We start from the raw sequence: 270,090 nt of genomic DNA, 5'->3' as shown, positions 1-270,090 counted from the left end.
TAGGAAGTTGTTTCATAACAAACATTATTACTTTTGTAAGCAAGAAAAAAAAAGTTTAAAAATTAAATAGAATGAATTAGCTCTAGAGCCCCTTTGCCCCCTCCTCGACTACTCCTCCGGGTCTAGAGCATGCAGATTCCCCCTCAGGAAGCCAAGCCTGGGTTAGGGGCCTTCCCACAGTACCTTTGTACCTGTCTCAGCCTACCCTAGATTGTAAACTCCCTGAGGGTGGGCCCTGCTGTCAAGTTCACCTTTGAATCTCCAGCATTTAGCACAGTACTCACATTCAGTAAGTATTCGGTATTTGTTAAATGGTAAAAAAAAAAACAAAAAAAAAAACCTACTACTATCTCCCTCCATCGTCTTCCCTGATCCCTGACTGCCTTATTCCTTTTCCCTCCCTCCATCACTCTCATCTAGTCAACATAACTTTTTTCTAAGTCCTTTTTTTTCATTCTTTTAAAACTAATTGCAACTTAAGAATTCCCTATTCTCCACACAGAGACTGAGAAGAACCAATCAACCAACCCACCAAACAAAAAAGCACCTCAAGAAACAGTATTCCCTCACCCAACAGTATTTCAAAGGTGGTCTTTGGGCTATTGCATGGGAATTGTTTGGGTACTAGTTAAAATGCAAATATCTGAATATTCACCACCTCTAGTAAATCAGACTGGCTGGCTTGGGGACTGGGAGTCTACATTTTATATTTGGCCTCAATCAAGCCAAGCCAAAAGGTCTCAGGAACATAGAAAACAAATTCTATTTTCCCAATAGTGGAATTTACTGACTCCACTAGGAAAAAAAGAAAAATTACATACTGGCACAGCAACTTAAAATTTACCCATCCTTAGAATGAATTTTAACTCTGTACCCCCATCCTCCAATGTTTTAAGCCTGCTCTTGGGACATGAGTGTGTATAAGTTTAATCTAGCAGGAAAGAATCAGCATGTAAACTGCTCAGTATCAGAGCTGGGAGAAGGGTCTGCTGAACAGAATGACCAGGCTAAGTGATTCCAAAAAACTGCCACTTGAAAAAAATCAGAATCGTGAGGCCAGTTTCCTCTGGTTTCAATTTGTAACTCCTTTTATAACCAGAAAAATTTACACTGAGTCCACTCTGGCCAAGGTCTACAAAGCCCTCAAGGAGAAATGCTAAAACATTCCTCACAGGCAAGTGTGGGTCCATCTTTGTCGAGTGGATTTTGGTAATGTAAAGAAAGAGGCATACAATTTGTGTTTATAGAAAGTACATAAGACCTTCATTTTGGTAGTCCATCAAGTTATTAGCCTATGAAACATGCCACGTGTCTTGGTCAGGCCCTGCTTACATTGCAGATGGAATCATCAAGAGGGAAAGTCTACCTGGAAATAGGTCCAGCCCTAACTTTTGCACATTGTAGGGCAAGGGTACATATGAAGGCCCACATACCATTAACCTGAATATTTGGAAGTTATGAAGCACGCTAACACACAATTAAATGTTTTATTCTTCTTATCTTGCTTCTTCTTACCTTATAAACCTTTATAAGAACAAAATTAAAATATGTGAACCTATTCCCTTTGGTTGCAGCTGGGGGGTTGTGGCTAGCGTGGCTGGCTCACCCATTGCAGTTGGTGACACCAGGAACCAGGGGGAACTTGTCCAGCACCCTCGACCAACATAGTCTTGTTCAAGTAGTAAGACTTAAAAATCACAGTAATGGGACAAGTCAGTTTTGTGTGCCTCCTGATATCATGCACTGAGAACACAGTCTAATTTAATTGTCTGATACATGATGAAACTGCAAACAAACCCAGATTGAGGGATATTCTACAAAGTAACTGTCTGCATTCTTCAAAAGTGACAAAATCGTGATGGATAAGGAAAGACTAAAGAACTATTCCAGATTAAAAGAGACCAAAGTGACATTACAAACTTCATGCAATGTGTGATCCTAGACTTCATCCTGGACAAGAAAGGAAAAAAAGAAAAAGGAAGGTTTTTTTATTTCTTTTGTACAAAGGACATTCTCAGAACAATCAGTGAAATTTGAATGGAATCTGTGAATTAGATGGTAGTAATAGATCAATGTTAATTTTATTTTGATAAGCACACTATGGTTATATATGAGAGTGTTCTTATTTTTTAGGAAATATACTCTGAACTATTTTGGAGTAATAGATATTATTTCAGCAACTTACTCTCAACAAATGACTCAGAAAATAATTACATTTGTGTGTATGTACACATATACATATACGTAAAGAGAAAGAAAATGATAAGGCAAACGTGTTAAAATGTTAACGACAGGGAATCTGGAAGAAGGGTATACGAAAATTCTTTGTACTGTTCTTACAACCAATCTGTGATCTTGAAATTATTTCAAGATCAAAAATAAAACATTGGGAATTCCCTGGTGGTCCGTGGTTATGACTCCGTGCTCTCACTGACCGTGAAATACCTGGTCGGGGAACTAAGATCCCGAAAGCAGCACGGTGTGGCCAAAGGAAAAAAAAAATAGGGAAATTATTAAAAATAAAACATTGATTCCTGTTAGAATAGGAAATATTTCTTTTATTATTTGAAATGAAAGCAAACTCAGTTTTATCAAATAAATCAGCAGTTTTTAGTTCTGATAGTGATGATTTAACAACAAAATATGGAAAGTTTTCCCATATTTATTTTCCAATATATGTTACCCATATATTATGAATTTGAGGTACCTACCTACTGGCCTAATCAGCTAGTTCTTTATTGAAACCACCATAATTATGATAAAAAACATCTTAAGTTTTCTCAAAATGTTTTTTTCTTTGCAAATGTTTTTTTATTAAATCATTATGATGACAGATTTTTTAATATTTTATTTATTTATTTATTTATTTATTTGGTTGTGCTGGGTCTTAGTTGCGGCACACGGGCTCCTTAGTTGTGGCATGCAAACTCTTAGTTGCGGTACGCATGTGGAATCTAGTTCCCTGACCAGGGATGGAACCCGGGCCCTCTGCATTAGGAGTGTGGAATCTTAACCACTGCACCACCAGGGAAGTCCCTGAAATTGGTTTTTGCTTTACATGACCTTATGGTTATACACTGAAGGATAGCAAATAGGTAAACTCCGTTATGGTTGGATCCCCTCTTTTGATATCAACACATTAGAAACATTTTAAACCTGTATTTTTTTTGCCACACCGGTTGGCATGTGGGATCTCAGTTCCCACAGTGGTCCCTGCAGTAGAAGTGCAGAATCCTAACCACTGGACCGCCAGTCCTTTTTATCTCTTCATTTCAGCAAAATCTCTGTGTTGTCATCACCAAGAGAGCTTGTTATTTGTGTTCTACATATAAGAAGGCCAAATTGGACAACTTTTCTTGGGTCATTGTGGTTCTTGAATAATTTTTATTAATTTCAATTCAGAGAAACTTTACTATGCTGAAGCAAGAGAAACTGGAATTTTAAATAATGTTCATAAGGCAATACTTAGATTTGGACATGAACCAGGATTTTTCATATATCACATTCAAACAATATAATGATGTCATATATGATAAATTATTGTTTTCAATAGAATACAATAGAAACTATTACCAGATATTTTGATATTATATAAACCACTGCCAGTTTTATTGCAATTTTCTCTGTCTCTTACAATAATATCCACATCCACCCAAGTTTTGTTATTCTTCTTACAATATTTCAACGATGGGGTGTAATACAGGAAAACAAAAATAGTAGTATGTTGCTCAATTTCTTCAAATGTCTTTTCAATCAGACTATATACACTGACCTATCAGGGTCAGAAAATAATCTCTATCGAAATTAGTTTTAGGTTTATTTGTACATGTTTTCTTCTTCACATTCATGCAAACTTTTCTGTTTCCTTCTTCTAATTTCCTTATATTTCATTAGAATGTCACATTTGTTGAATATTCCTCATGCAGTTTCATTCAATTTAGAAAAAAATTTGTCTACAATTTTCATATTTTTAAAAATTAGATCTGTTTGGGGTTTGAATACTTGTACTATGATTAAAAGCAAGTAATACTACATATTAAAAAATTAGATAGCACAAATTTAAAATTCACTTTTTTCTGCCAAAGACTGATTTGCTCATTATTTGAGCACCTTCTGTTGTTTCACTTTACTCTTCTACAGTCTCTCATGTCTGGTCTAAATCAAATCTAACTTTTAACACAATGAAAAACCTCTGGAACCAGGAACTGTAACATAAAGATAAGCAAGAAATTGGAGGCTTGGCTTTACTCAGTCACGAAACTTCGTTATTCCAGAATCTTTTGTGTTCACGTTATCACAAAGAAAGGATTCAACAAGTTAATTTGTTTTTTTGTCTTTCCTAAAAAAAATTTCCATTACTCAAATCCTCCTGTACTCCAAAGCAGTATCTGTTTCAAATGTTAACAGCAGCACAAACCTAAAACCTTCATGACATTCAGACACAATTGCCTTTTGTGTGGAGGACACAGCACAAGAAATGTGGAACAACAATTCCCTGGGGCCTGGAAGGTGTTCATTACCAGGGCAGATGCTTAGAGTTTCTGGTGAGGGCTAAATGCCAAGTCCTAAATGACAGAGACAGCCATAGCCATGCATTCCTTGATAAATTTACTTTTCTGTGTGTCTGTGATATGCAGGGTTTTATTAAGTACAAGACCAGGGCAAGGGGCCTGGCAAGGGTGCCTCTTGCCTGGATTAAGGGGAGGTACTTTCTGGAAACATCACAACCACCAAAGATCGCCTGACTTGAAATGTTTGAGCTCCTCCCTATTGGCCTGTTCTTCCGGACTGGCCTCAATGACTCACACTTGATTGGGAGGGTAGTGAATGGGGAATAGAAAGGGAGTTGGAGGATTTCTACATATATGTTAGAAATAGCAAACATCTACTGAGACTTTACTATGTGCCAGAGTCTATGCTAAGCGTTTACTACATTTTCTCATTTAATCTCAAAACTGCTTTAGCAGTATTTCATTATCCCCATTTTACAGATGAAGAAACGGATGCCACAGCCAATCACAGTGGAACACAGGGATTTTTTGAATCTAAGCCTGACTTAAAACTGTACTAAAATAAGGACCTTGTACTCTAAAAAATTCATAATTGTGTATATTTGACTTTGGAATATATTCCCTGATGTATTTTTGTTTGACTAAGGGGTAAACATCCTTTGGCTTAGACTAACGACCATTAACTTTGTTTAAAAATAAAGGTGAAACTGCAGCTAGTAAACTGTTGTCATCTTCTAAGTTATCAAAATGAACCTGAAGCTTTACAAACTTCCAGAAAATGAAGACTTAACAAAATTCTGATCAGTTTGAACTAAGGAACATAGCTTGTTCACTAGATGAAGCCCATATTATTAGAAGCAGGAGAGAAGCCCTTTAAGCTAAAGAAGACAGTCTCAGAACAAATCTGAGAAGTCCAGAACCACTTTATTAAATGGTTAGTTAATATATGAAAGTCAAAAAATTTAAATGATTCAGTAATATTTACATGTTTTCCTGGAGACTAGATTTATAGTAAGTTATTAAGAAAAAGTTTGTCTAGGGATTGCTAAACTTTAGATGTCAGCGCTGCTTTCAGGGCAGTTATCACCTACCTGCTCACCTAATAAAATCTATTACTGCCACAAAATCCATGGGGGTATGAAATTAGGGGAAAGAAGCATCTGGCTAGGAGTTTGTTAGGTGGTAAGGAACCTACCTGGGAATTAAAAGTATGTGTCTTCTTTCCTGGAATCATCAAAATTAACTATAGTCTTATTTAGCCAGTTCTTCAAGGCTTAAAATATATGACTAATGACAAACTCCATAAATCCTTTTGAGATTCCATTTGTTAAATGACACTAATAATATTTGTCTCCCTCTTCAGTTACTTCGGGAATATAAGGAGGACCCAAGGTACACACAAGAAATCCCACCAAGTTCTTTGGGAGAAACAATATAAATTATTGTGGCTGATTCTCCCCTTAGGACATGACAGTAAAACCAGCTTCTGGATTCTCCCTATTTCCTTAGTCAACTTCTTCAAGGAAATATTGCTAACAAAAAAGGTGTAATTAGATCTGTTACAGACAACTTCAAAGCCATGGTCATAATGTTCTGAGTCATTCCTGTATTTCTGTGAGGGGTCAGCAACTTGAAGAGTCTGTGATTAAAGGCACAGTGTCTTGAATGGCACTTGGCACTGGCATCATAGCCATTAGATGAGTGAATACTCAGAGTGACTCTAGGAGCTCCAATGGAGGGCAGGACAAGTACATGTAATGTACTTGCTATAGAGCAAATAACACCAAAAGTCTTAGAGTTATACTTGATGCCTCTCTTCTAATCAAGTTCCACATCCATATCCTGGTGGTGGCTGTATTTTTTTTTTTTTTTTTTTTTTTTGTGGTCACACCACATGGCTTGCAGGATCTCAGCTCCCCAGCCAGGGATTGAACCTGGGCCACGGCAATGAAAGCCCAGAATCCTAACCACTAGGCCACCAGGGAACTCCTGTGGTGGCTATACTTTTATATATATATATATATATATATGTAAATAAAATATCTAACCACTTCTCATGCCCTGGTCTAAGCTACCATCATCTGTTACCTGGATCATTGCATTAACCTCTTAGCAGTCCTCTCTGTTTCAAACCTTGCACTCCTACAATCTATTCCCCACACAGTCAGACTGATCTTTTAAAAATATGTCAGATAATGTCACTTCTGTCCTCAAAACCCTTCAAGGGCCAAAGTTCCCACCATAGCCTATGAAGCCCTACAGGGTCTGTCCCTGCCCCTATGTTTCTCTGACTTCATCTCCTCTCATTCCATCCCTTCCTCACTCTACTCCAACTTACTGGCCTCGAAGCCATGCCTATCTTGGAGCTTTTGCACTATTCCCTCTGTCTTGATAGCTCATCCCCCAGATATTCATGGAATGTGCTGCCTTACTTCTTTACTTCTTTCAAGTCTCTATTCAATTGTCTTCCTTTCAGAAAGGCCCTTCTTAACCACTCCATCTAATATAGAACACTCCATCACTCTCTATTCCCCATAGACTGCTTTTTCTACAAAGCATTTATTACCAGCTAGCAATTATCAATTTATTTGTTAGTTTTTTAATAGTCTATCTGCCCTCCCTACAGCAAGCACTCCCTTAAGGAAAGGAGGGACATTATCTGTTGCAATCACTGCTGTATCACCAGCATGAAGAACAGAGCTTGGTATGCAATAAATTGAATGATAAATAATATGAGAATAATATCATGATAGGCACATGATAATCTCTGATCATTTATTCTGATTATTCCATTTATCAATTGGTATATAACAATCTACCTCAAAACATAGAGACTTAAAATAATAACATTCATTTATTTTGCTGTGAATCTGTAATTTGGGCAGGTCTCAATTTGGACGGCTTAGCTCTGGTCCATTTGGCATCAGCTAAAGCAGCTCAACTGGGGCCAGCAGGATCCACATTCAAGATGGCCCATTCACATGGCTGGTAATTTGGGCTCGCTGTTGGCTAGGAGCTTGGTTCCTCTCCATGTGGGCCTCTCTATGACTTCCTCACAGAATGGTGACTTGGTTCTTAGAGTTCCAAGAGAACAAGGCAGAAGTGCATGGCATAGTGTGATTTCTACAGTACTCCACTAGACAAGGCAGTCACAAAGGCCCACCCAAGAGGAGAAGAGGCATGGACTTCACCTCATACCCAGTAAGTGGCATGGTTCTAGAAGCATGTGTAGAATGGAAGAGATTGTTACAGACATCTATTAAAAATACAATATTCTAGGGACTTTCCTGGTGGTCCAGTGGTTAAGACCATGTGCTTCCACTGCAGGGGGCACGGTTCGATCCCTGGTTGGGGAAGCAGTGTGGCCAAAACAAAAAAACAATTGTCTATGCTAATTAAACCAATTTTTGAGAAACCATAAAATAATTATAACAACAAATATATTGGTGTGTATGGAACTGTGCTACATAATAACTGTACTTTTTGGGGGCTCATGTTACAAGTTATGCTTAGAGCATCTCAGAAAAAAGAAATATTCAATTTCTTTCTGGTCTTCACCTCTGGTCCTACCTTCTGTGGCTCTTTTCCAGCTTCTATAACCACCTCTTTAAAAGGGACTTCAACCAGGACTGAATTCTTGCTCTTTTCTTTCCTCTACTATTAAAAAATTATATTAAATAAAATTTAAAATAGAAATTAAAAAGTCAATAAATGGGGCTTCCCTGGTGGTGCAGTGGTTGAGAGTCTGCCTGCCGATGCTAGGGGTACGTGGGTTTGTGCCCCGGTCCGGGAAGATCCCACATGCCGTGGAGTGGCTGGGCCCGTGAGCCATGGCCGCTGAGCCTGCAAGCGTCCAGAGCCTGTGCTCCGCGACGGGGAGAGGCCACAACAGTGAGAAGCCCGCGTACCGCAAAAAAAAAAAAAAATTGATTTATCTATCTTCTTATCTTTAAGATAGAAAGGTAAATAGATAAAGTTTTTGCTGGTGACTTCTAATTTAGTTGCATTTTGGTCAGAGAAAATATTCCATATGATACCAATTGCTTGAAATTTGTTGAGACTTGCTTTATTGTCTGAAAAGTGGTCAATGTTTAGAAATGTCCCATGTCAATTTTTAGAAATGTTCAGTGTGTGCTTGAGACAGATAAGTATTCTCAAATTATTGGAGACAGGTTTCTATTTTTCCATAATAAATCAAGGTTAATTACTTTTTTAAAAAATTTAATTTATTTTTTTTGGTGGCGCCTTGAGGCATGTGGGATCTTAGTTCCCCAACCAGGGATGGAACCTGCGCCCCCTGCAGTGCAAGTGCGGAGTCTGAACCACTGGACTGCCAAGGTTAAGATTTTTTAAGAATGTTTAAAACAGTGTTTGCAAATGAAATGATTTGCTGCAAGAATTTGCTTTAGGGGCTTCTCTGGTGGTCCAGTGGTTAAGAATCCACCTTCCAACGCAGGGGACACGAGTTCCATCCCTGGTTGGGGAACTAAGATCCCACATGCCGCGGGGCAACTAAGCCTGTGCCACAACTACTGAGCACGCAGGCCACAACTAGAGAGCCCACACGCTGCAACTAAGACCTGATGTAGCCTAAAATAAATAAATATATTTTTTAAAAATTGCACAGAATACAAAGTTTAAAAAGTTTTTGTTTTAAAATACTCCAGTTCCTCTTACTCCCTCAGAAGAAAATTGCAGAGATGTCTTAAACAAGATTCCCAAAATGGGGAATTCCCTGGTGATCCAGTGGTTAGGACCCAGCGCTTTCACTGCAGTGGCCCCTGCAAGCCGTGCAGTGCAGGCAAAAAAAAAAAAAAAAAAAAAAAATTGCCCAAATGCGTTAGTACTTAGAGGTTCATTACATCATACCAAGGTTCCACAAAGCATGGTCTTCCAACAAGTAGCATCAACACTACCTGGGAACCTGCTATAAATTGGTCTCACCCTTAACCTACCGAATTAGAAACTGGGGATGGAACACAGCAATCTGTTTTAACAAACTCTCCAGGTGCTTCTGATGCACACTAAAGTTTGAGATTTTACCACAGCTGTCTTTTAGTTGATATTTGCCTGACTTTTTCTAGTTGAAATTCTACTAAGATAATTGTACACTTATACACAGTTGTAAGAAATAATACAGGGAAATTTCTGGTATAGTTTGCCCAGTTTCTCCTAACATTTTGCAAAACTATGGTATATCATCACCAGGTTACAGACACTGATGATTTGTCTTTTTTCTATCTCTTTAAACCTTTCTATATTCTTATGTTTTAGGTATGTCTCTTGTAAATAGTTGGGTTTTATTTATTCTTTAATCCAATCTACTTTAACAGGCTAGTTCAATGCATTTACATTTATTAAATTACTAACGTTTCTACTTGTTTACATTTTCTACTTTTTCTTTTTCTTTTTTCCTGTTTTTTTCTTCATGGCCTTTTGTTTTTTCATATTAAGGTTTAAAAATTATTGTTATCTAGTATGCTATCATATTCCATTTTCTCCCCTCTACTAACTTGGAAATTGCATATTCTATTTTTGTTCTTTTAGTGGTCACCCTTGAAGCATTCTAACAATATCCCAAGTTAATTCTTCCCTCTGAAACAATATAAGGACCTTTGAACTCTTTAATTTTGGTCATCACCTTACCAACCTAAATGCTATTTTTTCCATTTTTTTGTTTTATCCTTTTCTTTAATCTTTCAAATTAGCAATATTTATTGTAATACAGATATTTGTTTAGATTTGACTACCTGCTTACCTATATCTTTGCTCAGTAGTTCATCTCCCACCTTTTAGCTAGGATTATTTTCTTTCTTTCTTTTCCTGCTCCTGGTCTGAGACCAGCAACATTGGCATCACCTGGGCAATTATGAGAAATGCAGACTCTTAGGCTCCTCCTCAAGATCTATTGAATCAGTATCTGCATTTAATACAATCCCTGGGTGATTTGTATACATATTAAAGTTTGAGAAGCATTGTCCCAAAGAATTCCCTTTCAAAATTCTGTTAGTGCAAGTCTCTTATGGTAAACATTCTCAGTTCCTATTTATCCAAAAAGATCTTCATTTCACCATTCTTCTTGAATGGGTGCAAAATTCTTCATTAACAATTATTTTCTCTTAACATTTTTAATGACCTCATTTCTCTGTCTTCTAAATTATTTGCTTTTAAACTTGCTGTTTATCTAATTGCTATTCATTTCTCTCTGGCTGCTACTGAGATATTTTCTTTGACACTATTCTGTTTCACTACAATGTTTTCAGCTTTGGATAGATTAGGAGTTTTCCTTGTGGTATAGATTTGGGAATAACTAAGATAAAAATCTAGAGTGAATAGTTATATTAAAAAAATAAGTGGATAGAGCTCATGGAGTCATAGGTGATAGTTTTACAAATGATTGATAATTTCTTGGCTACATATAGATGGTAATAAATCAGACCTGATTGTCATTCAGGCAAAATATACAACAGAAGCGAATTACGTTGTGTTTTTCTTATTGTTGGATGTTAATTGTGACTTGAATTAGATGTTATTTGAGACTCACAAAGCTACAGTTTTGCCTTTTTTATACTTAAGTATACTTAATTATTAGAAAAACTTTATGGATCATAACTAAACGGGAGTTAAGCACTTTAAAAGCTGATATGATGGAGAAAATAGAATTCTGTGCCATTGTTTCAGGTCTACATCAAGAGATTAAAGTCTTAAAAGTTGAACTCAGCTATAAAAAAAAGAAATATTGCCATTTGCAGCAACCTGGATGGACCTAGAGAACACCGTACTAAGTGAAGTAAGTCAGACAGAGAAAGATAAATGTTATATGACATCACATATATGAAATCTAAAAAAATAATACATATGAATCTATATATGAAACAGAAACAGACTCACAGACATAGAAAACAAACTTATGTTTACCAAAGGGGAAAGGCAGGGGGAGAGGGATAAATTAGGAATATGGGATTAACAAATACAAACTACTATACATAAAATAGATAAGCAACAGTAAATAAAGATTTATTGTGTAGCACAGGGAACTACAGCCAACATCTTATAATAACCTATAATGTAAAACAATCTGAAAAAAATATATGTATATATAATTGAATCACTTTGCTGTATACCTGAAACTAACACAAGATTGCAAATCAACTATATTTCAATAAAAGAAAAAAATCTTAAATGCTGAAATGAGCACAAGTTAGGATCCAAGACTAGTAAGTTGTGTGTTGCCCATAACTTATACTTAATTACAAACAAAGATAAAATGTTCTTTTTCATCCTCCCCAGTTTTTACAGAATGAGTAGTACTGGGGCAGGGAAACCACTTTCAGCTTTCTGGGCAACAATAAATAAGTAAAGTTTACAAATTGAATAGATTTTAGTTCTAATTTTTATTATTATCTTTAAAATTAAAAAAAAAATTTTTTTGGCCGCACAGCTTGTGGGATCTTAGTTCCCTGACCAGAGATTGAATCCTGGCCCTGGGCAGTGAAAGCGTGGAGTCCTAACCACTGGATCACTGGGGAATCCCAGTTCTAATTATTTTTATATTGGTCTAATTTAAATAAGGTACTTACAGCTTTTACAGCTTTTATTTGTGAATACAATATTTATTATTATAGTTATTTCATATGTGTTTAATTACTCATTTTCAATATGTGTTCCAAAATATCAAGGGTTTTGTCTATTTTGTTCATTATTGTATTCCTAGTACTTAACCTTGCCTGGCATGAAACAGGTGTTGAATAAACATTTGCTGATTGAATGAATGAGTGAACATAGTGATGCCATACAACAATTCTCCACGTATTACATGTCACCATCTAAAAGATAAAATGAAGCTGGTGTGGAGCAGAGCCTGCCATGGAAGGAAACGTAAGTGGAAAATAAATCTCTGCTGGTGTAAGCTGCCAAAATTTGGGGGACTTTTGTTACTCAAGACTTGGAGGTTTTTGTTACTGCATAACTCAGCAAAAGCCTGATGATACAGCATATACAAGAATACATCCCAATAGATGAGATTCCAATGAAAGTGAGTTCAATAAGCATTGACTAAATACATCTACAACCTCTTCAGTTACCTAACAGAACAGAACTTTTGTTCACTAAGATCTGCCTCAAATATCACTTACTTTGTGGAAACTTTTCAGACTACTTCAGTATTAGTCAGGACTCTCGACTGCACATGACAAAAACCCGACTCTAACTTGTTGCCCACCACCACTCATGCTGCTCCTCCTTCAGTCTTCCCTGTCTTGTGAATGGCAACTCCATCCTTCTGTTGCCCAGCCCCCAAATCTTGGAGTCATCTTTGATTTCTCTCTCTTTTATCCCATAGCCAATCTGAAGACAAATCATGTTGACTGAAAATACATCCACGTTGATCACTCCTCACCCTCTTGCACTTCCTACTCTGGTCCAAGCAGTCACTTTTCTCAATAGCTTCTGACTCGTCTCCCCGTTTCTACCCTTCCCTAGAGTCAATTCACTGCACAGCAGCCAGCTGATGCTTTTAAACGTAAAACATGGATCAGATCACGTCACTCTGCTTATCCATCCCACTTAGAATAAAAGCCAAAGTCCTAAAGATGGCAGGGTCCCCTATGTATTCTGGTTCCATTTTCTCTCTGATTTCATATCCTAGCATCTTCTATATTGCTCTCCCCATTCTAACTACACCAAAGCCTCCTTGCTGTTCCTTGGATATATCAGGCACATTCCTGCCTCAGAGCCTTTGTATTTGCTTTTCTCTCTGCCTGAAATGCTCTTTGCCAGACCTCTTGCTCTCTTACCACCTTATTTGTGAGGTCTTCCCTGACTATTCTATTTAAAATTGTAATAACCCTTCCCCACACTCCTTCTTCGCTTCTGTTTGTTTTCTCCATATACTTACACCATCTCATATATTATATATTTTGGGGAGTGGTTATTTATGTGCTCAATTTTATTTTATTTTATTTATTTATTTATTTATTTTATTTATTTATTTTTGCGGTATGCGGGCCTCTCACTGTTGTGGCCTCTCCCGTTGCGGAGCACAGGCTCCGGACGCGCAGGCTCAGCGTTCATGGCTCCCGGGCCCAGCCGCTCCGCAGCATGTGGGATCCTCCTGGACTAGGGCACGAACCCGTGTCCCCTGCATCGGACTCTCAACCACTGCGCCACCAGGGAAGCCCTATGTGTTCAATTTATTATTTCAACTAAGTCAAATCAAGATTCTCTTTCTTGGGCTTCCCTGGTGGCTCAATGGTTAAGAATCCACCCGCCAATGCAGGGGACACAGGTTCGAGCCCCCGTCCGGGAAGATCCCACATGCCGTGGAGCAACTAAGCCCACGCTCCACAACTACTGAGCCTGCGCTCTAGAGCCTGCAAGCCACAATTACTGAGCCCACACGCCGCAACTACTGAAGCCTGTGGGCTCTAGGGCCTGCATGCCACAACTACTGAAGCCCGCATGCCTAGAGCCCATGTTCTGCAACAAGAGAAGCCACTGCAATGAGAAGCCCAAGCACTGCAACAAAGAGCAGCCCCCGCTCACTGCAACAAGAGGAAGCCTGCGCACAGCAAAAGACCCAATGCAGCTAAATAAATAAATAAATAAAATTAAATCAAAAAAAGAAAGGAAGTATGTGTACATTATTTAAAAAAACATAAAGAAACGCTGTACCCATTTAGTACTAACTCCCCGTGTCCCCCTTCCCTGGACACTAGTAACCTCTATTCTACTTTCTGTCTCTGTGAGTAGCTAGATACCTCATACAAGTGGAATCAAACAATATTTGTTCTTTTTGTATCTGGCTTATTTCACTTAGCATAATATTTTCAAGCTTTATCCATCTTGTAGTATGTATCAGAACTTCATTCCCTTTTACAGCTGAAAAATATTCCATTGTATGGATATACCATATTTTGTTTATCCATTCATTTGTTGATAGACACTTGGGTTGTTTCCCTTTTTGGCTATTGTAGATAGTGCTGCTATGAACATTGGTGTATATGTTTGAATTCAACTGTTTTCCACACTGGCTGCATCAGTTTACATTTCCATCAGCAATGTATAAGTGTTCCAATTTCTCCAATGTCCTCAGCAACATTTGTAATTTTCTGTTTTTTTCTTGATAGCCATCATAGTGAGTGTGAAGTGGTATTTCATTGTGGTTTTCATTTGCGTTTTCCTAATGACTAATAATATTATACATCCTTTTGTGTGCTATTGTATATCTTTTCTGGTGAAATGTCTGATCAAGTTCTTTTCCCATTTTTTTATTGGCTTATTTGTTTTTTGTTGTTAAATTGTAGCAGTTCTTTATATAGCTTAGATATTATTCCTTACCAAATACATGGTTTGAAAATATTTTCTCTCATTCCATGAGTTATTTTTTAACTCTTTTGATAGTGTCCTTTGATGCAGACACATTTTTAAAAATACATTTATTTATTTATTTATTTTTGGCTGCATTGGGTCTTCGTTGCTGTGCGTGGGCTTTTCTCTAGTTGCAGCGAGCAGGGGCTACTCTTCCTTGTGGTGCACGTGCTTCTCATTGTGGTGGCTTCTCTTGTTGAAGAGCATGGGCTCTAGGTGCACAGGCCTCAGTAACTGTGGCTCACGGTCTCCAGAGTGCAGGCTCAGCAGTTGTGGCACATGGGCCCACCTACTCTGCGGCATGTGGAATCCTCCCGGACCAGGGCTTGAACCCGTGTCCCCTGCATTGGCAGGCAGACTCCTAACCACTGTGCCAGTAGGGAAGTCCAGACACATTTTTAATTTTGATGATACCCAATTTATGTATTTTTTCTTTTGTTGCCTGTGTTTTTGGTGTCATATTTAAGAAATCCAATGTCATAAACATTTTCCCGTTTTTGTTTTGTTTTGTTTTGTTTTTGCGGTACACGGGCTTCTCACTGTTGTGGCCTCTCCCACTGCGGAGCACAGGCTCCGGACGCGCAGGCTCAGCGGCCATGGCTCGTGGGCCCAGCAGCTCCGCGGCATATGGGATCTTCCCGAACCGGGGCACGAACCTGTGTCCCCTGTGTCGGCTGGCGGACTCTCAACCACTGCGCCACCAGGGAAGCCCCATTTTCCAGTTTTTAAAAAATATTTATTTATTTATTTATTTTGGCTGATCTGGGTCTTACTTGTGGCATGCATGCGGGATCTGGTTCCCCCACCAGGGATCGAATCTGGGTCCCCGGCAATGGGAGGGCAGAGTCTTACCCACTGGGCTACCGGGGAAATCCTATATTTGTTCTTAATAGAGCTGCTCACACATAGAAGCTGGCTTCCCCCAAAGCATGCAATCTAACAGAAAAGGGAAAAACTACAGTGTCTAATGACTTAGTCTCAGAGGTTATACTCTATCATTTTTGCTGTATTTTATAGGTCACACAGTCCAGCCCTTACTCAATGTGGGAGGGACTATACAAGGACATGAAGAACAGGAAGCAAGGATCACTGGGGGCCACATTAGAGGATGGCTACCATGTGTATCTATCCCCAGTACCTAGAACAGTGCCTAGAATAATAATCTGGTATAATAAATAGTATATTATATATAAGCAGTATATATATGTAAATGTTCAGAAAATACTTGATGATGAATGAGTCACTTGGAGGTTCTTAGTGAGGTCACAGCATTAAAGAAAAATCAGAGTGACAATCCGACAGAAAGACATTGGAACTCACTAAAAAAGATACTCCACATCCAAAGACAAAGGAGAAGCCACAGTGAGATGGTAGGAGGGGTGCGATCAAAATAAAATCAGATCTCATAACTGCTGGGTGGGTGACTCACAAACTGGAGAACACTTATACCACAGAAGTATACCCACTGGAGTGAAGGTTCTGAGCCCCACATCAGGCTTCTGAACCTGGGGGTCCGGCAATGGGAGGAGCAATTCCTAGAGAATCAGACTTTGAAGGCTAGTGGGATTTGATTGCAGGACTTCGACAAGACTGGGGGAAACAGAGACTCCACTCTTCGAGGGCACACACAAAGTAGTATGCTCATCGGGACCCAGAGGAAGGAGCAGTGACCCCATAGAGACTGAACCAGACCTACCTGCTAGTGTTGGAGGGTCTCCTGCAGAGGCGGGGGGTGGCTGTGTCTCACCATGAGGGCAAGGACACTGGCAGCAGAAGTTCTGGGAAGTACTCCTTGGCGTGAGCCATCCCAGAGTCGGCCATTAGCCCCACCAAAGAGCCCGGGTAGGCTCCAGTGTTGGGACGCCTCAGGTCAAACAACCAACAGGGAGGGGACCCAGCCCCACTCATCAGCAGACAAGCAGATTAAAGTTTTACTGAGCTCTGCCCACCAGAACAACAGCCAGCTCTACCCACCACCAGTCCCTCCCATCAGGAAACTTCCACAAGCCTCTTATATAGCCTCATCCACCAGAGGGCAGACAGCAGAAGCAAGAAGAACTACAATCCTGCAGCCTATGGTCCGGGAAGATCCCACATGCTGCGGAGCAACTAAGCCCATGCTCCAAAACTACTGAGCCTGTGCTCTAGAGCCCATGAGCCACAAGTACTGAGCCCGCATGCTGCAACTACTGAAGCCTGCTCACTTAGAGCCCATGCTCCACAACAAGAGAAGCTACCCAAACCAGAAGCTCACGCACAGCAATGAAGAGTAGTCCCCGCTGCCTGAAACTAGAGAAAGTGCGTGCGCAGCAACAAAGACCCAACACAGCCAAAAATACATAAATAAAATAAATAAATTTACTAAAAAACAAAAAAAGAAAAAAAAGAACAATTAAGAAAATGATAATAGGAACATACAAATCAATAATTACCTTAAACGTGAATGGATTAAATGCTGCAAACAGAAGACACAGGCTTGCTGAATGGATACAAAAACAAGACCCATCTATATGCTGTCTACAAGAGACCCACTTCAGACCTAGGGACACATACAGACTGAAAGTGAGGGGATGGAAAAAGATAGTCCATGCAAATGGAAATCAAAAGAAAGCTGGAGTAGTAATACTCATATCAAATAAAATAGCCTTTAAAATAAAGAATGTTACAAGAAACAAGGAAGGACACTACATAATGATGAAGGGATCAATCCAAGAAGAAGATATAACAATTATAAATATATATGCACCCAACATAGGAGCACCTCAATACATAAGGCAACTGCTAACAGCTATAAACGATGAAATTGACAGTAACACAGTAATAGTGGGGGACTTTAACACCTCACTTACACCAATGGACAGATCATCCAAAATGAAAATTAATAAGGAAACACAAGCTTTAGATGGCACAATAGACCAGACAGATCTAATTGATATTTACAGGACATTCCATCAAAAAACATCAGATTACACTTTCTTCTCAAATGCACCTGGAACATTCTCCAGGATAGATCACATCTTGGGTCACAAATCAAGCCTCAGTAAATTTAGGAAAACTGAAATCAAATCAAGCACCTTTTCTGACCACAATGCTATGAGATTAGAAATCAATTACAGGAAAAAAAAAACGTAAAAAATACAAACACATGGAGGCTAAACAATACGTTACTAAATAACCAAGAGATCATTGAAGAAATCAAAGAGGAAATCAAAAATTACGTACAGACAACTGACAATGGAAACATGACGATCCAAAACCTATGGGATGCAGCAAAAGGAGTTCTAAGAGGGAAGTTTATAGCTATACAAACCTACCTCAAGTAACAAGAAAAATCTCAAATAAACAATCTAACCTCACACCTAAAGGAACTAGAGAAAGAAGGGCAAACAAAACCTAAAGTTAGCAGAAAGAAAGAAATCATAAAGATCAGAGCAGAAATAAATGAAATAGAAACAAAGAAAACAATAGCAAAGATCAATAAAACTAAAAGCTGGTTCTTTGAGAAGATAAACAAAATTGATAAACCGTTAGCCAGACTCATCAAGAAAAAGAGGAAGAGGACTCAAATCAATAAATTTAGAAATGAAAAAGGAGGAGTTACAAAAGACACAGCAGAAATACAAAGCAAACTAAGAGACTACTACAAGCAACTCTATGTCAATAAAACGGACAACCTGGAAGAAATGGAGAAATTCTTAGAAAAGTATAACCTTCCAAGACTAAACCAGGAAGAAATAGAAAATATGAACGGACCAATCACAAGTAATGAAATTGAAATTGTGATTAAAAATCTTCCAACAAACATAAGTCCAGGATCAGATGGCTTCACAAGTGAATTCTATCATACAATTAGAGAAGAACTAACACCCATCCTTCTCAAACTCTTCCAAAAAATTGCAGAGGAAGGAACACTCCCAAACTCATTCTATGAGGCTGCCATCACCCTGATACCAAAACCAGACAAAGATACTACAAAAAAAGAAAATTACAGACCAATATCAATGATGAATATAGATGCAAAAATCCTCAACAAAATACTAGCAAACAGAATCCAACAACACATTAAAAGGATCATACACCATGATCAGGTGGGATTTATCCCAGAGATGCAAGGATTCTTCAATATATGCAAATGAATCAGTGTGATACACCGTATTAACAAATTGAAGAACAAAAACCATATGACCATCTCAATAGATGCAGAAAAAGCTTTTGACAAAATTTCACACCCATTTATGATAAAAACTTTCCAGAAAGTGGACATAGAGGGAACCTACCTGAACATAATAAAGGCCATATACGACAAACCCACAGCAAACATCATTCTCAGTGGAGAAAAACTGAAAGCATTTCCTCTAAGATCAGGAACAAGACAAGGATGTCCACTCTCACCACTATTATTCAACATAGTTTTGGAAGTCCTAGCCACAGCAATAAGAGAAGAAAAAGAAATAAAAGGAATACAAATTGGAAAAGAAGATGTAAAACTGTCACTGTTTGCAGATGACATGATACTATGTATAGAGAATCCTAAAGATGCCACCAGAAAACTACTAGAGAGAATCAATGAATTTGGTAAAGTTGCAGGATACAAAATTAATGCACAGAAATCTCTTGCATGCCTATGCACTAATGATGAAAAATCTGAAAGAGAAATTAAGGAAACACTCCCATTTACCACTGCAACAAAAAGAATAAAATACCTAGGAATAAACCTACCTAGAGAGACAAAAGACCTGTATGCAGAAAACTATAAGACACTGATGAAAGAAATTAAAGATGATACCAACAGATGGAGAGATATACCACGTTCTTGGACTGGAAGAATCGATATTGTGAAAATGACTATACTACCAAAAGCAATCTACAGGTTCAGTTGAATCCCTATCAAATTACCAATGGCATTTTTTACAGAACTAGAACAAAAAATCTTAAAATTTGTATGGAGACACAAAAGACCCCGAAGAGCCAAAGCAGTCTTGTGGGAAAAACACGGAGCTGGAGGAATCAGATTCCCTGACTTCAGACTATACTACAAATCTACAGTAATCAAGACAATATGGTACTGGCACAAAAACAGAAATATATATCAGTGGAACAAGATAGAAAGCCCAGAGATAAACCCATGTACTTATGGTCAACTAGTCTATGACAAAGGAGGCAAGGATATACAATGGAGAAAAGACAGTCTCTTCAATAAGTGGTGTTGGGAAAACTGGACAGCTACATGTAAAAGAATGAAATTAGAACACTCCCTAACACCATACACAAAAATAAACTCAAAATGGATTTGAGACCTAAATGTAAGACTGGACACTATAAAACTCTTAGAGGAAAACATAGGAAGAACACTCTTTGACATAAATCACAGCAAGATCTTTTTTGATCCACCTCCTAGAGTAATGGAAATAAAAACAAAAATAAACAAATGGGACCTAATGAAACTTAAAAGCTTTTGCACAGTAAAGGAAACCATAAACAAGACGAAAAGACAACCCTCACAATGGGAGAAAATGTTTGCAAACGAATCAACGGACAAAGGATTAATCTCCAAAATACATAAACAGTTCATGCAACTCAATATTAAAATAACAAACAACCCAATCCAAAAATGGGCAGAAGACCTAAATAGACATTTTTCCAAAGAGGACATACAGATGGCCAAGAAGCATATGAAAAGCTGCTCAACATCACTAATTATTAGAGAAATGCAAATCAAAACTACAATGAGGTATCACCTCACACCAGTTAGAATGGGCATCATCAGAAAATCTACAAACAACAAATGCTGGAGAGGGTGTGGAGAAAAGGGAACCCTCTTGCACTGTTGGTGGGAATGTAAATTGATACAGCCATTATGGAGAACAGTATGGAGGCTCCTTAAAAAGCTAAAAATAGAATTACCATATGACCCAGCATCCCACTACTGGGCATATACCAAGAGAAAACCATAATTCAAAAAGACACATGCACCCTAATGTTCATTGCAGCACTATTTACAATAGCCAGGTCACAGAAGCAACCTAAATGCCCATCGACAGAGGAATGGATAAAGAAGATGTGGCACATATATACAATGGAATATTACTCAGCCATAAAAAGGAACGAAATTGGGTCATTTGTAGAGACGTGGATGGATCTAGAGACTGTCATACAGAATGAAGTAAGTCAGAAAGAGAAAAACAAATATCGTATATTGACGCATATATGTGGAATCTAGGAAAATGGTACAGATGAACCAGTTTGCAGGGCAGAAGTTGAGACACAGATGTAGAGAACAAACATATGGACACCAAGGGGGGGGAAAGTGGTGGGGGGTGGTGGTGTGATGAATTGGGAGATTGGGATTGACATGTATGCACTGATGTGTATAAAATGGATGACTAATAAGAACATGCTGTATAAAAAAATAAATAAAATAAAATTCAAAAAACCCCCCCAAATAACAGGCCAGGCATTAAGGCAAAAAAGATTTAGAAGGGGGGAAAAAAAAAAAAGAGAAAAATCAGAGCAACAGAGCCTTAGGAAAGGCAGGATTGACTGGAACCAGGGATTGTATATCTTCAGGATGCTCTCCATTTCATTTTAAGTTTTCTGAGAATAGCCAGGATCTCTGGGTTCAAATCCCTAGAGCTTCATAATGAGAGGGCAAAGGGACTTTACTTTTGCAGCTCTGGTTTGAAAAATTCTCGGTGAGGACTCTCCCAGGCTTACCTCCTTTACCCAGATACTATGGTCAGAGGGTTAAGGTGATGTGATTGGTTTAGCTTGTGTCAGGTGCCTATAATTGTTCATAGAAGATGGAAGGGGATATGGACAAATAAAAATAGTACAACTCCCTGGCCAGGTTAGGTAACCCCCATACCGTATGTTCCCGCCATACTATATCTCTATATAATAGAACATATCAGTATTGTCCATTTATTTGTTCACATGTCTGTCTTCTACTCCAGACCATACGTTCTTAACTAAAGTCTGAACACAGGTACTACATTTTGTAACTCCAGACGACACAGGTTTTGTAGTGAAGGCAGAGTTATGCTTGTATTTTTGCTTTTCATTTTTCTGTCACTGTGACTTTGGACCAGCCATAGCTCCCTCAACTTTTAAATGGGTCTAATGATGGCTGCCTCATTTGGAAGCACATTATATTATTGCTGACATGTTGCAGGAGTTGAGAATGTTAGTTATTATCCTTCCTGTTAGGAAAGTGCCTGACACAATTGTATGTCCTTAATACCTTTATGAATAAATGACTGACTGAATAAATAAACGAAGCATTCTTAGTGATTTGCTTGGGTTCACTTGTAAGTGAGGACAATAATAGGGTTATGGTGACGATTAAGTTAGATGATAGATAAAAATGCTTCCATAGCCCAGCTCATGGAGAATGGAATATCTCCATTTAGATATCTCTCACAAGGTGTATCACTTGCCTTTGTATTTCATAGAAACTCTCAATTAATAGTCCTGAATAACACAAATGCAATAGCCATTAATAGAACACAAAAGCCTGCAGTATTCCAAAACCTCAGTTAAAGAGTTAAAAAAAAAACCCAAAAGATTAAGTTCTACCAAGTTAGTAATTTTGTCTAATGTCAAATTCAAGTGCTGAAACCACCTAATATATAGAAGCTTCTAACCAATGCCTCAGACTCGGCACCCCAAACACAATAACAATTAGTATACAATTGTCCTTCTGAGACAAATCAATTCGTTGGAGGAAGGAAAGTGAAAGAAAGAAAAGAGAGGGATAGAGGAAGAAAAGAAGGAAAGGTGGAAGAAAAACAAAGTCAATTAGCACTCATGCCCAGAAAGCTCTGTTGTTGTTGTTGTTTTGCAGTATGTGGGCCTCTCACTGTTGTGGCCTCTCCCACTGCGGAGCACAGGCTCTGGACACGCAGGCTCCAGACGCGCAGCAGCGGCCATGGCTCACGGGCCCAGCCACTCCACGGCATGTGGGATCTTCCCGGATCGGGGCACGAACCCGTGTCCCCTGCATCGGCAGGTGGACTCTCAACCACTGCACCACCAGGGAAGCCCCAGAAAGCTTTGTTTATTGCATTCCTAGTCCTCCACATTCTCAGCTTCCCCTAAGGATACTACCCAGCAAATGTATAGGGTGGAACTGAAAGGGTGTTAAATGGGTGGATCCCAGTGGCAATGTCTTGTAAACACTCCCTATGAGTCAGCTATAAATTCAATTCAAATCCTCAGTCTCCCTGTCTTTGCTTATCATGGTTACCACCAAAATGACTTCTGCCTTTAGAAACCCTAATAGGAAACAAGTAAATGTCTAACAATGTTCGATTTTATATTAAAACTTATAAAAATGTAGTTACTGTGCAGAAGATATTTTGTTACTGAGTTAGGGTTATAATATACCTTCCTTAATCTTCAAATCACAGGAACAGCTGTGAACATTTCAGTTTTATTTTGAGAATGTTATCTCATTGTATTGCGGCCATTTGAGTGAGGAACAAAAATTTATGAAGTGTTAGGTTTAATTCCACACCTGTAAGAAAGATTATTTTAGTAAGTGCCTTTTGTAATTCAATACCATTTCTCTCCTTGCTGTAATTGGCTGCTGGTTATCTTTTTTGAATGTGCTTTCTCAGAGGAGACAATGTGTCTGTATGGGTTTCAAATTTCTCAGGTGGAGAAAAAGATTAGCTGAGGAAAATGCTGGTTACTAGCATCTGGTCCTAATGTTGATGGCTGTATGGCCTTTCAGTGATGACTTCAGCAGTGGTTGCTTCCCAGTCCTGTTTAGGAGCACAGGACATAATAAAAGCTAAATTAATTTTACCATAAAGTAACACCTTCCTAATGTAGTTTCCTAATTTCCTTTTTGATAGAGGTGGGGACAGAGTACTAATTAACATTAGCTAAAGTTTGTACTTTACTGTTATTAGACAATTTTCACATGAAATAACACATCTATTGTCGGTAACTCTTATCCTTATTTGTCTGATGAAGAAACTGAAGCTTACAGAGGTCAAAGGTCAAACAATTAGCAGGTGGTAGAGTCAGGATTTTTCTACTTAAGAGTCTTTAAAATCTATTTAAAATTTTTTTGCGTGTTGGTGCTTTGTGGCTTTGGATAATAGCAATTACCATTCGTTGAATGCTTATTCTGTGCCTTGCATATATTATTTCATTTAATTCAACACTTACATAGATACTTCTATTATCTCTAGTTTATAGACGAGAAGATTGGAGCTCAGTGAGGTTAAACACACTTTTGGCAAGCACACTTGAAATTTTAGGTCATAATCTAGTCACGTGCATTAATTTGGAGGTTACTAGTTCCCAGATAATTGGATAGATTAGAATTGCTACTATAGTTGCACTAAATTTTGTCTTGCGGTAAAACAGATAATTCAGACAGTCAAGAAAAGAATAGACTTCTCCTCTGGTGGGTGAGGTGGAAATTAGCACTCTACTGATGTCCCATTTTGGTGGCACAATTTCAAAACCTGTTGTTGGGTTGATAATGTGAATGTCTGATATCACATGTAGAAATGATGTCCAATCTCTAGAGCCTGAGGGCAGGTTCTTTACCACAACTGTGGCAGATATTGTCCCTACCTGTGCACAAACGCCAAGAGATGGCAATAGAGTTGTGTTCCTCTTAACAAACAATGTTCTTTCCTAAGAGAATGTGTCTTGCAAACAACAGAATGCAGTAGAGGTGAAGTGGTGTGGTTAAAGCCATTCTTATAAACTCGGTATAAGGAGAGGCCACAGTTTTTGCACTTGAGTGCCTTTTGGATTTGTGCTGTGGAAAGCATTGAGCCGAGTGAAATAGGTTTTCACTGTTTCATTGTGAGCCTTCAGTTTTCAAAGCAAAAAAAATCTGAATATTAGCTGGAGGTCACAATGGAGTGTTGTTCCTCCTTTTTCTAGAATAGTTCTGCCAAGAGAACTTTCTGATGGATGGAAATGGTCTATGTGTGCTGCCCTAGTAACAAGCAGCCACATGTGGCTATTATTAAGCACTTGAAAGGTGTGCGCATGACTGAGAAACTGAAATTTTAATTTAAATTTAAATGTAAATAGTCACATGTGGCCAGTGGCTGATGTATTAGACAGTGCAATCCTAGAATGTAACTGAGATGCCCTGGTTCTCTCTGGAAGCTCCAGATGCCAGCTGCTTAAAGTGACGGTGGGCAGTGAGTTTCACTCCACTGGTGAGTTCCTTTTCTGTACTCTGGGTAGTTTTTGCCTCTCAGGGGAATGCCTCCCTTGCCTTTCCTTTCTGTGAGCAATGAGGCTCACATGGCTGACTTATAAAACACTTTTGGCAGTTGAGAGCACTGTGTTCTGATATTTAACCCTTGCCTGGTTTAGAGGGGATTAGAGCTCAGACCCTCCTTCTGTTCCCCTCCTGGACAGTGAAACAAATCAATGATAAGGGTGTGTGGTATTAGAACATAGGGAACCTTGAATTGCTAACTGAATTTGCCTCATACTCAACTGTCTCTGAGGAGGGTGCCCCTGCCCACTGCCCCCATACTTCCTCTATCTTCTACTCTAGTTTCAGAGTGTGAACAGCCGAGGGCAGAAAGCTGGAGGAGAGGCGGTGTTGGTGTGGAATTCACACAGTGGGATTTCACTTATGCAAGTGCTCAAGCACTTGGGAGAGGTTAGAATTAGCTATTTCTCTAGTTAGAATTAGCTTTAATGTTAATTTTATTATTTATTTATACAAATTTTATTTATTAAAAATAAAAAAATTAATTTTAATTTTTCAGTAAAATAAAGATGCAAACTCTTTTATCAAATAAATTGGAAAGTCAGAGCTAATGGTAGAAGCTTCTCTCCTCAGGCCCATGATCTCATTAGAGATAGTACATCTCAAGCTCTTAGCACAATGGTACTGATTATTTGGATTATTTAGAATATTTTATATATATATATGTACAATTTGTACCAATTAAAAATGTGTAATTTGTACCAATAAAATTAACACCAAGCTTGTTCTTTATCATTCATTCAAAATACATTGAACAGCTACTATGCAAAGTGCTGGGGCAACTGAATAGTCTAAGACAAAATATGATTTCAGTCATTGCAAAGTTCTTGATCTAGTGGGTAAGTAATATAAACCACTTCTGACGTTAGACGGACTGGTTTCAAAGCCCTGCCCCACCATTTTCCATTTGTATAAATAGGGGCAAGTTGCATGGTATTTACTAAGTGTCAATTTTCTCATATGCAAGGGGGTTATAATGATATCTGCCTCATGAGGATAGTATGAGGCTTAAAAGAAACAATGTATGTATAGCCCTTAGCCAATACTCACACACAGAGAGTGCTCAACCGTGTGTTAGCTTATTTGTTTTAAAATGAAGTATAATTGACTCAGGATATTATATTAGTTTCAGGTGTACAGCATAGCGATTTGATATTTTTATACGTTATGAAATGATCACCACGATAAGTCTAGTTACAGTCTGTCACCAAAGTTATCACAACATTATTGACTATATTCTCTATATTATATTCCCGTGACTTATCTATTTTATAACTGGACATTTGTACCTCTTAATCCCCTTAACCTATTTTACCCAATCCTCCACCCCCTTGGTGACCACCAGTTTGTTCTCTGTATCTTTGAGTCTGTTTCTATTTTGTTATTTGTTTGTTTTGTTTTTCAGAGTCCACATGTAAGAGAAAACATATGATATTTGTTTTTCTCTGCCTGACTTTTTTTTTTTTTTTTTGCGGTATGCAGGCCTCTCACTGTTGTGGCCTCTCCCGTTGCGGAGCACAGGCACTGGATGTGCAGGCTCAGCGGCCATGGCTCACGGGCCCAGCTGCTCCGCGGCATGTGGGATCTTCCCGGACCGGGGCACGAACCCGTGTCCCCAGCATCGGCAGGCGGACTCTCAACCACTGCACCACCAGGGAAGCCCCTGCCTGACTTTTTTTATTTAGCATACATACCCTCTAGGTACTTCCATGTTGTTGCAAATGGCAAGATTTCATTCTTTTTTATGGCTAACATTCCATTGTGTATATATACACCATATCTTTATCCATTCACCTTCTGATGAACTCTTAGGTTGCTTCTGTATCTTGACTATTATAAATAATCCTGCAGTGAACTTTGGGGTACACATATCTTTTTTACCTTTTTTTTGGCCGTGCCACAAGTCTTGCAGGATCTTAGCTCCCCGACCAGGGATTGAACCCATGCCCCCCTGTGGTGGAAGCACGAAGTTCTAACCACTGGACTGCCAGGGAATTCCCTGCACATATCTTTTATTTTTATTTTTTATTTTATTTTATTTTTTATTTTTATTTTTTGCCGTATGCAGGCCTTTCACTGTTGTGGCCTCTCCCGCTGCGGAGCACAAGCTCCAGACGCGTGGGCTCAGCGGCCATGGCTCACGGGCCCAGCCACTCTGAGGCATGTGGGATCTTCCCGGACCGGGGCACGAACCCGTGTCCCCTGCATCGGCAGGCGGACTCTCAACAACTGCGCCACCAGGGAAGCTCCACATATCTTTTAAAATTAGTGTTTTCATTTTCTTCAGATAAATACCCAGAAGTGAAATTGCTAGATTGTATGTAGTTCTATTTTCAGTTTTTTGAGGAATCTCCAACAATTTTCCACAGTGGCTGCACCAATTTACATTCCCACCAATAGCGTGCTACTGATTTGAGTACTTGGACTCTCTAATCAATAGAAATTGATAAGAGGGCAGACAAGAAATTCAGGCAAGTTACTGGGGCTCCTGGTGCAGCATGAGGGAGCAAAAACAAGTAACAGGTGCTCTTACTCACTCCTAGGGGGCAAGCTGGTTCCCTTGGGCAGGAGGCATAGCTTAGATGGTCTGTCCACCCCCTTGGTGGTGCTATGTGCAGGGGTCCTGCATAGTACCCTGCTTTTGCTCCTGGCATCTCAGAAACAGCAGTTCGTTTGTGGCCTTTTTGTATCTTATTGTTCATAACTGCCCCAACTGCACATGTGCACAGTTATTTTTAGTCCCTTATAGTTTCTTTGTATTCTGTTGCTCAAGGAAACATTTGTGCAGGTGCAAGCACTTTAGTAGAGGGTCCCAGGTCCCAGCCTAGCTCAAGTGTGGGAGGGTTTTATGACCCAGAAATTTCTCTCATACACCTTCTCAGTCAATTTCCTGCCAGAGGCAGCCAGTTACAATTTTTTTCATAGAATTTCAAAGAAATAGAATCATAGAGTATGCACTCTTTTGTGTCATTTATTTTCAAATAGGTAATATATTCACATGGCTTTAAGTTAAGAAGGTACACAAAAGGGCAGGCAGTCAAGTCTCCTTCCCAGCCCTGACTCCCAATCATTCAATCTTCTTCCCTTGAAGCAAAAATTATTATTAGGTTCATGTGGGCCCATCCCATAGCTATCATTAGTAATTCAGGGCTTTACACAGGTACTTTTGAGAACTCAGTTTTAAAGGTTACCCAAAGGATCTTCTGACAGCCCAGCTAAAACGATATAAAATCAGTTTAAAAATAACTGGAGTTCTTTTTAGACTCTGATTCCGAATGTCAGATTGTGACACTTTACCTATCTATGACTTAGGTAACCTTCAAGCCATATCTAGTTCAAGTTCTGGCATTCTATGATTCTCATTTATTGATGAAACAAAAAAATATTGAACAAATATGGAAATACAACCATGAACCAAAGAGAACCAAGCTCCTGGCCTTATTGATGTAATTAGTCCATTGTGGGGGGGAAACAAAAATTCACCAAAATTATCATATAATTACAGTTTCAGTGTCATGTGATAGGAATGGACCAAGATAGGGAAGTGTGAAGGTGCTTCTCAGAGGTAGAGACTAGAGGTGTGGTCAGAAGGATGAGGATTGGAAGAGCCTTCCAGGCACAAAGCAAAGCATATGCAGGTCTGTGGAGGGAGAAAACTGAGGAATTGGAAGAGGCCAGTCTGGCTGGAACAGAGATAGGATGGAATGTGGTCTGAGCAGTGAGAAGAGGTGGAGAGGTGGGCAGGCCACCAGACCATGCAGGTTAAAGAGGTTTTGTCTAAGGAAGTGGGAGGCTATTGAAGTGGTACATGCTGGGAAGATAAAAGATCACACAGCCAGTTGTGTGGAGAAGAGATTAGAGAGGGGCTAGAGGGCATGAGGGTAAACCAATTAGAGACTAAATTTGTAGCCCTCCCAGGCCTCTGGCCCTCCCAGACAAAGGGAGTTTGGACTAGGGTGGTGATGGAGGAGATGGTAGAGGACAGATTCAAGGAAATTTTGGGATGTAAAATCTATAGAATTTGCTGATAGATGGAATATAAGAAGGAAGGGTAGATTAACAAAATGTCTCAGCTTTCTATACAAGATGGATTCAGTTGCAATGAAACTGTTAGTTGAAATTACTTTAAATAATGGCATAATCTGAAGTTATGCAAAATTTTGCCTCAGATGCAATTTCAAGTTTTTAGTTGGATGGAAGGCATGGCTCTACTTCCTATTTTCTGGTATTTCTTAATCTTGTTTTTTAAAAAAATTGAGAATTTTTCTTTTTCTGAAATGCTTATTACAGTGGAACCCCTTCTGGAGATTATAAATTTAAATTAGGAAATAACCAGGGCTATCTAATTTCTAGGCAATTTTTTTGTGCTAATTACTATCATTTTGTCACTTCTAAATGTATAATGAAAGTAATTTACATTGCCTTTGTTATTATTATTGTTATTTTTTGCCTGTTTTCCCTGGGATTAGACTGGAATTAGTAGGTTGTTTCTGTTCTTAAGTACTTTCCTTCTAAGAATTTCTTCGTTGATATTGGATGACTGCCCGGCTGTACCTCTCATATTTGTGCCCATGTCCCTGCCGGACTCCGCATAAATCCAATGTGTCGAGACGACTGATGGTAGAGTGATTTGCAATCACAAGTGCCATTTACACGTTAATTATTGTTTTTGAGAGTGACCAGGTCACCTCTCGGGGAAGCACGGACGGCCTTTCGAAGCTTGCGCGTCTGCATGCCCTGGCCGCGACCTGGAGACATGCGCATAAGCAGTGCAGCAATGCGAGGCCCGCAGCCTTAAGCGCGGGGTCGCTTCGGGGCGGGGGGAGGGTCTGGTGCAGCTCTTACAGGCAAGGGGCGGTTCCAGAGACTGGGGAAGTCAGCAATTTGTGGGTCCGACCGCTGGAGCTTTGAAAGAGAGGCGGAGGAACAAGCGGGAGTTCCCCGCCTCCGTTCCCCACGGTCCAATCCCTTCGGCTTCTCCTTTTCTCAGCCGGCCCACCCGTCCCCTAACCTGGTCGAACCCATTATGCGGTAGGGCGGCCCGGTCTCTTTAAGACCCTGCCGCGCCTGCGCCTTGAGCCTTCCTGACGCGGCCGGGCCGGACCCGGGAGGAGCCGGTGGCGGGCACAGTAGGGGTTGAGTGGTAGTTGAAACCGCGGCGGCGAGGGGCGAGTGGGTCAGCGTCTGAGGCGGCCCCGAGCTCCTGAGTGAGCGCGGCGCTTAAGAGGGGGCGCGGACGGCGGCCGGCGGAGCCGGTAGAGAGGCCGAGGCGCTGAGACGCGGCGGCGCGGCTGCCGGCTGGATGGGAAGTTAATGTTTACGGCGGAGTCCACCCAACGTTTCCAAGGTGAGGGGCGCCGCGCCAGGCCGGGCGGGCCGCGAGCCCGGGTTCCGCGGGGCGCACAGCCGGGCCGAGGCGCGGCGAGTGGGGGCCGCCAACCAAACTTGCGGCGCGAGCGAGGCGGGCGCGCCCGGCCCCCCGGGGCCTAAGTTCCCTGTGGTCGCCGCGACCCTCCTGCCGTGGGCGCTGGGGAAGAAACTCGCCCGCGGGACTTCCAGTGGAGTCCCGGGGTGGTGGAGGGACTAGGCAGCTTCGGGAGCGCTTTCTCGTAAATCCTGTGGGGGAATACTGACTCTTCACCCCCGCCCTCGAGGCCAGGAGTCTGTTCCTTCTCGGTGACCTGACGGGGCGAGACCGTCCGCGCCTCTTGCAAAGTTGGCGTCTTTATTTGGCCTCTGGGATTCTGCGTAAGGCCGTGTCTCCAGGCAGGTGATGGGCGAGCCAGGTGTGCTAGATGACGCCCAAGGATGCACTTGCGGAGCGTTTGTAGCCATCACTGAATCACCTTATGACTAGCGGGGCAAGCCTCAAATTAACCACAGAATTTCCGGTAGGTTGGATTGTGGTGTTGGTGTTTGCTTTAGAGTTGCTATGATTTCTTTGTGGCTTTATTTTTGTCTTTTGGGCTACACAGATCAACTCAGCTGGCATTCTCTCACCGAAGAGTTAACCAAAACTTTTGGAATGGTTTCTTCACTTTCCTATCTGTTGTTGTTAGAGGTGATTTCAAAAAGTAGCATTTTCTTGCAGAGATTTCTTTGGGTTACAGTGTAGGATAACAGACTCCTAGAATAACAGACTCCTTTTATTGCTGAAAGAAATCCGGTACTTCGTGAAGATCAAGAAAAGTTATCTGTTCATGGTTTTTACCTTTGTTCTGGGTTGAAATGTGTTAGCAGCTTTTTTGTTTTGTTTTTTAAAAATGTTATTAATAAACTTTCGGCTGTTTACCAGAAGCTCCTTTTCTATTCTAAAATGCTAGTGTTAATGTCTCTGAGAAATTTGTGTCAAAGAAATCTTAGAAAACTTATTGTAATATGATATATTTTAAAAAGTGCACAATCTTGAGTATGCAGGTAAAGAATTTTTACTGAGTATACTATCACAGATCAAGAAACAGAACATTGCTAGGTTGAGGTTTATATCTAGGAGTGGAACTCTTGGTTTATGAGGTATGTAAATGATAAAACTTTAGCATTAGATACAGTTGAACATTTTCCCAAAGTGTTCTACCAATTATCAGGGAATGGTATTCCATTTACCTCATATCCTTGCTAATGCTTGTCAGTTTTAAAAATTTTTGCTATTTTGGTAAAAGTGTAGTAATATATGTGTGGTCTTATTTACATTTTAATGATGATTGTGGTTGGGTATCTTTTGTTGGCCATTTATATGTCATCTTTTGTGAAGTGCCTCTTAAGTCTCACTATTATTTTTTTTAATTGGTCTGTAATTCTTTATTCTGGATATGAGTTCTGTGTGTGTATTTGTGTGTGTGTGTGTATACACATCTATCTTCCATGAGTCCTTTCTGGACTTAATCTTTTTCCACTCTGTATGTTGCCTTTTCACTCTTTTAAGGCCTTTTTTTTTGATGAATGGAAATTGTTAATTTTAATGAAATATACTTAATCCTTCGCTTTATGATTACTGCTTTTTGTGCCCTATTTAAGAAATCTTTGCCTAGCCTAAGAATATGGAGATATTTCCCCATGTTACCGTACAGAAGTTTTATTTTGTTTTACTTTTCGTATTTAAGATGTACAATTTACAGTAAATTCCAGATGGATTGTAGGGGTCCAGATTCACTTTATACCATGTGGGTATCTATTTGACCCAGCACCATTTACTGAATATACCATCCTTGCGCTTCTGCACTGTGTGACACTTTTTCATAAATCAGGTGACTGTATATGTGTGGATCTGTTTCTGGACTTTCATTAGTCTATTTGTTATCCTTGCACCAATATCACTATCAACTGATGTAACTTTATAATAAGCTCTGATATCTGTTGTTCTTATTTTTTGTTTTTGTTTTTTGGTTATGCTGGGTGTTAGTTTCCGCGCGCTGGCTCCTCGCTGTGGGCTTCTCTCTAGGTGTGGTGCGTGGGTTTAGTTGCCCTGTGGCCATGTGGGATCTTAGTTCCCCGATCAGGGATCGAACCCACATCTCCTGCATCGGAAGGTGGATTCTTAACCACTTGACCACCAGGGAAGTCCCAATGGTTGTTCCTATTTTGTTCTTTAAGATTGTCTGGGCAGTTCTTGGTTCTTAGAGTTTCCACATAAATTTCAGAATCTTGTCCATTGCTACAAATTTTGAAAATAGAGAATTGACATCTTAACAATATTGAATTTTCCAGTTTATGAACATGGTATATTTCTCCACTTATTTATGTCTTTTAAAATTTCTTTAATATTTTGTAGTTTTCTGTATAAAAGTCTTCCACATATTTTTTTAAATTTATTTATTTATTTTTGGCTGCATTGGGTCTTCATTGCTGCACATGGGCTTTCTCTAGTTGCCGCAAGTGGGGGCTACTCTATGTTGTGGTGTGCAGTCTTCTCATTGCGGTGGCGTCTCTTGTTGCGGAGCACAGGCTCTAGGCGTGCGGGCTCAGTAGTTGTGGCTCATGGGCTCTAGAACGCAGGCTCAGTAGTTGTGGCGCACGGGCTTAGTTGTTCTGCGGCATGAGGGATCTTCCCGGACCAGGGCTCGAACCCGTGTCCCCTGCATTGGCAGGCGGATTCTTAAGCACTGTGCCACCAAGAAAGTCCCACATCTTATTTATTCTTAGGTATTTGATTTTTAAAATACTATTGTAAGTGATATTTTAAAACATTTGTGGCCAGTATATAGAAATACAGTTGATTTTGGGGGGTGGGGAGGGTGGCTCTGGGATTATTTTAAAACAAATCCCAGACGTCATTTCATCAATAAATCCTAAATCTTTAATGTCCCTTCAAGACCTAGTCCAAATTACACCTTGTATGCTCTAGTTTTCCAAGGTTTTTAAATCTCTTCTTGCATGTTATCTCCAGTGTCTGGGACCAATTAAAGATTTATAGAGTGTTTAACATAGAGTGTAACTGTGTTAGGCTCTGGGGATATGAAGCTGATTAAGATGCTGCCCCTGCCTTTAAGAAGTTGAGAGTCTAAGAGGCGTTGTAGAAATTCAGAAGACCTTTATCCTCCACTAGAAGTGCTGTGATGAAAATTGGTTTGGCTGAATGCAAAAGGGGCATTTAAATTCAAGTGTGGGGCACGTACTGTGCCTGGCTCCCGGTTTTCTGAGATCGGCAGGGAGGAATTGGGCTGTGGGTGAGGGCTGCTATTACCGCGCATACTTCTGCTTTATTCCTTGGCTTTCAGCCTTGAGCCTCGCTCCACTCTTCTTGAGTCTGGAGTCTCTCCAAGTCACTGTTTCCAGAGAATAAATTTATGAGAGGATGTGAGTAGTGGAGAAGGGAAACTCGAGGTTCATGTACAGACTTTTTTTTTTTTTTTTTTTTTTTTTTTTTACCAGACTTTAAACCACTAACCTGCTCTTCAGCCCCATACTTCTTCCCCACTGACTATATCCCTCGAGACTCTCAAGGGCTGAGCCTTTCTGGGGCTTTGTGAGCAAGGCACATCAGCCCGTTGACCATATTCCCTTGTGCAGGCCTGTAGGTTTAGCTTCCCATCCTCTACTCAGTTACTTATTCCTCAGTTACTTATGGCATCTATGAAACAAGAAAAAGTCTCTTTTCTTGTTTCATAGATGCCATATCTCTCTTACCTACCTGAAATTGTTAAATACAGTTTCTTTAAGCTTTCTTTTCCCTTGCATAGCTTGTTTCCTCCAAGTTACTTTTTTTCTGTTTGGTATAGTCTCAGCAGTAGAGGCCCTCTTCAGAGCTCTGATAATCCTCCTTGGTTGTTTGCTTGTGACTGAGGGACCAAATACGTCAGGTAGCAGTATTTTTAAAAAATTTAAGTGTGATTGCACACAGTAAAATATATAGATTTTAAGTGTATAGTTTGATGATTTTGCTGTGTGTACACCTGTGTAATGAACACAAGGTACAGAGCATAGTGAAACCCCTAAAAAATTCCTTCATATCCCTTCTATCTTCCCCACTCCTTGCCTAGAGGCAACCACTATTCTGATTTCTGTCTGCATAGATTAGCACCAGTATTTTCTAAAGTTGCCCAGGTGATTCCAGTGTGTGGTCAGGATTGAAATCATTGGTTTGGGTGGGCTGTTTGAGGCTCTCTCCAGTGTCTGTCTTTCTGTTTGGCCTGGTCAGATTTCCCAGAGAGTATCCCAGTTTTCTGCTTGGAGGCCAGAGGTCTAGTTGCCGGTGGTCTGGGAACTCAGGAAAAGAGGGCTGGGTAATGAGCCATAGAGCATTTAATATGAAGGGACATATCATTTGCCTCTTTTTGTTAGGATACCTTTATCATCCACCATGTGTGATTTACCCTTTTTAGAGAATAAATCTCTAACCTGCTGCCTGATTGAGGTTGGGTCAGTCAGCAACTCGGGAGAGGCATGGGCTCTAGGTTTCTAACTGTTCCGACAGCTTTCACCTGATCCTTTCTTTCTTTAGTCTCCCTTCCCCCTCTGTGTTCTGGCAGTTCCTGAACCCTTTGAGGATTCTGTAGCGTAAAGTGGGTTTGTTCTTAGTTGTCAGCACTGCTGTCTTATAATTTGTCTTTGACCAAATCAGTTATCACTCATCCATCTTTCCAGCTTCCAAAATTTTGTTGGGGTTGTTTCTTCCATTCTCTCGATCCTTATGCTTTGTGTCCTAAAAACAGAACAAAACAACAGCAACATTTTCTTTATCTTGTTTTAGTAGGGTTTTGGGAGGGAGCAAAATTAGATGTGTGGGTTCAGTCTGCAGTCTTAACATGCAAGTTCCTCATCTGCTTTCCATTCATCATACAAAAATGTGCTGCCATCTGCCCACCACTGTTTTCTCCTCCCTGTGGGCTTGTAGCTTTTAAAATTTCTTTACCGTTATCTACATAGAATGTTAGGAGGGAGAGCACTTAAATATTGGATCAAACTGTAATTTCTCTAGAAATCTCTCAGTTCTTTTGAGAAGTTTGCATTGTCCCAGAATCTTATAATCTCAGGATTGGAAATGATTTTAAAGATAAGCCAGCTTAGTGAGCTATTTGATACTTTCTGTAGTGGGAAACTCGCTATAAAGACAGAAATGACTGGAGAAACAGAGTGGGCTGTGGATCTCTGCAGTGGGTCTGGAAATCAGTATGTGCGTTAAACATTTAATATTGAAAGAACAAATAATAGATCTTGCATATTTGTAACATACAGAAATTATCAAAAAGTCGTGGTGGTTTTGTTATTTTAATCAATAATTCTTAAATCCAGCTACTGTCATGGGGGGAGGTAATACTCAGAATTCTTTGTTTTTTTGTTTTTTGTTTTTAGCTGAGTTCTCTGAATACTTATTACAACAGGTCATCAGCAGTAATAGGGGTACGGGAGAGAGATAGGAGATGCATTTGCCCCTCAGGTAGATCTTGGGGGTCTGCCAGCCTGTGGGGGTTTCCTTCAGGCCCGCCTTCCACCAGATGCGCTTCAGGTCTCTCTTGAACTTGATTTGCTGCCGTTTCAGGCGTCCTTCCTTGACTTTCCGCAGTAGGTACTGGGTCCTCTTGACCAGCTTGCGGTACTTGAGATGATTCATCTTGTGCCGGCAGATTTTTTTTTTTAACATTTATTTATTTATTTATTTATTTAGTTAGTTTATTTATTTATTTTCCTTGCCTCTCACTGTTGTGGCCTCTCCCGTCGCGGAGCACAGGCTCCGGACGCGCAGGCTCAGCGGCCATGGCTCACGGGCCCAGCCGCTCCGCGCGGCATGTGGAATCTTCCCGGACCGGGGCACAAGCCTGTGTCCCCTGCATCGGCAGGCGGACTCTCTGTGCCACTGTGCACTGTGCCACCAGGGAAACCCATGCCGGCAGATCTTGAGCGTGTTTTTGCACTGCATCTGGGGTGCATCCCAGACCTCCTTACCCCACTGCTCGACCCCTTCCCCCACCTGGCTGGGCGGACACTCAGAGTTGGGCTGGAGACACAGTCCCTGGGACCCCCGCGTCCAGTCTGGGCAGGAGGTAGCCAGCTGTCTAGGTCAACCAGCTCTCCAGGGGGCTGATGGATATATTCCTGAAGAGCAGCATCTCCTCAAGCTCCAGATGGACCCGTCTGCCAGGGAGGGAGGCAACGCCACTTGGGCCTGTTGGTTGCGTGCTGTAGCGAGGCCTGAGGCATGCCTGCCCAGCACCCCTGAGACAGTCCAGGACCCACTGCAGCCTACCCGGGAACAGCCCTGAGCAGCTGGGAAGTGAGGCACACCAGGAACAAGGTCTGTGTGTGGCGGCAGCCCCAGGTGCTCAGCAGAGCCTCTGTGAGCCTCAGCTTCACCCCGAAGTGCCCACTGAGTGGGTGGTGTGGACTCTCAAGTCCCAGGTCCCCAGCCCAGCCGGCAGCAGCCGCTTCCACTGTCCCTGGAGCCCGTGGCCTCATGCTGACCCTACCCAGACACCGCTGGGAGACTGACCATTCTGCTGCCCAATATTTTTTGTTTTGAGAAAAAGATTATATTCCAGAAAAAATTGAAAAGTATTGCTAAAGTTGTAGAAATCTTACAGTTAACGTAAACTGGTAAATTAATTAGAACCACCCATTAAATCCTCTCTGTTAAGCTCCTCTGATAACTTTGTTATGCTTTGCACTCCTTTTTTCTTTAAAACACTAAGTATGTTTCCAAATGCTCTTTGAGATAAGAGTTTTTTATCATAAAGTTCATGATGAAATGAAAATATTATTCTCAATATAATTTGTTTTCTCTTAGGCTAAATTTATAAAATTTTATGTGTTTACCTTTAAATTGTGTCCATCCTTTTCTGTGTTACAGTATCCTTTTACATTTGAAATTTATGCTAGATAGTGAGTGGGTTTTTTTGTTTGTTATTTTCTGTAATGCCCTTATTTAGCAAAACAAAAAGCTGTCAGCCCTTTGTTGCTCTTCAAATTAATTTTGGACAAGTTATATAAAAGTCTGCTTATCACTGCACACAACTTTATATGTTTGCATATAAAATTCAAGCTATCAATTAAAGATAACATTGGCAGTTATTACTATCTGTTTTGGCGGTATGGTAGTCCTTCCTCACTGGAAACATGTAGGTTAATTAATGTGTGTTCTGTGGCTAGAAGCTGTTGACTGTGGCCTCATATGTTTGCTCAGAAAGGGTCATCCAATTTCTCCTAATTCTAAGTTGCCTGGTGTGTTTATTTGTTGCCATTTCCAGATGTTTATTACTGTCTCTGTACTTCATGAGAGCATTCCCTGCCTGTGCTGTTGGCAGTTTATTGTTTAAGTGGCCAGACAATGTGGGTTTAGTGCTTGTTAATTGTTCTTTGTACTAATCCAACGCTCACAATTGTACTTTGAAAAATGTTCCCTAAAGCTGATTAAACTGGCTATTATCTGGGTCTTCATTGTTGGTTTTGCTATTCAGTGTCTTGGGTTCATGATTAGGGCTCTCTCCTTAAGGAACTGCTAGCTCCTGTGTTCTTGGAAGGAACCTTGATAGAGATAGGAGCAGAATGGTTTTATTATGGATCATTGCTCTTTTTGTTTTTCATAAGAAAGTGTAAGCACTGATAGGGAAGTGAATGTGGGGATTTTGTCTTACCTTTGAATTGGTATTCAAATGATTAGTTGTTGTATTTGGCCTGATACAGATCTTTTGCTATGTTAAAAATGAATCCAGGGCTTCCCTGGTGGCGCAGTGGTTGAGAGTCTGCCTGCCGATGCTGGGGACACGGCTTCGTGCCCCCGTCCGGGAAGATCCCACATGCCATGGAGCGGCTAAGCCTGTGAGCCATGGCCACTGAGCCTGCGTGTCCGGAGCCTGTGCTCCGCAACGGGAGAGGCCACAACAGTGAGAGGCCTGCGTGCAAAAAAAAAAAAAAAAAAAGAATCCAGCATTCTCATAAATTATGCTAGTAAGTTTGTTAGAACGATGTTAACAGATACTGGATAGGAACTTCCCTGGTGGTCCAGAGGTTAAGACTCCACGCTCCCAGTGCAGGGACCTGGGTTTGATCCCTGGTCAGGAAACTAGATCCCACATGCCACAACTAAAGATCCCGCATATGGCAATGAAGATCCTGCGTGCTGCAGCTAAGACCCGGCGCAGCCAAATAAATACATACATACATACATACATAAATATTAGAAAAAAAAGATACTGGATAAAAGTTTCACTTGAATGAACCACTGTATAATATGATATTTGAATGAGATACATAAGAGAAAGAAGCAAAATTTAATATCTTCAAGTATACCAGAATCAGGATAGCTTAGAAGACTGAGCCAGAATTTGCTGGTGAGAAGGTAGACCTTGAAGTAAATTGAGAATGAATCTTAGGGAATAAGCTCATGAAAAGTGTAATGCCTTTAAACATTTAATTTAAATACATGTAAGAGAGGAGCACAAAGTTAAAGACTCAACTTGGCTGCTTTTTTGATAATGTGGAGAAGCTTCTTTTCTGCTGCTGGATGAACAAGGTTATAAATGTTGTCAAGCATTATAACACACGAGATCAGAAAACTGAGTCAGTAAATGATCTAGAAATTTAATGAAGTTATGAACATTGTCAGTAAGTCAGTAAGAACCACCAAAGGTAACACATATATAGCATCTCCTATGTGTCAAGCATAATGATAGGTACTGGGAAGACAACGGTGATCAATACTACATAGACAAAAATCTTTGCTTTCACAAAATTTATAAACCAGGGGAACACACATTTGGTATAGTCTTGTTTCTTTACTTTTTCTGGCCATACTGTTCAGCTTGTGGGATCTGAGTTCCCTGATCAGGGATTGAACCTGGCCCTGGCAGTGAAAGCACTGAGTCCTAACCACTGGACCACCAGGGAATTCCCTGTATAGTCTTGTTTCTGAGTGAGGTGATAATTAAAAAAAAAAAAAAGGGGTTATTAAGTGATTAATTTGTCTTAAATCTTGAGGTTTTTTTTTTGTTTAAATTGACGTATGATTGATTTTCAATGTGTCAGTTTCAGGTGTACAGCAAAGTGATTCAGTTATACTGAATCTATTCTTTTTCACATTCTTTTTCTTTATAGGTTATTACAAGATATTGAATATAGTCCCCTCTGCTCTACAGTAGGTCTTTATAGTTTATCTGTTTTATATATAGTAGTGTGTATCTGTTAATCCCAAACTGCTATTTATCACTCTGGGATAGGCCCCGACCCCTTTCCCCTTTGGTAACCATAAGTTTGTTTTCTATGTCTGTGAGTCTGTTTCTGTTTTGTAAATAAGTTCATTTGTATCATTTTTTTGATTCCACATGTAAGTGATATTATATGATATTTGTCTTTCCTTGTCTGATTTTACTTCACTTATTATGATTATCTCTAAGTCCATCCATGTTGCTGTAAATTATTTTATTCTTTTTTATGGCTAATATTCCTTTGTATGTGTGTATACCACATCTTTATCCATCCATTTGTCGATGGACATTTAGTTTGCTTCCATATCTTGGTTATTGTAAATTGCTGCTGTGAACATTGGGGTGCATGTATCTTTTCAAATTAGAGTTTTCGTCTTGTCTGAATATATGCCCAGAAGTGGGATTGCTGGATCATATGGTAATTCTTTTTTTTTAATTAAATTTTTATTTATTCATTTGGTTGTGCCGGCTCTTAGTTGCAGCTCGCTGGCTCCTTAGTTGTGGCTTGCTAGCTCCTTAGTTGTGGCATGCAAACTCTTATTTGTGGCATGCATATGGGATTTAGTTCCCTGACCAGGGATGGAACCCGGGCCCTCTGCATAGGGAGCATGGAGTCTTAACCACTGTGCCACCACGGAAGTCCCTCATATGATAATTCTATTTCAGTTTTTTAAGGAACCTCCATACTGTTCTCCATAGTGGCTGCACCAATTTACATTCCCAGCAACAGTATAGGAGTGTTCTCTTTTCTCCACACCCTCTCCAGCATGTTATTTGTAGACTTTTTGGTGATGGCCATTCTGACAGGTGTGAGGCTTTTTAAATAATTAGTATGGAAAAATGCTGAGTGAAGTAAAAGTTTTATATTTTAATATTTGCTTTAAAAATTTTTGAGGTAAAGTTTACATATAGTGAAATGAACTTAACTCTACAATTGAATGAGTTTTATTGAATGTGTACTCCTGTGTTAATCTCTCCCTCCCCAGTAATCCCACATGGTTCCTTTAGTCAGTTCCTGTTCTGATATCTTTTACCACAGATTCGTTTTTCGTGTTCTTGAACTTCACCTAATAGAATAGTAGAATAAGTGTGTATTCTTTTCTGGCTGGCTTCTCTTGTTCAACATAATGTTTTGAAATTCATCCATGTTAATGCTCCTTTCAGTAGTTCTTTTTAACTGGTGTGTAGTAATACATTGTATAACAATAACACAGTTTGTTTATCCATTCTCCCATTAGGCTATTATGAAAGCTGTTATGAACACATAGCTATTAGTCTTCTTATAGACATACATTTTCGTTTCTCTTGGATAAATAACTAGTGGTGGACTTACTGGTTCATAGAGCAGATGTATGTTTAACTTTAGAAGACATTGCCAAACAGTTTTCCCAAGGGAATATATCATGTTACATTGCAACCAGCAGTCTGTGAAAGGTCTGCTTGAGTGACAAATCAGAATTGAGTTTCAGAAAGACTGTGCTGGTACAGTGGGGTATGAGACTTGAGTTAGGGAACACACACAGTTAAGTAATACAATTGAAAATTGATGTATTCTTGTTCTAAGGAATTGATAGGGAGGGAGAGACTCTTACAGATTCTGGAGCCTGTGGTATGTGGGGTGAGGATAAGGCAGGGGTCAGGTGATCCCCATGCATCTGTCATAGGCTGTTGGATATTGGTGTGCCAGTCATTAACAGAGAGAATACAGTGGAGGAGCAGATTTTAGAGGGAAGAGGGAGAAGTAAATCTGTTTTGTTTGTAAGTAGTAATTGGGGTAAAAGGAAGTAGATTAAATAACTGTGTATAGTGAGGAGAAGGCCCAGGATGGAATTGGAATTTTGGGGACCATTGACATGTAAGAAATGAGCTGATGAAGAGAAGTCTGCAAAGGAGCAGAAGGAGTGAGTAGCCACCACAGAAGGGAAACCAGGGAAGTGATTTAACAAACTGAAAGAATAGAACTTTGAGAAAGGAGGGAGGGGCTTGAATGTTGTTAATGTGAGTAAAAAATAAGTGTAGCCTTTCTGGAGGTTAACTTTTTTAAATTATTTGACCCAATAGTTGCACTTTGTGTAATAACTTCTAGAGAAACAGACAAATGCGGAAAGGTATCACACACACACACACACACACACACAGAGTATTATATAGTTTTTTATTGCTGCTGTAACAAATTAGTACAAACTTAGTGGCTTAAAACAAAAATTTAGTCTCTTACAGTTATGGAGGCCAGAAGTCTCAAATGTTTCACTGGGCTAAAGTCAAGGTATTGACCCAGCTGGTTCCTGGGATAGAATCCATTTCCTTGCCTTTTCCAGCTGTTAGAGTTGCATTCCTTGTATTCCTTGCATTGCATTCCTTGATCCCTTCCTCCATTTTCAAAGTCAACTGCATAGCATCTTCCGATGGGCCCAACCCAGATAGTTCAGGATAATCTCCTCATCACAAAATCCTTCCCTTAATCACCTCTGCCAAGTCCCTTTTACAATTTAAGGTAACATTCACAGGTTCTGTGTTTTATGATGTACTCTTTAGGAGGCCATTAATTAGTCTACCACATAATACTAACAAGGACAGAAGATCAAAGTACATTAAATTAAATTCTCAAAAATGTATAGTATGATCTGATTTTTTTTGGCTGCACCAGACGGGGCATGCAGGATCTTAATTCCCTGACTGGGGATTGAACCTATGCCCCCTGCAGTGGAAGCATGGAGTCTTAACCGCTGGACCACCAGGGAGGTCCCCAAGTATGATCTAATTTTTGTGAACTTAAAAAAAATACATATATACCTGTATATTACCATATGTATAGAAATCTTAATATATACTGTACTACTAACATTGGCTGTCTTTGAGAGTGGGATTACAGAGTACTCAAACTTCCATTTTTTTCTGTGATATTTCAATTCTTAATGTATTTGCTAATCAGAAAAATAAAAAATAAATAAAAGGAAAAGTACTGTATGGGTCACATGTTACAGAGAGGTCTGTAAGTAAGATAAGGACTATGAAGCATTTACTGGATTTAGCACAAAGAGGCTGTTGGTGAGTGACCTTGGTAAGTGTGGTTTTAGTAAAATGGTATGGTAGAAGCCACATTGCAGTGAAAAAGTGGGAGATGAAGAAGGGAAGAATGAAAGCTAAATATCTGTCCAGTTGCTTAACTATGGAGGAGGGACGATACTGTGAGACAGGGGGTACTTAGTGGGATGTAAGATCCAGCGAGAGCGCTAAATATGGCAGAGCAGCCTGTTTAAAAGTTGAGAGCAGAGACTGGGAAGAAGAGAGAGACCACCTGAGTTCCAGGATAATTCACAGAGCACGAGGCCTGTCTTCTGACTTTAGACAGAAGACCCACTTACCTGTGGCAGGTGAGACTAGAGAGGTGTGGATATAGGCAGTAGTTAAGTTTATTACATTTTCGTTTTCTCTAATATTATCAGATTAAAAAAAACCAAAACTCTTGTAGTTCTAAATGCTTCTTTGGCATTTTGTTAAAGTCCAAAGTTATTGTGTACCTGTGTTAATTTAGTCTTGCTAATGTACTTTCATTTTGTTGGTTTCTGATTATTCCTGTAGCCTCATAGTATATGAGTATATGAGGTTCAGGGAATGAGACCTTAGTTTTCTAGTGCAACATTTTGAGGACTCCTCCCCCCCTGTTATTATTGAAACTAATCATTGCATAAAAATCTGCTTACATGAGTTTATCAATTTTCTCTTGACTCTACAGTGTCACAACAGGAAAACATTAGAGGTATCATTCACTCCAACCTTTTTTTAAGTTCCTGACAAGGAAACAAGGTTTAAAAAATTTAAATAACTTGTGAAGGCCTTATGCACCTTGTCAAAAGAACATGGTACTTTACCTTGCGGAGATGCTGAGGACCTTTCAAAAAATTATTATTTCATTGATAATATATTTCTGCCAGGATTTCCTCAGTTTTCATGTGTCCTTTCATGTGTCCAATTCCAATTAACATACATTTTCCACCTCTTAATTTCATCACTCTTCTTTCACCAGTATCAGTGTAATTAAATTAATTAAAATGACAATTTAAAATACAGTTTTTAAGGCCTTGCCATGATCTGTGCATTATTTACCTATTTGGAGAGTTATGGTGAAGATTCCTATTGACATTTTAGGATTTTTCAGAACTGTGGCAGTTCATTTTTATTTCACACTGGGTATGGGGTGATGGTGCTTAACACACTTCTTGACACAGTGCTTGATATATTGTGTATATTAAATTAAAAATTTGTGTAATATGTGATATATTTTAAGAGGTACTTGTTCAGAATTTGTGCCTTTTTTGGACTAGATTAAGACCTAAGGAAACAGGTATTTTAGTACTCTCGCTGCTGCCAGGAAAAAGTTGTGTAGATATGCCTTTTTTTTTTTTTTTTTTAAACAATTTTGTCTTTGGAACAGTGGAAGGTTGAGGTCAGGGTACAGGCTTATTAGCTCCTTATTCATGAACTTGAACACCTTGGCTACAGCAATTTTAGGTGCAGCTCAAATTATCAAATTTTAAAATAAATTTATTTGTTTATTTACTTATTTTTGGCTGCGTTGGGTCTTCGTTGCTGCACAGGGGCTTTCTTTAGTTGTGGCGAGTGGGGGCTACTCTTTGTTGCGGTGCGCGGCCTTCTCATTGCAGTGGCTTCTCTTGTAGTGGAGCATGGGCTGTAGGCGCGCTGGCTTCAGTAGTTGTGGCTCTTGGGCTCAAGAGCGCAGGCTCAGTAGTTGTGGCTCTCGGGCTCAAGAGCACAGGCTCAGTAGTTGTGGCACACAGGCTTAGTTGCTGCGCGGCATGTGGGATCTTCCTGGACCAGGGATCGAACTCGTGTCCCCTGCATTGGCAGGCAGATTCTTAACCACTGCGTCACCAGGGAAGTCCTTCATTTTCAAATATAATTTTCATCTCAATATTTTAGTTAATTGAATTGCTTAAGTAGGTAATCAGATTGGTTTTGGGCAGGTCCTATCTGTCTGTCAAAATCCTTAGAGTCACGACATGTTCTGACATTCTGTGTTTTTACTTTTGTGTTCTTCTGTTTTAGCTCACCTTCCTATCAATGATTTATACTTGTCAGGATGTTTTTGTTTTAGGGCTGAATGTTTAATATCCTGGTTCCATCATTTATTAGCTAATGGATTCTTGGGCAAGTTGTTTAACCTCTATAAACTTCAGTAAAATCTGTCTCAGGATTATTGTGAGGATTAAATAAGATAATGAATGTAAGTCTTGTCGCAGTGCCTTGTACATAGTAAAACTTACAGTAGATGATGGTGGTAGCAGCAGGAATAGTATATCACTGTGTACAAAGTTTTCCTTTTCTTTTTTTTTTTTAAATTAAAGTGTAGTTAATTTACAGTGTTGTGTTAGTTGCAAGTTTTCCTTTTCTGAAATTTTGCTCTAGAGGTAGGAAGGATCAGAGAGAGATGAATATATGCTGTATGCCTATAGAAAATAAATTAACTCAGAGAAATTTGTTATATAGACATCTAAAGGAAAAAGACTTGTCAGCAGTGTTACCCTTATTTCCTGTTTTTTTCCCTTTCAGTGTAATTCCTGTTTGCTGTTCTTTCTATTCCTGTTGAAGCCAGTGCTCTGTATCTTTCTCTTCTTCCATCTGACAACTGTTAACTTAAAAAGTGAAAGACATAATTTGCAGTTCTTCTTTGAGGATGTTTATAGACTGTATTTTAAAATCCACACTCCATATTTATTGATAATACTCAAAACATGCAAGACATTGCTATTTATATAATAATGTTGTTTATTCCCACATTTGCAGAGTTGGAATAACACTTCCTTATAACCTGCTTAAAAGATTGAAGATAGATATTACATTTGCCCCAAGCTTAAATCCTACTGGGACAACGTTGAGTATAAATAATTTTTTTTTTTTTTTTTTGCTTTCTACATGTTTATTCAGTTGTATACCAAGATTTTTATGGGTTCAAAATTTCCAACACCTTGAAGAATGTTGAAGTAACGGTGGGTACAGATAATTATTTTTTATATTTATATTGGCATAGACCATTTTGAAATTTGATCGTATATTTTGGATATACTGCTAAGTTTGATATGTTTGCTATTTATTTTGGAAGAAAATAAGGAAAGATCTCTCTGGACCCATTTGGCATTACAAACACTTAGGCAAATAGCCACTAAAAAAGTATGATGATGTAAGTTGGTGAGTTCTGGGCTTGTAATCTTGTGTAATCAGTCAGAGTTGTAGTTTAAATAATGGTCCCAGAGATACAATTTCCTGTCACTCATCTACTGGCCAATTTCCCCATAAATTTATGGGTTCGTATAAAACTTACTGTGAAACTTGAGATGCTCCTAATAATCTGTTTCAGACTAAGTATAAATAGTTTAAAAAATATGATGTAGTTGGAAGAACTCAGATATCTATAGAATTATCCATCTATTTTTTTCAGCCAACTTTTGTTGAGTTTCTAGAATACACTGGGTACTGTGCTAGGCATTATGGAGGGCAAAGTAATACCTTCTCTTTGGTCAGAACAAAAAAAAGATGCTGTTTCAGGCTATAACTCTGCTCCCTTCTCAGTATTGCTCCTAACCTGCAATCCTGACCTTAGTAATGATTTGTTAATATGTTACTTAAGCATTGTTGCTTTCTCCCTTTTATCTCCTTCTTGTATATTTTTCAGATTAGAACATATAAAGTCTGTCATGATGAAGGACTCTAAAATTTGGAAAAATCAGAAGTATAAATAATTTTAAAACCATAAAGTTGGGACTTCCCCGGCGGTCCAGTGGTTAAGACTCTGCGCTTCCACTGCAGGGGGCACGGGTTCGATCCCTGGTGGGGGAACCAAGATCCCGCATGCCGCGCGGAAAACCCATGAAGTTAATGTCTTATATTCTGTTCTGTTGTGGTAATTGCTTTTGGCAGCTTCTGTTGCTGTTTTTCTTTATAGTCCTTTTCTGGCTTTCCAGCCAGAGCAAACTATTAAAAGTCTATTTGGCATTTGTATGCCAGTGTTCATAGCAGCATTATTCACAGTAGCCAAAAGTTGGCAACAACCCAGAATGTCCATCAACAGATGAATGGATAAACATCAGATTCTTCCTTCCTTCTTTTTTTCCTTTCTATCTTCTAGCCGTAAATATACCAAGTTTTTCATGGGCTCAGAGTTTCTAGCCCTTTGAAGAACGTGAGAAGTATATGTATAAATGGAATCTTATTTAGCCATAAAAAGGAATGAAGTTCGATACATGCTGCAGTGTGGATGAACATTGAAAACATTATGCTGAATGAAATAAGCCATGACACAAAAGGACAAATATTGTATGTATGATTCTACTTATAAGTCTAGAATAGGCAAATTCATAAAAATCAGAAAGTAGTTTAGAGGTTACCTGAGGCTGTGGAGAAAGGAATGGATGCATAATTTCTGTTTGGGGTGATGAAAATGTTTTGGAAATAGACAGTGGTGATGGTTGTACATCACTGTGAATGTAATTAATTCCAACGAATTGTACACTTAAAAATTGTTACAATGGCAGGTTTTTATGTTCTATGTATTTTACCCCAATTAGGAAACAGGCTGTTTGGAACCTGCAAGAGGCTTGTGGCTAGGCTAGTTCACAGTTTTACTTCTAAGTGAGGCTGAGGTCTTGCTCATTCATGCTTCCCTTGTTCATGCTCTATTGTTTTTGAAAAAAAAAGACCAGCACTGATTGAGTGGTGAGTTTATGGATGATTCATTTTTCTTCATGATTTTCTTTTTTCTTCCCTTTTTTCCATAAATACGGATCACTTATAAGGAAAATATCCATAAATAAAACTTATTTTAAGAACAAAATCAGGGGACTTCCCTGGTGGCACAGTGGTTAAGGATCCTCCTGCCAGTGCAGGGGACATGGGTTCGATCCGTGGTCTGGGAAGATCCCACATGCTGTGGAGCAAGTAAGCCTGTGCACCACAACTACTGAGCCTGTGCTCTAGAGCCCACGAGCCACAACTACTGAAGCCCGCGCGCCTAGAGCCTGTGCTCCGCCACAAGAGAAGCCACTGCAATGAGAAGCACATGCACCGCTACGAAGAGTAGCCCCTGCTTGCCACAACTAGAGAAAGCCCGCGTGCAGCAATGAAGACCCAATGCAGAAATAAATAAATACATACATACATACATACATACATACATACATACATACCAAAATCAAGTCAGAAAATATTTATCTTCTTTGGCTTACTATATAGTATTCTTTTCTTTCTCTTATCCTTTATTTCTTCTTGATCATCTTTCACTTTTTTTTGGATGTATGTATCATTCCTTAATTTTACAGTTTTTAATATAACCAAATTGGAGATAATTGGAAAAAGAAGGGATTCTTCCCATCCCCAAATTCACTACTATAACACTGAGTTACTTGGTTTTTAATTTTAATGTATTTTCTTCTATTCTCTTCTTGCTTATATCTTTGTTCTAATAAGAATTTATATATAATTTGAGTTTTTTCATTTTTTGCTGCATTAGCCTTCTGCACGTGGTCTGCCTTATTATCTTCCTAACCATCTTTTTAAAACAAAGTTACAACTTCCAGTTTCTAGTCCAACATGGAAGTTGCCACTTCCTATTAACAACAGGTAAAAAAGCTGAACAAACTGAAAAATCAACAGTTCTTAGATTCAGCAGGGAGGTGAGGTCACAGGACAGAGCACTGCCCCCTGAATTGGAAAGGCAGACAGCAGATACAGAGAATTACAACGTAGTGGAGAGAAACCCGTGAGTTGAAACCACTGTGGGAACCGGTGGTAGGGAAGGGAAACCTGAACTACTGATGAATTGCCGCAGGCTCAGTGTGCACAAGTCTGAGAGATAAAAACTCCAGGGGGACCCAGTCATTGGATGCCCGCACGCTTTTGTGAATTTTGCCTCCAGGAACTTGGCCACGTTCTCATTATGAATATCAGAGAAAAATCCCCTCTTGCGTCCAGCTGTGGGAAGGAAAAGGAAGTATTTTGAAATACTCCAGAGTATTCTGTTCTTAACAAGGTCTGCCCTTAGGAGAAACTACTTAACCAGAGCCTCACCTGCTGGGGTTTGATCAGAGCCTAACTGACCTGGGGGAAATAAGCAATTCTGGGCTAGTATAGCCATTTTGTGCCACAGGAGGGGAGTGGAGTGATGGGAGAGGCTGATGACTGAGAAGCACATGTAAAGTTCAGAGTTTAGAGATACAGGCTCACTGAAAGACTAAGATCTAATCATAGGACTATAAAATGCTTCCCTGCCCTCCACATCTTACTGCCACATTATTAAAGGCCTATTTACAGTAGTTCCTTTACCCAGTACATCATAACTATCAAAAAAAAATTACAAGGCATACTAAAAGACAAAAAACAGTTTGAAGAGAGAGAGCAAGCATCAGAACCAGACGCAGATATGGTAGGGATGTTGGAATTATCAGACAAAAGAAGAATTTAAAGCAATTATGATTAAGATGCTAAGGGCTCTAATGGATAAAGTAGGTAGCTGACAAGAGCAGATGGGCAATGTTAGCAGAGGGTGGAAATTCTAAGAAAGAACCAAAAAGAAATGCTAGAGATCAAAAACATTGTAACAGAAATGAAGAATGCCTTTGGTTGGGCTTATTAGTAGACTGGATATGCCTCAGGAAAGAATCTCTGAGCTTAAGAATAGCTAGATAGAAACCACCAAAACTGAGAGGCAAAGAGGAAAAAAGACTGAAAAAACAGAACAGAATATCCAAAAACTGTGGGACAACTACAAAAGGTGTAATACATATGTTATGGGAATTCCAGAAGGAGAAGAAAGAAAAGAACACAAGAAATAGTTGAAACAATAATGACTGAGAATTGCCCCAAATTAATGTCAGATACCAAATCATAGATCCAGGAAGCTCAGAGAGAACCAAGCAGGGTAAGTGCCCAAAAAACTGCACCTAGGCACACCATTTTCAAACTACAGAAAATCAAAGATTAAAAAAAAAATCCTGAAAGAAGCCAGAGGGAAAAAACACCTTACCTATAGAGAAGCAATTATAAGAGTTACACCCAACTTCTCAAAAGCCATGTGAGCAAGAAGAGAGTAGAGTGAAATACTTGAAGTGCTGAGAAGAGAAAAAAACACCAGCCTAGAAATCTGTGCCTTGCAGTATTATCCTTCAAAAGTGAGGGAGAAATAAAGACTTTCTCAGTCAAACAAAAATTAAGAGAATTTGTTGCCAGTAGACCTGCCTTGCAAGAAAAGTTAAAATAAGTTCTTTAGAGAGAAGGGACGTAATATAGGTCAGAAACTCATACGTTACTTCCTTACGTAAAGTAAGGAAGAGTAAGGAAATGGGAAAAAGGAATAAGTGATGGTAAAATAAAAACTTTAGTTTTTTTGTTCTCATTGATCTAATAGATAAGTTTGTTCAAGATAATAATGTCAACAATGTATTTCATTATGTATACTTATGTATATATGTGTGCTATGTATAAGTTCAATGAATAACACCAATGAAACAAGGGCACAGGGGGGAGAATATATGATTATTTTGTTACTATAAGGTACTTACACTACCTATGAAGTGGTGTAGGGTTATTTGAAAGTGGAATTGTATTACCTGTAATTGTATATTGCAGACTCTAAGGCAACCACTAGAAAAAGTGTAAAAAAAAAAAAGTATAACCAATATACTAAGAAAGGAGAGAAAATAGAATCATATAAAATCTCTTAAAACCATGGAAGGCAGAAAAAGAGTGGAAGACAAAAATAGGAACAAAGAACAAGGAAGGGCAACAAATAGGAAACAGTAACAAATTTGGTAGATGTTACTCCAACTATGTCAATAATCACTTTGAACAACAGTGGTCTAAATGCACAAATTAAAAGACAAAGACTGGTAGACTGGATCAAAAAACAAGATGTTGTCTACAGGAAATCCCCTTAAAATATAAAGACACATACAGATAGGGGATTAAGAGGTACAGACTACTATGTGTACAGTAAATAAGCTACAGGGATATATTATACAGCACAGTGGATGAATATAGCCAATATTTTATAATAACTAAGTGGGGTATAACCTTTAAAAATTGTGAATCATTGTTGTATACCTGGAACTCATATAATATTGTAAATCAACTATACCTCAATTAAAAAAAACATAGATTAAAAGTAAATGGATGGAGTGGGCTTCCCTGGTGGCACAGTGGTTAAGAATCTGCCTGCCAATGCAGGGGACACGGGTTTGAGCCCTGGTCCGGGAAAGATCCCACATGCCGCAGAGCAACTATGCCTGTGCGCCACAACTACTGAGCCTGTGCTCTAGAACCCGCAAGCCATAACTACTGAAGCCCGCGCACCTAGAGCCTGTGCTCCACAACAAAAGAAGCCACCGCAATGAGAAACCTGTGCACCACAATGAAGAGTAGCCCCCACTTGCTGCAACTAGAGAAAGCCCGTGCCCGGCAATGAAGACCCAATGCAGCCAAAATAAATAAATAAATAAATGGATGGAGAAAGATATAAAAGGTACAACATTCCTAACACTAATTAAAGCAGGAATAGCTATATTAATTTCAGGCAGCAGGTTTCAGACCAAGGAATATTTTCAGGGATAAAGAGCGAGGGGAATTACATAATGATAGAGGGATCAGTTCGTTAAGAAGACATACCAATCCTTAATATGTATGCACCTAAAACAGGGCATCAAACTACATGAGGCAAAAACTGATAGAATGCAGGGAGAAATAGATGAATCCATTATCACAGCTGGAGACTTTAATACCCCTCTATCAGAAATGGACACATTCAGCAGACAGTGAGGACACAATTGAACTCAGCAGCACCATCAATCAACTAAATAGCATGGACATCTTAGACTACTTCATCCAACAACAGAGTGCATAGTCTACTGAAGGTCACATGGAACATTCATCAAGACAGACTACATTCTACATTCTAGATCATAAAACCAATTTTTTTCTTTATTGTTTTTTTGGCTGAGTTGGGTCTTTGTCGCTGCGTGCGGGCTTCCTCTAGTTGTGGCAAGCGGGGGCTACTCTTTGTTGTGGTGCGCGGGCTTCTCAATGCGGTGGCTTCTCTTTTTGCTGAGCACGGGCTCTAGGTGTGCGGGCTTCAGTATAGTTGCAGCATGTGGGCTCAGTAGTTGCAGCACGTGGGCCCTAGAGTGCACGGGCTTCAGTAGTTGTGTGCAGGCTTAGTAGTTGTGGCTCACAGGCTCTAGAGTGCAGGCTCAGTAGTTGTGGTGCATGGGCTTAGTTGCTCTGTGGCATGTGGGATCTTCCTGGACCAGGGTTTGAACCCATGTCCCCAGCATTGGCAGGCGAATTCTTAACCACTGCGCCACCAGGGAAGTCCCCAGTTTCTTAAAAAGACATGATCTGCCCAAACTCACACAAGAATAGACAATTTCTTTTTTTTTAAATTATTTATTATTTTTTTACTTTTTTGGCCATGCCACACAGCATGCAGGATCTTAGTTTAGTTTCCTGACCAGGGATTGAACCCATGCCCCCTGCAGTGGAAGCACGGAGTCTTAACCACTGGACTGCCATGGAAGTCCCAAGAATAGACAATTTCTATTAAAGAAATTGAATCGATAATTAATAACTTTCCAGAACAGAAAGCACTAGGCCCAGACAGGTTCACTGGTGAATTCTACCAGACTTAGTATTATAAGAAGGTCAGCTCTTCCCAACTTGATCTGTAGATTCAGTGCAATCCCAATCAGAATCCCAGCAAATTATCTTGTTGATATTGACAGACTGATTCTAAAATTTATAGGGAGAGGCAAAAGATCCAGAATAGTTAACACTGCTGAAGGAGAAGAAGAAAGCTGGAAGACTAACACTACTCAACTTCAAGATATACTATAAAGCTACAGTAATCAAGACAATATGATGGAGGGGGGAGGGATAAATTGGGAGATTGGGATTGACATATACACACTACTATATATAAAATAGGTAACGAATAAGGACCTACCGTATAGCACAGGGAACTCTACTCAGTACTCTGTAGTGACCTTATATGGGTAAAGAATCTAAAAAAGAGTGGATATATGTATGTGTATAACTGATTCACTTTGCTCTACAGCAGAAACTGACACACATTATAAATCAACTATACTCCAATAAAAATTAAAAAAAATTTTTTTTCTAAAGGGAGAAAGGAAGGAGGTGATGGGGTCATACAGACAAACTCTAAATGATGACTGGGGGAGAAAAAAAAAGACAGTATGATGGATAAACAACAAGGTCCTACTGTATAGCCCAGAAAACTATATTCAGTATCCTGTGATAAACCATAATGGAAAAGAATATGAAAAAGAGTGTATATCTGTATGTATGATTGAATCATTTTGCTGTATAGGAGAAATAACACAACATTGTAAATCAACTATACTTCAATTTAAAAAAAGTATGATATTGATTAAAGAATAGACATATAGTTCAATGGAATGAAATAGCCCAGAAGTAGTCACACATAAATATAGTCAATAGTCAGCGATTTTTGACAAAGGAACAAAGGCAATACAATGGAGAAAAGATAGTCATTTCAACAAAAGGTGTTGGAGCAACTAGGCATCCACATGCAAAAAAAAATAATAATAAATAAAAAAAACCTAGGTACAGATATTACATCCTTCACAAAAATTAATTCAAAATGGATCACAGACCTAAATGTAAAAGGCAAAACTATAAAACTCCTAGAGGATAACATGGTAGAAAATAGGTCACCCAAGTAGGTGACTGGGTTTGACAGTGACTTTTTAGATGGAACACCAAAGGCACAATCCATGAAAAAAAGAATTCATACCTGAATTTCATTAAAATTAAAAATTTCTGCTTGTGAAAGACACTATAAAGAGAATGAAAAGGCAAGCTACAGACTGGGAGAAAATATTTTCTAAAGACATATCCGATAGTGAAACCACAGTCCTACTCAGATGGGACTCAAACCTAGCCAAAACTCAAATTGGAACTTGAACCCATGGGTTGGCACTCGAACCCCCACTGTCTTTTAATTAAAACTGCTCACCTGGTGTCAGGACTTTCTGAAGCTCAGGTTCTTTTGTCTCTATGCAGAGAGAATTTGGTGTGAGGCAAAGTGATAGGTAGAGTGAGTTTATTAGCACAGGACGCTTTTGCAAGCAAGGGAGTGCAGTCTGGAGAACAAAGAGGGCTACGTTTTTATAATCAAAGAAAAAGTGGGGAGGGGAGAAGACCACCTTCTTCCTTATTCTTGGGTAAGGAATTATATCAAGGCTTAAATCATTAGTTCCTCCTTTGACCCTATATGGTCTAACCAAGACAGTCATGGTGCTATTTAAATCATATGTATATTAGCAAGAGGGTAGTAACATATACTAAAATATGGTAATTCATCTCAGGTTTCATTATAATGTCCCCTTTCACCTATATTCCTGTCTTGGCTACATGCAGAGATGCTACTCTTCAAGGGCCATTAACTCTGACTTCATGTAATGAGATTCAGACCCCCTATCTGTTGTGTTTTGTTTTAACCATCAGGATTTGTGGCTTGAATGTGCCTGGTCTTCTTTCAAGGTAGTATAGATTGTTGCTAGGTTACTGGATTCTTGAGTGGTCATTAGCTTACATGAGTCTCCCAAAACTCCCTTAAAATTCCCTGTCTCTAATCCCCTAGTGGGATTTTTATTTTTTTAATTTTTAATTTTTATTTTTTAAAATTTATTTATTTATTTATTTATGGCTGCACTAGGTCTTCGTTGTTGGGTCTTCATTGCTGTGCACGGGCTTTCTCTAGTTGCAGCGAGTGGGGGCTAACTCTTCGTTGAGGTGCGTGGGCTTCTCATTGCGGTGGCTTCTCTTGTTGTGGAGCACAGGCTCTAGATGTGCAGGCTTCATTAGTTGTGGCACGTGGGCTCTAGAGCACAGGCTCAGCAGTTGTGGTGCACGGGCTTAGTTGCTCCGCGGCATGTGGGATCTTTCCCGACCAGGGCTTGAACCCGTGTCCCCTGCATTGGCAGGCAGATTCTCAACCACTGCGCCACCAGGGAAGCCCCGCCTAGCAGGATTTTTAAATGAGCTATTTAATTATCCTACTTTATCCCTATCACTAATGGACCGTTACCCCAAATATTCAGAGAATTCTTAAAACTCAACAATAAGAATACAACACGATTAAAAAATGGACCAAAGACCTTATCAGACACCTCACCATATGTACAGATGGCAAAAAGCATATGAAAAAAAAAACACATATGAAAAGATGCTCCACATCATATGTCATCCAGGAAATGGAAATTAAAACAGCTATAAAATATTACCATATTCCTATTGGAATAGCCAAAAATCTAGAACACTGACAACACCAAATGCTGTCAAGGATATGGAGCAACAGGAACCCTCATTCATTAATTGTGGGAATGCAAAATGGTACAGCCGCTTTGGAATACAGTTTGTCCAGTTTTTACAAAACTAAACATCCTCTTACCACACAATCCAGAAGTTATGCTCCTTAGTGTTTACCCAAAGGATTTGAAAAGTTGAAAAATGTCCACACAAAACCTGCACACAGATGTTTATATAGCACCTTTATTCATAATTGCTAAAACTTGGAAACAACCAAGATACCCTTAGTAGGTGAATGGATAAGTAAACTGTGGTACATCCAGACAATGGGATATTATTCAGCATTAAAAAGAAATGAGCTATCAAGCCATGCAAGACATGGAGGAAACTTAAATTCCTATTACTGAGTAAAAGAAGCCAGTCTGAAAAGGCTACACACAGTAGGAGTCCAACTATATGACGTTCTAGAAAAGGCAAAACTATGGAGACAGTAAAAGGATCGGAGGTTGCCAGGCATTGGGAGGAGGGATGAGATGAAGAGGCAGAGCACAGAGGGTTTTTAGGGCAGTGCAACCACTCTGTATAATACAGTTGGACTTCTTTATGCTTGGATTTCTCATTCATGGGTTTGGCCAACTACAGATCAAAAATATCGGAAAAAAATTCCAGAAGGTTCCAAAAACCAAAACTTGAATTTGCCTCAGCTCAGCAACTGTTTACATAGCATTTACATTGTATTAGGTATTATAAATAATGTAAAGATGATAAAGTATACGGGAGGATATGTGTAGGTTATATCCAAATAGTATGCCATTTTATATAAGGGAATTGAGCATCCACGGATTTTGGTTTGCATGCGGAGTTCCTGGAACCAATCCACTGTGGATACCGAACGTATCTTTATGCATTTGTCCAAACCCATAGAGTGTACAACACCAAGAGTGTACAACACTAATGTAAATGATGAGAATGACAAGAATGGGAATAATGGAGTGGGAGGAATACAAATCAGCTAGGATCTTCTGTCTGTGTGACCAAAGCCATTCGAAAATACCTTTGAACCCTTTACTTCTCCCCAAAGTTGCAGAATTAGTTGCCCCTCTTATTTGTTTCTGTGTTATCTTGTATATACTTTTATGTGACCTTTGTCACATTGTGTTATAATTATTTCCATGTTTGTCTCCTCACACTCCATTGATGGTGCTACTTGAGGACAGGGCAAGACAGGAATCAAATGTCATATTCCTCTCCCACTCAGTGCCTAGCCCTATACCTATGCTTAGTAAATATTTGTTGAGTGAAATTGATAGGGTTTTTGTGGAGGTAAAGAAGTTAGAAGGAATATTAAATTCCTGAAGCTGAGATAGCCAGGTTTTTGAGTCATTGTTGACATGTATAGACAACCCTGTTTCTTCTGAGGAGTAGTCACAGTAAGCTTCTGAACTACTGTTAACTTTAGCTGTAGGAGTTTGGCACTGATTTTGAGGTCTTGGCATTTGTCCTCTATTTTGTTATTGTTCTCTGGGGCTTGGGTTAGGAGAAAATGTTTTCTGTAGAAGATTTTGATTTCAGACTCCTTCTGGGTGTATTAACTGAAGGTAAATTTTTTCTTTTCATTTTTCAAAATATGAAAGAATTACAAAAGACCCAAAGGGGCCTTGCAGTTGAGGATATTGCTGATGGTGTCACAGGAGGCAGTTCTTAGCTACATCCTAATGGAGTATTTTTATTTATAGATTTTGGAGACACAGTATATTACCACAGAGGGTAATATACCTAATTTTAGGACATCTGGGTTTGAGTTTCACTTTTAGTATTTATTTGTAAGTGCGAGCCTCTCTGAACCTATCTTCTTATTTGGAAAAATTCTTGATTTCATTTTCATGAACTCTAGCACCCTCTGCCAAATAACAACAAAATGCCAATTTCTCTGGTTTTAGTAAATGGTACAATCAGTTGCTCAAGTCAGGATAGAATGTACTCTTGATTCTTCTTTCGCCCTCATTCTCTCTATCCACTTCATCAGAAAGTCATTTTGTTTCCACCTCCACAAAATTATTTTGGATACATCTATTTTCTTTGTCTCTGCTATCCCATAATAACTTAAATCTTAATTATTTCTTACCTAGATTTCTGTAACAGTTTCCTGCCTAGTCTCCCTACTTCTGCTCTTGCTTCTCTATAATTTGTTTACATAGGAGAGTACTTTTTTTTTTTTTTTCTGGCCATGCTGTGTGGCATGAGGGATCTTAGTTCCCTGACCAGGGATAGAACCTGTGCCCCCTGCATTGGGTGCGTGGAGTGTTAATCACTTGACCGCAAGGGAAGTCCCAGGAGAGTACTTTTTTATAAAATAGAAAAGACCATATTATTCTTCACATGTTTAAAATCGTAAGTGACTCTCAGTCATATTCCAGATAGATTCCAAATTCCTTTCTTATAAGATCCTTACTGACTGGGCCCTGGTTGACTTTTCTAGTTTCATCTTTCTGCACTTCCCGTTAAACTACTATGCATTAGCCATAATGATCTCCTCTTAGTTCTAACCTGTGCTATTCAGTATGGAGGCCACTAGCCATGTGTAACTGTTGAGCACTTGAACTGTGACTAGTCTGAATTGAGATGTGCTGTATAAAGTACACACTGAATTTCAGACTTAGTATTAAAGAAAGAATGTAAAATATTTAATTAAATGTTCATTTTCTGTTGAAATAATGTTTTAGATATATTTGGGTTAAATGAAAGATATAATAATTTCACTTGCTTTTACTTTTTAAAGTATAGCTACTAGAAAATTTTAAATAACTAATGTGGCTTGCGTTTGGCTCACCTTATATTTCTTTTTTTTTTTTTTTGAAAGAAACAGCTTAGTCCAAAGCAAGCATTTAGTGAAAATCCATGTAACCATATCTTGCATAATGAGATTCATATAAAAAGACAAAGAGGAAGCTAGAAACACATACATATATATGTAATACATATAAATGTGTACATTTATGTATGTATAATAAACACAACGCATATTTCACTTAGGAAATAATTGCTCTAATATTTCCAACAGTTTTCATTCCCCTCTTAATTTATGGTATTTTTTTTATTTTTTATTTTTATTATTTATTATTTTCTATTTTTTTATTATTTATTTATTTATTTTTTTGCTTTATAACAAATTTAATCAGTTATACATATACATATGTTCGCATATCCCCTCCCTTTTGCGTCTCCCTCCCACCCTCCCTATCCCACCCCTCCAGGCGGTCACAAAGCACCAAGCTGATCTCCCTGTGCTATGCGGCTGCTTCCCGCTAGCTATCTACCTTACGTTTGGTAGTGTATATATGTCCATGCCGCTCTTTCACTTTGTCACAGCTTACCCTTCCCCCTCCCCATATCCTCAAGTCCATTCTCTAGTAGGTCTGTGTCTTTATTCCTGTTTACCCCTAGGTTCTTCATGACATTTTTTTTTCTTAAATTCCATATATATGTGTCAGCATACAGTATTTGTCTTTCTCTTTCTGACTTACTTCACTCTGTATGACAGGCTCTAGGTCCATCCACCTCATTACAAATAGCTCAATTTCGTTTCTTTTTATGGCTGAGTAATATTCCATTGTATATATGTGCCACATCTTCTTTACCCATTCATCCGATGATGGACATTTAGGTTGTTTCCATCTCCGGGCTATTGTAAATAGGGCTACTATGAATATTTTGGTACATGACTCTTTTTGAATTCTGGTTTTCTCAGGGTATATGCCCAGTAGTGGGATTGCTGGATCATATGGTAGTTCTATTTGTAGTTTTTTAAGGAACCTCCATACCGTTCTCCATAGTGGCTGTACCAATTCACATTCCCACCAGCAGTGCAAGAGTGTTCCCTTTTTTCCACACCCTCTCCAGCATTTATTGTTTCTAGATTTTTTGATGATGGCCATTCTGACTGGTGTGAGATGATATCTCATTGTAGTTTTGATTTGCATTTCTCTAATGAGTAAAGATGTTGAGCATCCTTTCATGTGTTTGTTGGCAGTCTGTATATCTTCTGTGGAGAAATGTCTATTTAGGTCTTCTGCCCATTTTTGGATTGGGTTGTTTGTTTTTTTGTTATTGAGCTGCATGAGCTGCTTATAAAATTTGGAGATTAATCCTTTGTCAGTTACTTCATTTGCAAATATTTTCTCCCATTCTGAGGGTTGTCTTTTGGTCTTGTTTATGGTTTCCTTTGCTGTGCAAAAGCTTTTAAGTTTCATTAGGTCCCATGTGTTTATTTTTGTCTTTATTTCCATTTCTCTAAGAAGTGGGTCAAAAAGGATCTTGCTGTGATTTATGTCATAGAGTGTTCTGCCTATGTTTTCCTCTAAGAGTTTGATAGTGTCTGGCCTTACATTTAGGTCTTTAATCCATTTTGAGCTTATTTTTGTGTATGGTGTTAGGGAGTGATCTAATCTCATACTTTTACATGTCCCTATCCAGTTTTCCCAGCACCACTTATTGAAGAGACTGTCCTTTCTCCACTGTACATTCCTGCCTCCTTTATCAAAGATAAGGTAACCATATGTCTGTGGGTTTATCTCTGGGCTTTCTATCCTGTTCCATTGATCTATCTTTCTGTTTTTCTGCCAGTACCATACTGTCTTGATTACTGTAGCTTTGTAGTATAGTCTGAAGTCAGGGAGCCTGATTCCTCCAGCTCCGTTTTTCGTTCTCAAGATTGCTTTGGCTATTCGGGGTCTTTTGTGTTTCCATACAAATTGTGAAATTTTTTGTTCTAGTTCTGTGAAAAATGCCAGTGGTAGTTTGATAGGGATTGCATTGAATCTGTAGATTGCTTTGGGTAGTAGAGTCATTTTCACAATGTTGATTCTTCCAGTCCAAGAACATGGTACATCTCTCCATCTATTTGTATCATCTTTAATTTCTTTCATCAGTGTCTTATAATTTTCTGCATACAGGTCTTTTGTCTCCTTAGGTAGGTTTATTCCTAGATATTTTATTCTTTTTGTTGCAATGGTAAATGGGAGTGTTTCCTTGATTTCACCTTCAGATTTTTCATCATTAGTATATAGGAATGCCAGAGATTTCTGTGCATTAATTTTGTATCCTGCAACTTTACCAAATTCATTGATTAGCTCTAGTAGTTTTCTGGTAGCATCTTTAGGATTCTCTATGTATAGTATCATGTCATCTGCAAACAGTGACAGCTTTACTTCTTCTTTTCCGATTTGGATTCCTTTTATTTCCTTTTCTTCTCTGATTGCTGTGGCTAAAACTTCCAAAACTATGTTGAATAAGAGTAGTGAGAGTGGGCAACCTTGTCTTGTTCCTGATCTTAGTGGAAATGGTTTCAGTTTTTCACCATTGAGGACGATGCTGGCTGTGGGTTTGTCATACATGGCCTTTATTATGTTGAGGAAAGTTCCCTCTATGCCTACTTTCTGCAGGGTTTTTATCATAAATGGGTGTTGAATTTTGTCGAAAGCTTTCTCTGCATCTATTGAGATGATCATATGGTTTTTCTCCTTCAACTTGTTAATATGGTGTATCACATTGATTGATTTGCGTATATTGAAGAATCCTTGCATTCCTGGAATAAACCCCACTTGATCATGGTGTATGATCCTTTTAATGTGCTGTTGGATTCTGTTTGCTAGTATTTTGTTGAGGATTTTTGCATCTATGTTCATCAGTGATATTGGCCTGTAGTTTTCTTTCTTTGTGACATCCTTGTCTGGTTTTGGTATCAAGGTGATGGTGGCCTCGTAGAATGAGTTTGGGAGTGTTCCTCTCTCTGCTATATTTTGGAAGAGTTTGAGAAGGATAGGTGTTAGCTCTTCTCTAAATGCTTGATAGAATTCACCTGTGAAGCCATCTGGTCCTGGGCTTTTGTTTGTTGGAAGATTTTTTATCACACTTTCAATTTCAGTGCTTGTGATTGGTCTGTTCATATTTTCTATTTCTTCCTGATTCAGTCTTGGCAGGTTGTGCATTTCTAAGAATTTGTCCATTTCTTCCAGGTTGTCCATTTTATTGGCATAGAGTTGCTTGTAGTAATCTCTCATGATCTTTTGTATTTCTGCAGTGTCAGTTGTTACTTCTCCTTTTTCATTTCTAATTCTATTGATTTGAGTCTTCTCCCTTTTTTTCTTGATGAGTCTGGCTAATGGTTTATCAATTTTGTTTATCTTCTCAAAGAACCAGCTTTTAGTTTTATTGATCTTTGCTATCGTTTCCTTCATTTCTTTTTCATTTATTTCTGATCTGATTTTTATGATTTCTTTCCTTCTGCTAACTTTGGGATGTTTTTGTTCTTCTTTCTCTAATTGCTTTAGATGCAAGGTTAGGTTGTTTATTCGAGATGTTTCCTGTTTCTTAAGGTAGGATTGTATTGCTATAAACTTCCCTCTTAGAACTGCTTTTGCTGCATCCCATAGGTTTTGGGTCGTCGTGTCTCCATTGTCATTTGTTTCTAGGTATTTTTTAATTTCCTCTTTGATTTCTTCAGTGATCACTTCGTTATTAAGTAGTGTATTGTTTAGCCTCCATGTGTTTGTATTTTTTACAGCTCTTTTCCTGTAATTGATATCTAGTCTCATAGCATTGTGGTCGGAAAAGATACTTGATACAATTTCAATTTTCTTAAATTTACCAAGGCTTGATTTGTGACCCAAGATATGATCTATCCTGGAGAATGTTCCATGAGCACTTGAGAAAAATGTGTATTCTGTTGTTTTTGGATGGAATGTCCTATAAATATCAATTAAGTCCATCTTGTTTAATGTATCATTTAAAGCTTGTGTTTCCTTATTTATTTTCATTTTGGATGATCTGTCCATTGGTGAAAGTGGGGTGTTAAAGTCCCCTACTATGAGTGTGTTACTGTCGATTTCTCCTTTTATGGCTGTTAGTATTTGCCTTATGTATTGAGGTGCTCCTATATTTGGTGCATAAATATTTACAATTGTTATATCTTCTTCTTGGATCAATCCCTTGATCATTATGTAGTGTCCTTCTTTGTCTCTTCTAGTAGTCTTTATTTTAAAGTCTATTTTGTCTGATATGAGAATTGCTACTCCAGCTTTCTTTTGGTTTCCATTTGCATGGAATATCTTTTTCCATCCCCTTACTTTCAGTCTGTATGTGTCTCTAGGTCTGAAGTGGGTCTCTTGTAGACAGCATATATATGGGTCTTGTTTTTGTATCCATTCAGCCACTCTGTGTCTTTTGGTGGGAGCATTTAGTCCATTTACATTTAAGGTAATTATCGATATGTATGTTCCTATTCCCATTTTCTTAATTGTTTTGGGTTCGTTATTGTAGGTCTTTTCCTTCTGTTGTGTTTCTTGCCTAGAGAAGTTCCTTTAGCATTTGTTGTAAAGCTGGTTTGGTGGTGCTGAACTCTCTCAGCTTTTGCTTGTCTGTAAACGTTTTAATTTCTCCATCAAATCTGAATGAGATCCTTGCTGGGTAGAGTAATCTTGGTTGCAGGTTTTTCTCCTTCATCACTTTAATTATGTCCTGCCACTCCCTTCTGGCTTGTAGAGTTTCTGCTGAGAGATCAGCTGTTATCCTGATGGGGATTCCCTTGTGTGTTATTTGTTGTTTTTGCCTTACTGCTTTTAATATGATTTCTTTGTGTTTAATTTTTGACAGTTTGATTAATATGTGTCTTGGCATATTTCTCCTTGGATTTATTCTTTTTTTTTTTTTTTTTTTTTTTGCGGTATGCGGGCCTCTCACTGTTGTGGCCTCTCCCGTTGCGGAGCACAGGCTCCGGACGCGCAGGCCCAGCGGCCATGGCTCACGGGCCCAGCCGCTCCGCGGTATATGGGATCCTCCCAGACCGGGGCACGAACCCGTATCCCCTGCATCGGCAGGCGGACTCTCAACCACTGCGCCACCAGGGAGGCCCCTTGGATTTATTCTGTATGGGACTCTCTGTGCCTCCTGGACTTGATTAACTATTTCCTTTCCCATATTAGGGAAGTTTTCAACTATAATCTCTTCAAATATTTTCTCAGTCCCTTTCTTTTTCTCTTCTTCTTCTGGAACCCCTATAATTCGAATGTTGGTGCATTTAATGTTGTCCCAGAGGTCTCTGAGACTGTCCTCTGTTCTTTTCATTCTTTTTTCTTTATTTTGCTCTGCAGCAGTTATTTCCACTATTTTATCTTCCACCTCACTTATCTGTTCTTCTGCCTCAGTTATTCTGCTATTGATCCCATCTAGAGTATTTTTCATTTCATTTATTGTGTTTTTAATCGATGCTTGATTCATCTTTAGTTCTTCTAGGTCCTTGTTAACTGTTTCTTGCATTTTGTCTATTCTATTTCCAAGATTTTGGATCTTGGAAATAGAATCTTGGATCATCTTTACCATCATTATTCTGAATTCTTTTTCAGGTAGACTGCCTATTACCTCTTCATTTGTTAGGTCTGGTGGGTTTTTATCTTTCTCCTTCTCCTGCTGTGTGTTTTTCTGTCTTCTCATTTTGCTTATGTTACTATGTTTGGGGTCTCCTTTTTGCAGGCTGTGGGTTCGTAGTTCCCGTTGTTTTTGGTGTCTGTCCCCAGTGGCTAAGGTTGGTTTAGTGGGTTGTGTAGGCTTCCTGGTGGAGGGGACTAGTGCCTGTGTTCTGGTGGATGAGGCTGGATCTTGTCTTTCTGGTGGGCAGGTCCACGTCTGGTGGTGTGTTTTGGGGTGTCTGCGGACTTTTTATGATTTTAGGCCACCTCTCTGCTAATGGGTGGCGTTGTGTTCCTGTCTTGCTAGTTGTTTGGCATAGGGTGTCCAGCACTGTAGCTTGCTGGTCGTTGAGTGAAGCTGGGTGCTGGTGTTGAGATGGAGATCTCTGGAAGGTTTTCGCCGTTTGATATTATGTGGATCTGGGAGGTCTCTTGTGGACCAGTGTCCTGAAGTTGGCTCTCCGACCTCAGAGGCACAGCACTGACTCCTGCCTCCTCAATTTGGGATGATTTGTTGTCTCTTCATATATTCCACAGATGCAGGGTACATCAAGTTGATTGTGGAGCTTTAATCCGCTGCTTCTGAGGCTGCTGGGAGAGGTTTCCCTTTCTCTTCTTTGTTCTCACAGCTCCTGGGTCTCAGCTTTGGATTTGGCCCCGCCTCTGCGTGTAGGTCGCCGGAGGGCGTCTGTTCTTTGCTCAGACAGCGCAGGGTTAAAGGAGCAGCCTCTTTGGGGACTCTGGCTCACTCAGGCCGGGCGGGAGGGAGGGGCATAGAGTGCGGGGCGAGCCTGCAGCGGCAGAGGTCGGCGTGACGTTGCAGCAGCCCGAGGCGCGCCGTGCGTTCTCCCAGGGAAGCCGCCCCTGGATCCCGGGACCCCGGCAGTGGCGGGCTGCACAGGCTCCCGGAAGGGCGGTGTGGACAGTGACCTGCGCTCGCACACAGGCTTCTTGGCGGCGGCAGCAGCAGCCCCAGCGTCCCACGCCCGTCACTGGGCTCCGTGCTTTCAGCCGCGACTTGCGCCCGTCTGTGGAGCTCCTTTAAGCAGCGCGCTTAATCCCCTCTCCTCGCGCACCAGAAAACCAAGAGGGAAGAAAAAGTCTCTTGCCTCTTCGGCAGCTCCAGAGTTTTCCCGGACTCCCTGCCGGCTAGCTGTGGCACATTAGCCCCCTGCAGACTGAGTTCTCGCCGCCAGCCCCAGTCCTCTCCCTGCGCTCTGACCGAAGCCCGAGCCTCAGCTTCCAGCGCCGCCCGCCCCGGCGGGCGAGCAGACAAGCCTCTCGGGCTGGTGAGTTCCGCTCGGCACCAATCCTCTGTGCAGGAATCTCTCCACTTTGCCCTACCGAGGTATGTGGGGAGTTTCTTGCCTTTTGGGAGGTCTGGGGTCTTCTGCCAGCGTTTAGTAGGTGTTCTGTAGGAGTTGTTCCACGTGTAGCTGTATTTCTGGTGTATCCGTGGGGAGGAAGGTGATCTCCGCGTCTTACTCTTCCGCCATCTTACCCGGAAGTTCTCACCTTATATTTCTGTTGATAGATATCCCTTATCTAACCCATTGAGTTTTTAAATTACTCAGGGCCTTTGTACATGTTGTTGCTTTCTTCGCCTAGCCCGCTGTGTAGCTGGCTTCTTCTTGCTCATCTATAAGATCTTAACTTAAATATTGCCTCCTAAGAAAGGCAGCCCTTAAATGCCCTGTCAAATGAAGTTCTAGTTTGTTGCCCTCATACCATATTTCCTTCCCTGCATTTGTTTGTTCACTATTTGTCTGACTTCTTAACTAGTTCCATCAGGGTAAAGAACATGTCTCTTTTGTTTATGACTACATATTCATGTATATTCATCAACCAGTAAAGTGCTTTTTCAGAGTAGGTTCTAAATAATTACTTGTCAAAGGAGTAATACTGGAATATCTTCTTCTCAGATCTGTTGTAGAATCAAATATGTGAAAATATTTTGTAAAGGGCTGTACCAATGTTATATGTAGAGAAGCGGAAGAAATTGGTCCTTAAATGTGCTGAGATTATCAGAGTACAACTCAGTATTCTAGTCAGTATACAGGTATCACTTTTGCTAACTTCAGAATAAAATTCTTTAAGAAATTACTTCCAAAGGAAGAATTCTTGTCAAAAAGAAAATTTAATTTGATTTTGTTCTTCAGTAATTTCACAGCTATGTATTTGTATTTAAGAAAATAAAGGTTAACTAACATAGTTTGTAACATATTGATTATAAGCCCATGAATAGCAGCAGAGATCCGGAGAAGAATGATAATTCTTACTTTTTAAACTCTTAGAGATGGGGAAAGGAAACGAGCAAGATTTAAGTATAATTTCAATATAGGTAGTTAGTTTAAACCTCTGTAAAAGCTTAGGAGATAGGTGGGGAGAACATCATGAGCCTTTTAAATAGCAGTAACGGCAGTGGTAGCAGCAGCAGCAGAGGCAGTGGCGGTAGCACTAATGTAGTAATAGTGGCAAAAATGAGTGCCTGCTATGCCAGGTGGCCTTCTAAGTCTATAAAAACATCATGAAAACCATAGGAGATATGCTGTTAACCCACTTTTTTTCAGATGAGGGTTTGAGGCATCAAGTGGTAAAACAAATTGCCCAAGGTCACACAGCAACACCTGGGTACAGAGTTTGTATTTGATCTAGCATAGAGTAAAAAGAGAAGTGGCCAAAGATGGATTTGTAGAGGACATCGGATAAAGCATAAAAAGGATCCAGCAAAAAAGATACCTGAGAAGTAGAAGGAAAAACCTAAGGACATGCTGTCATAAAAGCTATGGGAAGAGAGAGAAGAAAAAAGAAAGATTGTTAGTATGAAAATAGCTGCATTTATTGAGTGCTAGGTATATGCCAAGTGCTTTGTTTACATTTTATTTATTACTATTATCCCTATTTATAGATAAGAAGCTGAGGCTTATGTCAGTAGTAAGTAGAGGAGCTGGTGTTGAACCCGGGCCTTTAACTTCAAAGCCCAAGTGCCCAATCTCTAAGCCGTCCTGCTTTGCAACAATATGAGGGTTTGTAGAAAGTAGTGATTAAATTGGGAGGAAAGGTAAAATTAGAAAGCCAGCCCAAGAAGTACAATAACTGAATAATAAGAGTTTAAGAAAGATATTGTCAAAGAAACAAATCAGGAAAACTTCCCAGAACGAAGGATATGAATTTCTAAATTAAAAGGGCCCATCTGGGACTTCCCTGGTGGTCCAGTGGTAAAGAATCTGCCTTGTAATGCAGTGGACGCGGGTTCGATCCCTGGTCAGGGAACTAAGATTCTACATGCCGCAGGGCAACTAAGCCTGTGTGCCACAACTACTGAGCTTGCGCGCCTCAACTAGAGCCCACAAGCTGCAAACTACAGAGCCCATGTGCTCTGGAACCTGTGCGTCACAACTAGAGAAGAGAAAACCCGCACACCACAACTAGAGAGAAGCCCACGCACCACAATGAAGATCCCACATGCCTCAACAAAGATCCCGCGTGCTGCAACTAAGACCCGATGCAGACAAAAATAAATAAATAGATTTTAAAAAATCTTAAAAAAAAAATTGAAAGGACCCATCATAGTGCTAAGCACAATGGATGGAAAAAAGATTTGTGTCAAGGCATTTCATTGCAAACCGTTACAACTAAGGAGCCAAAGAAGAGTTGGAGAAGTTCCCAGTGATGAAGGGAAAATGGGCTATTAATAAAATTAGAGTGATTATAGACTCTTCAATAAGAATAGTGAAAGGTAAAAGGCAACTGAGGGCAATATCTTCAAAAATCTCGAAAAATTATTTCTAATCTAGTTTGCAGTGCAGCCAAATTTTGAAGTGTGAGAGTAGACTATATTTTTTTTCATGTATGCAGTGTCTCAAATTTACCTCTTGCTCAGTCCCTCTCAGGAAGCTTTTGAAGGCGTTAACCCACCAAAATGAGAGTATGTACCGAGAAAAAGGAAGACAGGATTTAGGAAACAGATTATCCAAGCCACGTGCAAGGTGGATCACATTGAAGGGAAGTCCCTGGAGGAGAATTGTATACCAGGTGTGAGAGCAAACAGTCCAGAATGGAGCAGGTCAGGTTTCAGAATGGTCATGTTCAAAAATTGATAACACGTGATAAATGTGTTGTGGAGGCTTACAAAATTGGATGAATTGGGCAACAATTGGGCATGAATTAATAATATGTACATATAAAGCTAAATAAAATTAAAGCATTTGTTAACTCAAGGGAATGTAAAAAGTTGCGCTAAGAAAGTAAAACTAATCACAGCACACTTCATAGAATAGCTGTGACTTAAGTTACATAGTCATGTTAATGTATACACAGAATCTTGATCCAACCGAAAGTATGTTTTAATTATATAGGGATGGTGAGATGTAAGAAGTGTATGTGTGTTATGGTGGGCAAAGAATGGATGGTATGGGTGATGCGGAAGAGAACTAAATTGTCCTTTTTCATAGTGAGAGGTCAATAGATAAATTATTTAAAACTTTCTTTTTGGTCATAGGCCTCATATAACTGGTAAAAATTTTTAAGTAAGGGGAAAAAACAGTGATGAAGCAGACATTAGCTGAAGGAAGGCCCGGTATTCTTATTACTGCATCTGTGGATTACGTGAACCTTAAAGCTATTTGCAAAATTTTGTCTATATGAGCATGAAGTTCTCAAAGGGATTTGTGACCCTAAAATGTCCAAACTTATGCCTTAATAAGAGATGTGTAGGGGGTGATACGGTGATGTTGTTTTTTTTCAGCATGCTCATAAGATGTGGTTGTTTTGGTGTTGATTCTGTTTTTGAGCTGGAGCTACTCTTCGTTGTGGTGCGCAGGCTTCTCATTGCGGTGACTTCTCTTGTTGTGGAGCATGGGCTCTAGGCGCGTGGGCTTCAGTAGGTGTGGTACGCGGGTTTCAGTAGTTGTGGCTTGCAGGCTCAGCAGTTGTGGTGCACGGGCTTAGTTGCTCTGTGGCACGTGGGATCTTCCCGGACCAGGGCTCGAACCCGTGTCCCCTGCATTGGCAGGCGGATCCTTAACTACTGCGCCATCAGGGAAGCCCCCCTGGTGTTGATTCTTGATTCATTCTTTTTCTTCATGTATTATTTCATCATCTTATGTGAAAAATGACTTTTGGAAACTAAATACTATTTCGTTTTTGGTCATTTATCAAAATAAATCTCCAGAATATTGCTTTGTATCTTTGTGCTGCTTTTTGAATTAATGTGTGCAGTTCTTCTAAGTTCACTGATTTTCTCTTTATGGATGGCTCATAACCTCTTTAACCCTTTCTCTCTCCATCCTCCTCATTCCTGTTTTTTTCCCCATTTCATTTATTTTTTATTGCCAGAGTTCAATTTGGTTACTTAACAAAATCTATCTGTTCTGTTATTATCCTGTTTCTTGCTCACTTAAGATATTCTCTTTCAGCATTTTAGAAGTACTTCGTTTATATTCTGTATTTGATAACTCCAATAGTCGAAGTGATTGTTGATCTGATTCTGTGTGTGTTTCAGTTGTCTTTTTTTTTTTTTGTCTGGTTCCTGACTGGGGATCGAACCCATGCCCCCTGCAGTGGAAGTGCAGAGTCTTCCACCAGACCACCAGGGAAGTCCTCAGTTGCTATTTTTTGAGCTTTGTTTCCTGTGTGTATTATATTTTTGAACTGTGAGCTTATTTCCATCTGGGTCGACTTTGGTGGCTTGACTGAGCATTTTTTAAAAAAAATTATTTTTATTTATTTACTTTTGGCTGCATTGGGTCTTCATTGCTGAGTGCGGGCTTCCTCTACTTGCAGCGAGCAGGGGCTACTTTTTGTTGCGGTGCATAGGCTTCTTGTTGTGGTGGCTTCTCTTGTTGCAGAGCACGGGCTCTAGGCACACGGGCTTCAGTAGTTGTGGCATGTGGGCTCAGTAGTTGTGGCTTGAGGGCTCTAGAGTGCAGGCTCAGTAGCTGTGGCGCCTGGGCTTAGTTGTTCCGCAGCATGTGACATCTTCCCGGACCAGGGCTCAAACCCATGTTCCCTCCATTGGCAGGCTGATTCTTAACCAATCCCCTTGATTGAGCATTTTAAGTAAAGAGACTTCAAGAGCAGTTATGTGAACCTGAATTGGTATGGGTATTTGGAAATTTGAGGCTGTGGGCCCAGTTTTAGCAGGAAGTATATGGCATATGATAAGTTTGGATATGCATTTTAATGATCATTTGAGTGATTAGCAAACTACTTTATTTCTTAATGCTTTCATGTGCTCTAAATAGGGAGGGAGTTTTCCCCTAGCTATCTGATGTCAGCATGATTTGGCTAATTAAAATGAATACTCATTATATTTACTAGTTATTACTCTCCCATTTATTATATATATAACTTACTCTTTAATGCACAGACATTTCTTGAATATCTTTACGATAGACACAGTCTTTGGTACTAGGGATATAGAGATATTCAAGACACAGTCTCTATTTTGGGGGAAGTCAAGTAGCAGATGAAACTGAGAAAAACCTTACTGAGAACTTATGACTGCTCAGGCTTCATTATTCACATTATAGAATGGTTGCCTTTTAAAAAGTTGGAAAAGATCGTGCTTCCCTGATGGCGCGGTGGTTAAGAGTACGCCTGCCAATGCAGGGGACACGAGTTTGATCTGGCCCGGGAGGATCCCACATGCCGTGGAGCAACTAAGCCTGTGAGCCACAACTACTGAGCTCACCTGCCACAACCACTGAAGCCTGTGGGCCTAGAGCCCGTGCTCTGCAACAAGAGAAGCCACAACAATGAGAAGCCCGCGCACTGCAACGAAAAGTAGCCCCTGCTCGCCGCAACTAGAGAAAGCCCACGCACAGCAATGAAGACCCAACACAGCCAAAAATAAAAACAAATAAATAAATAAATTTATTTTAAAAAAATGTTAGAAATGATATGGTGTATTGGCAGATAGAAGGGGTACCTTGTTCTGAAGTAAGAGACAAAGATGTTTTGAGGTGAGTAGAGAAGTAAATGAGGAACTTAATATTAGACCACTTCTGCTTCATCAAGGTGAGGCCATTTGCTTGGGAATGTCTAAAGAACCAGATGGTGAGGCAAGTTGGGGAAAGGCATGAAGATAGGAAGATAGGAGATTTGATTAGAGGTGAGGAAGGTTGTCAAGCACTGTCTGCATCATAATCTGGTCTTTTTTTTTTTTTTTTTTTTTTGCGGTACGCGGGCCTCTCACTGCTGTGGCCTCTCCCGTTGCGGAGGCTCCGGATGTGCAGGCTCAGCGGCCATGGCTCACGGGCCCAGCCGCTCCGCGGCATGCAGGATCTTCCCGGGCTGGGACACGAACCCGTGTCCCCTGCATCGGCAGGCGGACTCTCAACCACTGCGCCACCAGGGAAGCCCTGGTCTTTTTTATTTTATGGAGAAATTTATCTGACCTAAACTTTGTTGTTGTTGTTTTATATACAATATTATACTAATTTTTATTGGAAATACATCAAGTATGGAATAAAATATATCCAGTATTAATAGTACTGACCTGAATTTTTTTTTTGTGGCTGTGCTGCGTGGCTTGTGGGATCTTAATTCCTGAACCAGGGATTGAACCTGGGCCCTTGGCAGTGAGCGCACAGAGTCCTAACCACTGGAATTCCACCACCAGGGAATTCCCTGACCTGAATTTTTAAAACAACTTTTTTCATATATAATTCACATACTATACAATTCACCCATTTAAAGTGTACAATTCAGTGGCTTTTAGTGTATTCACAGGTATGTGCAACCATTGTCATAGTCAATTTTGAAACATTTTCATCACCTCAAAAAGAAACCTTGTGCCCTTTAGCTATCACTCCCTGTCCCTGCATCCTCCCCAGCACTGTGCAATCATTAATCAACTTTCTGTCTATAGGTAATGCCTAGACATCTCATATAAATGGAGTCATCATATGTGGTATTTTGTGACTGGCTTCTTTTACTTTGCATAATGTTTTCAAGATTAATTTATGTTATAGACTGTATTAGTACTTCATTCCTTTTTTAGCTGCGACCTATTTTTTTAAATTAATTAATTAATTAATTTTAGTTTTGGCTGTGTTGGGTGTTCATTTCTGTGCGAGGGCTTTCTCTAGTTGCGGCGAGCAGGGGCCACTCTTCATCGCGGTGCGCGGGCCTCTCACTGTCTGTGACCTATTTTTTTAAATGTAAATTTAATTAAAATTGCTTATGCCTGGACTTCCCGGTGGTCCAGTGGCTAAGACTCCGTGCTGCCAATGTAGGGGGCCTGGGTATGATCCCTGGTCAGGGAACTAGATTCTGCATGCTGCAGCAGCTAAGAGTTCACATGGCGCAACTAAAAAGATTCTGCACGCCGCAACAAAGATCCCGCACACGCCAATGAAGATCCTGTGCGCTGCAACTAAGACCCGGTGTAGCTAAATGAATGAATGAATGAATGAATAAATAAATCTGCTTATGCCATTGAACTAAGCTCTTTTGGATATTTTTACTGAAAGATTTCTATTTTAGTCACGTGTCTTAGTTAAAATATAAATATTTACATTAAATCTTCAAACTAATTATATCCTATATTACTCAAAAAAACAAGATTCCTATTTCAAGAGAATAGCCTACTTGTTAAACAGAAGGCTTCCTTGAATATCTTATTTCTTGGCATTGCTTTAACATACTAATCAAAATGCCATTTTAATAGCAGTGAAAAAGTAATGACATGATTTCGGTGCATTTGACTATGAAGTGCAAATCAATGATACATTTTCTAACTTAATTAAATGATGTTCTCAGGCCTTTGGAGCATTAAAATAATTTTCTGGTTCTACTATTTACTTATATTTTCCTAGTATACTGTCCTTGTACTTACTCACAGCACACTACAGGCATGTAAAAAGATGTTTTTTCTCAATTATGTGTGTCCTCCATTCTCTCAAAAACAAAAACAAGTGCAGTAAGAAGTCTTTACTAATACACTATACTGCAACTTCCTGGCTTTATTTTAAGCATTATTAAATATTTTAATTTTATTTTGTGAGTTATAGCTGTGTAACAAGCCCCCATAAAACTAGTGGCTTAGAAACAGTCATCTTAGTATGTCTGTAGATTCTTTGGGTCAGGAATTTGGACAGAGCCTTATGAAGAGGGGTTGTCTCTGCTTCATAATGCTTGTGAAGCTGAGAAGCTGGGAAGACCCTTCATCTAGGGCCTTGAATTATTTGATAATGTATCCACACTCATGTCTGGTGGTTGATGATGGGACCTCGGCGGGGCTGTTAGCCAGAATACCTACATATGATCTCTGTGTAGGCTAGTTTAGGCTTCTCAACAGCGTGGTGTCTGGGCTCCAAGACTGAGCCTCAGTAATGACTTCGTTAAATAAATAAATAAGCAAATAATTTAAAAAAATCTTTATTGGAATATAATTGATTTACAACAGTGTGTTAGTTTCTGCTTTATAACAAAGTGAATCAGCTATACCTATACATATATCCCCATATCTCCTCCCTCTTGTATCTCCCTCCCACTTTCCCTATCCCACCCCTCTAGGTGGTCACAAAGCACCGAGCTGATCTTCCTGTGCTATGTGGCTGCTTCCCACTAGCTATCTGTTTTACATTTGGTAGTGTACATATGTCCATGCCACTCTCTCACTTCATCCCAGCTTACCCTTGCCCCTTCCCGTGGCCTCAAGCCCATTCTCTGTGTGTTTATTCCTGTCCTGCCCCTAGGTTCTTCAGAACCTTTTTTTTTTTTTTTAGATTCCATATATATGTGTTAGCATACAGTATTTGTTTTTCTCTTTCTGACTTACTTCACTCTGTATGACAGTCTCTAGGTCCAGCCACCTCACTACAAATAACTCAATTTCATTTCTTTATATGGCTGAGTAATACTCCATTGGATATATGTGCCACGTCTTCTTTATCCATTCATCTGTCGATGGACACTTAGGTTGCTTCCATGTCCTGGCTATTGTAAATAGAGCTGCAATGAACATTGTGGTACATAACTCTTTTTGAATTATGGTTTTCTCAGGGTATATGCTCAGTAGTGGGATTGCTGGGTCATATGGTAGTTCTATTTTTAGTATTTAAGGAACCTCCATACTGTTCTCCATAGTGGCTGTATCAATTTACATTCCCACCAACAGTGCAAGAGGGTTCCCTTTTCTCCACACCCTCTCCCGCATTTATTGTTTCTAGATTTTTTGATGATGGCCATTCTGACTGGTGGGAGGTGATACCTCATTGTAGGTTTGATTTGCATTTCTCTAATGATTAGTGATGTTGAGCATCCTTTCATTTGTTTGTTGGCAATCTGTATATCTTCTTGGGAGAAATGTCTATTTAAGTCTTCTGCCCATTTTTGGTTTGGGTTGTTTGTTTTTTTGATATTGAGCTGCATGAGCTGCTTATAAATTTTTGAGATTAATCCTTTGTCAGTTGCTTCATTTGCAAATAATTTCTCCCATTCTGAACGTTGTCCTTTTGTCTTGTTTATGGTTTCCTTTGCTGTGCAAAAGCTTTTAAGTTTCATTAGGTCCCATTTGTTTATTTTTGTTTTTATTTTCCATTTCTCTAGGCGGGGGGTCAAAGAGGATCTTGCTGTGATTTATGTCATAGAGTGTTCTGCATATATTTTTCTCTAAGAGTTTTATAGTGTCTGGCCTTACATTTAGGTCTTTAATCCATTTTGAGTTTATTTTTGTGTATGGTGTTAGGGAGTCAGAATTCTAATTTCATTCTTTTACATGTAGCTGTCCAGTTTTACCAGCACCACTTATTGAAGAGGCTGTCTTTTCTCCATTATATATTTTGGCCTCCTTTATCAAAAATAAGGTGACCATATGTGTGTGGGTTTATTTCTGGGCTTTCTATTCTGTTCCATTGATCTATATTTCTGATTTTGTGCCAGTATCATGCTGTTTGATTACTGTAGCTTTGTAGTGTAGTCTGAAGTCCAGGAGCCTGATTTCTCCAGCTCCGTTTTTCTTTCTCAAGATTGCCTTGGCTAGTCGGTGTCTTTTATGTTTCCATACAAATTATGAAATTTTTTTGTTCTAGTTCTGTGAAAAATGCTGTTGGTAGTTTGATAGGGATTGCATTGAATCTGTAGATTGCTTTGGGTAGTAGAGTCATTTTCACAATATTGATCCTTCCAATCCAAGAACATGGTATATCTCTCCATCTGTTGGTATCATCTTTAATTTCTTTCATCAGTGTCTTATAGTTTTCTGCATACAGGTCTTTTGTCTCGTTAGATAGGTTTATTTCTAGGTATTTTATTCTTTTTGTTGCAGTGGTAAATGGGAATGTTTCCTTAATTTATCTTTCAGATTTTTCATCATTAGTGAATAGGAATGCAAGAGATTTCTGTGCATTAATTTTGTATCCTGCTACTTTACCAAATTAATTCATTAGCTCTAGTAGTTTTCTGGTAGCATATTTAGGATTCTCTATGTATAGTATCATGTCATCTGCAAACAGTGACAGCTTTACTTCTTTTCTGATTTGGATTCCTTTTATTTCTTTTTCTTCTCTGATTGCTGTGGCTAAAACTTCCAAAACCATGTTGAATAATAGTGGTGAGAGTGGACAACCTTGTCTTTTCCTGATCTTAGAGGAAACGGTTTCAGTTTTTCACCATTGAGAACGATGTTGGCTGTGGGTTTGTCATATATGGCCTTTATTATGTTGAGGTAAGTTTCTTCTGTGCCTACTTTCTGGAGGGTTTTTCTCATAAATCGGTGTTGAATTTTGTCAAAAGCTTTTTCTGCATCTGTTGAGATGATCATATGGTTTTTCTCCTTCAGTTTGTAAATATGGTTTATCACATTGATTGATTTGCGTATACTGAGGAATCCTTGCATTCCTGGGATAAACCCCACTTGATCATGGTGTATGATCTTTTTAATATGCTATTGGATTCTGTTTGCTAGTATTTTGAGGATTTTTGCATCTGTTTTCATCAGTGATATTGGCCTGTAGTTTTCTTTCTTTGTGACATCTGTCTGGTTTTGGTATCATAGTGAGGGTGGCCTTGTAGAATGAGTTTGGGAGTGTTCCTCCCTCTGCTACATTTTGGAAGAGTTTGAGAAGGATAGGTGTTAGCTCTTCTCTAAATATCTGATAGACTTTGGCTCTGAAGCCATCTGGTCCTGGGCTTTTGTTTGTTGGAAAATTTTTAATCACAGTCTCAATTTAAGTGCTTGTGATTGGTCTGTTTATATTTTCTATTTCTTCCTGGTTCAGTCTCAGAAGGTTGTGCTTTTCTAAGAATTTGTCCATTTCTTCCAGGTTGTCCATTTTATTGGCATAGAGTTGTTTGTAGTAATCTCTCATGATCCTTTGTATTTCTGCAGTGTCAGTTGTTACTTCTCCTTTTTCATTTCTAAATCTATTGATTTGAGTCTTCTCCCTTTTTTCCTTGATGAGTCTGGCTAATGGTTTATCAATTTTGTTTATCTTCTCAAAGAACCAGCTTTTATTTTTATTGATCTTTGCTGTTGTTTCCTTAATTTCTTCTTCATTTATTTCTGATCTGATCTTTATGATTTCTTTCCTTCTGCTAACTTTGGGGGTTTTTTGTTCTTCTTTCTCTAATTGCTTTAGGTGTAAGGTTAGGTTGTTTATTTGGGATGTTTCTTGTTTCTTGAGGTAAGATTGTATTGCTATAAACTTCCCTCTTAGAACTGCTTTTGCTGCATCCCGTAGTTTTTGTGTCATCGTGTTTTCATTGTCATTTGTTTCTAGGTATTTTTTGATTTCCTCTTTGATTTCCTCAGTGATCTTTTGGTTATTTAGTAGTGTATTGTGTAGCCTCCATGTGTTTGTATTTTTTACAAATTTTTTCCTCTAATTGATATCTAGTCTCAAAGCGTTGTGGTCGGAAAAGGTACTTGATAAGATTTTAATTTTCTTAAATTTACCAAGGCTTGATTTGTGACCCAAGATATGATCTGTCCTGGAGAATGTTCCATGAGCACTTGAGAAGAAGCTGTATTCTGTTGTTTTTGGATGGAAGGTCCTATAAATATCAATTAAGTTCGTCTTTTTTAATATATCATTTAAAGCTTGTGTTTCCTTATTTATTTTCATTTTGGATAATCTGTCCATTGGTGACAGTAGGGTGTTAAAGTCCCCTGCTATGATTTTTTTTTTTTAACTGTCGATTTCCCCTTCTATGGCTGTTAGCATTTGCCTCATGTATTGAGGTGCTCCTATGTTGGGTGCATAAATATTTACAATTGTTATGTCTTCTTCTTGGATTGATCCCTTGATCATTATGTAGTGTCCAACTTTGTCTCTTGTAATAGTCTTTATTTTAAAGTTTGTTTTGTCTGATATGAGGATTGGTATTCCAGCTTTCTTTTTATTTCCATTTGCGTGGAACATCTTTTTCCATCCCTCACTTTCAGTCTGTATGTGTCCCTAGGTCTGAAGTGGGTCTCTTGTAGACAGCATATATACACGTCTTGTTTTTGTATCCATTTAGCCAGTCTCTGTCTTTTGGTGGGAGCATTTAATCCATTTACATTTAAGGTAGTTATCGATATGTATGTTCCTATTCCCATTTTCTTAATTGTTTTGGGTTGTTATTGTAGGTCTTTTCCTTCTCTTGTGTTTCCTACTAGAGAAGTTCCTTTAGCATTTGTTGTAAAGCTGGTATGGTAGTGCTGAATTCTTTTAGCTTTTGCTTGTCTGTAAAGGTTTCAATTTCTCCATGGAATCTGAATGAGATCCTTCCTGGGTAGAGTAATCTTGCTTGTAGGTTTTTCCCTTTCATCACTTTAAATATGTCCTGCCACTCCCTTCTGGCTTGCAGAGCTTCTGCTGAAAAATCAGCTGTTAACCTTATGGGGATTCCCTTGTATATATATATATATTTTTTTTTTTCCTTGTATATTATTTGTTGCTTTACTCTTGCTGCCTTTAATATTTTTCTTTGTATTTAAGTTTTGATAGTTTGATTAGTATGTGTCTTGGTATGTTTCTCCTTGGCTTTATCCTGTATGGGACTCTCTGCGCTTCCTGGACTTGATTGACTCTTTCCTTTCCCATATTAGGGAATTTTTCAACTATAATCTCTTCAAGTATTTTCTCAGTCCCTTTCTTTTTCTCTTTTTCTTCTGGGACCCCTATAATTTGAATGTTGGTGCGTTGAATGTTGTCCCAGAGGTCTCTGAGATTGTCCTCAATTCTTTTCATTCTTTTTTCTTTATTCTGCTCTGTGGTAGTTATTTCCACTATCTTATCTTCCAGGTCACTTATCTGTTCTTTTGCCTCAGGTATCCTGCTATTGATTTGTTCTAGAGAATTTTTAATTTCATTCATTGTGTTGTTCATCACTGTTTGTTTGCTGTTTAGTTCTTCTGGGTCCTTGTTAAGCATTTCTTGTATTTTCTCCATTCTGTTTCCAAGATTTTGGATCATCTTTACTATCATTACTCTGAATTCTTTTTCAGGTAGACTGCCTGTTTCCTCTTCATTTGTTTGGTCTGGTCGGTTTTTACCTTGCTCCTTCATCTGCTGTGTATTTCTCTGTCTTCTCATTTTGCTTAACTTACTGTGTTTGGGGTCTCCTTTTCACAAGCTTCAGGTTTGTAGTTCCCGTTGTTTCTGGTGTCTGCTTCCAATGGATAAGGTTGGTTCAGTTGGTTGTGTAGGCTTCCTGGTCGGGGGGACTGGTGCCTGTGTTCTGGTGGATGAGGCTGGATCTTGTCTTTCTGGTGGGCAGGACTGTGTCTGGTGGTGTGTTTTGGGGTGTCTGTGACCTTATGATTTTAGGCCACCTTTCTGCTAATGGGTGAGGTTCTCTTCCTGTCTTGCTAGTTGTTTGGCATGGGTTGTCCAGCACTGGAGCTTGCTGCTCGGTGAGTGGAGCTGGATCTTAGTGTTGAGATGGAGATCTCGGGGAGATCTTTTGCCATTTGATATTACATGGGGCCAGGAGGTCTCTGGTGGACCAGTGTCCTGAACTCGGCTCGGCTCTCCCACCTCAGGGGCTCAGGCCTGACACCCAGCCAGAGCACCAAGACCCTGTCAGCCACATGGCTCAGAAGAAGAGGGAGAAAAAGAAAGAAAGAGAGAGAGAGAGAGAGAGAGAGAGAGAGAGAGAGAGAGAGAGGAGGGAGGGAGGGAGGGAGGAAGGAAGGAAGAAAAGAAAGAAAGGGAAGGAAGGAAGGAAGAAGAAATAAGTAAATAATATAAAATAAGTTATTAAAATGGAAAAAGTTTTTAAGATAAAAAAATTAAAAAGTAATAAAAAAAGAGAAAGAAGAGAGCTACCAAACCAAAAAACAAATCCACCAATGATAACAAGTGCTAAAACCTATACTAAAAAAAACAAAAAATGATAGGTTTTCCCTGGTGGTGCAGTGGTTGAGAGTCCGCCTGCCAATGCAGGGGACATGGGTTCGTGCCCCGGTCTGGGATGATCCCGCATGCTGCGGAGCGGCTGGGCCCGTGAGCCATGGCCACTGAACCTGTGCTTCCGGAGCCTGTGCTCCTCAGTGGGAGAGGCCACAACAGTGAGAGGCCTGCGTACTGAAAAAAAAAAAAAAAAAAAAAAATGATGGTGAGAACCCTAGGACAAATGGCAAAAGCAAAGCTATACAGACAAAGTCACACAAAGAAGCATACACATAACACATTCACAAGAAGTGAAAAAGGAAAAAAAAAAAAAAATTTAAAAAAAGGAAGAGAGCAACCAAGTCAATAAACAAATATACCAATGATAATAAGCTCTAAATACTAAACTAAGATAAACATAAAACCAGAAAAATTATATTCAGAAAGGAAACTGAGAGCCTACAGTTGCTCCCAAAATCCACCGCCTTAATTTTGGATGATTCATTGTCTGTTCAGGTATTCCACAGATGCAGGGTACATCAAGTTGACTGTGGTGATTTAATGCACTGCTCCTGAGGCCGCTGGGAGAAATTTCCCTTTCTCTTCTTTGTTCGCACAGCTCCTGGGGTTCAGTTTTGGATTTGGCCTTGCCTCTGCATGTAGGTTGCCTGATGGCATCTGTTCCCTGCCCAGACAGGACAGGGTTAAAGGAGGAGCTGATTAGGGGGCTCTGGCTCACTCAGGCCCGGGGGAGGGAGGGGTACAGAATGTGGGGCGATCCTGCGGCGGTAGAGGCCAGTGTGATGTTGCAACAGCGTGAGGCATGCCGTGTATTCTCCTGGGGAAGTTGTCGCTGGATCATGGGACCCTGGCAGTGGCAGGCTGCACCCGCTCCCGGGAGGGGAGGTCTGGATAGTGACCTGTGCTTGCACACAGGCTTCCTGGTGGCTGCAGCAGACCAAGAAGCAGACGGGTCTCATGCCCGTCTCTGGTGTCCACGCTGATATCCACGGCTCACACCCGTCTCTGGAGCTTGTTTAGGCAGTACTCTGGATTCCCTCTCCTCACGCACCCCGAAACAATCGTCTCTTGCCTCTTAGGCAGGTCCAGACTTTTTCCAGGACTCCCTCCTGGCTAGCTGTGATGCGCTAACCCCCTTCAGTCTGTCTTCACGCAGCCAACCCCAGTTCTCTCCCTGGGATCTGACCTCTGAAGACTGAGCCTCAGTTCCCAGCCCCCACCTGCCCTGGTGGGTAAGCAGACAAGCCTCTCAGGCTGGTGAGTGCTGGTCAGCAGTGATCCTCTGTGCAGGAATCTCTCCACTTTGTCCTTTGCACCCCTCTTGCTGCGCTCTCCTCCGTGGCTTCGAAGCTTCCCCCTTGCCCACCCCCTGTCTCTGCCAGTGAAGGGGCTTCCTAGTGTGTGGAAACTTTTCCCCCTTCACAGCTCCCTCCCCGAGGTGCAGGTCCCATCCCTATTCTTTTGTCTCTGTTTTTCCTTTCTTCTTTTGCCCTATCCAGGTACGTGGGGAGTTTCTTGACTTTTGGGAAGTCTGAGGTCTTCTGCCAGCATTCAGTAGGTGTTCTATAGGAGTTGTTCCACATGTAGCTGTAGTTTTGTTTGTTTGTTTGTTTGTTTTTGCGGTACGCGGGCGTCTCACTGTTGTGGCCTGTCCTGTTGTGGAGCACAGGCTCCGGACGTGCAGGCTCAGCGGCCATGGCTCACGGGCCTGGCCACTCCGCGGCATGTGGGATCTTCCCAGACCGGGGCACGAACCCGTGTCCCCTGCATCGGCAGGCGGACTCTCAACCACTGTGCCACCAGGGAAGCCCTGTAGCTGTAGTTTTGATGTGTTGTGGGGAGGAAGGTGATCTCCTTACTTCTCCGCCATCTTGAAGGTGTCCCCCAACTCAACTATTTAACAAGAAATTTTTGCTTTATTTTTTGGCTGTGCTGTGTGACATGTAGTATCTTAGTTCACAGACCAGGGATCGAACCCGTGCCCCGTGCATTGGATGCACGGAGTCTTATCCTCTGGCCCACAAGGGAAGTCCCTATTTGTAGACTTTTTGATGATGTATGTCATTATGGTTTTGATTTACATGTCTCTAATAATTAGCAATGCTGAGCATCTTTTCATGTGCCTGTTAGCCATCTGTATGACTTCTTTGGAGAAATGTCTAATCAGATCTTCTGCCCATTTTTTGATTGGGTTGGGGTTTTTTTCCAACTTTGAGTTGTATGAGCTATTTGTGTATTTTGGATATTAACCTCTTGTTGTTAACATCATTTGCAAATATTTTCTCCCATTCCATAGGTGTTCTTTTTGTTTGGTCAGTGGTTTCCTTTGCTGTGCGAAATCTTCTAAGTTTAATCAAGTTACATTTGTTTATTTTTGCTTTTATTTCTTTTGCCTTAGGAGAGTGCTCCAAGAAAATACTGCTACGATTTATGTCAAAGAGTGTCTCTTCTAGGAGTTTTATGGTTTCAGGTCTTATTTTTGAGTTTATTTTTGTGTATGGTATGAAGGAATGTTCTAATCTCATTGTTTGACATGTGGCTGTCCAGTTTTCCCAGGATCACTGTTGAAGAAACTGTCTTTTCTCCATAGTATATTCTTGCCTCCTTTGTCATAGTTTTTTTTGTGTGTGTGTGGTACACGGGCCTCTCACTGTTGTGGCCTCTCCCGTTGCAGAGCACAGGCTCTGGATGCACAGGCTCAGCGGCCATGGCTCACGGGCCCAGCCGCTCCGCGGCATGTGGGATCTTCCCGGACCGGGGCATGAACCCGTGTCCCCTGCATTGACAGGTGGACTCTCAACCACTGTGCCACCAGGGAAGCCCTGTCATAGTTTAATTGACCATAGGTGCATGAGTTTATTTCTGGGCTCTCTATTCTATTCCATTGATCTATGTATCTGTTTTTGTGCCAGTACCATTCTGTTTTGATTACTGTATACATAGCTTTGTTCTTAAGTCATCAAGAGGATTCATGAAAAGTAAAGAGTAGTTTCTTTGACCTATTATACTCTTTTTGGTGACAATATGAATATATATGAAATATTCTTTTTATTTCATAAGAAACTAAGAGGCAGTACATCTAAATGGTTAATAATGTAACAATATAAGGACGATATGGCACGTATACCATAGGGTTGGAGGTTAAATTAGGTGATATCATCAAGTATCTGAGTATAAGCACTCAGTAAATATTAACTGGTATTACTTTACTAATGAATATCAAAATATTCAATACAGTTGTTCTCAGTATCTGCAGGGGATTGATTCCAGGACCCCTGTAGATACCAAAATTCTGGGATACTCAGTGGTGCAGTATTTGCATAAAACCTATGCACATCTCTGAATACTTTCAATCGTATATAGATTATTTATAATACCTAATAAAATGTAAATTCTGTGTACATAGTTGCCAGTGAGGGGCAAATTCAAGTTTTGCTGTTTCGAACTTTCTGGAATTTTTTTTCCCCTCAATATTTTCTATCCATGGTTGGTTGAATTGGTGGATGTGGGACCACCATTTACAGAGGACTGACTCTATAGACGAAATGTACCATAGAAATGAAGGGAAAGGTGAGAACGCGAAGTTACACAGGCCTTAAAGAATGAATACTGTTTGGAAACGGCATTTCTCAGAATATGTTTTGCAGATAATGGTGAAAAAAGGATTTACGGGCAGTTAAGTTTGGAAAGTACATTCCTCTGCCTTCTATAGTTATGTCTCTGAGAAGTTCTATAATAAAAAAGAAATTCACCTAATCTACAGGACTTCAGCTTTTAGCAGTACGGTTCACTACATAGCTTGGAAAAACTCTTCCTGTATAAAGCATCTAGGAAGGCAAACATCTTTTTAAATGCAAAATTGTATTTCCAGGAAAGTAAGGGAAATAACCCAGGCAAAAACAGCCAGAAACTGGAAACCAGATGGCCTTCAAACCCACCCATGTATTGTATGAATTATGTATTTACTTTTTTGAATAATCTATAGAAAGCTGGAGTAGCTATATTAATTTCAGACAAAGCAGACTTGAGAAGGAAAATTTTCAGACATTATGTATTGATAAAGGGGTCAAGTCTCCTAAAAGACATAGTTTATTAGGCAAAAACTGATAGAACTTTAAGGAGAAATAGATACATTCACTGTTATGGTTGGAGACTTCAGCACCTGTCTTTCAGTAATTTATAGATACAGCAGAGGCAGAAAATCAGTAAGGATATAGCTGAACAGTACCATCAGTCAAGTGTATTTAATGATGTTTATCTGACAACCACTGAATATACATTCTTTTCAGGCTCATATGTAACAGTCTTCAAGATGCACTATATTCTGGGTCATAAAACATACCTGAACATGTGCTCTTAGACCACAATGGAATTAAGTTAGAAATAACAGAAAGATAGTTGGAAAATCTGAAAGTATTTGGAGATTAAACAACACACTTTTAAATAACACATGGATCAAAAAAAAGTCCAAAGAAAAATTTAAAATATTTTGAAATAAAGGAAAATGAAAAGCAGCAAAAGCAGTGCTTAGAGATTAGTTTAGAGCATTGAATGTATATGTTAGAAAAGAAGAAAGATATAAAATGAGTTCCTAAGCTTCCAGCTTAGAGCACCAGAGAAAAAGAGCAATATAAGCTTTAAGGAAGTGAAAGAAAGAAGTAAAACTTAGAGCATAAATAAATAAAACCCAAAACAGGAAGACAATAACAGAAAATCAACAAAACGACAAGCTGTTTCTGTGAAAAGATTGATAAAATTGATAGACCTCTAGCCAGTCTAACAAAGACCAAAAGAGAGAAAGAAACAGATTACTAATATAAGGAGTGAAAGATGTAAATTTCTTCTTTTCATTTAATTATGATAAAATACACTGTTGACCCTTGAATAACACAGGAGTTAAGGGCACCGACCCTCCCACAGTTGAAAATCCAAGTATGACTTTACAGCTGGAACTCTGTATTCATGGTTTTGCATCCTCGGATTCAAACAACCACAGATCTTGTAGTACTGTAGTACATATTTATTGCAAAAAATCTGTGTATAAGTGGACCCATGCAGTTCAAATCCGTGTTGTTCAAGGACCAATTATACATAACAAAAAATTTACCATTTTAAGCATTTAAAAAAAAAATAAATTTATTTATTTTTGGCTGCGTTGGGTCTTTGTTGCTGCATGTGGGCTTTCTCTGGTTGTGGCGAGCAGGGGCTCCTCTTTGTTGTGGTGCGTGGGCTTCTCTTGTTGTGGAGCACTGGCTCTAGGCACGCGGACTTCAGTAATTGTGGCACGCGGGGTCAGTACTTGTGGCTCATGGGCTCTAGAGCACAGACTCAGTTGTGACGCATGGGCTTAGTTGCTCCGCAGCATGTGGGATCTCCCTGGACCAAGGTTCGAACCCGTGACCCCTGCATTGGCAGGCGGATTCTTAACCACTGCGCCACCAGGGAAGTTCCACATTTTAAGCATTTTTAAGTGTACAGTTCAGTGGCATAAAGTACATTCACATTGTTGTACAACCGTCATCACTCCATCTCCAGAGTACCCATTAAACTCCCCATTCCCCACTTCCCTGGCAGCCAATCTACTTTCTGCCTCTATGAATTTGACTACTCTCAGTACCTCATATAAGTGGAATAATAGAATATTTGTCATTTTGTGACTGGCTTATTTCACTTAAAATAATGCCTTTAGGGTTCAGTTGTGTAACATATGTCAGAATTTTCTTCCTTTTTAAGGCCAAATAATATTCCATTACATGTAACAATGTGTATATAGTACTTTTTTAAAAAAATATATTTATTTTTGGCAGTGTTGGGTCTTCATTGCTGCACGCGGGCTTTCTCCAGTTTCTGTGAGCCGGGACTACTCTTTGTGGTGGTGTGCAGGCTTCAGTAGTTGTGGCACACGGGCTAACTAGTTGTGGCTTGTGGGCTCTAGAGCGCAGGCTCAGTAGTGGTGCACGGGCTTAGTTGCTCCGTGGCATGTGGGATCTTCCCGGGCCAGGGCTCAAACCCGTGTCCCCTGCATTTGCAGGCGGATTCTTAACCACTGCGCCACCGGGGAAGTCCCTATAGTACATTTAAAAAATCCATTTATCCATTGATGAACACTTGAGTTGCTTCTGCCATTTGGATGTTGTGAATAATGCTGCTACGAACTTGGATATAAAAATATCCCTGCTTTTAATCCTTTTGGGTACATACCCAGAAGTGGAATTGCTGGGTTATATGGTAATCCTATGTTCAGTGTTTTGAGGAACCATCATATTTGTTTCCACAGCAGCTGCACCTTCTTACCACTTTACATTCCTATCGGCAATGCCAATACTTGTTATTTTACGTTTTTATTTTTTTAATTTTAATTTTTATAATAGCTGTCCTGTTCTTTTTCAAATTCCTTTTTCTATTTAGGTTAATACAGAGTATTGAGCAGAGCTCCCTGTGCTGTACAGTAGGTCCTTGTTGGTTTTTTGTTGTTGTTGTTGTTGTTTTTGCGGTACGCGGGCCTCTCACTGTTGTGGCCTCTCCCGTTGCGGAGCACAGGCTCCGGACGCGCAGGCTCAGCGGCCATGGCTCACGGGCCGAGCCTCTCGGCGGCATGTGGGATCTTCCCGGACCGGGGCATGAACCTGTGTCCCCTGCATCGGCAGGCGGACTCTCAACCACTGCGCCACCAGGGAAGCCCTGGTTATCTATTTTAAATATAGCAGTGTGTACATACACACTGTATATGTATCTATAGTATAGATACATGTATATGTAATCATTGTGTAAGTGAATCACTCTGCTGTACAACTGAAACTAACACGACATTGTTAATCAACTATACTCCAGTATAAAATAAAAATTTAAAAAAACAGCTATCCTAATGTGTGTGAAGTGGTATCTTATTTTGGCTTTGGTTTGCATTCCCTAATTAGTGATGTTGAGCATCTTTTCATATGCCTATTATGCTTATTGGCCATTTGTATATCTTTGGAGAGATGTCCTTTGCCCATTTTTTATGGGATTGTTTGAGTTGTTGATTTTAGGAGTTCCTTATCTATTCTGAATATATGTGAATATATACATATATATACGTATATGTAGATATACATATATATATACACATATACATATTCACATATACATATATATATATATATATATTTGGCATCGCCAAAAAAAAAAAGAGTTAATACTAATTGTTGTGAAAAGTCCTAAAAAAATATGCTAAATTGTTGAATCAGCCTTGATTTTTTTTTTCTTTTCTTTTTTTTTTTGGCCACACCACATGGCATGTGAGATCTTAGTTCTCTGACCAGGGATCGAACCCGTGCCCCCTGAATTGGCAGCGTGGAGTCTTAACCACTGGACAGCCAGGGAAGTCCCAGCCTTGATACTATAAAACAAAGTAACCGCAAAATGATAGGAAAAAAAAAGAGAGTCTAGTTATCTGAATTGTATCAATTTTTTCTTTGTTTCATAAAATCAACTGAAGTTAGTGTGTTTGAAGGCATTTTTGGAAAGTAAGGTTTGTTACATAGTAAAATCCTGACCAACTTACTGGAGCCTCCAGCCTTCAGGAATCAGTCTGAATCAAGGTGTCTCAAGAATAAAGGTCATAGTGATAGAAATGGGATTATTTTGCAGCTCCTAATTCTCTAAGATGGTCCTCAACCTTCTGTAATCTGGTTTCTGCTTCCTTCACTGTGGAATGGATTAATTGAGGTCATTAGTGACTACATCTCTTGCCAACTTTTGGTCTAATTCACTCTTTTTTTTTCTTTTTTTTAACCATTGAATTGTACACTTTATTTTGTTGTTGTTGTTTTAACATTTATTTATTTACTTATTTGGGCAGCACCGGGTCTTAGTTGAGGCATTGCAGGATCTTTGTTGCAGCACGCACGTTTCTTAGTTGCAGCACGCTGACTCTTAATTGTGGCATGCTACCTCTCAGTTGAGGTATGCATGCGGGATCTAGTTCCCCAACCAGGGATCAAACCTGGGTCCCCTGCATTGGGAGTGTGGTGTCTTACCCACTGGACCACCAGGGAAATCACAGGTCTTGTTCACTCTTGACAGTGGTTAAGAGCAGAGAATCTCAAACCAGACTGTCTACGTTCCTCTCTTAATAGCTTTCTAATATAAAAGTTGTGTAACCTCTCTGGGTCATCATTTAAAAAGTGTCATCACTTTTAAGATGGGGAAAGTAGTGATACCTGCTTTAGAGTATTTTAGATTTTGGATCTAAAATTGGAATCTTTAAAAACAGTCCTTTTGGGGAGTTAAGAGCATCTTTATAAGTTCTAATAAAATATAAAGTGATAAAGGAACCATGATTGTTTATCATGGGAGATCCTATTCAAATATTATAGCAATATCTAAGGCTTTTACTAAACTTCTTATTTAATTTATTTTACTAGTATTTTATTTTTTAAGAGCAGTTTTAGGTTCGCAGCAAAATTGAGTGGAAAGCACAGAGATTTCCCATCTACCCCTTACCCCTACACGTGCAGACCCATCTCCCATTATCAACATTCACCACCAGAGTGGTACCTGTGTTACAGTTGATGAGACTATGTTGACACATCATAATCATCCAGTCCATAGTTTATATTATAGTTCATGCTTGATGGTTTACATTCTGTGGGCTTGGACAAATGTATAATGGCATGTATCTACCATTATTGTATCATTCAGAGCATTTTCACTACCCTAAAAATCCTCTGTGTTCTGCTTGTTTGTCCCTTCCCTCGCCCAAATCCTGATCTTTTTACTGTCTCCATAATTTTGCCTTTTCCAGAATGTCATATAGTTGGAATTATACATTATGTAGATTTTTCAGATTGACTAAGCTCTTTTAAAATTGAGATATAATTCATATACCATAAAATTCACTCCTTTCAAGTGTACAATTCAGTGGCATTTAGTATATTCACAGGGTCATATAACTGTCACTGCAGTCCAATCCCAGAGCATTTTCATCACTCTAGGAAGAAACTCTGTACCTATTAGCAGTCATTCCCCATCCCCCCTCTTACAGTCCCTCCAAGCCACCCAACTATTTTCTGTCTCTGGGTTTGCCTGTTCTGGACATTTTATGTAAATGGAATCATAAGATGTATGGCCTTTTGTGTCTGATTACTAAGCCTTTTTAATGATGGTCTTAATCTTTTCAAAGTATGTTCATGTTTAAAAATAAATGCATAACACCTCTATGAGGTAGACAGGAACTTTGTGACAATCTTTGTGACATAATTGCATTGTCAGATTTATTGTGTCCTCATGACCATAGGATGAGGGAAAGAGGTTTAGAGGTGGCAGGTTAGAGATTTGGAAAAGTAGAGTTAAAGGAAAAATAGGACATGATGATATATGAAAAATAACTCAGTCCTGTGGGATTTCTAGAACCATGAGAATTAAACTTTATTAAAGTGCAACTGCAATTAAATACTCCAGTTATATTTAAGAATTTTAAATTGTAAAGATGGGTTGTTGAACCTTCAGTAGTTATAGACAATCTCATTTCATCAAGGTTGAAAGGATGTCAGGATTGTGCTCTGGGTTATTCCAAATTTTTTAAATGGAAGCCTGTTGCTACAGTGTGCAGAAAGGGTATGATAAATTTATTTTTAAAAACAAAGCAAATAATAGGTGTCTTTTGCTTTGCTAAAGTTAGCTCGAGTAGAGAACTTTTATATAATGGAAATGTAAAGCATTAATTCTTTCTTTAAACATTTTTTTCCGTATTTATTTCCATATACTTTAATTTTAAGATAGTATAGTTGATTTATAGTGTTTCCGGTGTATAAATCAAAGTGATCCTTTGATTCTTTTTTTTTTCAGATTCTTTTCCCTTATAGGTTATTACAAGATACTGAATATAGTTCCCTGTGCTATACAGTAGGTCCTTATTGTAAGCATTAATTTTTGAAAGTTGTGAGTATATTTGAAATTAGTCATCAGTGTTAGTAAAGGGTAACATTTTTCTGTAAATTTTACATGTTAGGTTTTCTGTTTTACAATATAGTGTGCTTGTGGGATGCAAATTAGTGCCATCTTCACAATTGAATTTGTAGTTGTAACTGAGTAGAGAAAATCAATAGGATAACAAACTACAACAGGCTATCTTGTTGTCTGCCATGGCTCTTACCATTTCCTGGTACAAAGGAAGTTCTGGCTAAATTATTTGGTTACTATCTGGCCTTTCGCCTTAATGAACTGTGCTGCTGGTCTTTTCATTGGCGAGGACTTTTTTTTTTTGGCCTGGAAGCCTAAATGATCGTCCCCATACTTCTTTTCCTTGGTTCCCCTACTTCATCCTGCTTGTCTTTCTTGGGGGTTCTTCCCTCAACAGTAAGAGCTCCCTGATCCCTTCTATAATGCCATTCCAAGGGAAGTAAGTTCTAAAACGAAAAAGTTATTGAAAATGAAAAGAAAATGAGAGGTATCTTTACGTTAATAAAACTCTTGCCCCTATTCACTTGTAATCAAATCTTTGTCTCAGAAGTTCCAGCCTCACATTGAGTGGCATAACTATGACCTTAGAATCCCTTTTCCCTACACTGAATTTTTCTGCTGCTGGGTGGGGTGAGGAGGAAGTGGGGACATGTATGTGTTGATGAAGTGAGAAGGAAAGACTTGGACAACCCATGAGGGGAGAGTAGTATCTGCTAAGATAGTCTGGGTGGCATCTTTTTTTGTGTATATAAGTTGGTGTTTAATTTTTGTGTGTATAAGTTGCTATATGTAATCAAGGTTAGCTGAGAATATGTCTAGAAAACAACTTTATAGTGCTTAGTCATTTTCTGTTGCATAAAATTTAAGATCTTCTCAAAGCACGTAAAAGCACTTCATAGTTTTTGTCTAAGAACTTCACAATCAAGAAGCTCTTTTTCTTTTTCTGACTTATATTCACTCTGGGGTGAAGTGAGAGTAGCATCGACATATATGCACTACCAAATGTAAAATAGTTAGCCAGTGGGAAGCAGCCACATAGCACAGAGAGATCAGCTTGGTGCTTTGTGACGACCTAGAGGGGTGGGATAGGGAGGCTCAAGAGGGAGGGGATATGGGGTATATGTATGCATATGGCTGATTCACTTTGTTGTACAACAGAAACTAACACAGTATTTGTGAAGCAGCTATACTCCTATAAAGATCTGTTTAAAAAAAAGAAGAAGAAGCTGGGTGCGGTGGCACGCGCCTGTAGTCCCAGCTACTCGGAGGCTGAGGCCGGAGGATCACTTGAGCCCAGGAGTTCTGGGCTGTAGTGTGCTATGCCGATCGGGTGTCCGCACTAAGTTCGGCATCAATATGGTGACCTCCTGGGGGCGGGGGACCACCAGGTTGCCTAAGGAGAGGTGAGCAGGTCAAAACTCCCATGCTGATCAATAGTGGGATCGCGCCTGTGAATAGCCACTGCACTCCAGCCTGGGCAACATAGTGAGACCCCGTCTCTTAAAAAAAAAAAAAAAAAAAAAAGAAGCTCTTTTTGTGATAGCTTCAAAAAAGTATAATCCCTTAAAAAAACTACGGTACCTTATTTTGTAAACTCAAATTAAGAATGTTTAGTTTTATATAGATATTCAAATATGGTTATTGTTCACATTGTTTTTCATTACTGAAGTGATATGCCTGTTTGAATATTACTTATGTATATTTTGTGTTTCAAATGAATTTGCTGTAGGCATATCTGCTTAGGACTTCGGCATGATTTATGAAGAATATATTAGACGTTTGTATAGTTCATTGAATCTTAGAGATGGGAGGGATTTGAAAGGCTTTTTTAGTCCTAGTTGCCCATCTAAAACAGAAACTCATCTTCAACCAACTCTTGACTTTTGACTCTTATAATTAATTTTTTTTAACATTCTTTTTCATATTCTTTTCCATTATGGTTTATCACAGGATATTAAATATAGTTCCCTGTGCTATACAGTAAGACCTTGTTGTTTATCCATTCTGTATATACCAGTTTGCATCTGCTAATCCCAAACTCCCACTCCACTTCACCCCTCCCCTGTCCCTCTTGGCAACCACCAGTCTATTCTCTATGTTCTTGAGTCTGTTTCATAGATATGTTCAATTGTGTCATATTTTAGATTCCACATATAAGTGATATCATATGGTATTTGTTATTCTCTTTCTGACTTACTTCACTTAGTATGATAATCTGTAGCTGCATCCATGTTGCTGCAAATGGCATTATTTCATTCTTTTTATGGCTGAGTAGTATTCCATTGTATATATGTACCACATCTTCTTTATCCATTCATCTGTCAATGGACATTTAGGTTTCCATGTTGACTCTTATAATGAATTCTTTTTTTAAAAAAAATTTTATTGGAGTATGGTTGCTTTACAGTGTTGTGTTATGGATTCTTAATTGTAGCCATTGGTAGAGAATGTCTACTCTTTCTAGGCATCCCATTCTATTTCTGACTAGTTCTAACTATATGAAAATTGTACCCTGAAACTCTCTTACTCTGTTAAATCAATCATTTATCGTAATTTTGTTCTTCTAGAGCTAAATCCTCTTCAATAAAAATACTCTTTAGTGGTTTGAAGATACATCATGAGTCTCATTTCATCTTATTTATGCTAAGCCCAGTTTTTGTTGAATTGTTGGTCATATTATAGGATTTCCCTGTCCTCATCACCCAATGGACATGTTTTAGTTCCTCGGCTTTCAAATGTTTTTGACTGTAACCCAAATAAAGAATATATTTCATATCTCAACTGAACATACATGTAGTATGTAGTTTTAATACATATATGCAACTGAGACAGAAATTTTATAAGACAACATACCTTTACATTGACGCTTTCTGCTCTTTTTCATTTTTAAAAAATGGTGGTGTTACCTATTAAATTGATTTTATCACTCCCTGATGGATTTTAGCCTGTAGTTTGGAAAACATTGTTCTAATTTGTTCATGTCGCAGAACTGAAATAAGGAGTTTCCAAAAGCTGTATGTTAGGACAGTCGTTGCTAAAACAGGTTTTACCTTTATTAACTCAAAGAGAATATTCTGATGGTGGTTATAAAGTAAAACTAACCAGGATTATCAAGTTCTTGGTAATGCATACAATACAATTGATGTATGCAACTGTTATTTTTATCCTTAGGTGGCGACAGACAAGGTTGCAGAAAAGTTGAGTTCTACTCTCTCATGGGTGAAGAACACAGTGTCACATACAGTCAGTCAGATGGCCAGTCAGGTGGCAAGTCCATCTGCTTCATTACACACTACATCCTCGTCTACCACACTGTCAACGCCAGCCCTTTCACCATCTTCCCCATCACAGTTGAGTCCAGACGACTTAGAACTCCTGGCTAAACTGGAGGAACAAAATAGGTAAGTAAGATTGCTTGGGTTTTCTTTCTTTTAATTATCATACAAACTCAACCATTCATGTACGTATATATGGCATAATCAAAATTTTAAATATTTGTTCAAATTAAGAATGTTTAGGGGAGTTCCTTGGTGGCCTAGTGGTTATGATTCTGGGCTTTCACTGCTGTGGCCCGGGTTCTAGCCCTGGTCAGGAAATGAGGTCCCGCAAGCTGTGTGGCGTGGCCAAAGGAAAAAAAAAATGTTTAGTTTTTGGCTCGTTGTTTATCAAAGCTACTTAACAAAAGTATTCAAGTCTTTTTTGGAGGAGTTGGGTCTTAAAACTAAAGTTGGACTAAAATTTTTTCTGCCTTGGATAGCTGTAGAGATTTGTTTTCTTAATATAGCAAATTATCTAAATTTTTCCTGAATTTTAGAAAAGATTTTTAAGGCAAATAAAACTACCATTTTTGTTTTTTAAACTCTCTAAATAGTCCCCTTTGGTTAAGCTGTAGAATTATTTAATTTAGGATGGATATCTGATTTGTGATATAGAGTGGGAAATCTCTTCATAAATTTATTCATGGAAGACAGAGTATTCTTTTCTTTTAATGGTGTGACATAGAATACTTGTTTACTCTGTTATTACTGTGTACTGTGGACCCTGGGTGCCCCTTCACTAATATTACTATCAGAAGTTCTCTAGGGCATCAGCTATTAAAGAGTTATTGGAAGAGCGTCCTTTTACATTCAGTAAAACCACCACTGGCTTTAAGGGTAATAAGAGAGAGAATTTCTAACAGCTCTTTTGATACATAATGTACATAATAAAGTACACATACTTAAGGTGTACAATTTGATAAGTTTTGACATATGTATGTACCTGTGAAATTATCAACCAAATCAAGAAAATGAACATATCTATTATCTGCCTTTCTATCCCCAGATAGCCGTTGATTTGCCTTTGGTCACTGTAGATGAGTTTGCATTTTCTACAGTTTTATAGAAATAGAATCATACAGTATGTACTCTTTTTTAATGGGTTATTTCACTAGCATAATTTTTATGTTGTAGCACATATGAATACTTCATTCCTTTTTTTTGCTTAGTAGTATTCCATTGTATGGATATATCACAGTTTACCTACTCACCTGTTGTGAAATGCTATAAACATTTGCGTATAAACCTTTGTATAGATTTATGCTTTCATTTCTCCTGAGTAGATACCTAGTAATGGGATGGCTGGTTTATATGGTAGGTGTACATTTAATTGTCAAACTGTTTTCCAAAGGGCCTATAGTTTTCCACATTCTCATCATCAGTGTATGAATATGTCAGCTCTTCTACATCCTTACCAATGCTTGGTACAGTCAGTCTTTTAATTTTAGCCATTCTAATAGGTATTTGTATCTTGTGGTTTTAATTTTCATTCCCCTAATGGTGTTGAGCATCTTTTTATGTGCTTATTTGCCATTGATATGTCATCTTTGATTAAATGTCTGTCTGAAATTTTTGCCCATTTAAAAAAATTAGGTTGTTTGCTTTCGTATTATTATTTCTTATTATTGTTTTAAGAGTTCTTTATATATTTCAGGTGCAAGTCCTTTATCCATATATATGTTTTTCAAATATATTTTTGCAGTCTGTGGCTTATTCTCTTAGCATTATCTTTTTTTTTTTTTTTTTTTTGTGGTACGCGGGCCTCTCACTGTTGTGGCCTCTCCCGTCACGGAGCACAGGCTCCGGACGTGCAGGCTCAGCGGCCATGGCTCACGGGCCCAGCCGCTCCGCGGCATGTGGGATCTTCCTGGACCAGGGCACAAACCCGTGTCCCCTGCATCGGCAGGCGGACTCTCAACCACTGCGCCACCAGGGAAGCCCAGCATTATCTTTTGAAGAGCAAAAGTTTAAAATTGTGATTAAGTCCAATTTGAAGTTGTTCTTTTATGGACTTTGCTTTTGATGGCTCAAGGTCACACAGGTAGACTCCTGTGTTAGAGAAGTTTTATATTTTTAAGTTTTAGATTTACTGTTGTACATTTGAGTTAATTTATTTGTATGAAACAGAACATAGATCAAAGTTCAGTTTTTGAATATGCATGTTTAATTGTTTTTGTATTTGTTGAAAAGACTGTCCTTTTCCCACTTAATTACTTTTGCACTTTTGTCAAAAGTCAGCTGTCTGTATACGTTATGTGCTTATTTCTGGATTCTTTTTCTGTTCCACTGATCTATTTGTCTACTTTAATGTTAGTATGACACTGTCTTGATTATTGTAGCTTTCTAATAAGTCTTGAAATCAGATAGTGTTAATCCTCCATCTTTGTTCTTTTGACTATTTTTGCTGTGTATCATACCCTTGTGAATTTTACATGAAGTAATTTGTGCAAAAATGCTTGCTGAGATTTTATACAGAATGCTGTTGAATTCTTAACAGTATTGCCTTCCTCCCATGGACACAATATATTTCTCATTTACTTATTACTTGTGCATGGTATTGTTTTTGTAAATTTAAATTTTTTTTTTTTTTTTTTTTTTGCGGTACGCGGGCCTCTCACTGTTGTGGCCTCTCCCATTGCGGAACACAGGCTCCAGACGCGCAGGCTCAGTGGCCATGGCTCACGGGCCTAGCCGCTCCGCAGCATGTGGGATCTTCCCGGACCGGGGCACGAACCTGTGTCCCCTGCATCGGCAGGTGGACTCTCAACCACTGCACCACCAGGGAAGCCCGTAAATTTAATTTTTGATTGTTCATTGCTACCATATAGAAATACAATCATTTTTCTTTTGTCATTTATGTATCCTGCTGCCTTGATAAATTCACTTGTTCTGGTAGGTTTTGTTGTTTTTTTTAGATTCCATTAGATTTTCTACATAGATGAGCATGTGGTCTGTGAATAAAAGCATGTTTGTGTCTTCCTTTACAATATGGATGCCTTTTATATCTTTTTCTTGCCTTATTGCAACTGACTAATACCTCCAGTACAAATTTGAGTGTAAGCGATGAACAGATAGCCTTGTTTTCCTGATCTTAAGGGGAAAGCATTAAATATGAAGTTAATTGTAGGTTTCTGTAGATGACTTTTATCAAATTGAAGAAGTTCCTTTCTATTTCTCATTTGCTGAGAGTTTATAAGAAACAGAAGCTGGATTTTGTCAAATGCTTTTCCTGAATCTTTTGAAATGGTTACATTGTTTTCCTCTTTTAGTTTAATATAGCAAATTACATTGATTTTTAAATGTTAAACCAACTTTGCATTCCTAGGATAAACCCCTCTTAGTCATTATATACTGTGTTTATAAAGTATTGTTTACTGTCTTTATAAAATATTATTGGATTTGATGTGCTAAAATTTTGTTTGGAATTTTTGCATCTATGTTCAGGAGGGAAATTGTTCTGTAGTTGTCTTCCGATGTCTTTGACCTTTATCTGTAATGTCTTGTGTCCTTGTAATGTCTTTGTGATCTTTCCTCTTTTCTAATATAAGTGTTTAGTGCTGTACGTTTCTCCTAAAGCTCTGCTTTAGCAACATCCCTTTAAATTTTATGGTCCTGAGTGTGGTCCGTTTTGATAAATATTTTATGTGCACTTGAGAAGATTGTGTATTTAGCTGTTGTTTGGTGGTATATTCTATAAATGTTAATTGATTCAAATTGATTGATAGTGTTATTCAAGTCTGCTGTATCTTTGCTGGTTTTATGTTTACTTGTTGTATCAGATATTGATGTCAGCTGTTGAGAGAGGAGTATTGAAACCTCCAACTATAATTGTGGATTTATTTCTCTTTAAATTTTATCAGTCTTTGTTTTCATGTAATTTGAAGTTTTATTATTGTGTATATAAACATTCAGAATTGTTATGTCCTGTTGTGAAATGCACTCATTATCCCTAGTAATATTGTTTGCTTAGAAATCTACTTTATCTCATCTAGTCACTGTAGCTTTCTTTTGAATAATGTTAAAATTTTATATATTTTTCCATCCTTTACTTTTATTCTATTTTTTTCTTTATCTTTAAAGTTTGTCAGTTAGACAGCATATAGTGGCTCTTGCTTTTTAAAATACAATCTGACAAGCTTTGCCTTTTAATTACAGTAATTAGATCACTTTTTAAAAAAATTATGACAAAATTTTATTTCTTGCTCACATTAATGTTCATCTCAAACTGCAGGCTGAGTACATTTTTGCTGCACACTTCTTCATTTCTGGACCAGTGACCAGCCCCTATGCAGGATAAACCAGACTCATGGCAAATAGTGGAAATATATCTTAAAGCATCTGCTAGAGAGTGATACACATAACTTCAACTCACATTTTATTGGCCAAAGCAGATCACATACTCACACTCCTTATAGAGTGAAGTGGGGATTAGAATCTTCTTGCTGGATCTTAGAAAATATATGCTTATTATTATTTCAGCACCTTTTCCAGTATTTTTATTGTATTGTTATTGTGCTCTTAATTATTCACATACCATAAAATCCATCCCTTTAAAGTGTACAATTTAGTGGTATTTTTAGTACACTCACAGAGTTCTGCAAACATTACCACCTATCCAATTTCAGAACATTTTTATGACTCCCAAAAGAAACTTTGTACCCATTAGTCTCCCCTTTCCTCCCTCCTTCCAGCTGCTGGTAACCACTAATTTACTTTCTGTCTCCATGGATTTGCCTATTCTGGACATTTCATTGGTAGTCTTTTGCGACTAGCTTCTTTTACTTAACATAGTATTTTCTAGGTTTTGAGGAAAATAGATCATTTACATTTAATGTAATTCTTGATATGGTTATGTTTATATTTGTCATCTTGTTTTACTATTCTTTATCTTTTAATTTTTCGGCCTTTTGACTGAATGAAATGTTAATGATTCTGTTTTATCTTTTGTTGATTTATTGGCTATAACTTTTTGTTATTTTGCTGGTTGCTTTGCAGTTCATAGTATACATCCTTAACTAACTTAGCACAGTATGCCTTCAAGAGATCTCATACCATTTTACACGTAGTGTAAGAACTTAGAATAGTACATTTCCATTTCTCCTCTCCAATCCTTTGTGCTAGTTTTATCATGCATTTTGCTTTTGTATATGTTATAAACCCCATACTACAGTATTATTTTTGCTTCAGTAGTCAATTATCTTTGAAATGAGATTGAAATAATAAGAAAAAAATCTTATATTTGCCTACATAGCTTCTATTTCTGGTGCTCTTTGGTTCTTTTTTTTTTTTTTTTTTTTTTTCTTTTTGTGGTACACGGGCCTCTCACTATTATGGCCTCTCCCATTGCGGAGCACAGGCTCCGGACATGCAGGCTCAGCAGCCATGGCTCATGGGCCTATAGTTGCTCTGCGGCATGTGGGATCTTCCTGGACTGGGGCACGAACCCGTGTCCCCTGCATCGGCAGGCGGACTGTCAACCACTGCACCACCAGGGAAGCCCCTTCAAAATTTTTTTGTTCCTTTCTATCCTCCTCCTCAGTGACTCTTAATTACACAAATATTAGGCCACTTGAAGTTGTTCCACAGTTCACTGATACTGTGTTCACTTTCTGGAAAATTTTTATTGCTTTGTATTCAAGTTCTCTATATTATGATCTGCCATGTCTAATTTGCCATTAATCCTATCCAGTGTGTTTTTCCATCTGTCACATTGTTCATCTCTAGAAGGTGGAGCTGAGTGTTGTTTGTATGTCTCTACTTAAGTTTTGAATATACAGGAATATAGTCTTAATAACTTTTAATGGCCTTGTCTGGTAGTTCTAACATTTCTATCAATACCAGTTTGCTTTTGATTAATTGCTTTTTCTTCTGATTGGTTATATTTTTCTGCTTCTTTGCATGCCTGATAATATTTGATTGGATGTCTCACATTGTGAATTTTACCTCACTTGGTTTGGCTGTTTTCCTATAAATATTCTTGAGCTTTGTTCAAGAATGCAGTTAAGTTACTTGGAAAGAATTTGCTCTGGAGTAATGTACAGCCTATGGCTATTACTCCCTCCTACTGAGGCACGACCCTTTGTGTACTTCACCCAGTATGCCTTGAAACAGGTTTTCCAGTCTGGACGGTGGGGACAGATACTATTCCTGGCCCTGTGTGAATGGTGGCCACTGTTAAATCTAATCTTTTCTGGTGGTTTTTTTCTCTAGCTTTGGGTAGTTTCCTTACAAACATGTGCTGATCAGTTCCCAGCTGAATACTTAATGGGTATCCTCTGTCAATCTCTGAAGGTCTTGTTTGTGTACTTCTTACCTCTCTGATACTCTGTTCCTTGGACACTAGCCGCTTTGGTCTCCTCATGCACTCAGCTCTGCTCAGTTGAGAAAGTTCACTAGGTTCTGTTGAATTCTTCCTACGCATGCCAGAATCTGGAAACTCTCTCATGGCAGGTAAGATGGCAGTCAAAGGTCTTACCCCACTTTTCTCCTGAGTTTCAGAAATTGCTGTCCATTGTTGCCTGTTGGCCAAAGTCTTATATATTCTGAATATTAACTCTGCTCAGCTTTAAAAAAATTTATTGCTGAGGTAGTTGTTGAAATTTTTGCTTTCAAATGACCTGTCCTCAGGTTTGGTCCCTTTCTGTTGATATGGAGACAGAAAATAGAGACGTGAAAGAAGTTACCTGGAAATAGAATTTACAAGCTAGAGATTTTGAACCTGGCCCAAATGAACACCTAGAAGAAGACCTAATGTTAGCCCATTCAAACCTGGCAATAGAAATTGTCCCCTTCTGATTATTGTTTCCTAGAAAGTGCTTTTAAAGGGTTTTCTTCGGCTCTCAGCATTTGATGGGTAAGATAGAAAGCTTGGTGTGCCACATGATGATAACTTTATGTGGGTTTTATGTGTGTATTGGTATTAACTTTATGCCCCTTTGCTTATTACATTTGAAAGATTTAGAGCAAAGTCTTTTGGTTGAGGTTTTAGGAGGAGGTAGTTTTCTAGCATAATATGTAGATTGGCAAAGTTTCTTGGGTAAGATGAATTTGGAAGTGGCTCATGAAAGAGCAAAGTGGAGTGTTGGGTTGTGTGAAGGCAGTTATGAGCAAATAGATGCTCACAGAAAACAAAGTGGTGGGGACTCTTAAAGAGAACAAAAGGAGGTGTATGGTGTGGAAAACTTAGTGGAATATAAAACCAGGGCAGGACTGGCAAAGTAAAACACTTATAGATAGTGCTAAAGGATGTAAAGAATTTATAAGTTTTGAATTGGTTCTTACATGGAAAAGTAGTTTGCACAAAAGATAACTTTGGCCCTGAGTTTGTAAATGACCAAAGTTGAATTTATTTTTATGGTTATGATCAATAATTACTGTATAACTAAAATATAGAAAACACCATATAAAAATTGTTGCAAGTGATGTGTGTATAGATGAACTTTTTCTCAAGTAATTCACAATTTATTCCAGAGTACTAGATGTGCTTGGCATATAGGTTAACAATTAAATAATAATTGTTAGAATTGTTTAAAGATGTCTAGAAAAGAGATTTTGACAAGTAAGACTTTGAAGAAGTAAAAGAGGCAGGTTTTCACCCTTTGTTCTTGTGTGGAATTACTCAAAACTTTGTACTTTTTTGAGTTCACATTTTGAGTCTCTCACTCTTTTTAAAAAAATCATTAAAACTCAGAATCCATGGGAAGGATTTATGTGTAGAGAATGGGTAAATGTAGCAATATTTTGTTTTGCCTTAGGAGAACAATCCTGGTGGAAAAACACATCTTTCTGACTTTAATAAAAAATAAAATGACAAACACTAAGATCTAGCTCACCTTCCTCTGTTCTGCTCTAGTACCCCAGCAATGTATTAAGTCCAAGAAAAAATTGCAAGAATAATAAACTAAATTTTCTCTGACCACTTCTGTGGTTTGTAACATAGATATGCAAGTTATGTATCTAAAGTAAAAATTGAGACACTACTGTTACTTCTAACAGGGGAGATGCTTTTATTTAGGATTTCTTCTTCTCTTTTGCAAATGTAGATGAATCTCTTGTGTTGTTTAACCATCTTTGAATGAGAAAGAGTAAAATACTTTGGCAGTATTTTAGAAAATTAAAATTGAAGAAACATGAAAATACCAAATTCTATAAAGAAACTGTTTTTCCTTCCCATAGTTTTACTGCAGTTATCACTTTCTAAAAATCAGTGCATCTGGCAACCCCAGGAAAATGTGAAGAAATGGTTCAATACAATGTCAAAGATCTGTTTGATGAAAGTTAATTATTGATAGCCTTGAAGTTGAAATGGGACAGCTATTTTTTTTTCTGTGTTAAATGTGTTTTTCATTTTCAAAATACAAAGGCTTTGGCTGAGATGAATTTAAGAAGGTAAGGTTCAAGCGTAATAGCAATGCATTTTAATTAAGGAGGGGAATAGTGCTTATTTAAATTTTAAACGGGCCATTATTTTTGTGGTTTAAAAGTTTGACATTGCAACCATGTTTGTTTCCTTTTGCATTCTGTTATTTAGAATCAGATTTTACTTTTTAGCAGATTTTGGGGGGTGAAATATGAGGATGAGGAAATGGTTCTTCTAAACTAAAGTAAATGTATTTTATTTATTTTTTAAAATATGGTAAGCAGGAATCTTTGAAACCTCAATTTATATATCTTTGTATCCTACCAATATCTAAGTCTACACTGTCCAATATGGAAGTCATTAGCCATATGTGACAGTTGAGCTCCTGAAATGTTGCTGGTCTAAATTCTGATGGGCTGTAAGAGTAAAATATACTCTAGATTTTGAAAAGCTGATTTGGGGGGAAAAAATCTCATTAATTAAAAAAATTTTGATTACATACTAAAAATATGTAATATTTTGACTATATTTGATAAATTATTTAAATTAATTGCAACTATTTCTTTATACTTTAAATTTGGCTATTAGGATATTTAAAATTATGTAGGGGCTTGCATTATATTTCTGTTGGACAGTGCTGATCTAGGTGATCTAACTTTTATGTTTATAATTTTACCACCACAGTATTACCTCAGTTTTCCTAAGGATACTCTCTATAACACAGCCATGAACATTTAAGGAAGTAGTAAAAAGCTTCTGAACAAAACATGTATTTTCAAGTCTTTGCGTTAAAAATTCATGTATTTTTAATCATAGGAGAAGCCTTTAGATCTTCACTCGAACTCTTTATTCTTTTTCTTTTCATAGGATTGTTTTAAATTTTTAATCCATTGTCTGATTTCCTGAGGAGTTTGATGATATGATTAATTAAAAGAATTTATTTTACTATTTCTGTTGCAGCTAGCTTAGCTTCAGTCTGCAATGTCTATGCTTTCTGTCTGGAATGTCTGTGTAAAGCAATCAGTAAACCATAAGTTTCTTTTTTTCAATTTTTTAATAAAACATCTTTATTGGATTATAATTGCTTTACAATGGTGTGTTAGTTTCTGCTTTATAACAAAGTGAATCAGCTATACATATACATATATCCCCATATCTCCTCCCTCTTGCATCTCCCTCCCACCCTCCCTATCCCACCCTTCTAGGTGGTCACAAAGCACGGAGCTGATCTCCCTGTGCTATGGGGCTGCTTCCCACTAGCTATCTATTTTACATTTGGTAGTATATATAAGTCCATGCTACTCTCTCACTTAGTCACAGCTTACCCTTCCCCCTACCTGTGTCCTCAAGTCCATTCTCTACATCTACATCTTCATTCCTGTCCTGCCCCTAGGCTCTTCAGAACCTTTTTTTTTTTTTTTTAAGATTCTCTATATATGTGTTAGCATAAGGTATTTATTTTTCTCTGACTTACTTCACTCTGTATGACAGTCTCTAGGTCCATCCACCTCACTAAAAATAACTCAATTTCATTTCTTTTTATGGCTGAGTAATATTCCACTGTATATATGTGCCACATCTTCTTTATCCATTCATCTGTTGATGGACACTTAGGTGGCTTCCATGTCCTGACTATTGTAAATAGAGCTGCAGTGAACAGTGTGGTACATGTCTCTTTTTGAATTATGGTTTTCTCAGGGTTTATGCCCAGTAGTGGGATTGCTGGGTCGCATGGTAGTTCTATTTTTAGTTTTTTAGGGAACCTCCATACTGTTCTCTAGTCCATGAATTTGGTAAAGTAGCAGAATACAAAATTAAGGCACAGAAATCTCTTGCATTCCTATACACTAATGATGAAAATCTGAAAGAGAAATTAAGGAAACACTCCCATTTCCCATTGCAACAAAAAGAGTAAAATACCTAGGAATAAACCTACCTAAGGAGACAAAAGACCTGTATGCAGAAAACTATGAGACACTGATGAAAGAATAAGATGATACAGACAGATGGAGAGATATATCGTGTTCTTGGATTGGAAGAATCAACACTGTGCAAGTGACTAGACTACCCAAAGCAATCTACAGATTCAGTGCAATCCCTATCAAACTACCAATGGCATTTTTTTTTTTTTTTTTTTTTTTTTTTTTTTTTTTTTTTTTTTTTTTTTTTTTGCGGTACGCGGGCTTCTCACTGTTGTGGCCTCTCCCGTTGCGGCGCACAGGCTCCGGACGCGCAGGCTCAGCGGCCATGGCTCACGGGCGCAGCCGCTCCGCGGCATGTGGGATCCTCCCAGACTGGGGCACGAACCCGCGTCCCCTGCATCGGCAGGCGGACTCTCAACCACTTGCGCCACCAGGGAAGCCCCCAATGGCATTTTTCACAGAACTAGAACAAAAAATTTCACAATTTGTATGGAAACACAAAATATCCCAAACAGCCAGAGCAATCTTGAGAAAGAAAAACAGAGCTGAAGGAATCAGGCTCCCAGACTTCAGACTATACTACAAAGCTGCAGTAATTAAGACAGTATGGTACTGGCACAAAAACAGAAATATAGATCAATGGAACAGGATAGAAAGCCCAGAGATAAACCCATGCACATATGGTCACCTTATTTTTGATAAGGGAGGCAAGCATATACAATGGAGAAAAGGCAGCCTCTTCAATAAGTGGTGCTGGGAAAACTGGACAGCTACCTGTAAAAGAATGAAATTAGAACGCTCCCTAAAACCATACACAAAAATAAACTCAAAATGGATTAAAGACCTAAATGTAAGGCCAGACACTATAAAACTCTTAGAGGAAAACATAGAACACTCTATGACATAAATCACCTCCTAGAGAAATGGAAATAAAAACAAAAATAAACAAATGGGACCTAATGAAACTTAAAAGCTTTTGCACAGCAAAGGAGACCATAAACAAGAAAAAAGACAGCCCTCAGAATGTGAGAAAATATTTGCAAATGAAGCAACTGACAAAGGATTAACCTCTAAAATTTACAAGCCTCTCATGCAGCTCAATATCAAAAAAACAAACAATGCAAGCCAAAAATGGGTAGAAGACTTAAATAGACATTTCTCCCAAGAATATATACAGATTGCCAACCATCAGTTTCTGATCAGAATATTTGAGAGGGGGCTGCAAGACTCCTGCATTCCCCTTCTCTGAGATCTCATCTTAAAGAAACAAAAGCCAAAGAAAACCCTTATGCTTTCAGAACTGGAGAGATTCTTGTCGTTTAGGCACCTCCCTCCTGAGTTGTCTCTGAATTGTTTCCTGCGCTAATTCCTTGTCTTTTCTCTTAATTGTCCCTTCTTGTTTCTCTTGTTCTGAGACTTGTATATGTGCTTGATGATGTTGCTGTGAAAGGGTGTGACTCCTGTGAGTCAGACGTGTATTTTGTTGCTATTGATTTGCCTTTCTTTTAGCCAGCAAGCTGCTGTCTTTCTCCGTGCACTTTCATATCCTGTTTGTTTGGTGTAACATTACAAGAGTGTTTGAACCTTATGTTTGAAAAGTTGCTCCCTCTGCAATAAAGTGCCAGTGTATTTAGCTTTCCAAGTGTTTTTCTTGTATAGCAGCTTTCTTCCTTAGCTTTCTTAGATCTTCCCTTAGTTCTTTATAAATTAACTTAGCAGTTTACACATTCCCAAATGGCATGTTGACCTGTCGTTTTTGTATCCTGCTCTCTTATTTCTGGTATCCATAGGAAGGCATTATACTGAGTACAGCAGGATATTCAAAAAGTTTGTCAAATAATTGCCCAATTTCCATTTGTAGACTTTTCAACTTCTGGGCTTCTTATCTATATGGATAAGTCTCACAAGTACTTCTATTCCAAATAACCCAAAAGAGAACCCATTCTTTATCTTCTCCTCCTTTGTATTTTTCATAGTATTGTAGTAAGTAGAGGGTTTTTTTTTCTTTCATGTTTATCAAATATGTCCTGCTATATACATAAGCTACTTTTTTTTTTCATGTACCCATCATTGAAGTGCACAGAGTACCATTTTCCTCAGATAGGTGATCCCTTGGTGAGGTGAAGGTTCACTTCTCAGTAGCAGGAATATGGTGAAGGTAATCTCTCTAAAATAAGACCCAAAGACCCTGATTACTCTCTTTGTTGGCATATTCCCTTGTTCTCACTTTAGTCCCTAGTCCTATCTATTAGGGAACTGGAAATGCTTTCTCTCTGCCAAGTATTCTAAGCTTCTGCAAGCAGACAATCCTAGACTTTTTCCATCCTTGATACTATTTGAAGTCCAACTGATAATTGGCTTTAGCACCTCCACCTCAGATAATGTGGAGCTGTAACCATTTTGAATGTGGCCCTTAGAGCTGGAGGTACAGAGATTTGGAATTGCTTAGCTAGGAGACCGAGGACTATGTATTTATTCTCCAGTCAGTAGAGATTCAACTCTGATGTCGTAGTCTGGCAGCATTCTAGGAGGATGAATAAATTTGGGCCTCTGAATTATTGTATAGCAGCAGGCCACACATACCTATGGGGAATGCCTTTGATTATAGCATACAGTATTCCTACCAGGCCAGTATTCTTTTCCTTAATTTGATAAATTTCTTCTTATTAGTCATAAGGAAATTATGATGGGGTGGGAAGGTAGTTTCCTTTTATTTATTTATTTTTTTAATTACAGTAAATCCATGCAAGGCAGTGAACCCATGTGCTCTGGGAAGAGGAAGATAACTGAATAAGTTTTGAACAGACTTCTCACTAGCCCATGGATCATGAGTAATGTTGTATTACCACTTTCTCAATTGCCAGGCTAAAGTCTTTGGAAACATTTTCAGGCAGTGTGCCTCTACTACCGTGTCAAGAGTATTTTAATTCAATTTAAACTAGGTGGCAACCTGTCTAGGAGTCTTCCTGAGGTTTTTTTTTTTTTTTTTTTTTTTTTTTTTTTTAATCACTGCTTTTAGGAAAAAGAAATAAAAGTATATGATTCTAATTACACATTCTGTAAGGTCTACCTATTCTTAATTAGTATGTAAATTCTTCTCCTGCATACCATGACTAAGTAGCTAGTGGGGAGAGACTTGATAGTATCAATTCAAGTGTTACTTCTTTTGGAAAATGTTAACGTTTTCTCAGAAGGATTTCATTGTATCCATAGCACTGGAAAAAAATTATAAAGTTTTTCCTTAGAAAATTCTAAATTTTGATAGAGTGACCAACAAATTTGAAAAAAGAGAAAGGAAGTAGTATTCATACTTACCTTTCTTTATGAAATAGATACACTTAATATATCAAAAACAGTTACTGTTTTTTTGTGATAGTAATAGTCACGGTTTTTAAAACAATTCTGAAGGGCTTCTAGTAATAAAAAGCAGTAGTTTCTCACCTAATTCTCACTACCCCTAATGTCATTAACCAGAGACAGTATTTTTAATACATTTTTATAAAGTTGATGTATAATTTGCAACAGAGAAATGCACAATTCTTAAGTGTACAGTTAGAGCTTTGATAGATGTATACACCTGTGTATAACCCACAGGCCATTAACAGGGAGACAATTTCTGTCATCTTAGAATATTCATTGGTGCCCTTTTTAGCAACCCCACCACCTGAAACTTTTCATCTGATTTTTATTGCCATGGATATATTTCGTTCTTTTTTCGATATAACAGCATTTGGGGGCTATAATTCATATACTGCAGTTCACATATATGAAGTGTACAATTGAGTGTTTTTTCATATATTCACAGAGTTGTGCAACCAGTCACCACAACCAATTTTAGAACATTTTCATCACCCCCAGAAGAAACTTTGTATCCATTAGCAGCCACTGCCCATTCCTCCTTGTTCCCCTTACTCCCACTCCAGCCCTCGGCAACATCTAATCTACTTTCTGAATTCTAGCTATTTCCTATAAATGGAATCATACAATATGTTTCCTTTTGTGACTGGTTCTTTCACTTAGCATAGTGTTTTCAAGGTTCATCCATGTTGTAACATGTATCACTACTTCATTTATTTTCAAGACTGAATGATATTACACCTTATGGATATACCAGTGTTTTTATTCATTCAGCACTTGATGGACATTTGAATTGTTTCCACTTTTTGGCTATTATGAATAATGCTGCCATGAAAATTAGTTGTATAAGTTTTGTATGGACATAGATTTTCATTTCTCTTGAATATATACCTAAGAGTGGAATGGCTGACTCGTATGGTAATTCTATGTTTAACCATTTAAGGAATTGCCAGACTATTTCCCGAAGTGGTTTTAACCACTTTATATTCCCATCAGTAGTGTCTGAGGGTTCCTGTGTCTCCATATCTTCACCAACACTTATTATTTGTCCTTTCGATTATAGCCACACTAGTGGTTGTGAAGTGGTGTGTTGCTATGGTTTTGATTGACATTTCCCTAATCATTAGTGATGTTGAGCATCTTTTTATGTGTTTATTGGCCATTTCTATATCTTTGGAGAATCGTCTATTCTTACTCTGTGCCCGTTTTATTTATTTTTTATTTTTTTTAATGATTGCTTTATTTTTTTTAATTAATAAATTTTTGCCTGCCTTGAGTCTTCGTTGCTGCGCACAGGCTTTCTCTAGTTGCGGCAAGCGGCGGCTACTCTTTGTTGTGGAGCATGGGCTCTATGTTCATGGGCTTCGGTAGTTGTGGCACATAGGCTCAGTAGTTGTGGCTCGCGGGCTCTAGAGCTCAGGCTCAGTAGTTGTGGTGCACGGGCTTAGTTGCTCCGCGGCATGTGGGATCTTCCAGGGCTCGAACCCGTGGCCCCTGCACTGGCAGGTGGATTCTCAACCACTGTGCTACCAGGGAAGTCCCTGTACCCATTTATAAATTGGTTTGTTTGTCTTTTTCTTATTGAGTTGTAAGAGTTATTTATGTATTCTAGATACAAGACTCATGGGTTACAAATATTTTTCCCATTCTGTGGGTTTTCTTTTCACTTTCTTTTTATTTTATTTATTTTTTATTATTTTTTCATTTTTTAAATTATTTATTTATTTTTATTTATTTATTAGTTTTGGCTGTGTTGGGTCTTCGTTGCTGCGCATGGGCTTTCTCTAGTTGCGGCGAGTGGGGGCTACTCTTTGTTGCGGTGTGCGGACTTCTCATTGCAGTGGCTTCTCTAGTTGCAGTGCATGGGCTATAGGCACGTGGGCTTCAATAGCTGCAGCGCGTGGGCTCAGTAGTTGTGGCTTATGGGCTCTAGAGCGCAGGCTCAGCAGTTGTGGCGCACAGGCTTAGTCACTCCACAACATGTGGGATCCTCCCAGACCAGGGCTCAAACCTGTGTCCCCTGCATTCGCAGGTGGATTCTTAACCAATGCACCATCAGGGAAGTCCCTGTTTTCACTTCCTTGATGGCATCCAGTGAGGTACAAAACATTTAAAACTTTGGTGAGTCCAATTTATATATATTCTTTATTGTTACTTATGCTTTTGGTGTCATGTTTAGGAAGGCTTTTCTTCTACAATATGTGAAGACTTGTTCTTGCACTTCTTATAAGTGGAATCATATAGCATGTATTTGTCTGCATCAGGCTTCTTTCACCTAATGTTTATAAGATTCATGTATGTATCAAAGTTTGTTTCTTTTTATTGCTGAATAGTGTTGCAGTGAATGAATATATCACAATTTGATTATTTTTCTGAATACTGGGGTTGTTTCTGGGCTTTGGCTATTATGAATAAAGCTCTTCTGAATGTTCAATTGCAAGTCTTTTTCTGGATGTAGGTTTTCATTTCTCTTGCTGTGTCATATAAAAATATGTTTAACTTTGTAAAGAATTGCCAAAAAAATCTGAAAGTGAAATCAAGAAAGCACTCCCATTTACCATTGCAACAAAAAGAATAAAATATCTAGGAATAAACCTACCTAAGGAGACAAAAGACCTGTATGCAGAAAATTATAAGACACTGATGAAAGAAATTAAAGATGATACAAATAGATGGAGAGATATACCATGTTCTTGGATAGGAAGAATCAACATTGTGAAAATGACCCTACTACCCTAAGCAATCTACAGATTCAGTGCAATCCCTATCAAACTACCACTGGCATTTTTCACAGAACTAGAACAAAAAATTCCACAATTTGTATGGAAACACAAAAGACCCCGAATAGCCAAAGCAATCTTGAGAACAAAAAACAGAGCTGGAGGAACCAGGCTCCCTGACTTCAGACTTACTACAAAGCTACAGTAATCAAGACAGTATGGTACTGGCATAAAAACAGAAATATAGATCAGTGGAACAGGATAGAAAGCCCAGAGATAAACCCACGCACATATGGTCATCTTATCTTTTTTTTTTTTTGCGGTACACGGACTTCTCACTGTTGTGGCCTCTCCCGCTGTGGAGCACAGGCTCCAGACACGCAGGCTCAGCGGCCATGGCTCACGGGCCTAGCTGCTCCGTGGCATGTGGGATCTTCCCGGACCTGGGCACGAACCTTTGTCCCCTGCATCGGCAGGCGGACTCTCAACCACTGCGCCACCAGGGAAGCCCTGGTCACCTTATCTTTGATAAAGGAGGCAGGAATGTACAGTGGAGAAAGGACAGCCTCTTCAATAAGTGGTGCTGGGAAAACTGGACAGTTACCTGTAAAAGTTTGAGATTAGAACACTCCCTAACACCATACACAAAAATAAACTCAAAATGGATTAAAGACCTAAATGTAAGGCCAGACACTATAAAACTCTTAGAGGAAAACATAGGAAGAACACTCTATGACATAAATCACAGCAAGATCCTTTTTGACCCACCTCCTAGAGAAATGGAAATAAAAACAAAAATAAACAAATGGGACCTAATGAAACTTCAAAGCCTTTGCACAGCAAAGGAAACCATAAACAAGACCAAAAGACAGCCCTGAGCATGGGAGAATATATTTGCAAATGAAGCAACTGACAAAGGATTAATCTCCAAAATTTACAAGCAGCTCATGCAGCTCAATAACAAAAAAACAAACAACCCAATCCAAAAATGGGCAGAAGACCTAAATAGATATTTCTCCAAAGAAGATATACAGACTGCCAACAAACACATGAAAGAATGCTCAACATCATTAATCATTAGAGAAATGCAAATCAAAACAATGAGGTATCACCCCACACCAATCAGAATGGCCATCATCAAAAAATCTAGAAACAATAAATGCTGGAGAGGGTGTGGAGAAAAGGGAACACTCTTGCACTGCTGGTGGGAATGTGAATTGGTACAGCCACCATGGAGAACAGTATGGAGGTTCCTTAAAAAGCTACAAATAGAACTACCATATGACCCAGCAATCCCGCTACTGGGCATATACCCTGAGAAAACCATAATTCAAAAAAAGTCATGTAGCAAAATGTTCATTGCAGCTCTATTTACAATAGCCAGAAGATGGAAACAACCTAAGTGTCCATCATCAGATGAATGGATAAAGAAGATGTGGCACATATATACAATGGAATATTACTCAGCCATAAAAAGAAACGAAATTGAGTTATTTATAGTGAGGTGTATGGACCTAGAGACTGTCATACAGAGTGAAGTAAGTCAGAAAGAGAAAGACAAATACCATATGCTAACACATATATATGGAATCTAAGGGAAAAAAATGTCATGAAGAACCTAGGGGTAAGACAGGAATAAAGACACAGACCTACTAGAGAATGGACTTGAGGATATGGGGAGGGGGAAGGGTAAGCTGTGACAAAGTGAGAGAGTGGCATGGACATATATACACTACCAAATGTAAAATAGATAGCTAGTGGGAAGAAGCTGCATAGCACAGGGAGATCAGCTCGGTGGTTTGTGACCACCTAGAGGGGTGGGATAGGGAGGGTGGGAGGGAGGGAGACGCAAGAGGGCAGAGATATGGGAACATATGTATATGTATAACTGATTCACTTTGTTATAAAGCAGAAACTAACACACCATTGTAAAGCAATTATACTCCAATAAAGATGTAAAAAAAAAAAAAAAAAGAATTGCCAAACAGTTCTTCAATGTGGTTGAACTCTTACATACTCCTGACATGGTTATATGAAAGTCACAACTGCTCCCATCTTTAGCCACACTTGGTATGACCAATCTGTAGAATTGTAGCCATTCTAATGTGTACATAGTGTGGTTTTAACCTGGGTTTCCCTGGTGACTAAGGATGTTGAATGTTTTTCAGTTGCTTATTGACCACTTGACTGTTTTGTTTTGGAAAGTGTCAGTTTAAGTCTCTTACTCATTTTTAAAAAGATGTGTTGTTTGCCTTCTTAATTATCAATTTTAAGTGTTCTTCATGTACTCTGGATACCAATCTTTTGTTATATGCATATGTTGAGGATTTTTTTTTCAGTTTGTGACATACATTTTCATTTTCTTAAAACAGAGCTTTTTAAGTTTGAAGTCCAGTTTAGTATTTCTTAAATCAGTTTTTTCCTTTATTGTTAGTGTATCCTTGTGTCCTGTTAACAAATTTTGCCTATTCCAAGGTTGTGAAGACTTTTTCCTGTTTTCTTCTAAGAGTTATATAGTTTTAGGTTTTATATTCAGGTCTATTGTCCATTTTGAGTCATTTTTTTAATATGTGAATTAAGGCAGAGACAATATAATGTAATTTCTTTACTTGGAATATTTCATTTGTAAATGTTTTTCACAGTTTTGTATATTTGCTTATGTTACTTATTTCATTGTCCTCTGAAGGTGAACTGCTTAACACTTTTGTCTAATCTGCTCATGAATTCTTGGCTTTCCTGCTTATACTTAAAGTTACAATGTGGGGATCTCTGAGACCCTTCTGACTCTTAAAAAAAAAAGAAAAGAAAACTTCTATTTGGGTACTTTTTCATCTATACTTTCATTATATCTCAAATTTATGTTTAGCTTAGGAAATACTATTATTTTCTTTTTAACTGCATGTCTCTTTGTTTTGTTTTGTTTTTTTTTTTGTGGTATGCGGGCCTCTCACTGTTGTGGCCTCTCCCGTTGCGGAGCACAGGCTCCAGACGCGCAGGCCCAGCGGCCATGGCTCACGGGCCCAGCCGCTCCGCGGCATATGGGATCCTCCCAGACCGGGGCACGAACCCGTATCCCCTGCATCGGCAGGCGGACTCTCAACCACTGCGCCACCAGGGAGGCCCCATGTCTCTTTGTTAATGGTAGTGGTGCAATTTAATTATTTGGCATATAGCAAGCATTCAGTGAATAAGTGAAATGAAGAACTTAGGTTCAGGTTATTTCTGTAAAGTTTGTTTCTGTATTCCATTTATAATTCTTAAGGTTTAGAGTCATACATAAAATTACTTATATACATACACTAATTTTTTCATAAGATATATTATGGACTTACTAAAATAACATGGAAAAATAGTATTTAAAGCAAAACATTATCATTAATTAGTTTTTTCTTTTTTATACAAATTTATTTTATTTATTTATTTTTGGCTGCATTGGGTCTTCGTTGCTGCATGCGGGCTTTCTCTAGTTGCGGCGAGCGGGGGCTACTCTTCCTTGTGGTGGGCGGGCTTCTCTTTGTGGTGGCTTCTCTTGTTGCGGAGCATGGGCTCTAGGCGTGCGGGCTTCAGTAGTTGTGGCTTGCGTGCTTTAGAGCGCAGGCTCAGTAGTTGTGGAGCATGGGTTTAATTTCTTCGCAGCATGCGGGATCTTCCCGGACCAGGGCTCAAACCCATGTCCCCTGCATTGGCAGGCGGATTCTTAACCACTGCACCATCAGGGAAGTCCTAATTAGTTTTTTCTGATAAAGAATATTTATAGCAAAGAGTTGACCCTGAATTTGGCTGTTTTGTAAGTTTTTCTGTTCCTAGGAATATTTGGGACATTTTATTTAATTTATTGTTGCCATAAAAATGTATTAAATTATCCCATGAATAAGGATAGAATGAGTACAGTTTATATTACTGTGTTATTGGATATGACTATCTGGTATTTGACGGTATTTTTTAATATGAGGATTTTGATTTTATTTCAATTCAGTCAGTGTTCAGTGTACTTTGTATTGAGCTAAATACAAAGATGATATGAAGGGATATAAAGATGAGCAAGATATAAATCTGGCTCACAAAGGGTGTTTTTATAATCTAGGTATAATTTGACTCATATGTTTCTTTTCTTAATTAGTTTTTATATATCATAAATTAGTATTGGGAGCATTTCTCGTCTAAGCAGATTATTTTCTGAAGGAGTTACTGGAAGTAAATAGTAGCCATGTCAAATACCCAAACAGATGTTTTAATAATCTATTGAATGACATATAATTTACATCTTTATAATGATAGAGCCACATTTTTCCAGCCTTTTTTTTTAATAGCCTGTGTACATGTGAAAGAAATAATGGATTTGATGTTGTAATGAGTCATGGACTGGATCTCTGAAATTATCTTAACCCATCATTCTACAGATAAGGAAGAGGCCTTAAACAGGGCCTTAAGAGTAAAGACGTTTCAGTTTAAAAGCTCAAGTCCAATAATAAGTGACAGCTGTTAGTTGGCCTGAGTTTTTGGGAGATAGTAGGGATTATGGAGAGTTAGTGGATTAAAGTCCTTTCTCATTTAAAGGGAGAAGCTCCTATTCTGCTACATCCTGTTGTTTCTGTTTAGGAATGTGGGCCTAGTTTTGCCCTATCTTTTTATTTTTCAAGAAAATCCAGAATTGTAAATAAATATAAATATCTGTGTATATAAACAGATAAATGAAATCTCCTCATTTTAGTTTTAGTAATAATTCATTTTTTTACTCAAACATTGCATGGGCCAAACAAAACACTTTTTGTTTGGGCAGGTTAGTTATGCTTCGGTAAAAGCAAAATGAAAAAAGACTAGGGATTTGATTAATTTGTGTGTCTGCCTTACTTTTTTAGCCCTAGACACATTGTAAACATGATAGGGTTAGTTCTTCCATAGAATTGGTTATACCTCTTCCAAGTAGTTTTTTTTTTTTCCTGAAGCCCTCCCAATCACTTTTCTCACCAGAAGATTTCTTTTAATTTGAATGTTTAGTGGTGATGAAGGGAAATTATGAGGGGACTAATAGTAAAATATTTAACATAATTTACTATTTCAAATTTTGAAATTGCTATGCTTAGTAGAAAAAATACAGCAGTTAATTTTATAGATGCCGACCAAATATTATTGAAATTATATATATTTTAAAACCATGGCTAAATTGCAGTAGTGAAGCTCTTAAGTATCATCATGTCATCTAGTGTCACAGTGAGATGTTGAGCAATTTTTAATTATGTTTTAGATTGTTAGAAACAGATAGTAAATCTTTAAGATCTGTAAATGGATCAAGAAGAAACAGTGGCTCCTCCCTTGTATCAAGTTCATCAGCCTCCAGCAACCTCAGTCACCTTGAAGAAGACTCTTGGATTCTTTGGGGAAGAATTGTTAATGAATGGGAAGATGTGCGCAAAAAGAAGGAAAAGCAAGTTAAGGTATTCATATTCTTTGCTTAAGTCCTTCCTCTTATCCCAAAGGGCATGAGGCATCAATTAATAGAGGATTAAAAAAAATCAGATTCTAGTACTTCCCAAGTGCTATGATGAAGAGGTCTGCTTTATATATTTGTGCCCATAGAAGTTTTGGTTTGTAACTATCAATTGTTATAGAGGTCTCCTAATTGTAGAAATATATATATAGCTGAAAATTATTTTAGATATTAAATTCTCTTATTTTATAGATTCAGAAATGGAAGATGTGACATCCTACATCCTTCAGTTACCAGTATTTTACTTTTTTTATTTTAAAACATAAAACAACCCTTTGAAAGATGATGGTTACAGTGCCATCATCCACAGCTCTGCAGATTATCAGGTCCTTGATGCCTTTAGAAGCCATACTCTGAGTGAAATGACAAGAATTTATCCATGGCATTGTTGTCCCTCTGATCAGAACAGAATATACCCGTATCTTAGCCAAATCTTAGCCTTGGTTAAAAAGTTCCCTAGTCTTATTATAAAAGTAGTTGTGAATTATAAATTTGAGAAAGTCATTTACTCTACTCCAACCTCCAATAAGTCTTCTTTGGCTTTCAAGGTAGGAAGTCTAAATAAGTCACTTAAACATTTTTATTTTTATTTTTATTTGTAGGAACTTGTTCGTAAAGGGATACCCCATCATTTTAGAGCAATAGTTTGGCAACTTTTGTGCAGTGCACAAAGTATGCCAATTAAGGATCAGTATTCAGAACTCCTGAAAATGACCTCACCTTGTGAAAAACTGATCCGAAGGGACATTGCTAGAACTTATCCTGAACACAATTTTTTTAAGGAAAAAGATAGTCTTGGACAGGAGGTTTTGTTTAATGTAATGAAGGTAAGTTTGATTTATTCATTTTTTGAGATGAAATGAATTCTCAGGAGGCTGAAATTAAACATTTCTCATAATGAAGTATGAACTCACCCCAGTAATCAGTTGCTTTGTCAATAAATTTGACTTTAGCATAATTTTGGCTTTAATTCTGACGCTAGATTATTGTCTAGTTTGGAGAACTCTTAGAAAATTCCTCACATTGCTTGGTATTACTTGACTGAAATCAAATAACCTATAAATCACTATACATACCATAGAGAAGATCTTCCATGAGAATGAATAATTCACCTTCTATGAGTTTCACAATCTGGGAGCAAATTTTTTGCTTGCTGTGGCCAGCATTGCTAAGAGCTCTTAGCCCTTAAAAGTGTGTGCCATTGTAATTTTTTCTCCAGTGTTGCCTTTTCCCTTTGCATAATTCCTTTTCCTTCTAGCTACCTCCGTGGAATATTGATTTCTTATTAAATCATTTCAGTTTTGTCAGTGCTTTACCTTCATTCTACTCTAGTTTTGATCTTTGTCACATATATATTTTTAATGATTTTTAAGCTTTGTCATTTTCCTGAGTATAAATTCCTTTATTTTCTTGTCCTTAGGAGTTGTCAGTTCCTAACTGGGAAATCATCAAAATAAAATTTTATGTAATAAATCATTTGCTTTTAAAATACTTACAGGATAGGATAACATCTACAACAAAGCAAGCAAGAGCTTCTCTAAAAAATAAATGGTCTTTAATCCACCTTCTTACTGTCTTTAGGCTTTTAGAGAAGGAAGGTATGATATATCATGTTAAAGTATTTTGAACAACATTTTTTACTTTTTAGGCATATTCTTTAGTGGATCGTGAGGTTGGTTATTGTCAAGGAAGTGCTTTTATAGTTGGATTGTTGCTTATGCAGGTAAGTTAGTATAAGTATTAAATGTCCAATTAAGTTCTTTATTAAAGTTGGAGAACTTAAATATCATCCGTGTTTTAGTAAGTGGATATTGGGTACTTCCCCCTAAACATAGTCTAAATAGGAACATTTAGTTTGCATTTTAAAATATTAAAAGTGTTGAAAATAGCATACAATAGATATCCTGCCATTAAATCAAATTTCACCTTATCTACATTTGGACCATAATATTCTCTAAAGCCTGTATCTAGTTTTAAATCTTAACTTATATGTCAATATTTAATGAAGAATAATCTTTTCCCAGCCAAGGAGGACTGATTAAAGTGTTGGTATGAAAATCTTATTTATGGAACTTCCCTGGCGGGTTCTATCGCTGGTTGGGGAACTAAGATCACACATGCCATGTGGCGCAGCCACAAAAAAAAAAAAGAAAGAAAGAAAGAAAAGAAAAGAAAATCTTACTTATGATGTGCAATGTCTTTGGAAATTTATACAGTAATTTTATTTATCACAGAGCTGAGGGCTTGTTATGCCTGTTTTACTATAGGCTCTAAAATAGAGGTACTCAGTCACTTTTACTGCCCTGGAGATATAACATGTATTTCCATTGGCAGTGACTTACTTTGGGTGGGGTGTTTTCAGAAGTCAAGGACAGGGACAATCAGTCATAACTTTGAAGGGAAATAGCATTTGTGTTACCTCTCCAGCCTTATCGAAATTAAAAAAAAAAGTCTATCATACTCTATATTTAGTCTTAGACTAAAATATGATCTGAAAAGAAACCTTGGAGATAACTTCATTTGAGTCATGTAGGCTTGTTTTTGCAACTCATTTCTGCACTGAGTTCAGAACTCAGTGATTCTTATTAACTCAGTGTCAGAGAGAAAGTAGGTAGCAACACATTGCTGTAAGACTCAAGTGTGCAGATTTCTTTATAATAAAGGGAATGACTGTAAAACAACTGGGTGATTGTTCTTCATGTTTATATTTTACTTGGTGTCACACTTTTTCATTTTGTGACTATCCTTTCAATCTTTTTGAGAGGGACCCAGTGATAGTATTTTTTTTTACCTCCTTTTGGTCTTTTATTCAATCATTTCAACTTATTTTTTAAAATATCACCATTTTTAAAACCTTCTCCCAATTTCTATATCAGTGCTATTGTGGAGGAGAGAGGGAATGAATTATTTGATATGTTCAGAGGAGAAGAAGTTCTTAGAAGGCAAAAAAGGGAGATAAATTGACTCATTCTCACTGTGACTGGAGTTGAGGGGTGGAGGGAGAAGTGGAAAGCGGAAGGTAGTTGTGGGAGATGAGTTTGGAGAAGTAGTAAGGGGCCACATCATGTAGAACCTTGTAAGCATTTTGATTTTTACTGAGGATATGGGGAGGCACTAGAGTTTTTTGAGCAGTGGAGTGATGTGACCTGATTCATACTTTAAAAGTATCACTCTGGGATTTGAACCACAGGTAGTGTGGCCCTAGAGCCTGCATTTAGTAACTACCTGCCAGGATCATTGGAGGAAAGGAGTCAAAGATCTGCTAGGCCAGGGAATTAATCCTCATGAAAATGAGTGGAGTTTAGGGTTGGGGGTTGATCCAGAGGTTTGTAGATGCTGCAAAAAAGAGGAGTAAAGGGTAATATCTGCTGGTATATGTTTCAGAGAGAAGGGGCAGTTAATGCAATGGCAATGAGGCACTGAGGTCCAAGGAGGGACATAAACCTCTCTACCCCAGGCCTCTTCCAGTGCTCTGGGAGAGAAAACAGTCACCTCAGGAGAGAGCCAGGTTTCAGTGTTGAACTATTCTTCGGGGGAATCAGGTTTCACTTAGGGAAAGACAGTGAAAGAACATTTGGTAAACAGATTGAGGGTATAGGTAGGATATTTTGTTGATGGCGTATTATCAGTTTCAGAAAGTACTGTGGAAATGTTTCGGGAATATTGGAAATGGGGTTAAATGATGGGAGCAATAGAACCAAGCACATGGGATGAGAGTTCTGGGAGGTATGGTTTCTTGTAGTAACTGATATAAAAATCAGTGGGGCTATAAACCCTGACAGGATTAATAAGGATGGTCTCCAAGGCAAAATTGTGGCTATGTGTCTTGGGAGGAAAGAAGGAAGTATGGGTTTTGCCAAGAATAACTCTTGGCTCCTGTCCATGACTGTGTCAAGGCCAGGAAAAGTGTATTGTTAATAAAAGTAGTCTTCAGTAAGAAGAGTGCCTAGAGACCCTTTGAGGGTCTTTTGAAACACACTGGTATAATGTGAGTGAATGAACATTAGAAAATTTTATTTTAAGAAAAGCCACATGGGAATTCCCTGGCCGTCCAGTGGTTAGGACTCCACGCTTCCACTGCAGGGGGCATGGGTTCCATCCCTGGTTGGGGAACTAAGATCCCCGCATGCCGTGTGGCAGGCCAAAAAAAAAAAAAAAAAAAAAACCCACAAAATAATTTGTATAAGTGTTATGTGCCTGCATATTCTTATTAAAGAGCTTTTACATTCATTATCCTAGTTGATATGATTATCTAGGGAGTTACACATAAAATGTGAAATTGAAACCTTTAAAACTCTAATTACAGGTTTTTTTAAAACTTATTTTACAAGTTCTTTTAACACTTATGCCATATTGTTTCTGCTTGGAACCCTTGAAAGGCTTCCTATCTCACTTAATGTAAAAGTCCACATCCTTACAGTGGCTTCTAAAATCCTATGTAATTTGTTCCCTTTATTTCTCCTCCATAACCATACTTTCATTTGTAACATTACTACTAATTTAGTAGTCCCCTATTCATTGTTCCTTGAGCATGCCAATTATGATTCCATTTCAAGACCTTTGTATTATTTTCCCAGAACTGTTCTTTCCTCAGTTGTTCCCTTACTTCAGTATTTTGCTCAAATGTTACCTTATCAAGAGACTTTCCCTGACCTATCTATATATAAATAGCAGTGTAGCTCCCCGGGATTCCCTGTTGCTCTACTTTGTTTTATTTCCATAGCACTTCTCACCATCTGACATATATGTTAATTGATTTATTCCATGTATTATCTGTCTCCCCCAAGTAGAAGGTTCAGTCTCCTTGAGGGTAGATACTGTTTATTTTGTTCACTGGTATATACTCAGAGAGAGAGAGAAGTATCTGGCTTTAAATGAATATTTGTTGGTTGAATTGATGAGTTAGGCAAGTGAGGCAGCTGGTCTCAGAGGCTGTAAGATTTGTCTAACTTCTCATTGTCGGTGATAGAATGGGAAATTAGAAGCTTCTGATTTCTAGTGCATTGCTCTTAATATTGTACCACATGGCACTCAGGATTGACATATATACACTACCATGTGTAAAATAGATGGTGGGTACATGCTATAATGCACAGGAAGCTAGGATGGGTGCTCTGTGACAACCTGGATGGGTGGATGGAGGGGGATGGGTGGGAGGGAGGTCCAAGAGGGAGGGGATATATATATACATATAGCTGATTCACTTCATTGTACAGAAACTAATACAACATTGCAAAGCAATTATGCTCCAGTAAAAGAAAAAGTTAGTGACAATAAAAACCAAAATAACAACATTGTTTATAGTTGGATGGGTACTTAGTTTAAATATGTTTAGCTTATTTGCGTATCACAGAACATTAACCTATGTTGCTTTTTTCCTCCTAATGCAGATGCCAGAAGAAGAAGCTTTCTGTGTATTTGTTAAATTAATGCAAGATTATAGACTTCGTGAACTTTTTAAACCAAGTATGGCAGAATTAGGCCTTTGTATGTACCAGTTTGAATGCATGATACAGGTAAAAGTGTGGTGTTAACCAAAAACATATTGCCTTTATATTTTTTGTCATCTTGGTTTGAGTGACAACTAAGCAAATTTAATGTTAAAAGCATTAAAGCAATTGAAAAACAACCAGTGTTTCAATCACATCATCATTTGTTGTTCGGTTAATCCACAGTTTAGACCTACTTCCCAGTTAGGCGCTGTCTGCAGGTAGATCACAGTCTGGAACTTGACTAGTTTTTATATTCAGATCTTAAGCATTTGTGCCAAATATAGTATATCATAACCTAGATGCATGAATTTCTTTATTATGCCATATTGTATCCTATTATTTTACGTAGACTTTGCTGTCTTACAGAAGCCCATGACATTTGGACACTGACATCAATTCATTTCCTTGGAGACTATCTCTTTTATCTCTTTCAGTCCTCTCCCCTGCCTTTCCCTTTTCATCACTTTTTTTGCTAGCCTGTAATCTTTTTTTTTTTTTTTTTTTTTTTTTTTTTTTTTTTTCTTTTTGCGGTATGCGGGCCTCTCACTGCTGTGGCCTCTCCCGTCGCGGGGCACAGGCTCCGGACGCGCAGGCCCAGCGGCCATGGCTCACGGGCCCAGCCGCTCCGCGGCATATGGGATCCTCCCAGACCGGGGCACGAACCCGTATCCCCTGCATCGGCAGGCGGACTCTCAACCACTGCGCCACCAGGGAGGCCCGCCTGTAATCTTTTTAAAAAAATATTGTTTCTATCCTTTTGTGTTACTAGTTTAAGAGTCAGAGTCTTAGTGACTGTGTGAGGGTGAAGAGGAGGAAGAGAGGAATCAAAACCAAGTAAAAAATACCTTTGAAGTATTTCATCTTTCTGGATTTAATTTTATATTTATATATATAAATAAATTTACTATTTTGTCCTGTAATGTAATGGTGGAAATATTCTTCATTTACTTAAATTTCAATTAGGTAAGCAGAATTTAAGAATATAGGTTAATCATTCAGCTGGCATAAGAGCCATTTTCACAAATCTACTTTTCCCTGGCAGCCTTACCCACAGCAATTTTAAAATCCTCTATCTTTTCTGTGTGTGATGAGATGAAGGGGATATACAAAATGTTTTTACGTTTTAAAGTAAAAGACAAAGTAGGTCTTGATGATTCTTAATTTTCTTTTTTTTTGAACGAGTAAGCTTATTTTTATCACCCTTAAACTCCCTTGGTTTATTTTCAGTTAATGTGTCATTTATGTTTTGAATTACTAGAGTGTTGAAGTATCTGTATTTTGGGTGAGAAAGTAGGAAGCTTAGGATAGGTGACCAATGGTAGATAGCACCTGAAAGTATTTGAAGATAACATTTCTTTCCCTTAAAAAAATTTTTTGGGGCTTCCCTGGTGGCACAGTGGTTGAGAGTCTGCCTGCCGATGCAGGGGACACGGGTTCGTGCCCCGGTGTGGGAAGATCCCACATGCCGCAGAGCGGCTGGGCCCGTGAGCCATGGCCGCTGGGCCTGCGCGTCTGGAGCCTGTGCTCCGCAACGGGAGAGGCCACAACAGTGAGAGGCCCATGTACCACAAATAAAAATAATAATAATAAAAAATTTTTGGAAATGTTATAGTTTGTAGAAAAGTATAGAAAATATCAGATACCCATGTACCCACAAATAAGACTAAAGAAATATAAAATTTTTACTTATTTATTGTAATTTTTCTTTTTATTAATAAATCATTAAAAAGTTCCAACTTTTTAAGTTCCAACTCCACATCCTTTTTCCCTTCTTTCTTTTCCAGACAATAACCACTATCCAGAATGTGTCAATTTCTGCCTCTTAACTCTTCCATATGATGCCTAAATTTTATGTTTGTGTTTGCTATCGGCTACTTTAGTATGTATACAATGGTCTGGCTTAAAATACTCAGTTTTACCATGTTTTAACTAAGAAATTCTTTTCATCTCTTTAGGAGCATCTTCCAGAGCTCTTTGTGCATTTTCAGTCTCAGAGTTTTCATACCTCAATGTATGCATCATCTTGGTTTCTGACTATCTTCCTTACGACTTTTCCACTACCAATTGCAACAAGGATATTTGATATCTTTATGTCTGAGGTGAGTTAATGGGCAGACTGAGCAAAGGAATCATTGGGTTAATGAGAGCCGGGCAATGAGGCGAATGATAAAGGAGACCCATGTGTTCCATGCTAAACTGCTTACCTGGATAATCTCATTTAATCCTTTAACAACCCTATCAGTACTATTCATCTCCCCATTTGATAGATGAGAGATGAGAGATTAGGAAGCCGATATTTAGAGAAAGATTAAGTAGCTCATCTATGGACACATAAGTGGTATAGTAACCAGGATTCAGATATAGGCATTCAAAATCTGGAGCCCACACTCTTAATCAGACCTCTGTTTCACCTCCTTTTTGATTTAGTGAGAATTAGTGAGGGGTAAAATCTACCTTACAATCAACATTGTTGCAATGCATCTGTTACCCAAAGAGGAAGAAGTAATGAGTATAATTAAGTTTCTTCTATCCCATGAACACCTTGCAGGCAGTCCTTTTAATTTTCAGTGATATGTAGTAGTGATCCTTTGTCTTGTATATTTTGAGTGAGAAGGTAGGAAGGTAAGGATAGGTGATCAGTGATAGAGAGCACCTAAGAATATTATTAATTGTTACTAATTACATCTTGGGAAGATCAGTTTGTATAATGTAGCTAAGTTAGGTTAGTCTGGAGCCAGCAAGCTATGATTCATGTACTGATCTCTTCTGGTTTGCATGCCAAATCTGTCCTTCCACTTATTTCTGTAAATAAAGTTTCTTGGAACATAGCTGTGACCATTTGCTGATGTGATGTCTGGTCTGCTTTTGAGCTGCAATGGCAGGGTTGATTATTTGTGACAGCAACCATAGGTAGGGCTTATAAAGCCTAAAACATTTGTTCTCCAACTCTTTACAGAAAATGTGTGCGCACCTCTGTTTAGATATCTAAATGTTTACCTTAGTATTCTTTTGAATGATTAGTTTTTGTTTTGGAAGAATAAGACATATTTGACTTTATAATTTGATTCCTCAGGGTTTAGAAATAGTGTTTCGGGTAGGATTAGCACTTCTTCAGATGAATCAGGCAGAACTGATGCAACTCGACATGGAAGGGATGTTACAGGTAAGCCAGGCCATGATTTCTTGAATGTCTCTAGATTTTACTATTAATTGATAATAAATGGTACTAAGTCATTCTTTTGTTTTTCTTCTATTGTATTTTAGCACTTTCAGAAGGTCATTCCACATCAGTTTGATGGTGGTCCAGACAAATTAATCCAGGCAGCTTACCAAGTCAAGTATAACTCAAAAAAAATGAAAAAGTAAGTATTTTATATCTTGCTTTTTTAGTTATGGGGGTTTGTTGATGCATTTAGGAAATTAAATGGAAGAAGCAAAACATTCTAGTGGTGAGTGCAGATTTCCTCCTCATTTTATAGAGCTGTAATGTTTTATTTGGTGGTATTGGTTTCAATATAACCTAAATTTAATATTGGAATTTCATAGTGCTCTAGTGGTGCATGGGATTATTGTGTATTACTTTTAAAACTCCCCTTCCCATTCCACATTGATTAGAATTAGGAACCTGGTAAGTGTATATATATGTGAGTGTGCTGTTATTTTAGAAACCGCTTTTATGGTGTGGTCTAAGTCAATGACATTCTCTTCCTCTTAGTTGATCCCAGTTTATCACTTAAGTTCAAGATTAGCATAACCAGCAAGATAAGCATGAGGTATGCATTAAGTTAAAATTTTGTTTACTGTGTATTACTTTCTAGTGAAACTTTTCTTTGAATATATTTCATAAAAGTTCAAGATATGCAGTGTTGGCCTGTAAGGGTTAATTTTTGAAATATGATAAAGGTGTTAATTAAGAACAACAGCTCTTACTCTTCTAGCTTCCAGCAATTAAATAAATCTTATCCTGAGGTCATTGTTAGCATTCCTGACACTTGTTCTCAGTATATCTGCTGCTGCAAGGTGAAATTACATTAACATGTACAACATATTCCCATGGAGATTCCTACTACAGAAAGTATATTAGAATATGAGTAAGAATTATGTTATTAAAATTAGTTGGCTCTAATTTGCAAAAAGACAATTTATCATATTCAACTATTATTGTTAATAAATTACCTGTGAAATTTCTAATAACCAATCACATCACACCATCATTTTGAGACATTACTGACCGAAAAGCTGTTCTGTTCTATAATTGATAAAATCTTAGGAGTCATCTCAATTTCTGCCTGTTGACCTTAATTTAAAAATACTTTATTGGGACTTCCCTGGTGGCGCAGTGGTTAAGAATCTGCCTGCCAATGCAGGGGACACAGGTTTGATCCCTGGTCTGGGAAGATCCCACATGCCATGGGGAGCAACTAAGCCTGTGCGCCACAACTACTGAGCCTGTGCTCTAGAGCGCACAAGCCACAACTACTGAGCCCGTGTGCCACAACTACTGAAGCCTGCATGCCTAGAGCCTGTGCTCCACGACAAGAGAAGCCAACTCAATGAAAAGCCCACGCACTGCCACGAAGAGTAGCCCCTGCTCGCCACAGCTAGAGAAAGCCCGTGCGCAGCAAAGAAGACCCAGTGCAGCCAAAAATAAATAAATCAATAAATGAATAAATAAATTTATTAGAAAAAAACTCTATTGCTAAAAATTGCTAATCATCATTTGAGCCTTCATCAAGTTGTAATCTTTTTTACAATAGTAACATCAAAGATCACTGATTATAGATCACCGTAACAAATATACTTCTGTTTTCTTTCCCTTCCTTTTTTTTTCTTTTGTTGGTACTTCCCTTCCTTTTCTATTGCAGTATCTACTTCTTACTGCATTGACTACTTCTTAGTGGTTAGTAGTTGTTTATACATATTCTGGAGAATAATACTTTATCAGTATTAAAAGATGAGTGTCATCCATTTCTACTAAGTATCACTCTCAGAATGTAATGAACTTAGACTTGGACCTGGCTCTGAAGAAGGTTCAAATTTCCTGTGGGTAGGATGGTGGCAGAACAGAAGTAAATAGCCTATTACATTTACAGTCTGGTAGATGTCAATATAACATGTTATTAATATAACATATAAGAGATGCCTAACCTATGTGTCTTTAAACTGCATATACACAGTCTAGTCTGTTGGGACCCAGGAAAATGTCAGAGCATGGTAACTAGATTTTCATTCTTTCCTAACTTTTATCTGCCCTGATAATATTCCTATGGTAGAGGTATTTTTACTGAGTTCAAGCTTGTGGTACTCGCCACACGACAGGCCAATACATCGAGAGACATGGTGTTGGGGCAAGGAATAGTGACTTTATTTGCAAAGCCAGAAGACCAGGAAGATGGTAGACTGGTGTCCCAGTGAACCATTTTACCCAAGTTAGGATTTAGGTCTCTTTAATACTAAAAGGGGAGAGTGTGTAGCTGGTTGTTGCAGACTTCTTGGTGCCAGAATCCTTTGTTCTTCCAGCTGTCCACCTGAGTCTAGTCACAATGTTCCTATCAACCCTCAACAAGACAAATGTTGTTCTCTGTTCTGCAACTTTTTATTTCTATATGAATGGAAAAGTGTTATATTGATACTTTTAAAGATCAAGCCTGGGAGGCAGAGCCTTGAGAATGGGCTCTCATGTATATTTTAGGCTATAGGCAACATCCTTTTACAAAGGTGCAGAGCCAGCATAACTAAGAAGAGGCAACAGAGCTCAAAGGTTAGAGCTAAAGGAATAGATCCAATATGGAGTCAGGTTTGTTCTTCTTTGTTACACAGTATCTTTGTTCTCCTTTCTAGCTCCCCTTTTACAGTCTGCCTTCTACCACTTTATAAAAGTAAGGCAAACCTGTCACACTCCAGTTCTTACTGTGGTACATTACTTTGGGATATAAAAATCTCTGGGGTACCAAACAAAAAGGACAATTTCAGAATGCCTTGCTACAGAAGGAGTGTGCCCTTAGAGAACAAGGCAAGAAAAATCAAATGGAGCAGCTTCTTATTTCATCCAGCTGACAAATGCTTGGCAAGGCTGCCTTATCTTGCTTATAGTTAGAATTGAAAAATAGAATGGTGGTTATGGGGTTATGTATTAACATATACTTATTTGTGTTGAAAAAGAACATGAACTTCAGTGATAGAGAAAGTAAATATAATTTGACTCATTGGTTTAGGAACAGTGACTGCCTTTGCTGCTTAGGTTATAGAGTAGACATCCATAAATCGAATAAGTCTCATTTAAAGTTTTAGTGAAAAAATTTAAGCATATATAAATCACATCCTTTGCAACTGTATGCACTTAAGTAACAAAAAATTTTTAGACTTCTTTAAAGTATATAAGGGGCAACATTCTTTTAGCAGGTACATGAGAAAAAAAAGTTGAAGACCACTGACATGGTTGGATAGGAGGATGGCAGAAGATGAAGCTTCAGGTTGTTTTCTTTCTTTCTTTTTTTTTTTAAAGCGTCCATAGTATGTATATACTACATCTTCTTTATCCATTTATCTGTTAATGGACACTTAGGTTTCTTCCATGTCTTGTATTGTAAATAGTGCTGCTATGAACATTGGGGTGCATGTATCTTTTCAGCTTATGTTTTTCTCCAGAAATATGCCCAGGAATGGGATTGCAGAATAATATGGTAGCTCTACTTTTACTTTTTTAAGGAAGATGATGTTAGCTTTGATCACTTGGTTAATAAGGTGATGTCTGCCAGATTTCACTACTATAGTTATTATTTTGTCTTTTGTGAGTAAGTAATTTGTGTCAGGGTACTTTGAGATTATATAACATCCTGTTCCTTACCAAACTTTCCCTCCCCATATTTGGCTCTGTTTATGATTGTCTCTCTCCCTGATTCCTTCTTTATTAATTGGCATTCTAGTATAAGGAAGAGGTTTCCCTTCTTTCTCTTTTTAGTTATCTCTTTGCTTGCTTGCTTATTTATTTATTTATATCTGTGTGAATCCACTGAGTCTTATTATTATTATTTTTTAATTAAGAACTACTAGGTGGTTTTCAGACTGGTTTTTGAGAAGTCCTGATTTTTTAAATTAATTAATTTATTTGTTTTTATTTTTTGGCTGTGTTGGATCTTTGTTGCTGCGCATGGGCTTTCTCTAGTTGAGGCAAGTGGGGGCTACTCTTGTGGTGCGCAGGCTTCTCATTGCGATGGCTTCTCATTGTGGAGCACGGGCTCTAGGTGCACGGGCTTCAGTAGTTGTAGCACGTGGGCTCAGTAGTTGTGGCTCACGGGCTCTAGAGTGCGGGCTCAGTAGTTGTGGCGCATGGGCTTAGTTGCTCCACAGCATGTGGGATCTTCCCGGACCAGGGCTCAAACCCGTGTCCCCTGCATTGACAGGCCAATCCTTAACCACTGTGCCACCAGGGAAGTCCCCCCAAAATAACACTCTAGTAATAGTGTTTAGAAAAGATGGAGTTAAGAAACTGGCAAGTAGCAAGAACAATTAAAAGATTCCTCTAGTAATTTAGATAAGCCATAACAAAGGCCTAAAAATACCACCAGTGAAGGGAGAGGGAGGTAGCTTTGCAGCTACTTGGAAGTAGGTTTGCAGAAACCTGATCATACCTCAGCCAGGTGATCAAGGTCAACATCAACAGTGGTATCCTGTTGATCGTTTATACCTTTGATGAAAATGGGACTTACCTCTGTGGTCTTCCTCCCCCAAAACCCATAATACCAATATAATCATGAGCAAAGCATGAGACAAATCCCAGTTGAGGGACATTCTACAGAATACCTGATGACCAGTACTCCTCAAACTGTCGGGGTCATCAAAAACTTGGAAAGTCTGAGAAACTGTCCTAACCATGGGACTTTAAGAAGACGTGACAGCTAAATGTAGTGTGGTATCCTGGATGGGATCCTAGAGTAGAAAAAGGACATTAGCCAAAAACTTCGGAAATCTGAATAAAGTATGGACTTTAGTTGTTAATAATGTATTAATATTGGTTCATTAATTGTCATAAATGTACTATACTAATGTAAGGTGTAAACCTAGGAGAAACTGGGGATGGGGTTTATAGAAACTCTATACTCTTCTAATTATTTTGTAAATCTAAAACCGTTCTAAAAAATAAAGTTTATTTTAAAAAATTATCAATGCAGATGAAAAAGTAATATTGAATTTTAGAGCAGTGTTAAGGTGGTTGAATTGAACATGCTTGGTTACTGAATTGGGAGACAAGGATTAAATGATAACTCATAGTGTTTTGTTTTAGGTTTGTGCATGAGTAATGATGAGATTTATCACAATACATTTCAAAATATCTACTTCACAGTGGTCATTTGTGAATGCTATGAAGTTATTTCAACAGCGCAGCCATTGTTCAAAATGTTTTGCACCTTTTTAGAATCAAAATTTTTTTGGATATCCTGTATTCTTTTAGACATACCAAAGTAAGAGACATAGCAGCGTAGCAGTTAAGGGTGTGACCTTAGGCAAGTTTTTCCTTCTTTCTAAGCCTCAAAATTGGCATATTACATAGTCACTGTGGACAGAAGATTGTGAAAAGATGGCAGAGTAGGAAGCACCAGGAATCTGTCTGCCACCTAGACAGTAGTTGTACTGGCAGAATCTGTCTGATGTTAACTATTTTGGAACTCTGAAGTCTATTGAAGACTTGTAACTTCTAGGGGTAGGCATGCTAAATTGCAGTTAATTTGATCAGTTCAGCTCTTAGCACATTACCCATTCTCTACCCCTTAGCCACTGACAGGCAGCTGTGCTTGTATTCCTGGAACAGCCTGCATGCAGCTTATGGGAGTCAGGGTGGGCAAAAAAGACCATGTCCTCCACATATTGAGGATCTGTGCTCTGATTCCTGATCACTGTTTATGATCGGACAGGTGCAAAGAAGTTGTTGTTGCACATTTCCCCATCGATGTCGCACCTCTCTCCACTGTTGTTGCACCTCTTCCTCTGGCTGAAGAGACTGCCAAGAGATTTAAAGGGCTCGTGCCCTTTTCTCCCCTTCATTTTCTTCTTTTTCCGCTTTTGGGAGCCAGACACAAAAGACTAGGACGTTCAAAAACAACTGCATATATGGAGAAAATTAAAACGTGACTGTGCATGCCCAAGGGAGAGGCTCAGAAAAGACCTGCGGATACCATAAGTTTACAGCTTAGGTTGGTCATCAACACAGAGACAGCCTATAACAATCAAAAAAGACAGAAACAATAACAAAAAAAACCCCAGCAAATCCTGGGGAGGGGGAGAATCTGATTTTCAGAGTTACCACATTACTAGATTCAAATGTCTAGTTTTCAACAACAAAAAAATCAAGGCATGTAAAGAAACAGGAAAATATGACCCATTCAAAGGAAGAGAATAAACTGTATCTGAAGGAAACTTCATGGCATATTTGGTAGATAGAGACTTTAAAAGATGCTCAAAGAAATAAAGGAAGATGTGGGAAAAGTAAAAAAGATGTATGAACAAAATGGAAATATCAGTAAAGGGATAGAAAATCTAAAAAGAAACCAAAAAGAAATTCTGGGTCTGAAAAGTACAATAACTGAAATGAAAAGTTCATTGGAGTGATTGAAAGGCAGATTTGAGCAGGTAGAAGAATAAGTGAACCTGAAGATAGGATACTGGAAATAACTGAGTTCAAGGAACAGCAACAACAAAAAAGACCCAAGAAAAGTGAACAGTGCCTAAGGGATCTGTGGGATACCATCAAGTGGACCAACATACATATTTTGGGAATCTGAGAAGATGGGGTGGCGGGATAGAATGTTTGAAGAAATAATGGCTGAAAACTTAACAAATTTGAAAAACATGAATATAAACATTTAAGAAGCTCATTGAACTCCAAGTAAAGTGATGTAAAAAAGACCCCACACCAAGACGCATTATAATCAGACTTGCAAAAGGCAAAGAGAGAGCAAATCTTGAAGGCAGCAAAAGAGAAGCCAATCATTATGTACAGGGGATTCTCAATAAGATTATAAACATACTTCTCATCAGACACTTTGGAGGCCAGAAGACAAGTGGGCCTTTATATCCAAAGTGCTAAAAGGAAAAACAGGAATCCTGTATCTGGCAAAACTGTCTTTCAAAAGTGAGGGAAAAATTGAGACCTTCCCAGGTAAATGAAGGCTAAGCTCATTATCACTAGATCTGCTCTTCTGGAAATACTCATTCCTGCAGGGTGAAATGAAAGGACACTCACGAAACAGTAACTCAAAGTCATCTCACAAAATGAAGGTCTTAATTAAGGCAAACACATGGGCAATTATGAAAGCTATTATTATCATAACAGTGGATTGTAATTCCACTTTTTGTTATCTACATGATTTAATAAATTAATACATTTTAAAAAAAGCAATTATTAGTCTAAAAGCTACTAGTATTGTAATTTTTGTTTGTAGCTCCAAATCTTGTTTTCTACATTATTTAGGAGACTAATAGATTTAAAAGAATCATTAGTTTGTGTTTTGGGGCACACAATGTATAAATACATGTTTTTGTGACCAGTGACCAAAAGGGGTGGGAAAGAAGCTATAAAAGAGCAGAGTTCTTGTATATTATTGAAGTTAAGCTGCTATAAATTCAAATTAGAGTATTATAACTTCAGAATGTTAATATAATCTCCATGGAACCACAAAGAAAATAACAATGGAATATACACAATAAGAAATTAGAAAGGAATTTAAGCATTTCACTACAAAAAAACCAACTAAACACTAAAGACAACAATAATGCAGGAAATGAGGGACCAAAAAAGCTACAAGGCATATAGAAAAGAAATAGCAAAATGACAGTAAGTCCTTCGTTATCAGTACTTACTTTAAAAGTAAATGAATTAAACTCTCCAAAAGACATAGATTGGCAGAATGGGGAAAACCACATGATCCAACTACATGTTATCCACAGGTGACTCGTTTTAGATCCAAAGATGCAAATAGATTGAAAGCGAAAGGTTGGGAAAAGATATTCCATGCAAATAGTAAACAAAAGAGAGCAGAGGTAGCTATAGTAATATCAGACAAAACAGACTTTAAATTTTAAAAGTTTCCAAGAGACAAAGACAGGTAATATATATTAGTGAAAGGTTCAATATAGCAATAGGTGTAACAATTATAAACATTTATACACCAATGACAGACTATCAAAATATATGAAGCAAAAATGGACAGATGAAGTGAGAAATGGACAGTTCTACAGTAGTAGTTGGAGACTTCAATATCCCACTCTCAGTAATGGATAGAAGAACCAGAGAGAATATAGGTAAGGAAATAGAGGACTCAACACAATAAACCAACTATATCTAATAGAGATACACAGAACACTCTACCCAATAACAACAACACTATTAAGTCTCAGTAGATTTTAAGAGATGTACAAAATATCTTCTCCAGCTGTAACAAGTTGAAGTTAGATATCAATAACAGAAGTAAAACCGGAAACAGAAATTTTTTGGAAATTAAACAACACACTCTTAAACAACCAGTGGATCAGTGAAAAAGTTTTATTTTTCAGTAGCATCAAAAGAAATACTTAGGAATTAACTTAACCAAGGAGGCGAAAGACTTGTACAATGAAAACGTCAAAGCATTACTGCAAGAAATTAAATATATAAACAAATGGAAACACATCCCATATTCAAGGATTGGAAGACTTAATCTTGTTAAGATGTCAGTACTACCCAAAATGATCTACAGATTCAGTGCAGTCCTTATCAAAATACTGATGACATTTTTTTTTGCAGATAGAAAACCCCATTCTAAAATTCATATGGAACCTTAAAGGACCCCAGATAGCCAGAATAATCTTGAACAAGAACAACAAAGCTGGAGGACTCACACATCCTGATTTCTAAACTTACTGCAAAGCTACATTAATCAAAACAGGTTGGCACTGGAATAAAGACAGAAATAAGCCCTTACATACGTGATCAAATGATTTTTGTCAAGGATGCTGAGACCATTCAATATGGAAAGGATTGTCTTTCAACAAATGGTACAGAGAAAACCAGATATCCACATGCGAAAATATGAAGTTGGACCCTCACCTAGCACCATATGCAAATTTTAAGTCAAAATGGCTCAAAGATCTAAATATAAGAACCAAAACTAAAACTCTTAGATGAAAGCATAGGGCAAAAGCTTCATGACATTGGATTTGGCAATGATATCTTGCATATGACACCAACGGCACAGACAAAAGAAAAAATAGACTAAAGTTCATGAAAAATTTAAAATTTGGATATTAAGAGGTAAAAACTTTCAGTTACAAAATGAGTCCTCAGTGTGAAATGTACAGTGTGGAGACTATGGTCAGTAGTTATGTAATAGCTTTATTAGGTGATCCTTTTGAAATGTATAGAAATGTCAAGTCACTATGTTGTGTACCAGGAGCTAACATAGTGTTGTAGGTCAGTTATATTTCAGAAACAAATAAGCTCATAGAAAAAGAGATCAGATTTGTTGTTACTAGAGGTGGGGGCCAAGAGAGGGGGAATTGATAAAAGCAGTCAAAAGGCACAAACTTCCAGTTTTTAGATAAATAAGTACTGGGGATGTAATGTATAAGGTAACACTGCTGTACATTATATATGAAAGTTGTTAAGAGAGTAAATTCTGACCTCTCATCACAAGGAAAAAAAAATTTTTTTTCTATTTTAAGCCCTAGAGCGGAACAACTTTAATTTAAAAATGTAACAGGTTGGGGCTTCCCTAGTGGCGCAGTGGTTAAGAATCCACCTGCCAATGCAGAGGACAAGGGTTGAAGCCCTGGTCTGGGAAGTTCCCACATGCCACAGAGCAACAAAGCCCATGCACCACAACTACTGACCCTGTGCTCTAGAGTCCGTGAGCCACAACTATGGAAGCCCGCGTGCCTAGAGCCCATGCTCTGCAACAAGAAAAGCCAACACAATGAGAAGCCCATGCACTGCAACGAAGAGTAGCCCCCGCTTGCCGCAACTAGAGAAAGCACGCAGGCAGCAAGGAAGACCCAATGCAGCCAAAAATAAATAAATAAAGTAAATAAATAAATAAATAAAATTTAAAATCTATATGCAGTAATGGATGTTCACTAAACTTATTGTGGTAATGATTCATGATGTATATAAGTCAAATCATTATGCTGTACACCTTAAACTTGTACAACACTGTATGTCAGTTATATCTCAATAAAACTGGAAGAAAACATAAAAATAAAAAATTCAGAAAAGTTCTATCCATTAGAGGCTCATAAAATTTAAAAATAAAATATTACTGTACTTTGAGAAATTTTTTGTGTATTCTAAGACACTCAACAGAAAAAGGCAACCCACAGAATGGGAGAAAATGTTTGCAAATCACATATCTGATAAAAGATTAATATCTAGAATATATAGAGAACTCTTAAAACTCAACAGCCAAAAACTAAACAGCTGGATTAAAAAATAGACAATGGATTTGAATAGACATTTCTCCAAAGAAGAGATATAAATGGTCAATTAGCACATAAAGAGACGCTCAATGTATGGTATAATATGGGTGAACTATGGGGACAGTATGCTAAGTGAAATAAGCCAGTCACACTAGGACAAATACGGTGTGATTCCACTTATATGAGATACTTAGTGTTGTCAGACTCACATAGACAGAATGTAAAATGGTTGTAGCCAGGGCCTGGTGAGAGGGGGAAATGGGGTGTTATTGTTTCATAGGTACAGAGTTTCCGTTTTATAAGATGAAAAAAGCTGTGGACATGATGGTGGTGATGGCTGCACAACATTATAAATGTATTTAATACCACTGAATTGTACATTTAAAAATAGTTAAGATGGTAAAGTTTGTTATGTGTATTTTACCACAATAAAAAAATGTTCTGTGAGATAAATGCAATTATACATAGTAAATAATAGATTCTTGTCCTTTGAGGGAGAACTTGATTTTTAAAAGAAGCTATAAGTTATGTGGGGCCTGGTTATTATTTGGAGGGTTTAATTTGTTATTAACATTTTTGATTGAGAGCAAGATATAAAAATAATTTGGTAGGACTAATTTTTGGATGGCCGATAATTTTTTAAGATAATTTTGTGTTTATAGTAGAGTTGTAAAAATAGTACATTGCATTTGTTTGTCATTTCTTACTCTCCTACAGTCTGTGACAGTTCTTCAGTCTTTTCTTGTCTTTTCTGACCTTGGCACTTCTGATGCGAGCTGGTCAAATATTTTTTAGAATGTCCTTCAATTGGGGTTTGATGATTTCTCTTGATTAGATTGAGGATATGCATTATTGGGAAGGATACCACAGAGGTGAGGTGCCGCCTTTCTCAGTACTTTTTAACAGGGGGTTTGTCATGTCAGTATGCATTACTGGTGATGTTAACCTTCATCATTTGGCTCAGATGCTGTCTGCTAAGATCCTGTACTATAAATTTACTATTTTTTCCTTTGTAATTAGTAAATATTTGGGGAGAGATACTTTCAGACTGTGCTTAAACTTTTACCCACTAATTTTAGCATTCATTCATTTTTCTTGCCTATGGCAGTTATTTATTGTGGAGTTCTAATGGCGATTTTTATATTTGCCTCATTCTTTTTACATTTATTAACTGGAATTTTTTGTTAGGAAGAGTTGTTCCTTTTCTCCCCTTACAAATTTCTAGTCAAGTTTAGTTAAGATCCAGTTGAACTTTATCAGTGTATTTTAATTTGAGAGGGAAGGGTTTGTGCTTCTTCTGTAAGTTATGGGCTGAATAGAATCTCCAAACTCAGTTCTCTGTTTGGTGCTTTATAGCATTTTACTTTCTAAAGTTTACTTTTGAGGGAAGGTTTCTACACACTACAAGCCCCTTTGCGGGCGGAGACTGCAGGTGGTGGAGGGGGAAAGCTTCGGAGTAGCGGAGGAGAGCACAGCAACAGGGGTGCGGAGGGCAAAGCAGAGAGATTCTGGCACAGAGGATCGGTGCCCTCAGGCACACACCAGCCCGAGAGGCTTGTCTGCTCGGCCGCCGGGGCGGGCGGGGCTGGGAGCTGAGGCTCGGGTATCGGGTTTCAGTCGGAGCGCAGGGAGAGGACTGGGGCTGGCGGCAGGAAGAGAGCCTGAAGGGGTTAGTGCACCACGGCTAGCCCGGAGGGAGTCCGGGGAAAGGGTCTGGAGCTGCCGAAGAGGCAAGAAACTTTTTTCCCTTTTGTTTCCTGGTGCGCGAGGAGAGGGCATTAAGAGGGCTGCTTGGGGAAGCGCCGGAGACAGGCGCGAGCCGCGGGTAAGGCGCGGACCTCGGAGACGGGCGTGGGACGCTGGGGCTGCCGCCGCCGCCGCGAGGCCTGTGTGCGAGCGCGGGTCACTGTCCGCCCGCCTTCCGGGGGGCCTGTGCACCCCGCCACTGCCGGGGTCCCGGGACCTGGGGACGGCTTTCCCGGGAAAGCGCACGGAGCGCCACGGGCTGCTGCAACATCACGCCGGCCTCGGCCGCCGCAGGCCCGCCCCACGCTGCGCGCCCCTCCCTCCCCTCTGCATGACTGAGCCAGAGCCCCCGAATCAGCGGCTCCTTTAAACCCGTCCTGTCTGAGCAAAGAACGGACGCCCTCCGGCGACCTACGTGCAGAGGCAGGGCCAGGTCCAAGGCTGAGACCCGGGAGCTGTGAGAGCAGAGAAGAGACAGGGAAATCTCTCTGTGCAGCCTCGGAGGCAGCGGATTAAAGCTCCACGGCCCATTTGATGTGCCCTGCGTCTGTGGAGTGCATGAATGGGCAGCGAATCATCCCAAATTGAGGAAGTGGACTTTGAGGACAAGATTTAAGACTTTCCCCCCTTTTCCTCTTTTTACAACGAATTATCCCAAATTAAGGAGGTGGACTTAGAGAGCAAGATTTCAGACTTCTCGCCCTTTTCCTCTTTTTACAACGAATTATCCCAAATTGAGGAGGTGGACTTGGAGAGCAAGATTTTTGATTTTTCCCCCTGCTCTCTTTTTGTGAATGTGTATGTGTAATCTTCTGTGTAAGATTCTCTCTGTATAGCTTTGCTTCCACCATATGTCCCAGGGTTCTATCAGTCCGTGTTTTTTTTCAATAATTACTTTTTAATTTTAATAACGCTACTATATTTCATACTTTATTCTATTTTACTTTACCTGCTCTTTCTTTTTTTCCTACCTTCCCTTCCTCCCTCCCTCCCTCCGCTTCTCCTTTCCTTCTTTCTTTTTCTTACCTCCCTCCCTCCCTCCCACCCTTCTTCTTTCCACTTTCTTTTTCTTTCCTTCCTCCCTCCCTCCCTCCCTCCTGTCTTTCTCTTTCCTTCCTCCCTCCCTCCCTTCCTCCCTTCTTCCATTCACTCTTCCTTTTCCTTTCATTCCTCCCTCCCTCCCTCCTTTCTTTCCTTCTTTCTTTCCATCCTTCCTCCCTCCCTCCCTCCTTTCTTTCTTTCTTCCTTCCTTCCTTTCTTCCCTTCTTCCTTTCTTTCCCTCTCTCTTTCTTTCTTCTACTAATTCTTTCTTTCTACTTTTTCTCCCTGTTATTCCGAGCCGGGTGGAAGAAAGGCTCTTGGTGCTGCAGCCAGGAGTCAATGCTGTGCCTCTGAAGTGGGAGAGCCAACTTCAGGACACGGGTCCACAAGAGACCTCCCAGCTCCACATAATATCAAGCAGCGAAAATCTCCCAGAGATCTCCATCTCAACACCAGTACCCAGCTTCAGTCAACGACCAGCAAGCTACAGTGCTGGCCACCCTATGCCAAGCAACTAGCAAGGCAGGAACACAACCCCACCCATTAGCAGAGAGGCTACCTAAAAACATAATAAGGCCATAGGCACCCCAAAACACACCACCAGACGTGGGCCTGTCCACCAGAAAGACAAGATCGAGCCTCAACCACCAGAACACAGGCACTAGTCCCCCCCACCAGGAAGCCTACACAACCTACTGAAACAACCTTAGCCACTGGGGACGGACACCAAAAACAACGGGAACTACGAATCTGCAGCCTGCAAAAAGGAGACCCCAAACACAGTAACATAAGCAAAATGAGAAGACAGAAAAACACACAGCAGGTGAAGGAGCAAGATAAAAACCTACCAGACCTAACAAATGAAGAGGTAATAGGCAGTCTACCTGAAAAAGAATTCAGAATAATGATAGTAAAGCTGATCCAAGATTCTATTTCCAAGATCCATAATCTTGGAAATAGAATAGACAAAATGCAAGAAACAGTTAACAAGGACCTAGAAGAACTAAAGATGAATCAAGCATCGATTAAAAACACAATAAATGAAATGAAAAATACTCTAGATGGGATCAATAGCAGAATAACTGAGGCAGAAGAACGGATAAGTGAGGTGGAAGATAAAATAGTGGAAATAACTGCTGCAGAGCAAAATAATGAAAAAAGAATGAAAAGAACAGAGGACAGTCTCAGAGACCTCTAGGACAACATTAAACGCACCAACATTCGAATTATAGGGGTTCCAGAAGAAGAAGAGAAAAAGAAAGGGACTGAGAAAATATTTGAAGAGATTATAGTTGAAAACTTCCCTAATATGGGAAAGGAAATAGTTAATCAAGTCCAGGAGGCACAGAGAGTCCCATACAGAATAAATCCAAGGAGAAATACGCCAAGACACATATTAATCAAACTGTCAAAAATTAAACACAGGGCCTCCCTGGTGGCGCAGTGGTTGAGAGTCCGCCTGCCGATGCAGGGGATACGGGTTCGTGCCCCGGTCTGGGAGGATCCCATATGCCGCGGAGCGGCTGGGCCCGTGAGCCACGGCCGCTGGGCCGGCGCGTCCGGAGCCTGTGCTCCGCAACGGGAGAGGCCACAACAGTGAGAGGCCCGCATACCGCAAAAAGAAAAAAAAAAAAAAAAAATTAAACACAAATCATATTAAAAGCAGCAAGGGATAAACAACAAATAACACACAAGGGAATCCCCATCAGGTTAACAGCTGATCTCTCAGCAGAAACTCTACAAGCCAGAAGGGAGTGGCAGGACATAATTAAAGTGATGAAGGAGAGAAACCTGCAACCAAGATTACTCTACCCAGCAAGGATCTCATTCAGATTTGATGGAGAAATTAAAACGTTTACAGACAAGCAAAAGCTGAGAGAGTTCAGCACCACCAAACCAGCTTTACAACAAATGCTAAAGGAACTTCTCTAGGCAAGAAACACAACAGAAGGAATATACCTACAATAACGAACCCAAAGCAATTAAGGAAATGGGAATAGGAACATACATATCAATAATTACCTTAAATGTAAATGGACTAAATGCTCCCACCAAAAGACACAGAGTGGCTGAATGGATACAAAAACAAGACCCATATATATGCTGTCTACAAGAGACCCACTTCAGACCTAGAGACACATACAGATTGAAAGTAAGGGGATGGAAAAAGATATTCCATGCAAATGGAAATCAAAAGAAAGCTGGAGTAGCAATTCTTATATCAGACAAAATAGACTTTAAAATAAAGACTATTAGAAGAGACAAAGAAGGACACTACATAACGATAAAGGGATCGATCCAAGAAGAAGATATAACAATTGTAAATATTTATGCACCCAACATAGGAGCACCTCAATACATAAGGCAAATACTAACAGCCATAAAAGGGGAAATCGACAGTAACACACTCATAGTAGGGGACTTTAACACCCCACTTTCACCAATGGACAGCTCATCCAAAATGAAAATAAATAAGGAAACACAAGCTTTAAATGATACATTAAACAAGATGGACTTAGTTGATATTTATAGGACATTCCATCCAAAAACAACAGAATACATATTTTTCTCAAGTGCTCATGGAACATTCTCCAGGATAGACCATATCTTGGGTCACAAATCAAGCCTTGGTAAATTTAAGAAAATTGAAATTGTATCAAGTATCTTTTCCGACCACAATGCTATGAGACTAGACATCAATTACAGGAAAAGATCTGTAAAAAATACAAACACATGGAGGCTAAACAATACACTACTCAATAACGAAGTGATCACTGAAGAAATCAAAGAGGAAATTAAAAAATACCTAGAAACAAATGACAATGGAGACACGATGACCCAAAACCTATGAGACGCAGCAAAAGCAGTTCTAAGGGGGAAGTTTATAGCAATACAATCCCACCTTAAGAAACAGGAAACATTTCGAGTAAACAACCTGACCCTGCACCTAAAGCAACTAGAGAAAGAAGAACAAAAAACCCCCAAAGTTAGCAGAAGGAAAGAAATCATAAAGATCAGATCAGAAATAAATGAAAAAGAAATGAAGGAAACGATAGCAAAGGTCAACCAAACTAAAAGCTGGTTCTTTGAGAAGATAAACAAAATTGACAAACCATTAGCCAGACTCATCAGGAAAAGAAGGGAGAAGACTCAAATCAATAGAATTAGAAATGAAAAAGGAGAAGTAACAAGTGACACTGCAGAAATACAAAAGATCATGAGAGATTACTATAAGCAACTCTATGCCAATAAAATGGACAACCTGGAAGAAATGGACAAATTCTTAGAAATGCACAGCCTGCCAAGACTGACTCAGGAAGAAATAGAAAATATGAATAGACCAATCACAAGCACTGAAATTTAAAGTGTGATAAAAAATCTTCCATCAAACAAAAGCCCAGGACCAGATGGCTTCACAGGCGAATTCTATCAAACATTTAGAGAAGAGCTAACACCCATCCTTCTGAAACTCTTCCAAACAATATCAGAGGAAGGAACACTCCCAAACTCATTCTACGAGGCCACCATCACCTTGATACCAAAACCAGGCAAGGTTGTCACAAAGAAAGAAAACTACAGGCCAATATCACTGATGAACATAGATGCAAAAATCCTCAACAAAATACTAGCAAACAGAATCCAACAGCACATTAAAAGGATCATACACCATGATCAAGTGGGGTTTATTCCAGGAATGCAAGGATTCTTCAATATACGCAAATCAATCAATGTGATACACCATATTAACAAGTTGAAGGAGAAAAACCATATGATCATCTCAATAGATGCAGAGAAAGCTTTCGACAAAATTCAACACCCATTTATGATAAAAACCCTGCAGAAAGTAGGCATAGAGGGAACTTTCCTCAACATAATAAAGGCCATATATGACAAACCCACAGCCAACATTGTCCTCAATGGTGAAAAACTGAAACCATTTCCACTAAGATCAAGAACAAGACAAGGCTGCCCACTCTCACCACTCTTATTCAACATAGTTTTGGAAGTTTTAGCCACAGCAATCAGAGAAGAAAAGGAAATAAAAGGAATCCAAATTGGAAAAGAAGAAGTAAAGCTGTCACTGTTTGCAGATGACATGATACTATACATAGAGAATCCTAAAGATGCTACCGAAAAACTACTAGAGCTAATCAATGAATTTGGTAAAGTTGCAGGATACAAAATTAATGCACAGAAATCTCTGGCATTCCTATATACTAATGATGAAAAATCTGAAAGTGAAATCAAGGAAACACTCCCATTTACCATTGCAACCAAAAGAATAAAATATCTAGGAATAAACCTACCTAAGGAGACAAAAGACCTGTATGCAGAAAATTATAAGACACTGATGAAAGAAATTAAAGATGATACAAATAGATGGAGAGATATACCATGCTCCTGGATTGGAAAAATCAATATTGTGAAAATGACTCTACTACCCAAAGCAATCTACAGATTCAATGCAATCCCTATCAAACTACCACTGGCATTTTTCACAGAACTAGAACAAAAAATTTCACAATTTGTATGGAAACACAAAAGACCCCAAATAGCCAAAGCAATCTTGAGAACGAAAAACGGAGCTGGAGGAATCAGGCTCCCTGACTTCAGACTATACTACAAAGCTACAGTAATTAAGACAGTGTGGTACTGGCATAAAAACAGAAAGATAGATCAGTGGATCAGGATAGAAAGCCCAGAGATGAACCCACGCACATATGGCCAACTTATCTTTGATAAAGGAGGCAGGAATGTACAGTGGAGAAAGGACAGCCTCTTCAATAAGTGGTGCTGGGAAAACTGGACAGGGACATGTAAAAGTTTGAGATTAGATCATTCCCTAACACCATACACAAAAATAAGCTCAAAATGGATTAAAGACCTAAATGTAAGGCCAGAAACTATCAAACTCTTACAGGAAAACATAGGTAGAACACTCTATGACATAAATCACAGCAAGATCCTTTTGGACCCACCTCCTAGAGAAATGGAAATAAAAACAAAGATAAACAAATGGGACGTAATGAAACTTCAAAGCTTTTGCGCAGCAAAGGAAACCATAAACAAGACCAAAAGACAACCCTCAGAATGGGAGAAAATATTTGCAAATGAAGCAACTGACAAAGGATTAATCTCCAAAATTTATAAACAGCTCATACAGCTCAATAGCAAAAAAACAAACAACCCAATCCAAAAATGGGCAGAAGACTTAAATAGGCATTTCTCCATAGAAGATATACAGACTGCCAAGAAACACATGAAAGAATGCTCAACATCATTAATCATTAGAGAAATGCAAATCAAAACTACAGTGGGATATCATCTCACACCAGTCAGAATGGCCATCATCAAGAAATCTAGAAACAATAAATGCTGGAGAGGGTGTGGAGAAAAGGGAACACTCTTGCACTGCTGGTGGGAATGTGAATTGGTACAGCCACTATGGAGAACAGTATGGAGGTTCCTTAAAAAACTACAAATAGAACTACCATATGACCCAGCAATCCCACTACTAGGCATATACCCTGAGAAAACCATAATTCAAAAAGAGACATGTACCAAAATGTTCATTGCAGCTCTATTCACAATAGCCTGGAGCTGGAAACAACCTAAGTGTCCATCATCAGATGAATGGATAAAGAAGATGTGGCACATATATACAATGGAATATTACTCAGCCATAAAAAGAAACGAAACTGAGCTATTTGTAATGAGGTGGATAGACCTAGAGTCTGTCATACAGAGTGAAGTAAGTCAGAAAGAGAAAGACAAATACCGTATGCTAACACATATATATGGAATTAAAAAAAAAATGTCATGAAGAACCTAGGGGTAAAACGGGAATAAAGACACAGACCTACTTGAGAATGGACTTGAGGATATGGGGAGGGGGAAAGGCAAGCTGTGACAAAGCAAAAGAGAGGCATGGACATATATACACTACCAAACGTAAGGTAGATAGATAGTGGGAAGCAGCTGCATAGCACAGGGAGATCAGCTTGGTGCTTCGTGACTGCCTGGAGGGGTGGGATAGGGAGGGTGGGAGGGAGGGAGATGCATGAGGGAAGGGATTTGGGAACAGATGTATATGTATGACTGATTCACTTTGTTATAAAGCAGAAACTAATAAAAAAATAAAAATAAAGTTTACTTTTGTGTGGTTCTTATATTTGTTATTTTTGAAGTAATTTTTTTTTCGTGGTAACCTGTATAACTATTGAGATGATTTTTCTGATTTCAAGTATCTCAAGTCATAATTTGGGGGAACATAGCAAAATTGTATTTTGTGTGAATATATAGTTTTAAATTTTTTAATTTCCATAACTAGTTTGGAATGAAAGCATACCTTTAACTTTTTTTTTCTTTCTTTCTCAGGCTTGAAAAGGAATATACTACAATAAAAACTAAAGAAATGGAAGAACAAGTTGAAATTAAAGTAAGCATCTTAGGACTTTTAAAAGTACTGAACATAAATTCATTAAAGTCAGTTATTTGGCAATAGATGTTATGTTGATATATTTATTACCTGTTATAAATTTAGCAATGATGTTTGTATTTATTTATTGATAAATTTACCATCCCACTAGATTATAGTTAAAAACAGACATTTCAAAAACTGTGATCTGAAGTGGTTTTTGTTCTAGTATGAAAGAAAGCAGCTTCCTTTTTCTGGATTTATTTGTGGGTCATCAGGAGAAAATACTTCTTTGGGGAAGATAATTATCATTTCAATTAAGCATGGTTTAAAAAGTTATAGAGAAGATAATCTGTAACATGCTGAGACTAACAGCAGTATAGTATAAAGGAGACCAAATAGAGTAGATCATTGCATTAGAACTAATTATGGCTGCCTTAGAGATGCAGAAAGCTTTGACTAATTAAATTTTCTCATCGCTAACCAAAGATTAGTTTTGAATTACTGTTCAGAGAAACAGGTAGATTTTCAATTTGAAGGACATGTAAATTCCCACGTGTACCTTGAAATTCTTGTTTGTATCCCTGTAGGCCAGAAATTGTTGAGGATCTTTGGCATTGTGTGAGCTGGGTGTTAAGGAAAATTGAACTGGCATTTATGCTGATATTTCAGGATGGGGATAATGAGTAGAAGCATGAGTTAGTGAAGGAACTCAGTGACTGGCTGATCCAATTCCTTACCTTTTATTTTCCCCCCGACTGCCTGAAAAAAAAAAAAAAAAAGAAAAGAAAAAAAGAAACAAAAACAAAACAAATTTATTGGATGACTCCACTTTTTTAAAAAAACTGTATATTTGGATGTGTCTGATTTTTTACTTCAACCTGGCAAGACATTCGATGACCATCTTATTTACAATTCCCTACCCGTGTATTAATTTAGCCTTGCTATAAAATAACACTTCATTACTCACACCCCACATGTCTTTTTACTAGGGAATGGGTTCTGTTAAATTACTACTCTTTCTTACCATAATCCTGCTCAGAAGCCTCCTGGGAGACAGTCTCTTCCCTCATCAACTCTGTCTTCCTTTTATAGATGTTTTATTTCCGTTTCTATCACCTACTCACTATCTGTTGGAAATAGATACACATTTTTCAGAGAGAGAGAGGAGAGAAGGAAAAGATCCCTGTGGATGTTTTTCCCTCTTTTTTTTTTTTGTTTTTTTTGTTCTGGCACCCACCTGCTGCTCTACCATTTGCTTTTCTTTTAGGTTCCATGAGTAAGGGTAATATTAAATCATACGCTCCACTTCAACCTACTGAAAGTAAAAAGTACATCATCCTGATGAGTGGGGAGAGAGTATGGGTTATTGCATACCACGAATATTTGGAACTGCAAATCAAGAATCTGAGGATGGGGAAGCCATCCTGTTCATTTCATCATGCTTGTAGTTGCAAAAAATAAAAAAATAAAAATGAATTAACAGTTCTGTGAACAATCCTTGCTCTTGAAGAAGTTTTTTTAAAATTAAGTCACATGAATGTAGGAATAGCAAAGGCCTTTTCAAAAAGATCTAGCAGACATTAGCCTATATTTGCAGTTTTTTTCAAATTTTGATTTTTGGGGAAAGTTATAGTTCATATACCTCACAAAATACTTTTGAGTATGTCTTAGGCAAAAACAGATGGCACAAAGTTGTTTATAATAGAGAAGAATCTGGGGGGAAAAAGTTTAAAAAGTTAGTGGAGTGCATTAGGTAAATAAATGCGCTGATCTCAGAGATAGTTCCTTTTATAAAATCTTGTTTCCACATAGTTCTTTTTTTACTCTTGTACCATTTTCATTCCTTTCTTCATTCCTCCTGCCCTCTGAAGGGCAAAGCCAAAACAATTTTCGTGTAACTGTACTTTTTTAACTTCATGTTTGCATATGTCTGATTTTTAATTTGGACCTGGCAATTCATCTCATTTGCAACCAGAAGACCACCTTATTTACAATTAATTAGCCATGTATCAGGGAGCCTCTCTCTTTGTTGGGAAATGTTACTTCCTTATTCAATTCCCTTCCCCTCCCCCAAGGGCCCTTTTACAAGGGAATGAATTCTGTTAAACTAGTACTTTCTTGCCTTGGCTCTCCTCAAAAGCCTTCAGGGAGATAATCTTACACTGTTCTTTACACAAATAGTATGATCATAATTATGTGATGTTTTGATATAGAAGTAAAAAATCAGCCTTTGATGCTGTGACATGTGTTTAAGGTTTGACCTTCGGGTCAGTGACCTTTACGCTAAGAATTATACCTGTCAGCTCCCTGATCAAGACGGTGACTTTCAAGTATTTTCCATTCCTTCTCTGAAAGTGTTACAGGAAGATTTTGATAATAACGATTTCATACAGTAGATCCTACATTTTACTGTGCGAAATTTTTTGTTAATAGAAACACCTTTGTCAGTATCTTCTTCCAATCTCTTCATGTTCCACCTGAGGGGGAGGAGGTAAGAAATATTAAAATTCTAGCTTATATTGGGATAAAACACAGATCTTTAAAAAAGAAGAGCCTTTATCCCCTACTCTATTTAAGATAGACATGAATTTATGTTTAAATTTGTGTTTTGGAGTATAGAGATTTAAGCCCTGTGAAGAGGAGTTAGAAATTCTGACTGGTTTTTAGTCAGAATTTGGGTATTTTTTTCTTATTTCAGAAATTATGGAATATTCCAGATATGCTGAAAACTAGAGCGTAATATAAAAACATCTGTGTTTTCACTGCCTAACATAAAAAAACATGACAAGTATTATCTAAATCATCCAGGAATTATATTGAACAATCAATATAAAGTACTAGTACTGACACATTTATTCAACACTTAATATATGAAGGATAATTTACATACATTATCTCCTTTTATTCTTCCAGTAACCTTATGAAAGGGTTGTTTATCTTCCTATGAAGAAACTAAGGTTCAGAAAGCTCAAATAATAAGATAGTGGTCATACTGACAGAAAGTGGTAGAAGTCAAGAGTTTGAACTCTGATTTAGGTTAGTCTGAGACCCATACATGTTCTTCAGTGTATACACACTACCACTTTGCAAGAGAGACTTTAATGTATTGTGATATAGGAAGGATTTGGATGCCCATTTTTTGTGGCATTATAAACTTTTCATTAAAAAATGAATAGCTACTTAATAAAATCCAATGGGGATGTAATAGCTTAATTTATTTAAGAAGTCATTCATTTAACAGATATTTACAGTGCCTGCTACATGCCCAAACACTGTTGTAGGCACTTGATATTTGTTTATAAAACAGACCAATTCCTGCCCTTGTGGTACTTACTCTAGTATGGAAATCAGACAATAAGTAAAATGTACAGTGTCTTAGATGGTGATAAGTGTTAAACAGAGGAAAAAAATAGGGAAGGGAAAATAAAATGATAGTGTTCAGATTAAAAGTTTAGAGAAGTTGACCAGGTTACCTTTGAATAAAGACCTGAAGGAAGTGAGGGAGCTAGATATATAAGGAGAGCAGGGTCTGGTCAGGAGCGTGCTGATGAGGAGTAGTGATGGGACAGCGTGAAGATGAGGGAAGTGATAGGAGGTAAGGTGTTGCACATTGCAGATAATGTAGGGAGTTGCTGAACATGTAAAGACTTTAGCTTTTACTCTGGTGAGCCACTGGGGTTTTCAGTAGAGAAGGACAAGATCTGACTTAAGTTTTCAGTGCATCTTCTGGCTGCTGTGTTGAGAGTATATTGCAGGGGGTAAGAGCAGAAGCAGGGGTATTAAGTAGAAAGCTGGTGACGTAATGCAGGCAAGGGGTGGTGGTGGCTTGGACTGAGGTGTTAAGAAGTTATTGGATTCTGAATAGGGTTTTAAAGGTATAGCTGATTGTGGAGGTGTCAGAGGGACAGAAATCAAGGACTTTGGCCTGAGCAGTTAGAAGAATGCAGTTCCCAGTACCTGCAATGGGAAAGTCTACAGGAGGAATACCAAGAGCCCCAGTTTTGGTTAAATATTAAGTATGAGATGCCCAGGAGCTGTTCAAGTAGCTCCTCGAAATACAGTTAAGTCCCCTGTGTATGAACGAGTTCTGTTCAGAGAGCGCGTTTGTAAGTTCAGTTTGTTTGTAAAGTCCAACGTAGTTAGCCTAGGTACCCAACTAACACAGTCGGCTATATAGTACTTACTGTAATAGGTTTATAATGCTTTTCACACAAATGATACATAAAACAAAACAAAATAAACATTTTTAATCTTATAGTACTGTACCTTGCAAAGTACAGTAGTACAGTACCACAGCTGGCATACAGGGGCTGGCTTTGAGTGAACAGGCAAGAAGAATTACTGACTGGAGGAGGGAGAGGAGGTGGAAGATGGTAGAGCTGAAGGATTGTCAGCAATAGGAAACAGAGGGCAAGCTGCAGTTTTAAGAACGCACGTTCAAATCTTTGAAAGTTCACAACTTGAAGGTTCATATGTAGGGGACTTTATTTAAAGTTGGAGTTAAGAGAGGACAAGCTGGAAATAAAAATTTGACAGTTATTGACATGATCATATTAAAAGCCATGAGAATAGATGAGATTACCTGGGGAATGGATGTAGATAAAACAGAAGAGTACAAGAATTAAGCCTGAGAGTAAGCCAACATTTAAAAGTTAGGAAGACCAAGAGCCAATCAGCAAAGTCGGAGAACACCAGGGAAATATAATGTCCTAGAAGCCAAGAGAAAAGAGTGTTTCAGAAAGAGAGGGCCATTTACTGTGTCAAATGCTAAAGAAAGGGGACTTCCCTGGTGGCACAGTGGTTAAGAATCCGCCTGCCAATGCAGGGGACACGGGTTCGAGGCCTGGTCTGGGAAGATCCCATATGCCATGGAGCAGCTAAGCCTGTGCACCACAACTACTGAGCCTGCTCTCTAGGGCCAGTGAGCCACAACTACTGAAACCCGCGTTCCCCAACTACTGAAGCCCACGCACCTAGAGCCCATGCTCCACAACAAGACAAGCCACCACAATGAGAGGCCTGTGCACCGCAACGAAGAGTAGCCCCAGCTCAAAAAAAGAATCAACACCAAAACAACCACATCTTATGAGCACACTGCAACCACAGAGAGCCCGTGTGCAGCAATGAAGACCCAATGCAGCCAAAAATAAATAAATAAATAAATTTATTTAAAAAAAGAACAAGATGGGCTTCCCTGGTGGCGCAGTGGTTGATAGTCCGCCTGCCAATGCAGGGAACACGGGTTCGTGCCCCGGTCCGGGAGGATCCCACATGCCGCAGAGCGGCTGGGCCCGTGAGCCATGGCCGCTGAGCCTGCGCGTCCGGAGGCTGTGCTCCGCAACGGGAGAGGCCACAACAGTGAGAGGCCTGCGTAACGCCAAAAAAAAAAAAAAGAACGAGAGAATGTAAAATATATGGGCAAAAATGTAGGTAAGATGTTGGTTGTGGGATGTTGTGAAGTTCTATTGTGATTGCTTCGATTTTTTCACTGAAATCAGAAACAAGATTATCATCTGAGAGTGACAGTAGGGTGGAGGGTTGCTGGTTTGAAGGAAGAGGAGAAAGTATGAAGTAGTGATCTAAGAAGGTGGGAGAAGGAATGGACTAAGGAAACACATTACTGCTAGGATGCATTAAGAGTCCAGCTGAATTTAGTGATTGTTAATTGAAATAAACTTTACGGTTTTATTTTTCTTTGGTCATATTTACTGGCTGAGGTGCAGACTCAAGAGTTGTTAGTGTGTTGACCCAGACTAGTGGTTTCCCAGGCAAGTATGCTCACTACTAAAGAAGAGAAGGGAAAGGGGGGATAAAAGCAAGGGAAGGTCTGCAGTGATTGGAAATTACAACTTTGTTTGGGAAGAGAGGATATCAGGCAGTGAGGGACAGTGAAAAGTTGGTAGGATCCATGGATTATACCAACAAGAAGGAGGATTATTGAGTTTGGGTTACTTCATAAAATGAGTAAGCTGGAAAGAATAGAGTGGTTTGTTTGAAACTGAGATTCCCCTATTTTGGCATATTTAGGTTGCTTTTCGTTTTTCATCATTAAAAAATAATGCTCATGTTAACATCTTTGTATATAAAGTTTTGTGGTACCTTCTATTTCTATAGTCAGTTGTAAAAAGTAGAATTACTGAATTATAGGATATTAGTATTTTTACGACATTCAATATGTACTAAGTAAATTTCCTAAAGAATATTTCCAGGATATGTTCTTGGCAGCGTTTCCATTTCACTAATACCTTGCATACATTAGGTACTTCATACTTGCCCTCACTCTTAGTCTCATTTTCTTTTCTAATTTGGTAGGTCAAAAAAGTCTCTCTTTTTAAATGTATGTATCTGTTGCTCTTTCTCTTTGTGGTTTTCACTTTAAAGTTTAGAAAACACCTTTTTAATTAATTCTAGGAAATGTGATTAAAAGTAAGGATACTCAAAAATTAATGAGAAGGGCTTCCCTGGTGGCACAGTGGTTGAGAGTCCGCCTGCCGATGCAGGGGACACGGGTTCGTGCCCCGGTCTGGGAAGATCCCACATGCCGCCGAGCGGCTGGGCCTGTGAGCCATGGCCTCTGAGCCTGCGCGTCTGGAGCCTGTGCTCCACAACGGGAGAGGCCACAACAGTGAGAGGCCTACGTACCGCAAAAAAATAAATAAAAAAAAAATTAATGAGAAATCAGTCAAGTGATAGATTTTAGTCATTAACTTTCCTATATAGCAGCAATAAACATTTCAAAAGTATCTTGGAAAAAAGAAATTCCATTTGAAATAAAGATAAAAGCATATTTGGGACTTACCTGGTGGCACAGTGGTTAAGAATCCGCCTTCAAATGCAGGGGACACGGGTTCAAGCCCTGGTCCAGGAAAATCCCACATGCCACAGAGCAACAAAGCCCATGCAGCACAACTACTGAGCCTGCTCTCTAGAGCCTGCGAGCCACAACTACTGAGCCCACGTGCCTAGAGCCCATGCTCCACAACAAGAGAAGCCACCCCAATGAGAAGCCCGCGCACTGCAGTGAAGAGTAGCCCCTACTCGCCACAACTAGAGAGAAAAGCCCTCGTGCAGCAATGAAGACCCAATGCAGCCAAAATTTAATTAGTTAATGAACTAATTTTTTTAAAAAGCATATTTAAGAATAGCCTAAATGAAAAATAGCGTAAAACCTAACAAACACCAAAAAAACTTTGCAAAGGGTGTTTTTAAAGGATGAATAAAGGGGAGAGACAAAAGTAACTATGTGTTGTATAAAAACAATCTCAAGAATAATTATTTTAAAAAATAGACAGGGCTTCCCTGGTGGCACAGTGGTTGAGAGTCCGCCTGCCGATGTAGGGGACACGGGTTCGTGCCCCGGTCTGGGAAGATCCCACATGCTGCAGAGCAGCTGGGCCCGTGAGCCATGGCCGCTGAGCCTGCGCGTCCGGAGCCTGTGCTTTGCAACGAGAGAGGCCACAACAGTGAGAGGCCCGTATACCACACACACACACACACAAAAAAAAAAACAGACAAAAGTAATAAATTATATTCATGCCCTAACTTTAAAAATATTATAACAATGCTTATCATTAACCAAGTATTTGGTATATATTAGGCAGTATGCTATCTTGTTGAATTCTTGCAGCATCATTGTAGGTTTTATTAGTGTAATTTTCTAGTTGAGGAAATGGAGATTCCAGGGCACTGAATGATAAATATAGAGTGAGGATTTGAACCTAAACCTACCTCATTTCAAAACCTAGTCTCTAAACTACTAGTCTACTAGTAGTTAAGGTTTGCGGAGGATAAAAAGCACAATATAAGAAGGGGGGAAATTACCTATACCAGATGTTAAAAGAGATTACAAAGCTCTAATTACCAAAATACTGTGAAACAGTCTTTAATAACTGATAAAGTCTATTATATTTTTCAACTCATAATGAAGTGGGTATCACACAAATGAGGAATTGATGATTTATTTAAAAAGTGGTATTAAGACATTTGTGTAGGTGTTTGGGGGGAAAATGAATTCAGGTTTTTATAGCAAAATTTCAGAAGATTTAAAGGGGGTGGAGAGGGAAATCCAAGTGAATGTTTTTAGTTTTAAATTTTAAGCATTATTTCTATTGAAATATTAACTTTATTCACTCAATTGTCTGGTTGAACTTAACTTCCTAAGTCTTTTAGAAAAACAAAATGCTACTTTTTTTTTCATGAAGTGTGTTGAGAAGATTTTGAGAATCACATTTATTTCTTTGGCTTTCCAGACTTTAAGAGCATTTAATAATTACTTATTTGTATAGACCATTATGCTGTACATAATGTGAGTAGCCAAGAAATGAGAAATATTTTCCTTTTCTCAAACTATTTTGTAGCTTGAGATCACACATAAAGTACTACCTATTTCAAATCATCCAAATATATTCTAGTGAATAGAGCAAAAATATTTAATTCACAAACTGTCTTTGTAATAAATAAGATTTATTTGTTCCAGTTTGTGGTCCACTTAATAAGACAACAATAATTCATAGTCTTTTATTTGCTTTGTTCTGAGATTTTATATGTTATATAAACTATATTTTAGTCTTTACTGGCAAAATAATAGATTGAATTAATAGAAGAATTTTCTGAGGAAGACATTTTTAGCAGGAATTTAGAGGAAGGCAGGGTTGGAAGAAGGCTGGATTGCACGCTAGAGCAAGTTGGTACAAAAAGGTAAGAGGGAGTTTGAAATTATAATGATGGCAAAATGAAGGGATAACTTATATTGGTGAACTATACAAAAAGGAGATGATTTTTTAATGTAGAGTGTTTTGTTTTTTTCATATTATTTTCCATTATGTTGTCACAGGATATAACTATAGTTCCCTGTGCTATACAGTAGGACCTTTTTGTTTATCCATCCTATATATAGTAGTTTGCATCTGCTATTCCCAAACTCCCAATCCATCCCTTCCCCAACCTCACTTTCCCCCTTGGCAATTACAAGTCTGTTCTCTATGTCTGTGAGTCTGTTTCTGTTTCATAGATATGTTCATTTGTGTCATATTTTAGATTCCACATATAAGTAATATCATGGTATTTGTCTTTCCCTTTCTGACTTACTTTGCTTAGTATGATAATCTCTAGGTCCATCTGTGTTGCTGCAGATGGCATTATTTCATTCTCTTTTTATGGCTGAGTAGTATTCCATTGTGTGTGTGTGTGTGTGTGTGTGTGTGTGTGTGTGACATCTTCTTTATCCATTCATCTATCGATGGACATCTAGGTTGTTTCCATGTCTTGGCTATTGTAAATAGTGCTGCTATGAACACAGGGGTGTGTGTATCTTTTCAAATCATAGTTTTGTCTTGATATATGCCCAGGAGTGGGATTGCTAGATCATATGGCAACTCAATTTTTAGTTTTTTTGAGAACCTCCATACTGTTTTCCGTAGTGGCTGCACCAGTTTATAGTGTAGGGTGTTTTAGATGTAATACTTAATAGCAGTAATTCAACGGGGTTTTTGGAGTTGGGCATTGAGCAATTAGGTGAAGTGTTTGTTTTTTTTTTAAATCTGGTTTTACTCTTTTAACTACAAGAAAATGCTAGTAATTTTCTTAAATTGAAAACAACTCATGATAAATAATTCATTCGATGAAAATAACTCATTCATATTTTCAGAATGGAACTTTGCAACTTGGCATATATAACACATTATAAATGGAGGCTGATATAGTTCTAAACTGACAATTTGATATTTATCCTATGAACATGCATTTTTCAGATTTCTTGTTTATTTGATAGACATTTGAATATTATTTGTGTAGTCTTTGTAGGAGATAAATGAGTTAGAATCTTTTCTATCTAATAGGGATATTAAGACATATAAGAAAATACTGGGAATTCCCTGGCGGTCCAGTGGTTAGGACTCTGCGCTTTCACTGCCGAGGGCTCGGGTTCAATCCCTGGTCGGGGAACTAAGATCCTGCAAGTGGTGAGGTGCAGCCAGGAAAAAAAGAAAAAGAAAATACTGATTATGAGTCATTATGCTAGGTACAGAAAAGAAGGGGGTTATTTTGTATGTATTCTAGCTTATATTTAAAATTCAGTCATAGCTGGAATGATGAATGTGGTCATTTCCTTTGCCATGCATTTCTTACTCTGACCCTTTAAGAATTTCACAGATGATAATGTAGCCATTTCTTGGACTCTTTCCTATTTATAAAAGATGGTACATTTTATCGACTATGATTTAGGTATCATTTTTCCTTCTCAGGAATGTTTGCAAGCAAACCTTTGTTTTCTTTTTCTGCAGAGGTTACGCACAGAAAATAGACTACTAAAACAGCACATTGAAACATTAGAAAAAGTAAGTAAATTGCTACTTATGTAAACTTCCATTGAATGCACAATAATTTTTCTATTTTAAATAAAGGCTCATGAAATCTGGCACGTCTCTGAAGTTGTGGTATTGACTGCTTAGCTTGCATAGCTTGCATAGCTTACTACTTAACTAAATAACTTGTCAATAAAAATTGATCATTACTAGTCCTTGAACTCTTAAGGTTAAAGTTTCAAACCGAGGTTATTATTAGAGTAACATATTGATGTCATTTGTTTTTGTTACATAACCTCTGAAAAGTATGTTCTTTAGGGGTAACCTAATTGAGAATCCATTCTGTGTAGTATTTTAAAGGTGAATTTCAAATGTTGCCCTGTCGTGCCATATATTAAATGTGGCAGTGCTTTCTTTAAGGCCTAGGATTGCTTTAAGTTTAGTCAAAATGACTGACTGATTTCTTATATAAAAATTCACCATGATGTTGATTTTCAACACAGGAATTGTGACTAAACTTTTGGTTCTTAGAATTATTTTGATACCGCTTGTTACCTCTTCCTCTCTGTTTCATGTAAAATAACTGGGTAAATGTGTCAGTCTTGCATTATTTTTCTTATTGTGCTTTTGATGTAATGTCTTTCGTAGTCTTGTTCCTGATGCTATAAGAATGTATTAAGTAATAAAAGTATAGCCTAAGAGTTTTGGTTTACTAAAGGAAAAACATCTGAATTCACAAACTCTTTTGGGTTTTTTTGTTTTTGTTTTCTTTTTACCAAAGATGAAAATTAGTAGTTTAAAAAATAGTCCTCATGATATTGCCAAGTATCTTAAAATCTTCTGTGAAAGTCTACAGGTCAATATTTAGGAATGAAATGAATGAAGATATAGATTATTTGCATGTTTTTCTTTTGTTTGAAAGTATTGATGGTTTCATATTAAATAGCATGGCAGAAGGATAGGATCTTTGTTACATGTATATTTTTGTTATATAATAATTGCAGGTACATTATATTAAGGATATATTTCTTTCATCTTATTAGTTGGTTTGAAGATAATTCTGCTTTTTTGGTGACTGCAAAAAGGTTGAGCTTAATTGCTTTTAAGTCATTTTGATTTTATCAATATATATTTTTTCCACTAAACAGTTTATAGTAAAATGTACATCTTCGTAGGTGGTCTTTTATCTTTGGAGTAAGACATTTTCACAGAGAAATCATTTTTATTTCATTGAACCTTAAGAATAATAAAGGTGCTGTCTGAAAGAGTTAAGTTTGGATTTTGCTTCTAGAAAATTAAGTACCTTTTTACTGGCTTAGATGGCCTAGGTGTGTTCTTTAGCACTTAGAATTCTGTAAATACTTAGATACCAATTAAAGTCTGTAACTGAAATGTTTACTTACTCAGTTATTGCTAGAGTTTACTATGGTTGAGCTCATTAATTTCATTTGTCATATTTTCCTTGCTTTGCTTCTTTGGAAGTTGCTGTTGCACAAATTGCTGTCACACTTCATAAGTGGAATTGCTTACTCAAATTCCTTCTCCCTTTCATATAAATGATTTGACAATATGGCTGACACTAAAAGTACTTAAAGTATGCTTTAAAAAGAAGATATTAGCTTGTCCCAAATAATGAAAACCCTCTTGGAATTTGTGTTTGATCTCTTCTAGAAGCACATGATTTTCTGCAGTTTATCCTTATTTTGATATATTCTTTTTTAAGAATAGAAACACATGCAATAAAAAATAGTTTTAAAATCTAAATGTCCATCTTAATTACAATGAAACGTAGGTGGAATTTGGGTATGTGTTGTTTCTTCTTACTCCTAATTTTATCACCTTTATTTTGTTTCTTTCTCTTATATTTCTATCTGAATTTTTCCTTTTGTAGGAAAGTGCTTCCTTGGCAGATAGATTGATACAGGTATAGTTTTTTTTTTTTTTTAAGCACTTTCTCTAACATCTAAGGAAAGTCCTAAACCTAAAAATTCATATTTTAATGCATGCAATTTTACATGCATTTTTCTAGAAATAATTTTTGGGGTGGTATCTATGGGTGTAAATTTAATTTTTGATAATAGTGTGTTATCTTTATTAAAATAAACCCATCTTTTGCACGTTTTAGAGCTAACCTTATTTTAAAGTTTATTCCAAAATGTCAATCAGTGGATTCTGTGAAATTAACCACTATTCATTGAAAACATTAGTCCTGCATGTACAATAATATTGCATGAATTGAATTTTTATTGACTGAAAGAAGAATTGTTCTTACGATTATCAGATGAATTTTTCATTTAGTTTCCCAAAATTTGCTGGAGCGATAATGAGCTGCTGGCTAATAATTACTCAGGCTGTTCTGTTCTCTGAGGTGATCTTTTTTTTTTTTTTTTTAACATGTCAAAGTAAGTAACTATACCTCACAAAGGCAGTCTTTCTTGAATCTATCCTAAATTGCTTTACACACACAAAAATTATGTCCTAAGGGACAAGTGACAAGAGCCCAGGAGGCTGAGGAAAACTACCTCATAAAACGGGAGTTGGCCAACATCAAACAGCAGAGTGATGAGGCCAGTGCTAAACTGGAGCAAGCTGAAAATACCATCAGGAAGCTCCAGCACCAACAGCAATGGGTAAGGAGTCTGGTAGTGGTTTTTCTCACCTTTCTCATCCCCTTCCTTTAAACTTTTTTTTTTTTTAAGCACAACTTCTGTGCTCTTGTTTTAAACAATTTTGTTTTCTACTTTAATTGAATTCTTAAGTTAATCAATTTTAAGTTCTGTAATATTTAGAGGTCTTATTGTGGCCTAAAGACTCCTTGTTCTAACTTTTTTTTTTTTCTGTCTACACAGTTTTGTTAGAATTAGGTAATGTTTTCTTTCCTTACATTATATTTTAAGTCACAGCAAATAAGTGATGTATGTCAGACCTGCTTTTTAGGTTTTAGAAATCTGTTTATTTATAAAAGGTATTTTTCCATGGGTAATTATTAAATCTTCTGATAGTTTTGTTAATTGTGTACACGAGATACTACCCAACATGTAGGAAATATGTAACTATCTCATTTAAATCTTTGATAATATGGTGATTTATATCTTGTGAAATACTATAGTCTTCTTACATCAAGACATTAAATTATGGGTTCAGTTATATGCTTACATTTTTTTCAAGAAGAGAGAAGTTGTGAAAATAAAAAAACTGTACTTTTAAAATATTATGTTAACTAACTTAGAGTACTAAACAGCTTCTGATTGTACAGCTATCCTCAGGTACCTTTTGTAACTTAGATATTATTTTCCATTGGCAAATTCAGACAAGTGTGATATTAATAAAGAATATGAGAGTTAAAAAGAAAAGCCAGCTGTTTATCTTTGAAGAGATATTATTTCTTGTTTCAGTTTTCTGTTTTCAAGTAGGAGTTGGATTGTAACAGGAATAGATGGAAAGAGTTGTAGTAAACCTAGAATTCTATATAGGTCTGAAAGGCAAATAGAATGACTTCAAGGTTGGATGTTATTTTTATTCAGAAAAACTAAGAAACATTATCATCTGAGTATGAAAAGCAGAAAACTAAAAGCAAAAAAGAAATTGGTAATTGAAAAAAAACATAACATGAAATTTTTTCTATTAATGTTAATTGAATATGGTTACAAAAAATGAATAGCAGAGTGGTAAGAGAATACATTCATCCCTTGTTATCTGTGGGGGACTGGTTCCAGGACCCCCTGAGGATACCAAAATTCTTGTATACTCAAGTCCCTTTTGTAAAATGGCATAGTATTTGCATTTAATCTGCATATATCCTCCCATATACTTTATTTTTTTTATTTTTTGCACTTAGTAAATATGTTTTTATAATGAAAATTCTTGAAGTATAGCTTTGAACATATATTCAAGAGTAGCACAACAAAACAAATTGAGATTGTGTATTTTTTCCCTTTAAATCTTGGAATTGCTGTTTTGGTATATGAATATTTCATTATAAACATTTATATTGTATGTTAAATATTTAAAAATTCATATTCACACACAGTGTTGCTGTAGTCTCTACTACGTTAGTGCTTCATGCTGCCTCCCATATACTTTAAGTCATCTATAGGTTACTTATAATATCTAATACTGTGTAAGTGGTATGTAAATAGTTGTCTGTGTATGGCAAATTCAAATTTTGCTTTTTGGAACTTTCTGGATTTTTTTTTCCTGAATATTTTCAATCCACGGTTGGTTGAATCTGCAAATGCAGAAGCTGTGACTGTGGAGGGCTGACTGTACTAAAAAGATGGGAACTTAGATGTTTCATTTTGCCTTTGTATGAAATGTCAATAATATCAAAGCATAAAAATAGGAAAAGCAGAATTGGAGGGTCATGTTGAGAATTAAGTTGAACTGAGTTATCAGTGTAATGTGATTTTGTTATTGGAAAAGATAAGTATTATATTTACATTTAGTATAAGCTACAGTCTTTAATACATTAGAGTCATAAATTATTAGTTTTTTTGCACAGTTTTTCATATAGTAAGACCTGTGTATAGATGTGTATCAAAGATAAAAAATGTTGGTTTATAATGAAAAAGCTAAGTGGGCAAGCAAAAACAGCCAGAATGAACTGAAGCTTTTGAAAATAGTTAAGTCTAACAAAAAGAATCTTTGTACTCTAATTCAAAGGACAAGATAGACCCATATTGTGGGGCTGCGATACAACAAGTAGAAATCAAATCTCTACTTCAATTTTGCTTCCATTTTTTTTTCTCGCTAAGCAGACATTCTCCTAAACTGAAATAAACTGTAAAGCAGACATATAAAGCAGCAATGCACAAAAATAGGTGAAGTAACAGAGTCTTCGTTAAATTTCCAGTTTCAAAGTAAAGTGATATTAGATATTAAAGTAACTTGCAAGATTTTTTAAAAAGGATTTTAGAAAATAAGAGATGCTAAAGGCTTTGAGGTTGGCAACTGCAGTTAGGTAATAGTGGTTAGATATCTCAGAAGAGGATCAGTGACCTTGCTGATGCTTCATTAAAAATTCCTGGAACATCTGGCTTGTGAACAATTAGAAAAATAACTTTTACTTGCTAAAAGCTAATTTACTATGCATAAGTCATAACAAACTAACTTTGTTACTATAACAAACAAAAATTTTTACAAGTTGGTAGCGTCTCTCATGATATCATTCTTGACAAGGTAGAGAAATACAGATGAAAATAGTAAACTTAAGTGGCTTTATAGGTGACTAACTATATCAAAATGGCTGTTCATGTTGAAGTAAAGAGGTGTCAGAGGTCTTTGTCTCCTACATGAAGTATTTCAGGAATGTAGGTAATATTTTTTATATATATAAATTTGTTTATTTATTTATTTTATTTTTTTTGGCTGCATTGGGTCTTCGTTGCTGTGCGTGGGCTTTCTCTAGTTGCGGTGAGCAGGGGCTACTCTTCCTTGTGGTGCGTGGGCTTCTCATTGCAGTGTCTTCTCTTGTTGCGGAGCACAGGTTCTAGGCGCACGGGCTTCAGTAGTTGTGACACGTGGGCTCAGTAGTTGTGGCTCGTGGGCTGTAGAGCACAGGCTCAGTAGTTGTGGTGCACGGGCTTAGTTGTTCCGTGGCATGTGGGATCTTCCCGGACCAGGGCTCGAACCCTTGTCCCCTGCATTGGCAGGCAGATTCTTAACCACTCTGCCACCAGGGAATCCCCTAGGAATGTAGGTAATATGTTAATGGTGAGTCAAGATTTCAGAATATTTAAACAGTCTATTCAGAATAAGAAACTAAATAAAAGATTATTTCATAGAAGTAAATCTATAGCCTTGCCTCGAAATGTAAAACTTAAAGATATATCTTAGTGATGCTTTATGTAACAAAATTGAGAAATTGACAGCGAATCAGGAATTACTAATAATATAATGAGACTCCCTGCATTCCTTATCCCAAGTATAGTCTTCTAGAAGTATAATAATCCAGTTCAGTTCTAAGTAGCTTGTAGAAAATTTGTAGTGTTGTATCTGGTTTGAATACCAAAACTCATATGAAATGTTTACAGACTGTGTTATGGCAAGTATAGGAAGATGTGGAATCCCTGGATATTTTTAGACTCTACTAAAGAAGATTTTATAAGAACATCACAGGTATGGTCATTTTAAAGTATTTGAGAGGTGATCTTATGGAAAAGTGGTTAGTCTCTTTTGATATTGCTTCAGAGGGCAGAATGTGTTTAAGATCCAAAGATACAAAATCTTACTAATCGGAATTTTGACAAATGGAGTAGTTTCTTCACAAAGTAGTGAGCATACTACTGCTAGAAAGTGACCATCTGTTGCTAATTGTCTTGATATACAGCCTTCCAATATAACAACATGAAGTCTTCAGAATTCTCTAAGGGTTTCCAGTCTATTCCAGCAGGAGGTATTGAATTACCAGTATAATCAACCACCACCACCACCCTCTACTGCCAGTAGTTTCATTTTATATGCTATAAATAGCTTTGGATTTCATATACAGAACTGAATTCTAATCCTGTTTTGCTAACTTTGTGACCTTGGATACTCAAGGATTGGGTTTCTTTTTTTCTCTAAAATGATTACATAAGGCTAGATTACCTCAAGTCTTTCTTTTTGATTTTTGAAATGAACTTTATTAAGGTATAAATTACATATAATAGAATTCATCAAATTAAAATTAAAATGTATGGTTTGATATGTTTTGATATTAGTTGTATAACCATCACTATCACAATCAAAATGTAGAGTATTTCCATCACCCCCCATGATTTCTCTCATGTCCCTTTGCAGTTCACCTCTCTATCCCAGCAGCCTCTCTGCTTTCTGTCACTGTAGTTTTGCCTTTTCTAGAATTTCATGTAAATGGAATTGTAAGGTATGAAGCTTTTGTGTCTGGCTTCCTTCACTTAACATATTCACTCAATTTTTTTCTTCTTGGCAATTTTTTTTCTTTGCTGTGGTAAAATAGACACAATATAAAATTTACCATTTAAGTTCACAGTTCAGTGGCACTAAGTACATTTATAATTTTTTGCAACAATAACCACTATATTTCTAGAACTTTGTCATCATCTCAAACAGAAACTTTGTATCCATTAAAAAAAATAACTCTCCTTCCCCCCCCTCCACCTTTTTGCCCCTGGTAACCTCCGTTCTACTTTGTGTCTCTATGAATTTTCCTCTTCCAGGTAACTCATATAAGTAGAATCATACAATATTTGTCCTTTTGTGTCTGACTTATTTCGCTTAGCATAATGCTTTCAAGGCTCATCCTTGTTGTAGCATTGCATTAATATCAGAATTTCCTTAGTTTTTATTGTGGCTGAATAATATTCCATTGTATGTGTATATATTTTGTTTATCCACTCATCTGTTTATGCTCATTTTGGTTGTTTCTACCTTTTGGCTGTCATGAATAATACTGCTGTGATCATTAACATACAAATGCCTGTTTGAGTCCCTTCTTTTGAGTATATACCTGGAAGCAGAGTTGCTGGATCAAATGGTAATTTCATGTTTAACTTTTTGGAGACTCAGCAGACTATTTTCCACAGCTGCTGCACCATTTTACATTCCCACCAGTGTACAGGGTTCCAGTTAATTTCTCCACATCCTCAACAACTCTTGTTCTTTTCTTTTCTTTTTTCTTTACTGAGTTTTTATTAAAAGCCATCCTAGTAGCTAGTAGTAGGTGTGAAGTGGTATAAAGAAATTTAAGTAAATGGAAAGATCCCATGTTCATGTATTGGAAGACTTCATATTGTTACGATGTCAACACTACCTAATATGATGTATAGATTTAATCCTATCAACCCTGTCAGTCTTTTACAGAAATGGGAAAGCTGATCCTGAAATTCATATGGGATTACAAGGAGCCCTAAATAGTGAAAACAATCTTGAAAAAGAACAGAGTTGGAGGACTCAACATTTCCCAATTTGAAAGCTGACTACAAAGATAGAATAATCAAAACAGTGTGGCACTGGCAACAGGATAGACATGTAGATCAATGAAATAGAAATTGAGAGTTCAGAAATAAATCCATACATGTATGGCCACCTGATTTTCAGCAAGGGTACCAAGACCATTTGATAAGGAAGAATAGTCTCTTCAGCAAATGGTTCTTGAAAAACAGGACATCACCATGTGAAAAAATGAGCTTTGACTCCTACCACACACCACATAAAAAAATTACTCAAAATGGATCAATGATCCTTATGGTTTTAAAACACGTAAGGATAAATCTTCATGAGCTCAGGTTTTTGGCAGTGAATTCTTAGGTATGGATTCTTTGACACCAAAAGGATGAGCAACAGCAACAACAACAACCGAGAAATAGATAAATTGGTCTTCAAAATTAAACCTTTTGGGCATCAAAGGACATTATCCAGAAAATGAAAGGGCAACCTGCAGAGTGGTAGAAAATATTTGAAACTCACATATTTAAGTGTTTAGCATCCAGAATATATAAATAACCCTTTCAACAAAAAGGCAAACAACTCAATTTAAAAATGAACAGAGAATTGCAGTATTACTTACCATAACCAAGACATGGAAACAGCCTAAGTATCCACCAGTGGATGAATGATTAAAGAAAATGATACACATAAATACACACACACATAGTGCACATGCTAGAATATTATTCAGCCAATAAAAAGAATGAAATCTTGCCATTTGCAACAACATGGATGGACCTTGAGGGCATTATGCTGGGCAAAATGAAATAAGTCAGATAGAGAAGGCACATATCACATGACCCACTTATATGTGAACCTAAAAACAAACAACAGACCCCACCGAGCTCATAGATACAGAGAACAGATTGGTGGTTGCAAAAGATGGGAGGGTGAGTGAAATGTGGTTAAGGGGGTCAAGAGGTAGAAATTTCCAGTTATAAATAAGTCATGGGGATGTAATGTACAGCATGGTGACTATAGTTAACAATAGGCAACTGTATTGCCTGTTTGAAAGTTGCTAAAGAGTAGATACTGCAAGTTCTCATCTCGAGAAAAAAGATTGTAACTACCTATGGTGATGGATGTTAACTAGACATTGTGGTGAACATTTCATGGTATATGCAAATACTGAATCATGATTCTGTACACCTAAAACTAATATAATGTTATATATCAATTGTACTTCAATAAAACGTGTTTTTTTAAGTAAGCAGAAGACTCGAATAGACCTTTCTCCAAAGAAATATACAAATGGCAGCAAACATATGAAAAGATGCTCAACATCATTAGGCTTTAGGGAAATGCAGATCAAAACCACTATGAGGGGCCTCCCTGGTGGCGCAGTGGTTGAGAGTCCGCCTGCCGATGCAGGGGATGCGGGTTCGTGCCCCGGTCTGGGAGGATCCCATATGCCGCGGAGCGGCTGGGCCCGTGAGCCGTGGCCGCTGGGCCTGCGCGTCCGGAGCCTGTGCTCCGCAACGGGAGAGGCCACAACAGTGAGAGGCCCGCATACAGCAAAAAAAAAAAAAAAAACCACTATGAGGTTTCCACACTTAACTAGGATATCTATAATAAGTAAAAAAGAAAAGGAGTGTTGGCAAGGAGATGGAGAAATTGGAACCCTTGTATATTGCTGGTAGAAATATAAAATGGTCAGCTACTGTGGAAAACACTTTGGTGGTTCCTCAAAAGTTTAAACATAGGATTATCATATGACCCACAATTCAATTCCTAGATGTACGCCCAAAAGAATGGAAAACTGATGTTCAGACAAGTATGTGTACACATGTTTGTAGCAAAATCATTCACAAAAGAGTGGACATAGCCCAAAAGTTCATCAACAGAAGAATAGATAGGCAAATTGTGGTATATACATACAATGAAATATTCAGCCATAAGAAGGAATGAAGTACTGATGCATGCTATGAATAATATGGATGAATCTCCAAAACATTAAGCTAGGTGAAAGAAGCCAGACACAAAAGATCACATATTGTATGATTCCATTTGTATGAAATATCCAGAATAGGTAAATCCATAGAAACAGAACAGAGATTGGTGGTTGCCAGAAGGTTGAGTGGGAAAAGGGTGAGAAACTGCTTAAGAGGTTTTACTGTGGACTGATGGAAGTGTTTTAGAGCTAGATAAAAATTTGTGGTTGTACAACATTCTGACTATCCTAAATGCCACTGAATTGTTCATTTAAAAGTGTTATTTGAATTGTGCCTAATTGTCTAAAGAAGAAGGCTACAGAACTGAAGGGTATACGGCTCAAGGAAATGACGCATTTAGTTTGAGTAATTGTGGTAGAAGGTGGAAATAAGGGAGAACATATAACATCCCAGTGCTGAAACCCATTGGTTGAGGTCAGGGTAGGACCAGAAGCAAGTGAGCTAGCTTGTATGAAGAGTCTGAGAGGACTGGGAGAGCCCTCAGGGCTGGAGTTGGGCATGTCTTAATCAGCATTGTAGTTGCACTGAGACTAAAAGGAGAATGCAATGTGGAGTAGTGCAGAGCAGGTCAAGGTTGGCAACTACAGAAGTGACTTACAATAGGTTGTCAGATGAATGCCCTATAGGAACTGTAGCCCAAAGGCAAGGGAGTTTAAGACATAAAAGAGACAAGAATTTGGATTATCAGGAGTTTAGTGGGCTAATGAGAGAGCAGCTTGGGCAAGTGTTGAACATGGAGGCTATTATCCATAGCTGTGATTTACGTGATTTGGGAAGATGTGGTGTTTGGATAGGCCATCTCCGTTAATGTGCCAGAGTAGAGCAGACATATTTTTATATTTATTTATTTATTTTTTTATGTTCTTCTACTTAGGAATAAGGTTGTTCCCAGAATCTCAGTGAATCTGAGATGGTCTCACTTAAAAGGGCTGGAAGTGACAGAGGCCAAGTAGGCTATTATATGAATATTGGAAATGTGGATAGTATGATAGCTAATGAGGGTGACACTCCTACAGTGAAAAGGATCAAGGTGGTCTTCAGTATACTAAATTACAACTAGAAAAAAATGTAAAAAGATAAATAAGAAATACCATGCAAACACTAAGCAAAAGAAAGCTGGAGTGACTGTATTAATATCAAATAAAGTAGACTTCAGACTTCTTGGAATTAAGAGGTACATTTCATGTTGGTAATATGGTCAGTTCCATAAGAAGACATAACAATCTTAGGATTGTTATGTATTTAGAAATATATGTCTCCTAATATGTGTATGCTCCTAATGATAGGGGAGCATGAAGCTGAACTGATAGAACTGAAAAGTGACGTGGACAAATCCACAGGTACAGTTGGAGTCTTAAATACCCCAGTCTCAGTAATTGGTGAAACAAGTAGGGGGAAAATCATTATGGAATGGATATCAAAGACCAACCAACTTGACCCAGTTGGCATTTATGGAACACTTCACCTAATAACAGCAGAATACATGTTAGTTTTAAGTACACATGGAACATTTACAAAGATAGAACATATTCTGGACCATAAGATAAATTTTGACAAATTTAAAGTAACTGAAATCATATGAAGTATCTTCTTTGACTCTTAACAGCATTCAGTTATCTGGAAAATCCCTAAAATATTTGGAAATTAAACAACACATTTTTACCCCTGTGTCAAAGAGAACATCTCAAGGGAAATTAGAATGTGTTTTGAATTAAATGAAAATGAAGACACATTATCAAAATTTGTGAGATCTACCTAAAGCAGTGCTTAGTGGAAATATTATAGCATTGAATGCTTATATTAGGAAAGGAAATAAGTCTCAAACCAGCAATCTAAGCTTCTACCTTAAGAAACTAGACATGTAAGAGGAAATTCAATCTAAAACAAGTAGAAGGAACAAGTAATAGAGTAGAAATTAATGAAATTGAAAACAGTATAAAGCAAAAATAGAGAAAAATCTGTGAAATCAAATGCTGGTTCTTATAAATCATCAATAAAGTTGATAAAACTCTGTCTAGACTGACTAAAGATAGAAAAAACAAAAGCCAGTTTAGGGATGACATTGACTTTTTACAGATGTAACCAAGTTGTCTTGTCTCATATCCTGGATTTGTCTGATTCCTTTCTCATAGGGTCACATTTCCTGTAACCTAGATTCAGTTAAACATTTTTAACATTTAGATTATAGATGATGTTGTGAACTTTGCTTTAAATCGGGAATCACATAGTGTAAGTTCCCACTATTAGTGATGCTGCTGAGTTTGATCACCATGCTAAGTTTGGTTACCACACAGCCTTTCCCTTGTAAAGGTATGGTTTCTTCTTTGCAACAATTAAGTAATACATTGGGAAATACTTCTGTACCAAATAAATATCTTGCTCTCTATTCACCTTTTACCTAAGGGTTTTAGCATCCTCTGATTGGGTTTCCAAAATTGTGATTTTCATATTTTCTCATTTTTTTCTACACTGTTAGCTAATGTTCCTCTGTAAAAGAGACTTTTCTCTTTTTCCCCTTCAATCTCTCTCTCTTACTCACTATGAATACTTTTCTATCACTCCAGGCTCATGGGCTTTTGTTTGTTTTGATGTTTCATATCATATTTAATGATTTTAATGCTATTGGTACAATGATATATATTAAACTTCTGAGCAGCAGTTTTTAAAAGGTAAATTTTATTTTTAATAAATTTTGAGTATTGATATGCTTTAAAAAGCATTTGTGCAGTACTCAATTATTGAGTAATTGTCTTTAACAGATCATTGATTGCATTTTATGCTGGCTTTTGATACTTTGAACCTGATATTGTTGGTTTTCAAAAATGATCGTGTTAATTATTTTTTTAAATTGAGGTGTAGTTGATTTACAATATTAGTTTCAGGTGTACAGCATATATATTCAGAGATTACACTCCATTTAAAGTTATTACAAAGTAATGGCTATATTTCCCTGTGCTATATAATATGTTGTGTTAATTTATTATTTAGTATTTACTACACTAAATAAAATTTAATATTTACTTACATTTAGTACTTTTAAATTAAATAATAAATATTAAACTAAGCATAAGATAAACCAAGCATTGAGATTAAATTATCCCTTTAAGTATTTGTTATACATGTTGCATGTCAGTTTTTCTAGGAAACCCATAGAAGTAGAAATGATCCAATTATATTTCATACAGTTGCATGTCTGACTTTGTCCTTTTTGAGTGTGATGGGGCACAGATGTGTTTATATTGGATGATTTTTCCTGATGAGACCAACTGTCTGAGTCTTGCTTGATCTATTTATAAACTTTTTGCCCTACACATGACTGCTTATCATTCAGGTGTCCTGAATAAGTAATTGTTGTCCAGCAGTTTGTTGGCTAGGATCAGCATATACAAGAAGGATTGTAACACTTAAAGCTGCTGAGTGCTGAAATGACCGCCTTTTGAGGTTGTTGGGACCTTTGTACCAGGAAGTACTTAACAGGAGGCTAGGCCAGATTTCTTTCGATCTTCCTTCCTCTTCCTATAATTCTAGAAGAAAATATGAAATAATTATGTGATACTTTTAAGAACCAAGGATTTGATATGAGGAATAGAAACTAATCTTACTTAGATTAAACACATGAATAAACATTAATAAACTAAAAACTATCCATTAGTGCAAGTTGTGAAATCGTCTAGATAATTTATTTTAGAAAGTGTGTTTGTTAAGCAGCATTTAGAATTGCCCCACACCTGATTTACCTAGTGGGTTTGTTTTTCTTTATGAATATGGAAGTTAATATTTCTTCCTGCATTATAAACACTTTCAAACTCTACTTTGGTGACATTTCAAGAAAAAGCCATTTAATTTGTAATTATTGGTAAATTTATGTACATCTTTCTAAAAATCCACACTAGACTGATGACTTAACACATTAAGCTTGGTAAACTCTCAGTATGCCTAGAAATCTGAACAGAAGCTTTCTTCCAAACTAATTTTGGCCTTAGTCTACTAAGATTAAATGTTTTATATTCATATGTAATCATCTCTTTTCAGCTTAAATAATAAATGAACGTTCACTTTAGTGGAAATAATTGTTTTCTTAACATTTTCTTCATCAAACTATCTTGCAGTTTGTGTATATAAGTAATCAGAGATAATCTTCCACTTTTTAAAGGATGTGTGTAATTTTTCAGATGTTGGGAATAAATAATTTTAAAATGTTATACCAATTTAAAAATTTTATTTATTTTATTTATTTTTGGCTGCGTTGGGTGTTCGTTGCTGAGCACGGGCTTTCTGTAGTTGCAGTGAGCGGGGGCTACACTTCATTGAGGTGTGTGGGCTTCTCAATGCGGTGGCTTCTCATTGCAGAGCACAGGCTCTAGGCATGCAGGCTTCAATAGTTGTGGCATGCAGGCTCAGTAGTAGTGGCTCTCAGGCTCAGTAGTTGTGATGCACGGGCTTAGTTGCTCCACGGCATCTGGGATCTTCCTGGGCCAGGGCTTGAACCTGTGTCCCCTGCATTGGCAGGTGGATTCCTAACCACTGTGCCACCAGGAAAGCCCCCAATTTCTCAAAAAAGTTTAGTGTGGCAAATCTTTAAATAGTACATCCATATTGCTTGGATTTTTTTAAAAAGACTCATTGGAACATGGTGGTAGAGGGGATTACAAACATCTTTTTTTGGATCATATGCTGGGTGGGAGAGCAACTTTTTATTTAAGTTTTTTTCTCCTTTAATATTGTCTTGCATAGAATCATTCTGGACTCTTTGATAGTACAGGCATTTTCTCAGATGCTTTGGATGTAACAATGGAAATGTACCATATTCCCACACTATTACAAATTTTGTTTATTTTTGAAACAAATAGATTTTATAGGTTATTTTTGCAGCATTGAATTTCCACTCCCATTGTTTAATATATGGTTTATGATAGAGGGGGGTTTTGTTGTTGTTTTTTAAACCAAGAGTTGACTAGCTAATTGATTCAGCAAATAATGTTTCTCACTTACTATGAAAAGTACAGTTTAGTTCTGGCAATATAGTGGTAAATCACACTATCCTTGGCATTGATTGTATAGTATTTATAGAAATAGATAACTGTGAAAATTATTTAATTAGAGTGGCAATTAGTACTACAAGAGAGAAGAATACAGGGTTCCATGAAATATGTGGGGTCCTTAAAAGGACATATAATTATCAGGTCTTGAATAAATACAAGAAACATCTTTAAATACAAACATTTACTTTTTACTAGGGCACTTATATATTCTTCAGACATTGAATGTGTGAATTCATTTTTTTGTTGTTTTATTCAAGATACAAATAAAAAAGACTACTAAGGGCATTCTAATTTATCTTTACTTTTGTAACTTTTACAACACCAGAAAAGCACTTGGGATTAAAAAGTAGGTGGGCTAGGGGCTTCCCTGGTGGCTCAGTGGTTGAGAGTCCGCCTGCCGATGCAGGGGACACAGGTTCGTGCCCCAGTCCGGGAAGATCCCACATGCCGCGGAGCGGCTAGGCCCGTGAGCCATGGCCGCTGAGCCTGCGCGTCCGGAGCCTGTGCTCCGCAACGGGAGAGGCCACAACAGTAAGAGGCCCGCGTACTGCAAAAAAAAAAAAAAAAAAAAAAAAGTAGGTGGGCTAGAGACTCCACTAAAAAAAAATCTCTGTCAATTTCATTGGAATGGGATTGCTGGTATCACAGAAGCAGTAAGAGATTCAATGACAAAAGCAAATTTGATGTAAGTGTAGGAAAGTCGTTCATTATTTGTGGACCTTTAAATAAATGGCCCCTTGCTGACTTATCAGCCATTGTAATTGTGGCAGTTGTCATTTGGTAAAACAAATTATATATTTTTCCAGTTTACTAATTTGAATATGAAGTATATTCTTAGGAATTTATTACAAGAATATTATGTGAGATGTTTAATTTTTTTTAGGTGTTTAGATTTTTAATATTATACCAGTAATTCTTAGAACAGTATATATTAAAACAATATATTAAGCTCTTAAAACATATTATTTCAACCCTTATAGGCTTAAATGTTAAGCCATATAAGGGCTCTGTAATCCACATTCCCAGTTAACAGAATTGCCAGTCTGTTTGCCTTGCTAAGTCTTTTTAGTTTACTTATTAGTAAAGTGGAAGTTGTGGTGAAGGTTAAATGAGAATACAAAGCGCTTAGCATGTGCCTGACATATAATGAGCACGCAGTAGTTGTTAGCTACTCTGTTCATTGTTGTTATCATCATAAACTTTAAAACCTATTTTATAGTGAGTGGAACAGGAACGGGAACATCTTAAAACAGAACAGCTGCATCAGAAATGGTCAAGGCTTGGGCTTGATATGATAGCTGTTATTAAACCTCACTTTAGGGGACTTCCCTGGTGGTGCAGTGGTTAAGAATCTGCCTGCCAATGCTGGGAACACGGGTTCGAGCCCTGGTCTGGGAAGATCCCACGTGCGGCAGAGCAACTAAGCCCGTGTGCCACAAGTACTGAGCCCATGTGCCACAACTACTGAAGCCCACGTGACTAGAGCCCGTGTTCCACAACAAGAGAAGCCACCGCAGTGAGAAGCCCGCACACCGCAACGAAGAGTAGCCCTCACTCGCCACAACTAGAGAAAGCCCACGTGCAGCAACAAAGACCCAATGCAGCCAAAAATAAATTCATTAAATAAGTTTTTTTAAAAAAACCTCACTTTGAGCTTCTCTTGGCTTTGATGATTTCTTCCTTCCTCTCAAAAGTTTATCATTCTTTTCCTGACCTCAAGTCAACCTCATAAAAGCCCAATTTTTGTTTTGCTTTGTATTAAAGTTTTCAGTGCAGTGTTGTTGGGTTCAGGATTTTGATTGTTTTTTATTTTTATTTTTTTTCTTTCTATTTCGTCTGGGAAAACTGTAAAATGAGGTGGATCAACCGTGCTAAAAAGTTTCCTAAATAGACACGGTACTAGGAATTTTTGTTCCCCAATGTTCACTTGTTTCATAGCCACTGTCTTCCATGGCACTTCCTCCTGGTAAGCAGCTGGAACTGCCCACATGTGCTGCAGTTTTTTTCTCAGGCTGTGTGGTACCAGTCACCTTTCCTGGCATCTCTTATTCCATTGTGAGGTAGTTGAGTTAAAAGGCTTAATAAAAAAACAAAAAAATCCCTTTTTTATAAATGACACTTTTTTCCCTGTGGAAAAAAATTTTTGATTGAAACAGGTAGTTTACAGTGCACAGTAACATCTTTTAACGGTGGTAATTTGATGCCATTTCTGCCACTCACTGGTTGTGTGTCCTTGGACAAGTTACTTCTGCATATAATACAAATTTCTTGTCCTGTATATAACAATGGGTGATTGAGGCTTAAGTGAGTTGGTCCTCTAGAGTAATGCTTGGCATAGAATGAGTGCTTAGTAAGTGGTAGCTATTATTAAGATTAGTATCAATATTACCATTATTTCATCATTTAATTCTACCAGCTTGCTTTGCCAATGGCATAAACTGCAAGTAATAAAACCCAAAACTTACAAGACCTAAAGCTGGCAGGCAAAGTTTTTAATAGACTAAACATTGACAAGTATATCACTTTCCTGATCAAATTTAGATCTACATAATTTTGAACAGGGAGAATTGGAAATGGTAGAAATAAGTACCAAATAAGAGAATTCAATTGCAGAAGCTCTGAGTCAGTTGAAAGGGACCAAAAACCAAACAAGAACAATAAAACCTCTAATCAATAAGTTTAATCTTATTTATAAATTTATAAGATTTATTAGGGTTCTCCAGAGTAATGGAACCAATAGGACAGACACACACACATACACACACACACAGACTTACTGTAATTGGCTCATGCCATTATGAAGGCTGAGAAGTCCAATGATTTGCATTTTACAAGCTGGAGACCTAGAAAAGCCAATGATGTAATTCCAGTTGAAATCCAAAGGCCTGAGGGCCACAGAAGCTGAAGGTGTAAATTCCAGTCCAAGGGTAGGAGAAGATTGATGTCCCAGCTCAAGCATCAGGCAGGAACAGATCCTCCCTTTTTCTGCTTTTTGTTCTATTCAGGCCCTGAATGGATTGGATGGTCCCCACTCACATTGGAGAGGGCAGTCTACTGAGTCATCTGGAAACACCTTCACAGACACAGCCAGAAGTAATGTTTAATCTGGGCATCCCATGGCCTAGTCAAGTTGACATAAAAATTAACCATCACAAGTCCAACCCTTGTCAACTTGGCACCCATGTGCATCTCCTTAAACCATACTTAATCTCCAGGTAAAATAACAAGGTCATAATTCTGCATGACTTGATACAGTTATATCCTGAGCATAACCAAAAATGTACTAATGCATATCTCTGAAGGGAGGTAAAGTCCTTGAGTGACGTTTTCTCTTCTTGATATCCTGTAACTTAAATACTATACTGTAAATACTGTACTGTAAAACAATACTTAAATGCTGTAATATAAAGTCAGTGCATCTTATATTGCATGATAAGGGAATAAGAAAGGAAAGAAAACAGTTACAAACGTATTCATAGCAAAATTAGGAGGAAATACTCATGACAGTTACAGTCCTCATTTCTATAAGTGATCATGTGGTTGTAGCTAGTATTTGTAGCTGCCTTCTTCCACTACCCACTCTGTATTCCTTTGCCTTCAAAAAACACCTCAGCTGGTCATGGTTCTTTGCCTGGTGGAGTGACCCAAATCTTCACTCCTGAAAGATCTAGGCCGTTAGTAATCCTTCCTGGATTGGGTTGTTGTAATTTTTTATTGACTTTAATCACAGGGCATGATAATACTAAGAGACACCCCAAAGGATCTCCTATGTTCCACATATATTCTTTCCTGATCTCCATTGTGGAGTAGTAGTCCACTTTCCTCTTGGTAGTCAGGATCAGTCAACCAGACCAGCACCGTAATTCCCTTTTTTGCCTATTGATTCAGATGTATGAGGACCCAAAGTGGTTGGGTGAGTCTTAACTTCCAGTTTACTGTCTCCTCGTGGAAGCATTCCTCCCTCAGGCACTAAGAGCTCTAGACCAGTAGAGCATAATGTTGCAAAGCAAACATTTTGTTGGTGAGTCTGTAGCAACAATAGTGTCACTCCTATTTTCACCCCTTGATTCCTGGATCTATGAATTATGGGAGAAATGGCACTGTATATTGGATAGTGATTCACAGCATATTCCTTCTTCTGGAGAACCTTACCCCAGCCCTGCAAGGTATTGCCACCTAGCTGGCACTGTAAATGAGTTTTCAAAAGGTCATTCTACCTTTCTGTCAAGTCAGCTGCTTGATATTAGGGAACTTGGTAAGACTGGTGGATTCCATGAGCATGGGCCCATTGCTCTACTTATTTTGCTATGAGGTGCACTCCTTGATCAGAAGCAGTGCTGTGTAGAATACCATCACGGTGGATAATGCATTCTGTAAGTCCGTGGATGATATAGTTTTAACAGAAGCATTGCCTGCTGGGGAGGCAACTTCATATCCAGAGTAAGTGTCTGTTCCAGTAAGAACAAAACGCCCCTTTCCATGATGGAAGTGGTCCAGTGTGATTAACCTGCCACCAGGTTGTTGGCTGATCACCCCAGGGAATGGTGTCATATCAGGGGCACAGTGTTGATCTCTGTTGCTGGCAGATTGGACACTCAGCAGTGGCGGTTGCCAGATCACCCTGGTGAGTGGAAGTCTGTGTTGCTGAGCCCATGTATAATCTCCATCCCAGCCACTATAGCTACTTTGTTCATAAGCTTATTGGACTTTCTGAGGAAAGAGGCTGACTGGTATCCACAGAATGGGTCAGTCCATCCAATTGATTTTTTAAATCCTCTGCTGAGGTCACCCTTTGGTGAGCATTCACATGGGAGACAAACATCTTCACCTTTTTAGTCTATTCAGAGAGGTCTGTCTACATACATCTTCCCCAGATTTTTTTGTCACCAGTTTTCCCTTCCTTTACGTTAAACCAAGGCATGTCCAGCATTTCCAGTTCACTCACTGTGGGCTGTGGGCCACCCTTTGGTCCACGTTTCAGCCAACCAACCAAACAAATGTTAGAGTTTTTTCTAAGTCCCTAAGTCATAGCATTAAATGCAGATTCTCCGTTCAGTGAGCCTATATCAATACTAAGAATTGATCCCAATAAAAACACTTTTTGTTCAGTAATGCATATGAATGTAATTGAATAGAGCTAATTGCTATGTACAGGAATTGATAATGGGATGAAATTGGCTTAGTGGAGTTAGATTGATTCTGAATACTTTATTAAAGTGTACCAGTGCTTGTATAATTTTCATTAAAATGTTTGTATTGATAAACATGGAATTAAAACTTCCTTAGACTCAAAAGGTAAGAAAACACCTACCTAGGCCAGATGGTGGAATTGTAAAAATGCCTTCTACTACAATTTAGCATGAGATGTAACATAAAATACAGGTATACCTCAGATTGTGGGTTCAGTTCCAGATCACCGCGATATAAAGCAAATATCACAATAAAGTGAGTCACAAATTTTTTGGTTTCCCAGTGCATATAAAAGTTATGTTTACACTGTATTGTAGCCAAGAAGTATGCAGTAGCACTGTGCCTGAGAAAACAATGTACACACCTTAATTAAAAAATATTTATTGCCAAAAATGCTAACCATCATCTGAGCCTTCAGTGAGTTGTAATCTTTTTGCTGGTGTAGGGTCTTGCCTCAATGTTGATGGCAGCTGACTGATCAGGGTGGTGGTTGCTGAAGGTTGATACTTTCTTTAAAAAAAAAGCAAAGTGAAGTTTGCCACAGCGATTGACTCTTCCTTTCATGAACAGTTTCTCTGTAGCATGCAGTGCTGTTTGATAACATTTTGCCTGCAGTAGAACTTCTTTCACTTTTGGGGTCAATATTCTCAAACCCTGCCACCGCTTTATCAACTGAGTATATTTAATATTCTCAATCCTTTGCTGTCATTTCAGTCATCTTCACAGCATCTTCACCAGGAATAGATTCCATCTCAAGAAACCGTTTTCTTTGCTTGTCTGTTAGAAGAAACTCCTCCTGCAAGTTTTACCATGAGATAGCAGCAATTCAGTCACATCTTCAGGCTCCACTTCTAATTCTAGTTCTCTTGCTGTTTTCACCACATCTGAAGTTACTTCTCGCACTGACTTGAACCTCTCTACGTCATCCATGAGGGTTGGAATCAACTTCTTCCAAGCTCCTGTTAATATTGGTATTTTGACCTTTTCCCATGAATCATGAATGTTCTTAATGGCATGTAGAATGGTGAATCCTTTCCAGAAGGTTTACAATTTACTTTTCCCAGATCCATCTAAGGAATTGCTATTTATGGCAGCTATTGCCTTACGAAATGTATTTCTTAAATTTTTTGAAGACTTGAAAGTTGGAATTATTCCTTGATCCATGGGCTGCAAAATGGATATTGTGTTAGCAGGCATAAAAACAGCATTAATCTCATTTTACATTTCCGTCAGAGCTTTTGGGTGACCAGGTACATTGCCAGTGAGCAGTGATATTTTGAAAGGAATCTTTTTCTGAGCATTAGGTCTCAACAGTGGGCATAAAATAGTCAGTAAACCATGTTGTAAACAAAAGTGCTATCGTCAAGTCTTTGTTACCATTTAGAAAGCATAGGCAGAGTAGTTTTAGCCTAGTTCTTAATGGCCCTAAGATTTTCAGAATGGTAAATGAGCATTGGCTTCAGCTTCAAGTTTCCAGCTTCATTAGCCCCTAATAAGAAAATCAGCCTGTTCTTTGAAGCTTTGAAGCCAGGCATTGACTTCTCTTCTAGCTGTGAAAGTTTTAGATGGCATCTTCTTCCAATAGAAGGCTGTTTCATTTACATCAAAAATCTATTGTTGGGGCTTCCCTGGTGACGCAGTGGTTGAGAGTCCACCTGCCGATGCAGGGGACATGGGTTCGTGCCCCTGTCCGGGAGGATCCCACATGCCGCGGAGCGGCTGGGCCCGTGAGCCATGATCACTGGGCCTGCGCATCCGGAGCCTGTGCTCCGCAACGGGAGAGGCCACAACAGTGAGAGGCCCGCATACCACACACACACACACAAAATCTATTGTTTAATGTAGCTGCCTTCATTAATGACTTTAGCTAGGTCTTCTGGATAACTTGCTGCAGCTTCTGCGTTAGAACTTAATGTTTCACCTTGCACATTTATGTTATGGAAAAGGCCTCTTTCCTTAAACCTCATGAACCAATCTGTTTTGGCTTCAAACTTTTCTTCTGCAGCCTCCTCACTTCTCTCAGCCTTCATAGAACTGAAGAAAGTTAGGGCCTTGGTCTGGATAAGGCTTTGGCTTAAGGGAGTGTCGTGACGGGTTTGATCTTTAATCCAGACCACTAAAACTTTTTCCATTATCAGCAATAAGGCTGTTTTGCTTTCTTAACGTTTGTGTGTTCAGTGGAATAGCACTTTTAATTTTCTTTAAGAGGGACTTCCTGGTGGTCCAGAATCCGCCTTCCAATGCAGGGGACGTGGATTCGATCCCTGGTTGGGGAACTAAGATCCCACATGCTGCAGGGCAACTAAGCCCACGCTCCAGAACTACTGAGTCCGCGCACCTCAAGTAGAGAGCCCACATGCGGCAAACTACAGAGCCCACGCGCTCTGAAGCCCGTGTGCCACAACTAAAGAGAGAAAACCCACACGCCACAACTAGAGAGAAGCCCGCGCGCCACAACTAGAGAGCAGTTCACGTGCTGCAATGAAGAGCCGGCGCACTGCAACAAAAAGATCCCGCATGCTGCAACAAAGATCCCGCGTGCTGCAGCAAAGACCCCGCATGCCGCAACGAAGACCCAATGCAGCCAAAAATAAATAAATAAATAAATATTTTTAAAAAGTCAAGATCATTGTCAAAAAAAAAAACATTTAAAAAAATTTCCTTTAAGAATTTTTCCTTTACATTCACAACTTGGCTGTTTGGTGCAAGAGCCCTAGTTTTTGGCTTATCTTGGCTTTCGACATGCCTTCCTCACTAAATTTAATCATTTCTACCTTTCGATTTAAAGTGAGAGACATGCAACTCTTCTTTCTCTTGAACACTTGGAGGCCGTTGTGGTTTATCAAATGGCCTGATTTCAATAGTGTTGTATCTCAGGGAATAGGGAGGCCCGAGGAAAAGGATGGGGGGAATGGCCAGTCTGTGGAGCTGTCAGAACACAAACAACGTTAGTAACACCAAAAGTCACTGGTCACAGATCATCTTAACAAATATAATAATGAAAAAGTTTGAAATATTGTGAGAATTACCAAAATGTGACACTGACTTGAAGTGAGCAAATTGTTGGAAAAATGGCACTGATAAACTTGCTTGAAGTAGGGTTGCTACAAACCTTCAATTTGTAAAAATTGTAGTATCTGCAAAGTGCAATAAAGCGAGGAGCAATAAAACGAGGTATGCCTCTATTAAATAATACCCACTGTAAGCACTATTAACAATTGGATGGTGATATATAAGGCTATTGCGGTGGTTCAAAGAAAGAGATGAGAGCATAAATAAAAACAATGACTGCGAAGATGGAAATGAGCAGACAAATTCAAGAGATGTGCAAGTTACTAAGACTTTGTGATTGATTTGGTATGGGTTGATTATAAGAGGGGAAGTTTTGACTTGGTCAGTTGTTAGATGGTGGGATCCTTAGCATATAGTAGTAAATACATGAGGAGGAAAAGATGAGGAGTCCAGTTTTGACATGTTGAATGTGAGGTGAGTATGAGGCTAAACAGATGAACAAAACCAGTAGGAAGTTGTGAATATGAACCTGTAGCTTAATAGAAAGATCAGAGCTGAGAATATGGACTTGAGAGTCATCGCTTTCTATGTATCTGTATATCTGTCAGTATCTATCTATATATTTATTGTCCCTAGAGTTCCATTATTGTGTGTTCTTTCTTCCTCCCTCTTCCTGTCCCTCTTTCCCTCCTTTTTTTTTTTTTTTTACTATTTTATAGATTCTTCCTTGGTGATCTCATCCACTGTCTGTATAGGCTTATACAGAGACAAAATCTGATACATACACACAGTATCTGATAGTGTCTTTATACAGACCGTATTAGTGGATGAAATCACATAGGAGGAATCTACAAAATAAAGTTAACAGGAAGATTGAGAAAAAACACAATATTGAAACCCTGGGGCCTACTGATTGATACACACAGACATATATACACACACATACACGTAGACATACATATGTATAATTAAGTAGTTCAGCTGACAGGAGACAGAGAAGTTATGAGGTAGAACCATGAAACAGTAATACCTCAGAATCTGAGGGAGGAGAAATTTTTGAGTTGTCAGTTGTCTTCAATTCCATAGACTATCTGGTGAAGGTAAGAGCTGAATTAAAGGGCTTTCCATTGAGTTTTTATATTTTTATTGGGTATTAATATTGTTAGCGATTAGAGCAGTTTCATCAAGGGATGAAGACTAAAGCTAGTTTGCAGTGGGTTGAGGAACAAATGGGAAATATGAGAAGAGAAATAGCATGTACACTATAGAATGTATTTCATTAACAATAGAAGATGATTAAAAGTTTTATAAATTTTATCAATAAAAATTTGTTCCCAATATTAGTACAGTTTTTTGTATACTTGGTTGGATCAGTTGGATTATACCAGATCAATGGTTTCATTCTCATTTTGGCCATTTGGGTTTGATGTATTCCTGGGGCTCTCCTGATAGAGTCTTGGAAAATAAGTGTGAAGTAACATAGAGCTTTAGATTAAAAGCAAAAAATTCTAGTATTACTCATAAAGTAACTATGATTAATTAAAGAAAAATCATGGCACCTGCGTTTTGGATGTGGTCATTCCAAAATTGCCATTCTCCTATTTGGTAAGGTAAGTATTTGCTAAGGTGTTATACCTATTGCAGATGTACTTCTTGTATTGAAATATTGTTTTAATAGTATCAGAAAATTACTAGGAGAAATAACATGTAGTACACTGAATTAAAAAATTCTCATTTGCCTAATAAGTGAACGGTGCATTTTTAAAAATATCTTTTTGGGTAACTGGGGCAAGGGAGTACCATATGTTTTAATTAAGTATTTAATAGTTTTTAAATAGAGTTTTAATTTGATGTCTGTTTTGTTCCTAATGTATTGAAGAGTAAAAGGAACCATTCTTTACTTGTGCCAGTTCAGTGGGAGATTATTCCCTATGACTCTATGTTGGAATTTTGAGTTGTCGCTATTTTTTTTACTACGTGAGTTAAATGTGAAGTGATTTTAGGCAGTCTTTTATAATGGTGAATTCAATATCTTTTTGCTTTTTTGAACAGCTTTGTGTAGAAACTAGTTTAAAAAAAGGAATTTCTTAAGTAGCTGTATTGGTATAAAGTAGGAAAGGAAATGGAAAGGTTTCATTCTTCCATGGCTAATTTCTTTATGCAACATTTTCTTTTTCTTTGCTTCCAGCAGTCATTTTCATGAGTATATTTAAATAGATCTACATTTCTAACAGCAAATACATTTTTATTCTTTTGGAATTTAGGATGGTTCACGTTATTGTGGATGCTTTGTTTTTATTTCTATTAGGTTAAAATAGAATTTTCAGTAAATATGTACTTGTCTTCTGTAGTCTGTAATGGTGCTGTCTAATAGTAATATATTGTGAGCCAGATATACATTTTAAAATGCCATGTTAAAAGGAGTAATTAATAAATAATAAAATTTTTATTTGATTAAATTAATATTTTGTTTAACTCGGCATTTGAAATATTATTTCAACATATAATCAGTATACAAGTTACTGAGATATTTTGCCTTTTTATTTCACACTAAACCTTCAAAATCCAGTTTGTATTTTACACTTAAAGCTTTTCTTAATTTGGACTTACCACATTTCAAGTGCTCTGTAGCCATATATGGCTGGTGGTTACACTGTTGTACAGTTCAGGTCTATAGAGCTGGAACAAATTCTTAGTATCTGGATGGATGGACAGATAAAAAAAGATATTTATCTCCTATAAATTGGATTCAGTTAGTGTGATTGATTATGAACACCCAATAATATGATCGTCTTTATAGATATCAAACCTGGAATTTTTTGTTCATTGGAAAGTTAATTGGAGGAGATAAGCTGGAAATATTAGGTGGATGGAACTTTTACGATCTGGTTGCCCTCAATAGTTGTATTGTGTAATTGCACTTATTTTTATTATATATACATATTCATACTTATGAAAAATTTCAGTGTATGTCTATAACTTGTAGCATAAATGCAGTTCCAACTACAATGAAGATTTTGTGCTACAGCTAGAGAAGGAATTGGTCCAAGCCCGACTGAGTGAAGCTGAGTCTCAGTGTGCACTAAAGGAAATGCAGGATAAAGTTCTGGATATAGAAAAGGTAAGAACAACATAAATGCTTTCATTCCTGAATTAGAATGGGACATGTGATAGATACTTGTTAAGTACTTACTGAGCAGTGAAATTGGACTTGGCGTTTTTGCACATTAAAAATCTTACATATTATAAGAGAGGAAAGGAAAAAAATACATGATTCCCATTTATTCTTTGTTGTTGCCATACTACTCAAAATGCCATATTTAGGGTAAAAATGGAGATTAGAGCCCTTTTAGAGGAAGACACCCAGGATAATTTTGACATGAATAATGTTTAAATGTCGGAGAAGGGAAACTTAGGGGATAGAAATTAACCATTGTCAAGATGAATAGTACTTACAGCATTTAGAATCACCCGACTGCAGCTGGTACAGTATCTCCCAGACTTCTTGTTTCTGAAATTCTGGGGGAAGTGGGACAATTTGAACTGTAACAGTCTACAAGGTAGTAATATTGCCTCTTGGCCATTGGCCCAGTACTAACCCTTTTTGTTTTGTTTTTTAGTATATAAAATATGCTGAAAGTTTTGTCTTAAGCACATTTCAATTAATGTAATTAAACAGAAGGCAGCAACTTCTAGAAGAATTAGATTTAGCTATGAAAAACTTGCCATATATTTGTTAATTTATGGAATACTTTTTGGGTCAATCCAGACCATAGTATATTTTTTAATTTAAAGCCTGTGCTGAACACAAGTAAAAAGAACTAAAAACATAATCACATTGGTAGTTTTTTTTAAAAATGAAAATTACCATTTTTATCCCTATAGTATATAAATACATCATGTTGCTTTTATCCAAATAAAAGGTAAATTTCAAAAAAAAAATCCACTGTGAAATTTACATTCTGACTAAGCACAAAAGTACACAAATATTAGGTCTAATCAGAAATTTCAGCTGACAAGTGAACATTTTTACTTTGAAATATGTAGATCTGAGATATAAGAGTGAATATTTTGATTGAAACACATTACAAATATACCTTGTTTTCATGTAAAAATAATTTTTTAAAGAAAAAAAAGAAATTAACCATCATCTTCAAATATTATAATACCTTCATCTGCAAGAGGTGTAGAAATAGACCAATACATAAACGTTTCAGCAAAAATTTCATCTGAGTGTAACTGTTACAGCTTTCCAAGCTGCAAAAAAACCACCTCTGAATATATAGGAAGATCTTAGCTGGAGGTGTACTTACAGAAGCTAACTTACCTTTTTTCAGAGTTATTAAAGAACAGATTAGTAGTGGAAATGGAAATGATTTTAGGTTTCTTACAACCCTCTGACTTGAGAGTCTCTGTTCCAAATCACAAACTCTGAATCTCTGTTTTCTCATTTATAAAATCATAGATGATTTGGGCTCTGTGTTGCGTTTGTTTCTTTGACCCTTGGGTAGTATCTAGCCATTGAGTCAAAAACTCATAAATAATGGACATGAAAGATACCCTCAAATTGTTCTTAACTGTTTCTTAATGAAATAGAATAGGGTATAACTACAATTAATAGTGGAATAATTTTGCTAGAAATCTACCTGCTATTTTTATATTATTTTTGGAAAACTTATTCTCCTGTTTGCTGAGAAAAAAGCTGGCAAGAATGCTGTAAAAATTACCTAATTGAGAGTATTCTGGGCTCCATGATTTAGGTAAGAATCTGGATCTTTTAGTTTTGAATATTTGGTAGAAAGAAATGTCCTTGGGTCCAATTTAAAAATGAATTTTTTAAGTAGCTTTGTTGGTGTTCATGTTATAGAGTAGAAAGGAAATGGGAAGGTTTCATGCTTCCTATGGTTAATTACTTCATGCAAGATACTTTTTTTTAATGCATATACAGTAAATTTCTGGTTTTCAATTGAGAAAATATTTCAAGTCCATCATAAAAATGTGTAGTTGGCAAGAATAACTTTATTCCATCATCTCTGTGGGCTAAAATCTTCATGAAATATTTCAGAGATAGAAAATTTCATAGACTCAGGACTTGAAATTTCAATAGCACTTCAGTTTACCTAAGGAGCTTTTACTAGAGCCTAATTTAGGATTCTTTGGTCATTCCCCAGAGCAGTTTAATATGGCAACCCTATATCTTATGGTGGGTCTTTCAGCATGGTAGGAGATTAATCTAAATCTTGTACCCTTGAAGCAAATATTTAGGTCACCTTGGTGCTTATTTCTTGAATATTGATATAAACAGTGACTAATGTACAGATGTTTTACAGTCCCTTTTCAAAATGATATGCTCAGAAAATATAACAAAACAGATTTTGGACTATTCTCTTCCATAAATCTTTAAAACATAAATGATGTTCATGCTTTGTAGTCCTAATTAGAGGTTAGTATGTTCACTGCCATATTGAAAAACATTTTTAATCCGGTTGCTCCATAATTCTGATTAGTATTTTTTTTTTTTTTTGAGGTACGCGGGCCTCTCACTGTTGTGGCCTCTCCCGTTGCAGAGCACAGGCTCTGGACGCGCAGGCTCAGCGGCCATGGCTCACAGGCCTAGCCGCTCCATGGCATGTGGGATCTTCCCGGACCGGGGCACGAACCCGTGTCCCCTGCATCGGCAGGCAGACTCTCAGCCACTGCGCCACCAGGGAAGCCCCTGATTAGTATTTTATTAAACAAAACAGAGTTAAGACTTTCTGTGTCCTCAACATTAAGTACAGTTACCCTTATGCCTTCCTGGTGGGAATGTAAAACGTGCAAATGCTTTGGAAAAGTTTGACAGTTTCTTAAAAGTTAAATGTAGAATTACCATCTGATCCAGCATCTCTGTTCTTTCATATATACTCAAGAGAGTTGAAAACATATATCCACACAAAAACTTTTACATAAATGTTCATAGCAGTGTTATTCATGTAACCCCAAAGTGGAAACAACACACATTTCCATCAGCTGATGAATGTGTAAATAAAATGTGGTATATCTGTACCATGGAATATTATTCGGCAATAAAAAAATGAAACTTGAAAACATGCTAAGTGAAAGAAGCTAGTCATAAAAGGCCATGTATTTTATGATTCCATTTATATGAAATGTTCAGAATAGGCAAATTCATAGAGACATAGATTAGTGGTTGCCAGGGGCTGGGGGTAGGGGAAACGCAGAGTGACTGCTAATGGTATAGGGTTTCTTTTGGGGGTGATTAAAATGTTCTGAAATTAGTTCGTGATGTTGGTTGCACAACCCTGTGAATACTCTTAAAACCACTGACTAGGGACTTCCCTGGTGGTGCAGTGGTTAAGAATCCACCTGCCAATGCAGGGGACAGGGGTTTGAGCCCTGGTCCGGGAGGATCCCACATGCCTCAGAGCAACTAAGCCCGTGCACCACAACTACTGAGCCCGCACACCCCAACTACTGAAACCTGTGTGCCTAGAGCCCATGCTCCGCAGCAAGAGAAGCCACCGCAATGAGAAGCCTGCGCACCACAACGAAGAGTAGCCCCCGCTTGCTGCAACTAGAGAAATCCCATGTGCAGCAATGAAGACCCAACACAGCCAAAAATAAATAAATTAATTAATTTTAAAAAACAAAACAAAACCCACTGACTAGTGTTTATTAAAAGGGTAAGTTTTATGGTTTGTGAATTATATCTCAATAAAATTAAGTACAATTACATATGGGAGAAAACAGCTCATTATTTTGCTGTATTTTATTGTTAAATATGCTGTATTGTATTCTTCAAATTAAAAAAAATCCCCAATTAAATTTTCTTTGCTTTAGAGAAACAACTCCTTTCCTGATGAGAATAACATTGCAAGGCTTCAGGAGGAGCTCATTGCTGTGAAACTGAGAGAGGCAGAAGCTATTATGGGTTTAAAAGAACTTAGACAACAAGTCAAGGATTTAGAGGAACACTGGCAGGTATATCAAAATATTTTGTGTGCTTTAAAAAGGAAAGGTGAAACCTGAATATCCATATTGTGTGAATTTGAAGTAGTTAATGACCAACACTAGGATCTGAGTTTAAAGTGAGAAAGACCCTGTTTAATACACAAAACTGAGAGCATTTATAAATTGAAAGTATCTTTAAGCTTTTTCTCCCTTTCTGATTCTTATAAGTAAGTAAAAGATAAAATAGAGATCAAGTCATATTTTTATTGTGTTGTTATACCATTGTGATTTGTGTAACTTTTTCTAAAGAACTAAAAGAAAATACTTCTTTATATAGTACTTATTTCTTCTCCTGTTGATATTAAATTCATTGGTCAGTATGAAACATCAGAAGGGTGACATCAATATAAATTTGTTTATGAATTTGTAACTTCTTTTGAAAATGGTTTTCCCATAAAATAAAACAGACATTTATTTAGTTATACGCCCACAAATTTATTCACATATGAGGGAAACTATTGATCAGTAGCAAAAAAAAAAAAACCAACCCAGAATCTATAAGAGAGAAGGGAGAGAGGAAAGAAAAAAAAACACACACATCATTTTAGAATAGTGATCTTGGTATGAATTTGGGATGGGGGATGCATCTAGCAAAGACTGAAGTCAGTCCTTTACGTTGCCATGGCTTTTTTTTTTTTTTTTAAGAAGTATCAGGTGGCATTAGAAATTAGAAACAAATGAAACAAAACTGTCCTTCACCACAGATATTTTGAGAACACTGCTCTTAACTTCTAATATTGTTTCCTTAATTCGTGAAGGGCCCAATTTTCCCCTTTTCTTGGGATTTCATTACAAAATAATGTAAAAATCTCTCAGAAAAAAATTAGGGTGAAAAATGTATTCTTTACAATAATTAATCCACAGTATAAAAAATATTTGAACTATATCTGAGTTTATATCCCAGATCTGCCACTTACTGGCTGTGTGACCTTTCTGAAGTTACTTACTCACAATTTCCATTTTCTTACCTCTATATTGAAAATAATAGTGTTTAACTTTTAAGATTTTCTGGGGATTAAATAAAATGATTCATATAAAGTGCCTTATGCAGTACTGGGCCTGAAATAAGTGCTTCGTTAAGTTGGCTCTTACTGTAATACTGGGAATATTTGTTGTGATATAATTTTTTGTATTTCAGCGCCACTTAGCTCGTACTACTGGGAGATGGAAAGACCCACCTAAGAAAAATGCTGTGAATGAGTTACAAGATGAACTGATGACCATTCGACTTAGAGAAGCTGAAACACAGGCAGAAATAAGAGAAATAAAACAAAGGATGATGGAAATGGAAACACAGGTATAATGGGAAAGCCTAATAGCTTTAAAAAATGCTGTTAGCCCATTAAAAGTTTATGCACAAATTGTATCATCCTTAGAACAGAGCCAAAAGGTGGACATATGAAACTGTCTAGACTGCCGTTTTCTAGCCCAGATAAAAAGGGCTAAAACTGTATTCCTTGACAGCAGAGATTTAATATCTTCTTTGACTCTTGCAACAAAGTTTAAACAAGTCATAAAACTCTATATGACTTTGTTTCATTGTTGTACAACCTGAAAGGGAATACTCATGTTGAGCAAAATTTCTTAACCTCAACAATATTAACACTTGGGACCAGTTAATTCTTTATTGTGAGACTGGCCTGTGCTTTGTAGTATGTTTAGCAGCATCCTTGGCCTCTCTACCTACTACCATATCCCTCTACTCTCTACTCAGTAGCACCACGCCCCTGGCACATTGTGACGGCCGAAAGCATCTCCACACATTGTCAAATGTCCCCTGCGGGGCAGAATTGCCCCTGGTTGAGAACCACTGATGTAGAATATAATGTGAATGATGCTTCCTAAAGTTGTGTAATGTGGTGACTCTGAGCAGTCAATTCCGAAATTACACTTCTTTCTTCTCAAGTCCCCTTTTCTCTAATAAATCTTATCTCAAATATGCTTGACTTAAGATCTGCAAAGTCCTTTTTATGTAACCCATTTACATTATAAAAGTACCTTTGGTACATTTGGTTTTTATGTGGTACATCTATGTGGACTATATTCTTTATTCTCTGTAATGTTATTCAGTTTTCAAAATACTTATTCAGTCAGTAGGGGGCATAGTTAACTCATATATCATTCTGTATACTTACTGCAAAGTGATTATCCCAAACAGACTCAGAGAGAGAGCGAGAGGGGAACGAACTGATGTTCATCAGAGGGGAGAAGGATTGGGGTTGGGAGAAATAGATAAAGGGGATTAAAAGGTACAAACTTCCAATTATAAAATAGTTGTCATGGGGATATAGTATACAGCATAGGGAATATTGTCAATAATATTGCAATAACTTTGGACAGTGATGTTATCAGACTTACTGTGGTGATCAATTTGCAATGTATATAAATGCCATACCATATGGCATTTATATGTCACTGCATTGTATACCTGTAACTAATATGTCAACTGTGCCTCAATAAAAAAATTAAAAATACATGGAAGATATTTTAAAAAATGATTATCCCAACTTGAACATGGAAATGATTATCCCAACTTGAACATGGTAATGTGGATATGTAAATCCTTTAGATTAAACGTATCTTGTTTTACATTGTTCAAAGTTATTTTCTTGTATTGTTCATTGTAATTAAAAATAACAGTAAGATTATGAAAAGTAGAAATCCAGCTTTGTGATGGTAAGTTTTATTTTTATAATCAGATTTTATCTCAGTATAGATATTAAAGATGCAAACACAACTTTTAAGCCAGTATTCAGGATTTATTTCAGAGTGACTGTAGGTAAATGGATCAAACTCAGCAAATGTGGTTTTGGGAACTTGTGACTACAAAGCAGTATGCAGCCATCAAAGATCTTACACTTAAAGAAAAAAAAAATCTTACAATTGAGAAATCAGGCATGCACAAACTATTTAATATAATTCACTATGTGAGATAATCAAGGTTAACTAAATTTACTGTGGTAATCATTTTGCAATATATGTAAGTCAAGTTATTATGCTGTACACCTTAGACTTATACAGTGCTATATGTTAATTATATCTCAGTAAAACTGGAAGCAATATATAATTCAGAAATTTGTAAGTAGAGAGTTAGATAGAAATTGCTATGGAGAATAGGACAGGACAGTTAATTGCAACTTGGTGGTTTGGAGAAAGGCTTCCTAAGGAATTTGTATTTTGTACTGTGCCTGACTAATGAGCATGGCTCCTAAATGTCAGTGCATGTACTGGTGATGATCCATGAAATTTTCTCATTGCAAAGTGAGGAAAATAAATACAGATAGTGTCGTGTGATGTTAATGCTGTATTAGTCATCTAAAGAATATTACATCAAACACCCATGTATCCAGCATCCAGATTAAGAGATAGGTCCTTGTTGATACATGTAGCTCCAGTTCTTTCATTTTAATGACTTTTAGAAAAGGCCACCTGATAAGTATACCTTGGTTTATGGAGCCACTTTCCTTTTCGTACCGATTTTTGCTATTACAAACAGGGCTGCTCTGAGCATTCTTGCATGTTTTCTTGTGTATATCTCTAAGAGTTTCTTTAGCACAGGGGTTCTTATCTTTTTTGTGCGCCATGAACCCCTTTGGCAGTCTGAAACCTATGGACCCCATCTCAAAATAATGTTTTTTAATGCATAAAATACATAGGATCCCAAAGAAAACCAGTTATATTGAGGTACAGTTATCAAAATGCTAAAGAACAAGTTTGTAATATGGAATGCAGACAGAGACATATACAACATATTCCCATTGCAGGAATCAGGTTTTTCATAATTTAGATTTTTTTGTACCTAAATTAGATTGTGCTATAATTTTCCTTTTGAGGGAGCCTTTTATCTGGTTTTGGCACCAAGGTAAGCTGGGTGAATGAGTTGGGTTGTATTTAACTTTTTCTGTTCTCAGAAGTTTTATGTAAGATTGAAATTACCCATTACTTGAATATTTGCTGGAATTCATTCCTTTTTGGGGGGGGCAGGCGGTATGTGGGATCTTAGTTTCTCGACCAGGGATTGAACCCGTGCCCCCTGCAGTGGAAGTACGGAGATCACTGGACCACCAGGGAAGTCCCTGGAATTCACTCCTTTAAACAGTCTTGCCTTTTTGTTTTGTTTTGTGGGTGTAATAATTATTGATCCTAGTTGTTGAAGGGTTATAGATCTTTTCAGGTTTTCTGTTTCTTTTTGAGTCTGGTGCTGTAAGATGTGGTAAACTTCTTCAAGACTTTTTAAGAAAAGAAAGAAGGCACAAATAAACACTATTAGGAATGAGAAAAAGGGACATAAATATAGATCCAGTGAAAATATTTTTTAAAAACATACTCTGAACAAGTTTAAGTGATACATTTGAAATTTGAGTATTTAGATGAAATGGGCAGTTTCCTAGGGAAATATGATTTGACTTGATGTGATTTTTGCTTTGTTTTTTTCTTGAGCTTCTGGGACCTGTGAATTTGTGACTGCCATGAAATTTGGAAATTTCTGGGTCATTATTTCATCACATATTTCTTCTCCCACACTCTCTTCTTCAGGGATTCCATTTACACTTATGTTAGGTTGTTTGATGTTGTCCAGCAACTCTTGGATGCTCTATTCTTTTCCCTCCCATTATTTTTTCTCTTTGTATTTCAGTTTCTATTGACTGACATATTTCTCTTGATTTATCACTAAGTTCACTGATTCTTTCCTCCAATTTGTGAGTTGTCTGATGAGCCGTTGAAGGCATTCTTTACACCTGTTAACTGTGTTTTTTACTTCTAGTATTTCTGTTTAATTCTTATAGTTTTCATTTCTTTGCTGATATTACCTATCTGATGTTGCATATTTTTCACCTTTCCCATAGAGCCCTTATTTTAAATTCCCTGTCAGATAATTTCAATATCTGTGTCATATATGAGGCTGGTTCTTTTGATTGCTTTATTTCTTGGAAGTGTTTTGTTTTTTACCTTTTCCTATGCTGTGTAATTTTTTGTTGAAAACTAGATGTGTATCTTGTGTAGAACAGTAGACTAAGGTAAATAGTTTCTTGCCTGGAAATGGGTACATCTTTCCTTCTACTAGGTCTTTAATGTGGGGGATTTGAGTTAATATAGTCAGGAGTTGGGCTGGTTTGAGGTTTGTTGTTTCTGTGGTTACCCTCATTGCACCACGGGCTTCAAATTCCTCTAGCAATATCTTATTTTTAGATCAGGGGCTGGTTTGCCAAAGGGTTTTCTTAATATCTTTAGGTCTTCCCTTTGTACAGTACTTCAGGGGGTCAGTCCCCAGCAGTATTCCACTGTTACTTGTTACAGGAAGTTGGAGGGTCAGAGAACACTTCTGCCCTGTTGTTCTGATAAAGCCTCAGTCTTAGGCTGCATCATGTCCCTGGATCTGGGGTGTTTGGTCTCATTAGTGCTACTGTCCTACCCCCAAGCTATAGTCCTGCCCCCTCCCCAGATGCACTGGTTTTCCCCGTTCCCCAGATGCACTGGTTTTCCCCGTGCCCCAGAGACAACAATATTTGTTGTCCTGCTCCAAGCAGATTAAACCTTTTGTTCTGTGGAGGAGATAAGCAAGGATTTGTGCCCCTCACATATCAGCTGCTTTCCCCCTCCCTGCGGCCTGTACCATGGAGATCTCTTTCTCAGGACTCTCACCAATCTTTTTTGTGTGTACCTGTTGGGGTCCATGAGGGAAAAGTGTATGAGTTTATGCAGTCTATTCTCCCCACGGGCTCCACGCTCTCTAGCCAGCCCACACTTGAGCTCCACCAATTCAATGTTTATTCTAGCTGAATTATTCTTAACAGCTTCTAGCAGCATCTGTCCTGTCTCTTAGATTTTGAGCTAGTTGGTTGTCCTGTGACCTAACCTCTCTGGATTCAACATTAGTTGTGAACTTAGAGTTTGGCTGGCTTTTTTTTTTTTAATTGAAAAGGTGGAAGCAATGTTCTTTCTGATTCTCTACACCCCCAATCAGAAATCAAAAGTCTTTATTATGATGTATTTGAAATTATTTTATTTTGTATTCTGTTTCTTTCTATGTGTTTTCTTCCTTTCTTGCTTTTTATTGGATTTAGTTTTTTTCTTTCTCCTTCTATTAGTTTGACTTTTATAATTCCTTTTCTTTTCTATTAGTGTTTATTACCTGAAGGAAAAAAAAAAAAGGAAGGAAATGCTTGCCTGACTGAACAAAGTCTAAAGTTATTAATTATCTCTGTCATTCTTCCAAACTATATAAGGGCCTTAGAATAACTCCATGTGTTCTTCTTACATCTTACGATTATTGTACATTTTTTATATCTCCAAATTCCTAGGCATTATTATTGTTTTATGGAGTCAGTACTCCTGTGGATTTGTCTACTTGCATGCCAATTTTTTGCTCTCTTCTTACTTTTATCAAACAGTTTCTTTCCAGTTTCGATCATGAGTTGTAAACTCTCTCACTTTCTTAAAATAAATGTACTTTTCTCTCACTCTTGTATGTTGTTAGCTGAGTATACTTTCATAGGATGAATTTTTTTTTTAAGCACTACCAATTTTTCCTGTTGAGATGTCTGCTGGATATTTCACTTTCCACCTTCACAGATACTCAGTTTTCCCCTTGATTTGCCTCTTCTTTTCTTTAGCATTTTGTAAGTTTTGTTATAATGTATTTTGATGAGGCTTTATTTACGTTGATATTTATCCTGTTTGGGACTAGTTGTGCTTCCTGAGCTGTAGATTCATATGTAGTTGTTGTTGTTGTAAAAGATTCCCAACTATTACCATCTCCTTAGGCCATCGTGTCTCACTTTTTTTTCTGCAACACCTGTTAGGTATATTTTATCCTGAAACACCTAATAGGTGTATTTTATATCCCCTTATTCTCTTTTCTGTGTCTCAACATAATTGAATTTTTAACAGCAGTGTCTGTTAATTTTAAAAATTATATTTGGTTATTTTTCAAATTTGCTGAATGTTTTTTTGACAGTGACCTGTTCTTTGTGTTTTTGCTTCCTCTTTTTATGTCTATGTCTAATAATTTTAAACATAAACTATTTTGTATAAAGCCCTTATGTGATTATTTTACTATCTAGAGTTCTTAAAAATCTATTCTTGCTATTTATTTTTTTGTCTACCATTTCTCACTCATAGTCAATTCTTGGATTTTGTTTATGTGTAAGTGTTTTGTTTTGTAATTTTGGATCATGGAATGGTATTCAGGGGTGTAGGGAGGAGTTTTGTCTGGGGGAATTCTTTGCAGCTTATGTTGAAGTTGTGTCCCTCTGAAGTATTTGTCTTAATGGTAGGAGGTAAGACAGTAAAAAGAGGTTGTGGAACATTTTGAATACAGTACTAAGACATTCACTCTTAATTTTGTAGACAGACAGTGTTCATTGATTGAAAGTGAGAAAGAAGGGGGTGACATAGAGGATGGTCTTAGGAAGGAGGCATTTCTTCTGTGAGTCAGGAAGATGAGTAGTGAAGATGAAGAAACCTGGAAGTGGTAGAAAGTTTTAGAGCTTAAATCTATTGAATGATCCAGATTTTAAAGTTAAAACTGGAGGCAGGATCATCTTCATAGAGTGAGATAGAATAGGTTTAATAATAGTAACAACTGAGTATTTATTAAATGTCTTAAATTTCAGGCATTAGGTGAGAACTCCTTCCATAAACTTTTCTCACATAATTCTCAAAACACAGCCTTAAAAGACAAGCAGTACTATCTACGGTTCTGTCAGTGTACTATAATTTGATGGCATTAGTTAACTTGACCAAGGTTGAAGAACGATTAAATGAAGAGCCTAATTTTGCCTGTCTTTGGTTATGAAAATCCATACTGTTTCTTTCAGGCCTCTAATAGAATAATTTAGCGTTGAGAGGATTCAAGCTGGGTCAAGCCTGAATGTGGAAACTACCTCATGTCAGTAAATTCAAGATCTATAACAAGATCCTATTGTACAGCACAGGGAACTATATTCAATATCCTGTAATAAACCATAATGGAAAAGAATATGAAAAAGAATACATATATAAAAAACTGAATCACTCTGCTGTACACCAGAAACTAAACTACTAAACTAAAACTACATTGTAAATCAACTATATACTTCAATAAAAATAAATAAATAAACAAAAGATCTATTTTTTTTATCATGTCCTATAGTTATAATACACTAAGCAGCTAGCATGTATTGAGTTCTTACTATATATTAAGCTCTGTTAACATGTATTATCTCATTTAATTCTAAAGACAACCAAGTGAGAAATAGATCGTATTTTTATGTACATTTTTCAAATAAGGAAATAGAAACTAGATATTAACTAGTTTGCTTACTTGCCAAATAGCAAGCCAGAATTCAAAACCAGTCCATCCTCCATAAAAACAGACTGTGCTATGTACATTTTAGGAATATAGAAGTTCATGTGATACATTTTGTGACATCAAAAAGTTTACAGTCCAGTAAGTGGTGATGATACCTTTTGATTAGTCTGTGCTTTCTTTTGGGAACTGGAAAAGGGAGTTAAGTTCATCGTATCACATCTATTTTATACCAAATTGCCTATTTCAGAAATTAAATACCTATAAGTTCTATGTAAGCATCCTTATAGTTTATAGATATTTATTGTATAAATGGTAAATGGACCTCTAATGAGAATTTCTAATATGAACCTTATGCATCCTTTTGGATTATTTGATTCTTAAAGCAGTTTTATAATTTTTTTATGCATTTAACTATTTGTTGAATAAAATAGGTCTATAACTAATAATAATTTTAAGAATATTGTTGAGGCATAATATGCGTAGGTAGAAATTTATAAGTTTTTTCAGGCCTTTTATCTATACTCTGAGTATTTATATTTTTAATTATTAGAACCAGATCAATAGTAATCATCTTCGAAGAGCAGAACAAGAGGTGATCCATCTACAGGAGAAGGTGCAGTATCTTTCTGCACAGAACAAAGGACTACTTACCCAATTAAGTGAAGCAAAGCGCAAACAAGCAGAGATTGAATGCAAGGTAAATATATCATTTAGCAAGTTTTTGTCAATATAATAATATTTTTTTGTTTTTGTCTCATCATTGAGTACATTATCATAAAACCAAAAAAAAGCTAGTCTTATTTCCTACTTTTCCTGAAGTTACTTTGGCAGTTGCTTTCAGGCCAGGTTAGCTCATCTTGCTCTGGGTGGATTTCAGGCAGGAAACTTCATTTTCAACCACTTGGTTAAATGCCAGTGCAGGAAATTAAGTTAACCAAGTGGTTGAAGATTGGTATCTCTTTTTACCCATAGCCTTTAAAACCGAAGCTTTTAGTGTCTTAACCAAAAAGATAGGTAATTTAGAAGGGTTGGGGCAACTCTGCTTTTATTGGTACCTTATTGGCAGGCTGTCAATATTGATATATGTTTTCTGGCTAGAGAGCAAAAGAAGTGTGTGTGTACCAGTGGGTTGGGAAAATTGTGTACATTTCACATTGCTATTTTAATCAGTTTTTAAATTTTTTGTGAAGTGTTTAGATTTGTAAAACATGGAAAAGTTTTTGAATGCAAGTATGTTTTTTCCTTTAATAAATTTACAATATAGTAATGGTGAGACAGAAGGGGAGGTTGGGAAATGGGGTGGAAGGAGAGGGACTGTGTGTGTGTGTGTGTGTGTGTGTGTGTGTGTGTGAAGTAACTAAAGAGAAGACTGTGGTGTGAACATTAGAATGGATTACTGAGGGCAAGTAATGGGATTTTAAAAATAAACTAGACATCCATCTTTCCATGGTGAGGTAGTAGGAATGATGCCCTTTAAAGATTCCAGCCTTATTATTCTATGATAAGAAATAAGACTTTCAATGGCACATATAAAGCTGTAATTCCATCAACTTGTTCTGGTGTCATTAAAAACCAAGAGTGAAGCTTGAGTGGTTTATCAGTGTCACTGAAATCCAGAGATGAAATTACATCCTAATAAATATGCATGGCTCTTACAATTTACACTGACAGAAATCTGTAGGCAGTACTGAAGTTTGTACTGACATAAGAGTAGTCCCTCTTGAAGGATGTGACTAGGCTTTTATTTTTGGCCTCATCATGCAGCTTGTGGGATCTTAGTTCCTGGACCAGGGATTGAACCTGGGCCACAGCAGTGAAAGCGCCAAGTCCTAACCACTGGACTGCCAGGGAATTCCCTAGACTAATTTAAAAATAAAATGATGTGACATGAGGTTACATCAGTTTGCTTTATCATACTAATATCTGTTTGAGTTTTTTGGTGCTATAGTGTCTGTGCTGACTTACTTTTAATAAAGAATTAAATTTAGTCTTTTTTATTATTGGTATAAGTTTTCCTTTAAACATGTTGTTAACACTGTTACTGGATTTAATATTGCTCCTCAAATGCCTTAGCACCTTTTAATCAAAGTAAAGTATTCTTTGGAAATAAATATTTGGGGAGGGAGTTTGCTGATGAAAATAATTGTTTTCTTTGAATTTATCTAAGTAATGGGCTCAGATTCAGAATTTTCAGAACCGATATGAGATTTTATTTAATTTTAACTTTTCATTAATACCTTTGTAAAGTATGTTACAGATACTGACTCTGAGATCTCCCCCATGTTTTAAGGTGTATATTGATTTATTCAATCTTTTTAATGCCTTTTGCAGATTTCAAGAATGATCAGTGTTGTCACCCTAGCATCTAGTACTTTCTGGTTAAGTGTATGTATTTTACTTTGTCATGTTGGAACAATTCAGCAACAAACCTAACTTTTTCAAGTGAACTAGTCCTTCAGTTATATAAATCTGATTCATTTTCATTTAGTTTTATATGATTATAGCTTATGATTTGCTGGTAAGTAATTATTAAAGCTCATGTTATTTTCATTGATGTAAAGTATGTCAGGATACTGTTTTTAATATTAGTGTTATTTTCCCTCTATAACTGAATTTGAATGTTTCCACTTAAAGATGAAACAGTACAAGTCTAAGACTCCTAATACGAAAATCCAGAACACTGAAACCTAAACATTTTCATAAATTTCACACAAATCCATTTGGAAGCAAAACCAGATTTGAATTAATTTACAGCCATTTATAATTTTTATTTATCCCATTTGGTGTGGGTATTTATACTTCACTGCTTCATTGTGTTAAGCATTGAGCATACTCTTTCATTATGGATGCTGCCTCAGATCCCACTGGAGAGTACAAACGTTTGGTTTATGCACCTTACTACTCTTAGAAGGTCTAAAAAATCTGAAATTCCGTAACACACCTGGCCCTCAGGATTTCAGTAATAAGATTGTAGGAGTCCTACATAAATCTAAATTTGAAGATTATAGAAAGATTTTATATTCTCTATTCATATACAACATAAAATTGTGTAATAAATAATGTTAAGTGAGGAAAGCTCAGCAAAGTATTATACTATGATTATAATATTGTGCATATATGGAATAATCATAGGAAGAAAAAAGGAAATTAAACCTATTGCTTATATTTCATGTACATTTTACTTGCTTATTTATTTTTTAAATATTTATTTATTTGGCTGCGTCGGGTCTTTGTTGCGGCACATGGGGTCTTCGTTGCCGCATGCAGGATCTTCGCTGCGGCATGCGGGCTCTTTGGTTGCAGCATGTGGGATCTAGTTCCCTGACCAGGGTTCGAACCTGGTCCCCCTGCATTGGGAGCACTGAGTCTTAGCCACTGGACCACCAGGGAAGTCCCTCATATAAATTTTAGTAGCTTAATACTTACACATTTTTCATAATGCTTTGATATTTTTAAACTAAAATATAAATGAAAGCATTCCCCTTTTAGTCTCTTCCTGACCCTACCACATACCCTTTTATTTTTTTCTCAGGTAACTGCTTTTATTATTTTCTGATAAGTTCTTTTAGAGTTTCTTTTAGGCAGATACTAACAATTAAAAGTGTATACTTTTAGAAATATACATTTTTATACAATTAAAAGTGTATACTTCTTCTCCTCACTTTCTTATGTGAAAGTTAGCAGACAGTAATATATTCTACTTTTTGCTTTTTTTTGGTGGGTTTTTTTTTTTTTTTTTTTTTTTTTTTTTTTTTGGCGTAAACGCGGGCCTCTCACTGTTGTGGCCTCTGCCATTGCGGAGCACAGGCTCTGGACACGCAGGCTCAGCGGCCATGGCTCACGGGCCTAGCCACTCCACACCATGTGGAATCCTCCCGGACCGGGGCACAAACCCGTGTCCCCTGCATCGGCAGGCAGACTCTCAACCACTGCACCACCAGGGAAGCCCTTGGTGGTATGTTTTTGTAGAGCTTTCAATTATCAGTGCTTAAAGAATCTCCTCATTAGTTTCTAAGGTACATTGTTTTCCATTGCATGCATATACTATAGTATACTTAACTAGGTCCTTATTGATGGGCACATGGGTTGTTCCCAGTGTTTTGCTACTACAAGCAGTGTATAGTGAATAACTTTGTACATACATAATTTCAGATGTATAGAAGTATATCTACACATTCCTGTAGGATAAATTGCTTTAAATTTGATTGTTTGGTCAATTGTACTTTCATAGATTTTGTCAAATTACCCCGCTTAGGGTTGTACCATTTTGTACTTTGACCTGCAGGGCATGATAGTACCAGTTTCTTCATCATGTTACTTGCAAATTGTGTAACCACATCTTTTCATTTTAAATAGATGTAATTTATATGTTCTAAGACAGTGATTTTCAAATAGGGATAGGAAGAGGTGAGATTATGAGACTTTAAAGAATGATGGCATCTATCAGTACTTACATATATGTCAAATATTTGGGTGTCTTCTATTTGTCGGTTTTTCTTGTAGGCATTGGGGATACTGTAATGGAGAAAGTGGGCATAATGTTTAGTGAGACAATAAGTAAAAAATAGGAAAGATCATTAGTAATGATGTACTGTAGAGTGAGAGGTTAGGGGAAGTGGTAATTAAGATTGAATGCCAGGAGATGGTAGCAGAGCTGGGACCTGAAGAATAAGAAAGAAGCAGCCATATGAAGAGTGGGAGGAAGATCTTTGCATGAAAAGGGTCAGAGTTCAAGACCCAAAAGCAGGAAAGAACTTGGTTGCTGAGTCTCATGTATAATGCAGAGCTGAATGAGATAAAGTCAGGGAGGTAAGCTAGGACTCCACTTCTTACTATGTAGATTTTTATAGGCCATGGTAACAAGTTTGAGTTTTACTCTTAAATGCTGTGGGAGGCCACTAAAAGGTCTTAAGCAGGAAAGAAACATGATATATTTTTTGATTTGCTATATTTGCTTCAGTTTTTTTACTTTTAATTTTGAAGTAATTTTATGTTTACAGTGAAGTGGCAAAGATAGTACAGAGTTCCCATATACCCTTTAATCAGCCCCTCCTAATTTTAACATATTACATAACCATGATGCATTTATCAGTACTAAGAAATGCACATTGGTATAATGTTATTACTAAATTACAGACTTTATTCAGATTTCCCCATCGTGTCTCATTCTTCTTTGATCTGCAACAGTTTCTCAGTGTTTTCTTATCTCTCGTTACTTTGACTATTGAAGAATACTTGTGAGGTATTTTGTAGAAATCTTTCAGTTTGGGATTGTCATATGTTTTCTCATCCTTTGACCAAGGTTATGTATTTTAGGAAAGTATACAGAGGTGAAGTGTCTTTCTCAGTGCATCATATCAGGGACATACTGTTTTGATATGTCTTACATCTAGTGCTGTTAACTTTGGTCATTTGATTAAGTTGGTTATCTGCCAGCTTTCTCTACTACAAAGCTTTTCCCCCCTCATATTCTGTCCTTACAAACAAGTTACTGAGCCTAGACAATGGTCTGAGTGGGGGAAAGGGCATTGAGCCACGACTCCTGAAGGAAAGAGTATCAAAGAACTTGTGGGCATGTGTTAAGACCACCAGAGTAGGACAATAATTAATAAGTATTTGGAGGAACTATTTTGAATTTATGCAAATATCCTTAAGGTTTCAGCAACTAATTCTATTTCATTTCGTTTCATTCATTCATTCATTCATTTATGGCTGCATTGGGTCTTCGTTGCTGCACGAGGGCTTTCTGTAGTTATGGCGAGCAGGGGCTACTCTTCGTTGCAGTGCACGGGCTTCTCATTGCGGTGGCTTCTCATTGTGGAGCATGGGCTCTAGGCACGTGGGCTTCAGTAGTTGTGGTACACGGGTTCAGTAGTTGTGGCACATGGGCTTAGTTGCTCCGTGACATGTGGGATCTTCCCGGATCAGGGATCTAAACTGTGTCCCTGGCATTGGCAGTTTCATTCTTAACCACTGCGCCACCAGGGAAGTCCCTCAGCAACTAATTTTAGCGTTTATTAGGGGATAATGCTTGTAGCGATAAATGTAATTTTTTTTTTTTAGCTTTTTAAATTTTTATTTACTTATTTATTTTATTTTTGGCTGTGCTGGGTCTTCGTTTCTGTGCGAGGGCTTTCTCTAGTTGTGGCGAGCAGGGGCCACTCTTCATCACGGTGCGCGGGCCTCTCACTGTCGCAGAGCACAAGCTCCAGACGCGCAGGCTCAGTAGTTGTGGCTCATGGGCTTAGTTGCTCCGCAGCATGTGGGATCTTCCCAGACCAGGGCCCAAACCCGTGTCCCTGCATTGGCAGGCAGATTCTCAACCACTGCGTCACCAGGAAAGCCCTGTAATTATTTTTTAAAGAACACAAGTGCCACTGTGTGTGGAGATGGATTTGAGGCGGGGTTGGAGAGGGATTTGATATGAGATCATCAGGTAATAGTATTGAATAAAAGACAGAGTTGCTAGCCTGGGCTCAGGTGTTGGCAGTGGTACTAAAGCAGAGTAGATCAGTTCAGTATTTTTGTAGAGACTTGGTGATTGGATTGGAGAGGGGGAAGATTGGGAGAAAACTGATGCCCAAATTTTTGTTTTTTTACTTGATGGATATAATATTTTTATACAGTGTTAAAATTTGTAGAGTATAAGTGTATTAGTTATCTATTGCTATTTAACAAATTACCTCTAAAACTTAGTGGCTTAAAATAGCAGTAACCACTAATATCGCAGGGTTTCTGTGGATCAGAAATTCAGGAGCAGCTTAATCAAGTGGTTCTGATTGAGAGTCTCATGAGGCTACAGTCATCTAAAGCCTTCACTAAAGCTAAAGGATGAGGTTTTTTAGGTGTCCCACTCACATGGTTGAAAGGTAGTGCTGGCTGTTGGAGAGAGATCACTGTCCTCATGGGGCTTTCTCTTAGCAAAGGATATAGACAAACACCATTACAATGCAGTATGAGTAGTGCTATGATTGAGGAGGTATATAGAATACTATAATGGGCGTTTAGTGTTAAGGTCATGGTTCAAGCAAAGCTAACTAAGGAATGATTAAGCTGAGACCTGAAGGATATGTAGGAAGTAGTCAAGGAAAGGCAACAGAGTTCACTAGACAAAGGGAATAGCACATGTGAAGAGCAAAAGTGAAAAGGAACAATAGGTTTTTTGCTTGAACTGAGGAAGTTCATTCTAGTTGGAGGGAAGTGTGTGGTGAGGAATACTGGTGAGATGTGAAGCTAGAGCAGTAAATAGGGAGCCAAATAGTATAGAATATTGGACACCAGTAAAAGAACCTGTTATCTCAAGATCTGTGGAGTACCATTAAAGTGTTTAGAGGGTGACAGAAAGAGATTTGAACTTAATTAAACATAGACACAGACGTGTGCTGGAGCTGGCTAGTAAAGGCTTGCAAGAACCAGTTGTTACAAGATGTTATGGAAAAACCTGAATGAACCCAATAAATTTTCAGGAATTTTGTGGCACATTTGTTAAACAGCCATATTAAAAATTAAATTAGTCAACATGATTAGACAAATTATGGTAGTAAATACTCAAATGTCATCATTTCCTAATTATTTTTACATTTTACTATTATCTGTGCTTTTGAGATTATTTATACCTATTTGTATCTGTTTAGTGGAAATACCAATGTGTGCTACTCATGTTATATTCATTAATGTTCACTAATGTTATGCCGACTTGAAAGGAGCCATGATGGGAGTATTTACACCACATAAATTGGCAAACTACAAATCAGGGCTCGATTTATTGTTTTGTGGATTATCAAGACCAGAAGTTGGCGAACTATAGACCATATCCCAAATCTGTCTGGCTGCCTATTTTTGTAAATAAAGTTTTATTGGAATGCAACCTTTCCCATTCATTTATATATTGTATATGGCCACTTTCACACTCCAGTGGCAGATAGAGTAGTTGTGATAGACTGTATGACCCACAAGTCTAAAATTATTTACTATCTGGCCCTTTAAGGAAAAGTTTTTGACTCCTGTTCTAGACTGTTAATGCAGATTAAAGCTTAAAAATGTGTTGTATCTTTAGTCTTTACATTATGAATAGCACAAAAATATCGAGGAAATAATTTTTCAGTGTTTGATTACTGTTATCAGAATGATAGTAATTCTATTATCAGAATAGATAACTTGAACAAAAATTAACCAACATTCATATCCATACTTCACTTTTTCCTCATTTTCAGTGGTAGATGACCTATGGATACAATAGTTTGGCAAAAATTAGTTAAAGCATTTTCTGAGAGTATATTGACTACATAGAATTTATAATAGCATTATATATCTTATTAACTGTGTGTTGTATATTAGACATCTTCTATTTCAGTCTATATTAAAATATATAATAAATGTACATACAAACACATGTGTACACACACACACGTACACACACTTGCTTGAGAGCTGGTTGTTAAGCACTTTCCAGCACAGCACTGGGTACAGAGACTACACTTTCTGGCCATGTACAAAATGGCAAAATATTTAAAGCAGTATTTGCTTGAAGTGAAGTACCAGTATCATATCTAAGATTAAAACATATATATATATATTTTTTGAGTGAACTATTTCTTTATTGTTACACAGTAGGGTCATTTACAACTTTTTACCATTGTAAATAGTGTTTTGATGTACATATAATTGTGTACACTTGTCTGAAGATATATATATTTTAAATTTATTTATTTTTGGCTGCATTGGGTCTTTGTTGCTGCGTGCAGGCTTTCTCTAGTTGCAGCGAGCGGGGGCTACTCTTTGTTGCGGTGCGCGGGCTTCTCATTGAAGTGGCTTCTTTTGTGGAGCACGGGCTCTAGGCGTGCAGGCTTCAGTAGTTGTGGCATGAGGGCTCAGTGGTTGTGGTGTGCAGGCTCTGGAGTGCAGGCTCAGTAGTTGTGGTGCACGAGCTTAGTTGCTCCGTGGCAAAAAATATATATTTTTTTAATTTAAAAGTTTAGTTATTATATTTTTACTAAATTTAGTATTTTTTTAATTTTTGGTATTATATTACTGTCAGGTGCTAAATTTCTCCTGTGGTCACCATGATGCACATTTTTGATACTAAGTGATTGCTAAATTTCAACTGAAGTTAATGAAGGAGCAAAATATTTTTGTATACCCCATTTTCCTCTGTCTTCATATTTTGTTACTTCTGGATCATTATTATTTAGCATGGATATTGTAGAATACAATTTTAGAGCTTTTCGTTTGTGAAATTTTGAAGTGGTAGAATTGATATTATGCTTTTCCTAGGAAGATTAGAATTACGATATAATCTAAATTCTATTACTCTGCTTTGTAGTGTAATGTAAATACTCATTAAAGTTCATTGCCTCAGAAAAAATGTAGTATAATGTAAATACTCATTAACTTTCATGGCCTCAGAAAAAATGTAATTTTAAAAATATTATCTAGCTGTCATACTCTTAGTGTTTATATTCCCTGTTAATCTGTTGTCCTAGTTACATGTTTGAAAGTTCTCAATAATTGTTTTTGGTTAAAAAATTAACAGCTTTCACAGTCACCAGTAATTTTAATCGTTTTAATTAAATTAACTTTTAATTTAAAAGTTTGAGCAATATATATATATGTGTGTGTGTGTGTGGTTTTAAAGATGGAATGCTATTCTATACATTTATTCTTCATTTTATACCAAGTTCAGGATATAATGGCATTTTTTCTCTCATTTAATCATGGGTTTATTTGTCACTTTCTAAATTTGAGGCATGTTACAAGTGTTTATGTTTTATTAATGGTTTGGTTTATTATATGATTTATTTTTGGTTTGTTTTGTTTACCACCCTAGAACAAGGAAGAAGTGATGGCTGTGAGACTTCGGGAAGCAGATAGCATAGCTGCTGTGGCTGAACTACAACAGCACATTGCTGAGCTTGAAATCCAGGTAATACATGAAAATAATAAAGTACATGTAAAAATAATGCAGTTATTTCCCCTTCCCTCTGCACCTGAATAGTGACTTATGTCTTCATCCTAATGACTGTGCTTCTATTTTCAACACTACTCATTTCCAAGTCCATTTTTTTCTATTGTGGTAAAAATACACGTATTGCGGTAAAATTTACAATTTTAATGTATACAGTCTGTGACATTAAGTGCATTCTCATTGTTGTGCAGCAATTTCCAGAACTCTTCACCTTGCAAAACTGAAACTTTGTACCCATTAAACAACTCCCCATTCCCCTCTTTCCTCAACCCCTGGAAACCACCATTGTACTTTCTGTCTCTGAATTTGACTACTCTAAGTATCTTATATAAGTATTGATAAAATCATAGGATATTTGTCTTTCTGTGACTGGCTTATTTCACTTAGCATAACGTCATCAAGGTTCATTTATGTTGTAATATGTGTCAGAATTTCCTTCCTTTTTAAGGCTGAATAATATTCTGTTGTGTGTGCATACTACATTTTGTTTATCCATTCATTCGTTGATGAACACTTAGATTGCTTCTACCTTTTGGCTATTGTGAATAATGCTGCTATGAATGTGAGTGTACAAATAGCTGTTTGAATCCTTGTTTTCATTTCTGTTTTCATTCATACCCAGAAGTGGAATTGCTGAATCAGGTGGTAATTCTATGTTTCATTTTCTGAGGAATTGTTATACTGTTTTCCACAGCAGCTGCACCATTTTACATTCCCACCAGCAATGCACAGGGACTAGTTTTTCCACATCCTCACCAATACTTGTTAATTTTCTGGGTTGTTTGTTTTTTTTTAATACCCATCCTAATGGGTATGAAGTGGTATCTCATTGTGGTTTTGATTTGCGTTTCTCTAATGATTAATAATGTTGACCATTTTTTCATTGTGCTTATTTGCCATTATGTCTTTAGAGAAATGGCAGTTCAATTCCTTTGCCCAGTTTTTATTTTTTTTTTTATTTTTTTTTTTTTTTTTTTTTCTTTTTGCGGTATGCGGGCCTCTCACTGTTGTGGCCTCTCCCGTTGCGGAGCACAGGCTCCGGACGCGCAGGCCCAGCGGCCATGGCTCACGGGCCCAGCCGCTCCGCGGCACATGGGATCCTCCCAGACCGGGGCACGAACCCGTATCCCCTGCATCGGCAGGCGGACTCTCAACCACTGCGCCACCAGGGAGGCCCTGCCCAGTTTTTAAATGGGTTGTTGTTGAGTTGTGGAAGTTTCTTATATATTCTCAATGTCAATCCTATATCAGATATAAACAGATATTTTTGTAGATGTTTCCGCTCATTCTGTGGGCTGCAGAATTTTCTTAGCACCACCCTCTTTTGACTCTCTTCTTTCTTGTTGAACTTTGTTTTCAGTCCTTTTTTCTCAGTTCTGAGTGTTTGTATTCCTCTGAGCATCCAAGTTTTTTGGCTTTTTAAAAACTACTCAGTGTACAACAATGAATTCTAATCTATCTCCATCCTAGCATGTTCCCCTAATCAATAATCTTACACCTTTAAAAACAAATTATGAAGACAAACAGAAAAGTTCATAAAACAAAGCTACATTATAATATGTATAAAAACAGTATCCATGTAACCACTACTTGGTCAAGATACAGAATATTGCCTATATTCCAGAAGTCTATCCAATCACACCCTTTTCCCTTATCCTGAATTTTATATCAGTCACTCCTCTACTTTTCCTTTTAGTGGTGTCATCTTTGTATGCATCTCTCATCCACACAGTTTAGTTTTCCCTATTTCTGAATTTCGTATAGAGTCATGCTGAATATTTTCATTTGTGTCTCTTCTCTCTTTGTTCAGCACTGTTGTAATGAGTCATGATTTTTATTGTTGCAACATGTTCCATTTCATGAATATGTCACAGCATACATATCCACTCTGATATTAGTGGTCATTTGTAAATTTCCAGATTGGGACTGTTATACACAATGCTGAGATCGTAAGCAATCTTGTACACTATACTGACTACGTGTGCACATGTTTCTGTAGCATGATGCCAGGGTGTGGAATGGCTGGGTCCTAAAGCATGCAAATCTTCAGTTTTATTTTCCAAAGTGTTTGTACCACTTTAACTGCCAACCACAGCCTACGAAAGTCCTGTTGTTCCACATCCTCCCCAACACTTGGTGGTGTCAGATGCTTTAATTTGTGCCAGTCTGGTGGATATGCAATGGTATTTCATCATGGTTTTAATTTGTATTTGCTGGATTACTAATGAGGTTGGCAGTTTGGATTTCATCTTTTATAAAGTGCCTATTAAAGTCTTTTGTGTATGTTTTTCTTTAGGATTAACTTTTTCTTATGTACGCATAGTTCTTTCTAAGTTGATGTTATGTTTTACAGATAGCTACTCCCACTTTGTAACTTGTCATTTGTCGTTGTTGTTTTTAATTTATTGTGTCTTTTGATCAGTAGACCAGTATGTTTAATGGACAGTAGAGAACTCCTCCTGGAACTTGTACAGAAACTTCAAATTCAACACGTTTAAAATCAAATGTGTTCCTATTCCAGCCAAAATGTTTTTATTCTTTTGTATCTCAAGTCTTGTTCAGTGGTATCATCTCGTCTTGAATTATTCAGCTTAGTAGGAACTTCACTTATGCTTTTCTTTTTTTTTTTTTTTTTTGCGGTAAGCGGGCCTCTCACTGTTGTGGCCTCTCCCTTGCGGAGCATAGGCTCCGGACGCGCGGGCTCAGCGGCCATGGCTCACGGGCCCAGCCACTCTGCAGCATGTGGGATCTTCCCGGACCAGGGCACGAACCCGTGTCCCCTGCATCGGCAGGCGGACTCTCAACCACTGCGCCACCAGGGAAGCCCCACTTATGCTTTTCTTAACGTTATGCCATATTTATCAAGGCTACGTATGCAAACTTTCGACTTTACTTGAGAGTACCAAATTATTTTTACAAAGTGCTTCTGCTAGTTAACATTCCTACCAGCATTTCACCTGCTCACCTACTCATATAGACTTGCCTTCAGATAATTCTTAATAATTCATACAGGTTAAAGTACCATGTCCGACTCTTCAGTTTCTTCAAAAGATAAAAGTCGTGAGTAAATCTAAAACTCAATGAAAGGTAATTTTACTCATTTCATAAACTTTAAAAAAAATCTTTCATGGCCTTTCTATTCCCCCCGCCACTCCCTTCATTCATCTGCCTTCGTCCCCACCTGAACGTCACAACTTCCTGTCCAGCTTCTTTTCTCCAGCCTGAGCTCTTCCACAGAGCCACCAGAATTTTCTTTCTAAAATATAAAAAACCTTATCTTTTCATTATTGCCCAGACTTGCACTTCTAGCCTCTTCTTTGACCATTACCACCCCATCCTCTCTCCCTACCTCCTACACACACACACACACCCACACACACCTCTTTACAAAGTTTTTATATTCTTTTAAAATTCTGTATCATTCTACATGCTATTATGTCTTCAAAAAATTGCTGTGTTTTTCTGTATCCCCTAGTCCTCTGCTTTTTAGGTGTTTCTACTTACTGAGTTCTCCTTGGCTAGTTTACCATTAAGACATTTGATAAATGTGTTTTCAGTAAACATCTTAATGATTCAAACTTCATTCATTCATTTATTTATTATATGCAGGTTAAAATCCATAAATAGATCTTTTGGTAAAACCTGAAACTCCTTTTCAAGTATAAGAGTAACACACTTTAGGTTATTTTTATTCATGGAAATATCTTAGATCATTTTCAAGTTCCACTAGGGGGAGAACTCAACTTAGTCCAATATTTTTGTACTTCAGATCTCTTCAGACCAACTCTTCCAATTACTCTTGTTCTCTTGTGAATAAAACTTTTTCCCACAAACCAAATTCTTTCAAACCCTTCATTTAATAAATTACATGACTATGTAATTAGTTATTGATAAAATTAAAGCCTGCTTTTTTAAATGTAGTTATGAAAATTGTACTTTTGTGAATGTCTCATTTAGATGAGGAAATACTCATTTTTATACACACTGTAGCATTCTGTAGTAGATATACTTATGAGGTTGAAGTTTATTAAATTTATTTTCAAAGATCCTTCAGTCAACTTGAAACTTTCAGGTTTAAAGTTCATAATCACCACCCTCTGCATGTTAATCTGAGATAACTACATTTGTAATATACTTAATGTTCTTTATAATAATGCCATTTCCACCATCTTTGGAGGAGCTGTTTTATATTAGTCTCAGAGTGAATTTAACCTTTTTTAAAGTGTAGCAGCTTTCAGGTTTTAGCCATTTTCCTGAACTATTTGTAAAAGTTATTGCTGAGGTTTCCTCCTTCTCAAACAGAATTACACTTCTTGATGGATTTTAGTCACCATCTACTGTAATACTTATTTAGAGCAGATCATACCCCTATAATAGAATTAAGAGGTTGAACTCCAAGGTGCCATGAAATATTTAAAAATATGATATCATGTATATCATTTTAATATTTTTTGACAATTCAGTTATAATGAACTTTAAATACTGTATACTCTCGCTTCATTCAGATCTATTGTTTTCTTACATAAAGCTCCTTTGGCCAAATTTCTATCTAAAATAATATTCATATCCTAATCACTGTACTCTTATGCTGCTTTATATTTCTTCAAAACAATTATTTCTTGCCATAAGTTATACATGTTTGTTATTGTTGTCCACATCCCGCACCAGAATGGAAGCTCCGTAAGAGAGGAATTTTTGCCTGTTTTATTCAGTTGCTGTATTTCTCAGAGCCGGTATATAATGCTTAGTATATAACCATCATTCAAATATTTGTATTTGAAGAAATTAGTTTAATAATTTGCTCATCTGTTGTTTTTACAATAAGTGACTTTTAATGTATGTAATTTGAGCATTCAAATTTTTTAAATTCAGAGATTATCACTGTATTCACACATGCATCAATTTGCATTTTTTTAATCATTAGGTCACTACTGGCTAGGAAGGATAAAATGAATTCAGACTCTGCCTAAGTGCATTTATCATTATACAGAAGGAATGATTGAGTTTGGGTCCCTTCTTTGCAATATCATTGAGTAGAATTTAAACCTCTGAAAATTTATGTACATTTATTGGTGTTAATGGCTTTAATTACATGTGAGAGGATGCCAATTGTTATCTTTTAAAGGAGAATTTTTTTTCTTCCTACTTGTACATATACTTTACAAGCTAATTGAATGGCTCAGCCTAAGTGGAATTTCTATAAGTAGCCTGCAAAAATAAATATGACATACCCTGATCAGAATAGAAAGAGTCAATAAATTTAATTTATTATTGGGAACAAGAGGATTTTAGAATCCTAAATAACTCTGTGGTCACAACTTTTATCTTTCTGTTTTCTTATAATTGCTAGAGATTTTGTTGATTGGTTGAGAGTATAGATTTTGAAGACAAACTACTTATTAGCTGTCTTGTCTGACAAGTTATTTAACCTGATTTTGAATTTTTTGAATTTACTCGTTCAAAACTAAGGATCCTAAAGTTATTTGCTTTAGAGTTGGTATTAAATGAGAAAGCATGTGTCAAGTGTTCTTTCCTCCCTAACTAGTTTCCAGTAAATCAGCTTATCAATGACCTTTTATAAAAGATCACACTCAGCATTGTAAGGGCTTCCAAAAATTACAACCAGAATGGAAAGTGCAGAAAGTCCTTTGAGTTCCCTTCAAGATAGTGTTTATCCACCCCAGATAATGAATTTATCCCTTTCCAAGAATTAGATATAGCTGCAAATTAAGAATTGTTTTGGCTGTTTTTTTTTTTTTGATTGAACTTGTTTCTGTCCAGTGTAAGCCTTGTTTACCTTACTCTTCATTTTTTATGTATTTACCATGTTTTACCGTATTATCTGTAACTTTTCTTCCAGAATACTAATAATTAAAGTATTAATAGCTAGCATCATTGAATACTTAAAACATGCCAGGCAGTACTATTAGCCATTTAAATATATTCACTTATTTAATCTTTACATATGACATTATTGTTAATATCCCTATTTTATAGTGGAGGAAACGGAAGCATAAAGAAGATTTTTAAATGAGATTTTGTTGTATGTTTAAGAACCCACTCTAACTTAAATTCTTTCCAGGATTAAAATGAAAATTTTTTTCTTTAGTATTACAGGTACTGTTGTGTTAGTTATATGGATTTTCTTGGTAGATCACCTGCCTCCTATAACTTTGTTACTACTGGTTCCCTTTTCCTCACTTAAATCTTTCAGTAGCTTCCCATGGCTTTCGGGACACAGTTCAAATTCTGGCTGTACTCACGAGCCCTTTCCTGCTCTGATTCTTGCTTCCCTTTCTAGCTTCATTTCCTGCTTTTCCCAGCATATACCTGTGCTTGAGCCATAATAAACTAGTTAAGAACTCTTTAAATATGTCATTGAGATTCACTCTGTTTTTCTTCTCTCCTCCTTTGATCTTGCTTATCATTTCAAAGGTCAGATTAAGTTTGACACGCTGTGATCAGCCTTCCCTGATGATGCCAATCCAGCCAATTTTGTTGTGTCTCTGCTGTTTAGCCCCCTCTGTTATAGATCTCTCTTTTACCATCTCACATTATTTTAATCATTCTCATTTAAAAGCCTAGAGGTGAAGAACAGATTAAATTATTAATTTAAATGGGGTATCAGTTTCAATTCAGCAGATACTTATGGGATACCTACTATGTGCTAGTCACTACTCTACACACTTTATAAGAATTAGTGAACAAAACACACGAAAAGTCCCTTTCCTCATCAAGCTTAATGGTAGAGGAAGAAGTAGGATGAACAAAATAAATGAATCATATAGTGTGTAATTTAGAAGATGATGAATACAATGGAGAGGAAAATGTAGGAAAAGGAGAGGGTTGGGGTGTAGGAGAGGGTTGGGGTGTTGAGCGTAGGGTACCATTGCTATTTTAAATAATGTGGTCAGGCAAGGCTCAATAGAAGGGGATATTTAAACAAATATTCATGCAGATTTGTGGTAGAAATACCCTGCTAAGGGAATAGTAAGGACAAAGGGCCTAAAGCCAGGGGCATCTCTGAGACCCTGAGTGGAGTAAGAGAGGAAGTTAGAGGAAGTATGAGAGGTAAATAGGGCAGATTACATAGGGCCTAAGAACTTTGACCCTTCTCTGAGTAAGGTAGAAAGTCATGGGAGGGTTTTGAGCATAGGAGTCATCAGTTAGATGACATTTAAACCTATTAAAAGGATTCATTTGAACTTGATTCAGAAAAAAATGCTTGTAGGAATTCATAGTATTTAGATGGGAGGAAATGGTGGTTAAAAATTGTTTCCTCCTCCTCTTAGTGGAATTTTCCACCTTTATTCTATTGATCCAAATGTTATTTATTAGTTGAGGACTTTATTTTAACGTTAATGCTAAATCACACTTTTTCCACTTTCCAAGTGGTGGAACAAAACACCGAAAAGTTAATTTTTGCTCAGTTAGTTGAGGAAAATAGATGAAAACTGAACCCAAGCCTTGTGATATTTAACCTGGAATTGAGTTTGTGTTTTGATTTTTATAAAGATAAACAAATTAATTTGTCATAACCATATTAAAAGCTTCTGTGGGCTGAGCACATTTATAAAGTTAATGCTGCTTTGTTATAAATAATGAAAAGTTTTAAGTTTAAAACAGTTTAGTTCTACGCAAATCCAACTTTGTGTACTTTTCCTGGTACCCAGTTAACATTTACCCATTTTCATTACTTTGCCCAACAGATAACCTCTAGGGATGCCTCAGATGGGCAAAACCCCAACCGCTCTTGGCTTAAGAAACACCCACTCAAAATTCTGTTCTGACATAAAATGAGGGAGTTAGATTTAAATCAGTGTGCCCAGCTCAGTATGCAGTTTTGACAGAGATAGAGAGGAAGTGATAAAAATCTTTACCATTTAACAAAAATTTTAATAATGTAAAATTACAATGACATTACTAAAGGATGGAGTTTAGCATGAAGCTTTGTGATCAGTTTGTGCTTTCTAATTTTGTTAATAGTTTCACAGCAGGTGGTAGTTTATATGCCGCCTCTTGACTAACAAACTTCTTTTTGGAGGACTTTTTTTTCCCCCTTTAAGTACAGTGGTTTCTGTTTTGAGCAACTTATTTAAACATTAAAATATTTTTCATTTTTCTTTAATTTTTCTCAAAATTTTAAGCATTTTTAAATTAGAAATGTAACTTCTATAATCTTATCTAGTCTTAATGCTGATTCTCAACAAAGGGAGTTAGGTATACAGAATGTTTTACTCAGCTTGCTATCTGGTCATTAGATATTAAAAACTATGTTAAAAAAAATTTTTTTTTAACTGAAGTGCTCAGAGATGATTCTCTGATCTCCAACTTTAGTATGCAGTTAAATATAAAGAGATTAAGTATCTAGAGGTTTTTAAATTTGCTATATCTAGGAATGAAGGATATCTTTCACTTACCCAAGACCAGTTCATAATAGTATCTAAAGAATTAGTGAAGATAGGGTAGACCCTTAAAGTACCATGCTACCAGTGATCATCTTGGTGTTATTAAAATTAGTTTAGAGAATTCCCTGGCGGTTCAGTGCTGAGGACTTGGCACTTTCACTGCTATGGCCCGGGTTCAATACCTGGTAGGGGAACTAAGATCCCTCAAGCCATGTGGCATGGCCAAAAATTTTTTTAAATAAAAATAAAAATTAGTTTATGTGCACCTAGCACACAGATCTTGGTTTCTAATACCATTCTCCAATAACAGAAACCAAGGTTCCTGAGAAAAATAGTCCTGATTCCAGGACTAGGACAGGAAATATACAAGATGAGCCTGGAGTATCTTGCAGTGTCAGAAAGTAAGGAAGTGTTCCAAAACAAAACAAAAGGAAACCCTACATTAACAGGAATATGTTAAAGGGACAGAGAGGAGCCAACTGAAAAAGCTCCCAGTGGCCAAGGTGGAACAATATTTAAAATAGGAAAAAATAATTAACATTGTAGTGGATTATAATTCAAGGTATAAAATAAATATCCATGGATCCATACTGATATCAATAATGATTGAATAAATTAATAAATGAGGAAGAAGAGATAAATCTCTATGCAGAAGAATTCCAAATAACTTTTGTAGATACTGTGCCTTCAGAAGGGAAACATAAATTTCTCTTCTTTTAAGTGCAGCCTGTGCACAGTGACTTCCTTCCAAGGGGTCCAGTATGGAAAGGGTAAGGAAAAAAAGTAACTTTTTTGGAGAAACCTGACAAACACTACCTCACCCAGATGATCAAATCAGCATCAACAGTTGTAAATTACACTGCTAGTAATATACTCTTGATAGGATGTGATGAAATGGCACTTTACCTCGGTGGTCTTCCAGTAGCCCATAATCACATTCTTACTGTGAGAAGAATATCAGAGAAATTTCGATAGTAGGGCATCTGGCAAAACACCTGACCAGTACTCCTCTAAGCTGTCAAGGTCATCAAAAACATAGAAAGTCTGAGAAATTGTCCCAGCCAAGAGAAACCTAAGGAGACATGACAACTAAATGTAATGTGGTATCCTGCATAGGATCCTAGAACAGAAAAAGGACATTGGGTTTAAAAAACCAAAAAAAACCCTAAGAAAATTTGAATAAACTTTGGACTTCAGTTAGTAACAATGTATCGATATTAGTTCATTAATTGTAACAACATGGAAGATATTAATAACGGGAAACAGTGCGAGGGAGTATATAGTACTCTTATCCTCTCAATTTTTCTGTAAATCTAAAACTGTTTGAGGAAAGTCTGTTACAAAAAGTAGTTTATGGGAATTTCCTGGCGGTTCAGTGGCTAGGACTCCACACTTTCACTGCCAGGGGCCTGGATTCAATCCCTGGTCAAGGAACTAAGATCCCACAAACTGTGTGGTGTGGCCCCCAAAAAAAAAAAAAAAAAAATTTTTTTTTAAATTAAAAAATAGTTTATATAATTCCACGGTTTTTAGGAGCCCCTGGAATTAGATAGAATTTTAAGTATTGGTCACAAAATTTGAAATGTGTTTAATTAAACTGACTTATAAGAAATATTTTCTAGCTTTTAGACCTTGTGCAAATGCTGATTTTTCATGTGTGTATTTAGCTGATCCTGTAAGAAACATCACTTTAACGATGTGTGGGATGTATTTCTCTTCTGAAATGGAATTAAATCAGTCTTAGTAGTGAGAAAAAATTTTGATTTATTTCCTCCCTTCCATACTTTTCAACTTACCTTATTATTTCTTAAAAGTATTTATATGTACTTTTTTTCTAGTTACTAAAACATAAAGAATAGTCAAACCTTTTTGTCTGTGACTTGAAATTACAGGAAACTGTTTTAGAAACTTACCAATAGTACATGATATGAGTATGATTTGGTTTTAGATGTTTCAAATGAGTCACCTTGAAGTCATGGAGAGGCTACCATTTACCACATTTACTATTCTGATTAATTTTTCTTAAGGCAAAGTACAAATCAGTAAAAACTTACTAAAGCTTAGTGATTGCTATTGATGTTTCAGTAAGGTTATGTTGATTAATCACGGTGATTGCTTATCGAATGTCACAGACTTACTCAAATCATTGTGTTTTCTGCTACTATCATCATCTCATATGCAGTTATAATTTGTTTAATATAGCTTGCTTTAATTGAAAATATCAAATTAGAACTTAGAAATTGTGCTCCTGCTGCTGCAAGTTAATATGGTTTCCTCTGTGACCGTTGAACATAGTTTCATAATATAGCCTTGAAAAAAAGCATTATTTAACCTTTAAAATAGTCAAGATAATGCCTTTTAATGGTCTCTAAAATAGTTAAACTTTTACAAAGGAGAGAGAGAGCTTGTATATATCTTTCTGTAGCATAATCTCTCTTTTCGTTACATTTTCTCATCTGTGGGTGTAATTTAAAATATTTTTTTAATGTAAGCTTTACACTTGCATTTGAGACTAAGCAACCTGCATTGTGTCATGACCCTTCTAATACCACAAACCTTCTGTAATACTACTCCCAGCGAAAAACCCACATCCTATGTATAACCTTAGATTTATTTTGAAATCTCTATGAAGAGCGCACAGAGAGATTACTAATTGTTTCTGTTATTTCCTTTAAGGGTGTGATGTCTATTTGTAAACCATGTTTTAAGTTTTACTTTGTCAGGCTTAAAATGTTAAAGTAGATTAAGTATTGATTTCCTATTCTAAAGTTACTATATAAAAATTTAATAACTAACGATAAGTTTCAATTCAGAATTGGGTGGTATGTTAGACATCTGTAGGGTGTTCAAGAAAGGAAAAAGCAGTGGTACTTGCAGTAGCCAATATTTCTAATACCACTGGCCAGCACAGTACTAGTAAACAATTGCAAATTTTAACAATAAGCAACTTTTTTTCCCGTTTTATTCCTGTTCTTTTATTATTTCCTTTCATCTGTTTTAGCTTTGGTGTGTGTTCTTTATGTAACTTCTTAAGATGGATGCATAAATCTAACATTATTATTTAAAAACATGGATAACTACTCATTATTAGGAGAATGGTTAAACCATAGTAGATCCATATTTGGAAGTCTGTATCTTTAAGAAAGAATAAAGAAAGATCTGCAAGACATAATAATGAGAAAAATTATAGAATGTAGTGATAATTCCATTTGTGTATGTTAAAAAGTATATGTGTGTGTGTATGTGTTTAAGTAGATTGGGATGTCTCCTGTGATACCTATCAAAGCTCCCTCTGGGGAGCGTAAAGGGCTTGGTGCAAAAGAGAAAGGGAAACTTCAGTTTTTATACCATATGAATTTATATGATTACCATTATAATTTTTTTATGTACGTACATTAAAATAACTTGAGGTAACCATTGCTAGAATGGAAATAAGAATCAGCGCTTGCAAGTAATTATTGGAAAACAGCAATGTAGAAAACTTGGTCAACCTAGCAAAAATGCCACCCTCCTTCTCTGGCCTTAAAGTCTTGAGCTGTCTGTCTCCTGCCTACTTCTCTGACTGCATCGTAAACCACACTCCCCTTCATGTCATGCTCTAGCAACACCAACTTTATTTTTGTTTCTAGAACCAAACTCATTCATTCCTACAGGCTTTTGCTCTTGCTCTTGCTCTTCCCTACATTTGGAATGCTATGCTCCTTGATCTTCCCATGGCTGGTTCCTTCTCATCATTTATATATCAACTTAAAAGTCACCAACTCATAGAGATTTTCCCTGACCACCTTTGTAAAGTAGGAGCCTAATGCCGTAACTCTATTTCATCATTGTGTTTCATATTATTTGTAGCTCTTATTAGTGTCTGAAATTACCTTCACTTTAAAAATCAACTCACACCCACATGTAATATATTAGAACCTGGTTTGTCTTACATACTGCTGTATGCCTTGTGCCTGGCATGTAACAGGTGATCAAAAAATAATTGTTGAGGGCTTCCCTGGTGGCGCAGTGGTTGAGAGTCCGCCTGCCGATGCAGGGGAACACGGGTTTGTGCCCCGGTCCGGGAAGATCCCACATGCCGCGGAGTGGCTGGGCCCGTGAGCCATGGCCGCTGAGCCTGCGCGTCTGGAGCCTGTGCTCTGCAACGGGAGAGGCCGCAACAGTGAGAGAGGCCTGCGTACCACCCAAAAAAAAAAAAAAAAAAAAAAATTGTTGAATGAATCTTAGGTGGCAGCCATGTACATGAGAATTTAATATTATTATGCCATAACGACAGGTAGGTTCAAAGTACCGTTTTTTTTATTGAAGTATAGTTGATGTACAATATTACATAAATTTCAGGTGTAAAGATTCATTTGTTTAAATGCTGCCCCAGAGGTGGACTGAAACTGATCCCATAATTTCCTACCTCAACCGTCTAACAAAATAGTAAATTTTTTTTTAAGGCAAATACTTTCCCACTAAAAGCAGCCTGAGAGGAAAAGGATCTTACCCTAAAGCAATAAACTTTAAAAGTGACAGCTAAGGAAAGAAATAAACTATTTAAGAGCAGAGAATCCTAGCAGGGCTTGGCTTCTAACCTCAACTATCTCCCTCTCTCCTATGTCACCACGCTGTATATATAGGTAAGTCAGCAAAACCCCTGGAAGATTCAGTCATATCCCAAATGTGGAGAGAAGGAAAATGAGTATGTCTGACTGAGAAGTTGTAGAAACTTCTAGAAGGAACAAGCCAGTGAAGGAGATTAGAAAGTGAACATCTGAATCTTAATTAAAGTGAAGGCCCTGGGACAACACACTCTATTTGGGAAATGATCTGAATCCTAAAACCCAGGTTTTGGCATGTATCGCCCCAATTAGGTAATACAGAATATCTAACAGAATCTCAGAAGAATAAAGAGTGCCCCTGTTTAGCCAGGTTCTTCTTTTCCCCATGCTATCCCTCAGGCCATAGAAAAATGGGAACAAACTTGAGCTTGGAGGGCACAGAAAATAGATTTTAAATATGATGGAAAGAGAATTAATAAGTAACTCATATCATTAGAGCATTTAGAATATCTAGACAGTCACCTAGCCATGAGCATGATGAGAAGAAATGGCACAACAACTTGGTTTCTATTATTATAGCAGAGAAAAGAGAAAGAAATACTATTCAGAAACATCCCAACCAAGAAGAAAGGTAATTCAAGGATAAGAGAGGCATTACAATTACTTCCTACTATAAAACAACTAAATGTGAATTTAGTAAAATTAAGAAATCAAAAGATAAGATAATTAAAAAGTACACTGAGGTAAGAAGGAGGGGATTGTACCACAAGGGAATAAATTGAAGCCCAATACACCATTGCAGAAACCACAAAAGAATAGCCTATTCAATGGACAGTGCTGAAAATTGGAATATTGGCATAGAAGAAAAGCTTGAGATAATAATCACAATGAATATAGAGGTTAAGAATGAAAAACAAGTATATTAGCTAATGCTTATGGACGACAGACAGATAATCTAACACTAAGAATAATTGGTATCCCACAACAAATGGAAAGAAGATATATTCAAAAATAAGAAAGAAGAGGTCCTTGAAATTAATGAAGATTCAAAGATGCAAATTAAAAGAAAACCTTGTGTTCTAGGAAAATTTGACACAGAATGCTCCTTAACACTTAGAGCAAATTACCTACAAAGTTGTATGGGAAGATTAAGACTTGTCCTCCAGATTTCTCACAGCATATTCAATGCCAGAAATCAACAGAGCAATGGCTATGCTGCACTCTCCAATATGATAGCCACTAGCCAGCCAATGTGGTCATAGCCTCATTTTGCACAGTAGCTACTAGCTAACATATTAGTGCAGATGGAGAACATTTCCATCACCACAGAAAGTTATCTTAGTACTAGTCTACAACATTCTGAGTTTGGCTGACCCAAAAATATTATAGCCAAACAATGTGTCATCCAGATATTTTGAAGAAATAGGTTGTCATTTTCCAGTGTGAAAAGATTGCTAGGATACTACTCTCATAATCTTGAAAAAATTACTGGATAGTGAAATCCAGCTTAAAACAAGTCAAAATAAAGAAATATGAAATGTGGGCGCTATTTGAAAAGATGGGTGGTAAATGTTGAATCTGTTTAAATACAGAACTAATACTAAACAAATATGGGAATAATGATTACAAGTGAGAGAGTTTTTTTAAACTAAACTTTGACAGTGTAAAAATAACATAGCTAACAAAAATCTGGAAGTGGAGGGAGAGGGGATATGAAAGCAGGTATAAATGCACTCATATCCCAGCAGGATAGTCAATCAATACCACATACATTTAAAGCATGAAAATGCAGACTTCTAACATCTTAATGTTTTTTTGTTATCCCTTAAATTTAGAGGTTTTTTTTTTAAAAAAAGGAAATTACCTCTCATATTGAAGAAACACTTGGCATTCACTGTACTTTCTTTTCCTATCAATTTTAGCTAATATTTAATGTTTAATTTTCATCTTTGTATTTTTAGCACTGCCCAAGTTGCTTAAGGCAAACATATAATTTTACAGAAACAATTATTTTTCTTAAAAAAAAATCTGGCTGCATGTATTCCAAGATGTTAACATTGATCAATTCTGAGGAGTATGAATAGAAATGATTGTTACTCTCTTTATGTTTTTTTTTTTCAGTTAAAATATTTTTCCTATTTTTTTCTACTGTATTAATCACAACCAGGCCAGACCACCTCATTGAAATAGTTGAGGAAGGAAATTAATTTTATAGTATGAGTTACTAATTTGAAATTTATAAAGTATTATTGATATTATCTTTACATGGGCTATCTTTGATTTATCTTTTGTTTGTTTGTTTTGTTTTTTTTTTTCCCCGCTGAGCTGCACAGCATGCAGGATCTTAGTTCCCCAACCCGTACCCCCTGCAGTGGAAGGTGAATTCTTAACCACTGGACCTCCAGGGAAGTCCCCCATCAAGTTCTAATACTCTAATAGTCTAATAAGTTGATAAAGATGCTTTTTGGCAAAATCAGCTCTGCATGGATCCTTTAAACAGGTCACAGAAAAGCATGTTTTATCCATGAGGTAAATATATAAGAGCCATGTATATGGTCATCTGATGCTAAGGAAGGTTCATGAGAAATTTTGACAGCTAAGGACTAAACTCCCCAACTTTGGCTTACTAACACTCTGTACAGAGGGTCCAGAAAAAGATAAATGAGTAACATAAGCAACACCAAGTTTGGAAAAATAATTCTAGCACATATCCTGCTGTGATTTGTCTTACAATTAAGGCACTAGGAATGAAATCTGGTTTCTATCCCTGGCTAGCCATGTGATCCTTGACAGGTAAGCCACTAGTCTGTCTAATCTTCTAGTGTTGTTGAGGCCAGACTGTGCTTCGATCAAACCACCTGTGAGGACAATAATCAGGTAAAGCACCAGGCCAAAAGAGAGGGCTTGTTATTAGTCTGTCAGTCTGGAGAAAATTTGGCTAAGAGAAAGAAGTGATGATAAGAACCCAGAGGATGGAAATAACAGGCCTAGATCGTAATCGTCATCAAGCTGGGAGAAGACAATCTAGAGAAATAAAAGTGATGGGTAGTAGAATGACAAAGTGATGAAATGATGTTTGCATAGATCTAGAAAGACTTTTTGTAACTAATTCTTCAAAAGTCTTGGTTTCTCAAGACAGTACTCCCCAAAAGGGTTTGTCAGGTGTTAACTCAGCCTGGCATAACAGTGTTTATCCTTAGTAAATGGGATACATTACCATATATCCTTTCCTCATAAGGAAAAAGTGAGACAGAAGCTGCTTTACAGTGCACAAGAGTACCTATTTGGAGTTTAAGTTTGTGGTATTAGAAACAAAAAGCAAAACCAAGAAATAAAAATAGAGATAAATCTTTCACTGAGATGATAAAACCCATGACATGGAATATAAGGGTATTAAAATATGACAGTTCCACCTCTCCAGAAGGTGAATCACATTTTCTTCAGTTACACAGTTTTCCAGCTGTGAGCACTCTCTCAGTGAGCAAGATAAAGCTTAATGAGTGGTTGTTTTATGCTTTCTTTTATGACAAGTCTTCTCTTTCTTAGAGATTTCTTTGTGATGAACACTATGCTTTTCCCAGAATTTAAAGTCATCTACCTACTTTATAGAATATTTTTACAAAGAGACAAATGACAGGCTGAAAGGGTTTTGTATGTTTAAAGTGATGTTAAATATAGAGAGTTCTTTGGACCTCATAGGAGTGAAATGTTAAACACGTTAATCTATTAGTAAGAGGCAAAAAATCGTAACTGCTAATATTTATTATGTTTATCTTTTACCAAATACGTATAAATAGTAGAATAAATACTTACAAGGGTAATATATAAAATGCTAAATTCCTATAAATATTCTGAGTCTTTGGCTTCAGATATTTAAAGTTCTGTGCCCATGTCTTCTATATTTACTCCCTTGACCCAACCAACCATTAAATATACATTATATTAGTTTTACTCTGTTACCTGTTTGATGTGAAAAAAAGGAATAAAAACAGTACTTGTTTTAGTTCGAATGGGAAAATTTTCTCTTTCAGCTTTGACTCTTAAAATATCAACAATATCATGGGAAAAAAAGGCAAAAGTACTACTTTAGATTAAAAAAGGCTAAAGAGATATAATAACCAAGTGTAACCATGAATCTTGGTTCAATTGTGGATAATAATAAAACATTTTGGGCCCTTTTAGGAAAGTTTGAATAGGAAGTACATGTTTAATGATGTGAAATTACTATTAATTTAGGTGTCGTAAGGACATTTGGTTACTTTTAGGAGATGCATGCTGAAATATATAGTAGTGAAATGTCATATCTGCAATTTCCATTCAAATGTTTCAGAAAATACACAAATAGGAAAAACAAAAGCAAATTGGCAAAATAGTAATTGGTGACTATAACTAAGGGGTATATGGATATTGTACTATTATTTCAGCTCTTCTGTAGATTTGAAAATTTTAAAAATTAAAAAGCGAAAAATTTTGCAAGTTGTTAATGATAGACTAGATGCTTTTATATTTCATATAGGGTGCTTTCTGCTACCTTCATCTACACATCTAGTATATTAAGTAGGTGTTAACTGGTTAAATTCTTTAAAAAAACAAAACAAAAAAAACAAAACCCTCTAAGCAAATTATCTGGTTGTATAGAGCATTAAAAAGCCTATGGCTTGAGACACAGCTTTTTAAAATCTGCTATCTTCCTGTCTAAGGAAGTGTCCTTCCTGTGGCAGGATAGGGGTAAGTTATAACCAGCCTTAAAAACATAGATAAAGAAACAAATAAACAAGAATGGACTCTTAGGCATGCCTATTACAATTTCTCTTTTAAAATGAGGGTAATCCATGAATTTAAACAAACCAGGGCCCCTGCCTCCTCTTTTCTCACTGCCACAATATGTTTTAATGTTGTCCACTGCTAAGCCACACTTTTCTCTCAAACACTTGTTCAAAGCAACTTAACATATTTATCTCAGTTTTGCTGCAACATAACACGCAAAAACATGCTGCTTAGAGCTATATAGTAAACATTTCATGTTTTCTCTTCAATCTTTTAGCTTGATATGCATTACCATACTTAATTGTTCAACCTTTTTAAATAGTATGTTGGAGTACAGTAGACGTAGGTGAAGGTATTTCTAATTAAAATGTCCACTTTCTGCTGTGACTTACACAAATACATAATTCACTTATTTCCTGCTGACCACAACATTTATGATTTTTCAATCAACAGATTGAAAATATTCAGGTAACAGAATATTTTACATATCCTGAGCACAGTCCATCTCTACCTCATCCTTTCTGTGATTAGAGTTCCCAAAGGTTGCAGGGACAAAAACAGGTGAAGGTATATGCCGAAGGTCGTTAATCAACCGTCTAGGTAGTTGAACACCAGAATCACTGCTCTAAGTAAAATATTCCTCTATACACATTTATATGTGTTATATTAAAGCACATAGCTTTGGGGCTATAACAATCTGTTACCTGATTAAAAAAAAGTTTATTGAGAATTGGACTCCATATTGCCCTTATTTATTGCCATACCTCCTCATAATATTGGTACTTTAAGTTTTAAAAGAATTATTTTGTTGGTCCCCAAATCTTTGGTTTTTCTTCATTCTTTAGAACAATTAGTTTTCAGTCATAGGGGTCATATGTGTGGAATTTTCTCAGATCCTAAACATTTTATTTAGTTCCTCATCATGCATTACCAAACTTTAAATCATATTTTCTGTTTGAGAGCTAGGTTAACCAAGACAGGGATTTGAGTTCAAAATTGAACCAACCTCTGCAGACAGGGAACTGACCAGCTGAAACTATCACAGAAATAATGTGAAGTGAAACTGATAGCAGAATTGAAAGAAATTAAAGAACCCTTGACAGTTTTCCTCTATTTTTGTTTTTAAATATATTCGCTCTGGAAATGTAGAGACTATTTGTAGATAAGTTTATCAGTCTTGGTTATTTACCACATTCACCATTGTGGTAGTTGGAAAAACATCTCTTTTTTTATATGTAAAATTATGCTAAGTACATTCTGTAATGAGTGTCAACTCATAAAATATTAGAGGTTTTTAAGAAATAGGGTAAAAAGCATTTTATAATTGGCATATAAATAGAATTTTGAATTTGTGTTTAAAAAGAATAGTTAATTTTCAAAGATGGTTCAAACCAGTGCGTTTCAAGTGTAGTTTATGTCACGCGGGTTATGTCAGAATCACCACTTGTTTAGCTTTCAAAGTATACTGATTTTCAAGCTCCATTCCCAGACATTTAGAATTCAGTAGGTCAGAAATTGGTTCTCTTAATCTATATGTTTACAAAACTCCCAGAGTGATTTTTTTTCCATAATCATCATTTGGAATCATTGTTTTAAGCATTTCATAGATTATGTTGTTTATATCATGGTGTTTATTTACTTAGCCATATTTTTAAAAATATTTATTAGTTAGGATGTTTTTATTGCAGGCAACCCAATTCTGGATTCGTTAATGGCGTAAGTAATATGGCTTAAATAATAAAGGGGATTTATTGGCTTACATGCCTGAAAAGTCCAGAAGTAGGGTGTGCTTCAGGAAAAGTTTGGTTTGAGCTCCATTTTGTTGTATTTAACCATGATTCTTAAGGCTCAGCCCTCCTTGTCATTTTTATCTTCAGGAGGTTTTCCTTATTGTGTTAAAATGGCTTAAGGGTGAGCTTTATACCCATACATCGTAATATCCAGAATAAGAAACTGTACCCCATACTTTCCAGCAAAAGTTTTGAGTGTCACACTTTGAGAAACCCCTGAACCAATCACTGTGCAAAATAGATGTGATCATCTTGAGTTAAACCCCACCAATCAGGGCATACCTGTGGAGTTAAGGATCAGGATAATTCCAATTCTGTCACCACTTCATAATGAGGGAGAGAGAATGGATCTTAAGGTAACAACCATAAAATCTACTACAAAATATTATAGAGATGAACTATAATTTAGCCTGCTCCAAAATTATATTCTGTTTTAATGAAGTACTAATTGTATGATTTAATCATATTGCTTTTTAGTTTCTTAAGTTTTCAGTAAAATGTGAAGAAAGTAGTATCCATTCTAGAGCAAAACATGGATTTTTAAATGAAGAAACATTAAGTAACCTTTGGTAGATATGTGTCTTTTCACTTATGTAAATGAAGAATGGTGTGGACCAAGTGCTTACTTTTTAGCAGGCTGGGGAGGGAGAGGAAATTAATTGCTTTTTATCAATGACTCTTCCTCCCCATATTTTATTATGAAAAATTTCAAACATACAGAAGTTGAAAGAATTGTATAGTGAACATTATAAACTCACCACCTCCATTCTAAAACTGATATTTTGATATATTTGTTTTAAATGTTGCTTTATCAGATACTTATCCATCCACCATTCTAGCTCACTTATATTTTTGATGCATGTCAGAGTAAGTTAAAGTTGTCATACTTTACCCCAGTCACTTAAGCTTGCGTATTATTAACTAGAGTTATTAATGACCTTTTAACTAAGAGGCTCATACATAAAGCTCAGTGGCTTAAGGCCTTAATATGAATTAGATTATTTTAGACTTCATAATGGTAATTCCTAAAATAATCATTCAAAGATAGATCTAAGAGTGAAATATGCATTTAAAACTTTCATAAAGTTACTTTATGCTCTCTTGATATAGTTTCTTTTGCTGTGTGAAAAAAGATATGTATTTAAGGTCTGTTCACTGAAATTACTGACAATTGCCAAAATTGTTTATATGTTGGATCTCTTTAAGTTTGTTATTAGTTTTGCTTAGGAAACCAATTAACTGGCAATCTGTTTTTGTTATCAGCTGGACCAAAAGAAAACCTCAAGAAAATGCAGGTTCCTGGTAAATTTATTAGCGTAGCTGACATTTTCCCACCTGCTTATCAGAAAGAACCATGTGGACATTACTTGAAAATAGAAAGCTATAAAAATACTTGCAAGAAAACCTTAAACATTAGAAAATTGAATGAACTGCCTCAGAAGTGAAATTAAATTGATATTCACTTATTAGAATATAATAGTTAATTGTATTTTTGGGTGTTGGAAATATACAGTTATTCAGTTTTTACATTTAAAAAGGATCCTTAAAAGGCTTTATATTAACATTTTTAAATGAGACCCTATTTGTAGAACAAAAAATCACAGAGTTTTAGATAAAAGGTCATTTTTGTACATTTCAATTTATTAAATAGCATTTAGGACAGCTCTCATTTTTTACTTCTATTTTTGAAATATCAGCTATATTCCCTTAAAGCAGACTATTGAATCAAAATGCCCCAAGCAGAGCTTTCCAGCTGTTGTGTCTGTCACACTGGTGTGCTACTAATGTGTGACAAGTGTGCCAGGATGGTGATTGTCTTCTCCTGGGGTCACTGTTAGAGTCTAGAGTTGCTTAATCACCCTTCCTCTTCCTTCAGTTTAGCCAGTGTGCCTTACAGGTTGTTTATTGGGGTATCTGTCTGTCTGTCCACAGAAACAGTGGTTTGATAGGCATCAGAATCTTTTTATTTGTAAAAGTTTTGCAAAAAAAAAAAAAAAAAGACCCAACAGTAACCTTTGTATTTAAATCTAAAAAGAACAACTACATGCTATTAGATTTGAACAAACATATAAAGTGTTTCTCTTTGAAATTCTGCTTTTTTTCTGAAGTTAATAGAAATTGGAAGAACACCGTTTTTTTAGTCATAAAATCTAAGGGGGCTTCTTTGATTTTCACAAGTATCTTTCAGGAGTTTTTTTTTTTTTAAGCTAAAAGCATTCCATTTTTTATTGTAAAATTTCTTAACGGCCCTGTTTTTCATTAAACACTACCTTTCCTCCAAAGAAATCAAAGTGCTATAACAAACTTTTTAGCCAAACCCTACAAAGACCCACCTTTGGAAGAAACAAATCTTTGGAGTCACTTGATCGCTTTAAAAAAAATTTTTTTTAATTTATTTTATTTATTTATTTTTGGCTGCGTTGGGTCTTCGTTGCTGCGCATGGGCTATCTCTAGTTGTGGCGAGCGGGGGCTACTCTTCGTTGCGGTGTGTGGGCTCCTCGCGGAGGCTTCTCTTGTTGCGCAGCACAGGCTCTAGGTGTGTGGGCTTCATTAGTTGCGTCACACGGGCTCAGTAGTTGTGGCTCACGGGCTCTAGAGCGCAGGCTCAGTAGTTGTGGTGCATGGGCTTAGTTGCTCTGCGGCATGTGGAATCTTCCCGGATCAGGGATGGAACCTGTGTGCCCTGCATTGGCAGCCGGATTCTTAACCACTGTACCACCAAGGAAGTCCCTTGATCGCTTTCTGTAAAACAGATTTAATGATTTCTATCTTGCCAAGCATTTTTTTCACGCAAGTTTTCCTGTAGGGAAGAAATGGTATTAATTATTGTTATTGGTCATTCTACAGCCATTCAGACCTAAAGCATTTCTGCGTTCTTGAGCTTCTTTCCTACAATATTAGAGCTTACCTTGGGCTTTGTCATTTTATTTGCCCTGAAAATTTTATGTTATCCCACATGATGATATTGCTATGCAGTGTTCAAAATCCTCAAGACCTTTGCCTTTATTGGGGACCTGATTTAAAATCACCTTTCTCCAAGTCTGATTCCAAACCATAAACATTTAGCTTATTTCATTCAGAAGGATATCTCCTTAGTAGTGGATTGCACTTTCCATTTAATCAACCATTTCAAGGGAATTAATGTGACATGATAGTAAAATTAGACTAAAATTTAAAGCCATCAAAAAGGACAGCTGAACACATATTAAAATGAGTAATTCTTATCAAATTACCCTGCTTTGGAAGTATATTTACTTACTAAATTTCTGGTGCCATTTCTCATGTCACATATGGGATTTAGAAAGTACTTTCTATAAGAATAACGGCTTCATTTATTTTATTTACGTCAATGAATATTCTCCCTCCAAAAATTTTTTTCCTACATTATTCCTTCTCTCATGCACTCACTACTTAATCCCTTCTGCTTGACATCATCTTTTCCATCTTTGAGATATACAGGACTAAGGCGGAGGAAGTCTAGAGCCAAGGAAAATCTTAGAATGAGATGGTTATGAAACAGGCTGAATTTGGGTGGTGGGTTCATTAGTCTTTATTATAATAATTTTTTGTTCTTATTCTGTGCCTTTGAAATCTTTCATTTAAAAAGTGGAGTGATTAAAAGTAAGATCCAGGTATAAGTATATGTAGCTCCTCTGCAGAGTCAGGGCACCATGCCAACAGGATTGCTCTTCTGTGTTAAATTATCTTTGCCACCTTGATTTCATTCTTATGTACCCTTAGCGTGTTCTGCAAATCCTTTCATCAAGTTATTCCTATACGTACCTTTTTTTATTTTATTTTTTTCTTTTGGCAATCTGCCTTAAAAACCTTTTACTGGAATTTGGCCTGTTGAAGCAGGCCAAAGTGGTATTGGACAACTGTAAATTGATAATATGGGTCATTAGCTTAGGGCCATAAATGCAAGTTGCTTTAGCTTTTTTTTTTTTTTTTTTTTTTTTTTTGACTGCCTTGGGTCTTTGTTGCTGCGTGCAGGCTTTCTCTAGTTGTGGGCAGAGGGGGCTACTCTTCCTTGCGGTGCGCGGGCTTCTCTTGTTGTGGAGCATGAGCTCTAGGTGCGCAGGCTTCAGTAATTGCAGCACGCGGGCTCAGTAGTTGCGGCCCCTGGGCCCTAGAGCGCAGGCGCAGTAGTTGTGGCGCACTGGCTTAGTTGCTCCGTGGCATGTGGGATCTTCCCAGACCACGGATCAAACCTGTGTTCCCTGCATTGGCAGGTGGATTCTTAACCACTGCGCCACCAGGGAAGTCCCTGTTATAGCATTTTATCTTTAATTCTTTTGATATTGCAATTACCGTTTAAATCAGCGGAGGCTGAAATAAATACATAAAAATTTTTGTAACAAATCCAAGAAAGCTAATTTGTGTGATCCTTTGCATAGATTTCCATATATTCTCTTCTGTTTCATTACATCTCATGTTCATAGTGCTGTAAATTTAAGGTGAAAGATGTGTCAACTGTTGCTGTGACTCTTATGCAGACAGTTCACTGAGTCTTTCATTTAAGTTTCCTTATCTAGGAAATATGAATAAAAATAATACCTATTACACAGTGTTGTTGTGATGATTACATATAAAGGGCTTAGAACAATTCCTAGCTCATTGTAACCCCCAGTCTTTCTCCACCACAGCTCCACAAGAGAATTAAGTCCTACAGAAAATTGAGTAACTATTTTCTCGATTCTTCTAAGGATGATACATAGTTAGTACCATTTTAGATGCATAGGAGGTAAGTTAAATCATTACATACAATGATACTTTAGGCATTAGGGCTTAATTCCTGTGAGGAACTTCAATTGTGAAGGTCTAATAAGTGCTCAAGATATGTTAGCTTTTATTTTTTTATGGTTTCAAGTGACAAATCCATATTCTAACTAGTTTAAATAATAAAGAGACTTTATTGGTTCATATACCTGAAAAAACAGGTAAGGAAGGCTTCAGAGATGGTTTGATTAGGATCCTGACTTGGTATCCCTGCTGTTCTACTGGTTCTGCTATCATTTCTCTGGCCATCATACTAATACTCCTAACTAAATCTTCAAAAAATTTTTTTCTTAAATATGGGAATGTGGCCAAAAACCATAAGGTGTCTTTTGTATATATTTTGTATATATTTAAGAAGCCCTGCATATTTGGAATATAGTAATTGTTAAGTTAGTTCTTTGCTTAGATGATTATATGTGATATTCATGTGTTTAAATGTATAAGAAAAGTTTGAAAGCCTGTAGAAACAGTAGTTGTTCTTTTACATCTATACAAACATTAGTTACATCAAACTGCTTCAGCAGGCCAAATTCCAGTAAAAGGTTTTTAAGGCAGATTGCCAAAATAAAAAAAGGTACGTATAGGAATAACTTGATGAAAGGATTTGCAGAACACGCTAAGGGTACATAAGAATGAAATCAAGGTGGCAAAGATAATTTAACACAGAAGAGCAATCCTGTTGGCGTGGTGCCCTGACTCTGCAGAGGAGCTACCCATTCTGTTGCCGGAGCAGCTCTGTCTAGTTCTTCTTTCTGCCAAGGATGTTAGGGGAAGGTGTGTAGAAGAAAAGTAGAGGCTGGATTTGGCTGCAGTCAGAGGTCCAAACCGGATAATGTCCAAGGTCCCTTCTTACTGTGAGTGGAAAGAAACGTTTTCCACATTGGAAAATGCTCTTCACTACAACCCATTACATGCAAGGTAATTGTACAGAACCTAAGGCACCTTTTAAAACCTACTTTTAAAAAACCGATAAATATTTAGATACCACTAAAATAACTTTCACAGGAACTTCAGAGCTCTCTCAAATCAAAATGTATTATCTTTCTGCTCTGTGTATACTGATATTGAATGATCTTCAAGTTGTATTCTTGAGAGATAATAGCAAGTGTAGAACAGCTTGTATAGTGTTGATAGTATGAGTAAAAATATGTGTGTATACATGTGTGTTTGATTATATATGTACAAAATACCATGGAAAGACTACACTAAAAAAACTGTCAACAGTGGTTGTCTCCATGGAAGGAAACTGAGTGATGACTATTGAAAGTGAATTGGTACTTTTCTGGCATGAGTAGTTTCAGTAGATGTCTCTGCATCAGAGCTTCTTAACATTTTAAGCATCAACTTCCTAAACAAATAATCTGGAGATAACAAAAACAATCCTGTTTTCACTCTTTAATAAGCTCTTTACCTTCAAAGTACATTTGTTTTCAGGTGGTATAAGAAAAAGGCAGCTCCTCCCCTTCCTAGTCTACTTCCCTGGAAAATGATCCCAGCATGATTCTACAACTAGTTCTTAGGATTGGAGCACCTTTTAATCACATTCCTGAATAATTAAACAAGAAATTCAGAGCTGTCCTCCCCTTTTAAGAGTGGTTTGGAGAACCTGGTTTTTTTCCTTCTCTGTTCCCCAGCAAAAGCAGGTTCGTAGTGTAGCTGTAGGAGGCTTACAACCTTCTCAGCTAAGCACTGAATCTCTTTATAGAATGGATAGAAAAGCATTTGCCCTCAAAATAACTGGGTAAATGGCTTTTGAATTCTAGGGTAATTTTTTTCACTAGTAGACCCATTTGATTATTGATTTCTAAGAGTCTCTCAAAAGGTACATTTTATAAATTGTATTAATATAATTAATAAGCACTATTTAGAAATATTCAATATAGTTTACTATTAATTATTGTACAGAAATAGTTTGAGAATAGATTTGTTCAGAATTTAGCCAATTAAAGGATATGCCCTTATGCTGTCCTATATCTTCAAATGTTCGAGTATATGCTGTGAAAATTGTCTCTTGATTTTGCTTTGTTGTATTGTCACAAAACAGAAAGAAGAAGGAAAGCTTCAAGGACAGCTTAACAAGTCTGATTCTAACCAGTACATTAGGGAACTGAAAGATCAGATAGCAGAGCTGAATCATGAGGTAAGTGATAAATTTTGATCTTCACATATTTCTTTCTTCCTTCCTCTGTTTTGACACAACACTTTATTATTGCTTATGACTGACTCTTTCATGGTAAATATTTTCTGTGAATCTTTGATTATGATTAATAATAATATTTTGGAAGATTACCTTCTTTTTAACATGAATTTTTCCGTTCCAATATTGAGGATTTATTTTCCTTAAACCTCTTTAATCATGATCTGAAACGATCAATTAATATTTGTATGGCAAATATTTCACTTTTTTATTGTGATCTGAAAAGGTAGTTTGTCTAGGTGTCAAAGTTACTTAAATTAAACGAAAATTTTCTTTTTACCTCTATAGTAGATTTGTGGTATTTACCGTTGTGGATAGAGGGAAGTTTTTTTTACTCTTCTTTTTCCCAAGCGGTATTACTGAGATTGCAAAAAGGGATACTTGCCTAATATCAGTTAACAGATTTCTTAGTATCTGAATACTTTTTAAACTGGCACTACCTTGAATCTGTGAGATTCAGCTCATGAAATTTTCAGATAGTTTTACTAGATACTATACTAGGTAATTTAAATTATTTAAAATAATGTGTTTTGATTAGAGAGACACTAGGTCGGTTTCCTTTTTTTTTTTTAATGATAAATATCTGGCTAAACATGAATGGAAAAGTGTGTTTCTTACCTTGAATTATTTGTACAAGAATGTTTATTCACAGTGGTGAGATTTGAATGGGTAACATAAACCTCATTTGTTAAGAAAGAAACTCATTTTCTTCACTAAATTAATTTAAACCTCAAAGGAAAAAGTTTGGATATTACCCTTTCCTGGTATTACACTCTTCAGTGAAAGTATAAGTGTTTTGGGTAATACCTCCTGGAGGCAGTCAATCTAAGTAAAATCTGAATGAAAAAACAAAACATTAACAAAAATGATAAATCTTAGATGTGGTTTAATTTAATTTGTCCTGAAATTTGGGAGGTCATGCCTATAAATATTGATTTTCAGCTCTGATAACATTTGAGGGATTCAGGATCATGTATAATCTTTACCTATTCGTGTGCATTTTTTATAATCTGTTCCGATCTGATAGCCATGAATGAAAGAACAAGTTACAAATAAGCATGTTCTAGAAACGCTTATTCTTTTGAGAACCCTAAGAATTATTCCTTATGTTCAAAGATTTTCTCAAAGGAAATTATGACTAAAATAAAGCAATCTCCCATTTATAATTTTGACATCTAGTGATAAGGAATGTACCTTAACTAAAAATAATGATATTCTCGGGCTTCCCTGGTGGCACAGTGGTTGAGAGTCCGCCTGCCGATGCAGGGGACACGGGTTTGTGCCCCAGTCCAGGAGGATCCCACATGCCGCAGAGCGGCTAGGCCCGTGAGTCATGGCTGCTGAGCCTGCGCGTCCGGAGCCTGTGCTCCGCAACGGGAGAGGCAACAACAGTGAGAGGCCCATGTACCGCAAAAGAAAAAAATAATAATAATAATGATATTCTCCTCATCAGGAATGGCAGGAAATATAATAGTTCATGAGGTTTAACTTTAATGTAGGGTTTTTTCTGTGGCTTGTTAAAGCAATCTTTTATCTTATGCAAACATGAAAAGAAAATTACTTAACAGGTAGAAGTTTCTTCTGTTAAAATAAAGAGCTAAATTGTGCAAACTAAAAACTAGAACAGTTTGCGATAAGATGCTAATTAGGTGATTCAGAATAGGCCAGAGTCCTGGGCTTAACCAAGTCCCAATTAGAAAGCATAGTAGAGAGGAGAATGAGTACAGCTGGGGACCACACAAGCACACAGAGGTGAGAGTGGGTATGGGGTTGGGAGTTTAGAGGAGGGAGGCCAGATTCGATTAAGAATTAATGCAACTGGGCTTCCCTGGTGGCTCAGTGGTTAAGAATCCGCCTGCCAACGCAGGGGACACGGGTTTGAGCCCTGGTCCGGGAAAAGCCCGCATGCCACGGAGCAGCTAAGCCCGTGCACCACAACTGCTGAGCCTGCACTCTAGAGCCCGTGAGCCAAAACTACTGAGCCCGTGAGCCAAAACTACTGAGCCCACAACTACTGAAGCCCACGCTCCTAGAGCCCATGCTCCGCAACAAGAGAAGCCACCGCAGTGAGAAGCCTGCGCACCGCAGTGAGAAGCCTGCGCGCTGCAACAAAGAGTAGCCCCCACTCACATGCCACAACTAGAGAAAGTCCGCATGCTGCAACGAAGACCCAACACAGCCAAAAATAAATAAACAAAATAAATAAATTTATTTTTTAAAAAAAGAATTAATGCGACTGAGTTGTGGAAATAAGGTTAGACTGAATAGAGCCAGCTTATGGTGAATCTTCAAAGCTAGAAGAGATTAAGTTTACTATTATAGATAATGTGAAACCACTATAGGTCTCCAGTTGGAGACTTCTTTTCATTATGTTTTCTGAGCAGATTTTAATATATGCACCTGTTCAAAGTTTTATAACTAAAGAAAGGATAAGTGAAAACAAGTGAACGTTTAAACTGAGATAAATGGTTGTAGTCAACTTACTATAAAAATTACTCTTCGTTGGACCAGGTTCTTGAGAAGTTTAAACAAGTTGTCACTTCTTTAGTGTTTTTTTCATTCTTGTGTATAGCACTTCACAGTGGGAAAAAAAAAAGATAACTGAAGTCAATCTAATTGCTCCAACTTAACTTTTGTCTGTATGCTAGAATTTGCCAGAATCTTTGGCTTTCAACATAAGAATTGACTTTTAAGTATTAATGTTGTATTTGGGCATGTGACTGTTAATAGTCACTTTGTTAGCTGATCTTTGTACTTCTCTAAATGTTGAAGGAAATAGTGAGACAAACTTTGTAGATTCATCTTCCTGAACATACAGCAATGTTGTACATGTTATAACAGCTATGACCACTTAGCATAGTTAGCTGTATGAAATAGTAAAGAGGATTAAGCGGGTTATTTTTTATGAATGGCTGAATATATTGTTAATCTATAAAATAACAATAATAGATACTATTCATTGGTCTGTTGGCCAAGCATTGTGTCAGATACTTCACATTTATTACTACTAATCTTCATAATAATCCCATGTGATGGTGGTATCCTCAGTTGAATGGATGTGGAAACAGACTCACAATGATTAAGTAACTTTTCCCAAGATGATGCAAATAGTAAATGGTTGAGCTAGGATCTAATCCAGTTTGGCCTGTTCTTTTCTGTGCTGCTTACAGAGACGTTAGATTAGAAAACATGTCATCAATGTTTAAAATCTTAAGAATGTCAATTAATGGCAATATTTTAACTGTGTTGTCCTCCTTGACACATGAATCTGCATATATCCAGTAAGTAAATTCTGCAGTTGACCTAGCCACAAGGACTCTCTCTGTTAACATTGCAAATAGAGATTTATCTTCACTTTCTGCACCTTACTGTCATCCATCCATGTGATTTCTATGACTCCCAACTCCTGCGATTCCTACCCTCACCACCTAATTTTGCTCCTAATATTACCTACCTACCATAGCAATCTTTTAATTTGAAGCCTTTTACCCTGCCAAGAGCTTCACAGAAGCCACTGTGGAAACTCTTGCTGCCCCAGACCTGGCAGGAGCTGTGGTTAAATCCTCCCCTTAACCCTACATTCTGTCCTCATGGGAGACATAGAAAAGACCCAAGGTCCCAATTTAAGTGCTTTCGTTATCCCATCTTCCCACCTCCTGCCCTTTCACCCATCTATCATCACAGCACCTACTCTATACTAGGCACTGGGTTTAGAACTGAAGATAAAGAAGATTGAAACACAACCCATAGCCTTAAGGGGCTCACAGTCTAACAAAGGAGATAGGCGTACAAATAAACAAATTGTAATACATAATGAAAAGTTTAGCATTATAGTAGCTACCATTCATTCAACAGCTGCTCTGTGTCCGACACTGTACTAAGTATTATACTTCCTTTATTTCTTTTAATCTTCACAACAGTCCTCTGAAATAGGTAGCATCATTATTATTCATGCTTTACTTGTCATAAAACTGAGGTTCTGGGGTATTAAATAACTCCCCATGGTCATAAACTAGTCAGTGATAGAGGTAGAATGTTAGACTATATAACTTTAAGCCCATCCATGCACTTAACTACCGTATGCTATATAGCCTCCTTTGAAACATACAGGGATAAGATGGCAACAGCATCTGGGCTGGGTTTTGAAAAATGAAATTTTTTCAAGCAGATTGGTCATCAGGAACATTTCAGTCAGAGCCATAAAACAAAAATGTAGATTCCAGAAATGAATAAGCCATCTACTTTTTCAATGCTGATCTGTCTTCTTGCAGCTGCTGACCACTAAAGACAAAGAATATTTTCTAAATGCCAGGAAAGGGAGACAGAAGGAGGTAGAAAGTTAATCTCATTTAGAAGCCAAAGGAAATGTACTCAGAACTCATTTATGTATTGACATATTGAGAAGTATAATCGTATGGTTCACCCAAATTATCAGTTGACTAAGCTTCTCTGGGTTCCTTGAAGCCTTGCTACCATTTACAGTATTGTTTCACGTGAAAATGCACGCTAAACAACTGATTTGAAAATGTTTTTGGAATACAAATTTTATGTTTTCACTTGTTCTTGATGGTGATGTGTTCCAGTGGATGTTCTAGGAATAGGTAAATTTATTCCATACTGAAGATAGTTCACTTATACTAAAAAATATTTCCCCATTATACAGCTTTGCTCAATTTTTATGTCTTAATAAAATCGTTTTAAAGTGCTTTATATCCATAAAGTCTCACAAAAGTAATTCTAGTTCTATTCACTTAGTAGCTTTTCTATATAAAGCAAATTTTCCCCATTTTTATTAACCTTTCTATGTGGTTGTTGCTAAACCAGGTATAGATCTTTTGGATAATTATTTTAATCTTCACAGTTATTCTGTGAAAATTATTATTCCTGTATTATAGGCTCACCAAGGCTAAATAACTTGTCCAAAGTCACACCTATTCCTGATACGAAGACCAAACAACAGTTTCTTCATGGCTCTTTTCATAAAGAAAACCTTCTAGTATGAGTCCATCAGCTATTATCCTTAATGTTCTATAATAGTATGGGTTCATAATCATAAAAACTGAACAATCGAAAGAACACAAACTTTTAAAACTTTTCTATAGAAGTAAAACTTACAGAAAAGTGCCCAGGTGACAAGTTTGTTGCTCAGTAAGTTATCACAGTAATCACACCCATGTAACCACCATCCAGGTCCAAGAAGTAGACCCCAGAGCTCCATTCATATTCTGTCACAACCTCTCCTCACCCCCTCCTCCTCAAAAATAACCACAATATCAGCTTCTAATACAGTAGTTTTAAGTTTTTGAATTTTACATAAATGGCTCCTTAGGGTATATATTCTTTTTTTTTATTCTGCTTTGAATTTTAATATTGTTAATTTGAAAGAATTATTAAATATCAAGAAAAGTTATTTTTCAAGCATGTATAATATTTACTGTGACAGTTATACTGTTTTGACTATTTTGTTAAAATGTATTTGTATTTTTTATTTTTTTACATCTTTATTGGAGTATAATTGCTTTACAATGGTGTGTTAGTTTCTGCTTTATAACAAAGTGAATCAGTTATACATATACATATGTTCCCATCTCTCTTCCCTCTTGCGTCTCCCTCCCTCCCACCCTCCCTATCCCACCCCTCTAGGTGGTCACAAAGCACCAAGCTGATCTCCCTGTGCTATGCGGCTGCTTCCCACTAGCTATCTGTTTTACATGTGGTAGTGTATATATGTCCATGCCACTCTCTCACTGTGTCACAGCTTACCCTTCCCCCTCCCCATATCCTCAAGTCCATTCTCTAGTAGGTCTGTGTCTTTATTCCTGTCTTACCCCTAGGTTCTTCATGACATTTTTTTTCGTAAATTCCATATATATGTGTTAGCATGCGGTATTTGTCTTTCTCTTTCTGACTTACTTCACTCTGTATGACAGACTCTAGGTCCATCCACCTCATTACAAATAACTCAATTTTGTTTCTTTTTATGGCTGAGTAATATTCCATTGTATATATGTGCCACATCTTCTTTATCCATTCGTCCGATGATGGACACTTAGGTTGCTTCCATCTCCTGGCTATTGTAAATAGAGCTGCAATGAACATTTTGGTACATGACTGTTTTTGAATGATGGTTTTCTCAGGGTATATGCCCAGTAGTGGGATTGCTGGGTCATATGGTAGTTCTGTTTGTAGTTTTTTAAGGAACCTCCATACTGTTCTCCATAGTGGCTGTACCAATTCACATTCCCATCAGCAGTGCAAGAGTGTTCCCTTTTCTCCACACCCTCTTCAGCACTTATTGTGTCTAGATTTTTTGATGATGGCCATTCTGACTGGTGTGAGATGATATCTCATTGTAGTTTTGATTTGCATTTCTCTAATGATTAATGATGTTGAGCATTCTTTCATGTGTTTCTTGGCAGTCTGTATATCTTCTTTGGAGAAATGTCTATTTAGGTCTTCTGCCCATTTTTCGATTGGGTTCTTTGTTTTTTTGTTATTGAGCTGGATGAGCTGCTTGTAAATTTTGGAGATTAATCCTTTGTCAGTTGCTTCATTTGCAAATATTTTCTCCCATTCTGAGGGTTGTCTTTTGGTCTTGTTTATGGTTTCCTTTGCTGTGCAAAAGCTTTGAAGTTTCACTGGGTCCCATTTGTTTATTTTTGTTTTTATTTCCATTTCTCTAGGAGGTGGGTCAAAAAGGATCTTGCCGTGATTTATGTCAGAGAATATTCTGCCTATGTTTTCCTCTAAGAGTTTGATAGTTTCTGGCCTTACATTTAGGTCTTTAATCCATTTTGAGCTTATTTTTGTGTATGGTGTTAGGGAGTGATCTAATCTCATACTTTTACATGTACCTGTCCAGTTTTCCCAACACCACTTATTGAAGAGGCTGTCCTTTCTCCACTGTACATTCCTGCCTCCTTTATCAAAGATAAGTTGGCCATATGTGCGTGGGTTTATCTCTGGGCTTTCTATCCTGTTCCATTGATCTATATTTTTGTTTTTGTGCCAGTACCATACTGTCTTGATTACTGTAGCTTTGTAGTATAGTCTGAAGTCAGGGAGCCTGATTCCTCCAGCTCCGTTTTTCATTCTCAAGATTGCTTTGGCTATTCGGGGTCTTTTGTGTTTCCATACAAATTGTGAAATTTTTTGTTCTAGTTCTGTGAAAAATGCCAGTGGTAGTTTGATAGGGATTGCATTGAATCTGTAGATTGCTTTGGGTAGTAGAGTCATTTTCACAATGTTGATTTTTCCAGTCCAAGAACATGGTATATCTCTCCATCTATTTGTATCATCTTTAATTTCTTTCATCAGTGTCTTATAATTTTCTGCATACAGGTCTTTTGTCTCCTTAGGTAGGTTTATTCCTAGATATTTTATTCTTTCTGTTGCAGTGGTAAATGGGAGTGTTTTCTTGATTTCACTTTCAGATTTTTCATCATTAGTGTATAGGAATGCCAGAGATTTCTGTGCATTAATTTTGTATCCTGCTACTTTACCAAATTCATTGACTAGCTCTAGTAGTTTTCTGGTAGCATCTTTAGGATTCTCTATGTATAGTATCATGTCATCTGCAAACAGTGACAGCTTTACTTCTTCTTTTCCGAGTTAGATTCCTTTTATTTCCTTTTCTTCTCTGATTGCTGTGGCTAAAACTTCCAAAACTATGTTGAATAAGAGTGGTGAGAGTGGGCATCCTTCTCTTGTTACTGATCTTCGTGGAAATGGTTTCAGTTTTTCACCACTGAGGACGATGTTGGCTGTGGGTTTGTCATATATGGCCTTCATTATATTGAGGAAAGTTCCCTCTATGCCTACTTTCTGGAGGGTTTTTATCATAAATCAGTGTTGAATTTTGTCGAAAGCTTTCTCTGCATCTATTGAGATGACCATATGGTTTTTCTCCTTCAGTTTGTTAATATGGTGTATCACATTGATTGATTTGCGTATATTGAAGAATCCTTGCATTCCTGGAATAAACCCTACTTGATCATGGTGTATGATCCTTTTAACATGCTGTTGGATTCTGTTTGCTAGTATTTTGTTGAGGATTTTTTCATCTATGTTCATCAGTGATATTGGCCTGTAGTTTTTGTTATTTGTGACATCCTTCTCTGGTTTTGGTATCAAGGTGATGGTGGCCTCGTAGAATGAGTTTGGGAGTGTTCCTCTCTCTGCTATATTTTGGAAGAGTTTGAGAAGGATAGGTGTTAGCTCTTCTCTAAATGTTTGAAAGAATTTGGCTGTGCAGCCATGTGGTCCTGGGCTTTTGTTTGTTGGAAGATTTTTAATCACAGTTTCAATTTCAGTGTTTGTGATTGGTCTGTTCATATTTTCTATTTCTTCCTGATTCAGTCTTGGCAGGTTGTGCATTTCTAAGAATTTGTCCATATCTTCCAGGTTGTCCATTTTATTGGCATAGAGTTGCTTGTAGTAACCTCTCATGATCTTATGTATTTCTGCAGTGTCAGTTGTTACTTCTCCTTTTTCATGTCTAATTCTATTGATTTGAGTCTTCTCCCTTTTTTTCTTGATGAGTCTGGCTAATGGTCTATCAATTTTGTTTATCTTCTCAAAGAACCAGCTTTTAGTTTTATTGATCTTTGCTATCGTTTCCTTCATTTCTTTTTCATTTATTTCTGATCTGGTCTTTATGTTTCTTTCCTTCTGCTAACTTTGGGGGTTTTTTGTTCTTCTTTCTCTAATTGCTTTATGTGCAAGGTTAGGTTGTTTATTCAAGATGTTTCCTGTTTCTTAAGGTTGGATTGTATTGCTATAAACTTCCCTCTTAGAACTGCTTTTGCTGCATCCCATAGGTTTTGGGTCGTCGTGTCTCCATTGTCATTTGTTTCTAGGTATTTTTTGATTACCTCTTTGATTTCTTCAGTGATCACTTCGTTATTAAGTAGTGTATGTTTAGCTTCCATGTTTTTGTATTTTTTACAGATCTTTTCCTGTAATAGATATCTAGTCTCATAGCGTTGTGTTCGGAAAAGATACTTGATACAATTTCAGTTTTCTTAAATTTACCAAGGCTTGATTTGTGACCCAAGATATGATCTATCCTGGAGAATGTTCCATGAGCACTTGAGAAAAATGTGTATTCTATTGTTTTTGGATGGAATGTCCTATAAATATCAATTAAGTCCATCTTGTTTAATGTATCATTTAAAGCTTGTGTTTCCTTATTTATTTTCATTTTGGATGAGCTGTCCATTGGTGAAAGTGGGGTGTTAAAGTCCCATACTATGAATATGTTACTGTCGATTTCTCCTTTTATGGCTGTTAGTATTTGCCTTATGTATTGAGGTGCTCCTATGTTGGGTGCATAAGTATTTACAATTGTTATATCTTCTTCTTGGATCGATCCCTGATCATTATGTAGTGTCCTTCTTTGTCTCTTCTAGTAGTCTTTATTTTAAAGTCTATTTTGTCTGATATGAGAATTGCTACTCCAGCTTTCTTTTGATTTCCATTCGCATGGAATATCTTTTTCCATCCCCTCACTTTCAGTCTGTATGTGTCTCTAGGTCTGAAGTGGGTCTCTTGTAGACAGCATATATATGGGTCTTGTTTTTGTATCCATTCAGCCAGTCTGTGTCTTTTGGTGGGAGCATTTAATCCATTTACATTCAAGGTAATTATCGAAATGTATGTTCCTATTCCCATTTTCTTAATTGTTTTGGGTTTGTTAATTTCTCCATCAAATCTGAATGAGATCCTTGCTGGGTAGAGTAATCTTGGTTGTAGATTTTTCTCCTTTATCACTTTAAATATGTCCTGCCAGTCCCCTCTGGCTTGCAGAGTTTCTGCTGAAAGATCAGTTGTTAACCTTATGGTGATTCCCTTGTGTGTTATTTGTTGTTTTCCCCTTGCTGCTTTTAATATGTTTTCTTTGTATTTAATTTTTGACAGTTTGATTAATATGTGTCTTGGCGTGTTTCTCCTTGGATTTATCCTGTATGGGACTCTCTGTGCTTCCTGGACTTGATTAACTCTTTCCTTTCCCTTATTAGGGAAGTTTTCAACTATAATCTCTTCAAATATTTTCTCAGTCCCTTTCTTTTTCTCTTCTTCTGGAACCCCTATAATTCGAATGTTGGTCTGTTTAATGTTGTCCCAGAGGTCTCTGAGACTGTCCTCGGTTCTTTTCATTCTTTTTTCTTTATTCTGCTCTGCAGTAGTTATTTCCACTACTTTATCTTCCAGGTCACTTATCTGTTCTTCTACCTCAGTTATTCTGCTACTGATCCCTTCTAGAGTATTTTTAATTTCATTTATTGTGTTGTTCATCATTGCTTGTTTCATCTTTAGTTCTTCTTGGTCCTTGTTAAATGTTTCTTGCATTTTCTCTATTCTATTTCCAAGATTTTGGATCATCTTTACTATCATTATTCTGAATTCTTTTTCAGGTAGACTGCCTATTTCCTCTTCATTTGTTAGGTCTGGTGGGTTTTTATCTTGCTCCTTCATCTGCTGTGTGTTTTTCTGTCTTCTCATTTTGCTTATGTTACTGTGTTTGGGGTCTCCTTTTTGCAGGCTGCAGGTTCGTAGTTCCTGTTGTTTTTGGTGTCTGTCCCCAGTGGCTAAAGTTGGTTCAGTGGGTTGTGTGGGCTTCCTGGTAGAGGGGACTAGTGTCTGTGTTCTGGTGGATGAGGCTGGATCTCGTCTTTCCGGTGGGCAGGTCCACGTCTGGTGGTGTGTTTGGGGGTGTCTGCGGACTTTTTATGATTTTAGGCAGCCTCTCTGCTACCGGGTGGGGTTGTGTTCCTGTCTTGCTAGTTGTTTGGCATAGGGTGTCCAGCACTGTAGCTTGCTGGTCGTTGAGTGAAGCTGGGTGTTGGTGTTGAGATGGAGATCTCTGGGAGATTTTCGCCATTTGATATTACATGGAGCTGGGAGGTCTCTTGTGGACCAGTGTCCTGAAGTTGGCTCTCCCACCTCAGAGGCACAGCACTGACTCCTGGCTGCAGCACCAAGAGCCTTTCATCCACACAGCTCAGAATAAAAGGGAGAAAAAGTAGAAAGAAAGAGGATAAAAGAAAATAAAGTAAGGTAAAATAAAATAAAGTTATTAAAATAAAAAATAATTATTAAGAAAAAAATTTTTTAAGGTAAAAAATAACAACAACAACAAAAAAACAGACGGATGGAACCCTAGGACAAATGGTGAAAGCAAAGCTATACAGACAAAATCTCACACAGAAGCATATACATACACACAAAAAGAGGAAAAGGGGAAAAAATAATAAATCTTGCTCTCAAAGTCCACCTCCTCAATTTGGGATGATTCGTTATCTGTTCAGGTATTCCGCAGATGCAGGGTACATCAAGTTGATTGTGGAGATTTAATCCGCTCCTCCTGAGGCTGCTGGGAGAGATTTCCCTTTCTCTTTGTTCACACAGCTCCCGGGGTTCAGCTTGGATTTGGCCCCGCCTCTGCGTGTAGGTCACCTGAGGGCGTCTGTTCTTCTCTGAGACAGGACCCGGTTAAAGGAGCCGCTGATTCGGGGGCTGTGGCTCACTCAGGCCCTGGGGAGGGAGGGGTATGGAGAGCGGGGCGAGCCTGCGGCGGCAGAGGCCGGCATGACGTTGCAGCAGCCTGAGGCGCTCCGTGCGTTCTCCCGGGGAAGTTGTCCCTGGACCCCGGGACCCTGGCAGTGGCGGGCTGCACAGGCTCCCCGAAGGGAGGTGTGGAGAGTGACCTGTGCTCACACACAGGCTTCTTGGTGGTGGCAGCAGCAGCCTTAGCGTCTCATGCCCGTCTCTGGGGTCCGCGCTGTTAGCCACGGTTCGCACCCGTCTCTGGAGCTCCTTTAAGTAGTGCTCTTAATCCCCTCTCCTCTCGCACCAGGAGACAAAGAGGGAAGAAAAAGTCTCTTTTCTCTTCGGCAGGTCCAGACTTTTCCCCGGACTCCCTTCCTGGCTAGCCGTGGTGCACTAACCCCTCTTCAGGCTGTGTTCTCGCTGCCAGTCCTCTCCCTGCGCTCCGACCAAAGCCCGAGACTCAGCTCCCAGCCCCGCCTGCCGCGGCGGGTGAGCAGACAAGGCTCTCGGGCTGGTGAGTGCTGGTCGGCACCGATCCTCTGTGCGGGAATCTCTGCGCTTTGCCCTCCGCACCCCGTTGCTGCACTCTCTTTCGTGGCTCTGAAGCTTCCCTCCTCCGCCACCCGCAGTCTCCGCCCGCGAAGGGGCTTCTAGTGTGTGGAAACCTTTCCTCCTTCACGGCTCCCTCCCACTGGTGCAGGTCCCGTCCCTATTCTTTTGTCTCTGTTTGTTCTTTTTTCTTTTGCCCTACCCAGGTACGTGGGGAGTTTCTTGCCTTTTGAGAGGTCTGAGGTCTTCTGCCAGCGTTCAGTAGGTGTTCTGTAGGAGTTGTTCCACGTGTATATGTATTTCTGATGTATCTGTGGGGAGGAAGGTGATCTCCGCGTCTTACTCTTCCGCCATCTTCCCCCATTCCCTTATGATATATGTTCTTGTGTGTCTTGTTTTGCTCAAAGTTGTTTGTTCAGTTTAACCATGTTATTTTTAAATGTAGCTATAGGTTATTCATTCACATTGCTGTGTAACTTTTCTTTGTATAAATATACAACAGTTTATCTATTCTGTTCGTGAATATTTGAATTACTTCCATTTTGGCCTTTTAAGAACATTGCTGTTATTTATACTCCCATGAGCAGTAAAGATAGATTCTGTTCTACATCCTCATCAGCATGTAGGATTGTCAATCTTTATCTAATTTTAGTCACTGTTTGTGAATAGGATTCTCATTATGGTTTTAATGTGTATTTCCCTAATTACTAATAAGATTGGGTCCCTTCCCCCCAGCATCCAGAACAATATTGGCATGTGGTAGGTACTCCATGAAAACGTTTTTAATGAAGAAATGATTGTGAAAGGCTTTGCTGATAACATAACATATAAGTTGTGATAGGAATGCTAAAAAGCTTCCTGATGTGCGAAAAACAGTGGAAAGATCATGCCTGGCAAAAGAAACAACTAACACAAAGACCCTAGACAAAAATGAAGTGGACTTTTTGAGAAACCATACTAATGTGGCTGGAGTGTAGCACAGGGCGGGAAAAAATGGTATGAGGTAAGATTAGAGAGGAAGACAGAGTCGAATCATATACAATGTTTTGTAAGCCAGGATAAATCATTTGAATTTTATTCTTGGTTGAGTGGGATGGTTTTAAGCAAAGAGTGATGTGATTTGATTTGCCCTGCCTGCTGTATGGTGAATTGATTGTAGGAAAGTAAGAATGGAAATAGGGAAGCTCATTAGGAGGCTGTTAAAATAAAATAGTCCAGGTAAGAGCAAAGGTGACTTAGAAGGATGGCAGACGTGGAAATCTTAGCAATGTGGATGTATTAGAGATATGTTTTAGAGGCAGAGAATTTGCAGATGGATTGTATGAGGGACATGAGAGTGCAGTCAGTGACTCCAGAGATTTTTGGCTTCATAGTTGAGTGAATGGTTGGTACCACTTACTGAGGTTAGGGAAGGGTAGAAGATCCAAAGCTTTGTTTTATGTTAAGATTGAGATTCCTGTTAAACATTTAAATGAAAATAGCAGGTAGACAATGGATATGTGAGTATGAGGTTCTAAAAAAGAGCTCAGGGCTAAAAATAGGTTTACTAGTCATTGGCATATAAATGGCATTCATAGATAAAGAGAAGGAGGTCCAGGAGCAAGTTTGTGGGCTCCTGACCTTTAAGGTCAAGAGAGCCAGCAAAGGAGACTAAAACCACCAGTAGGATAGGAGGGGAACTAGGAAGTGTGAAGATATAGGAACCCCCCAAAAGGAGACTTTCAAGAAAGAAGCATTTCAGCATAGTTGTTTTAGTTAGATTTTTAAACTTCCCTGATCCATCTGAAGAATGAATTTATTTAAAGAGGTTTCGTCATCATTTTTCACCATTTATCAGAAAACGGTGGATGATTTATGAAAGAACTTGAGAATGATCGATCTATGGTCTGTCACTGAACGATTACTAACACCTCCTTCTTGAAGAAATTAGAGAACTGTTAGCTATTTCAGGACAAAAAAAAAAAAGAAAGAACTATTACAGGATGCTCTAAACAAAGTACAATTCAGGTAAGTGGAACCAACTTTCTCTCTAAGGATAGATAGACATTGTGCTGGTTTCCAAAAGGTCTTCTGTCTTCCTGTCTCCTTTGTTGTGGAGGCAGGTTTTTTAAGTTAAGTCATCGTATGTCACTAGAATCTTCGTTTTTTTTTCTTCTAGCCAAGTATGAAATTAGGAGTTTGAGTAAATAAAAAGAAATCTAAACAAAGCCCTTACTGCAGTTTGGCTTAGAAAGTATTTATACATGTAATCTTTAAGTTTTTAAATTCTCATAACTCTGTTTATGTATACCTGAGCTATGGATTTAATTAAATATCTACCAAAATGTATTTTTAATGTCCTGAACATTCTTAATACATTTAATATGTATACTCATTTTGTTATCAAACTAGAATTTTTGAAATAAGGATCTTTAAGAGTCAAATGACAGATGACCCTTTGGTACTGTTTGAGTCTTTTTTTCTTCCCTGTGTTTTTCAGTTTAAAAATAGTTAATAGGGCTTGCCTGGTGGCTCAGTGGTTGAGAGTCCGCCTGCCGATGCAGGGGACACGGGTTTGTGCCCCGGTCTGGGAAGATCCCACATGCCGCGGAGCGGCTGGGCCCGTGAGCCATGGCCGTTGAGCCTGCGCGTCCGGAGCCTGTGCTCCTCAGCGGGAGAGGCCACAACAGTATGAGGAGAGGCCCGCGTACAGCAAAAAAAAAAAAAAAAAAAAAAAAAGTTAATAAAACCACTTGAACTTGAATTGAAAAATAAAAAAAGAAGAAGAAGAAGCTTTTTAAAGACTCAGTAAACATTGATTTTCATCTAGGCATTAAAACCAGAATAAAGGTAGAAAAGAACTAGTCTTTTGGCTCTGTGGGTACTGGCAGCTATTTTTTCCTCTTTTTGTTCCAACTGAATGATTTCATTTTTGTTTTCTTAACTGGATGCTTATTCTATGCTACTGTTTCTGCCAGTGTTTGTTTCCTTTTAAATCTTGCAAAGCTCTGAGTATATTACCTAGTTTACAGAGTGGTAACCTAGAATAGAATTTACATTCTTACAAACAGCTTTGATAAAAACAATCTGTATCTGGAGGCAGAAATAATCAAAAATAGTGTTTTCTGTTTGTACTGATGGCTGTTGATAATTGAATTATCTTTTTTAGAAATACAACTTACTTTTTAGTTTATTTATTTTTGGCTGCACTGGGTCTTTGTTGCTGCATGTGTGCTTTCTCTAGTTGCGGCGAGCATGGGCTACTCTTCATTGTGGTGTGCGGGCTTCTCATTGTGGTGGCTTCTCTTGTTAAGGAGCATGGGCTCTAGGCACATGGGCTTCAGTAGTTGTGGCTCGTGGGCTCTAGAACACAAACTCAGTACTTGTGGCGCACAGGCTTAGTTGCTCCGCGGCATGTGGGATCTTCCCGGACCAGGGCTTGAGCCTGTGTCCCCTGCATTGGCAGGCGGATTCTTAACCACTGTGCCACCAGGGAAGCCCTGATAATTGAATTTTAATTTTAAGGTTATTGTTTAAGAAATTTTTCAAAATGTGGAATTTTAAGCCTTCACCTATGTTTTTACAGTGAAAAGTGTTAGGTTTCTCAGTGTAGAAGCTTCTTTTTTTTTTTTTTTTTTTTTGTAGAAGCTTCTTAATAAAAGAAATTATTTCCTTCAACTTGTTCTTTCTCTAGTTAGAGCAATGTGAAGTACCATGCAGGAGCTCACACAAGCCTCAGTGCAAGTAAATTCTTTTTCTCTGTTGCCCCAAAAAAAGGTCCTATGTAGATAATGAGAGATTATAATTGTACTCCTATGAAAATTGGTTTAAGGCCCTTGAATGAAACGTTTAGCACTGGTTTTTAATCTTACAACTTCCATTTACTGATAAAAAAATTGATTCTTAATGACTTCTTTAAATGAGTGTTATTACTCCTGTTTCTCTTATATGTTCCATTTTATCTTTGGTAAGCAGCTTATCTTATTTGAAGTCATAAGATTAAAAAATTATTGTACAATGTACAATATTTTATGTCTGGAATAATATCACTATGTAAAACAGACTTAAAGCTGAGATTTCAGATTTATGTTTTTTTTTTAAACCAGGCATGTTCTTAAAGTTTATCTAGTTTTTCACTTGGTAAATGAGGAAGCTGAGGGCCCAAGACTTAAAGGGACTTACCCAAAGTTGCACAGCTATTTTGTGGCAGAGATGGAACTACTGCCCAGGAGCTCTGGCCTCTGATTTACTACATCCCACTGCCCTACCAGTCCTGCCGACCATTTAGCTGTCTCATGGTAGATAGTGTAGGAGTTTCATAGATGTTTAATTGAATTAAAATTAACTACCTCTCTCAGATGAGAACCCAGTGTCTAGATAGTAGAAATCTACTCTCACTTAGTATTCTTTACTTTTCCTTCAGCTTCAGGTTCTGAACTTTTATTTGATCTGAAACTGGGGACTTGACCCTTTAGATTCTGCTTCAGTTTCCAGTGGTTGCCACTAAAATCTTAGCTTTTAAATATTAGATGATTTTTTTTTTTTTTTTGCATTACGCGGGCCTCTCACTCTTGCGGCCTCTCCTGCTGCAGAGCACAGGCTCTGGACGTGCAGGCTCAGTGGCCATGGCTCACGGGCCCAGCCGCTCCGCGGCACGTGGGATCCTCCCGGACCGGGGCACCCCTGCATCGGCAGGCAGACTCCCAACCACTGCACCACCAGGGAAGCCCTAAATATTAGGTGATTTTCTGAAAACAGAGGCAACTGAGATTTTTTAGCCAAATCTGACATTTCTAGAAACCTAGAATTAGGTAAAAGTAGTCAACCCAATTTTATATATACATATTATTTAAGAAATACAAGCTTACTCAAGGACATAAATTAGCTCAGCTATTCAATACATTCTGTTTCAAGAGTCTGTTATTTAGAGGAAGACAAATATATGATATCACTTATATGTGAAATCTTAAAAAATGATACAAATGAACTTACTTACAAAACAGAAATAGACTCACGGAGTTAGAAAACAAACTTACGGTTACCAGAGGGGAAAGGGGGAGAGAAATTAGGAGTTTGGAATTAACATATACACATTACTATATATACAATAGGTAACAACTGGGATCTACTGTATAGCACAGGGAACTATACTCAATATCTTGTAATAACCTATAATGGAAAAGAATCAGAAAGTCATATATATATGATTTTCAGAGATGCATATATAGGAATATATATATATATATGAGTTTGATGTTTAACTGGCGACCAAACTTCCAGCAATTGTTTCTAGATTAATATTTTTTTTAATCTCCAGGGATATATGTCTTTCCATTCATTCGTTGCCTCCAAAAAGAAATACCACATTCATATAAAGAAAAGCTATAATAATCCCACACAAGATACCTTACTTTTATTCAAGACTTTTAGACCATTTTCTAGTTTTATGTTATTACATTCATAAAAAGAGTGTTTTCTACCTAATTACATGCATCTATGTATCCTGTTCCTACTGTAGGTAAAAAGAGATTTTTTAATTTGTTAATGAAAAATGTGTTTCTAATGATGGTAATTTCATTAAGGAATTGGAGTTGAATCATGAGAATATGAAAAAAAAAGATCTGGTAGGAGAGGGTGAGATAATGAAATCACTTAGGAAAGAAAAATTGAAAATATAAAACAATTTGCTGTACACCTGAAACTAACACAACATTGTAAATCAACTATACTCCAATATAAATGTTAAAAAAAAAGAAAACAAGGCAGGGAGAGAAATTAGAACGTAGAAAAGATGAGATACCAAGGAAAGAAGCCCCTTAGGAATATTGACTGAAGTAGGACATGCCTCTAGAAGGATTTGTAATGAGATTTCTAGGATAAACTCTGGGTGAGCAGCCAATTTAGAGAATACAGAAGCAATCTAGAACTAGGGTTTTAGATCTGGTACTCAGAATTAAGGACCAAGTAAATATCCTCAAGAGATAATATCACACTGGCCAAGGAACAGAACCCCTTAGAAGTGTAAAGTCAGACTTGGATATTAAGCTGTGTCAGGTGGAATTTTTTCTGATATTGTGCCAGACACTATAGGAAGTACAGTGTAGTCTTACTCTCAAGGAATTTACAGTCTGATGGGAAGAAGCAGAACAGTTAATTTGATAAAGGCTATGTGGTTGGTACTGATAATACTTGATAGTTCAGAAATGGGGGCAAACACAGCACTTAATTTCATTTATTTTAATTAGTGGCTGTTATACTGTCCTTGATGCTCCAGGGCAAGCTAAGCTGTGCATTCCTTGATGGCAAAAGTTGTGTCTTATTCAGCCTTATATTTCTTAGAGTCTTTCAAAAGTCCTGACGCAGTACCATAAACTGATGGATTCAGTTAGTTCTCATGGTGTTCTAATTGTCCTGAATTTGACCAGTGGGAGCTCTTTAAGGCTAGCTTCAGTATCTTTTTTTTTCTTTACAAACCCATTAGTCTTTGAGCATTTTTGTGTTTTCTGGCACTAATAGTACTTTACATCAAATGAGTATAGCTGGATTTTCAAACGTAAGGTAGTGAAACAGTGTTTATTAATATAGTCGGCCCTCCCCATCCGCGGGTTCCATATCTGCAGATCCCGCCAACCTCAGATTGAAAATATTCGAAAAAGAAATATTCCAGAAAGTTTGAAAAAGCAAAACTTGAATTTGTCACACATGCAACTATTTACATAGTATTTACATTGTATTTACAACTATTTACATAGCATTTACATTGTATTAGGTATTATAACTAATTTAGAGATTACTTAAATTATACAGGAGGATGTGCACAGGTTATATGCAAATACTACACCATATTCTATGAGGGACTTGAGCGTCTGTGGATTTTGGTATCCACAGGGTCCTGGAACCAATCTCCCTTGGACACTGAGGGACAACTGTACTGATCTGTAAATTGCTTAATAAATGGTCCCAACAATTACTCTTATGACTATTAGATTGGAAACATACCTCACAAGAAACCACTTCAAGGGAAATTGCATGTCAAATACCACTTGGGTTATGAGAAATAAAGGTAGATGATAATAAGCATTTTTTAGAGGAAGTGGAGCTAACTATAAAGCCTAGAGTGACAGTTTTTATAGTTACTTACAGCAGTTCTTAAACAGATTTAATTCAATAGGGGTGGAAGAGACTTGCTTTCAGCCTTCCCACGAAGAGGCCATCTAATAATATACTCTTAGATCTAAGACATGAGGAAAATAAGATATAAATGCCTAAAGCCATTTCAATCATATGTATGATACCAATAAGGTTTTAGCATGACTACAGTATTACTTGTTGACATTTAGAATGATACTGATAAGATGTGCTTGAAGATTTCATTCAACCTGATATGGGGCAACCAAAATGAGCTGTGACTTTAAAATCCAGTGAATTTACTCATGTACTCAGGTTTCAAGACTTCAGTATTCATTTTTTAAATTTCCTTCATTTATTTGAAAACTGATTATCCCTACTCTTACTTTCTCCTTCACTATCATGTCACTACTGCTAAACACATTCATAAAATAGAGAAGAGGGGGAAAATAGATATCCATGCAATTTATCAGGTTCTTAATAGCACTTCCGGATTTTGTTTGTTGTTCTTTGGGTTTTTTCATTTGATAAGTTTAGTTTTGTTTCTGAATTTTGTGTCTTTGCTCTCCACCTTACTGCAGGTGGTTGAGAAACTGTCATCCTGGATTGTAGGCCTAGTTCTGCCGCTGATTAACTGTGTGACCTTAGGATGCCAATTTACTTCATACATTCATTCAGTGAACATTTGGACATCTTTTAGCTCCCAGGCATGCCTCAGGCTTTCCCTCAGTTTCTGCATCCCAAAACAGTTATACTAAATGATCTTTAAAGTCCTTTCCATCCCAGTCCTGTGCTAGGTGTAGAAAAGTCATAGTCCCAATTGTTAAGGAATTCAGACTGGTAGGGAGAGCCAGTCAGTATGGGCAGTGCTGTGGTAGAACCGTATGGTACCACGGCCTTAGAAACATGAGGAAGCCTCTGGGCGTGGGGCTGCCTAAACTCTGTATTGAAGGAAGAATAGAAGATAGCCAGGAAAAGGAAAGTAGAGGATATTTCAGGTAGAGAAGCTGTCATATGCAAAGGTTTGGAGGCAAGTAGAGAGCAAGTAAAGAAGGAACAGCTAAAAAAGTAGGAGGGAAATCAGTAAAGAGGGGCACCTCTGAAACCAGAGAGAGCCTTCCCCTGATCAGTCTGTTTTTAGTGTGTGGTAGTGAAAAAATCATTTGTAGAGATTGATCTGATGGCTGAGGGTAAAGCTTTCTTAATCAAACAAGAGGAAATCCATAAAATACAATCTTCTTCCTTGATTATGTTTTGAGTTATTTTTCTTTTAAGGCCTTGGTTCAAATGATGCATTTCAGAGCCAATTTGAATCTTTTCAATCTAATTTAGATATTCTTGTGCTGTTATTCACCAAGCTATCCAGTACTTCACACTTGTTTTTTAGTGCTATCTATTCTTAAGTATTAGTCCAGTTTCTTCAACTACACTAAGATTTTGAAATATAGTCAGTCATTTTTAAAAACTTTTTTTTTGTATCACGTAATTCAATTTTAAAATGCTAGTTTTTAAAAGAAACAGTAACATAGTATTGACAGTTTTTCAAACTAGGAACATTTGAAAATATGCTCCATAAATTTACTGTGTCGATTAAAGGAAAATTGATAAAAGATGAATAGCTAACTCTCTCTGATTTACAAAAACTAAAAATTTTACATTGTGGTTGGAAGTCTTTAGTGCAGTAAATCATGTGCTTTTCATGGACCATATCTCACAGATGCAGTTGGACGTGAGATAATCAGATTTTCACTCCCCACAAGCTGAACAGCTGAAAATGTCATACCAATAATACTTGTCAAAGACTCAGTGCTCCTTTCCTGCCTGTCTGATTTAAGTTGTTGTGGTCAGTGTGAGGAACCTGTGATATGATAAGATAGCATTCATGAGGTCATGTGGTTTGCAAGTACCCAATCTTAACTAAGCAGCCTGTGAGCACCTCCGAATGAGGAAGAAAGGGATACTAACCTTGTCTGTTTGAAAGCTTATTTTGTGTTCAGTGATAAAGTAGTGTGGGTGTGTGGCCATATATATATATATATATATATATATTATATATTTAAAATTATTTTTCCATCAGGAGTTAGTTTTAGTTTCTGAAGAAAGTAAATACTATAAATGCATTCATCTCCTTTAACTTCAGTCTAAAGGATTAAACATTTTATTGCAAATATTTTCTGCCTGTTTAAAATGAAACTATAGAAGGTAGCCATCATTTCTTTTTCTGTTGAGAAAAAAACTAGATGTTAAAGGTTAATATTGTTGGTGAATTTTTTAATCAATTAACATTTCTGCATTTCCTAAATAGAAAATTATTTCTTTTCAGTCTGGCAATATCTCCATTGAAAACATACCCACAAAATGGCCATCTGATATATATGTAAATAGATAGATATAGATGTAGATATTTAATATATATATATATAAAACAGCTTTATTGAGCTTTAATTCACATACAATACAGTTCACCCATTTAAAATGTGCAATCCAGTGGTTTTTTGTATATTCACAGAGTTGTGCAGTCATCACCACAGTAAATTTCAGAACATTTTTATCACTCAGAAATTAATCACATTCGCATTAGCAGTCACTCCTCATTTCCCCCAAGTTCCCATCCCCCAGCTCTAGGCAAACACTAATCTACTTTCTGTCTCTATTGATTTCCCTATTCTGGACATTTCATTTAATGGAATTATACAATATGTGGTCATCTGTGACTGGTTTCTGGTACTTAGCATAATGTTTTCAAAGTTCATCCATGTAAATAGTAGCATGTATCAGTACTTCATTCCTTCTTATTGCCTAATAATATTCCTTCATATGGCTATACCATAATTTATCCATGCATCAGTTGATGGACATTTGGGTTGTTCCTACTTTGGGGCTATTATAAATAATGCTGCTGCAAGCATTTATGTACAGGTTTCTTTGTGAGCATATTTTCATTTGTCTTGAATGTATACTTAGTAATGAAATTGCTGGGTCATATGGTAACTCTATGCTTAACCATTTGAGGAACTGCCAAACTGTTTCCCAAAGAAGCTGTACCATTGTATATTCCCGCTGGCTGTTTATGAGGGTTCTAGTTTCTTCACATCTTTGCCAATACTTGTTATTCTCTCTTTTTTTGATAGCTATCCTAGTAAGTGTAAATGTCATATCATTTTGGTTTTGATTTGTATTCTCATGATGGTTTATGATATTGAGCATCTTTCCCTATGTTTATTGGCCATTTATATCTTCTTTAGAGAAATATCTACTCAGACCCTTTGCCCAGTTCAAATTGGGTAGTCTTTTTATAATTGAGTTGTAAGAATTCTTTATATATTCTAGACACTAATCCCTTATCAGATAAATGATTCAAAATTTGGTTGATTGGATGGACTGATAAAACCCATGATTTAGCTTTAGAGAAGAATAATTCCTCTTAAGAATTCAACCCAGATAAGAAAAGAAATGCTTCGTTTTTATGAGGATGTTTTGCTAAAGGTTTGAATTTTTTTCAGTGCTCCAGCTAAAGGTTAAATCATATGAAATGTACGTGGTACTTTGATGTAGCTTTAAAAGTTCAGAGTGAAACAAGTGTGAAGTGATTTATTTCCTGTAATTGGTCATAAATTTACATAGAACCTCATATATTCCTAACCTCATCACCATTGACATTAGAGTACCTTCTAAATAATGTTAATGGTTTCAATTTTATCAAGATGTGTCAGCTGCCAGGAAGAGGGCAATGGCAGTTTCATTTTGTTTGCCCAAGTGTACTGGATAAATCTAAGTATGTGCTACAGAAAGATTAAGAGTTCTTTGTAAATGACTTTTATTTCTTCCCCCTCTCTCCTTTCTGGTAACAAATGCACAGTATAAATTTCTTCAGTTCCGAACCTTACTTTTCTCCTTTTTCACTTATTAATGTGGGTATGTACTTTTTTTCTTTGCTTTTAATAATGTAAGTTTTAACTATTGCATTTTATACATTTAACATAGAATCTATATATTTTTTAATTTTAAGTGTTTTATCAGTTTAAAAAAATAATTTACATATATTAAAGCCAAAAACATTTTCAGCATTGTCTATTTTATATTATTTCAATAAAATTCTTGAAGTTTTAAACTTAATCTGATTTTTAATTACTGTAGGTAATTACTGAATTTTGGCTGTTGTCTATGTTTATCACTAGTTTTTTGGGTGTTTTTGTTTTTGTTTTTAAACAAGCCTGTTTATTGAAAGGATCTGAAAATAGTAATAAGGCTTTCAACATTTAACAAATTTTCAGGATATTAACAATATGGAACATTAAGAATTGACTTCAAAAACCCAAAGTTTCCTAGGTCATTCCCTGTCACACTTAGGACTTGGTCTACACTGGCTCTGTTGTCTGAATGAGTGACCTGTGTTCTGAATGCCACTCTCTTCTGGACCTAAAGCTGGGAGTGTCTCCCCCTCAGCCCGTGGGAGCCCGGGTAGGCTGCCCGCTGTGCCCGAGCTCTCGGGCAGAGGGTGGGAGCCGACCTCCATCCCCAGCACCAGCTGAGCTACCCAGACGGGCACGTTATCGCTAGTTTTAATCTTTGTTGTGTGTATAATTGAGAATAAATGTAACGTATTATTTCCCATTGACATTTATTTTAAATTTTGAAAATCAGGAAAACTATTAAAATTATTTTGTAAGGAATCCAACAAAATCACTGATTAAACTTTGGGAAAAAAGAGTAAAGCCTTTATAACTTAGAAACACAAATCTATGTTATTGGACTTTATGTACATCTGCCTATATATATGTATATATTATACATCACTTATAGAAATGTTACATTTAGCTTTAAAAGCTATAGCTCTGTGTTTTACAAAGATTGATTATACAAGCCCAAATGTACAAATAGGAGCTTTTATAATCTGATATGACTCAGTCTTGGAAACTTACTGCAACTGTTTTGCAGTTCACTTGGTATCACATGACTCACTTCAATGGTTTAAACCCTGTCTAGTAGTGATCAAAGTTCATTTGGTTAGGGGTTTTTTTGGTGTGTGGATGACTTTTTTCCACTTTGTTGTGGATTGATTGTCTTTCAAAATACTCAGTGCAGTCCTTCTTCTTATTCTTTTGAATCTCAGAAAGTGGTAGTTGCACAATTCAACCTCCAAGCATACACACTGGGAAAAATTTTTAACTTGAAATAATATACCTGGAAGCAATTTTAACTGTAAAGCATCATATAAATATAAGAGTTCATTATTAATTCTATTACCTCTACATGTTGACAATGGAGGAAGAATAACCTGTTTTGTCTCTTTAAAATCAACTATAAAATCAGCTCTAACATTTTTCAAGTTACCACTGTTCTGTAATGTGCAGAAAGAAAGCAAACACATAGAGAACATGTTGTGTCCTCTGTTTACATGGTCACTAGCCCAAATGATCAAGTTTTCTTAGGACAGATTTTCCTGTTATTTATTAAGAAGTTATATTTAAAAGCTGTATGTCTCTAAAACTATCACACTTCTCTGTTTTACAAAAGAAACTTCTATCCTAACCTTTAGTTGTTTAGGGAATGAAGTAGACTAAGGAAAAATTACAGAAAATACTTCTATATCATTAATGATTATGAAGTCCTTTGGGGCTTCAGAATATTCACCACTGCAGGTTTTCCCTGCTTTAAAATTTTAATGTAATTTTTCTGTGAAACAACTGTAATAGTTTTTAATACTCCTTTTTAGTGTTTGTACTTTTACTGTCATGCAGTTAGAAACTCTGCTGTTTCCTGTCAAAACCTACGTTCATCAGACTATGAACATGACAGTTTCCTGTTTTCTTATTACCTATAGTGCATTTTGTGCTTTATTCTTTATAAGTTGTATAATATCTTAGCTTATCACTTTCCTTTTCTAATTACTAAATGCTTCCTTGGGTCAGCATTGCTTAATACATGGAGAGAAATCCTTAAGTCCAAACTCTTTGTTGATAGTGAAAGGTTAAGATTTTGTTAACTTTTTAAGTTGTAATGAGTATATCAGAATGTCTTAAGTATTATTTAAATAAATTCTACATGTTTTTACTTTTTTTTACTCTGTCTCTTAATGCATAACATGATGAAGCAATCCACATCAGGTAAGAAACAGTACATTATTTGGATTTTGTATATTAGCACTCTTATCTGTCTGCTTATTAGTATTCTCATTCAGCATTTAAAAGGACAGGATGAATAATCAATACCCCAGGGTTTTTTCAAGAATCCTGCTGGCTTTTCAGTGTAGTTCTTCAACATTCTTAGGTGCCTACTCTGGTCAAGTCAGAATGCTAAGTTCTAGGATACAAAAATGATTAAGAAATAATCCTCATCATCAGGAGCTAACAAGAGGTAAAATACATGTACAGCAACCAACCATTCCATATTTTTCCAGATGGTACTGATTTTAAATATTTAATTCCAGCGTTAAATCATATAATTTGGAAAAAACATATCTATTAATATAAACTCAGGGACTTCCCTGGCGGCCCAGTGGTAAAGACTCCGTGCTTCCACTACACGGGGTACAGGTTGGATCCCTGGTCGGGGAACTAAGATCCACCATGCCTGTGCAGCACGACCAATAATAATAATAACAATAATAGTAATAATAAGAAAAAGTCAAATATACATGTGTGTGTGAATCACTACAATATTAAGGTATGTGTGAATATACTTATGCCTGTTGATTTATTTAAAGTGTTATAAAAGTTATAAAAATGGTTTGTAAAAATGCTAATATTGTGAAGTATTAATATCAAAATAATACTGGAAAACAAAAAAAATACTTTCAAAAATAAAAGAAGCAATTTTGATTTTTTTGTTATTGGATTATTTGGGGGTTTTGTTCTGGTTAATGTAACTAATTTATTATCAAATTGTCAAGCTACAGATAAATTTGGAAGCATATTTGAGAGGCTTTATTGATCACCTAGTCTTGGGATACAACTAAACAAATAATTGAAACTAAGAAACTTAATATGCATGGTGGAAAATGTTTGTTTTTAGATTTATACCCCTCCTTGTTCCCTAAAGATTTTGAGGCAGTTTGCATGAATACATATAATACAAAAATAACCAAAAATTAGGTTAATTAAGCCAAATGAAATTGCTGATACTTGACTTTCACTTACAAAAATGGCAATATCATATGGTTCAAACTAATAGTTAAAATAATTAGTTCTTGGACTTTTATTTAATAATAGACATTTTAATTTAAGTGTAAGATATATACAGAAAAATGCGTAAATCCTAAGTGTCCAGCTTGATGAATTATCTCAAAAATGAACATGCCCATTTAACCTTCCACCAAGGTCAAGAACTAGGACCTTGCCAGCATTTCAAAAGTCTCCTTGTCACTCTTCCACTCACTGCCTAGTTTTTAACCTTATACTAATGAAATCATACAGAATGAATTATTTTGTGTTTGGCTTCTTTTGCTCAGTACTGTGAGATTTATGTTGTTCCATGTAGCAGTAATTTTTCATTCATTTTTGTTACTCTATTGTGTCAATTATATGACTATACCATAACTTATTTACTCATTCTACTGTTATTTCCATTTGGGATTATTATGAATAAAATTGCTATGAACCCTGTTATAAATGTTTTTTAGTGTATTATTATACTTATTTCTATTTTTCATATACTTAAGAATGGAATTGCTGGGTGACTTATTATTTATCGTTCAAACCAGGACACTTTTGAGAATGAAAATAGTTTGTCCCAAGCAAACTGTAGTCTGTGATTATTTTAGGTGTAGGGTATGTAGATAGATGGTCAACTTTAGTACTGCCAAACCATTTTCAAAAGTGCTTTTACTGATTTACACTTCTACCACCAGTTTACTTCTACCACCAGTTTACATTCCATGTCTTCACTAATGTGATTGGATAGCTGAAAATTCAATGTTGTATTTTCTAATAAGAACCTGGAATGAATTTAATCAGTATGATCAGTTAAGGGACCATTAATTTGCTTTAATGACCAACCTGGCAGAAGGTAAGGCAAAAGTTTTCTTGCAAAAATTAAAGAACTTATGTTACAACACTTTGGAAAATGGCTTGGCAATTTACTAGAGCTTAACACAATGACCCAGCAATTATATTCAAGAGAAATGAGTGCTTATATTCACCAAAAAACATATTTAAGAATGTTTCTAGCAGCCTTATATGCAGTAGGCTGGAGACAACCCCAAAAGCCTTTAACAGTATAATGGATAGTTAAATTTTGATATATTCACATAGTGGAATACAACGTGGCACTGAAAAAGAGTGAACAGCTGCTATACATGCCAACATAGATGAATCTCACAAACATAATGTTGAGTAACAGGGGCCAGACACAAATGAGTACATACCATATGTTTCTTTATATTAAGTCTGAGAACAGGCAATACTATTCTATGGTGATAGATGTCAGAGTAGTGGCTACCTTTGAGGGAATGTAGGGTTATCACTCAGAGAAGAAGGGATACAAGGGAGCCTCCTGGGGTGCTGGAAGCATTCTGTATCTTGATCCAGATGGTAGTTACATGGGCATATACATAAGTAAAAATTTATCAACCTGTACACTTAAAGTCTGTGTGCTTTTTACTGTGTTTTATCTTACTTTTTAAAGAACACGAGCCTAAACATTACCTTGAAACAAACATACTCTCAAAATTTTCTCAAGCAGTTTTGACATTATAGCATTGTGGTCATAGAAAAATACCACAGAACATCTCATTTTTTCAAATTGATAGATTTATTTTGGGGAACAGTCTTAGGCTTACAGAAAAATTGATCAGAAAGTGCAGAGGTACACCCCCTCAATGCCTTTCCAGTTTCTCCTATGCACATCTTGTGTTAGTGTCATACATAAGCTAATATATATTATTAACCAAAGTCCTTATTTACTTTAGGATGCACTCTTTGTGTTGTACAATACGTTCTGTGGGTTTTTACAAATGTATGATGACTTGTATCTACCATTACAGTATCCTACAGCAGCGTTGCACTGCCAGTCTCTTGTGCTCTACCTATTTATTCTTCCTTCTCTCTCTTTGAACCTCTAGCAACCACTGGTCTACTTACTGTCTCCATCATTTTGCCTTTTCCAAAATGTTATATGGGTGGAATCATACAGTATTTAGCCTTTTCAGATTGACTTCTTTGACTTAGCAATTTACATTGCCCAGCACCCCTAGCAGCCTAATATTAAACTGCTTAACAGTTCTTCAGACCTCTCTCTTGCCTCCATACTTTTGGTACACACTTATCTCTTTAATGGGACCTTTCCAATGTGTGTGACACCATGTGATACTTTCTAACCAGAAAGAATTACTGGTACAGAATCAGTCATTTGGAGAGAAACCAGGACCCTACTCAAAGATTTGGAAGGGGTCCACTCCTAAGAAAGGTACATTTCGTGTGTGTGTGTGTGTGTGTGTGTGTGTGTGTGTGTGTGTGTGTTAAAGCTCCTGAGTTGTTTCCCTAGAGACCTCTCCTCTAGAGTGTAGACCAAAGACAGGCCTGGAAAATCTTATTTTTAACAAATTTCTAAGATGGTCTTATCAGGGAAGTTTGAAAAATAATGTTTTGGGGAGAGTTTGTTTTTCTGGCTCTAGTTATTTTAAACAGGTTTATTGAGATATAATTTACATATCATAAAGTTCTTCCATTTTAAGTGTAAAATTCAGTAGCTTTTAGTATATTTATAGAGTTGTGTGACCATAACCACAATCTAATTTTGGAATATTTCTATCACCCCAGAAAGAAACCTCATGTCCATTTTCAGCCATTCCCTTTGTCCTCCCCCCACTTCCCTAGTCGTAGGCAGCCACTAGTCTACTTTCTGTCTCTGTAGACTTGCCTGTTCTGGACATTTCATATAAATGGAATCATGCAATATGTCGTCTTTTATATTTGGCTTCTTTGACTCAGCTTAATGTTTTTGAGGTTCATTCATATATCACTACTTCATTCCTTTTTATTGCCAAACAGCATTCAGTTGTATGGAAATAGTGTCTTATTGTGAGCATTTTACCTGCGTACATTTATTCAAATGATTGTCTTAGTTTTTTCATTTTCTTGGTGTGGTTTCTTATGTGTAACTTTCCTCTAATATAGTGTAAATCTCCTGTTATGTGTTAATCTTTTCAAACAATTTAGGTGTACTACTAATTTCACCTTCTTGAATAAATCTTTCCTCTGGCCTGCTGTTCTTCTTCAAAGAGGTCTGGCTGCCTGGAGGCCTCCTGCACAGATGTCATCTTGGGAGCTTTTTTTGTTATTCTAGGAATTCCTTTTGCCTCACTTTTGTATTAGACTTCCTTTTTCCTGGATCAAAAACAAAAGGATGTCTTTCTTGGTGTACTTCATTTTGGTGGAGCATATCACCTACCTTTCAGTTGTGGGGGGGGGGAACGATGGAAGATAAACTATAAAAAGGATTTTTCTGATTCCGGTTCAAGTCCTTTAAGCTTTTAACTCATATTTTAGCCTCACATTTAATTGATAGTTTGTATGGGTATAAAAAAAAATTTTTAAGGTAATTACAATTTTTTAAAATATAGGTTAGAAATGTTTTTCTGAGAATTTTGAAGGCACTGCTGTAATTGTCTGATACCATTCTGATTCTTAATCTTTTATGTAAAACTTGTTGTTTTGGGCTGGATACTTTGTCTTTTCTTTGTTCCCAGTGTCCTGAGATTTCATTGTGAGGTACTGCAGTATAGGTCTACTTTTATCCATTGTCTTGGGCACTTGACAGCTTTTTCAATTTCAAAGCACATGTCTTTCAGGTCAGAGAAATTTATGTTTAAGACCCTTTTTTAGAATATCACTTTTTTTTTTTTTTTACATGGATGCAGCGTCTTCAGAAGGAATGAATGATGCTTTTTTTTTAAAGTTTTCTTCTCCACAGTCTGTTAACTTCTAGTTTCTTTTTTTCTGGTTTCTCTTAGATGCTTTCCTCAAATGTCTGATAATACTTTACTCTCTACTCAAACTTTAAGACTAAAGAACTTAAGGACTTCCCTGGTGGCGCAGTGGTTAAGAATCTGCCTGCTTGGGCCTCCCTGGTGGCGCAGTGGTTGAGAGTCCGCCTGCCGATGCAGGGGATACGGGTTCGTGCCCCGGTCTGGGAGGATCCCATATGCCGCGGAGCGGCTGGGCCCGTGAGCCGTGGCCGCTGGGCCTGCGCATCCGGAGCCTGTGCTCCGCAACGGGGGAGGCCACAACAGTGAGAGGCCCGCATACCGCAAAAAAAAAAAAAAAAAAAAAAAAAAGAATCTGCCTGCCAATGCAGGGTACACAGGTTCGAACCCTGGCCCCGGAAGATCCCACATCCCGCGGAGCAACTAAGCCCATGTGCCACAACTACTGAGCCTGTGCTCTAGAGCCCATGGGCCACAACTACTGAGCCTGCGTGCCTGGAGCCCATGCTCCGCAACAAGAGAAGCCACTGCAATGAGAAGCCCATGCACCACAACAAAGAGTAGCCCCCCGCTCACCACAGCTAGAGAAAGCCAGCGTGCAGCAACGAAGACCCAACACAGCCAAAAATTAAAAAAAATAAAAAAGACTAAAGAACTTAAGAATCTGACAGGAAGTTCTGAATGCCTGGGTAGGATTCATTGACTATGACCGTCATTGTAGGATGATCCTGCTGAGGTTCTTCTTTGGGGAATCCAAAGATTCCTGAATCCCTTTACATACAATTCAGAGACTCCTGGTGCCTCTTTTTCCTTGGTGAATCTCAAAAGTACTTCTAGGCACATTCACTGACTTTAAAACCTATGTCTAATTTCACCCAGAAAAATAATACATTTTTTTCTTTTCCACGATATGAGTGTATTTCACAATTGAAGTTTTTGTCATTGTTGTTCCCAGTGTCACGAAGATATTCCTATAGTCTTTAACCTAAAATTAGAAAGACAGTGGGCCTCAAAAGGGTATGCTCCATCTAGTATGTATGTATACTTTTCAAGACAAAAGGCAGTAGCTTTTGTCAGATTCTTTATCCTGTGATTGACCCAAAAAAGATGTCAAACAGGGGCTTCCCTGGTGGCGCAGTGGTTGAGAGTCCGCCTGCCGATGCAGGGGACGCGGGTTCGTGCCCCGGTCCGGGAGGATCCCACGTGCCGCGGAGCGGCTGGGCCCGTGAGCCATGGCCGCTGGGCCTGCGCGTCCGGAGCCTGTGCCCCGCAGCGGGAGAGGCCACAGCAGTGAGAGGCCTGCGTAACGCAAAAAAAAAAAAAAAAAAAAAAGATGTCAAACAAAACCAAACAAAAAAACATTGCCTAAAGAGTGGTCCTTATCCTAGGATGTACATCAAAATTACTCAGCTTTTTTGAACATATACATTCGTAGACTCTACCCTTAGACCAGAAGAAAGTTTCAGGAAAAGAGGTTTCAACAGACCGCTCCTTGTTTCAACCACCAGATAGTAGAATTGGCCCAGCACAGCTTGGTTGTACTACTGAAAGATGGTGTCCATTTGTGTACACCAGACACAAACAGGCAGATGTTGATAGTTCAGGAGCACTTTTGTCCTGCATTATTGATAGTTGCATTTCAGGTAAATCAACTCCTTCCTGAGTCAGCCCCATTTGGTTTGAACATAGGATCTGCCACAACGATTCTCTGAATACATCAAAATCTCCTGAGATGCTTGTAAAAAATATAGTTTCTGGGGTTTTACTCTCCAGATTTGAGATCCTTAAATCTGGAGAGCGATTCTACATTTTTAATAGGCATACTTGGTTATCCTAATGCTAATGATCAGTGGGCCATGTTTTGAGATATGCTAATCTAAGTTTGTTATTGGTAATATCCCTGAAAGTTTTTCTAGGGGGGTTGGATTAAGAAGTTACTTGTCTGCTTTTTGTTGTTGTTGTTTTCTTTCTTTTTTCTTTCTTTTTATTTGGCCACACCATGCGGCATGCAGGATCCTAGTTCCCCGACCAGGGATCAAACCCATGCCCCCTGCAGTGGAAGTGCAGTGTCTTAACCACTGGGCCACCAGAGAAGTCTCTGTTGTTGTTTAAATATAATTAGTTCCCAAGAGTCTAGTAATAAGGGTAAGCAGTACAGCTCTTAGATGCAGGCAACCAAGACAGCACTTTAGAGGGCCCAGCTCTGGTCCTCTCCCAGCCAGACTCCTTTTCACAGGATGCCCTCCCAGAGGACATCCCCACCTGAAGTCTAACCCCTCTGAGACCATACTCTACATACTCAGTACCCTGGAATTCCTTGCCCAGATGTCTACCTTCAGAGCCTACCACAGGCCTCTTCCCTTTCAGAACCAGTATGCACACTCCTAGGTCCAGGGGATAACTAGGATATAGCTTCAGTTTTACCGTCCCTTACCTTCACATTTTTCTTCTTTCCGCCAAAAAATTTCTCTATGTCTTTGCTGTTCTACATTAGCAGTTCTCAAAGAAGCAATAATTGCATCTCCTTTGACATTGAATAAATGACCCTTCAATCTGTAGTTCACTTTATATAATATTTGAGGTCGATTATTACATTCGATATGAGGCTACAATGTTTTAATTGCAATAAATTTTGTTAGAGCAAAGAGAAGCTATAGCTTTCCAAACAATTGGGAAGTTGTGGTTCCTCCGCCATACACCTCCTTTATAGCCAGGAAGAAGGAAGACACGTGCTCTATATTATTTCTTCAAAAAGGGTTTGGGGACAAGAAAAAGGAAGACATTAACTGACTTAATTTTACACTTGGAGCTATAAATCATGTGTTGCAATATGGTGATAGGATGTTGCATCAGAGTGTGGCAGTTGTAGTAATGCAGTGTGTATCACAACCACGGAGAGGTCTTTGTGGTGCTCTGTGCCCTTTCCCTAAAGATTCAACTCCAAGTTTATATCCAAGTTTATATCCCTTCTGCTATGCCAAAGAGGAAGGTTTTACTTAAATTACATTGTACCTCACTGTGATGTTCTCTTAGCCTAGGGCACAGGAATTTCTTAATGGCTGAAGGTTTACCTGAGGCAGACATCATTGTGTTGAGTCCCAGCATCCCTCTTGTTTCCCATTGTCACATACCAACAGGGAAGTACTAGGGTTTCTTCACTTCTTCCTGGAAGTCTATCGGGAAAGCTAGGAGGTGTTCTGGCAAAACTGTAATGTCTTTACTCTCAGAACCGTTAGTTTTGAAAGTGTATGTAATATTTCCTGAATATTTCACATTGTCTTTATCTCAAGATTCGAAAGATAGTGACCAGGAATTTGTCCTGGAGAAACAAAATTGCAGGTTGATAGTAATGATAAGGACAAGAGACATGGAGTATATTTTTAGCAAATTCTTGATAGTAAAGGTAGATTTTGATAATTAATGGTTTTTATTGTTTTGGATTTTTTAACTCTTCTACTTTATCATAGGAGAAAATTCATGGTGTATGAGAGAAATTCAGCAGGTGCTAATATCAAAATTAAATTTTATATTTAAAACATAAGCCCCTTGAGGAGAAGCTGATGTCTTAATTATATGATAGTGGATGTGGTAGTATCTATGGTGGTGGGTTTGGGGATTTGTGGGAATTTAGGCAAAGAAGTGGCAGATGATGAAAAGAAATCACCCTTAATACTGATAAAACTGGTTTGGGAGAATGTGGTTTTGATGGGTGCAACAATGGGTTTTTCAGTACTGAACTCTAGAATTTGTCAGACTTGTCCCCCCAGAAATAGGTAGCATTTGATCTGCATAGCCCTTCCCACACAAGGGTATGGCCATATAGAATTCCAGGGATAGAGAAACAGAACCTGGTTCCCAAAGATGGAAAGAGAGGGAAAAGAGCTGAGCAATATGTGCCATTCCTCTTCCCTACCCCTGGTGAAAGAAGTCACTCCTTCTCCCTGGGAGGAATAGGGGAGAGAAGGCAAAAATGTTATACATCACTGGCCTTCCCTCTACACAGAAGGACATATCAATAGTGGGAAGAAGCATTTCTGCCCTCACTGAGTGATAGTGGTATGGTGGTCTTTAGGATATTATAACAGAATGGAGACTCCTAGCAAATTGTATTGATTTGTAAACCATTATCATCATTCACAAAATTATGGAGACATGCTCTAAGACAGTGTGTGTGATAGTTCAGAGTATTGTCTTTATTAAGTCCATATCTTCTACAGATGTACATTGAAATATTTGCAGGTGAACTGATAAGATGGCTGGGATTTACCTCAAAATAATCCAAGAACAAGAGAGGCATATTGTAACAAGATTGTCCATGATGTATTAGATGTTGAAATTAAGTGATGGGCACATGGAGTTGATGTTATCTCTAGTAGAACAAAGGTTCCATTTGAATCTAAACTTGGGTATTAGCTATATGTCCTCAGCAAGCTACACACTACCTGAGTCTCTATTTCCTAATGTCTAAAATGAAGATAATAAAATCAACCACACAGGACTTTTGTGGTGATTCAATTAAAATAAGTTATCTGCTCATCGCGTTAACACGTGAGAGTCACTAAAAAATTGGTAGTTACTATTTATATCCATAAATGGAAAAAGATCAGGGTATCTTCATACTTAAACATGAAATGTTTGCTTTCTTGGAGTGTGTACATTTCCCCAAGTTGAGTATATTAACTTGTATTTTGTTTCAACAGCTCAGGTGCCTAAAAGGCCAGAGGGGCTTCTCCGGCCAACCCCCTTTTGATGGAATCCACATCGTCAACCATTTAATAGGAGATGATGAATCATTCCATTCCTCTGATGAAGAGTTCATAGGTAATTCCTTACAGGAAAGTGGCATTGGTTTTCCTTTGCACAGAAAATCTGGCCTGATATCTTTGGACCCCACTGTGGCAGATGGTAGTGAAAGCGAAGCAGAAGACAGTGCTCTGAAGACCAGAGAGAGCAGTGAAGTGGTTCAAAAGGAGTGGCCCCCGAGAAGCGAGTCGTACTCAACCACTGTCTGACCATCACTGTGACCTAGACTGTGGATTTTTTTAAGGGATCAGTTATCATGACTAAGGGTTTTTGGAACATATCTGTTTCATATGTATATATATATATATATAAGTATATATATTTTACAATCTTAACTGCCTTTTTATCTTTGCCAAATCTTCACCACTGACTTACCATTGCTATAAAGTAGAGTGGAATATGGTTAATGGGAAAAATAAGGTTCTAGCAGTATTACTAAATATTAATGTTTCTTGTTTAGGAAATGCAATTATATCTATATGTGGGAACCATTTTGAAGTTCAGAACTGTGGAAAATTGAATTTTCTTCAGACAAAACTGTTCTTGTGCAATATTTTATGCTCCGTGAACAAATTGTATAATTATGTTTATCAGTTTGTTTTCAGGGTGGCTGTCTACACACATTTGACCAAGACATCTGATTTATCTTGTTTTTTTTGTGTTTGGAGAAATTTTTTTTCAACTAAAATTACTGCTTTATTAGTGGGTCATTGAAAATTCCCAAACGCAAAGCCTTTTTTTCACATAATTTTATAAACACAAGTTAATGGTTATCTGTCTTGAGAATTCTAAATTTTGTTTTAATTTCAGATTTTTATGTGCACATGATGCTTCTGTGTGTTGCCTACCAGTCAGAGTAGTAAGTTAACTACAAATATAGTGGGGTTTTGTACATATTTATAAATCTGCACCACACAACATTGAACATTTTATGTGGAGAATGTATCTGTTGCAAGATGACTGCCTTCAGCATTATAAAAGGACCTCTGTAAATAATAGGTTAAAAGAAAATTGAAAATAAAACCAAACACTAATATTTTAATAGCTTTAGAATTTTGCTTAGCATTCAACACTAGCAGATTCATAACTGATGCTTGTTCAAAGACACTATTGGTGAAATCTTTTACTTCATGTGTATGTAACTAATAAATTTTTCATGATTAGAGAGGTAATAGCACACATTACTTAGTGCTAATATTCTACTTAATATAATTTAATCAATGGACTGAGGTCCACAATACACAGCAATTGTATCTGCAAATAATCTATGAACATTATCTTCAGATTCTCTAGTTACTAATCTGTAGATAAAGCAAGCCATAAGAATCCTTTCCTACCAATTCTTTATCATCTAGACTTTTTTTCCCTAGGAAACTGAATGCCTGTCATTGATAAATTAGAGGAAACACCCAAACTACACTTGTACTATGGAAACACTACAAAAATGTGTTGGCTGGATGCTTTCTACCCTCATTTTCATCAGCAGCCTATGGAAAAAAAAATAACCTTCAAGAATAAGAGGAAGGTAGAATTCGGTAAATATGGAGGTACAGTTTTGCACAATATGTTGCATGCAGAGAAAAAAAAATTACATGACACAATGGAACAGAAGAGACAAAAATAGTTTTCTGTCTAAACCAAGGAGTTAAGCCTTACGGTACATCGTAGACAAGAGTTTCCCAGCAAACCCTTTATAGCCATTTTGCTTGAGAAACAAGATTGAAAGCATGCCTATTGTCTCCATAGCTCCAGGCTAAATTCTAGTGGTTAAGTAATTTACCTGTGGTCACAAGTTAGTAAGTAATCAGAGCCAAGATTTTAATCCAAATCGCTCTGACACCAAAGCATTTGAAAAGGCTCAGCTAATGAATTTCTCAATTCCCTGCTTTTCTGACAGTTAATGTGATTTAAATAAGTTTGATTTAAATTGTTTCCTGAATATATTATATAGATGTATATCTATATGTATAGATATGCAAGTATCAACACTCATAAGCTTTACGCAGCTCATGAACATAGATACTACTCCTAGAATTGTCTGACTGGTGCCTTTGGGATTCTCTTTTGGGGTTCATTGCTGTCAGTCTCGAGGCTGTTGATGCCCAAGTGAAATGAGATGATTCATGGCCACATGATTGCTTTGACCCCCGACATCAAGAAATCCGAATGATCCAGCCCATGAGCCAGTTCCAGCCAACATCCTGTTTTCACATGACCCACAAGCTAAGAATGATTTTTACATTTTTTAAGAGTTGAGGAAAAAATCAAAAGAATAATATTTTGTGTCACATGAAAATCATATGACCTTCAAATTTCAGTGTCTAAGTTTTATTGGCGCATACCCATGCTTATTCATTTGCATGTTGTTTGTGGCTGCTTTTGTGCCACAGTAGCAAAGTTGAGTAGCTTAAAATATCTGTTATCTGTCCCTTTAGAGAAAGTTTGCTGACCTTATTTTAGATACTCAAAAATGTAGGTTTACCTCTTCAGTTTGTCTCAAGTAGAAGACTGAACCATTTGCTTTTGCTGTTGAGCTAATGGTTTGGAAACCTAAAATTTTCTGGTGGATCCTATACTTACAACTCTTCAGCATGGAGAGTGTGCCAGCTATTTTAGATTACAAAGTCTTCGAAGCCATAGACAAATTTGGAAGGGTATCTGTGCCTTTAGAAATGGAGAAAGAAAGGGAAGAATACCAGAATCCTAGCACTGTTCTTTAAAGCATGCATCTTTGATTGACCTTTAGGTTTATGCTTTATGCTTCACTGAGTCAGTGTTATAATTTGACTTTAAAAGTAAGAACATCTTTCTAGGACCATGTTTCAATTCTAAACTTTGAAAGATATTCTTAAAGAATTTCCTAAGTACTGTTTCTGGTTAGGAATTAGTTGTTAAAAGAATCATGGTAAGTAAACCTTACTCTGTTGAGACTTGTAATTTGGATAATGAAAAAACTAGAAACGACAATCTTCTCATTCAAGATCTTTGATTCAAATACTCCTTAGAAGGGTTTAAAATCTTCCTGGCCCTTAGGATGTAATAGGATAACTTACTCCCTTAGGATAGTTACTTTCTGGTGTCATTGCCATCCTGGGTTGAAATGCTGAGAGAGACTACAAGTCACCTGAATAAAATGGAAATTGCATTGAGGTGATGAAACAGACCTTAAAGATCAAGACAATATTTCAACAGCCTTTTAAAAAATCAGTGGTAAATTTTTTCTTCCTGGAAAAATAAGTCAAAGATGTAACTTTACACAATTTCTACCCTTTTTATTGATATTAAGCATTCAATGTTTGATGACTAATTGAGACACCAAGTCCTAACTAACTGGTTCGCTATTTGGGGAAGGAAAAAACAACTTTTTCTTAGCTCTGGAATGTAATGCAGCTTGTTACTCTCCAGATAGTGCCTTTGATTGAAAACAAGGTCTAGACCTTTTAAAGTATTTTATTTCTGACATCATAAGAAATTATTTGGTTCCTCATTCTTCTTTATCTTTACACAGTGCACTGTAATTTTCAGATTTAAAGTAAAATGAGTGTATGAATTGTGTTTTAGTAAAGCCCTTTTATGACAAGCTCGATTTTTGTGTAAGTACCAAGTGTCAACAGCTAACATTTCATGAAATCAGTGACTTACTTTGTTAAAACAATGAGCTTTAGCCTGAAAATTATTGCTGCTCTGTCGTTAATGAAACAGTAAGTTTTTTAAATTAGTTAATTTTAATTTAATTCATTCTACTGAAATTAAATTTTCTGATTAAAAATGGAGTGAATGCTATTTATAATCCAACTTTTTACATCAATCCATTGATCTACCTACCCCTTCTTTTCACTCCAAAGACAGGATAGAATAATACATTAGATATACTATAGAGATGCAAAATTATAATGTATTTCATTTTACTGTTGGAATTTCTTATTGTAACATTGTATGATAACCTGAAATGTTTACTTGTGCCTTTGCTTTAAACAATTAAAGTTTTCCATTTTATAAGAATTTCTGTTTCCTTAAACTATTCAACTTAAAAGGGGATAGGCATCAAAAAAAAAAAAACTTCAAAAATGTGTGGCCTAACATCAGATATTCATGAGTAAGGCTTGTGCTCCGTGGGTACAGGGACCATATCCACCTGTTCCACCTGTGTGTAACTAGTGCCAAACAGAGAGCCTAGTGTATATTTTTCAATTTAATGAAAGGCCTAATACCTGGATTTGTTATTTCCTTCAACAACGTGGTAGTTTTTTGAAAATAGTAATGGCAATATTTTCATCTCACATTGTGTTTTAGGTTATTAAATTAATTAGCAACTAATTCAATAAATATAGTTAAATATAATTTGAATGTACATAGGTAATTATAAAAAGAAAGTTATGCCTTCTGCATCATCACAATATTAATAATCATTTAATTCAGAAGCAGTAGTTCATTGTATATATATATTATTTATACAGTTGTATAAAATGTAATTTATAATACAGGGTTTCCTACCTTGGCACTATTGACAGTTGGGGCCAAGTTGTTGCAAGTGGCTGTCCTGTACATTGTAGGATGTTTATCAGCATTCCTGAGCTCTACCCACTAAATGCTAGTAGCACCCTCTCTTTCAGTTAGTTGTGTCTCCAGCTGCCAAAAGTAGGGAGGACTGGAATGAAAATCACCCCTGGTTGAGAATCTCTGGTATATATTTAGAACTGAGTCAAAAAACAAAAAGCCACTAGGACTAAAACTAAAAATATATACATCTATTGAAGATGGATATCAAATTTGTTTCTAGTAGCTAGTGAGAAAAGTAAAACCTGAACCACAGTGAGGTGCCTCTTCACACTTATTAGAATGGCTATTAAGACACACACACATACACACACTAACAAGTGTTGGTAAGGATATGGGAAAATTGGAACCCTTGTCCAGAGCTGCAGGGAAAGTAAAATGGTGCAGCCATTGTGGAAAAGTTTTGGCAGTTCCTCAGAAAAGGTAACCATAGACTTACCATATGATCCAGCAATGCCACTTCTAGATATATACCCAAAAGAAAACAGGGACTCAAACAGATATTTGTGCAACAGTGTTCATAATAGCATTATTCACAATAGCCAGAAGGTGGAAACAACAAATGACCATCAACAGATGAATGGATAAATAAAATGTGGTATATACATACAATGGAATATTATTCAAGTATAAAAAGAAGTGAAAAAAAATTTTTTTTTGGCCGTGCATGCAGCTTGCGGGACCTTAGTTGCCCCATCAGGGACTGAACCTGGGCCCCAGCAGTGAAAGCACTGAGTCCTAACCACTGGACTGCCAGGGAATTCCCCGGAACAAAATTCTGATACATGCTACAACATGGATGAACCTTGAAAAATGCTAAGTGAAATACACCAGACACATAGTGTGATTCCACTGATTTGAAGTACCTAGAATGGCAAATTTATAGACATATATCAACACAAGTATTTCTGTACTTCTGTACATGTCTAACACGTAGACATTAACCATGGAATAGGGGTGTGGGAGAAAGGGAAGTTATTGTTTAATGGATACAGACCTTATGTTTGGGATGATGAAAAGGTTCTGGAAATGGATAGTGGTGATGGTTGCACAACACTGCATGGATTTAATGCCTCCAAATTGTACACTTAAAAATGGTTGAAATAGGGACTTTGGTGGTCCAGTGGTTAAGAATCCACCTTCCAATGCAGGGGACGCAGGTTCAATCCCTGGTCAGGGAACTAAGATCCCACATGCCTCAGGGCAAGTAAGCCCTCGCACCGCAACTAGAGAGAAGCCGTGTGCTGCAACAAAGAGCCTGAGCGCTGCAACAAAAGATTCCGAGTGCCCCAAGTAAGACCCGACAAAGCCAAATAAATAAATTTTCTTTAAATGGTTGAAACAGTTTTTTAAAAATAGGCATGTTGAGAACTTAGAGTCAGCTTATAAATTAAATATGTTCAAGTAAAGATACATAGAAGGAAAAAAACCTAATACCTGAAGACATAAAATTTGCAGTATCCATGAAATAAAAAGGTTTTTTTAGGTGTAGAATTCTGTCACCAGACTGGGACTCGAGCTTTGTGTTGTTGAAACCTGGACAAATCACAGAAATTTATGGCTTCCTTGCTGCTGCTGACACACCAGACTCCTGGGGCCTTGCCCTTCCTGGAATGGGCTTCTGCCACATTCCCACAAGACTAGCTCCCTAACTACTCTTCTTTGCTTAAGTATCACCTGCACAGGAGGCCTTTCCTGACCCTTTTAAAAAGCCCCTTCCCAGCTTTATTTTTCTCCATTGCATTGATAACTGTCTATGCATTTTACATCATTTGTTTTTGTCTGCCCACACTAGAATGCAAGCTTTATGATTTTTGTCTCTCTCCCCAGTATTCAGGACAGTATCTTGGCTCACAATAAATGTTTGTTGAATGAGTGAATGAATAGTTGAATAAATCACTGTACCTCAGTTTATTCACTATTAAAATGGGATAAACAACATCTGTGAAATATGAATATCAATGGAAAACCCAGTGGAATCTCAGTGCAACCAGCCTGACTCCAGAGTCCTCTAATTACTGAATACTGCTTTGGCGGAAGACACCCACCAGGCACTGTTGAGGAGGCAAAGATGAACCAGACCAACTCCTGTCCTCACACATGGAATGAGAGATACAAAGGTACGGATACAGTGCCATCGGAATTCAGAGATCACATCCAACTTGGTGGAAGGGCCTCCTTCGTACTGCTTCCTGCTCTCTGCCCATCCAAAAGCCCCACCCTGCACCAGGGCAGGGCCCGTGATCCCTGCAACAACTGTTCTGTAAGTCCCATTGTCTCCTACCCAATGACTTGCTCTTACCTAGGTGCTATTGTCTCCTGATCTGGGTGTATGGCTTCATCTCTTCTGCACTCTAGATTTTACCAAGGGTGTCTAGAAATGAAGCATCATAAACCAGCGTGTGGGATTTCAGGCCCAGAGAATCTTTTTGTATCCTGAGTTGACTCTAACAAAGTAGCTACTACTGTGTCCACAGCCCCCGCCTTTGTCACCCAGGGCTGGCCACTTTTTCAGAGACTGCAAAGGATCTTCTCTGAGGCTGTCCTCGTTAACAGGAGAGAGCAGGGCAGGTGGAAAGAAACTGGTTGACTTTCAAGATGTTGTTTCTCTGATTTTTTTTTTTAAAGGAAATGCATACTGTACACATGAGAGACTCCAAGGCTGAGAGATGCCGCGGCAGTTGAGATGCACCTGGGAGCGCCTAACTGTTCCCTGCCTCTGCTGCAGGGGGTGGGACAGGCAGCCACTGCACACAGCCCTCCACAGCAGATGGACCAGGGCAGCCCATCAAGTCATAGCACCTCGTCTCCTCCCCTACCAAGGACTCTTCTTTCTCTCCAGGTGAAGGCTTTCCTGGTCTCTTGTATCATCTTTGTCACTCCCATCCAGGTCTGGAGTAGGGACCCCTCCTTGGTGTTTGCTGTACTTCAGTCTTCAAGGCACAACTGTGTGTGGACCTGCCTAACCCCAACCAGGCTGATTCTTCCCTGTGGGTAGAAGAGACAACATTTATTCCCCACAGCCCTGCATTGTCTCTTCTGTTTTGCATGTCTCGAAGTCCAGCTTCTACCCTCATGCCCTTCACTGGAGCTCAGGATTGGGCCAACTACACTCCATTTACAAAGAGAGTTTTAAAACCTTTGGTGCACGAATAAATGTTTGTCTCTGCAGCCTTCTCTCTACAGATAAGCTTCTGGTCAGGCTTAAGCTG

The 270,090-nt window shown here is 37.5% G+C and overlaps 1 protein-coding gene and 1 pseudogene across 12 annotated transcripts; one reads left to right on the top strand and one right to left on the bottom strand.

Annotated features, from left to right (window-relative positions):
- The first annotated feature begins 30,143 nt into the window (after window positions 1–30,143).
- EVI5 (ecotropic viral integration site 5) lies at window positions 30,144–266,317 on the top strand. 11 transcript variants are annotated; one of them, XM_082613394.1, is made up of 20 exons: window positions 30,148–30,484; window positions 92,050–92,279; window positions 113,799–113,988; window positions 114,644–114,868; window positions 115,690–115,764; window positions 119,432–119,557; window positions 121,489–121,632; window positions 122,607–122,696; window positions 122,798–122,895; window positions 142,145–142,205; window positions 152,468–152,521; window positions 154,380–154,412; window positions 154,972–155,118; window positions 178,660–178,752; window positions 182,472–182,612; window positions 183,781–183,939; window positions 191,486–191,632; window positions 200,762–200,857; window positions 227,236–227,331; window positions 262,219–266,317. In XM_082613394.1, exons 2-20 carry the CDS (start codon window positions 92,131–92,133, stop codon window positions 262,528–262,530), a joined length of 2,436 nt encoding a protein of 811 aa, XP_082469520.1. In that variant the 5' UTR covers window positions 30,148–30,484; window positions 92,050–92,130; the 3' UTR covers window positions 262,531–266,317. The 11 variants fall into 11 exon arrangements, with proteins under 11 accessions (XP_082469527.1, XP_082469518.1, XP_082469522.1 ...); XM_082613391.1 differs by having other exon boundaries at window positions 30,149–30,484; window positions 178,618–178,752; XM_082613396.1 differs by lacking the exon at window positions 182,472–182,612 and having other exon boundaries at window positions 30,146–30,484; window positions 178,618–178,752.
- On the bottom strand, window positions 35,786–37,026 carry LOC309799171 (small ribosomal subunit protein mS38-like; annotated as a pseudogene). The gene is made up of 2 exons: window positions 36,266–37,026; window positions 35,786–36,205 (listed from the first exon to the last, which is right to left on the bottom strand). The product of its transcript is annotated as a small ribosomal subunit protein mS38-like (transcript).
- Window positions 266,318–270,090: the final 3,773 nt, after the last annotated feature.

Source organism: Mesoplodon mirus (assembly GCF_964341445.2).
Source record: "Mesoplodon mirus genome assembly, chromosome: 3".
NCBI classification, from domain to species: Eukaryota; Metazoa; Chordata; class Mammalia; order Artiodactyla; family Ziphiidae; genus Mesoplodon; species Mesoplodon mirus.
This window is presented reverse-complemented; position numbering and strand designations above follow the sequence as displayed.

Excerpts from the sequence above, each read along its gene's own strand:
- EVI5 (XM_082613391.1), top strand. The coding sequence starts at position 92,131 with ATGGCCAGTCAGGTGGCAAGTCCATCTGCTTCATTACACACTACATCC. Across the intron at positions 122,896-142,144 it reads AACTCAAAAAAAATGAAAAA|GCTTGAAAAGGAATATACTA; the intron begins GTAAGTATTTTA and ends TTTCTTTCTCAG. Across the intron at positions 191,633-200,761 it reads AAGCAGAGATTGAATGCAAG|AACAAGGAAGAAGTGATGGC; the intron begins GTAAATATATCA and ends TTACCACCCTAG.